The sequence below is a fragment of the Talpa occidentalis genome, unplaced genomic scaffold (assembly GCF_014898055.3).
Source record: "Talpa occidentalis isolate TD23 unplaced genomic scaffold, MPIMG_talOcc4v2.1 talOcc4.13, whole genome shotgun sequence".
Taxonomy (NCBI): Eukaryota; Metazoa; Chordata; class Mammalia; order Eulipotyphla; family Talpidae; genus Talpa; species Talpa occidentalis.
In genome coordinates, this window is record NW_023601322.1 from 28150140 (window position 1) to 28433373 (window position 283234).

A 283234-nucleotide genomic window follows, 5' to 3' on the forward strand; every position below is an offset into this window, starting at 1 on the left:
ATCCCCAGTGAGGAGGCTCAGTGGGCTTAGTATGTCTCCCCTCCTTGCACCCCCAATCCACAGCACCCAGCACAGTGTGTGGCGCATACAGTAACAATCTGCTGGAAACTGGCATGAACACACACAAGCGGCAGTCCCAAGAGAGGCACAGACCTTCGGCTGTTCAGCAAACCTGAGTGCCTTGCCCAAAGCTGCACACTCTGCTTTGCACCACTCGCTCCTCCCTCTCCCTCCTGCGCCTCCTGTTGACTGATTAATTGTAGATGATTGATCTGTGGTTCTGTATTAAAGACAGTGTAGAGAGTCAAGTTGCACACTGAGATGAAGGACCAAAAGGGATTGGTGGTAAGAGACTATGAGATGAAGTGCAGGAAAGCCAAAAAAGTGCTGGAAGTGGGACTCCTCTGGCAGGCCTTGGGGTCTCCACTCACCTGCAGGGAGGGCGGGGAGGCGGGGAGGGGGGGCAGTCTGCTCATAGCCTGAGCTGCAGGAGTCAGAAAATATGCATCCTAAATGCACTGGATTTCCCAGAACAGCTTGTGGATGGGCGCCTGCAGACCAACTCCCCAGCCATGTGGTTCCCCAGCAAACCAACCTCAGTCATCAGACATCCTCCCTTGGTCAAGACTGCACATGTGTGGCTCAGGATCCCAGAGCTGCTGGCATCCCAGGGTTGGCACAAGTGATAGCATGCTTAATCCAGGACACTGTCCATCCCTGTAGGGGAGGTAGGAGGTACGAATGAACTTCCTAATATCTGCAACAGAATATCTGTGACCCCTCTGAGCCCTGTTCTTAATCCCAGAAGAGACCTGCAGAGCATGAGAATGGATCCAGTTCAACACTCAGCTTTTGAGAGATATCCTACAACTGAACCTCTTATCACTTCTGCCGATTCATGTGTCCTGAGTCTGTCCCCAATCTGATCCAGAATACTGGAGGGCCCACGCCCAGCACATTTGTACATGTGCCCATTGACAGTGTGAAAAAGGAAGCAACAGTCCTCACCTCACCGTCTCAGTCTAATGGTGGAGAACAAACCAGTTCATTATCAAACAATTACAGAACTACACAAGGAGGTGTGACAAAGAAAACCCTCTGCCCTGTGGTTCCTCGCTCTGGGAATTCTGCAGAGTTCAGTGACGGAGCTTTTGAGTGGCAGGACTAGGTGACATGGTTTCTTGAAGAACAAGAGTGAGGAAGGTGAACAGGAAAGGGGTAGATGCAATGCCAGAGCCTTGAGATATTTCACACCAAGGGGGAGACTGGATGTCACCCACAGGGTGTGGCCTCAGAGAAACTGGAAGGGGGCCAGTGACAGAGATTACTCCCCAGGCCTCCGGTGGGCCTGCTGCCCTGTCAACAGGCGTAAAGTGAGGATGGGACATGCAATGGGCTCATTCCCAGCAGACAACCCTGCACCAGGTGGAAACTCCTCTGCACCCTTCGCTCACCTCCCTGGTGACGTGAGGAGGACTGAGCACTTTACAGAGTCCATTCATTCACACACACACACACACACACACACACACCCCTCCTCCCTACACCTACCTGTTTGGGACTTAGCAGAGTCTCAGCAGAGAGAGGACTACATTTCCCACCTACATCCGACTCTTTAGTCCCAATCTCAGTCCAGCCCCCATCTGAATTCCCCCTGGGTCCTGGGCCAGGACTGAGGGTACAGGGAGATGCCTACTTCCTCACATCTGTCACAGGCCAGAAGCAGAGAAGAATCTGAGCTGGTCACTGTGCTAAGTAGTAGATTCTGATGGCGAGAGTGGAGCTACAGGGGTAGGGGGCCTTTCAGGGGTCAGAGGAAGTAGGACTCACTTAGAAAACCTACGAGCTGCCCTTTGCTCAGTCAATTCTGTGTATAAGGGCACCCAGCTTCCAATGTCCCGTCCAGTCCTCACATTTCTACCAGGAGGGAGTCACCCTTTCTCTTTTCTACTTACAGATGCAGAAATGGGGGCTAAGGGAGGTTAAGAACACAAGTTGGTGGCAAAGATGGGAGTTGACCCCAGGGTCACTAATTCAGGAGTCCCAACTCTTAAACTCAGTGGGTGCTGCTGTAGCCAAGTGGTGTGGAGAGACGAGAGTTTCCTTTGTGACTTAAGAAAAATAAAGAGGAAAACTGAATTTTCCTGTACTGCAGAGGGTATATGATACAGCGTCCCCTGTTCTCTGTGACTGTCACTCCCAGACCCTCCCGCCTGCTTGGCAGGATGAAGGACAGGCGTTCACAGGCAGACGGGAGAGGTCAGGGTCACCGCCAGCAAAGGCGCGCCCAGCGCTGCTCCTGCCGCCCAGACGGGCGCTCTGATCCTCCGCTGAAAATGTCACGAGGGAGACAGGCACGCTCTGATCTTCAGAGAGCTGCGGTGCATCTGTGATGACATGTGGGCATCAAGATTTGCATATTTATTATAGATAAGCTGTCAAAATGTATGTTGTCAATTTCACCTTATACTCCAGATTTAATGGTGCGCGTAAAGGACAGAAAATCTTTAATATTAATATTAATATGATTTTAGATTATAAGACCGCATTGTAGATATCAATCAGCCAACCCTTAAGGACATGTCACTCAAGTTGATATAGTTTATAGAAAATTAATGTAATCCATCCTGTATGATCTATTACAGGGGGCATGAAGAGAGCAAAGAGCGTGTGTGTGCTTGGGGCGGGGGCTGGGGGCCCATTATTCCTTGCCACGGTTCTTCATACGTGCTAATTTGTGTTCGTGCTTGAAACATCAGAGAGGGAATCTGCGTATTTTAGACTTGGCAGGGATCTCAGAGAACAGTTGTGCCAACTCCTTCGCTTTCTGTGAGGACAGGAAGGCCCAATTAGGAGAGTGACAGGGCCATCGTCACTAGTTTAGTCGGTGTCAGAGGTGGGCCTAGAGCCCAGGCTTCGTGGAGGCCAGCCATACCTCTCTCCTTCCTCTACCCCAGGCTCCAGACGCTGGCAAGAGTCTTTAGAGGAGGCCCCCGGGCCCCTGGATGCCCTGCACCAATCCCCTTCTCCCCCAGATGCAAGAAGCTGCTAGACACATGGCTTCTTCATCTGCTTCAAAGGATCCCAGGGATTTCCTGGCCCTTGGAGGACTCTACTGCATGACAAGGGGCCTGGGAGACCTTGGCAATGTGCAGAAGAACTTTCTTGGTGATTCCAGTGGGGTCAGGAAGTCCCCAAACCCCTATTGCTCACCCACCTACGCTGACTGTGCTCACTTAATCCATGAACTCCCAGGGATCGATGGACATGTCCCCACATCCATGGACATGGCAGTATGATTGGGGCCAAGTGACCACTAGGAAATACACGATATCGTAAGACTGTTCCCCTGGGTAGGGAGGGATAATATCAGAAAGGTCTGAGGACCCAAGCTGAACCTCTGCCTTTACCCGAGTTGGTGCTGGCAGCACTAGGCAGGCCCAGGGTTTTTGAAATCGGTTTTTTCATTCCAGGGAGCCAGTCAAACGAGTTGAGGCTGAACAGAGAGCACCAGTGTTCTCCAGACTCCAGCTTTCTTTTGGGGTCCTGTCTCCCCCTCCCTCCCACCCATGAACAACTTGATTCAGCCATGCAGGGTGGCCATACAGCCACCTGAAATGTGTTGTTGTCGTTCTCTACCAACCAGAACAACAGGGAACCCAGAGGCCTTCTAAACCAGAGACCAGCTCCAGTGCCCTCTCTCTTAATCTCTTAGTTATAACACACTGGCTGATCAAATAGTCCTCTGGGCCTTCATTTCTACACCCATTAAATGGGAATGAAAAGCCATGCTACGTAAGCACACTGTGCTGGTTTCTGTGGCTCTGGGTCTAAACCTGCCCTGCTGCCCTTGTCCGTGGGCCAGGGATGTGGGCAGAAAGGAGGCGCTACCCCTGCAAACTAAGGCTGGTAGAAGGAGCAGTCTGTTCTTCTGAGGTCAAACTCAGCTAATTTCAGTGCCCAGGGCCTGGGGTGAGAGAAGACAGACCCAGGAATATGCGGGGTAGTCTCCCTAATTTGTAGTCCTTGAACTTTCTGGAAGCACTAATCTTATACAAGGGGTTGGAGGCAACAGAACCTTAATGGGTGAATATCTACAGTGACCTCCCTAGAGGTTGTCCAGGCCTCAGCAAGTAAACACCTGGTCTCCCACCTGTCCCCTAGTTCAGAATCTGTCCCACTCATTCCCATTCTCAATTCCCACTCAGCCCCCCTCCCACACACGCAACCCACCCCCAGCTCACTGAGGACAGGATTCAGGAAAAACCTAGCTAGGTAGTTCCTGACCGCTGGAGCTTACCCACACTCCTTATCTGAAGTATAAGGCCTGACAGGGGCTGCATAAATCACAGAGGCACAGCAGGTGGGGCGAAGCTCCGGCCACTGGGGGGATACTTGCCAGTGGGACCCCTCAGCCATCCTTAGTGGACCCAGCCAGCCGGACACGCTTTCAGCTGCCCACACCTCTCGGCACCATACTGCTGCAGGCTGGTGAACACCTGAAGCATTTTTCATCCTGCTCAAATTACAAAAGGCTCCTTAGTACCTCTGTGTTAGCGCTCCCATACAATGGCAAAATGCTGGTAGGAGGAATTTTTTTTTCTTTTTTAATCTTCACCGAAGCCGCCAAGGAAGATGACCCACAGAGCAAGGAGGAAGGCGCAAAGCCAGACGGGATGAGGAGGGCATGCCATCCTTGAGCTCGCTCTGTCTCCTGAGAAAGGCAGCAAGTCAGCTGAGGTTTCCAAGCCCGGAGAGTGTAGCCTTCCCTGACCCTGCCCACTCAGAAACCGGCCAGCTCACCACACACCTCTCTGGAGGCAGTCTCTCCCCGCTGCTGTTCCGGGTCCTGGCTGTTCAAAGTTTACAACTAGGGGGGTAGAAACAAACCCAGGTGTCCAGAAAGGAAAAGCAGGTGGGGCCAGAGGAGCGCCTCTGTGGCCAGGACTTGATAGGCTTCCCAATTCTCTGCAGGCAATTAGGACCTCCAGGTGGAAGAACCAGGAGACAGGGCTTGATTCCCATCCCAAATCAATGCATTTTAACCTGATGCTTTCAGTCCCCTGGGGGAGTTTTCAGAAATCCGGTGGCTGCCTAAAATCACATGCAAATTATGTGTGTGTGTGTGTTTGTGTGTGTGCGCACACACAAACATGTGGTGTATTCATGTAGTGAATATACATTTTTCTAGGAAGAGTGGCTTTAGTATCCATCAGATTATTTTTTGTGTTTTACATTTTAAAAAGACAGATTTATTAGGAAAAGGAGAAAGAAAAAGAGAGGCATCAACGTAGTCACAGGTGGACAGGAAACCTTCCATCAGATTCTGAAAGGTCAAGAAATCCTTTAAAACATTAAGAAACTTTTGGATGTCCCTCATGCTACTCAACTATGGTGTCAGCTGCCCCAGAAGGCAGTGAGGGGCCGAGCTGTACACAGACTAAGACTTTGCACTTACTGAATAAAACTTCATCCTGAACAAGATAGTTTGGTGGCAGGGTGGGTGTGGCAGGGGTGGGGGGGGGGGTGTTTCCTAGCCAGGCCCCAGCAGCCATCAGGGTTCTGGAGGGTGCCCCACCCTGGAAGGAGGCTTCCCACCCTCCCAGCCCCCCACCCCCTCCCCCGCCCGGGCTGGCTGAAGCTGGTAGCATGCATGTTCTTGTATCCCTGGTCCCATTCCCATTGCCTGCCCAGAGGTTGTTTTCTCTCCCGACCCTGACGGCTGATCTTGGCGTCACTACTATCTGTCTTTATGTTTTCTCGGGTCCTCTTTCCCCTGGTTTCCTCCATTAATACTTCTCGTTCAGGGGAGGATAAACAGGGTCATAATCACGCCATAAAGTGAGCCGCGGGCAGCGTGTCGCTTATTGCCCAGGGGTCTGCTAATTGGAATTTATAAAGTTCAATAAAAACTATAATCCAATAAGGGCTGAAACTCTTCTTCATTTATCTTAGGGGTAATATTCCGCCTGCCCGCCCACTCGCCTGCCAGCCAGCCGGCAGTGGGAAGCCAGGCAGCAGCCACCAGACAGGCCTTCCCTGGGGTCACAGAGTTCCCGAGTGTGGCTGGCACTGAATGGAGTGCCAGTGGGGGTAGGTGGAGAGCGTGGTGGGGCCAGTCCCCACCCAGCCGGCCACGGTGGCTGTACCTTTGAGATCTGGGTTCCCCCACTCCACAGTTCTAACATCTCTTACACCTCTACAGATACCCCCAGTTTAGAGCCCACTGCCCTGAGCAATTGCCCCAACCCCCTCCCTCACCTCTAGGAAAATCAGGTGATCTGCTGCAGGGAATACTATGTAAGTGTGATGACCCCTAGTCTACAACTGAGGGGGCCTCTGCCAGCCCCAGGAGCTCTCAGAGAGCAAGGACTAACCACATGGTGTACATCCAATGGGAGGTCTTAGTCACCCAGCTGTTCTTAATCAGGCACCGCCCCCACCTCCAGCTCTTTCCCAGATTTCACAGTGGGGGAGACAAGGAAACAGAGAGAGTGGTGTCCACAGTTAGCTGAGGAGCCTCACCCTGCAGACAGAGCAGGGTGGGGGTAACCAACTCTCCCTGTTTGCCCAGAATTGGGAGGTTTCTGGGAGGTTTCCTGATACCTAATTTTGGGTGTCAGAAGTGTATGACTGAGGGAAACATCCATGCGGGGTGGGGCTGCATAGGGAAGGCTCCTGGAGCTCACTTCCTCCAGGCAGCTCCTGGAGGACCCCGCCCCACCCCAGCCTGAAAGCCATAGTCACTGTCACTTGCAGAGCAAGCACTTCCTGAACCGTGATCCTATCCCATTCTCTTCCCGGAAACCGTCATTTGCAAAATAAAATAAATGGCCTCCAGCAGGAACACACCCATACCCCACTTCCAAATGCAAACAGGTGGCCCCTTGCTGGAAGAGCCAGAGTTCTGGGGGCTCTCCCAGAGCAGAGAGTAGGTAGGGTCCCCCCTATAACGCTAAACTTCGAAGCAGAATTGGGAGAGGGAGCAGCTGATCCCCATGGCTCACTCAGGGCAAGGGAGAAGGCAGAAGCCCATAGAACCAGCGCCCCCCTGCATGTGTGATACCCCAAAACTGAGGCAGGGTGCTCTCGTGTCTTCATCCTCGCTCACAGGGGTAACACAGCCTGAGGTGCTGTCTAACTGCGGCTGCTGGGGAAGGGGAGGTTGGTCAAGAGTCGGTGGGCGGGAGGGGCGTCCCAGTGATGTGCCCAGATGCTGAGCTCTCAGGAAGGAGCACTGCAGCCATCCCACGCCACGCCTTGCCCTGCCACACCAGCAGTGGGGTGAGCCGCCCTCCCAGAGCCCAAGGCCCTCCTGGCCGCTGATGTAATGGAAATAACTATGGCTTTGGAGCCAGACCTGCTTGGGTCCTAAATCGGCTTTCTGCCAGGTCCACAGTGTTTAGCCTTGAGTAAGTCATTCATCGTTTCCAAGTCTCAGCTTGAGGACTAATGCCATAACTTATATAAAATGCTGACCACAGTGCCTGGTCCACGTGTAGTTAATTCTAGCTAGAGTAATTTATATTTTGTGTGAAATGCCAAGATGGAAGTAAGGGTCAGTCAGTGGCCAGGGTTAGGGCTCTGTCTTCCCCAAGCTCCCTTTGCTGGCACAGGGCCAGATAAGAGGCAGTGTGAGGCCAGAGACTTCGTGGGGACAGGCGCCAGCAGGGAACCCAACTTGGATGTTGGGGTCAGGAAGGAATTCCAGGAGGAAGCAGAGCCTAAAAGGTGTGGACACGTGGCCCACATGGAACTGGGCGGAGCCCCTGGCTCAGGGAGCAGCGTGTGCACGGCCCTCGGGGCCCAGAAGGATCTGGGGGGAGGACTGGTCCTCCTGGCAAGGAAGGGCTGGGGACCTCTGTGCTTAGGATGATGGAAAGTCAAGAAATCTTTTTCTTTTTCTTTTTTTTTTTTTTTCCAGAAAAGGTAATTTGCCTTCTGGGGCTGAAAAGGTCTAAACCCCTAAACCCTCCTAATCCATCTCCACCCTTTTCCCTTCATACCCTCATCACTCATTCATTCATTCATTCATTTCCTTCCTTCACCATAGTGCAAGTACCCCCAGGTAGGTACCAGGCCAATCCAGGTGGTGGGGACATGCGGGCTGACGTTCCCTCCTCCTTTCTGGGTCCTGCTTCTGCTCATGCTTTCTCCAGTTCTAGAAGGCCTTTCCTTCTCTCCTCCCAGTCCAGTCTTCCAGGGTCTAGTTGAGGTCAGTGTGTCTTTTCCCCAGGCCAGAGAATGGCGCAACCATAATGACCTCAGTCTACTGCTGAGACGTTGCATTCAGCACCAGCCTTCCCTACCCTTCCTCAGCGTGTGTTTGGGGGGTAGGGGCGAGGTTAGGGGGAGCTGAAAGGGCTTGCCTTCCTACAGAGCTCTGGTCACCATGCTCCCCCACTAGTTGAGCTGAAAAGACAGCCTGAGCAATGCCTCAGGTCCTACTGGAGGGGGGTCAAGAAAGGCCAAATCCCACCACTTCCAAGCAGGAAGGCTTGATCAGCAAGAGAAGGAGAGAAAGACCTCAATAGGCCGGGACCCTCGGGAAAGGAGGTCAGGCTCGGGGGAAGGCGTGGGGGCCAGACAGAGGCATGCGGCTGGGGGAGGAAAACCTGTTGCATCAGGGAATGATGAAAAGCAAAAGCAAAAAAAAAAATGGAATAAGGCAAGTCGTTGGGGGAGGCGAGATGGAGTGTAATCTGAACCGCAAATCCACCTCCTCCAGGCTCTGCGAGGCTTTTACTGTACTATAAAAACTGCTGCCGAGCAGCAAGCCTGCTTGATGACAAAGAGAGATAATTGGCTCTCATGCAGATTTAAGCCCAAAGTTATCAAATAATAATAGCACGCAGAAAGAGACACAGGCAAATGGGCCTGGAGAGCCTGCTTCTTCCAAAGGATGAGGATTTGTTAAAAGTCTCTAAATTATGCTCCTGCAATGGAACATGGAAATGGGGCATTTTTTTAAAAAAAGATTTTCTTTTAATGCTTGGATACATTTTTAAAAGTTCCTTTATAATTAGGGCTGTAATTTATATAATTTATTTTTAAAATATCTTTTTTTTAATTTCCACCCGGTCCAGTTAAAGTTGAACTGAAAAGCCCACAGTAAATGATTTTTTTAATAAAACCATTTAAAGGAGCCCCAACCTGAAGCAGAATAGATATGTGGGTTTTCAGAGGCAAGGAGGGGGGGAAAATCATATATTGAAAAAATAAATTTCCTAACCCATTTTATACTCTAGATTTTATTACCACCGGAAGGTTCTTAAAATTCTAATTCCCTTTGCTTTTCTTTAGCTGTTTGTTTGCCACACGGGGTTCTTTGGTCTTGGGACCAAGAATTCCATGGGTGGGTTTCAGACGAGTGACCAAGGCAGCTTCACCTCCACCGACTCCTTGTGTGATTTGCCTGCCCTTGTGTCTGCGGCTCTCCACGCGAGGTCAGCTCCCTGAGGTCAATGTCATGCAGAGGAAAAAAAATCTCTCTTTCCCCTCTCTCTTGCCTCCAGCAAGGAGCAGTGTGTACAGTTGGTGCTCAATAAATGTTTGCCAATGAGGTATCATCTTGTGGAGATTCTAGGCCAGAAAACATTGCTACCTCAGCAGGCAGCTTGGTCCTACTAGAATGTCGTCTTCCCAGGTGGGAGTTGGGATGGGGAGGTGGTCATGTGAGTGTCATATTTTCAACTCTTAGTTAAGGACCCCTCAGAGGAGGGGAAGAGGAGCAAAAGAAGACATCTTGAAGACAAGGACCAGAGAGCATGAGGGCTCTGGTTGCTCGACATGGGTCAGGGTGTGGAAAATGCAGTCTGAGGTACCAGAGGGCGCTGTCGACTCGAGAGATTGGCATCACTGTCTTTCCAGGGATTTACCCTGAACATCTCTTATGGGGGCTGGGTTCAGCAGAGCCATCATCTCAGAGACAGGTGCCCATTCCACCCCTGTCAGAAGGTGCACACGCACGTGCATACACACACCACCTACGTGGGAGGGAGGGGCACAGACTTATCATGAACTTCCAGAGAACACACAGTGCCGGGTAGTTAGGACTAGAACTGCTGCGACAGCTGTGGATGGAAAGGTCCGTGTACGCTGAAGGGAAGCTCCATAGAGGAGGGGCGGCTGAACTTGAAAGCACAGGTTGGAAAAGAGAAGCGTAAGGGGCCTCCCCTGGTGGTGCAGCGGTTGAGCGCTGGGCTGCGAAGATGCCCGCAGCCTCTGCAGCATGGGTTTGATCCCGGCCAGCAGGCGAGGGTCCCACATGGCACAGGCAGACCTCTCCAGTTGCGCCCGCTTCTCCCCTCAGCAGTGCATTTCATCAGTCTGCCTGTTCTATTCCCTGCTCTGTCTCTGGTGAATCCTCTCACCCTCCCGTGCATCTGGCCTGTACCCCAGTTCTTGTATAAATAAATAAATAAATCTTCCAAAAAAGAAAGAGAGAAGCATAAAGACTGGGAGAGTATTTCGGGGGCTAGGATCAGTATGGGTGGGGTGTGGTGGCGGGAAGGAGCAGATGTGTCTCAGGAATGGTGAAAATTACCTCTTAGCAGAAGGAGTGCCTGGGGTGCGTGTGCCAGGGGAAACCAGACCTGCTCAGTGAGGACATGCTGTGCCCTGCCCTGTGGCTCTTAAATTCTTGCTCTTTGGGGAGCAGACCCCGCTGCCTGCCATCGATACCTGTTTGCTGAACACCGCCAGGACCACAGAGGAGCCTAGAAGGACACACTCAATCTCAGGCTGCTCCCACCCTGCCTGCCTCCCCTGCCCCCACTTTCCAGATGACACAGGGCACTGAATGAGAAGGGCTGGCAGGTGGTAGGAAAGAGCCCTCAGGGTTAGCAGAATCAAGGAGGGCTTCTTGTAGGAGGGGAGACCAGAGGTTGTCATGGGAGGATGAAGAGATCCATATTAAGACAGGAAGAGAGGGGTGTTGTTCCCTCCCCAGACTCCACACAGGACCACAGGCGGACAGCCCAGTGCTTGGTGAATAGCGGAGAAGGTGGAAGTTTGCTCCTTTCCTGGAGAACCTCTGAGGAAGGCACCTTTTACGGTTGGTTGAGTCCCTGTGCCAGGGAGATGCTACCACACTCTCAGACACCAAGACCCCCACACTCTTCAGAACTCCTGTTCCCTCAGGCCCCTGCTCCCAGCAGTACACACCAAGGGCCCAACAACACCCGCAGAGCTCCTTGGCCTAAAGGCAATTAGGCCAAGAGAAGACAAAAGCAAAGAGGAGAGGGAGGAAGAGGAAAGAGACCATGGTCTCCTTAAAGCTTCAAAGGTGGAGCCTTCCCAAGGCTGCCATGTTTCCCCCAGAAGTCATCTTGGAGCGTGGGCCTCTTGACAGCCCCCCACCCGTGGATGCCTGGCTCTTCCCACCAAGGACATTGGCCTGGAAATTATGAACTGCAGCTGAGAGACCAATGGGAAACAAGGTTTTGAGGAGAGACTAGAAAACAGCTCCTTCTTCCGAACACCACAGGAGGATAGAAATACTCCCGCCTTCCCAGCCCGGGGAAGGATGGCGGAGCCCAGGGCCCCAGACTGCTGCTTCGTTGCCAAGGAGACGGCAATTACTCTGTGAGTTGTGTAGGGCTTTTCTGCCTTTCTTTCTTTCTCTCTTTTTTTAAACTCTGGGCCTGATGAAGTGCGATGGGCCTGGTGGCCCCCTCCGCCCCCACGCCGCCCCCAGCCGCTGACTCTGCATTAAAGGTCCGAAGGGTTGTAAACAGTTGCCTTCCAAAATGACAGATGCCCCTGCTTGGGGTACGCATGGCAGGAGAGAAACCATTTGTCAAAGTATTTATAAAGTGGGTGGAGATGCTGAAGTTGTGTTCCCTCCAGGTTAAAAAAAGAAAGAAAATAAGAAAAAAGGCAGAGAGCCAAGAGGAAAAGAGTAATCCAGCAACTTCCCTCGCAGGCCAACTGAAGATATTTATTGAGTGGCCAGTGCTGTGATGGGTGTAAAGATGAATAGTCCTGGGCTCCTACCTTATCGGGGTTCACAGTTTGGAGAAACTCACCCCCCGACTGGTCATAGCAGTGAGAGGGGCATGAGATGTGTCAGATGGGGGCACTGGATCTTGTGTCCCCGGCTGAGCTGGGGGAGAACGATATGTGGGTGCAGGGGTCTGGGACTCATGAGGAGTCCAGACTGAGGGGGTCCTGAGAAAAGGAGAGCATAGGGGGTACAAAATCCTTAGGGTCAGAGCCTTGTACAGGACCCCCAGAGATGGGCCCTCGCCCCAGAAGCCCAGGGAGTTGGGTCTTACATCCTGCCACCCTGGCAGCACACAGTGGGACCTGGAATAATGCCCGGCTTGCAGAGGGCATGCCTGTGAGAAAAGTGGGGGAGTGACAGAGGAGTTTCTGGGTCCAGGGCTAAACTTTTACATGAGGATTTCAAGGAAGGGAAAGGTTGGTAAATATTTCCCAAAAGAGGCCATCCACCCTTTTGTTTATTCCTCACTTGCTTATTCGACTAACTAGCATCTCTGGAGGACAGGGGACACAGGAGGGAACCCTCCATGATCGGGAGGCAGGTGGGATGATGAATGCTAAGCAGCAATCCTGGAGCTCCAAGGGAGAGGAGCGAACAGGAGCTGAGGTTGTCTGGGAAGGCAGGGCTGTGTGCTGGAGTACTGTCCCCACCCCTACCACGCTCTCAGGCGCAGCCCTTGGGGCTGCTCTGACTGCTGCCGCGCCTCCCTGTAGTTTGAGGCTTCAGGTCTGAGCGATGTGATGAAAGGGTCACTTATGCACAGATCAGGTGGGGGCGCTTGTAGAAGGACAGGGACGCCTCTCCAAAGGAAGATCCTAAGAGTCCAAAGAGCAAACGGGAGCCCGGCAAGGAGGAGAGACTGCTGTGTGACCCTCCACGTAGCAGTATGAAGTCTACCACCTCAGACCTCAGGGTCAAGGGCAAGTCAAGTCTCTTTCTGTAAAGATGGAGCCACAGCCAGCATCAAGCTCATCTTGGGGCTTCAGATAATCCTCACAAGGCAGAGAGCGGGATAGCGGCTGCAGGTAGGATGGCTCACACTGGGCTACCCCTAAAGAAATAGGAGGGACTTCCCTGGGCAGAACTGGCTCTGTAACTCAGGGAGTCCTGCTGGGTCACCAAGGAGGCCTGGGGGAGTAGGAAAGCCCAGAGCTGAGGCACCCCAAGAGCCAGAAGCTATTCCTACTCTGCAGATGCAAGCCAGCCTCTGGGGAAGAGGTCAGGTTTCCTGCAGTGGCTTGGCCGCCTGGGCCTAAGAAATGTTCTCAAGTTGGGGGAGAACATCCTGGAGTGGACTGAGTAACTGTTCCCTGAAAAACCCAGACAGGAATATTCTGCTTCTGGGTGAGAGGAAGGAGGGAGAAGAGGATAATACTTGTGCAATGTTTTGTGTTAATTTCTCCATGTTTTCTTATCTTTTTTTATTTATTAGCCATTACCCATTTTTAAATGTACAATCCAGTGACACTTAGTACGATCATTGTGTTGTACAACCATCACTTCTAGCAAGTTCTGAGACATTTTCATCAACCCGAATGGAAACCCTTTGTGCATTATAGTTACCCCCCATTCCCACTTCCTCCCATATTCTGGATGTTTCATCTAACTGGACTCATACAATATGTGACCTTTTCTATCTGGCTTCTTTCACTGAGCATAATGCTATTGAGGTTAATCCACATTGCAGCATGGATCAAAATTCCCTTTCTTTTTATGGCGGCAAAAAACATTTATCACATTATGTGGTTTTATCACATTTCATTCTATCTATTCATCAGTTGATGGAAATATGGATTCTGGAATCTGGAATCTGCTGCGAATCGTATAGTTATGAACATGTGTGCATATTTGAGTGTCCAGCTTCAACCCTTTGGGGTTGGTAGCTGAGTGGAATTGCTGGGCCAGAATGTCTTCTTCTTATTTATAAATTTCCACACTGACTTGTCTCCAGCTTGATTCAGATTAATGCAGCGCCCATCAAGTGCCTGCTCTGTTAATACCTTGCTGATCCTTGTAGTTACTCTCTGATCATTTCTGTCCCCATTTTAGAGATGACAAAGCTGAGGTTCAGACAGGACAGTTCTTGGGTAAACTGAGAGATGCCCTTCTTGATTATGTCACTACCCCACCCATGGTTCTCCCTGGTGCCAGGATACCCAGGGGATGGCTGGATGTCCCATCTTCGTGGCGCTCTTTATAGAACTAAAAATATTTGATTCCATGTAAAATCAGTTTCCTCCGCATTCTACTATAGACAAGAAGATGCTAATATTTCCAATTGGACAGAAAGATATAAAATTGATAACAGTCTTCTAGTTAATTCATTTTTATGTAAGTACGTTGGGGAAAGTCAAGCTGAAGTCCATTTTGATGGCTAAACCTTTAAGCTCCACCAGTGGAAGGGAAATCGGTATCATCCCAGAAAAGTTAAAATAGGGCTTTGGGCTGGGGAGAAACTATATCAGAGCAGGAGCCGTGTAAATAGAAGTCTCAAGAGGCGGAAGAACAGGTTAGGGTAGCAGGAGACATGACCCTAGGGACAGGGAAGCTGCAGGCATAGGGGATATCCTCTTCCAGGCATAGGACTCTAGAGCTTGGGGCTTATGTCTGCAAAACACACAGCTGAGATCGTTTGATCCAAGGGACAGGACCCTCCCCACTTCCTACCCTGCTTCCCCAGCCTGGAAGAATATTTATCTAAGGGCACCAATGGCAGCAAGGGGACTTCAAACCCCCAAACCCACCAGACCCACCAGATCCTTTGAGCTCACAGCATGACCTTGAAGAGCAAACAGGCAGATGTGAGGGGAGCAGCTGGCTCATGTCCCCTGCAGCTGCACCTGTGGCATTTGTCATCCAGATAACAGGCATGCCCTACCCATTCATACCTAGTGCCATCCATCAGCCCAGCAGGAGGGGGGACTCCACACTTATCCCCCTAACATTCTACCTGACCCCCACCCCGCAAAAGACCTCAGTGCTGAATGTGTGATGAGACCACGGCCCATGTCCTGGACACCTGCCCTGTCATTCTGTCAGGCAATTAGTGCAGCAAATGGGCCCAAAAGGGCCTGCCTCTCGGGAGTCACCCTCATGCCTACAAATGTTTCCCCCTGGCTCATCCCACCTGCAGGCTGCAGACGCTGTTGCCACATTCCACTCCCTCTCCCCTGCAGACCAGCCAGGCTTCCCATCGGCTGACATGCCCCTAACATCTTCGGCTGGCCTTTGAGGTGCTCTGATCAAAACTCACCCTGCCTCATCTGCCATGGCAATCTGCCCCAGATTTCAGCCAAATCAGAGAAAAGAACTGGGAGAAAGAAGAGGCTTGGATGAGGCCTGTTGAAGAAGAGGTGGCAGCTCGAGGGAGCTGTAAGAGAGACGTACTCGGCAAGTGATGACCAAGTCTGGACGGGACAGGGGTGGATGGAGAAGAGGCATCCCCTTTGGAGCTGCCGAGGGGTCAATGAGGATGCAGGAGGAGGATGTGGAATCCCTCCATTTCTAGCTCAGGAATGGCGATCACCAGTGTGCGCAAACTCCGAAAAAAGGGAGGTGTGGACAAAATAATGGGTGAATGGAAGGTGCTGTGAGCGCCCCCAGGTGGGATGATTAGCAAGTAGTGGTGTGTCCGAGGCCACTGTGGCTTACGGCCTATATGGGAGCCACTGTGAATGCAAGTGAAAATGGTGAGGGGCAGGGAAAGCCAGGCAGCAACCCAGTCTGTCCTCGATGACTTAACTTCCTTGACTCACCAAGGAGGCAAGACTTAAAAGTTATTCCTCAAATCATCATAGAGGGGATGATGGAGACCGTTCACACGTAAGGCAAAGCGAAAAGGTATTTACCGCTTTTAGAAGAAATAGGAAATCACAGAAGGCTTCCAAACAAGGTAGTGACAGATCAGAAGCGGACTTAGGACAACCACCTTTCCTGAGACGGAAGCACAGGAAGCCTGGGGACAAATTAGGAGGTTATGGTAATGGTTCAGACAGGAGAGGATCCGGGAGAAGATAGCAGACAGGAGCGTGCAGAGAGCGGGGAGATTCAGTCCTTATGAATAACCTTGTAAGTGGATTCCAGACAAATGCGAACAGGGATGCAGGGAAGAGATGTGGCTCAGAGGCCTCCTACCCACCCTAAGCTCAGCTCCTACTGAGATTCTAGAGTTAGGTGTCACAGGGCCCTTGGGTGGAGTCCTAGGGGAGCCAAGGAGGCCACTCAAAGATGAACTTGATGCCTTGAGAGTTGCCAGCCAATTGCCCCCACCCTGCCGTGAAGGGTCAGAAGCTCGAACCCTGAGCTGCATCCCCAGTGACTATGACCTTGGCAGGTTAGTTTACCTCCCTGTTCCCTTGTTCTTACCTGGAAACCATCCATCCACTCTGGAATGTGGTAGTTTCCTCATTCCTTTTCAGCTTTCAAATGGAAGCAAGGGGTCCCAGAAAGTGGGGAGTAAATGTGGTGGCCGAGGAGAGGGAACTTAGGAGGCAGAACAGGGCCCCAGGAGGAAGCAAACATGTCCAGGTTAGAAGGGCCTTAAGACAGCAGGCACGGGTGTGTGTCCCCATTCCCAGGTAGGCGCCTCGTTCATGCGCCACTGTGCTGGGGTGCAGTGGGTGTCTGTTGGGGCTGGAAAGTCTGCGTGGGGAAGAGGAAGCGGCTTCCTGGCTCCAGCTTCAATTCAATGAGGTCACCAGGCCCCTATGCCTTTGTGGGATGGCACGAGAAGAAGAGGGTGTAGATGTGTTGGGAAGTCCCCCCCCTCCATCTCCACCCCAGACTCGTGAGAGTCTGGTCCTGGCTGCAGGCCCTGTGGAAAGGCAGGACTGGAGGACGCGGGGCCTGGGAGAGCGCCTTGAGAAGGACCTTCCAGGTGCTCCATCCGCGAGCCTGACCTCAGGGAGCTGGTCAGTCTGTCCGCAGCTCCCCAAGCAGTGGGTTTTTTTGGTTGGCTGTGTTTTCCCAAACAAGCTTATACAATTAGTTTCTTCTTGTTTCCTAAATTATTTTTGCCACTGCTAATTATTTCACACTCCATATACAAGAGTTATTGGGGTGGGTAATGGGAAGCAAGGGATCGCTTCGCGGGAGCTTCGTGGGCTCCAAGACATGCAGGCAACTTTGATTTGTTTTTCTGCTCAGCTGCCCGCCTGAGAGAAGGAACCGAGAACAGGAAAGAACAGGGGGGCGGTGTTGGGGTGGGGAGGGGAGGAGGAGACACAAACTGAGGCTTGAATGGTGCAGCCTGCCCACAGCCCAGGAGGGGGCCCCAAGGGTACCAGCCTTCTGTGCCCTAGAAAGGACCTGTCGCAGGTACTACAGGGAGGACACCTTGTTCAGTGGCCTCATGAAAGGAGCATCTGTGGGGCCTGGCACTGCACTGGGAGCTTCCTGCGTGTCACAACCGTCCTGTGTCCATCACATCGTGCAATCTGGAAAATGGAGCACAGAGAGCTTAAGACACTTGCCTGAGTTCACACAGCCAAGAAGTGGTAGACCCCAAGCAGGAACCCAGTTCCTCGGGACACCAAAGCTCTCTGCTTCCCTGCTCACCACTGGGGCGTTCTTTGTCCCTAGGGATGCTCTCTGGGGTATTCCCCTGGGAGGAAAGTGCTTACCTCAACTGCCCCCCAAGTCTCCCCAACTGGCCCTGAGCCCACCATAGTCTTGGTCCCCAAAACCCACTGCGCTTCAACTCCAGGCAGGACAGATGTGCCCACTGCCACACCCCCCTTGGGCAGCCCCCTTGACAGGTCCTCCCTTTCAGCTTAACTCTCCTGAAGGGAGGTTAGAATTTTTCTTTAAAAAATAAGGAGAAATCCAAGTGGAGAAGCAAAACTAGGCACTGTAAGAGCTGTTGAAAGAGTGTGTGGAGCCCAGACAGCTTCCCTGACGGAAGGCCGAACTGCCTGCGGGGTCTCAGCCGGGTGAAGGGACGCAGAATAAGCAAGTGAGGGGAACACGGCACAGGCTATGTGAGGGTCCCACTTCCTGCCATGGTATTTGGCTCCCTCCTTTCCCTGACCACAGACCCCCAAGACCCTCCTTCTCCTCACCAAGATCAGCCTGGATGTTGCTTGGCTACCTGAAGACCAGGTGCTCATTGGGCCCTGAGGTGGGGGTGACCACTTCGCTCACCCTCAAGTTGTCTGCAGCTCGGGACTGCCTTGGTGAGGAAGCCGCCCACGCCAGTTAAATGCTAGGAGGCAGGACTCACGCAGCAGACTCTCAGCGGTATCTGCAGTTCCCGGCAACACTCTGGTCTTGCCTCTCAGGCCTCCACATCTTCACACGCATGCACACACACACACACACATGCCACTGGTCCAGATGAGAAAATGTGGGCACAGTGCTTAAGGACATCCTGTGGGAAGTTCACCATCTTGCCAGGGAGGGCTAGTGCAGTGGGCCCTGCGGACTGGGGGATGCCAATGCCACATAGTCAAACACCTGCCTGTAAAATTGAACTCCCCCAAAACTTAACTACAATCACCCCTTGGCATCTGAGGGGGATTGGTTTCAGTCCCCATCCCCATACCCTTATAGTAGGCCCTCCTTATCTGCGCGTTCCATATCCATGGATTCAATGAGCCAGTATCCTCGCTTGGTTGAATCTGAGAATGTGGCTCCCTCAAATAAAAATAATGCCAGTATAATTGGACCCGGACAGTTCAGACCTGTTCTGTTCAGAGTCCACTGAGCTATCCATTTACTAGGAGCTGGCACTGAACCAGGGTGCCTTACTATAGCTGGGCACTGTTCTAGCACCTGGCGTGAATGTCCTCATTTAATCAGCAGCCCAATGAGGTAAGTGGCACTGGTCTCCCATTTCACAGGAGAGGGAAGAGAAGGAGAAAATGGCTAAGAAGCCTGCTCTGAATCACATGGCTAAAAGATGAGAGGCTCTAGTAGTGTTGCACCCCACTCTTATCCACCCCCACACCACGTGAATGGCCGGGGCTGCACAGACCAGCTCACCCATGTCCGTTCTTTTTCTTACAAATAAGGTCACGGACACCCAAAGAAGGAAGGTGGCTTGTCCGTGGGCACACACCCTTTTCTTGATTTCTCTTGTCAGAGAGAGCACCTCCTCTCTTCTCCCTCTGGGGCGCCTCTCCTCCCCATGTCCCTGGCAGCTACTCTCCTGGCTCTGATGGGAATTCTCTCTGAGTCTGGTGGCCTCTCAATGCAGAGAAGAGCTGAGCTCGAGCTTACTCATCAATCCTGGATGGGGGCGGGCAGTGACGGCGAGTCCATGGGACTCTGAGGGGACAAGTGACATTTAAGTAGCGCTCAGTCCTCCCTACTGCTGGCTACTTTGGAGCCCGCACCGCCCACTAAGGGAGTTAGGGCAGGAATGATGGCTCCATTTGATAGAAGGAGAAACTGAGACTCAAGAGGTGAAGGGACTTGCCAAGGCTTTGTGCAGATCTGTGCAGTAATTAGCGACAGCAGAAGTGGTCTTAGACACCTTGGAGCCACTCTGGGGGGGGTGCCCCACCCGGGAGCATGAGCCTGGAAAACAGATGACTTGTGCTCTGGGGCCCTGGTATGGAGCATCCTGGGCTCACGGCTGGTACAGGATACTGGGGCCTCTGCCAAGGGAGGGAGCTGCTCTTTTGCCCCGGGCAAGATTGGAACAGCACGTTATGACCCCAGCAGGCTCCGAGGGCCACTCTGGCCTCCTTGGCTGAAGTACTGGCTCTGGCAAACAGTGGGGGACACAGGAGCCCTCTGGGCCTGCCCTGGACCTTAAGAAACCCTGTGGGGTTTCTCCCATTTGGGGAGCAAGGGCTCTAGAATGCCTAGTCCTGGGCCGACCTTTGAAGCAGAAGGTGAATGTGAAGCTGGCACTGTCTCCAATACCATCCCTGGGGAGGCTAGCAGGGAGAAGGCAAGCGTCTGGCCTTGTACTTAAATCCCAGCCCTGCCTCTTCAGAGTCAACGGCCACAAACATCCTGCCCGGCCTCTCTGAGCTCAGGCTTGTCTTCAGCAAAATGGAGGGGAGCACATCTACCACGCAGGGGTGCAAGGACCCACCCCCTGGCACCTGAACCTACCAGGCTCCCCTTCAGTTCTGCCCTTTCTTGAACCGCTGGTGTGTACACTCCAAGAGACGGGGGCCGTGCAGCCCCCCATGCTGGGTACCTAGCACAGACCGCTGGGTCCAGAATTGATGCCACCTAAAAGGGGCAGGGAGGCGTGGCCTGGCTGAGATGGGGCATTTCCCAGGCTCTTGCTGATAAAGGGGAACTTCACAGACAGAAAGGCAGGCCCTTTCTCAGGAAGGAATGACCCAGAGATCAAGGCTGGGCCAATCTGCAGGCGCCTGCGGGGGTGAGCTGGGTTGGTGCGGGAGGGAGAGGTGAGGAGGGAGCGGTGAGGGGCTGCCTTAGCCACCCCGCAGCACCCAGCCATGCAATAGGGGCTGCCAGACTTCAAAGAGCCACGAGCAGGTACTGGCCTTACAGATGGCATGAGCCCTTCTCCCGGGCTGCGGCAGTGTCTTCTGAGACACCCTGTGCCACCTTCCCCGAGAGCGTTGATTACACCCTTTCTGCAAATCAAGAACAGAAGGAAGAAAAGAAGCCAAGCCCTTTCCTCCTCCCCCTCCCTCCCTCCCACTCTCCCCACGTCCCCCACCTCCTCCCACCTCCGCCAGCTCCTGCTCTCTGTTGCTAAGTAGATGGTAGGTTTATTTGCGGCTGTCGGTTCCCAGTAGAAAAATTTCATCTTGGAGAGCGGCCTGGATGGAAATGGCTTCAGCACCGATTTCATGGAGAAGGTCTGTGCAGTAATTAGCGTTCATGAGGGAGGAATTGGACTGGCAGGCGCCCAAGAAAACTACTCCCCAAAAGTTAGCTTGAGTCCAGAGGGCTACATCAAATCCAATTCCAGAGTGTGCGTCGCCATCGCTATATATAGACCCGCAGACGAAAACAGGCAGCACAGTGGCTAGAGGTTCGTGGGGGGACTGGTGGTGGGAGGGGAGGCAGCCTGACACCAGGGCTGAGGCAGAACCTCCCCGGCTACTGCTGCCCACGAGCCCCAAGTGTCTCCTTCTCTTCGTGCCCTGGCTTGCCCTAGAACAGACACTTGGTGGGGAGGGAAGGAGGGAGAAGAAGGAAAGGAAGGCTGGGCTAGGTGCTGCTGGCCAGCTCGGAAGTGCATTTCTAAGGAGTGTGGCACCAAGGAATAGGAGTGCAAAGCCCCCATCCTGCCCCTGTGGGAGGACCCCCACCAAGAACACGCTCACTCCAACCAGCAATGACCAGCCCGCTTCTTCCTCCATCCCTCTGTCAAAGGCCAGGGTGCTCCCTGACTCCAGAAGGGCCTCCTGCTCACCCATCCTGCCCTGGCTTTCCTAGGTCTCCAAGTCAGAAGGCTGGTCACGGGGCCACATGCCATCTGGCGAGGTTTCCTCCTTGTCCCTCTGTCCCCAGCCCCTGCCCATACATGCACATCCATACACACGCCACCCCCCCCCACAAATATACACACACAAGGCGTGGTCAGGCAGCTGCCTTCCCCTCTCATCCGGGTACCCCTAGACACTAAGTGAAAGAAGTGAGGACAGCGAGACTCAAGGGCTGGCCAGAGGCAGGGGGATTGACCTTATCCCGCCTTGGCCTTCAGCACAAGTAGAGGCAGGATTAAAATGCATAATTCTGAATCTTTCTTCCCATTTTTATTCTCCAGAACGTTTCCAGCACCAATTTGCTGCTCAGGTAAAGATTTTACACACTAGGAAGCAGGGGTCCCCAGAAGACCAGAGTCTTGCCAAAAGCCATCCAAGTTGCTGCTTCCAGCCCAGAATCTTTTCACAATTTCAAAGAGGGGCGGGATCTCCCTGGTTCACACCCCTGCCACTCCACCTTCCGTTTAATTCAGTCTGGGAAGTGTCCCTCTCAGCTCACCTGCGCTCTCATTCATAGCCCACATTTCTGGAAGCCCTGGCGATGTAGGAGGTCAGCCCCGCTTCACAAGATATATAAAGCCAGAGGTGGGCTCTTTTTGTCAGCAGCAGCTGTGGGCCCAGCTGCCTGTCAGTAGGATGCCAGGGAGAAGGGCCTGCACTTAGACCTTCTATACACCCCCTCTTTCCCTTCTGACCACAGGGCATGGTCAGCTCAGCCAAGACAAAGCAAAAGTCTAGAGGAAATTTCTAGAAAGCCAAAAAAAGGGTAAAACCCAAAGATACAAAGACCAAGACATGCCAGCTACAGAGTCAGACCCATCGTGGAGTGATGAGGTCAGGTCTTGGGTTGGCTCTATCTGCCCAACTCCCTGAGGCTTGACCTGGGTCCCTCACAAAATCCCCTCCTAGTCTACTCCTTCTTACCCTCAGACCATCTTGAGGGCTGTGAGGACAGAGGACAGAGCCACACATGCCTCCAGGACACATGAACACCTCAGCCCTGCGCCTCCCTCTCCCAGCCCTCCCAGGCAGGACACTGGATAGACTTGGCCCCTGCCTGTTCCTCTTCCCTTCCACTTGGGCCAAAGCCCTGGAGACACACCATGTGTTGACTCAGTCTGCATCCTACAAATCTCCGTGGGCCTTCATGCTCACCACCCCAATGACGGCTGCCTCTCTCCTCTCGCTGCTCTAGGCTCACCAGTCTTTCACAGACTGGCTCTCCTCACTCAGCCCAGGAGCCTGGGCAGCACAACAGAGCTCCAGTTCACTTACCAGCTGACCAGCTGCTTGCTGGGACGATCACTTCCCCTTCACCCACAGATGCACCTCTACCCTTCACTGTAAAAGGCCTGATACACTTCCTGAACCCTCACTGTCCCCACGCATTCTTTCATGGATGAATATAGGCTAGCACCTTATACCAGGACTGCATGGACTCTGGTGATACAGACTCATGGCAGGGACAGCAAACCCATTTCACAGAGAAGGAAATTGCGGTCCAGAAATTGGTGACTTGCTGGAGACTGTGGTTTACCCAGAAAGGGCTGGCCAGGAGGGCTCCAGCTAGCATTCCAATGTCAAACTGGTATCTCTCACTCACCCTGTGCTTCCTGTCACCACATCCTGGTATGCCAGGAGCAGGGCACACCAGGGTCCAGGGCAGGGGGCCAGCCTGCCATCTTGGAGCTCACTAGGTCCTACCCAGAAGCCCACAGGGCTGGATGAGAGTGCTCAGTCCACATGCCTCCTCACGCCACAGAAGAAACTGTGTCTCGCTGTACCCACCCATCACTCCAGTTGCCCTTCACAGCACTGTTGGGCCCTGCACACTCTTGCATGAGACACCCCCAACTTCCCTCTCCCCAGTCCACATTCTCAGGTTAGACACTCTCACAAAGGAAGCGGTTGACACTGAGGCACCGCTTTGGGGGAGCATGAAGGGTGCCAGCTCATTACTGAAACACCAGGTAAACAAAACAGGCTGGCATCTTAGATGCTCAATGCAAACCACCAGTTGCTGACATTACCCTCTCCCCCGTGTGCTGGCCCTCACGAGGGCAAGAAATAGAAAGGGTCCCTCTCTGTGTGTGTATGCACTGGGCGTGGGTTATAATCAAGTCAAATGCGCAGGTCCCAGGCAAGGGAAGCAGACAACACTAGGCAGTAGAAATGCCAAAGCCATTTTTCACACTGTAGGGGATCTTTTGCATCGCAGTGGCTGCTACTGATGATGGCAGCAAGAGTTTTACCCTCCCCACCCCCATTAATTATATGCCAGACATTCTGCTGGTCCCTGGCAACTCAAACGCCAGCTGTGCCTCAGACATGGCCACGGCCACAAGACCTTGGAAAGTGTTTCCTCTTCAAGGGCCTCAGTTTCCTCACCTGTGAAATGGAAACCATAACAGTACTGTTTTATTGAGTTATTATATTCAATAAGTTCAATATATGTAAAGCACTTGAAATAATGTCCAGCATATGACCAAGTATCAGTACATGTTTGCTGTTATAATGCGTGCCCCCCATGAGCCCTGCACAGCCCTCAGTTTGCTAGATGTGTTTGCCACACACACATCACCTGGCCTTGCAAGTATATTTACCTAGGGACTTCTTTAAAGCAGGGGGTATCTTTTTCATCTTCTTGTAAATTGTGGACTATCAACAAATGGTCATGAAATGAATGAAAGAAGCATCTGGCATTCCCCCCACAAGTGAAAGTGTCCCCACACCATTGGTGAGTATTATGTATCAATCAATGGATTAATTAGTTCATTCTTCTTCCTTAGTGGACTCTGAGGGCATGTGAGTGAGTCTTGGGCAGAGAACAAATCAAGCTGAATGTCCGCCTCTGCCCACCCCCCATAGGTCACCCTCCCCATTTGCCAACTGCCTCTTGCCCAGCTTGGGTGCTCCCTGTCCCCTGGAGGTCAGTAATGAATGACTCTGGCCCTCCCCAGAATCAGGGCCAGTTGACTCAAAAGCAAAATTCAGAGCCCCCACCCTTTCAACATGTGAATGAGACCTCTGTGGTGCCTGCAGGTTGAGGGATTAACTCACTATGGCCAGCTTCCCAGCTACATTTGCTGACTACTTCTTGCCACAGCCCTCAGGTTAAATATTGCTAAATGCCTGTGATTGAACCTATCTTATTGATGTTGGGTGAAGCCCAGAGACCAGCCAGAAGAGTGGCTTAAGTGGCCGAGAGCATGAAGGAAGGACACCCTCCACCGAGAGCTGGGCCGTGGCCTGCCAGGACTGTGTGAGATTGTTTTTCTGCTTTTAAAAAGAAAATCACATTTTCCAAACATTGATCGTGTAATATGGGACTCCTGGCTATTGGTCTTTTCAAAATAGCCTGTCTTGGATGCTGAGGTTGGAATTTCTTGGTTGGTGTGCTTCTATTTTTTTGTGTGCTTTAAGTGAATTAGAGCCTGTTAGGAAGGAGCCAGAGAAGAGAGGCAAGATTAATTCACCTCACCAGGCAGGTCCTGTGTGCTCGTGTGCAATCAAAGGGAGACACTGGAACTTGCAAAGGTCCATTGGAAAGAAAATCTGTGAGGGCTTGGAGGCTGCGAATGGGCTTGACAGGTGGATCTGGCAGAGGACCCAGGAGTAAGGAAGGACTGGGAGCAGGGTGAAGGGTAGACATGAGCAGAGGTGGCCACTGCCTGTGGGAAAAGGTCTCTGAGATGGAGGGACAAAGGGACCGATCACGCCCTGCCTTTGGGCGGGATCTCCTCACCTTTCATGGGAGAAAGGGGTCAGAGTGCCCTTGCTCCACAGGACATCGTAAGGGTAGAAACAAGATAGGGTATTTTCAAGATCGTAAGGGTAGTTTCAAGACGAGGCTTGGGGCCTGGGGCTTCAGGAGCTTGCCAAGGTGGGATTCCCCCACGCTTCCCTCTCCATGGGAAGGAAGGGCTTCCTTTCAGGGAAGATGGCGCACCCTCACTTTAGACATTCCGATCAGGATGGAGCGCTCCAGCAAGGGGAATGCTATGCAACTCAACAAGTGTTTACTGAGCTCCCTCTGTGGCATAAGACCGCATGTGACCCAGGAAATGAGGGGGCCCAGTGGGGGCCCAGATCCTGCACCGTGTCATTTCCATACACTGAGCAACTCAGCATGTCAGGCCGGGGGTCAGCAGCGTGGCCGGACTCAGCCAGTTCCGAGCAGATAGACGAAGAGGGAGTGACAGTGGCAGGCAGGCGTGGAATGGGCAAGGCGGAGGTCAGAAGCTGTCCCTGACAAGATGAAAGAGGTGGTTTTCCTCCCAGGCCAGTTGAGAGGAGCAGAGCCTGCCTGTTTCCCTTCTCCTGCATTAGCTCTGTGCTCAGCCTTGCCAAGCAGGTTGCTGAGAACCCTCCACCCTGGCGCTCAGGGAGCCAGGGGTCCCTTCCCACTGAGCCAGACCTGACTTCCTGCAGGTTCACCCTGTCCTGAGAAATTCAGAACAGGGATCTCTAAACCCTGTCCCCCACAGGTTAGTTAGAAGGGAACACAGTTTCTCTAGCACATGTCCTGGTGTTTGTATGAGTTGCAAATGCTCCACAAATTTAAAATCCAACCTGGAGTCACATAGAGCCCCATGTAGAGGAGCCCACAGCTTGACATCGATATTGAAGAAGGTACCACAGGGGTAGTGGAGAGCCAGGCGCATGAGACCCAGTGAGGCCCTGGAGACCTCAGCTGACTCTGTTGAGGCCCTTGGAGGAAGAGAACAAGGTCGTCCCTGCACCCTGAACCAGATGTAGGCCAGATGCAACATCCCCCAGCGCCCCAGGCTATCCCTCTGGAGGGTTGTCACTTTCACTGCCTCGAGACACCATCTCGGGCCACTGGAGGCAGGACAGGAGCTGAGTGGGACACCTGGGTCTCTGCTCCACCATGGAGGCAGATCACGCAGGCTTTCCCCATGTCAGATGCTGATCCATCCCCCGCCTACTCGGAGGTGTAAGAATGATAAGCGCATGGGCGTGACCACACTTTGGCAAGCAAAAGCCCTTTGCAGCAATGACAGGAGAGCTTTGTGCTGTCACGGCACCAGCGGGAGCTGCCAGCTCAGAGAAGGGGCACGGGGCAGCCCCTCAGCTGTGGGAACAAAAGCCAGCAAATGTGTCAGCGCGGCAGGTTTTACTTCTCCCGTGGGCCGGGCCTTCGAAGGCTGACACTGTCCTTGGGCCCGGCCCAAGCGCCTGAGCCTCGTGGGCCCATCTGCCCCAGCCACAGAGCGACTGAGACTGCTTTGCTGAGAAAAGGGAGAGGCCATCAATATGTCATGTCCACTTTTTGTCCTTTTTCACAGTGCTGTAAAGATGTTGCAGCCGACACCAGATATGTAATTCTCCAGCGTCGAGGGTGTAAACAAGGGCAACTGGCAGGGAGAGACACTTGGCAAAGGCTTACCTTCTGGCTCATTCAGTCCCACAGCTAAACTTCCTGGGCCCTGCCCCTTGCCCAGCAGGAAAAGAAAGAAAAGCTTGGTCTACTCCCTGTGGGGGGGAGGCCCCAGTCTGGGTCTGGGGGCGATCAGACCCCACAGCTCCATGCCATCTCTGTCTTGTGGCCTCAGAAGGCAGCAGGGCTGTGAGGAGGACCAGACACACTCAGCATCATGGGGAGTCAGGTCCACTTCTCATGATGCAACTGAGTGTGACTCTGTCCAAACCTTGCAAGAGACTTGCTCTGGTCTGGAGTTTCTGGTTTAAAGAGAGTTGACAAAGCCAGCCAGAGCGTGGGGCTTCAGTACTGGGGGGCCCTGAAGGAGGAGCAAGCCAGCACCATCCACCTCCTCCTCCTGCTGGCAGCTGCCCCCCACCAAACACACACACACACACATACACACACTTGCATGACCACACTACCCCTTCCCACCACCAGGCCTCCTCCTGCCACCACCAGGGGCCCAGTCGGTGGGGGGACTTCCCCAGCCCCCTGCACACCCCCTGCAGTTATTCCCTCTCTCTGGCCTTCCAGCGCGCTGCACCCAGAGCAGAGAGTAGGCAGCAACCATTGCATTCCAGGTCATCTGTCACAGGAGAGAGGGAGGTCCTGCTGTTAGCAACCCCTGTAGGAAAATATTTCCACATGGGCCAACATACATAAATTCAAGTAGACAAAGATGTGTGTTCCAAATGTCAAATGAGAAGGGCCATCGCTGTGGGCTTCTGTAGGCGCCTGTAGACAGGGAAGGCTTCCCCGAGCAGGGGAGACTCAGTCACTCCGAGAAGGACACGTGGGTTCGAAAGGAGAGGGACATGGGGCAGGTGGCCTGGAGGGGGTGCCGTGCTGAGGCTTGGGTTTGCTCCATGGAGGTAGGGACAGGAGAAAGTTGGGGGGCGAGCACTGCCTCTCGGAGAGCACAGAGGGAGTGTCAGAGGACCCGCAGAAAGCACTCCGCGGGAGAAGGGGAGACGGGGAAAGTCCGGGTGGAAAGGACTAGGGAGACTAGCAGGGGAAAGAGGCGCCGGGAAGATGGGGCGAGGATCACCCAGAGGCTGGGCTCCAGGAAAGGGGAGCAGAGACAGAGCAGAGCCCCGAGGGATTCCTTCTCCTGCCTGTTGCCAGACCCTGCTGAGTCCCAAGGACCCCGTCTCAAGCAGCTCAGGCATTAGGTGGGGAGAAGAGGCTCACGCTTGCGGCAGGCCACATGCAGTGGTCAAGCACACACCGCGTTGGATTCCACGGAACATTCGGCGTCACAGCTGAGGGAGGTACTTAGGGCTTCGCTGCAGAGCAGGACTCGAGATGTGGGTCTCAAAGGAAGGGCAGACCCCGGGCAGGCACAGGAGTAGGAGGACATTCCCAGAGGAAGAGTGTGCAAGTGGAGACGCTGTCTCTCCCACACATGGGAAGGGGCCTTCTGCTCCGGAAGGGACAAGGAGGCCCCTCTAGTCCACCCCTGGGGGGCAAAGGCTGGATTGGAGGACACATGTGTTCTCAAAATACCAGTAACCTTCTTTCCAGGGAGGCTGGCGGACATCCCCTGTCCACCCCCAGAGCCTGCCTGAATTTCTCTGCAGTGGAGCCCACATAAGCTCTAAACCCTCAAGGTGATTCTCAGGTGCAGCCTGGGGTAAAAAACCCTAAGGAATGAGCCTCTTAGAATGGAATCTCAGGTACCATGACAGGATGGAGATTTGGGGCAAAGAGGAGACCAAAAAGTGGGGACCCCCAAAGATCACCTGTGCACTAGGTCTGGCTTGCAGGTGGGTTTCCTGCTTCCTTCCCTTCCCCCACCCTACTCCCACACCCCAACACCCTCCCACTTCCTCTGGGCCAGCCAAGGGCAGGGCCTAAAGGATCTAATGTTTTATTAAAGTCCAGATCTTCCTATTCTGGGGCCACCTTCCTCTGGCTAATTCTGTAATTCAATTAGTAGGAAACCAAGGCCTGGCTGGGTTGGGAGGGGGGAGCGCATCAGGAGCCTTCCCTTCCGTGATGATTACACCCCAGGCTTCAGCCCTGTTCGGAGTTGGGCAGGAAATTGTACTTCCTTCACTTCACAATGACAAGGGCCTTTTATCCCCGCACACGGGGGCTTTGTAAATTACTGCCATCTCCGTGCAATTAATTCTGCTGCGCTGTGCTTCTCCCCCACGTGGGAGAGGGCACCCGCCCACCTTCTCTGGAATCAGCAGTGCCCCTCGCACCTACCTCGGCAGGCTGCCCTGCTGGAGAAGTGTCTGCCACCCGCCTACTCCCAAGCCTGGCAACACCCACAGGGCCTGCCGCTCCCTGGGGGGTGCAACCTCTCCTGGCCACACCCTTGCCCTCCCCTCCCCTCCCTCCACAGTCCCCAGAGCTTACTGCTCTCTCTTCAGTGCCCCATCCTGAGTCTCCTTCCCACATCCTCCTCGGTACTCTCAGTCCCCAGCCTTCAGACACCTGAGCTCAGCCCTCCATTTGGAAGGCTCTGTCTCTGCTCTCAGTCTATTCAGAGACACAAGACCTGAAACGGATAAATAAGGAAATGTGCTTCCCCCGACCATGCCCATGCTCAGTGTGCCAGCAGGATGGCGGGCACAGAAGGGTGGGCGTGGGGCGCCTAGCGAGCAGCCGCTGATGGCCACCCTGTGGGGTGACTTCTCTCCAAAGCTGACTTCTGTCTGCCACCATTGCCAAAGTCCATTTCTGCTTCTCCCGGCTGCAGTTCTCGTCTGTTCAATGACATGATTTAGGAGCTGGTGGCCTGGAAAGCGGTGACCCCCAGGATGGGGGGCTCAGGGAGTGAGCTGTGCTGGGGAGAACGGGCGGAGGTGAGATGCAGAGGTGGGGGCTCGGGAGGAAGTCATACCCTTCCCAGAGATTCCCCCATCCTTCTGCAGTTCTCACCTCAGACCCTGGCACCAGTGCCACTGGCTGGTAGAGGCCAGGCGAATGAGGGGGCGGGGACAGGGAGCCTGTGAGTCCATCCTCCAGAGTAGGACCAACATTGCCGGGTGGAGACAAACTGCTTCAGCCACTGAGATCAGAGGAAGCCCCTCGGCACAGGCACAGCAGGACCCACCCTGGTATTTTCCCTCGGGATGAATTTGCCAGGAAGCTGACGCCCAGTGATCTCAGCCTAGCTCCTCAAGGCAGCCGTGGGTCCCGCATCCTGTCTGGCTCACCCATGTTCACCCACCTCCTTTTCATTCTATCCTTCTCTTCCAGGGAAGATATCTATTTTTCTTTAAAATTAATTATGCAAGTGACACGTGAACACATTCTGTGTCGAAAGACATCAAAAGGTTCGAGTTATTGGGACTATCCCACCCCCATGCTTCAGGTGTTCCATCTGCACAAATGAAAAGGTGTGACCCCCTTCTGTCTGTCCTGTGGTGTCAATGCAGCTGTGCGCGCCCGCGAGTCCACCTCCAGTATCATCTCCATAAGGTGTGTTAGTCCCCATTTGCGTTTCCCATCTGACAGTGTACACCTGGGACGCTTTCTTCTTTTTAACAGCTATAGATTATTCCACAGTTTAAAAATAAAGCCATCCCTGCACGGACGAACCTTTAGGTAGTTTTCAATATTTTGCTGTTGCACAGCCACCGTGGACCCCTGCTCGCTCCTCTGTGAGCATAACTCCAAGTGTCCTTGGGTAGTCCAACCTCGGCCAGAAGGCAGGGAGAGATTTCCATGACACCAGCCGTGTCCACAGCAAGGGAGCTGCTCCCTTCTCAGGTTTTCTTGGGTCCTTAGGTCCAGAGTGCAGGGCTGGCTTTCTTTCGCGCAGGCCTGTGTCACGGCAGCTGCTCCCCGAGAGAGCCCCATTCCCAACTGGATTATGAGTTAGCAAGGGGCCTCACCGTGTGTGCCTCTGGGGACACCTCAGCATGTTCTCGTCCTGGGAGAGTGGATTTGGCAGAACAGTGACTGCTGAGCTGAGGTCCCCTGCCTTACCCTTGCACCTTGACACCCCCTTCCCAACTCCTAGAGGGATAGGAAGTCAAAGCTACTTTTTCTGGGTGGGGTTCTGTGTGCACCATCCCTTTCCCTCAACATTAGAAGCCAGCAAGGGTCCAATGGGTGAGGCTTGGCTGTCCTTTCACACCTGGCCCCCCCTGAGCCCTAGCTCACCCCCCACGGCAGGCCACCATGCCCACCCTGGGACAGCAGCTCTGCTCCTGAAGCCATTCTCTCCCCACCAAGCTACTTTCTCCCGGGGCTCTGCCCCCAGCAAGGAAGCAGGCATGGTCCCTTCAGAGATACAGGAGTGAGCGGTTAATAACTGCTTATCTGCATCTGCCGTTTTACAGTTGCCTTAGTGAGAGAAGTCATCTCTCAGGCAGACTGGCTAAGTGATAGCTCGAGAAGTCCTGGGGGCAGGAGGGGTGAATTTGCCCAGTGGGCCCTGGGTAATGCTGCTCTTTCCTGGCAGAGGTGCAGAGGGACATAGGGGTGAACTCTGACCCCTGGCCTCCGGGCTCTGCTCCACAAGAGCAAATTTGTGTTTATGCCACACCCTGCCACTAGAGGGCGCAGCAAGGGGTGCTCATCCTCATTCACGAGTAGGTCTCCCACAAGCCTCTGAGGGGAATTGCTGTCTCAGTTTATAGATGAGGAAACTGGGGATCAGAGAAAGGAATGAAAAAATGGCTGCTAGCTGGAAAATGTGTCAACTGAGCACAGCTTCCTGCATGGAACTCCAGGGAAAGCACACCAGGAGGTGAGAGCAGAACACTGTTGGCACCTGGAGGGCAGGCTCCAGGGAGGCTTTGGAACAAGACCCCTCCTGCTGGGCACACCTGTCAGCTCTCCTGGGCAACCTTTGTCTCCCCACCTCTACTAAAGCCTAGTGTGCCCCATTGTCCTCGGGACCTTGATGGGCTCCCAGCACTGCTAAGCACCCCACCCCCAAAGTGGCCAAAGTGTTGGGGATAAAATGCTCTTGACAAAAACATATTGACCTCCTGCTCTTGATCTGGGCACTGAGAACCAAGCAGAGCCAGAACAAAACAAGGCCCTGACCTTGCTGAGAAGGGGATACAGCTATCCCCTGCTTTCCAAAAGTTCTCTGCTTTTAGGAGTGATTTACATGAGTCTCTGCTTTTGAAAATGGAAAGAAATTTGAAAAGGATTTCCTCTTTTACGACAAAAGGAGAAAATAAAAATCACTTTCAGCATCTGTTTTGCAGCAGCCACCATGGAAGCAGAGTGCACCCCAGCAGAGAGAGGCCCCCCAAGCTCCAGGAACACTTTATACCAACTCTATATTTATTATATCATTCCTGCTTTTACTACATGCTAGTGTTATTTGAGAGTTTATGTGTTGTTTGGTATAATTTGGTGGGTTATTTTTGGGGGTTATGGGAACACTCAAAGTTTCCGTATAAATTAATGGTAATTGCTTATTTTCTTTACACCATTTTAGCTTGAGAAGTTTCATAGAACACTACTTTTGGATATGGGGGCAACCTGTATATACTATTAGTGTCAGGGGTAAGGGGTGTCAAAGACAAGGGTAAACAGAGTATGTGTGTCGTGGGGAGGGATTCTGTGTTGAATGAGGGCAAGAGAGGCCTCTGAAGCAGTTGCAACCGAGCAGAGGCCTACAGGGAGTGAAGGAGCAAGGGGGTGGTTCTGGACAGAGGGGCAACCAGTGCACAGATGCTAAGCAGGTGTGCCCAGGCAGGGCTGAAAGATAAGAAGGAAACCAGAGACTGAGCAAGCGGAAGAATGGAGAGAGCTGAAGTCAAGGAGCAGAGATGCTAGGGAGGTGACAACAGGGTTTGGGGAGGCCTCAAAGATTCTGGTTCACAATGGAGCTATGAAAACAAAAACTGTGGCTGAATTCCAAAAGCTGGACAAAAGCAACAGCTTCTTTTTCTTTTTCTTTTTTTTTTTCTTCTGGAATCCTTTCCTTGTTATCCTTATCCATGGAAACAACGTGGTCATTACCCCCCCTGCGCCTCCTCCTTCTCCAAAGCTGCCCCTGACCTTGTCCTGAACTGGCTTGCCTGTGTGTAGCAGACAGTGGCTGCCTCCCAAGGCCAGCGAGGGGACGGGAGGAAGGAGGCCCTGGGAGACGCAGGCAGCAGCACGAGGGACGACGTCACAGGGCCTCTGACCGCTATTCATTTCAGTCCCCAGGTGTCTCCATCAATAACCGTCTGCCATGACCAGAAGAGAAGAGGGGGAGGGCGGGGAGAAGGGGGATTGGGGTCTGGACCAGAGGGATGAGATGGAATGGGAGAGGAGAGAGGCTCTTTGGCTTCTCCTAGCCTGAAGTAGGTGAAAGGCGGGCAAGGCAGAGGCGTCAGGGGAGCTGAGAGTCTCTGTCTCCCCAGTTTCTCGCCCTGCTTCCTTTTCCCCAAGTCTGTATTCCCCCTCACACATGTATTCCTTTCCATCTCTCTGAAGCTAGGAAGAAAAGAGAGGCAGGACCAATTTCTACAATGGAAGAGTAGAAAATGAGTTTGAATTGGATGGTGGGGGAGGCCAGCAGAGGATGCCGGGAGCACGATGTTCCCTGGGGAAACAAAAGCCCAGAGCAAGCCTGATGACAGGGTTGATGTAGGGACTAGATTGGCACCACCACCCTGCAGGCATCATGAGAAGAGAAATTATGCCCCTTGACTGGGCGTAGAGCCTGGCACACAGGGAGCACTCAGTTATTGACAAGTAGCCATGAGAATGACCAAGTGGTCAACTATAGTCTGTCAATAAGGGAAATTGGCTTGAGATGGACTAGACCAGTCAAGGAGGGCTGCCTGGAGTAGGTGGAATTTGATCAGATTCTTGATGGATGGGACTGGCAGCTGTGAAAATAGGAAGAGAACACATACCAGGAGAGCACATTGTAAGAGGGAAGGAGAGGGTGAGAATGCATGTGGTTGGGAGGGGCTCAGAGAAGATAGTGGGGTGTGGAACAAAGTACCAGCCTATAGGGGGCCTTCTCTGGCCCCACAGATGGCTTTGGAAAGTCTCAGGTCTGGTTCCCAGGGACTCAAATCTGCAGCTGACTCTCCCCATGTCCCAGGGTCTTGCAAACCTCCCAAGCCATACCCAGCCATACTTGCAGGATTGGGAAAAGGCCCCTGACATGGGGGACATTAAAGGAACTCCCAGAAAGACACCCCAGTAAACAAGCATTCTCTTTGCCTTGTCACCACACCTGAAGGGTCAGTGCTGAAAAGTCACACCTTGAGTCCGGCACATTGCTCTGTCAAATCCAGTCTTCCTGGTCAAGTCCTGTCAAAATCCCTCCAGGGGAGACCTGACTGGACGTAGGAGACCTTCGACTCAACCCCCTCAGTTCACACACAAGGAGAGTGAGGCAGGACAGGAAAGGGGATTTGCTGGGGTCACCCAGGGAATTAAGAGGCAAAGAGTAGCCAGTGCGGTCTGGAGCCGCACACTGGTGGGTGGCTCTGCCCAGGAGCCCTCTGAGTGGGAGGAGTGTGAAGGTATCACTGCAACAGTGATAACAAGAGCTGGGGCCGGGGACACATGGACAGCCCCATTGGTTTTGTTATGACAGCCAGGCTCGGGGTCTTGCTCGCAGATGGAGCCTTTATGAGGCAGGCTTAGGGGACCCCTGCTTCATCCCTTGGGGGAACAGCAGCTGTACTCCCAAGGGGCCAGAACAAGAACTCGCAGTCAAATGTGACTAGAGGCCCTGGGGTGAGGGGCAGAAGCTGGCCCTCCTGGGGGTTACTGGGCTGGAGCAGAAACACACTGAACAGCACCTAAGAGAAGGGGAGACTGAAACGCAGGAGGAGAGGGCGTGGGCAGGGTGCGCGCTGCATGAGGGCAGACGCCAGAAAGAGACCCGCCAGGAGAGGGGGCCTGAGGGGTGCCGGCTGGGGAGACTTCACCGAGGGAGCAAAACAGAAAAGCAACGGGAGGGACGCTCAGCGGACAGACAGAAAAACCCGCGAGGCAGGAAAGCTTGAGTGGAGATCACAGGAGACACAGAGAGGTGGGGAGAGGGACCAGCAGGGAGGGGCTGGAGACGGCAGGGCGGGCGGATGGGCGCGCTGGCAGGCCGGGGGCGCCCCACTGACCCCTCTCCGCCCTTGCTTCTCTCCCCAGGCTGCGCTTTCCTCACCTACTGCGAGCGTGAGTCAGCGCTGAAGGCCCAGAGCGCGCTGCACGAGCAGAAGACTCTGCCCGGGGTAAGTGGCGCCCGCCGGGGCGCGAACCACGGACGTGCCGACAGGGGGCGACTGCGGGAGGACGGGCTGCGCCGCGGCGGGAGCTGGGGGTCGCCGGCCGGGGCGCGCGGTTCGCCTTCTCTCGGGAGCTCGCGCGCCGCCCTTTGCGCCCCGGATGCCGCGGGGCGCCGAGCCGGGGAGGGGGCTCGTGCTTGGGCTCCCCGCGCAAAGCTCGCCCGGCTGGCAGCGCGCCCCGCCGTCCAGGCCCGACGGGATCCCGGGCGGGGTCCAACTTGGCTATGGCCACGAAGCTCGGGCGCGGCTCCTCCCCTGACCCTCCCCGGCGCCGCGGCGGCTCCGGTCCCTCCTCCGCGCTCTGCCCGCGCGGAGAAGCGGGGTGCTCTGGCACCCAGGAGCCCGGAGTCGCCGCCGTCCACCCTGCGGGGCAACCCGAACACCCGCCGGTCTGGATGTCTGACAAAGGCTGCTTCTGGGGCGGGCTGGGGGGGAGGGGGCGTCTGCGCGCCCCGACTCGGCGCCACGAGTGAGATCACCCTGGTTTATTTAAGGAGCCAGCCCTAGTCTTTGATAAACTATCGCGCCTCAGCCCTGGTTTATAGCTTCTGTGCGGGGGAGAGGAGAATTATTTATGACCCCCCTAACTGGGTGTGATATCAGCCATGGCTATTATCGAGACTAGTTCATCACCATAAAATAAGAAGTGTTCCTCGGGTCAAGGGTCTGTGCGGTCTCTCCTGTGGGTTCAGAGAGATGGGGGGGGGGCGGGGGGGGCGAGATATACGGCTCTCGGAGTATCTAAAGATAAATGGAAGATGTGAGTGTTCGTGCGCATAATTTAAAGAATGTATACATACCTCGTGTTTACGCGTACACAATGGGCACTGCAGGGAAGCACCGTGTTCTCTATGTATGCTCACCCATGTGTACACACGCATGTTTACATTCTTACCAGGCAAACCATATGTAAACACACGTTTCCATTCCTGCCCCGCAGTTGGAAAGGTTAACCAGGTAGAGGGAGAAAACGCGAGCCGGGCTGGAGCAGCCTTCCTTTGCATCAGAGAGCCTTCCTCACCCATTTAGGGGCGGGATGGGCCTTCCTTCCATTAAGACAACCTTTGAATTGTATTTGGGTATTTGTGTTTGCAAAGCACGGGGCTGAGCCATCTTAATAACATACCCTCAAATGCAAATGTATGGAAATCGGCACGGCACAGGTTTTGTGTGGAGCCCAGTTCTGGCACAGTGGCCATTCCCCAGTTGGTTTTTTAGTGGCGCGGCTACATGCACATATATTATAGTAATTACTTTCTGGGTGCCCTCTGTAAGACAGCAGAAATATGCTCCACATCGCCCCATGTTATGTGTGAAGCAGAAAGCCATATTGTACGATAATCAAAGGTTTCTGAGAAAGGTTTGTGTTGATTAATAAAGTGTTTATGGTACTTTGTTTTGGGGGCGATTGTGATAGATATTTTAGAGTCACCCAAATGGAATAGCAAATACCACGTTTGTGATGGGAGGCCCTTCATCAGCTTGAGAGAGATTGCTGGGGAGTTTCATGATGGCTAAAAGCCTGGGAATTAGGTGGAGGAAACGGAAAGAAAAGGGGCAGAGGGAAGCTTAGGATTTTTGAAGGGGAAGAAGCCAGGGACTGAGAGAATTTCAGTATTTGAGTGTGAATTGTTCAGGATCTAACATTAACTTGTGGTTGTTTATTTTACATATAATAGAATAGCTAAATGATGGAGTGTATTAGTTCTTTAATAATTTATAGAAATACTTTGATGTTGCAGTAATTACATTAAAGGTCACATATCAAAGGTAATTTGGTTGAGCAGCTGTGATGGTTTCTCAGAAGCAATCAATACCACTGTCCGTAGTGCTGATTTCACCAAGGGGCCTGCCAGATTAAAGAAGGCTTATTACCAGGCAGAAAGGCCCTGGGGAAATCAGGAGCACATTGGAGCGACGCGCCAGCCCCCCCTTCCACCGATAATTAACACTGCTCCCCATAATCTGTGCTAATCCTTCATACTGGGAGATCCAGTGGCATTTTTCTGAAATCACAAAGACAAGTTGGGCAAGTTTGGGAAAAGGACAAAAAGAAATGTGAATGTATGTTGGGAATAGGCGGGGCAAAGAGAGAGGCCAACAGTGGAGCTAAAATATAGCCTAGAGTTCCCTTGCAGTGCCTGGAACGCCATCCTTTCTTCAAAAGCCTCCTGGCGAGACTCATGGCCTCAAAGACCGCATCACACAATCCTTAGGGCAAGCATAGCCCACGACGGGGAGGGACAGGAAAAAGACAGGATTGTAGCTCAAACTTCCCAGGGTACATTGTCCCTGCCCAAACACACATGGAGACAGATGAAAAAAAAAATGGTCAGATAAAATTATGCTTTAAAGTGGAGTCATTTGGATTCCAGAAAACAGAACCGGTGTTATTACTGCTGGTTGCTTCTCTCCTTTGAGATCAGTGAAAGTGTGCCGCTAGCAAATGCAGGGACAGCACAAAGCAAAATGCTCTTACCCAACCAAATAATAGGAGCTCCCACCAGCTGAGACTGTGCTGGTCGGTGCCTGTTTGGTTGGGGGCCAGAGAGAGACCTCTACTTGTCTGGGGTGACCACACTAGGTGCCCCAGTGAGCACACTCTGTGTCTGACTAAAGAGAATGAAATTGAAAACAGAACCTAGAAAACTGGTAACCTCAGCAATTTAGGCACTTTTCCAGACTTCAAAATCCATTAAAATCAATCCATTAAAATCAGCCCAGCACTTTCTCACCGCGGAGAGAAAGAGGGGAGAAGATAGTGCAGCCAACCCATTCTGTTTCCCAGCAAGTTACAGAACTGACATCCTGTTGCCAGCAAGGAAAACAATCCCATTGTTGTCACCCATGCACACCCACACAACACCAACAGCAACAAAGACAGGACTAGTGGCGCTTCTCTTTCATGTACTTATTTGGGGACTGAGAAGGGAGGTGACATTTTTCCTGAGAGAATTATAAGGTCAGAAACCAGAGCACAGTGTCTGTTTTTACAAATCAGAGGTCAGTGTCCCGGGAAACCAGCCTAACCAAAGGCCCTTGGATGGCTGATGAAGTCATCCCGGACCAATGTCACAAATGGATTATTATTTTTGAGTTTGGCATGATTTTAATAGAATGGGATTACTAAACCATGAAGCCTCATCAGGGTTCTTTTGAGCAGTGTCTTCTGCCAGCATCTAGGCAGAGTAATTTCATTTTTCTAAATTCTCCATCTCTGTCTCTCCCTTGCACTCTTGATCTCACTCTCAGCCCCCTGCCTCTTTCCAACCCACCCCCCTATTCCAAAAGGTTGTCACACTATTAATAAGGCATAGTCAACACACAGCAGTTTTTCAGTCCATCAACAAGTATTTCTTGACGATGTCTGTGCACAGTGCTAAGAGTCCTGGCAGACAGAGATAAGAAAAGTGCTTCTCCCTCTTGGAGTTGTCCAGCCACGTGGAGGACAGAAGTTCACACACACACACACACACACACACACATCATCCTCATCATCCTCATCATCATCATCAATGATGCAATGTAGTATGTTATTATAAAATGGGTAGCATGGGTAATTGCTCAATAATAACAGTGAATACTTATTAAGTGCTTACTATCTGACAGGCATGTTACCTCCATTATCTCATTTTATCTTCACAAAAACCCGATGGGGAGGAGAGTTGATCATCCTACCCACAGGAGGAGAACCACATTCAGAGAGATTAAACAATTCACCCAAGGTCACACACTTTATAAATGACCAGGTAATGACAGCACTGGACCTGCTACCAGCACCCAGGGCATGCACCTCTCTTCTCTAGCACCACCAGTTGCTTTAGGAGTTTGGAAAGGGGACCCAGATGACTCTGGGGTACAGGAGTTAATCAAAGGTTTTGCTCAGGATATGGGCAGGGTGGGATAGGGTTGGGGATAAGACAGTCCTGTCAAATGGGAGCACTAGGCTGGGAACCAGCTTAAAGAGAAGGTACATGAGGGGTGAGGGCTGTGATCTGGGCAGGAGAAGCCCACTCTGGCACCCACATATGCATAGGAGGCCTCTTAGAAGATTTCTTCTCCTTCAAATAGGTCCCTGATACTCAGTCTCAGCTCCTTCACCTTTGGGGCTTTGCAGGGAATTGTCTTCCAGTAAAAGTCCATCTGCTTGCAAGGTTAGGGATGTAGAATCTCAGGGGAGAGTCTTCAATGAGAGAAAACAGGTGGCATGACCGGCACTGGCCAGCACTCTGCTTCCTGGCAGCACAAAGGGCTCCTCAGCAGGACTGGTGAAGGTAGAGAGCTGGGTCCAGTTAGCAGAAGACCTGGAAGCTGTGAGAAGAGGGAATGGCCTGGGCGAGGGGCAGAGAGGGAGCTGGCAGGGGGGAGGGGAGGAGTAGGAGCTGTATCTGCTTGGTAAACATTAAAGTTCCAATTCACTAGTTAAAGATTGGCTTTTGTGCCCTCACTCCACCAACTGAGAATACAAAGCAAACCAACACGCTCCTCTCTGGCTGCCTCCCCCAGCCGCTCCGTTCAGCCTGGTAGACGTGCAACATCGCGGCCATCATGCCGCCCGGCTCAGGCCCCCGGAACTCAGGACGGGTCATTTCCATGGAAATTCAATGTGACTTTCCTTGAGTTTACCAGGAAAGACATTACAGTAGAGAAAGAACTCACTGCATTTGTAGCAGGACGCTCTCAGGATGTCTCTTCCGTCTCTTCTCCCCTGCCCGCTCGCTTTTCCCCTAGCCTCATTTTCTCTCCATTTCTTTCTCTTTTTCTTTCTTTTCCCTTCATGCTTGTTTCCTCCCTTCTGGCCATTTTCCTCTCCCTCTTGTCCCTTCTCACTTTCACACCGTTTTCTTTCATCCTTCTCTCGCGCTGTCCTTTCTCTCGCCTCTCCCCCGTCTCCCCTAATGCCCTCACTCCTGTCCTTCTGCCCGCCCAGCTCTACCCTGGCACCCACGGGAGCGCTGGTGGGACCTCCACCAACTTCTCTAGGCATCCCTGACAGGCCCATCTCCCTCCTGCCCCGCCCTGCCATGGAGGACCCATCTAATTTTATGTACAACTGTGAAGATGAATGATAAGTAGAAAGGATGCAGGCCAGAACAAGATGAATAAATTATAAAGGGCAAATGATGACAAGGCAGGGGTCCCCAGAGACGGCGATATAATAACAGAAACTAAAGACGAATTTATGATGGATGTAGTTAGCATGTACAGAGGCTGGTAATTCTTCGGGGTAGTTTTACAACTTCTAGTGATTGGCGCAATCAAAGCGTTTCATTTTAGAGACGTGACATCTCTCCACTTGTCTGTCCTGTACACACACGGTTGGTTTTTGTCTCTGGACAGCGAGTCCAGGTCCCATTAGCCCCTGCATCTTCTCTCTCAGCTTCCCACCCGGGCCACCTTCTGTGTCTCTACTTCAGATCATGGGGTCACACGCCAGATTCCCACCCACCTTGTTCTGTGCTGTCCTTTTTGCTGAGTGTACTAGTTTGTGGCTGCTTCAGCCAAGTGTCACCGACTTAAACAACAGGGATGTATTGTCTCACAGTTCGGGGGCTAGACATCCAATGTCAAGCTGCCCATAGGGTGGGTTCCCTCTGAGGGCTGTGAGGAGGAATCTGTTCTAGGCTTCTCTGTTCACTTCTGGAGGTCTCAGGTGTTCTTTGGCCTTAGCTTTCATTGTGTGTCTTCATGTCAGGTACAGCTGCCATACTTGTTTGTCTTCACGTTGTCTTCCCTGTGCTGTCTGCCTATGTGTCCAAATTCCCCTTTTGATGAAGACACCAGTCACATGGAATTAGGGCTCACCCTAGTGACCTCATCTCAACTTAACCATCTGCAAAGACCTTATTTCAAATAAGGCCGAATTCCCAAATACCGCAGACTGCCACTGCCATGTCTTTTGGGGTTACACTGTTCCACCCATAGCACTGACAAATGGGCAATCTATGGCTGTTGCATGGAAGGGGGGAATTCTGGGGGCCATAGAGGATCACCTCTGAGAACCATGTGTCCAGTCTAGCTGCACCTGATCCTTGATGCAGACCATGTTCCGAGACAGGGATTGTGGCTGCCTCAGGAAGCCAGGGCCCCTGCTGGGCCCACTGTAAGGAATGAAACACCACGTTTCCAAGAAGAAAGTCAGAAACACTTCCAGCCAGAGATGGAGTAGCCAGCGGCCACCACGCTTCTGTGGTACTGTCTGTCACCTCTTCCTCTTCTCTGCCCACCCTCCTCAGGCCCGCCTCCCACTGCTATCATCAAGTCCTTCACGCCCCTTCCCGCAGAAACTAGTCAAAGTTCTCCTCCTGCCTGGGGCTTTGCCCACACTCCCCATCTCTCCTAGACTGCCTTCCCCTTCCCCTCTCCTCTTTCATAGGTAGATTTACAGAAAAAGTTTTTTCCTTGCACTTAAAAATCATTTTACATGCACTTCACAAAGAGGAGGATTTAACCCAAATAGTTTTGAATGCCTCTATGTAGTAGTAGTTCTAAGTAACGTTTTTAGATTTCGTTATCCCCTTACAGTGAATTCTCAGAATACAACATTTTTTCCAGCTACCCTTCCCCAACAGGGTCCCCTCTTGGGGGATCACAACTTCTCCATGGCCCGCATGAAAGACCTCAGGTCTGGCTGGGACCTGTTCTCAGTAAAACTCCCTAACTGATATCCCTGAGAAACCCAGCGAGCCTCTGTGTCCACAACCATCCCATCTAACTTGAAGGAAATAAACAAGACCATATGGAAAACCAGAAGGAGAGCTTGGACTGAGAGACAGGGGTGCTGGGTCCCAGTTCCAGCCTGCCCCCTGTGACCTTGGGCCAAGTGCTCAGCTGGGAGCACCCCTGGGCCTCAACCTTCTATTAGGCAAAAGGAGGCAATGGGATGATTGCCTCTGGGGTCCCTTCCAGCCCTGACATGCTTGAAAATTCCAAGCATGATAGAGTTGGCATTACTACGTTACTAAAGATGACAGGGAGAGGGGGCACGGTGGGGAGTGTCTCCTGCTCTCCAGGGCCTGACCCCATGTGTGGTAAGTGCAACAAAGCACAGGTTAGAGCTGTCTCTCCTGGTGCAGACCGGGCAGACTACCTCTCCATGACCTCATCCCCTCAACTGAGGGCAGGCCACCCGGCAGGGCTGCATGAAGGACTGGCTCCCCATGTCCACCTCTTGCCCTTCTGCCTCAAGCCTTTCCCCTGTCCTCTGCTCAGATCTCTTAGGGAACCAAGCTGACATTTCACAGCCTTTCCAGCACATGCCCTGTGTTTGGATCACGGTTACTATCACCCCAATAAGTGGCAGCAGTGTTTACAGATAACCTGTCCTGTGTGGAACTGGCTGTGGGAGGTAGGGCATCTGGCGTCAGACAAAAAATGAGTGAGACACAGCCCATTGCTGAAATAGCTTAGTCTGGTTTGGGAGGCAAGTGTGAACACAGGTCAACCTCCAGAAAATACCTGTAGGTGCTAAGAAATGGTAGTGACAGGAAATACCCAGGAGTTCAGATGAGCAAGAGCTTATGATAAGTCCCCGGGAAAACCCCCACCACCACAACAGCCTCCTCCTCCTCCAGTGTCTCACCCCTAACATTCTTCATGGTTTTGCCATTGTGCCAAGATCACAGTGCCATGGAGTACTGACCACCTGGACGCCTTTCAGGTTTCCCCACCCATGAGATCCAGCTGGGGGGCCCACCTGTCTCCTGACTCAAACCCTCCAGTCCCCTGGAGCACCTGCCTTAGCTTATCCCCTTCCCTCAGGTTCTGCTTTTCTCCTTGTCTTTCCTCTGCCTATTCACCCTCAGAGGCCCAAATCCAACCTTACTTTCTCTGTAACATCTCTGTTCCTCCCTTCAAAAGCTTCCATCCCCCCATGGTAGCCAGGTCCTTGGTCCCCAACCCTAATGCTGTCCCTGCCCCAGAGCCTGGAACTGATTGTGCTTGCATGTGCTTGCATGAGTCACGGTGAGACTGTTACAGCGTTAGTTGACCTTTCTCCAGATGCAAGCCGGGGTGTCTCTGTGCCCCTGCTCTGGGTGGATGTGGTTTAGGATTGAGGGGTTACCTCTAAAGAGCACAGCAGGTGTCTGTGTGGCAACATTCCAGAAGGGTGAGTGGTGTGTTCCATCAAAGATGAGCAACTCTGGATGATAATGGCAGAAAGTGACATGGTTATTTATTCTTCAATTATTTATGAAAAATATTTTTGTAAAGAGAAAAAGGCTGGTTCGGGGGCACGAGCTACCCCAGGGTCCCAGTTTATTGTGACTCAAGGGCATGTTTAGTTCAAGGCATTTGAATCTGTTCTTGATGAGACCACCAGGGGGCGCCAGGCAGGTGGCCGCCTCTCCCGGTGGCTGAATGGCCTCCAACCTGGGCTGGGCCTGCTGTGCCCAACTCTGTGCCCAGCACCCAAGAGGCAAAGTGATGCCAAATGCACAACTCCACCCACTTACAACTTACCGGCTATGGGGAGGACACCAGCCAGCTGGATGACTTGGGAGGAGGCACCTGACCTTCCTGGGCCTCTTTCTTAATTATAATGAAAATCTCACGGTGCAAGCCTTCCATATGGAGTGCCGTAAATAATCCAAGTATTATTATGAATGACAAATAGTGATATCTGTGTAGATGACCTCCGGGTCCTTTGCCACAGTAAGATCCGGCGACTCCTAATTCACATGTGAAACAACACGGGACTACAAATCATAAGTTATCACATAGTCAAATGAGTGATGCCAGCTATCCATCCTGTCGTATTTCAGAAGAGGGGATGACGGTGAGCTGGAATGACCAGAAAGGACTGCAGAAGGGGGACAGAATGCAGGAGTGTGTAAGGGAGGGAAGCTGGAGAGGTGGTAAGCAGGGAAGGCTTTAGGGCATCAGGAAGTTCTGTCTTTTCTTCCCGGCATTAGAGATGAGAATGGGGTGAATGTGGTTGGAGGGTGGATAAGGCTCTTGAGAACCTCCAGCCCCTTACAGCCTGCAGGCTCTAATCCTCTCCAGGTGGATGAGTCACCCCTCATCCTGTTCACACTGGGCCACAAGCCCCCACCCCCTCCCTCTCCAGAGAGGTCTCTCTCCCTTTGCCCAAACTTTCGCAGTCTTCCCAGGCATTCAGGGATTAAGCCCAAGCCCCCATCCTCCTCTAGGAAGCTCTCTCAAGCTGCTCTAACCCCCTGGTCTGAGCACACCCATCAGTGCTGACGTCTAAACCCTGGCTGCCGTGCAGATCTGGACCAGCACATTGGCATCACCAGGGTGCTTGTTGGAAATGCAGAATCGTGGGCCCCCCTGCTGACCTTGTAAGTCAAGCTCCTCCGACTGTACCCCTGTATTCTAACGAGATTCCTAGGAGATTCGTGTGTACAAAGTGTTTAATGGCCTAGCTGAGCCTCTAAAAGATATTGCCTTCATTTGAATGCTCAAATGCTCTAGACAAGCATTTGAGTGCAAGTGATTTCTTTAGGTGGTGACCCCAGGAAACGTGAGATGGGGGGACATGCAACAAGGAAAAAAGGGAATCAACAGAGATGTGTTACTGGGCAGACCAGCTCCCACTGAGTGGTGCTTACCCACACAGAGTGGATCACTCCCCAGAGTCACCCAAGGAAGGGGGGTATTTTTTTCACAGATTCCCACCAGCCTCTGCCCAGGGGTCTTGAGTCCCCCCAGCTCTTCTGATTTGCTGCATGAGTGGACCCAGAAAAAAGCCACAAGTAGCAAGTGCTGGTGCTGGACTTTGGATGTCAGGCTGCTCCCCTCAGTGGGAAGAGTGAGGGGCTGTGGGCAGGGCACTGCCTGCACCTGCTGCAGAGCCGCTCTGGCTCCTGGCTGCAAATTCCCAGATAGGAGGGCAGATAATGGAATCCCGTCTCTAAGCACAATGACAACCAGCACATACCAAGTATCCTCACTGCAGGCCCGGCACATCGCAGAGATGATATCACTGCACAGGGGCTCCCCAGTAAGCCTTAGCAGCACTATCTTATGGAAGAGGATGCAGGTGATGGGGCTTGCTCAAGGCCATGTGGCTAGGCAGAGGTCTGGCTGCAGATTCCCTCTCCCTGCACTACATTCTGTGGCACAAGCCCTGCAGAAAACAAGAGCTACAATAGGACTGATGTTATCTTCCTCAGTCCCTGTCACCCCCAAGACAAGCTGCTCCCACAAGGGACTCTGGCATGACTACTAGACCCCAGAGGGACATATGAGGCAGAGTGGTAGCCCTTCAGGTGTCACTGTACTCCAGACCTGCCTGGAATTGAAGAAGTCTTGTTTGGTATGGAAAGCAGAGTCAACTGCCAGTGCCAACTTTGCCCATAGCCTTCCCGTGTATCCTTGGAAGCCGCTTAACCTCTCTGATGTCAGTGTTAAGATTTATTTATTTATGCATACAAGAGCTGGGGCACAGGCCAGAGATGCAGGGAGTGAGAGGATCCACCAGAGACAGAGCGGGGAACAGAACAGGCAGACTGACTGAAACACACTGCGAAGGGGAGCAGTGGGCGAGACAGAGAGGTCTGCTGCACCATGTGGATTTCTCCTTGGCCAGCCAGGGATTGAACTCGTGCTACAGAGGCTGTGGATTGCTTCATAGTGCGGTGCTTAACCCTTTGCGCCACCTGGGAGGCCCTGATGTCAGTTTTAGTGACTGCCTTTTCAGTTAGAAATGTTTGCTGGAGGCCTCCCCGGTGGCGCAGCGGTTGAGCACTGGGTTGCGAAGCAGCCTCTGCAGCGCCGGTTCTATCCTCGGCTGCTGGGTGAGGGTCCCACATGGTGCGCAGACCTTTCCTGCCACCCGCTGCTCCCCTCAGCAGTGTACTTCGGTCCTTCTGCCTGCTTTGCTCCCCGCTCTGGCTCTGGTGAATTCTCTCACCCTCCCGCGCTTCTGACTGTACCCAGTGCTTGTACAAATAAATAAAAATAAATCTTAAAGAACTGTTTGCTGGTAATGGCTTTAACAAATGGAACTTTTGTTTTTTGTACAGCAGAGTCTGGGGTCAGTTGGTGGTTTCACAGCATAACAATGTCAGTGTTAGTGTCAGAGTCTCTTACCTCATGGTGATAAAATGGCTGCCTACCTTCAAGCATCACATCTACCATCAAGCAGAGTAAGTTCAGCTGTATCTGTGCCTTCATCAGGAGTGCAGAACATTCCCCACAGGCCCCTCCCCTGTAGATTTCTGTTTATATTTCCATTGGTGAGAACTGAGTCACATGACCATCCCAGCTGCAAGGGTGGCTGGGAGAGGGACTGTTTCCCAGGAATGAATCACATCACTTCCATAAGCAAAACTGCACTTTGATTAGTGAAGGAGAAGTGGGGATGAATCAGGGGCAGTAGAATCTGCCACACCAGCAGAGATGGGGGAGGTTGCAGAAGAGCAAGCTGGGTGCAATAGCAGCCTCAGCCCCCAAACATGCCTTCAGCAGCAGATCATGACCCGATGCTTCTATGAGGAGGCTGAGCCTGAAAGAATAGTTTTCCAGTGTTCCAGAGACGCCTCAACATAGCCCTGCTAACTCAGCATGTTATTCAACTACTGGCATGGTTTCTAATTCCATGGGATTCAGCGGAGGATGAAGATTCAGCCCTTAGGTACCATTTTTATCATCTCTATCTTCCTTGAACTTGCATCCATCTGTGGCTTAAACGTTGAAGAGTTGAGACCACCAGGCTGGCAGCAGCTGTCCCCAGATCACAGGCTTTCCACGGTGATTCCCCAACTCCCTGTTTTCGCCAACTGTTGCACTGGGGTGCCTGCTTTCTGAAAGCGGTCCTGCCAGTTTTCAGGGCCCGTAACAGTGGTGACAACTTCACCTTTCAGAAGTTTAAGCACAGCCTCTTCTGCCTGTTTTAAGAGTGTGGGGCTAAGCAGGTGGGCTCTGTGCAAAGCCTACCTGGGATTTACCCTCATGGTTAGCTTCAGCTTGACCGGACTGAGAGTAAGGAAGGAGGGGGTCAGAGATCCCCCGGACTTCCTCCTCTGTGACCTAAAGCAGCATGAGGAAGCCCTCCCCCTCCCCAAGGGCATGGGCTGTCCTAAGAGGCAGTGAGTCTCCACTTCAAGCAGAGCCTGAATGGCCTGGGAGGGGGAGAGGGAGGGAATGTAGGTAATTTCTACATTGGAGCGAATCACTTCTAGCAGGTGAGCCAAGAGGCCATGATTTTATCAGCAACACTCCTAGTCTTCAACCTCACCTAAACCCATCTGTCCCAAATCCCGGGTTCCCCTACCTGTATCCAGAGGGAAGCCCTCGTGAGCACTCGGGTGTTCCAACCCCTCCCTTCTCTGAAGACCCTCAGGACTTAGAGACCAGACCCACTGGGTAGGTTCAGGCTCAAAATTCAACAGACCCAGCTCCACCACCACTCTGAGCTGTGTGACTGTGGGCAAGTCACTTTACTTCTCTGTGCTGTTTCCTCATGTGGACGCTGAGATGCCAATGGTGCCTCCTCCAGGGACTGTCCACTCAGAGCTTGATGTCAGGGACTGTCCACGCAGAGCATGATGCCTGCAACGAGCTGAGCACCTGCGTCCACAGCTGCTAATGTTGCCAGGCCTCTCTACCCTCCCAGAGGCACGAGTGACCCTGTCTGGCCCCTTCTGACCCATCCTATCTCTATCTCTGTCTGGAGGACAACTGGGCCAGGGTGCACAGTGGCGAGTCCTCCCAGCTGCAGACCCTAGCAATACTGGCCAGGTGGGGAGTCTGACAAGGCTCAGTGAATGGAAGCCAAGTGTGGTTGTGGTGGGGACATTGCAGGGGCCATGGTCCTGTCCCTGCCAAGGCCTGGCTGTGCTGGAAGAGCGTGGTTCAAGGTCACCACTTCATGACCCCGTGAGGTCTTAGCTAAGTTTCCGTAATGTTTTGCACAATCCTCACATGAGACATACAACCCTGCTTCTCATACCCTCCTTTCAGCCCTCCTAAAAAGGGCAGCACCCCGGAAGCTGGGCAATTAGAGCCCAGAAGATTTAAAACGCTGACCAGTGAGAGCAGAAGCAGAATCATGTCCTGGCACCCACGTGGCTTGAAATGGTCCAGGAGGCACTTCAAGGCAGGGCGACCCAGGGATTCAAAATGAATATGCATTCGGCCTCTCCCAGCAGCCCTGACAGCTGGCATCCAACAGCTGGGACCGCTCAGAGCCCGAGAGAAGGTTTTTAATTCAATTCATAAGTGTTTCCTGAGCACCCACCAGGAGCATGGCCCTGTGCTAGGTGCTACTTGCCAGGTGGAGGCGAGGAGAGGCCAGGCACCCTGCTGCCCCCTGGGGCACTCCCTCCTGCAGAGGAGAAAAGATGTACATGCCAAGCAATTAGAGGACAATGGATTGAGACTTGGGGCTGAAATTTAGAGCCCTGCGCGGTGGTGTACACTGATCACTGGCACGGACCACGCTGGCTGTGTGTGCAGGCGCTGCCCCTGGAGAGTGGGCAGGATTTGGCCGGATGGAGGAAGGCTGGAGACAATGTTCCAAGGAAGTGAGGGTGTCCGCACAAAGGGGGAGCTTGCAAGGCCGTGAAGAAGAGAACCGTGCTCTTGCTGGGGTCCAGGGCACTCAAAAGAGCTTGGGGGTCTGGAGTTGGAGGAGGTTTGGGACTTAAGTGAGGGTGCCCTTGAGCATCCCATGAGCAACTTGGGCCCTCTTTTTTGGTACTTGGGAGCCACTGAAACTTTCTGCATAGGAGAGTTACAGACACCCCCAGGCAATAGGGAGGGCCCGGGCTGGTCCCTGTGGGAGTTCTGGGGCAGACAAGGGGCATCAGGAACAGGAGAGTGGAGACTGGAGAGCCTTCCTGAGCCTCCCACTCAGGCAGCCTCAGTGGGCAGACCTGGCACGCCTGGGGCATGGGCTGGCAGAGGTTACTCACTTGGTTTTGGGAGGTCCTGCTGGAGATGGATTTAGGGGAAACTGGATTCCTCCTGGGACCCTAAGCTGGTGAGGGAAACTTGGCCCTCCTTCGATGCCACCACTGGGAGGAATTCTCCACCTGGAGGAGAGTGCTGAGAGGTCTTCACCTGATGGTGCACTGCGCATGGGCCCTTCTGAGACATTCAGATTTGTAACAAATGTAAAGAAAAGTAGAAGATAGACACTCTTGCAAATGCTCCCCAGGTGATTTCACTCCTCCTCCAGCTCTGGGAACCCCGGATACCCCCAGCCTCTGTCCAGCATCGTTGTCAGGAAACCTTCTTTCCCCTCTCAGGCTGCAGGGCTCCTTGAATGGAGCTCTTCTCTGCCATTATGTCTCCCTCCTGAGGCCAGAGCAGCTTCTAAATTAGAATGGGACGGGACCTGAGTGTCATCTTCCCCCACTCCCACCCCATTTAGCAGGGGAGACTCAGAAGGGGTGCACAGCCCGTGAGGGTCCACAGACACTGCCCACACTCTGCCCAGATGCCACCTTTGGGCCCTTTCTCGCTGGCACACAGCCTTTCTTTAGAAGACTCTGTGACTGAGAACTCTGGTAAATCCACCCTAATTCAGGCGGACACCCGTTTCCATTAGCATCCATATTATGGGGTGTGCTCGGAGCAGTTTTATTACTTTTGAGTAGACAATCCAACAGTGCTTCCAAGTTAATGTCCTGCCAAGCCTGCTTTAATGAACAGATACAAAGCATGTGTAATTAGCACAGGGATGGTGACAGTGAGCTCGGGTAAGCCTCTTGCAAGCACCGCTCTCTTAGGAAGACGACATATTCCTGCAGACAGTCACATTGTCTACACTATTTATCTGCTGATCAAAAGTTTTTGCACCACAGAGTTTGCAAAGACCAACTTCTAAAGTCCAAATTACTTTCTATTTTGACTTGGTGGATTTAGAATTTAGAGACTTCAAATTAACTCTTTAGGTATAGAGTATCGCACTGATGGAAGGAACTTGCAGTGGGGAGAGTCCCTCCAGAAGCCTCTCCTAATGGGGTGAACCCCCAATCTCCAACATACCCCCAGAGCTTCCTTGGGAAGTGTCCTGCATGATGAGACGGCAGAATAAACTAGACCCCACTGACACCTCTCCATCCAGTTAGACCCCCTGGAGCTTTGAATTGTCTTGTGTGCTTTGGACTGCACCCTCTCTGGGGCTAAGGGGCATGTCCTCAAACACTCCTAACCCCCACGAAGTTATGGTGCTAGAGCCCTTTCAGTCAAAGGGGGAAAACCCACTTCTGGCCGCTGCCCACTTCTCGGAAGACAATATTGCTATCTTCTTCTCTTCTTATTAAGCGACTTATCTGGGGGAACTTTATATTTTCTTTTAGGATAAACTAAGCTAATGCGATGTGCTTGTTTTAATTTGCGAGGTTAACTGATCTAATTATCTGCAGCGCTGAGTTAAATCCTTGTGCCTGGGCCGGCTGCAGGTGTGGGCTTTGAATCCTGCCAACAGGAAATCTCTTAAAACGAGCTGATCTAACACAGCGGGTCTGCTGGTATGAGGGATTTTCTAATAATGCATGAATTTATTAACAGCCAAAGATAAATAGAGGATGTATTTACATTAAACAAATTCACAAGGAAGTGTCTGCTGCTTCCCCACCCCACTTCCAACAGACGAATCCCCCAACTGCCATCACTCGGTCTGCACCATCCAGGTCACGTCCAACACAGTCATGAGGGGCTCCATGAGCCTGCAGTAGACATGCCCACCATGATGGCACTCTGAGGACTAAAGCTCTGGCACTTCATTGACCCCAGTGCAGCCAGTGGTGTTGTCTGGTCTTGCTTGGCGAGCAGGTGCCTTCCTCTGAGGAAGGAAAGTGATGGTCCCAGAAATCAGTGTTTGGGGTGAGAGTCACACCTCCCATGGTAGGGAGTTGAGGGGGAGGGGTGTTCAGGCCTAGTGACAAACGTAAGAGAAGGAACTCCTTCCAGCTGAAGCTTGTTGAATGCCTGGCAACTCCCAATCCAGCAATGTGGCCAGATCGGGTGGCAGGAGAATCTTGGGAACAGGCAGTGAGGACAAGGGCAGCCACCACAGCCAGGGTGTGTCATGAGGGAGGGGCTTCCAGCTTCCTGATGCCACCCTCTGCCCCATCCTTCCTTGAAGCCTCCAGAAACATCTCAGAGGCAGGACTCGGATGCCGGCACTGTCCAAAGAGAGTGGAACACTAACTCCAGAAATGCCACGCTGCTCAAAAGTGCTCCTTGCCTGTAGCATTTGGAAACGTAGCTTTGGGATCAAGCCAAGCGGCCACAGCCAATTTGAAATGCATTTCCCATTACCTGAGGCCCAGACGCCCTGACAGCCCGAGTCACTCAGTGCTGACCTGTTTTCAACCAGCATCAAGTCCTCCCTCTCCCATGTGAATGATCCTGGAGGGAGCTGCATCGGCAAAGGCACGTGTGGAATCAGCACACACACACGCAATGTGCATGTGCACACAGAGATCCAGCTGCAGGCATGCACTTAACATGCAAATACGCACCCCCGCCAGGGTTCAGGTTCATGGCATAGATGTGTGTGCAGCGGTGGCATGTCCATTTACCAGATGCCTGGGTACACACCAACACACACAGGCATCCATCCCACACCCACTGCAGACACGAAAACACATGTGCACTCCCTCTCTTCCTCGGGCTCCTTTGGAATCGAAAGAGAGTGTAGCTCTACAGGGACAGCTGAAGATAAACTCTTGATTTCTGATTTCCAGAGCAGTTTGGACAAGGTCCTCTGAAATGCATTAAAATGCTAATCACAGCATCTGTCTGAACCCTGGCAGCTGTGTGACTTGGGGGGAAATCGAAACAGAATGGATTCAGAAGCCTGGAACTCCTCCTTGACTCTCCTTGCTTCGCTCTGTTCTTTCCTTTGTCTCCCCACTCCCCTCCCCTGCCTGCCTCCCATGACCTCCACCCAACACCAACCCGCCTCTGCCACTTCGTCTCCGACCTGGGCTGGAGTGCCCTCTGATTCTGTCAGGGTGCCATCGCTCCCCAGTGCTGCCAAACAATGCAATGGCCCTTCTGGCCCTTCCCAAAACTCCCTCCAGGTGCTCTGCCCCAGCCCAGGCCACAGTGGGCAGGACCAAGTCCCCCCACTTCAGAGAAATGGCTTCCCCCTACCTGGATGCCACTGCTCCCCACCCAAACAAGGTCTACAGGCTCCAGACTGCTCCCCCTGTGGGAAGGCAGAGAAAGCGCAGGTTGTGTCATGGACGGATGCTGAAAGTGTGCTCTGTTTAACCCAAGCAAGGTGCTCTGAGCGTGTGATTTCAGGCACTGTAGTAGCAAGTTGGGGAGGAAGCTTTCTAATGCTTTGATGACATCATATACAGACAAGGAAGTGGGATCAGGGGAGATCCCTGCACTCACACCCTTGGAGAACACCTCTGACTCTCCATACCCTTCCCACTGCCACCTTGCTCCAGGGACAGAATCCTCTGGACAGGTCCTCCCACCCATCCCTCACCAATAACCTGCCACCCATCTGACACCCGGATCAGGAACACTCAGTGCTTCTAAGTCCCCCTCCATGAAGCTGCACACCCCAGACTTGGCGCTGCTGCTCCCCTCTGCCTATCTTCTCCTACATCCCCAGCTCTCAGGCCAAGCCAACATTCCATCTCAGCCTAGATGTCCCCTTCTCCAGGAAGCCTTCCCCAGTCTGGATGAGTCTGGATAAGGTGCTCCTCTCGCATTTCCAGAAGTCCCTGTGCGTGCCTAGGTGCTAGGATTTAACACAGTCTCTCTGCCCATTCCTCACCCTGGACCATGTATTCTTGAAGGGCAGGGGCTGGGTCTACCCATGCCCACGGACACAGTGTTGGCACAAGGGTTGACTTGCCAAGTTTTCCATGGACACGAGCACACTGGAATGTGTGGGTAGGTGTGTACCTGAATCCTTAGCACCAGAGCTGCTCAGTGGGGGCCCTCAGCAGACCTCCTGGAAATATTTTACCTTCTCTGCTGGGTCCGAGAACTAGCTCTGGTCAGGCCTCACGCCAGACTCCATGTGCCCACGCCCCTCACCACCACCTCACGAAGATCGAAGCTCCCAGCATACCACGATTCCATTTTTCCTCTTAAGCATCAAACTGTCATTTCACTAAACACCATCTGGAGACTCCTGGCTTCATCTCCTCACTTCTCCCAAACTCTTATTAATGTGCCGGGTGTTTATTCCTTCTTCCTCCTCTTCCACTTCCTCCAGAACATCTCAGCTCTGTGCCCTGCAGACATTCATCTTGTCTTCGGGGAGCTGAGCTCTGCTGGGGAGGGCAGCATCTCAGGCTTGGCTTCCAGCAGCTGACAGTGATAAAGAGCAGACAGAGAACAAGAGTAAGCTGTGCCGGCCCCTCCTGAAACCTCCACCCAGATGCCCTGGAGAGAGGGATGGCAGAAGGCGTGTTGGAGAAGGGACCTGGGTCAACTTGGTCTGTAGTGGCTCTGATTCTGCCACAGGGTCTTCCCAAAACTCTAGGACACTCTGTGACTCCCTGCTTCCTGGCCCAGCCCTGGACAGTCCACATTCCTCAGTGTCTGGCCCACCCCTGAGCATCTCTCTGCTGCTCACCCTTCCTCCCACACGTGTGCCCATGTTGTGCCTCTCATTGCCATTTCTTGTTTGTCCTCAAAGGAGGCACTTGTAACTTCCTCCTCCATGTAGCCTTCCCTGACCACCCCACCCACACTAACAACCTTATGAGGATCCTGCTATACAGACATTATATCACTCAGTGTGGTAACATATGTTGTACTCGTGAACTGTATCTCCCATATGGGGCCAACAGCACCCAGCTCAGGGCTGGGCATACAGGACTATGCAGTCACTTCCTGCCATCTTGAAGCAAAGTCAATCAACAGCAGTGACTCCACTGAGACTGGCCCTCCCTTCTTGGGCGTGCCTGGTTGGCCTTGGGGTGCTCATAGAGCCCTCCCCAGCCCCTATGTGGAGGCTGGCCCATTCTGGCCTCCATGGTGGCCCAGGCTGGCTCTCAGAGGCCCGCTTCCCCTGGTAGAGCATTAAGCTAATGCGTGTTGTGTCTCATTAGTGGCATTCTGTTTGTGCCAGGGCCAGGCAATTTGATGGGTAGTTGATTGGATATTCTGCTTATTTATGGCAGGAAAAGCATTCCTTATTGAGGACTGGGCAGCACATTTCTGTCCCTATGGCACTAAGATCCACTGGCAATCATGCAATTATAAATTAAGACAAAATAAATAATAAATAATAGGCAATAAAGACTGCACACCACCATGTAGAGAGCTCTCTTCAGAATGGCCACAGCGTCTCCCCATGGCTGGGCCTGGACACCCTGCAGAACCCCAATTTGAGAGACCTCAGGCATTCCCAGCTCTCACCCAGGTCACTACCAAGGTGAGCTTTAGTATCCATGCACCTCAGTCCGTGCACCCCTATGAGTGGCAAGGACACCTGCAATGATAGAAAACCTCCAACTCCCTGCTGCCATCGACCCTCCCCAAACATTAAGTGAAGGAGGCAGGTGTGTTGACTCCATCTGAGGTGAGGCACCTGGGTGAGGCTGGTGGAGACCGAGGCTGTGGGTTTGGACCCACAGGAAGAGGCAACCATTTGTAGACCCCCTGTTCCTCCCTTGACCCTTCCTAGGCTGGGCAGGACAGGGACAGGAGGTGGAACATCTTTCAAAGGCACAAGGCTGGTGTTGCCATCCTTCCCAGGGTCAACTCAGAGCCCGTCCTCCCCACTTGTGACCATGCCCGAGTCCCCACAACCTACCTCCCATCTTGAGAATGCGGTGGAGTCTGTGAGAGATGGCCACACTCACACATCACCAGCTGCTTGTTGACCCTAGGGAGTGGCAGTGGGGGAGGTGAAGGGAGAAGGTTCTGAAAGGAGCCATGACTGAGGACAGGGAATTGTCAGCAGTGTGGGGTCAGAGTGAGGAGCGTGCATAGTGGGCCCTGGACTAAGTAGCTGGAGAGGCCCTGAGGGCCAGGGCTTGCCTGTAACCTGGACTTTCAAGGCTCCTAGGATGGTCCTTAGGGGCCTGCCCAACCCCGGGAACTCAGGCCAAGTAGGCAGTTATGCCTGGAGCGTGTCTGGAGATACTGGGCCTGGGTCCTCCTCTGGGGAGGTCACCAGCATGGAGTGGGCTGAGCTAGATGAGTTTGAAGGCTGAGATGACTGTCGCCTTAACCAGGAACGGGGAGTCAGGAAGGGTGCCTCCATGCTCCACTGAGAGGCCTCCCCTAGCTGGCTGCTGGGATCTGGGAGTGCCAGGAGCCCTGAGATTCACAATGAACCGTGATTTTTAGCCAGCAAGTCTGCAAATCACACCACCGCCCCTAGAACACTGGCCAGCACCGCACAGTGACCCGCCATCCTGGGCGGAGTCCTGCGTCCTGGAACAGGCAGACAAAGCTCAGACATTTCCCCTGAGAGCCCCAGTATGGACAGACTCTCCCCTATAGCCCCAGCCAGGGATAGAAAGACACCCCTGAGCAAATCTTCTGGCCAGAACACACCAGGAGGAGCAAGACTGGGTGTGGACAGGGCTTCTATAAGAATCTCAAGTTGGAGGCCTTGGAGGCATCACACAGGCCCCACAGGCAGGACTGGGGTGAGGTTCTGCTGTACAATTGCAAGCTGCATCTCACCCAACCAACACCCCTCTCCAGCCACCCTCTCCCAGCTTTCCCCCCACTCCTTCTCTGCTCTTCCTCTTCATCCTCAGAAAAAAAACTAATTGTCTCTCTCACCAGCCTGCAAGCCCCGGTGCTTTCGAGAGGTTTATGCATGAAACTAATTATGCACCGCTAATTTGGAAGCTAGCAGCTTTCCCGTTAACGTTCATTTGATTTGGGTTGTTCTGCTGAGTGGCATTTCTGTAAATATGCCACGGGGGCTGGGGGCCTATAAGGGAGGATAACCTGAGTTCGGGGTCATGAGGAGGGGCTTGGGGTCTGGGGGTGAGCAGAGTGAGGGAGGAAGTGGTTTATGTGGGGGAGGGGCATTATTACTATAGACCAAAGAGGCCTCATTAGCAAGCCTGGATGTCCCTGGGGCAAGAGGTAGGAAGCTGACCGTAAAATGTCACACACAGTTGGGGTAGGGCCAATTAGAAAACTGTCCACAAAGGGAGTGCTGGGTTGGCAGTGTTCAGTGGTCATGGGTGTTGTTTAGGGTGGGATCTGGACCCGCCCTGATGTCACCTGTAAATGCAGGCCAGTCTGGAGAGGGTCCTAGGAAAAGAAAGAAACCCACTCCAAGGAAAGATCTCAAGCCCCCGTGGGTGATTCCATTTTGTTGCCCAGGGTGGGCAGGGCTTGGGGGCGGGGGTGGGGAGGAAGGTTCCCTTTCAACCTCCTGTAGCCAGGCTGGGTTCATGGGCTTTTACCTGCTCAGTCACACAGGTTACCATATTCAGAAGGGCCTCTGGCACTTGGTTTAATGCGCTGCTGTCAGCATCTTGAAATTCATCATAATTTCTGAACAGAGAGCTCTACCTTTTCAATTTGTGTCCACGAATCATGTGACTGGTCCTGCCAAGACTACAGAGGTCCACATGGGCCCTGCATACATGGAGCGTGTTCCCTGGGGACTTCCGTGCCATCATTATGCCCTTTTGGAAAAGGTACTCCCTGAGGACAAGCTGCGTCTCCTCCCATTTTCCCCCAGGATACAGGCTGGGCTCCATGAAGCGCGCCACGGAGAACCAGGCATTTAACATGGTTCTTACACACTGTTCCATGCAGCCCAGGATTGCTGTCCTCAGGCCATCTCTTCATGCACGCAGCCTTGTCCCCTTCCCTTAAAAAGCCTGGTGAGCATTTCCTAGCAGTCCACTCCCTCTCCCAGCAAATGTGGGGACCCCAGCTCCCACTTTAACACGGAAAGGTGGATATCAGCTCCTGCCATTGCGTTGGCTCATGAATACTGACCATCTCCGGTGGCCTGGAGGCTGCCTGGCTGCGGCATGGAGATCTGGGGGCACATGCATGGGGAGGGATTAGCAGAGCCATCAGAGGAGGCCTGCAGCATCCTCGGCAGGCAGCCAGACAGGAAGATGTCCGGGGAAGAGAGAGGAATAGTGGCCCAAGAGCAGCAATGGGAACCCCAGCTTGCTGCCCAATGGGAACTGGGGCAAGCTACCCCAGGAAGGGGCATTGTATACCCCAGGACATCAGCAACCTGCAGTTTTCCTTTCTCCTGCCTAAAACTCCAGGCAGTCCCCAAGAAGTGCTGCTAGAACAGGAGTGGCCAAATGGATACAAGGACACTGCCAGGTCACCTCCCACCTCTGGAATCAAGCAGTCATCCTGGAGTCACCACAGCTGGTGACCTGGCCGGCTCTTGCTTGATGTCGACTCAAGTTTCCTGCATGGAACACCATCCTTGCCCCTCCCAGGAATACATTTGAACCTCCCTGAAGGCCTTTCAGCAGTACCACTCTGCTCACCCTCTCAGTTACCCCCAATCCTGCATTGGCTGGGTTCGCCTTCCTGTCCAGCTGCACCAACCAGGTGGCATTATAGCTAATCTTTTAACTGCTCTGGGCCTCAGGCTTCTTTCCTGCAAAATTGCACAGCAGGAAGCCTTCTTCTGGGGGATCCAAGAGGAGGCAGGAACTACAGCCACTCCTGAGGTATCAGCTGTGGCTCCTTGGCCATGCTGACGTGCAGCCTTGTAACTTGGTGGAACATTTTGGCTATCCGAGAGGCTGCCCTTCCTATTACCCTTGATATAGTCTGCCCCATCCTTGACAACAAAGCTCAAGCCTTGCCTCCGACGAGGTTCCATGAATGCCTATGGGACTCAACAGTGAAACAACCTCCATGCCTGCAGGTCAACCGGCAGCTTCTGTGGGTTGGCCCTTGTCTGACAAGCCAGTTCTCAGTCTCCCTCCAAGTCCTGGAGCTCACAGACAGTCAGGGGGATGGTGGGGAGGGATCACACACATAAGCCTTGTACATTACCATCCTGGTCCTGCACACACAGAATGTGTTGTGTATACATGGCATTTGTTGCTGGCGTTTCCTTCCCCTGATGGGATCTGAGTGTCATTTTCCAGCAGGCCTGTTCCATTCCCACCGCCAACCTTGGGAGACCCACCTCCCACATTGAAGCGGCTCAGGCTGTTACTTGATGTTGACTCAAGTTTCTGTTACTTTCCAAGGCTGCCTGAGAAGCAGGCCTCATGCCGAGCCATATTGACCAGCCGGCTGTGGTAACCAATGCTGAGTAATGGTTCAAATGGTAACCAGCATTAGCAAATAGTTCCTGTGATAATTGCAGTCTAATTTGTGTGTGCACATGAATTAGCATGCATCTGTATGCCATTAGCACTCTGAATTATCTCCTGAGCAGCAGCGCTGCTCGCCTCAGGCCCTGTGGACAAAGCCAACAGTGAGACGTATCTAGAGCTCAATTTCTTCTAAGAACAAAGGACAGAAAATGGGCTTCAAGGAAGGCAGAAAGTTTGCTAAACCTGGCTTGTGGAACCGCTCCATAAACTGAGCGTCTAGCCACCCTGGGCTCGAAGGCAGATAAAGCCGGAAGGTTCATACTTAATCGCTGTGAGTCTTTGGTCTAAACCAAGTCCTCACTTGTGACCTCCCTGGGGATCCTGGAGGGAGGGACAGGAGGGCCATTCAGGCATCCTTTACTTATCGTAAGGACTAGATTCCTAGGTAGTCTATGGAGAGGAGCCGGCTCTGTGTTAAATATATCCAGAAAGCTATTTGATAGGCTCCTCCTGCAAAAAGAGTAACCCCTCCTCAGTTGAGTCCTCATATCACAGATTTCCTGTGAGCAGCACAGGGTTCTTAAATTGGTGTGGTGTCAGGGACAGAATGTGTCCAAAGGTGACCAGGATTAATTGGGTTGTGCCAGATATGACTAAAGACAGCCTTGCACAAGTGCCAGAATGCCTCCCTCGGTGCTGGTGAGGTGCAAGAGCCCATGAGGCAGGGTTGATGAAGATTAGTCAGTCGTGACTCTTCCCAGGTCTAAGGTCAAGGTCACCTGGCCCCCTTGGGTACAAAGTAGGATTCAGGTGTGACATAAACACCCTACTCATATTCATGTGTGACATGAACACCCTATTCATGTGTGACATAAATGCCCCCTGCCAGAACATCAAGTCCATGAATTCTATGATGTCTATGGACATGGAAATATTAGGTCTCCAAGCTAAAGAGAGTAAATAGACTGAAGAACATAAGATCTTACTGAGCTAGCAGTGGAGAGAATCCAGGTACTCGACCAGAAGTTCAAGAACTCTGAGCAAAGAAGATGGCAGAGTCAGTCATACAGACCATGCACAATGGGAAGGAGAGAATTCAGAGCACCTTGACTTCAGAGAGGAAACTAAATCCAAACATTGAGCCAACATCACAAGGCTGTTCCAAGGCCAGAGAGAATGGTGTGGAAGCTGAACTCGACAGCCTTCTTGGAGAGAATCCCAAATCTGTAAGAGCAAGAAAACACTTCAAAGCCCAAGAGTATGGGCACACATCCTTGAAAATTCACCACAAGGCAGTCAATTCAGGCATAGGAGGCAGAATCAGAAAGTGGCCCAGTGCTCCCTCCACCTCCATCGTAAGTGGTGAACCCGGCAAGCAATCTCAGACCAGCAAACAGCCCCAGTTTTTCTGGCCAAGAGCTTTACAAACAGTGAAGGTTCTGCAAGGAGAGCCAAGTCCTGCAGACAGCAATAAGCTTTTGGATACTGACAGCTCAGCCTACAAAACCAGTGTCTGCTAAAGAGAATAGATTTGACAAATAATACCTGGTTCTGAAGTGAAGACTGCAAGCATGGATCAACTCTGCAAACTCCAGACTCCACAGATTGCTATGGGCTCTGCAAAGGTGGGTGGTGGATGAGCTTTGCAAGTGACAGCAAGTTCTGCAACCCTCATGAAATGTTACACATAGCAGCAAACTTTGTGTATAGTCATGGGCTCTGCATGCAATGCCTAGATCTGCTAACAACAGACTCTCCAACAGCAACAGGCTTTAAAGCCAGTCACAAGCCCTTGGAAAAACAGCTGACTCTTCAAGCTGCAGTAGGTTCTGCACATGCCAATTGACAGGGATGAGCTCAGCAAGTAATAACAGAGGTGCTGCAAGCTGTGTCAAGGCCTCCTGTGTCTTGGCCTCCAGAGAGAGCAGGCTCTGTCCATTCCAGGAGCACTCGAGCCACACCTAGTCAAGCAGCGCTGCTTCCACACAGGCCCTCTGGTGGTGATCAGGCTTCTGTTCAACAATACTTTGATGGGTTGCCAGTCTCCTCCAGGAAGATATCTCCTGTAATGGTGCATCCTGTTGAGGGTGAAGAACACCCCCAGAGGCAGGACTTGAATGATACACTCTGAAAACTCAGAGGTATGCCCTGTATGGGCATGAAGTAGACAAAGTCTAGATTTCCATGCCCCTGGGGAAGAAGTTGGGTCCTCATGGGAGGAAGAGCTGCCTAGGACAGGGAAGCCTCAGCCACTGGTAATGGGCAGCAGCCCCATTGGTCTAAGTGGTCACTGGAAAGACCAATAATCCTGCTGTCTGACCTGTCTCTGATACCTGCAATCCCATGTACCATCAGAGTCAAAACATGACCCTTATTAAAATTAAATCACCACCCACCCACCCACTCTCCCTCAGCCTGCCACCTTGGTGTGAATCAGCTCATCCTGTCTTCTCCCTGGTAATAGACATCCAAGAGTAGCGTCGGAAGGTGTGTGGGAGCTGGCGAGCCTGGATGCTTGGCACATTGGATATTATGGCAGTGAGGGCTGGTGTGGAAGTGGGCAGAGATGAGGACAGCAAGCCCACTTGTGGGTCAGGCTGGAGAGCAAAAGCATCTGCCAGGCCAGAGCCTCCCAGAAAAGAGGGTCTGAGAATGGGAAGTCCTGCTTGGTGACTCCCAGGACGGTGGGTGCCAGTGGAAGAATGGAGGGGGAGGGGACTGCGAGCTGGACTTCTGGCTGCAGGATATAAGATCTGCTCCCAGGCCGAGCTCCAGACCTTGTCAATAGCAGGAAGCCTTGCTCGGTTAATTAATGAGTTATTCGGGCTGACCCTTGATCTCTGGAGCAAATCAAGGGCTTTATGTGGCTCCTATTAACTCCCTGATTTGTTCAGCAGCTGCCTGGGAGGTAGGTTGGTGGCAGCCTCCTCCCCCACCCCTCTCTAAGCTCTACACACTCCCAGAGGCCTAATGGGACTCTCAGCCTGGGGTGTCAGGGTCTCAGAGCCCCAGAGAAAGCTGACCAAATGTCCTGCAGGGGACTTTCAGGAGAGCACTCAGTATCTTCAGGGAGACCCCTCGGAGGATGAAGTCCTGGTACATGCAGCAACGGCCCAGGAGGCAATTGGGAGCACCTTTGGCTGCCTGCTGGAGGCAGCACAGGCAGGGTACGTGACGACAAATGTCATGGGGAGTCAGCTGTTCACCCTACAAGGAGAACCAAAGGCACTCAGAGATCTTCCATTCCCTGGGAGGTAGCCTGGCTTCTACAAACACCCAGCAGTAGAGCCTCTCCCTCTCGAACCCCATTGTGAGGATGGGACAGATCTCAGAAGCTCCTAAGGGAGAGAGAGGCCAGAGAAGGGATACTTCTAGGAAGGCCCAAGGACAGAAGGTCTGGACTGGGAGAGGGAGGCTTGTGCTGCAAACCTCTGAGGGTGGGACACTGTTAACATTCGTGAGGAATGGATCCCCAAACTTGCATCCCTCGGACTGTAGGAGAGTCTTGTGGCCAGACTCAGGCCAGGCCCCATGTCTGTAAAAATGACCAACTGGAGGCCCAGAGAGAGGGATGTGCATCTCTGCCTCCCTCCTGGGTGTGGCTGTGCCTCCTCAGGAGTGAGCACCCACGGGACGGACAGTCCTGGCTCTGCTGTTCGTGGCAGTGTCACCTAATCGCCCAGGCCTCAGCTTCCCCAGCTTTAAATGAAGTTTAAAAAGACCCATCCTGCCTTTGATCCAAGAGTCCCATCAGAAGATGGCAGTCAAAGCCCTCCGGGCACCACGCAGATGTGCAGGTAAGGGAGTCAAGCGCATCAAGGAGCTGGCGGCCCTGAGCCCTTTGATGAGGAGGTTCCCAAGGACCAGGTACTGTCAGAGTGCAGGGATGGGCAGGGAACAAGCCGGGCTGCTAACCCAGGTTCCACGTATGGAAATACAGAGCCTGACTCACCTGTTCAGTCCTTCCAGGGCAGGCAGAGCCCTGGACTGGAGGGAGCAGGCCTTGCCTTCAACAAACCAGCACTACAGGCCCACCCCAGCGGAGGTCTCTTTTTGAAGTCCCTTTCTGAGCCCTTGCCAAACTCCACAATGGAAGGTCCATTTCAAGACATAGAGATTGAGATGCGGCTTCAGAAGGAAAGGGAAAGGCCTGGGTGGTTGCCCTGGAGGAGAAGGCCCACGGACAATGTGATCTGGGAGAAGCCGAGGGGCAGCTGGGCAGCCAAAGAGGCGGGTTCTGGCATAGGAGCAGGAAGAGGCTCTGGGATGCCACAGGTGCCAGAGCTGGTAGAGATACTCTAGAGGCCTTCAGGATGAGCGCAGAAGCCTTAGGCCCAGGATCAACCACTAGGACTCCCTAGTCAAGATCCATGGCATTGGAGCGACAAGAATGAACATGTCCATCCTCCCAGTCGCTGGGGAGGGGGAAGGGGCACCCCAAATAAGGAGCCTCCAGAGCTTAAGTGGGAAATCCTCCCACCCAGGTGGGGTCAGGTAGGGTCTCTCTACAGAGACTGGGGAAGTTGATGACAAGTCATTCCCCTCTGCCAACACCCCATCTGTGACCTGAGATCACCACCCTAGATTCTATTCTGCGCGTGCTGCAAGGCTCCCCTGTCCTCCGCCATCCCCATTACCTAGTTGCTAATCCTGAGGTTCTGTCCTTAGTTCTGATTCTGTAGGATGAGATAGAAGGTCTTGGGTTCAGACCTGTCAGCTCTGGTTCCTCCATTACCAGTCTTGAAAGGGAGGGGTTCCCAGCCACAGGCAGCCCCAGGCCTGGGTCACCGGGGACAGCCTCGATGTGGTCCAGGCTCCAGAGAAGTTGTCGTAGGAGAATGAGGAAAGACGAGTGTGACAAGTGAATATGTGTTGGAACTGACGAGGAGGAAGGGAAAGAGGAGAGGATCGGAGAAAAAGTCTGGGAATTTTAAGAGACGGATCTCACTCATAAGCACCCTTGGAACAAATTAAATCCTAAGCCTTCAGACAAAGGAAAAGATTAGTTTTTACCCAGATACTGGATGCTCCCCACCAGGTCTGCTTCATCCTTTGGAAGAAGGTGTGAACAGGTAGGCCTGAGAAATCCTCCACCTCCCATCCGTTCCTCCTTCTTCTAAATGTGTTAAATCTATAAAACCAAATGAAAGCAGCTGCTATTTAAAGAAATAAAGGACTCTCGTATTAAAAAGCCCAGAGATTTTGAGTGGAGAGGGAGAGAAATAGATACGAATGTAGATTCTCCCCCACCCCCACCCCGAGCACCACTTAGTAATGCAAACCCTGGGCAGCCCTGGAGAACACCCTCACCAGCAGGGGTGGATGGGATGTTGGTTGTGCAGAAACCAACGCTAGGGATGCGTGCCTGTGTCTACCCAATGTGGCCACATCAAGGGCAGGGTCAATGGTTGTGAGCTCACTGCTGGTCGCTGTCCTCATTAGGAGCTTTAGCACATCTAGAGGCTGTTTTCTGAGCCTGGTAAGGTGGAAGCAATGTGTTCAGTTGACTCTTTTATTCCCAAGGTTAATCATGTACTTAAAAAAAAATCTTCTGTGTGTTAACAGCCCCCAGTGGTAACAGGTCAACAAAACATGCAGACCCTTTGCAGACTATTTCTTTTCTCAATGTCTGGAAGACACTGCCATTTTGACGGGTGTCCACAATCTAGGCATGATTTATTTCAAGGCGGTTCCACTGAAGGCCTTGCTTAGGGTCCAAGCAAAACTGTGGCAGCCATGTCCCTGCCTTCAAGGAACTGGCGGTGATATAAGATCAGAAGACCTACCAATGAAAATTAGAGGGAGCACGTGGGGGTTCACTGTGTGAAGCAGGTGCTGGGCAGGAGGGAAGGTCTGCTGGGACCGGTGCAACCAGGAGTGCGTCACCTGCGCAGCCTGGTGGTCTACGACCATGGAAAGGGGGAGCATCTGGACCACCGGGTTCCTGTGTAGATGGGAACGACCTGCCTCCTGGACCCAATCCAGGGAAGCCTTCTCTGGCACCTCCCCGCACCTTTTAGGGCAGTGAAAAGGTGCTTCCTACCTGATGGACTGCAAAGGGGTGGGGTTTGCTTTTCTGCACTCATGGACAGATTTTTGCAAAGTTGTTTCTAGATTGGGTTTGTTTTTGTTTTGCTCTGTTTCAGTGACAACTTCCCCTTTCCTAATGTGATAGGTTTGTCTGGAAGCAAGGAGATAAGTTTAGGGCTGGAAATATGGGTGAGTGGAAAGCCTGGGGGTCAGGGGACATGAGATGAGAGGACGCCTTCCAAGGGCTCCTCAATCCGACTCTAGGCAAGGCCCAGGGTCAGCCTGAGTGACAGGACTTGGGTCAGGCTGGATAGCGGGTGAAAGAGGATAGGATAGGGGAGAAAATCAGCCCTTGTTTTTGGAGAATTTATGATTCATCCTATGGACAAGAGCTTCTCTTTTTTGCCTTATTTATCACTAGGAGAGAAGGTGGGGCAGAACCTGCTGTGGGTATTTTCTTTTCATAATGACCAGGTTCCCAGCCTGTCACCCACCTGCCTGCATTGGAGGCCCTCCCTGGTCCCCTGCATCCTACCATCAGTCTGATCTCCACTCCAGGCCGGGTGGAGCAAGCTCCCCCTCACTGGCCCTTCTCTACTGTGTCCTCACCTCTAGGCCATGGCCTCCCAGGGCCCCTCGACCTAAAAATGACCTCTCTCCATTCAAATCTCTCAAGTTGCAGCCCTTTTACTAACCCCCTTGTCTAAAATCTTGTAGTCCTCGGAGTCTCGATGGCACTCTCCAGTCCAAGTAAAGGGTCTAGCAGGGACCAGCTCTCCAGGGAATAGTTCTCAGGAGGGGTGGGGGTGGGGGTGCTATCTCCATGTGGAATCCCTCCTTGTGGCCCTGAGAGCTGATAGGAGGGGATTAGAGAAGGTTCGTGAGTGTTAGCAATATTGGTACTAGGCTGTGGGTTTGGGGGTGTGCCCCAGTTCATTCAGCAAATAGCCATAGCACCCAACATAATATGGCCCATTTAATAAAGAGTGAAGTAGGAGGTGATGGCAAATAAATAGACCAAAAGGGAGTAAGATTTCTGAGGCAGAGAAGAAAAAGATGGGCAGGCCAGATAGCAGGAACACCAGGGCAAGGGCCAGGTATAAAAAGTGCATCCAAGAGACTGGAGGGGGTTCAGAGGAGAGGCTAGGGTCAGCCCTCTGGAGGGGTTGGAGTGGCCTGAGGTCACTAAGATTCTGGAGGCTTCAGGAGAAATCCTCTTCAGGCACAGAGAGGTGATGTCACCCTTTCCAGGTCCCCTGGGATTATAGGGAAGGGCTAGAGGCAGCAGGGACCTAGCTTGGGATTATTTTGGGGTCCCAGCTCTACAGAGGGAAGAGATAGATTCAGTAGCCACTCGCGGTTAAGAAAAGGGAAAACTCAGAGTGGGGTCAAGGTAAAAACTACTCCTCTACTAATTTAGCAAATATTTTTGGGAGACCTACTAATGTGGAATCTGGGAAGAGAGAGTGATTCCTTGGGTGGTGTCCAAGGAACCTGGGGTAGATGGTCATGCAGGCACTTCAACAGCAGGGCACATGGATGCAGAACCCTCCTCCAGAATCAGTTGTTTTGCTTCCAATGCGTTGCAGGTAACCATTTAGCTCCTTAGACTTTCCAACTTACAGGCAGGAGGGGCTGGGCCTGAAAACCCACCTATAACTCAGCAGGGCTTGGGTGGGGCAGACACAGGTCTCTGGGTCCACCTCAGGATCCCAAGAGTGTGTCCATCCAGAGTGGCATGGCTTCCACTGGGCAGGTGACCCCTATTTCTTGTCCTTGCTGAGTTCTCAGTCCTGAGCTCAAGGGTTGCGAGAGGACTAAGCAGAGCACAGTAGAGTTCTATCTGCAGTGCCTGGCATGCAGTGGCCTCTTAATATTGAGTAGCTGTTATTACTCCCACTGCTGTTATTATTATTATATTACCAAGTGTGGTCAGGGTCGTGTGCTCTCGATGCCACCATCGCTAGAAGGCAGCAGGGCCATCAAAGAGGCTCTGTTCTGGGGTTTTCCAGGCACCCTGTGGTCCTACCTGCTGAACATTGGGCAAGCACATGTGCCAGCCCAGCCCAGCCCAGCCCAGCGAGGACCAGTGAAGCAGAGTCCTGGCTCAGGTACATGAGAGAGGGCAGAGCCTTGCCTAGGGGCCTGCCTGGCAAGAAGAGGTGGGATAGACAGAAACTGCTGGGATACCCCCTTCTAGGTTTGCTTGGAGGAGGGGTCTTCAGAGGCCCTCATACCTAAGATATGAAAACCCTGTTCCATCCCAGGCCTTACTACATGGAGGGGTCTGTGTGGGGTACCCAGCGGGCGGAGCCGGTGCTGGCGAGGGAACAGATCCCCAGCAGCACGTCTGTAGGCTGCTAGGAGCTGTCCTGTGTCCTGTCTCATGGCTCCTCAGGGTGTGCTGACGGGGGCGCTAAGTACAGTGCCCTCCCCGAGACCCCTGTCAGGAGCCACTGAGCTGTGAACACAGCTGTAATGTGGCCCAGCACAGATTCCAGGGGAGGGTCCTGTAGAGGGGGAATGTAAAGGAGGGATGTGTGGCAGACCACACACACACATACACTCACAACATCAGAATGCACACACGCAAGCACACACCACCTCCCTGTATCATACCAACATCCCTGGACCATAGAGGGTCCTCCTGGCCCTGGGGCTTCTCTGACCCTCTCCTCCTGAGGTGCTGGGCATGGTCTCCACCTTCCTCCCTGCCACTGTCTTCTGCAGTGGGGCTGGGGGGTCAGCCGGATTCTTCTTATGACCCTCTTCAGAGTCCTGGCACCCTAGGGCAGTGCCCACTAACTCCCTGTTCCCAGGGCTCAGTTCAGCTGGAAACAGCAACAGATAGGCTGCTTGGCACTGATCAGACACCCACAGGCAGCCCCTGTGGTAGGTGTGGCTGTGGCAGGTCCACAGGTGAGTGGAGGGGCCAGAATACTATGCTGACCTGGACCCCTCCTGTCCACACCCAGCACTCAGGTCTTGCTGCAACAGGAATGCTTTGTCTCTGCCTAAGAGTTTCTGCATTATTGCACTGGACCCCCAATGTTCCAAAGAGTGACTCAGTCTCCGAGGCAGGGTGGGGGAGGGGAAGGGCCCGGGGTCCTGAGGTGGGGCAGCCGCCTGCTCCTGCCAACCCTGCCAGAGGGCTGAGTGGGGTCAACTCCAGGGCCAGTGGGACTGTGCAGCATGGAGGCCCCAGCGGGGAGATCAGGAGGGCAACATTCCAGCCACAGAGATCATCAGGGATCGCCATGGCAACGGGGGTGCAATTAAGGCCCGTTTCAGCTGGGAGCAGCTGTGCGCACTTTATCTGCCTTGAATAAGGAGCGAGAGAAAAAACCTGGGGAGGGAAGGGGGTGGGGAGGCGGGAGGGAGGGAAATCGCAGGCCTTTGCAGGCCTCTTCCTGTTCTGAAAGAGGAGAGGGGTGGGCAGGGAGGAGAGAGAGGGAGAGACAGGGAGAGAAAAACCAAGGGGGCCAGAGACAGCCTACAGAGAGACACAGAGGAGAAACTGAGACCCAGAGACAGAGGAAGAGGAGAGAACCCTAGCGAGGGACAGAGAGGGAGAGACATGCCCCCGGACAGCACAGGCGGGAGAAGGCACAGACTCTCGTCTAACCGAGAAGGGAACAAGCACATGGTCAGAACCTCACCACCCCCTCCCTCTTTCTAGGGTTGCATTTTCCCCTAACCACATGGGGCCTTAGCCTGCCCTTCCTCCAGACACACACTCTCACATATAATCACAAACACACTCTTCCAAGCACACACACACCCACGCCAGCCTCTGAACCTTCACTTTTCTTGATCTGCCCTGGACACTACAAAGGTCTGCGCTCCTGGGGCTCCTCATGTCCCCCATGCCCCCCAAGCAGAGCTAGGGGCACCAGTGCCCTCCCTCTTCTCTCGCCCCTCCCCCACAGTGATAGGTGGCATAGAGTCCCTGCTGAGTGCCTAGTGAAGGAAGGATGGTGGGCAGGGAACAGAAGGCAGAGAAAAGAGCCTCACACTAAATCAGGAATGTACCTTGAGGTTAAATTTCAGGTTTTTTTCTGTTTTCTTTCTGGCTGGGTCACAGATTCCAAATTCCATCTTTGATTTCATCTTTTTAGCAAAGGGGTCTGAGCTTTTCCAGCTGGCTGAGGGGAAGAGTCTGGCTCTGTCCAAGGCACAGAAACAGGGCCAAGCTTCCCAAATGGACTCCGAGCAGGCTCATAGGCAAGCTGAGACACTCCTGCGGCATTTATTCCTCAGGTTGTAGATGGTTCTTCCCCCAGCCTACCCAGCACATGTCTGCCTCAGGGCTTTTGCACTGGCAGTCCCTCTGCCTGGAGCCACACTATCCTTCTACAGGCGCCCTTGGTTCCTTCAGTTTCCGTCAGGTTACTTCTCAAAAGTCATGTTCTGGGCCTCCCCTGGTGGCGCAGCGGTTGAGCGCTGGGCTGCTAGGCTGTCCGCAGCCTCTGCAGCGCCGGTTCGTTCCCCGGCCCCCGGCGAGGGTCCCACAAAAAAAAAAAGTCATGTTCTCAGAGAGGCCTTCTCTGGACAGTCCATATAAAGTAGCTGTCCCTGGCCTGTGAACTGGCTTCCTCTCCCCCTTATTCTGCTTCACCGTTACCATCACCACCCCACCTTTGAAGTCTTGACTAGCATGCTTCATGAGGGCACAGTCCATTGCTATATTCCTGGCCCCTAAACAGGAGCTGTCACTTGGTGACAAGGGGCCACTCAGTCGAGCCTGCAAGTCTGAAAGAATGGTTGGCAGAATTTCCCATCCTCCTGCCTCAGTGCAGAGTTGAGCCTGAGCTCTTAGTGCCGTAATTTCTTTTCTTGGATCCTACGCAGTCACAGCCCACCCCTCTCCCTTTTCCTGTCCCGTTTGAGCCCGCTGGCTAGGCCACAAGATCCTCGCACGGTCACTCAGTGGTAACTCATCCTTTCTCCACGTCTTGAGATGATGTCCTTCCTCTTCTCTCAGGACTTGAATGCCACCTGCCCAAAAGGGCTCAGGTGCCTCTTCTCAAGTGCCACCTCATCTCCCAACCCTGATGTTATCTCTCTCCTGTGGACACGAGGGCTCCTGGCTGGGGCACAGAGCTGTGGGTTGGTGGCCTAAGCAACCCTGACATTGTTTCTTGGCTACAAAGTATAGGGGTTCTCTGTCACCAAGGGTTCCTGTTTGGACAACACATTGGAGGGCTTATCAGGTCCATGAGGAGCTGTCATGGAGCAGTCATCTGGCTCCATCGCCAGTTGACTGACCAGTGTCCACGGCTTGTTGACCGAGAGGCAGGTGAAGTAGCGTCTGCCAGGCTGGGTCACTGTGGGAAAGTGGCTGCACACATCCTGAAGAGTGAGTTAGGGTGCCAAGCTCGGTTGTCACCCCTGAGGAGCAAGGGGTCTGGGCTGAACACTCCTTGGGAAGTGAGCAGAGTCTGGAGAAAGGGCACTCTGAAGCTGCCAGACCCACGTGGGCAGTGGGGTGGCCGCGTCTATTCCTGGAAGTGCCCTTGAAGGCGGTCAGAGCGGCTCATGGCAGTTCCCGCCAGCCTCCCAGATGCCAGGGCCCTGTTGGGGGCCAGTACCAGCTCCCAGAGCCTGGGCAAGAGGGAAAGGCTATGGAATGACTGCCGATCCCTCTCCCAGCCAGTAACCAACTGGACATCCCCCTGTGTGAGCACAGAATTGGGGAAAGGGATTTACTCAGCTTCTGAAGAGAAAATGTGGAGGGCACCAGGAAAGGCAGGCCTCGCAGGTGTCCGGTGTGGGTGGGGCTACAGTGGGCAGTGAAGGGGAGGCAGGTGGAGTCCTTCCAGAGGAGGAATAAGCATCCCTGGAGCCCTCCCAGGCCTCACTCTCTGCTTGTCACTGTGGGGAACTCGCTCCCTCTGTGTTGAGGCAGGAAGCAGACATGTGGTGATGCCACAGGGACTCCAAAGTCTGCTGTGCCGGGAGGCCGGCGAGGGAACCGGTTCCCAGAGCAGGGGGGGCAGGGGCATCAGGGTGCTGGTCAGCTCATGTAGAGGGAATGAATAGGGATGGCATGAGGGGCTGAATAAATGAGTGAGTGTCCCTCCTACAATCAATAAAAAGTCAAGAACACTGACCATCCTGCACATAGGGCAGATGTGAATTCCCAAGTGAGGATCAAAGCCCAGAGGTGGAGAGTGTGGATACCACCTCCTCACCTGGGGCCTGCGTGGTCCCCAACCCTGACTTGTAAAGAGGTCTCTGTGCCTTCCAGTCAACAAGGATGTGCTGGGTGGGTCAGGGCTGTTTGGGAGCCCCTGAAACTTGAGGACCAGCAGCACAAAGAGAAAAAACAAAGCCATTGCCCCAGCCCAGCAGTGAGCAAATACTGCCCAGGTCAGACAGTGAGGCCTAAAGGGATTCCCCGGGCAGGCGAGGGCCAGAGCTGTGACCCAGTCCTGACAGGGCTGAGGGACCACGGGCAAGGAGATGTCCTTCCCTGCGCAATGTCTGTAGTGACACCTGGAGACACTCAGCACCAGCCTGGCCACCTCCCAGGGCTGTTGAGACACTGCAGTGAGAAATGCTCACAGGGCCCGTCATAGACCTCAGCCACAAGGGGAGGCACTAAACTGGGCGAAACCACTTCATGGCATCTCGGTGCTGCATGATTCAGGGTCCGTGTGTCTGGTCATTGGCTCCTGGACTTCAGAGCCCCTTGGCAGTGGCTGCAGGCAGCCTCCACTCCCGGGTCGTTTCAGCATCACTCTAAGGAGACCCTGCCTTGCTGAGACTGCGTCCTATTTTAACTCCACTTCTGGCAGGATTTTGCCCTGTTTTCCTGACTTCTGCAACTGACCCCACACTGCTGGATAATCAGTGCAGGACTGTTTTAATGGTGAGTGAGTGAGTGACTCCCTTGTATAGTTGCTGTGGTTCTCCTATTTGGTGGAAAGCTCCTTGCAAGGAAAAGAAAGGTGGCTGTGTCTTGTGCTGGTCACAGGGTTTTGCACTGAGGAAACACCCGGGACTGTTGAGCTGACTTCATTCTGTTCCCCCAGCAACACCACGGCCTTCCCATGTGTGACCCCCAGTCTCTGAAAACAGACTTGAGATTTGGAGAGAGGGGATGGGACTGAGGAGCAGGGGAGAGGTGGGGAGAGAAAAAGGGTGAGAAGCCAATGGAGAAAAAATAATTATGTTAATGATTGAAGAAATGTCAGTGAATATTTATGGAGTGCTTGCTGGATGCCAGGAATTGTGCTGGGTGCTTTATATGGATTCTCATTTGATATATACCCTGGAAGTCCAGGCCACTTTATAGGTGGTGAAGCTGCCACAAAGAAGTTAGGAACTTTGACCAGTGGCACCCAGCTGCTGAGTGGCAGAGCCAGGCTCAGCAACCCAAGGCTGTCCTGCCCTCCCTCATGCAGGGGATGAGCACAGCCTGCACTTGGGAACACGAAGGGGTCTTCTGTTCCCAGTTCTAATGCCCCCAGGTAAGGGCCCTGGAGGGCTTGGTCACCCAGGCCTAGTCTGTTCCCCCAGGAAGGGGGTATCAAGAAGGAGGAGCAGAAGCTGCCTAGCCCACCTGACCTCTCACAGACCTGGGGATCCCCTTCCGCCACTACACTGTCCCCAAAAGTCACAGGTGGTGGTTGTAATTTGTATGGTCCCCAGCCCCATCTACCACTTCTCATCACATACACGCACGCACACATGCACGCATGCGCACACACACACACATGCACACACCCCAACCCAGGCCCAATTGAACAGAGTCTCACAACCCAGGTTGGTCAATTCCTGCTGAAACAAACCTTTCCATCCATGTTGGGAATCTTTTCTGGAGCAGCAACAGCCAGCAGGAGGCGGGGAGATGGTGCCAAAAAGTCCTAGGTCAGAATCCTGGCTTTGCCATTCTGAGCCATCCTTTCCCTCTCTGTAAAGTGGAGATATTAATACCTGCCTCAGAGGGTTGTTGTGAGGATAAAGGCAGGTGTGCCTGTGGTGCTGGCATCCCATAGACACACAAGGGAAGACAATAATAAAGAGGAGGAGGGTGGCTGGTGACAGACAGACAGAGAGTGGAGGTACACAGACCACGTAAAGCTTCCGGGTGTCCCCGCTGGCCCTGCCGCTGCCTGCTTGCCTGGCTCTTCCCTTTCAGCAAACATTCTCTTTCACTCCTCAGGGGAAGCTCTGTGGGAGATATGAAATGAATCAGACTCATCCCTCCCTTTTCTCCCCCCCCCTCCCTCTTCCCAAATCCGTTCCATGTGCCTGCTACCTTTCCCTCTCTGTCCCTCCACCCTAGTCTCCCCGTGTCTGTCACCCCACCGGCAGGTCTGCGTGCGTGACTCTGCCTGTCCCACCCCTCCATGCTCTCTCCTTTGCTTAATCATCTTAATCATTGTGTCCTTGTAACTCAGCCCTGGACTGTCTGGTGGTAGCACCACCCCAGGAGGTGATAGCCCTGAGTTACACACACACACACACACACACACACACACACACACACTGGGAGGCCAGCATTGTCATTGCCAGACCCTAAACCCCTTCTCATCAGTCCCTAAGCTCCCCTGAGGCTCAGCCTCCCCCAAAGCTGACAAGCCCCTTTTGGTTCTATTTCAGTTCCCAGCAGGAGGCTGGAGAAAGCAGGACCACCACGGGGGAGCTGGGACTCAGACCTGCTCCTCTGGCCCTGGCCACTGGCAGCAGTGGGCGTGGGGGTAGAGGAGGCTGCGTCATCCTAGCATCTCACCCAGCCTTTCTCAGACTGTCTCTCAGGGCCTAACTCAGCCAGCCAGGGAGGGGCTGGTTGGAAAGCAGGTTCTGAGACCCAACCCTCAGACTTACTGCATCTTTAACAAGTGCCCCACAGTTAGAATTACACAGCCCCTCCCCCTTCCCGCTGGGACAGCCCTTCTGCCCCCCACCCCAGGTCTCCACTCCTGAAGCCAGGCTGACTCAGAGCACCCCATTGCAGGCCTGCACACCCAGGAGCCTGCATCCCACTTCCAGGATGTTCCAACAGTGCCCTCTCCTGGAAGCTTCTCTGTGTTTTGGAGTGCCAAACTTCCCTGGTGGCTCGTGGCCGTACCCAGAGAGCCTGGGTGGGGAGGAAAGAGGGATAGCCTCACCTGGAGGGCCCCTCCTCTGTCCTTAGGTCAGGAACTGTGTGCTGAGTCTGTACAAATAGACAGTGAAGGGAAGCACCCCCACCCTCCCAAGGAGCCAGGGGTGTGGAAACTGCCTCTATCAGCCACCACCCACATCCTCCTTCCTCCTATGATATTGCAGTGTGTGTGTGTGTGTGTGTGTGTGTGTGTGTGTGTGTGTGTGTGTGTGTGTGTGTGAAAGAGAGAGAGATAGAGAGAGAGAGAGAGAGAGAGAGATGCCTGCACCTTTCTCCTGGAGAAGGGCAGCTTTGTTTATTACAGCTGTAACCTTGGTTTTGGGTAGAGCAGGGCGGTGGGACTCTTTGGAGCCTGGAGCAAAGAATTTAATATTCATAAATGACCTCGCCATAGTGGACTCCTGTGCCCCCCAAGGACTTGCAGGTGATGTGCTCTCCCTCCTCCCAGGGTCGCCTCTCTCAGGGCGTTCATCAAAGCCTCCAGCAGCAGCTCCTGACCAAGTACCCACAGTGCCTCTAGCCCTGTCCTGCACTCTGGCCTCCTCCATGCCTGAGGGTGCTGCCTCTGACCACCTAGGGGGTCTATATGGGCACCAAGTGCAAAGGAAGCACATGGGGTCAGGGTGTGTGGGGTCAGAGGATGCGGGCTCAACTACTAACCCAGGCCCTCACATAGCGGGAACTCAGGCAATCACAGCATAATCGGTTCTGTTCTAAGCATTTCACATATGTTAACTTGGTTAAACAGCACAGAGACCCATTTTACAGACGAGAACACTAAGGCAGAGAAAATGTAAGTCACTGGTCCCAGGTCACGCTACCTGTAAGTAAGTAGCAGTGCTGAGATTCAAGACCAGGCATTACAAACCATGGGGAGAATCTTACAGATATACTTGTGGATTGTTGAGCCGATATTCAGTTACATAAACCTCTAAATTCTAGCATCTATTTTAGGGCTCCACATGCAGAATATGCACACTGAATACATATCGAATGGACATCTTGCTGGGCATTTCGTGGTGGGCAGTAAACATCTGGTAGATGGAGATTGGGTGAGTTGAACCCAAAAGAAACTTAGCTTGTGCATCTAGTAAGAGGCTGGGGACCCCATGTCAGTGACCCCATGGCGAGGGTAGGGGCCTGAGGAATGGGAGTTCTGTCCCCCACTTGCACTTGGTGGCCCCTTTTCCTGAGGACCTCCAAGGACCCGGCTTCCTCCAAGGACCAAGCTTAGCAGCCTTTCTGCAGCCATCCAGGGACTGACACCACGCCCTTCACTCTCCACCCAGTAGTGATGGCCCAGTCCTGAGAAATGAGGGTGGAGCCCCCCCACAGCTCCTCATGCACACTTGGTGGGGCCGCCCTCAAATTCTGCAGCAGGCCATAAGATCCCCTTTCCTACCAGCCCAGAGCCTTTGGCAGAGGGGTAAGGGACCACTTCTAATTCCAGTGAGTAGTTCTTGTCTTCCCACCCGTGAGCACAGGTTTGACCACATTAGGGGGTGAAGACCCTGCGTGCGGTGGGTATCAGAGAGGGCCCGTCATGGGGCAGAATTTTGAAGCACAGCAGGAAAAGGAAGACTGGTGTAAACTAACCCAGCGCCTCGGGGGCCAGAGAAGGCTGTGTGGTTGGTGGCAGGCACTGCGCAGGAAACGGGGGAGAGCTTAGCAGAGGAGAGAGGGGGAGATTATGGAGCCCTGCCGCACTCCTTGGAGGTTCCAGGTTGCCTCCATTCCCATGCACACAGCTCCCACCGCCCTCCAGCAGTCTGTGCTACTGGCTGCCCAACCACTTCCGACCAAATGTCCAGAGGAGAAGCACGGCACGATCTGTTTCCTGGGATTTGGAAGTGCGCCCTGTCGACTGAAAGCAGCCTGTGTCTGGTTTCCTCCTCCCTGGAGTCACCCCAGGATCTTCTCGGGGCTCACCATACTACTGGGTCAAGCCCCACCCAGCAGCTTCCTTGCAATGTGAGGACCACCACTTGGCCTCCTGTCCTTCTGGAGATGGCCACGCAGACAACCCTCTCCTTCCTAAAGGGGTTCTTGGCCCACCCAGCCTGTAATTTGCAAATGGATCATTTTCTGCTTCAAAGGGTAGTTGTTGTTTTCTTGTTTTTGTTTTTGTTTTTCTGAGATCTACGGTTTTTAAGTATTCTCAAATGACTATCCAGAATCGATCTGAGATCTAAGAGTTTGGTGCATGCCGAGTGTAGATTCTCAACTTCCATCTTTGTTTCTTTGTGGCGACACCCATCGAGCCAGTGGGCCCTGCAGCTCGGGGCTCAAGGAGGCCCTGTGGCTCTTAAGTTTTTCTGTTTCATCTGAACTGCTGCTTACTGACTTTGCCCCTTATTCCGCCCTCTTCTCCTGCTCTCCCAAAACTTCTGTGTATTCATTCTCTGCTCAGAAGTCTAACTGAGCCTAGCGGCATGTCCCGTCCTGTGCTGGCCACTGGTGGGGAGCCCAGCTAAGAAGCAGCTCCAGGTAGGGCATGTGTGGTCAAGGGTTTTGCAGTTCACACTTGGTGATCCAGGGCATTCAGAGGAGGGAGAATCTGAGTGAGTAGCAGCAGTCAGGGGGCTCCTAAGAAGGGAACTTTAAAGAATAGTCGAGGGCTTTGACTCCTGGGGTCAAGTCTAGTGATGGATAGAGGGGGACGGGGTGATTTGGCTGCCACTCCCGAAACCCTGGGTGATTTGGGGCACCATTTTGTTTCATCTATACTTTCCCCAAAAGACAATGAATGACCTTTTAAAATGGAGGGTGACCCCAAGGCAGACAGCCTGGCTCAAGATGATGGCCCCCTGGTTGCCCCATCATCCATATGACCCCCTGCAAACCAACCTGGGCTCACTCTACCCCCTCTGTCCTAATGCCCCATTACTGCAAATAATATCTTCCCATCCGAACAGTTAGCCTCCTTGTTTCAAAGCTTCCCATTTGTTTTTTCTGGTCCTGAGGCCCTAACTCCGAAAACACAAACACATCCGGCATCTGTCTGTGGTTTCCCTGCCACCAGCCCGGCCACTAATGCACTTTCAGCCCCCGCAAGCCCACTCCCCAGCCCCCTCCCTGGTGTGTTCCCCTCGTGCTGCAGAGTTCTGGGAACCGAGAGAAGCCAGCTCCTGTCCCACGTCTGAAACCTCAGGAACACAGGGTTGACGCAGCAGCTGGAGCCTCTTCTAGGTCTCCCCCCGCCCTCCAGGGCTGGAAGATCTTTAAAAGCAAATTCCATGCCTTCCTTCAGTGAATGTGCACAGTCACTCGGCAGAGGGAGGGGAGAGCGGGAAACATCTCCAAGTCGGGACGGACTCAGATATTGGTGTGGTGGCTGCGATGGTGACACGGGACACCCACCATCTTGGTATTTGTATTCCTTCCCAAACCACCTCCAGGTCCAGCAGATCCTTAAATAAGCTCGTTTGCAGCAGGGACATAGAGACCCAGAGAGTTTGCGTACTTTGCCCTAGGCCCGTGGAGGGCTAGCTGCGTGGGCTGGTGGGGAGTTAGGTGGCCAGGTCTTTGGGTGGAATGAGGTGGGTGGATAGGTAGGGGGATAGGTGACTAGGTGCTGGGTAGTTAGGGAGGTTGACAAAAAAGTAGATAACTTCAGTCCCCAACATCCATCTGTGCCCTCCTGGCACTCAGCAGTAATCACCTGCCCCATAGGATGCAGTTAGTTGTATGTTAAATGAAGCCAGGGCCAGCCACTGATTATTCCCTGTGGGCCTCACCTCCTCCATGGAAGGGGGAATGGCTTCTCCTCTGTCTCTCCCATCACGTCCAGACCTGTATTTTTGGAACCAAAACTCAGGACATCTGTTCCAACAAGAAGGAAGGCTGCTCAGGCGGTAGAAGTGAAATCAGAGCTGCCCCGGGACGGCGAGGTGAGCGTGGTTGCTGCCCGCTGGGCCCAGGATGAGCTGGGCACGCAGCCATGGCCAGCAAGGCCTGCTGGGGCTGAACGGGCGGCAAGGACACGCCTGCCCTTCCTCCTCAGCTCTCTAGGATGTCCTCGGAGCTCCAGGGGGAGAACGCAGCCCAGCATCCCCTCCTCTCCTCCTGGTTGTTAGTTCTAGCACGTTCCCCCTCACCAAGGCCCCCCAGCCAAGGCTGCCTGAAAAACTCCACCGGGAGCGTGTACAGGACACCTTGGGTCTAATGTAACATTTAATGGCCAAATCTCCTCAGGTCCCTGCATTAATACAAAACTATTTTACTGGTTCTAGCCAGACAGAGTCACACTGCTAATGGCTCCAGGGCTGAGCCTAGGCAGGAAGGAGAAGATAAAGCAGGAGGTAGCCATCCATACCTTGCCGTGGCCTTGAGTGGAGAGGTGAGTCTTTCCCAGGGTCAAGGGCCCTGTAGCGCTTTATATGCAGGCGCCCAAGGCAGAGTGGTGTGCACCAAGGTTCTAAATGCACACCAGCCGAGTGGATGGAGGCGTAATGGGTCACTGTGTTGAAGACCGGGGGTCTTGGGAGCAAGTATTTCCTTGATGACGTGCAGAGAGACTTTCCACCCTGCCCCAAGAGGATGATTCTCACCTGCCAAACTAAGCCCCTCCCAGCTCAATAGGCTTCAATTGTGCCCCGCTTGGGAGCTCTATAGGTTGGGTTGTGGGGGCTTGGGAGTCTTCTTGGGGAAGCCTGTGAAGACAGGTCAGGTCAGGCATGTAGGTGCACAGCAGGCCAGCATGGCCCCACTCCCAAGGCTCTAGGAATGACTAGGAAGGAAAGACTTCTGGAAAGAAGATGGCACAGGACACCGGAGAAAGCAAGGCCAGTGGCGTGCCTTAACAGGGCTGTGATGTTCAAAGGGGAGTGGTCCAGAGCTCCCGGGGTCCCAGTTAGTGTATGCACATGCTCACGTCGGTGCAAGCACATGCACACACATGCACACATGTATGCACACACACAGATGTACACACAAAAGTCAGCTCCATCCGAAAAAAACAAAACACAGAAATTGCCCAAGCTTGATCCTGCTTTCAGCTTATAGAAACCCCGCTTCCATGGGCACCATGGGGCAGGAGGACTGTACCCCAACGAGCCAGCTTCCTGCAGGTGATACCCATTCATCCTTCAGCCCTCCCAGAGTACCAGGGAATGACCCTCCCTCCAGAGCCCCCTGCAGCCAGACCAGATTCGCTCCACCTTTGCTTCTCCTCAGTTTTCTCATCTGAAGGGCGGGTCTGGAGAGTCCCTGAGGCCCCTCTGCAGCGCCTGCCTCTGACTGCAGGGGCTGCTGGGCTCTCAGGTGGAGGCAATTTCCCAGATCACTGAGCCCCACCTGGCCACCATTGTGTGAGGGCCTCCCCTGGGCATCAGCCGTCTGGAAACACCGCCATCCATCTTTGTGAATATCTGGTTAAAACACTCACCTAATCCTAACCTAATCCTTTCAATTTGGGGAGAGAATTGAAGAAAAAAACGCAAGCGGCCTGAAGCCTGAATGCTAACAGATGGGTAAAAAGTATGTATAAATTACACCCGCTGCTGTCAATTCAAGCTCTCCAGATAAAGTGATATGAAAGGTGTTTCATTTATAGGGGAAATTAATTGCCAGCTGTATGACTGGATGGTGTGAAGAAACCACAGCCACACGACGTGTCCCATATATTTTTCCTGGCTGGATCCAGCACCTTCTGTGCCAGGGACTCCTGCTCGACTTCAGTCCAAGGGGCACCTGGGTAACTCTGACCCTAAACGGGTCAGTCCCAAGTTATGATGCAGCCCAGGAACTCACACCTGGGGGGCACGTTGCACGGGAGTTAGGGTATGCCCTCCATTCCAGCAGCCCTGATCTCGTGGGCCTGGCTTTCCTCATCTATCAGGGCAGCCCCTTGGGCTCCATCTATCTGTGAAGAGATGCTTCCTATCAGTGATCTGGGCCATGGCCATCCTTCCTGTTCCCCCACCTGCTTTGCCAAGCACCCCATAATACACACTCGGTCCTTATGTCAGTGGGTATCGCTGACATCTGGAACACTAGTCACAGCGTTTATTCTGTGACCAGCTACTCTGCACCCAGCATCAGTCACTCGACCTCCTGAGCCTCAGAGCACATCTGCAAAATGCAGCTCTCAGCACGGGCTCCAGCATCAAAATCCTCCGACCGGGGCGTGGTTGTCAACAACAGACATTTATTTCTCATGATTCTGGAAACTGGAAAGTCCGGGATCAAGGTGCTGGCAGGTGTGGGTCCTTCTTACTGGCTTACAGATGATGGCCTTCCTGCTGTGTCCTTGCAGGTGAGGGAGAGAGAGCTCCCGCCTCTCTCTCATAAGGCTCCAGTTCCATCATGCGGGCCTCCCCTCGTGGCCTCATCAGAACCTCATCCATGCCTAACTCCAGATACCATCACATTGGGGTTAGAGCTTCGACGTAAGAACTGGGTGACACAAACATCCAGTGTGTAACAGAGCAGCTCAGCTGGAGGTCCGCAGCTCCCTTCCCTGTGCCAGTGTGCACCCCTCTGTGGGAGAAGGAACCAATAGGAAGGCCCCTGCAGCCTGCCCGGATGGCCAGAGATTGTGGGGGTAAAGGTGGGCTCTGCAGAAAGAGGTTGCCCTCCTAGGCCTTACTTGGACCCCCGAGACACAGGAGAGGGTTGGAGGAGGCAGAGTGTTGGAAAGGCCAAGGCAGTTTGCACACCATGCCCCTAGTTTCCGTGGCACCTGGCCTACAACCAACTCCACCAAAGCACTCTGGGTCATTTGGGAAGATTTCCTTATCCCAGAACCATTTCTGAGACGGGCAGACTGAGGCACCAAGAGGATCCCAGTTCAGACCATGCAGTCGAAACAGCTCAGAAACTGGTACCAGCGTGCTCACCCATGCCTGCCAACAGCGAGGAGCACACCCACCCAACACACACATACACACGAGCACACGCACACACACGTGTGTGGTCCAGCTCGAGAAAGTGCTCTCTGATTCCTGCTTTCCATGCCTTCCTTCTTCTTTCTTTGGCAGAGGTGGGGCCTACATTGAGCAAACTGATTTGATTTGGGACCATTCAGGGGCTGGCATGTGCTTGCAGCCGCCCGTGCACCCCCTGGGCATTTCCAACCCAACTCCAGGTCCACAGCATGTGCCCCCCCCACCAGCTGCTCACCAGGCCTGCGGGGTCTTTCCATTCCGGTGGGGGGTGGGAGGGGTGCAAGTAGGAAGACTTCCATCCTGCACCTCCCTCAGCATTTATCAGAACTATTAAGACAATGAGCTAATATTTTATTCAGATTTAAATAATAAATTAATCTGCATTATACTGAGGAGGCCTGAGAGAGACTTAATTATCTGGTGTACTTTAGGGTAGAAATGAAGGTTGGGGATCGTGCTGGGAATAGACAAAGTTACCGGTGATCATGCTGATGGAGGGACATAGAAGCCAGGACCCTGGGCAAAGGCAGGGAAGGGGCCACTTCTGGCTAGCCCCGGAAACTCCCTCCAGATAGGAGGAGGGCACCTCTATTTCTCACCACCTGTCCATAGGGCCCCGAGAGGCAGTGTTCACTTGACCTCCTGAGCCTGCGGCAGGCAGCAGCCAAGTAGATGAGGATCTGAGCAGACACACTTTTCAGCCCGAAGAGTTCACTGGGGGCGTGTTGAAGCCCTGGATCCCCACCTATCAGATAGGGATAGGAGAACATTCCCTGAAGGGCCGAGGTGAGCCAGTCCTGGCACAGGGGGGAACCCCACCTGTGGGACCTCAATGTTGTGTGACCTTAGGCAGCCTAGTTAACTTCTCTGGGTCTCGGTTTCCACATCTGTAAAATGAGGGCGCCACTGCCTGTGTCCAGGGTGACTGGACCATTAGACAGGTGCTACAAGCTAGGGTGCTTTTAGCACAGTGCCCCCTGGGCAGGAAGTCCTCAGGCAATGGGCAGTGCAGATGTGGGTCTGAAGGTGGGAGCAATTGAGGAGCGCATGCTCAGGTGCCTTAGACAAATGTAGCGATAAGTGGAGCTAACGCTGTGTTCCTCAGCTGAGCAAGCCAGCACCAGGTTTGTGGTTGATTTTCCTCCCTGGCTGGTTCCTGTCTCTCCCTGGGAGCAGAGCTTTTCACACCCTGAGCCAGCCTGCCCCAGAGAAGACTATTTTCAGCCCAGCAGCTACAGCAACAAAGATGTGAAGTCACTCCTGCTGCCTCCAGTCCTCCCCCAACCCCAGCAGACCCAGCCCCTGGGAGAGATGAACAGAGAGGCAAGTGGGCTGCAGCCTGGCAGTTCTGCAGCACCCATGGACTCACTGGCCCCGCATACTGTGGCCAGACCCCACCCCTGCCCCTCCTTGCTGCATTCCCTCATGGCTGCTAGTTCTGCTCCTGCAGGCTCTCTCATGGCGTGGGGTGGGGTCTGTCTGGGAGACTGAGCATCCTCTGGGGCTCTGGATCGTCTCGGGAAGACACACTGGCAGAGGCGAGGACCCCGTGTCATTTGAGGTTGAACCAAAGGGCTCGGCCTCCCCTGCTGGGAGCCTCCTGGGACAGGGACTTGGTAGGTGTGTGATGAGGTGGGGGCAGCGGGAGGCACCTGAGGGATGAATCATGGCACAGAACCCAGGCAAGTGGGTGTTGCTGAGATCCTGAGCTGAGAAGAGCTTGATCATTTGTTAAGTTCAAAACCTGTCAGCTGTTTCAGTCAGCTCTGCAAAGAAGACTGAGGATTGGAGACCTTCCTGAGAGGAGAAACTTAGTGACCAGAGGAGCTTTGTGGGCTGTGGAAGGACAGGCAGTGTAGTCTCCCCCAGACCAGGATATAACCACAGACAGCAGGGCAGCGGTGAACAGACACACCCCACAAGCCAGAAGCACCCCCCAATATACACATACCATCAAGGCCTGAGATGGGGCTGCCAGCTGTCATGGTCCCGGGAGAGATCAGTGCTCGTGGATTCCAGATGCTCGTGTTCTTCTCTTGGGGAAAGTTCAGCTAGAAAAACTCCCCCTTATTCCAGTTTAACTAAAAAGGGGTTTGTTTACAGTCAGCCAAGATGGTGAGGGTCCAAGTTCTAAAAAATGAGCTAGTGAGGGGTAGCAACCCCCCAGGCTGGGGGAGATGGGGTGCTCATTAGAGAGGTGGGAGCTGCTGTGACCCCTCCCCACATCCCTCTCAGGTTTTCCCTTCTTTGGATTTGACATTCCTCTCCCCACCACCCCAAGGAGGAGGTGGTCCAAAGATCTGGATCCCCATCACCACCACCACCACACCCTCCCAGGGAAGATGAGAGGCAGCTAAGGAATAAGGTGCCCATTTTCTCTACTCAGGATTCAGCTGGGAAGAGAAGTAGAAGCTGGCAGGGGGAGTTTTCAAGGGTGGACTCAAGACTGCATCCCAAACCAGGTTTTGGGGTAACTTGAGGGATTGGATATATGGATCCAAGTCTCCTCCACTCTCCTGCTGCTGCGACAGGCCGGTGACTGTAGTTGTTTATTGACTGCAGCTGTGGTCTCCTGCCATCAACAGGGAAGCGGCTGCACACCCAAGCTTGACACAAGCTCTGGAGTTCACACCCCCCCGGGAAGGAGAGGCGCCAGCGCATCCCAGGCCCCCTTCCACTCCGTCACACCTTGCTCTTGTAATGAGGCTGCCTACCTCGCTCCCAGAAATGGGAAGATCTGGGGAGCAAAGACAAGGCCCCCTATTTTGCCAGTTTCTGCCCTTGGAGACAGGAGGCACAGAAGGCTCCCCCATGAAGATGAGGGGTAACAGTGCCTCCTCCCCCAGATGACCAGCAGTCATGACTGGCATCTACTGGTGAGCTCTGTAGGATGGTCCTTGAAAGTTAAATCCCAGTGGCCACCACTGCAGTTAATAGACGAAAATGCCCAACACCAGCCTCCAGGGCTTTCCATGAGCCCTGAAGTCTCATGTGGGTGCTCCCTCCTCCTCAGAGTAACCCAAGGCCTTGTTGTCTACACCCCTCATTGGGCAGCTAATTGTGTAAGGCCCTGAAATATCACTTCTCTTTTTATTCTGAACTATTAGTTAACTCGTATTATTAATTTACTTTTTTATGGCTTATGTTTCAGAGTGGATGTGCAGCTTCCTTCTCCCCAGCAAAACCATAAGCCCCGTGAAGTTAGACAGCAGGTCTTATTTTCCCGTCTTTCCCTCACATGCATGGAAGTAATGCCTTCCATGTACTGAATGTTCAACCAAAGTCGCTTATTTAAAACCTCCTCAATGCTGCCTCTTGCAGGCACTTTAATTCCTGAAGGAGCTGGGCAACCTCAAAGACTGAGTTCCACAAAGCCAGTGGTCTTCCAGACCTGCTGACAGATGCCACCAGTCTATTTCTCCATCTCTCCTTTCATCCTCAGAGTGCCAGATTCAGAAAACCTTAGAGCCTCTGGTAGTGCAGGGGTTAAAGACAGCGCTATCAAGCTATCCTCAGCCACTGCAGCAGCACAAGTTTGATCCCTGGGGCCGGTCAGGGAGCAACCTACATGGCGCAGCACACCTCTCCTGTCTCGCCCACTTCTCCCCTCAGTAGTGTGTTTCAGTAGATCTGCCTGTTCTGCTCCCCACTCTCTCTGGTGAATCCTCTCATTCCCACCCCACACCTATGGCTTATACCCCAGTTTTTGTATGCATAAATAAATAAATCTTAAAAAAAAAAAACCTTAGAGGCAGTGGAACCCAGAAGTCAGTAGTCCATCTTCATGGGTCCTCTGGATGTCTGCCATTTGCTTGCACACACCTTGTAACACCAAGTCCCCACTCTCACAGGGCAGCCCACTCGATCCTTGGCCCAGGCTTAGGGGATGGTCCAAGACAAAGACAGCCATGACTGTGACATGGCCTTTTGAGGTAATTTTCAAAAACAAAGGTTCTAACATTCATAGCTCTCCCAGTTGCCTACTTGTGGTCTGTGCTGTGCTGGACACTCCCGGGGTAGAGACAGAGAGGATCTATGTGTAACCGTTGCCTTAGACAGTATTCACTCTCGGGGACCAGATGGTAGAAAATGATGGCTCCCACAGAAGAGCAAATACCAGGTGCTATGTCTCATTGGCATGGCCAGCACCGGGGTCTGCAGGTCCCAGTGCCTGGGTATTGTCCCCAGGCCACCTCTACCCACGAGGTGTCTGGAGCAGCTCCTTCCCCAGGCAGCCCCAGTCTCCACCTGCTGGAGGAAGGGGTGGGTTCAGGTGATCTCAAGCCCCTTCTAGTTCTGATGCTTCTAGAGGCTTCAAGGCTCTGTAGGGGAGGGGAGCTCAGAAGTGGAGGAAGTGTGCAGAAGGGGTGGGGGGGCAGCCCCTCACATGGACACATCCCAAACAAACTCTACATGGTCCCTCCCTTCCTACAGGCATTTCGTCCAGTTCTTCCAACCCATTCCTTGGTTTTATAGTGTTGGAAATACGTGTGCGTGGCAGCAGGACTCCTGTGTTGCCCCTACCGGGGATCAGGACAGGAGATGGATGAGTATCTTGGCCATGAGTGCAAATTCACTACTACTAACCAGACACAAAAACAAAGAGCATAAAATATAGACAATGAGAAAATCATTCAAAACAAAGAGTCAATCCAAGGAGGCTTCCTGCTAAGGAGGGCATTGAGGACAGTGTGACGCAGTAAGTGGGAGATACTGGTCATGTGTCTGGGACAGCAGAGCCGGGATCTCCTCAAGGACTTCCGCAAGTGGCAGCCGGACACAGGCATGGCTCCTGGGGGCCACGCCCTAGGGACATTCCAGGTCCTGCCTTGAGTAACACCACAACCGCCACTCAGCTCCCCATTCTGTGCCCAGGTAGGATGCACCAGGGGTAGGGGCTTGTGACCTCACTCTCTGAGGTGCCCTTAGCACCCCCCCCACCATCTGAGATAAGATGAACAGGTGAGAAAGTACAATCCACTGGAGGGCAAAGTCCTGCAGTGCCCACTGCTCCTAGGCCACTGAGGCCTGGAGGTTGGGGACCCAGCAAGAGTCCACCCAAAGAGACAAGTAGCTAGAACTCAAGGCTACTGGCCTCGCAGCCAAGATGAGAGAGGGCAACAGACAGGCATCCTTCATGCCCCTCATTCCTTGCATCAGTGGAAAATTAAATGTTCAAGGTGGGGAGACCAATTTCATGCTTTTACAACTTTTGCACAGGGTGGAAACCTAAGTCTCAAGAGGCCTAATCATGTGAGCCTGGACCAGCCATCTCCTGAGACCTCAGTTTCCTCATCTGTAGATTGGGCATGATGTTACCTGCCCAGACAGCCTCGTGGATATGTTAGAAAGATGAGATGAGAAAATAACAAGATGGCACTTATATGAAAAGTATAAAATGCTGTGTTCACCTGCCAGGGAAATTTAATATTTAAGTCTTATTCTGGTGACTGGTTTACTGAGGTTTCTCACAATTTAAGGGAGAGAGAAAGAGTAACTGTATTATGCAAGAGAACTCAAAAAAAAAAAAAAAAGGAGAAGATGCAGGAAAATAAGTGCTTGTCCTCAGCATGATAACTTTTTTAATCAATCAATTGGCCAGTTTTAATTGGGCACCTATTGTATGACAGGAAGTGTCCTAGAGGGTGTGCAGGCGATGAATCAGGTGCAGTCGCTGGGGTTGAGCTGGACATTGGAGAGTGGACAGGGATCCATAGCATTCCCGGCACCCAGCTCCTCCTGGACACCCAATCACAGCGGGAGCTGGAGTCCTTTCTTCCTTTCACCCTTCCCAGGCCCTAGGCTGGACCAAGAACAGTTCCCCAGAACCAGGGGTGCAGGAGGAAGCTGGCAATGGAAGGAGAGTGGGGGAGGCGGCCTTACCCAGAGACACCTGCACCTATAAAAAGCTCCTGCCCCCACCTTCAGACCAAGTGAGACTTGCTAATGTGAGCACCCTGCCAAGAGCCCCAGGGGGTGAAGAGAAGCAGCCAACACTTGTGGGGGCAGAGTGGTGAGAGGCATTCTAGAGAAGAGTACATTTTGGCTCCGTCCCGGGAGGGGGTCACTGGAGGGGGCCTGACACATCAGTCCTTTATCTAGCAGGAGGGCACTAAGGCCAGCAGGTGATATCTCACAGCAAATGTGGGGTACTGTGAAGACAGGAAAACAGACCCCCCTGACTCCCTGCTCAGTGCTCTTCCATCACTCCACCTACCACCTCCCGATTCTCCCCCACTCACCCATCAAACTCTAGATGCACAAACTATTTCTGCAGCCTTTTGTTCTCAAACTAGGCTCTAAGCTATAATTTTCTGGGGTCAATTTCTTTCCACTCTGGGGTGGGTTTCTGCCTGGCTTTAGGTTTTGTTTAAAGCATTAGCAGGCTCGGTACGGCTGTCTTCCATACACCATCCTCTCTGGCTTCGGCCCTCCCCGCCCCAGGTGTGTGTGGGGTGGGGGTGGGGACCCACTGCAATGCTATTACAGTATTTGCATTTATATGAGGCACAGACCCCAAGTCTCCGGTGTCTGGGTGCTTTTACAACCCTGTGTATACATAATTTATTTTTGTTGCTATTTAATCAGTCTCCATGTTGAGATGAAAAGTTTCCAAGGGGCCCCCGGGTTATTATGCAACTTTCAATTCCAGCAGCATTGACTGAGCGGATGGGGCCCCCAGCTGCAGAGTTGAGGGGGACAGAGGGCAGGGCAGGATGTGAGAGGGGGCAGGACATGGGGTCTGAGGGGGGCAGGGGACTGCATGGGTGGGGAGGAGACTGGGCAGAGGCCACGAAGCAAGCTCACAGGCTTGACTCCTGGTGGCTGGGGACAGGTGTGGCGCCCAAGTCCCCCGTGAGGGGCAGTCAGGAGAGTCAGAGTCGCTGGGAGAGGCGCTGACTGACGTGCAGGGCTGAGACACAGGCAAGGTCTTTGAGAGTCTGGAGACAGAAAGGGCGGGGCAGGGAGACTGGAAGTCAACTGGGGAGCAGGCACTGCAGGTGGGTGCCTGACTCAGGAGGCGGAGGGAGGGAAGCATGAGGCAAACGTGGTGTCTTCAACGGGATCAGTCGAAAGAGGAGATGAGGTTGTTCTGGGTTCCTAAAGTGAGCCTTAGGGGAGAGCCTAGCACACAACGACCAGAGGGCAGCCCCAGGCTAACCAAGATCTCTGCCTCCAGTCATTTGTGGAAAGTGGAGAGTTGTAAATAAATAAGCAAACAAAGAAGCAGTGGTGTGAACGCAAGTTCTTCTGTCTGTCTGCGGGACCTGTGGCCCTGGGAAGGAAAAGCAGCCCCACCTGGGGTAACACTGCCCACTTGGAAACTCCAGAAGCCCTGACATGTACACGCAGCAGATGCGTGCACACACACACACACACACACACACACATGCAGCAACACAGATACACAAAGACCCAGGCACACGTACACACCACAGATCTTCACATACAAACACACGTACCGACACGTAGAACACGTGCACACATACACAGGCCTTCCCAGTCAGGCTTCCCCTCTGTGACTGGTCCCTCCGTGGGGGGCAGGGAGACCTTCTTCCAGGAGAAGGTTGGTTGGAGCATGAAGTGGGAAATAGAAACAAGCATGTTTCCCTGAAAATCATGTTTTCGGGAGTCTCATGTCCGTTGACGTCAGGGTAGAGGAAGATTTCAAGCAAGTGCTCCAAAGAGCACCATCCATGGAGCCAGGCGGCCGCGAGTGTCACCATGCTCTTCCCATGACAGGAGGGAAGGCACTTTCTCCATGATGTGGACAGCATCAGATCTGGTTTCTGACAGATGGGGTCACACACACACAGACATGTGGGTGCCCACCCTCCCGAGGACACGTTTGCTGGGACCTCCACCCTGAGCCCTGGTATCCAGGTAAATAAGGCAGTCCGTGCCCTCCAAGGCCTGCTGAGCTCAGCCAGCTGCTGCAGCTCCTCCTGTGTCCAGAATAATGGGGGGGGGGGGCGTTGACAGAAATAAGTGAGCCCCAGGCTCCTGGGCTGGGCTAAGGGAGCAGCCACACCTCCTCCTTTGTGCTGTCACTCCTAGAAATGCATGGAACCTCCTCTGGGCATGCCCTGCAGATCCCCTTGTCCCATGTAACCTAGACACACACACACACACACACACACACACACACAGAGCAGATCTTCTACCTGTAAGTGCAGATTTAAAGTTTGTTCAAAGCTGAGATTTTAGGGAATTAGGAGCTCCCCTTTGAGAAAACTAAAGAGGCGAGTCCTCCAAAGCTGTCATGGCCCATCAGTGAGCTGTTGCTGTTGAAACTCCTTTGGACATGTGCGAGTTGTCCCGACTGCTGGGAGGTGACATGGCTTAGCCATCCTTGGAAAGGTGACCACACCCCAGTGGACACACTCACGGAGATAAACCTCTCTGCCCAGCTGCTCCCCCCAGCGCCTCCTTCCTGATAGCGTCTACTTGAGAAGACCCTGATGACCCCCTGTCATTTACACATGAGGGGACCGAGACCCTCAGGGCAGGTGTGTGATGATGTCGCCTCCTTCTCCTGTCCCCTGCCCACCGTTGGCTCACCACCCAGATGACAACCGCCCAGGTCCCAGCTCCGGATCCAAACCGTGCAGCTCCTCCCCTTACTCTCTGTTCTTGAGGACTCAGCCACTGGCCAGAGCTTTTATTTTCCTCTCATCACCCTGATTATTCCCTGTTTAATTAAAATTTGTTTCAGCTAATAGGCCTTAAATTAGTATTTTCAAATATTGACATCTACAGGACCCTCATTCATTATTTTCGAAAGCTCTGGGGCTAATTGCTTTATCACCCACCAATTAATTACTCATTCACTGGACAGGTAGCCACTGCCCCCAGAACACGGATGGACATACTCATAGGTAGCAGAGCACACACAACAGATGCACACAGACATGCATGAGCACGTGCACGTGCACACACACGTGCACACACATCCTGGACACTTTCCCCAATAGAATTCAGGCCTGGTGGAGTCTGTGAGTTGGGAGGCCAGGAGGAAAGCAAAGCATCACACTTCAGACCTTAGCCAGCTTCTGTAGTCACAGGGAAGCCAGAGAGGAGATGCCCAGGACTGAGGAAGGGCCCAAGAATGGCAGCTGGCATTGAAAACCCAGGGCATGGAGACGGGAGGGAGGCCCTCAAAGGCCCAGCTAAAAAGGTGACATCTGCACAGGGTGAGAGCCACAGGGAGTGAGACACCAGCAGGAAGAGACAAGGCCCACATCCGAGGAGGGTCCAGGTCCAAAGAGTCCCTGGAGGCCGAGGTTGGCATCCCTGCAACAGGGGAGGTGACTGTGTGAGGCACTCAGATCCCTGAAGGGACTCAGTCAAGGACATAGCAGATCCATCCATCAGGTCTCAGGCCATCCATGCAAACCCCCATACTGTCCTGGAGGAGCTGGATGTGGAGACGAGGAGCTGCCTGTGGAGGTCGCTCAGGAGGGGGACCCCAGTCATGGCCCCCTGTGCTGTTTCCCTCCTGGACTCCCAAGACCTTTAGGCAATGTGTGCAGAATGCCACCCCGGTACCCTCACTTCCACCACTGCCACAGGCCAGTGATCCTACCAGGCTACACTGGGTTGGAGGTGAGGCCAGCTTCAAATGGTCACTAGAACAGAGGTCTTCCCCCAGACTGCTGCCGGGATGTGCTCTCGGCTTCAGGAACTGGGGTTCACCCAGGGCCCAGCTTCCTCCTCTGTGTCCCTGCTGCCACCAGCCACCTGCTGAGGCTGAACCTCTGCCCTGCAGAGCAGGCAGGAGTGGAAGATGGCCCTGGGCCCGTGCGGGCAGGTTTTTTTTTCCTTCTTGTAAACAGTCTAGAGTGATTGGGATTAAAGTCTCTGCAAGTTGCTGGTATCGCTTTTCGGGAGAGCCGAGTAATCCACAGGGATTAAAGAAGCAGCCGTGCTCATCTCCCACAAATGAAGATCTGTCAGAGGCATTGACCTGTTAAAATAATGAATTTAATGTGCAGCAAACCACACACCGCGGCGACGCAACGTGGCCTGGCAAATTGTTTTCTGTGTGTCCTAATGAGACTTTTAAGGAAACAGGCCCGTCAGGCTGCCCTGAACCAGTCCTCCACACCCTAGAAGCTTCTTCCTCAGAAGCCCCCTCAGAGGTCCCGTGCCTTCTCTGATGGAGGAAGGAGGCCAGTGCCCTAGAAACTAGCAAGCCTACCCTTGCTCAGTCCTTCCAATTCTCTGCAGGCTTGTGATCAGCGATGTGGGTCTCATGTCACTTACTCCAGTGACTCTCCCACAGCTCAGCCCCATGTGGTCACCAGAAAGGCTCTATGCGACCCTGCACCCACTTTAGGGCTCTGCCACAAGAGAGAGTGCCCCCCACCACCACCGCCAGCCTCTGGGTGTGCCCAGATAGCAAACAGTCAACAAATTCTAGGACCAGAGCTGGGGCTGGAAAGGCAGGCCCCCAGGCCAGTGCTTTCCTTTTACATAAGGAGAAGCTGAGGCCCCGAGAGGGGACCTGACTTCCTCTTGGTCACCTCAAGTGTCTGTGGCAAAGTTATCTGGGTATTCCACGTCCCGCCCTGTTCTCTGTCTACTCCCCACTTCTGGGGACACTGAACATGGCCACCCGGGCTGCCCGATGATAGCTTGCACCACATCCCAGCTTCCACCATGGTCACGTTATGGCGCCCGACTCAGGAGTGAGTGGAAGAGGTAGCCTGGCCGCAGGGAGAAGAAGGGAGAATCCTCCTCCACCTCCCCATGGCCAGGGCCCATGCTAGGGCCAGGTCCGACTGGGAGCCGAGGTGGCCAGTCCTCTGCTATTAGGGGGACAACCTCTAGCGAGAGTTGGGGCCGCAGTCACTTGCAGGCTGGGACTGTGTCTTGCTCTGACTCTAGCAGCCACTGCCTGTCACTGCCACTGTGCCTTCTGCCCCTCCAGCCCCTGACCCTGGGACATGGCAGAGCTACCACTCCTCGCTCCCAGTGCTTGCTCAGTGAACGGGGCCCTTCCCCAACACCTGCCAAGAACCATCTAAGTCCCCTCTGCAGGTAGCCTTCAGTTGAGACATCCAATCTTTCAAGGTGTCCCCAAGAAATGTGGTCCTAGGGCTTTTGCCAAGCAACATGCGCTTTTGCAGATACAAAGTGTCCACCTATGCCTGCGGCCTGACTCCTGCTCCTGGAACTCTCCCAGGGAACCCACTCTTTTCTTAACTCTCCATGAGCCGCCTCCAGCCCCTGCATCTAGTGCAAAGTATCTGCTCTTAATAGGTCATTATGAACAACTCTGTGGAAGGGCAAAGCACTTTCTTTTCTGTTCCTTTCCTTTATTTTTAAAGAAATCATGCAATTGTGACTTGTTGGGCTTCAGGTATTCTAATCTAGGATGTATCCATAAAGTCAGGTGGCAATAAAGTAAAGTTAAGTGGCAAGCTCAGAGGCAGGCAGGCTTCTCAAAGTAGCTGTGTCTCAGAGAGTCCCCCCTCTTAGTCATCCAGTTTGATGGTGATGGACATTGCCAGGCTGGATTCTGTCCAAGGAGACTCCTTACTTGGGGCAGGAGGTAGCATGATGATGCCCCAGTAAAAGATACGTGAGCATGTCAGCACGAAGCCTCCTGAAGCTATTGGCCTTCAGGTTTTTAGTCAGACCAGAAAGGGAGGACAGGCAACGTTCCTCCCGCTTTCCAGAGGGACTTGAGAACAAGGTGGCCTCAGCATCTCAAGACACGACTGTTGCCAAGATGTCAGGGCCTCCACTGATAGAGCTGCAATAGCTATACACTACAATAGCTCATTACAATAGCTTCACCCCACCTCTGGGTTGCCCCTGGGGATTGGAGGGGAGAACAAGGTCTGTGACCCAGGGACATCTTCGGGCAGCATGGGATTGTGGGAGGGGCTGGCAGGCAGCCCCACTCTTTGGCCATTGTTGAATCCAAGGGCACCACACTCAGGCCACACCTTCTGCACCACACAAGACTGAGAACTGAGTTTAGTTCCTTGGTGTGGTTGGTTTCACTGGGAATATCCTGACACCCCAGGCAGAATATCCTTACAGCCTAGGACAGAGTCCACCAATGCCTGCTCCTTTGCCCCCTCCAGCCCACCTTCTGGAACACTCTATCGGGGTGCAGCACAGACTTTTCTCTGGCTGATGATTCGACATGGCGAGGGAGGGTTCGTTCATAACTGGAGGGCGGGCCTGCCTACTTTTTAGTGAGCACCCGTGGCACCTGTACCCTCGGAGCGCCACCCAGCAGCAGAGAAAGTGACTTTGGAAAGTCAAGGAGAGAGAGAGGGGCACTGGTGTCTCTGAAGAGCCCTGGAGAGGGTTGGGGGTGAGCTGTGCTCACTGCAGAAGCTAAGAGGGGCAGGGGAATTTGTGGGTCCAAGAGATGCAGGGATGACTCAGGAGGCTTTTCCATTGAAGTCGGGCCTGGAGGTGGTGTCTGGCCAGTTTCCTGGGCAGAGCGTGGCAGGGAACACATCCCCCTGGCTGTGAACGGAACCAGCGCAACCTTTGAAGGCAGCATCCTCTAAACGCAGGCTCTCCCTCGTTCCCACTCACGTGTTCACACACACACTCCAGAGCACACACACTGTGCGCACGCACACTCAGCCCTCACCCTTGCCTGCTCCCACACACGGCGCACCTTCACGCTCCTGTTCTTCAGGTACAGCGCTCCCTCCTCCAGGTTTCGGGCTCCACCCCTAACCTTCATCTCTATTCTCCCACTTTTCCCTGACACTTGCAGGGCTGACTTTGCCTTTTGAGTGGTGCGTTTAACAAAGGCAGGGGTTTGGAGACAAGGCTACAAGGAGGCTGGGGCAAGCAGTGCTAGGAGCCAACTGTGTGTTTTACTGACCACCCGCTCAGAGCAGGCAAAAGGCCGCGATTCTTCCTGAGAAGCCACAGGGTTGCCATTTCTGGCCAGTGGCCTGGGGTCAGGGGGTCACTGTCTGCTCCTTGCCCTGCTCCCCTGAAGATGAAGTCAGGGGAGGTGGGCTGGGCCTGCTCAGACCCTGACCCTCTCTGTGATCTTGGGGAAATCACCTGCCCCCCTAGACTGTTTCCCCACCTGGTACCCCACAGAGATAATCATTTGTTGCCGACAGCATGTCACTTGAGTGGCGGCTCTTACAGCAAGAAGGATTTGAGTCAGCCACAAAGGAGAGCTCTTAAGGGCAAGGATCCAGGAATATCTTTTCTCCATGTTTGCTCACATTCTGCCGCTCTTTAAAAAGACACTGGCGTGGGTGACCAGAGGGAGGCGTGAGGATTGCCTTCTGCGGAGAGAATCAGGCCGTGCTGATCCAGTGACTGAGGCGCGCTTGAATTCACATCAGATGCTTCTCAGCTCGCCTTCCCTGGGCTGCACGTGACTGCCTGGTGCCCTGGACCGCTCTGTGCTCCGCGAGCCCATTGTCCACAGAGAGAGACAAAGGTCCACCTCCATCACCCTCCAATCCATTTATCACTCACTGAGACCCCGCCGTGCGCTCAGGCCACGGGGACGCTGGAGGAGGGAGCATGTGGCCGTGGCAGCGGGCGGCCAGGTCACTGTCTGGCTGGGGAGACATGACTCACACACATGACACCATCGCAGGCAGGGGCGGCCGTGAATCAGAGGAGGGCTGGGCTAGGACTCCAAGGACTGCCTCCTCCATCACAGGCAGAGAGGCAGGTGGTTTAAGGAGAGAGATTTCTGTTTTGGGGGTAGCGCTGAGGCCCCTGCGCTTAAGAAAGGGGCAGAGCATCCGTGGCTCGGAGACTGGGTCAGCAAAGCCATGAGGGCAGGCTGAGCAGGAGGAGCTTCGACCTGGAACCAGGACACCCGAGCTCTGGTCACACTTCCTGTTCAATCCTCTGAAACTTAGTTTCCACCTTTACAAACTGAGGTTGCAGGGAGATCCCTACCACCACTTGAGAGACTCAAGCTGAGGGACTCAAGCAGAATGGGGTGGGGGGCACCTGAGCCTGAGAGGGCTGGAGGGAGGCAAACAGGATCAAAGGCAGGAGGGTCAGAACTGAAGAGCCAGCAGATCCTGCACCTGGATCAAATGTGGTAAAGGCAGAAGAAAGTGCATTGGAAGAGGAGGAACCCCAGCTAAGGAGACCTGGGATGTCCCAGATTCAAGCCCAGCCATTCCTCAAGGACCAGAATAGAAAACAAGATGTGTCATCAGTCCCTTATGGGGAGAGGTGAGGCCATTTGGTCCCTCACAGGCTTCCAGATGGTTGAGGCTCCAGGTAGCTGGGGAGGCAGGCCCTGGAACCAGGATTCTCTAATCTCCTCAGGGAGCACTGGAGACGCATTTGTCCTGGTCATTGGTGGAAACCCCTGGCTTTGTACTCAGGAAGTTCTCTTCATGGGATTCACCAACCCGCTGCTCTGTGTGAAGCATGACTGCCACCAGGCAGGCCCTGGCCCAATGCTCAGAGAACAGGCACACGCCCCTGCTCTCTGCCAGGACCTGGGTGTCCTGAGGACACTGCGCCTCCCCTCTCCCCTAGGCCTGCCTGGCAGAGCATCCTCACAGGCAGGAAGGAGACACAGGGCCTGCACAGAGTTCCCAGCCCATGTCCCACCTCCACACTTTGCTCTCACTGCACCCCACGCTTCCCTCTCTCGCCATCCAGTTCGAGTCCCACCTCCCACACAAAGCCTTCCCTGAGGATTCCCGTTCAGTCAGCCTCACTATTCTCAGCACACCACACTCACTATTCCATTCACTCCTCATAACCGCCCTAGGAGCAAGTGCTGCCCTCCCTTTCACCAGATAAGGAAACTGAGTCACCAAGAAGTGGGAAACTGCCCAGAGTCACAAGGTTAGTGAGAGGCGTCCCCGCACCCCAGACTGGCTCCCTGGTCTACACCCCAACCCTGAGGCCACACTGACCATGAATTAAAGTGTACAGCCCCTCTGTTTTGAGAGCCACAGTGTCCTCTAGCCGGCAGGCCTTTCAGGAAGGGCAGGGTTTAGAAGATTTGGGCCCATCTCCCTGCCCTCAAGCCTCCAGCAAGGTGTCCACAATATGTGGATTAATATGCTGCTGGATAAGAGACCAAGAGATACAGCTGTTAGGGCCCAGTATGGCTGGTAGGTGAATCCTTCACCCCTCCCGCTGACCCTGTGTCCCCCAAAGGCTAACTCCTCCAGGACCCTTGCTGTCAGTTGGTCCTGCTTGAGGCAGAAGCTCATGAGGAGAAGCAGATGGGCCAGGAACCCTTCAGGGTTGTGCTCTCGTTGTCCTTAACAAATCCTGTAGGGACTCTTACCGTGTAGTGGACCCCTCCATCTCCTGCATCCTCTACTCACCTGCCAAGGACAGGGCAGTGGAGCTGATTTCCTGACAATTATTCATGGAACCTAAATGCTTCAGGCCATGGACACTCCTCTCCTTCCCCTACCCAGATCACACCCTGAGATAGCTCCTGGGCCTCAAACCCAGTGGGGCCTCAAACCCTCTCTCTCCCTGACCCCTTCCCCCACCCATCTTCCAGGAAGGGGGTGAATCCTTCTCAGAACTGGCTTCTCTCCCAGCTTCCAGCAGCCTTGAGTTAGGAGGTGTGAGGTTCTTCTGGTCCTTTCTCTGCAGCCTCCTTTCCTATCTGATTCATAGAATGCTCTGTGTGAAGCAAGACCACCATTCATAGAATGCCTGTATTTCCCTGAGCAGAACATTCTAGAGGGACTAATCTCCTCCCCAGGACATCTTTCTTGGTTACAACCACAAAGATGCTTCTGGAATCATTTTAAAGAAATGCAGTTTCATCACTTAAAAGTGCAATTCATTTGTAAACCCATGTAATCAAACATAGAAAAGCAAAACCAATATTGATTAGCAATTAGCCTGTATGTTCCATCACATTGATTGAGTCCCTCCTGGGTACTTGGCTTTGCACTAGGTGCTGAGGAAAAAATGAGGTTAGGTCAGTTGCTGCCTTTGGAAAGCAGGGCCTTGTACCCCAGGAGCTCACTGCCAGCCCCCTGAGCTGCAGCTATGTCAAAGGAATCTCATAGTTTCCTTCCATCCCACCGTCCCTCTGTGCACCAGTTTTATGCTAGACACCAGGCCAGCATGAAAAGTCAGCTCAGTTTTCCAAAAGCAAGTGTCCAGTGCACCTATCCTTTGCTCGGATGGAAAGCCACCTCGCAGGGAACCCACAGGCTCACTGAGACCAGGCATCTGGTCCATGTTTTGAGAAGCTGTGTGACTGGCAAGTCACTGAACCTCTGTGGTCATTCATTTCTCCTCTTAAAAGACTGCTCAATGGGTTTCCTGCTTCAGGAGCACTTTGCAATATTTTTTGATTATCTTCACAGCAACCCTATGAGACAGGCTTAGTGCGTGTTATTTTCCCAAATTTTGAAGATGAGGAAAATGTAGAAGAGAAAGAACTGGAGGGAGTGGAGTAGAACCCACACCGCTCGTTCCTTCTTCAGTGCCTTTTGCAGGGTTGGGTTAGATGTTCACCGGGTGACCTGCAGCTGTCCCTTTCACTTGGAAGATTCTATGACTCAAGGGAATTGGGCCAGGAGGTGCATGTGGAACCAAGGCCGGAGGCTCAGAGAGAGCAGAGCCCCAGGTGTGAGCAGTGAGGACAGGATGGATGTCCAGGGTTCATGCTCTCGAGCAAATCAGACTTGCTCGTACTTGACTGGGGTTGAAGGTCCTCACCACGTAATAGATTTTCAAAGATGTTACCTCCTCTGGCTTATTTATCCAATGCTGATTATTGCCAGTAGAGCTGGACACCAGCTGCTCACCTTCCCCAACCACATGGCTACCTTTCTTCATACCTACCCAGTGGGGAGAGCACATAGGCGAGGCCGGGAGGGGACACAATCAGGGCATTTGGTGAAACCACTTTTGCCTTAAAGGAGAGGTGAATTTCCATGATACCTCATCTGGAGGCACCTCAGGACCCCCAAGGATGTGGCCAGGTGCCAGTCTTTGAACTGAGGTTAAGAGTCAGTGTTATAGAGCCTCCCTGGTGGCACAAGGGGTTAAGCACCGTACTATAAAGCAATCCACAACCTCTGCAACATGAATTCGATCCCCAGCCAGCCAAGGAGCTACCCACATGGCGAGGCAGACCTCTCCTGACTCATCTACTGCTCCCCTCAGCCAGTCTGCCTGTTCTGTTCCCTGCTCTGTCTCTGGTGAATCCTCTTACCCCCCACATCTCTGGCCTGTACCTCAGCTCTTGTATGCATAAATAAATCTTTAAAAAAAGAGTAAGGGTTAAGGACCTTGGGGGCTCAGTTGGCCCCAAAATATCCATCAGCCCAACCTCCAGATAAACTATGAATCCCAGCTTGTTACAAGCAACTGATAGCTCCTACCCGCCTCTGGGGGGTCTTGGGTCTGAGCAGTGTTGCAAGAACAGCGGCTGCCTACAGGGTTTGGCCGCAGCTGCAGAGCATGTGGGTGGAGTCTGCAGGGCCAGCAGGTGGCCATGTTAGCAAGAGATGGGACTCTATGGCCTCTGTGAGCATATAACTGTGACCCCATCCTACTGGCTTGTTCTCTCTCCTGTCTGTCCTGTTGGATTCCAGAACAGGACCTTTTCCTGAGATGGGGTCAGACCCCCAAGAAGCACTGCCAGTCACCTTGCCTCAGGCTGCCAAAGGCAGGAACTCCACAATGGCGGCTTTTCACCGGGCCTGCCCTGGCAAGATTCGGGGAGGGGCCTGGAAATTTCTGCTTGGAAAAAAAAAAAAACAGGAAAAGCAGACTTGCCCCACAGGTCAAGTCAAAATAGGCAGGCAGCAAGAGGGGACAATCTAGTGTTCTGTCTCTGCACCCCTGGGCTGGGCAGGAGCTGTGACCACACAGAAGGGAGTAGTTGGACATAGCAGCCTGCCGCCTCCTCCCTACTCAACAAACACCATCACTGAGGATGGGCCTGTTCACCCCAGACTCACCTCCCAACCTGGCTACCTCCTCCCCTGCAAGGCCGGTCAGCAGGGCCTCTGTCCACACGCTACAGAGAGAAAGCGGCCACCGTGCCCGCGCTGGGTCAACAAGGCCCACAGGCAGCCCCACAGGCCTGGGCATTATTTGCTCTTTCTTCTCCCTTTGATATTTTCTGCCCACACTTTCTTCCTCCTTACTTTCTCCTTTTCTCTCTCTCATTCTTCCCTTTACATTCCTTCCATCCTCCTTCCTGTGCTCTCCTATGTCTCCTCGTCTCCTACCTTACTCCTCCCCTGTCTGTTCCCCAAGGAGTCACCCTAGCATTTCCACCTGCCTCGCTTCTGAACCTACCTGATTTCAGAACTGCGCCTTTCTGTGTCCTCAGCACAGAACAGATGCAACAGGGGATGTTCAGAGTGAGGAGGAGGAAGAAGGCCAAGCCTGATAAGCACCCACACACACTCAGTCCAAGCCTGTTGGCTTCCTGAAGCCCTGGGCTCGATGCAAAAGAGGTAGAAGGGTCCCCCAGGGCAGCGCAGCTGTGTGTCTGACTTCCCTGGTTCCTCTGAAAAGACAGACACTCACATGAAAACTGCTCAGCCAAGTATGGATGCATCTCAAACTAAAGACTGGGAAATTCCAGGACAGGAGCTGGATGGCTGGATAAGTGGGGAGAGGGGTGGCTGGAAGCAGAGCACTGGAGCTGGGCTCTGACAGTTGGGAGGATTTGCCTCGGTTGTCAGAGTGGTAGGATTACAGGCAAGAGCAAATTATTTGAGTCAGATACTTCAAATGGTAGGCAATAAATTGGATGGATGGATGGATGGATGGATGGATGGATGGATGGATGGATGGATGGATGGATGGAGGCATGCATACATGCATGAATGGATGGATGGATGGATGGCCTCAATTGGCCTGACAGACCGCAGGGCTCTGCATTGCTCTGGTCTATTGGGTGTCTATGATTTCAGGTCAGGGCTCTGAGGGGCCTGACACACTCCCGGTTACCACAACTCTTACTTGCCCACTTGCCACCACCCTTAAATGTCCTTCCTCGTTCTAGAAGAGACCAAATGAAGGAGTGAAGGTTAAAGCTGGCTGCTTCCCCTCCCTGCCCCACCCTGTGCCCAACGTTCAGAGAAGAGTTAAGTGACAGAGCCTCGTTCTCCTGTATGAATTAATAATTGATTCGGTAACAAATCACTAATATTGCAGTAGTCGTGGTGAATAAGATAATGAATGTGTTCTGTCCAGGGAGTGTCGTGTTGTGAGGATTCAGCTGAAATTATTCATAAATGTGCTACTTTTCCTCATCTCCAACTGCTGCTAGTTTAGCTCCTCTTTTTAATCTTCCCAACCTGTCACATTCGATGGTGGAAATCGTCAGGCTCCATATACAGCAGAATATTAAGGGGGAACTGCCAAGGCATTATGTCAAATTTCAATAGGTAATAGAAACAAAGTGCTTGCAGACCCTTTCTCACTTCTCTTGAAGTTAAAAAAAAAAATAAGACTTTTAAAAAAATTTTCTGAACAAGCATTTTATCCCATCATAGAGAGGAAGGCCCTAGTTCAAAGCATCCAAGACTTGGGTTGTCATCCTGTTTTTGCCACACACTTGCTGTGTGGCATTGGGTAAGATACTCAACTATCCTGGACCAAGTTTCCCATCTCTGAAAGAAGGTGATCATCCTCCCTGCTACCCATTCCCTGGGGTAATGAGAATTTCAAGTCGATGGGAAGGAAAGTACTTTTTGCCACTGACAGGTGAGCTGGGCTGAGTTTTCTCTATGACCGTCCCCATCTTGCTCACTGCATGCCAGACGAGTCATGTGGTTCCCTATTCTCAAAACATGCCATCCATGTGCCCATCCCTGGAAAACTCCCTTTTTGCCTCATTCCTGCTCCATCTGACACATCGGCTACCACCTGCCTCATGAGACCCTTCCTGATCCTGCCCGTCAGACACGTCCTTTCTGCCGTCAAGCCCTATGCAGAGCATCACTGCCCCTTTCTTAACCGCTCCTCACTGCACACCATTTACCTTAATAGGTCACAGGCTTCTCAACAAATGGTAACTGTCTTCATTGTCTTTGAGTGCAATAAGAAAGAAAGAGATGTTTAGAGAATGAATCCATTGATCAGTGGGTAGGTGGGTGGATGGCTGAATGGATGCATGGCTGAATGGATGCATGGATGGGTAGAAAGAATAAGAAACTGAAAATGGCCATCATACTGTTTTCAGTCAGTGAGCAAGTGTTTGCTAAGTTCTTGCCACGTACCTAGTCTTGGTGTTTGTGTCTCCTGCATCCAGTTGGAAATCAGAAGAGGAAGTGTCAATGACCCAACACTGAGTGTACTTCGAACAGGATTACTGTGATCAGACTGGGTTGGAGCATGCTACTCATAACAGAACAGCTCATAGACTTGTAGGATGGACTTCTGGAGGCCTTAGTGTGGCCCCCCTTTCTACAAATGTAACCTGGGGTACACAGGGTATAGACACTTAGCTTGAATATATACTTAGATGTGCAGCCAAGTCATGGGCCTCCTGACTACCAGACTACTATATTTTCTTCATACCAGAGGGCAATACACAGGAGGAAGAACGACAATGATGAGCCTCTTAGAAAAGAGGAATGGAACTCTGGGAGGCCGTGAGACTTGAGGGAGATGGGAGCACTTGTCCCAAGGGGTTGATTGAGATTCTGCAAGAGATAGATGGAGTGCAGGGATCTCTGAAGACCAGGTCATTCCCAGCTGGCTAGAATTGTTCCCACAACTGGCCAAAGACATCTGAATTGGAGATCCAGACCAAGGAGTGACTGCAGAACAGGTTATCCCCCCCAGAGCAGATGTCACAGGAGTGGAGGGGCACAGAGGAGTAGGAGAAAGGGTTATCTTATTTTCCCTTTTGTGTCCACCTGTCTCTGGGACTCTATAGGAACACATCCTGATCAAATGAACCTTTCTAACACACTGCACAACACACTCTCACACAGCCTTAACCACACCGTGAAACACATGGATTCCAGAGTGAATGCCCACAATCCAGTCCCACCCCCGCGCCCACACACTCACACTCACCGACATGGGTAAAAATACCTATAGACACTCATACAAACAGATGCAGAAATGAACACACATGTCCACACACACGTGACATTCAGACGTGAAGAAACACATGCTGATCCAAGCCTTCATTCTGAGTAAGTTATTAAAAATGTAGACATTGCAGGCTCCCAGGGTCAATATGTTGTTTTTAAATTTAAACATGAATTTCCATTTCATTGAGCCTCCAGGGCTAACAAGATGTGCTGTGACAGGAGCAGCTAGCTGGAAAAGGCATGATTGAGGAGCGATCCAATAATGTGTGTGCACAGCCTGGGCTGGGAGGGGCACCTCCTTTGCTCCCACGGCCTGGTACAGGGATGCAACTGAGCATCCCTGCCACCACTCAGCACAGAGTTCTGACCTGTGGACCAGTCCATACTTCCAAAGCTAAGAAATCAGAGAGTGATGATAAAAAATGACATCATACATGCATGTGTGTATTCATCTATTTTTCCATAGTCTACAGAAGCCCAGATGGACCTGGACTAAGGACTGAAGAGGTGATAACAAATAGAAAAGTATTGTCCTTCACCCTGGAAGTTTCTGCTCCTCTTGGGTTAGGATATATGTCTCGTGCACTCCAGCCTGGAGACCTTCCGTGTGCTCCAACCCTGCCTGTGTGTCTCCAAACAGCACCAGGTACTCTGTTAATAACCACATGGTTAGAATCCCTCCACCAGGCTGTATGTGCTATAAAAGAAGGTCTCATATATATCTTGTCCAGCACTGGACCGCAGCACCTCACCCTCATTTAGTGGTCAGTGACTGTTTGGTGAACTTGTATGGGATTAAAAGAAGCAGCAGGCAGACTCCAGGGTTCTCCATGGGTTTGTCCTTCCTCACTTCCCTGCACCATGCTGGCAGTTAAGCATGTGGCTGATCTGTAGTATAGGAATGAGTTTTAAGAAATCTTATACCCAGCAAAGAAAGGGGTGATGAGTGGGCAAGATGCTTCACCACAATTGGTGAACAGGGAGGAAGCGCTTTCATCATGCCTGACCCCCGGAAGGTGGAAAACAGTGACTGAGAGGGGAAGGCACAAGAGCCCCCTGGCTGGGGTGAGACACAAACAGCTGAGCTAGCTCCTAAAAGCTGGGAACTGGGCCTGCTCCCCATGCAGCCCCAGGCCCACTCTGGTCACCCCTCTTGACGAACCACCGCTCTGGACTCACCTCTGGCCCTGGGGAGAGCGCTAGCTCTTCTCTTGGGTTTCAGAGACGTTTGGCAGACCTGGTGAGCTGGCGGATGCTGGAGGCTTTCGAGTGTCTTCCATGTTCTAAGTGCCAATCAGTTGCTAAAGTTTTTCACACACCACAGGGGTTAGTGTGAGGAGGAACAGCAGAGGCCCACATGAACTGCAGCCTTGTCTCCTGGCAATGGTCTGGTGGAAACTGGACCTCCATTCTCCGTCTCAACACATATGTGTACGTGCACACACACCCACATGGCATGGAAGCATTGGCCAGTATGGATCAGGGTTCTACCACATTTTCACAGATGCAGCTACGCACACCCAAACATGCACATATCAGCCGCATTTGGGGATAGCCTTCCCCTCTTTAGATTTTGACCTCAGAATAAGTGTCAAGCGCTTCCCTTAACATTTGGGCATTTGGCTTCTGCCTCTGGCTCTCACAGGCAAAGCTCCAGGAAGGCAGGAGCAGCACCTCTGCACTTCAGCTCCTGTTGGGCCACAAAACAACCACTGCCCACACCCCTGACCAGGGGCTTTCCAGGCACACGCCCACGTCTGCTCGTGTCAGGAAGCATGCACACCCCAACTCACAAAGTCAGTCCTACGCACACGCACACAAAAGGCAGTTGCTGGGCACACTCAAAGCCTCCCCAGCCCACATGTGGCCCTCCCGGTGTGTGCACACACAGCAGAACTGTGTATGGGCCAATTGTAAAAACAGCTCCCACCAGTACACAAACACACACACACACACACACACACACACGCTGCACAAATGTGCGCAGGTCCCCTGTGTATGCACCAGCCCATGGGTAGTATCAGGCCCCTCCTTGGGTTTTCAGCCTTAGGCCCTAGCAGCCCAGGAAGGGATGGGCAGATGACAGGGCAAACCTGCCTGTAGGCCCAGACTTTCCTGTGCCTGGAAACCAAGGCCTGGGCCTCTGGCCCTTTAAACATCCATTTAAAGCCTGGCCTCTCAAATAATTCAGTGGAGGCATCAGCCAAAAGGGCACACTCTCCTTCCCTTGTCTTCAAGAGCAGGAGAAGGAAGGAGACAGGGGAGAGAGTAGATTAATTGGACCTGGAACAAGAGCCAGGGATTGTGTAAGACGTCTGCCAGGGGGCGGAGGGAGGGCGTGGAGGGGCCCACCACACGCTGCCCTTATCTCCTCCTTCTGCCCTTCACTCGTCACGCCATCCAAGGACCTCACACATCCTCTCAGCAAGAGTCAACTTTGTCCAGTCAACACCTAAAAATGTGTGGAGACTAAGTGTCCCCAGCACATTCCTGGCCTTCTCAACCTAATACTCACAAAGAAGCACAGGGAGTGACTCTGGCCTGCCCGAGCAGCCCACTCTGCCCAGGTGCACCTGCCCTGAAGCTCTGTGTGAAGGGTCGGGTCGCTTGTAAAGCAGACTGGAGAGCCAGGGTTGGAAAGTGGTGAAGCCCGAGCACAGTGGGGCAAGAAATCCATCTGTAAGGGAGTCACTTCCCCACAGCAGGCTTCTAGCGCAGAGCACTCCTACCTTCAGCTTTCCCCTCCCTTCCTGTGTCACACTCTAGACATCCGTCCTTCCCAGATTTAGCCCCCACTCTAGGCTTTCTCACCCTCAATGCGAGACGGGGCTGGGGTCATTCCAGCCCCTTCTCAGGGTGTCCTACCATGGACCAGGGCATAGGAGGGATGAGCAGCAGACGTAGTTCAGCAAGAATCTGCTCACAGCGAGGGGGTGTTCAGAAACTCAGGTGGTGCTCTGTGGAGGCCCCTGAGACGCCAACAATGTCCTCAGGGTGCCTCCCAACTCTGTTACTTTGAGTCACCTCCAGGACCTAGTTTGGCCCTCAGTAGGAATCAGTGCATCACCTAGGAGGGGGCATCCCACTGCCTGGCCCCACTGGCTCCCTGTTCTCAGGTCCATCAGCTAGTGGGCGAGAGGCACTGACCCCCCTCCAGCTTTGATCCAGTCCTCTCTGAAAGCCCACGGGAAAGTGTCTGTTCATGTGGGAAATCATCCCTGGGGAAAGCTTCACCCCTGTACATGAGATATATAGGTCAGGCTGGGGTTTTTCTGTGTGACCACCCCGGGATGGCTGAGGAGAGTCCAAGCAGGGTCCCCGTAGCCTTCAACTTCTGTAGTCAGACACCCAGGTGTGCCGAGCATGGGGCACAGCGTTCCACAGTGCACAGAGGCCTCTTCCACCTGCTATCTAGAGAGGCCCACGCAGAACTCAGCTATGGCCCCTGTGGCTTCCATACACTTCTCATCCCGCCCTCTGCTGCACCACCAGTTCCCCCAGCCCCCTCAAAAAAATCAGTCCACTGCAGTCAAGAGACCCAGTTTTCCTCTGAGCCCAACTGATCCCAGACTTGGGGATGCGGGGGTTGAACAGAGGAGGGCACAGGAAGAAATGGCACCCTCCTCTAGGAAGAGCTGGACTGGAATATCAGCAGGTCACACCCCCATGGGGGAAGAATGTGTGTGCTTGGCTTGACCCAGGCCTGAATCCAGACCCTCTCGCTTGTAGCTGTGGCCTGTGGACAAGAGACCCAGGTGTGCCAGCTCCAGTGTCTCCTGGTCCCTTCAGTGTGACTAATGGTGACACCTACCTGAAGCATTGCTGAGAGGGGTGCACTGTACCCTGATCTCTCTGCCTCTTACATAGTCAGAACTCACTGAAGGGGTGCCCTGGAAATGCTAAGTGACAAGGTGGAAAGGAACCTGGACCTTGGGTCTTCTGAGCTCTACCTCCACACCCAGAAAATGGGAAGAATGATCAAATGGAGTGTGAGAAAATTTCAGATTTGCTAAATCACCATGGAATCTCCACATCTCCTCCCCTCATATCCAGCCCCATGGGAAAAGACACCTTGATTTTTCCCTCAAAAACATGCTTAGTCAGCCAGTGTGGAGAGGACAGTTGAGGAGCCAGGGGCCTGTGCTCCTGTATCCCTGGGAAGTTGGGGCCTGAAGGTAGGGGGTGGGCTCAGGGTCTTCCTAAAGGAAATATCGGGGCCTCAGCTCAGTCAAGGAAGCTCCTGGAAGGATGGGTCTGACAGAGAATTCTTACCATGCATGAGATGACATTTTAGTGCACGGTTCTGCTTACTCATAAAAACAAAGAAGTCACATGTCTCCCTGAACCCTTCTGCCTCCCCCAATCCTTACTCTGTGCGGCCCAAGTTTCGGTATACACAGGGATGTCAGTGTAACCAGGCCTGTAAAAAATCTTTTTCTTTGAAATCCATGTAAAAATATTCTGCGGTACAGAGCCGATTTGATTAAAAAGGGAAAAGGTTGCCTGAAATATGCCAAAAAAAAAAATTGAGCTAATGGGAATCTCATTCATTATTTAATCTCCTGCTTATCAGAACAGGACCAAAATGGAATTCAATATGGCATATGCATGGTGTTGTCCTGGAGAGCAGACAGAAGGTAGGGAGCAGGAGGAGGGAAAGACGGATAAAGACTTGCCATTTCACTTAATATATTAAACCGGGCTGCAGGCTTTGAATCAGATTAATAACAGTAGTGGGCCTGAAAATCCCAACAAACGTGTGCGTGTGCGTCTATAGAAACATACACTCACCTGCATATACATTTATCTGTTACCCATTCTTGTGCGGTACACTGTGATTCATAAACTGCCGTACTACTGGACATTATTAAATACAAATAAAGCACATCTCCCCTGCGGCGGCCCACTAGCCGCGAGGACCACAGGGTGCCGGCGGCGTCATGTCTTGCTCATTTATGCTGCAACGGAAAAATCCACCTTGTGGTAAAGAGGGCTTGGGGGGACCTGGAGCAGAAGCCCTGCACCATCCTCCCTGGAGTGACTTTGGGAGGCAGACGGACATCTGCTGAGAGGCCCCTGTGTGCCCAGTTTTGTAGCTATTGGTGCCTCTCATCCCAGGAGCAACTCTGAAGACAATATCACCACCCCTGCCTTGCAGGTGAGGAAACTGAGTCACAAAGTTGTAAGGTCACTGGCCCAGGTCCAAAGAATAGTTAAGTGGCTGATCTAGCTGACCCTAAGAATCCTGTTATTTTGCTGAACTCTGTTATTTCTTCCTTAAGATATGTCACCGTGAGGCCTGGCACGCCACTTTGCATGAATGGATAAACAGACATGCAGCAGCTCTCCCAAATTTTAATTCTCTTCAGGCTGCTCTCTCTCGCCATCCCCTGCTCTGCCCATCTGCACTCCCTGGTTTGCCCCATTCCCTACCTCCTCACCCCCATGATACTTGTCCTGGCCTCTCCTCCAGAGGCACAACTTACCCCTCCCCTACCCAGGCTGCATTCCCTGAGGCCCACCTGCTGAACACCTGCTGAATACAAGACTGGAGGGCCCTACACCCAATGGGCCCTATTCCACAGGTAACATGAGCCCCACCCCAATGGAGCATCTGAGGGAATATTTTCTCCTCGGTAACAAATGGGTCAGGTGTGTTGGGGGACAATTTCCCAGCCAATAGCCACCACCGTGTTGTCCAGGTGTAGATTATTCGTCATGCAGATCCGTGATGTTCCATCTGCCAGGCGCCCAGTGTGCATCACCCACCCCCTCCCCCTTCCATCCCAACAGACCCACATGGTGGTCAGTCTAGGCTGGGAGAATAGGGTACAAGTGGACTCTCTCTAGTAGGAATGGATGATTTTAGGGAACCATCATACGAGCTCACCTTCCTTCCCTCCCCACAGTCCCAGGAACAACACCGACCCAACCTAGGGTGTGCAGGAGACTTCGCGGGGTCCCCAGGGTGGAGATGGGATGGGTATTGTCACACCTGCTAACTTCTTTCCCTTCTTTAAGGCCAGCCAGGGACAGCTCTCCTTTACTCCTCATCTTCTTTGAAATTCAGTTTGAGCTGTAGGGGAGTTAAAAAAAAAAAGCGCAGGCCACCAAACCACCTACAAAACAACTCAGCAAGGCAGTTTCTCCAGCAAACCTGAGTCTTATATCTTCTGTGACAAAAAGATTTATAGCAATTTTTTATTAAAAAAGAGAGAGAGAGAGAGCGCTGCAGATAATCAGATCTGAGACGCAGAAATGGGAGCGTGGGGGTGTTGTGCGTGTAAGTTATTTTAAAATATATGTTAGGTGCGTGATGGATTTTTCCACTCCCTGCTGGAGGGGGGCCAGGCCAGCCCCCCCACACCTGAAGCCTAGCCGAAAGTGATGGAAATGATGTGTGAAGGAGAAGGACAGGGACGGATGGGGGATCTAGGGAGGCAGGAGCCGGCCTAAGATTTCACAGGAGCGCTCCCTCCTCACTCTCTCGCCTCACGCACCACACCACGCTCTCAGACTCCCGCCCCAGCCTCTACCCACGTCCCTTTTCCCTCAACAAGTAGAGAAAGACTCTTGCTTCCTTTGGAGAGTAGAACACAGCTACAGGCTCTTAAAACCCAAAGCAATCTTAGCGTTAAGCTTCCCGCCCCATTTAAAGTAAACGATGGTTGTAAAGAGAAAGGCTCACCCTGCATTTTGGAGGAGAGATGGGCCTCATTGGCCTTGGTGATGAGATGCAATCACCTCTCTCCTCGCTCTTGGAGCCTTCTGGGCTTCCTCGCCCCCAAAAGGGTACACAGGCCGGAACTGGTTTGCGTGTCTCCTGGGAAGGATGGAGGGGGGTTGTGCCCTGGCCCTGAGGCTGGGCAGGCCTGTGTGCAGAGGTCTAAAGGAGCGGCGGGGTGAGGGCAGGGAAAGAGGGGGCATGCCCCATGCGAAGAGAGTCCCTTCACGAGGGAGGCTCCATCCTGTGCGACCTGCAGAGAACACAGTAAAATGACCAGACGCGGAGTTGTTAGTGGAAAGAGAGTGGGGATGTGAAGGAAGCGTGGGCAAAACAGGTGCCATGAGGAATAGGCACAGGAACACGGGATCTAAAGGAAAGGAGGAGGTGGATGTGAGGCCCAACTACAGGTCCGGGCCCTCCAGTTCAGAGCAGGGAGGCAGCTCCAAGTCAAAGTGTGGGTGCAGAAGCTGGGGGCCTGGAGAGGCCTTACAAAGAGAGTGTGTTAAGTGGGACAAAGAGCAAAGACATTTTAGAGGGTGGGGCAGAATGAAAAGAGAAATGTTACAGCAAGAAAAAAATGTGGTGCAAGGGATGGACAAGGCTTAAGCCCCCCAAATAAGTGCTAAGGGGGTATGTCAGCTACTGGAGCTGGCTCACAGGAAAGACACCAGAAAAGCAAGGGCTTTGGGGTGCTTAGGGCTGAACTGTATGTATAAAGACTCTGTGTCTCAGGGCTCTGGCTATAAGGCACACACCCTCCCCCCAGCTACTGAGCCTTCTCAGGCACCTCTGGGTCTTCTGGGAGCCCAGCTCTCCAAGAACCAGAGCTTGAGTGGCCAGAGGGTTGGGGCAGTTGCAGCAGGTGCAAACCAGGTGTGGACTGCCCAAGATTTCGGGGGGCCCTGGGCATCCTGGTGCACATGTCCTGCTGACCAAGGACTCGATCCCTGCTGTCCAAGTTTTCTCCCCCTCCTCCTTTCCCCAACCCACCCAACCTCATCAGCAGGTCAACCAATGGAAAACAAAAAGTTAACTCTAGGTTCCCCGACAAAAGGAACCCTAGGGAGGGTTCTTTGAAAGCCAGAGTTCTTCTCCCCTGTGGGGTGTGTGGTCTGGGAAGCAGAGACGCCCGCCCACTGAGCAGCTGGACCCCTTTGCTTCCCCTTGGGTGGTGACCCAGCTGGGCTGGGCAGGAGAGTGTGAGGTGGGTCTTTGGGATTCCCCTGGGCCCTGCCTCGACCTCTCTGAGTTGATTACACCTGCTCTTGGGGGTGAGGCACTTGGAGGGGGAGGAGGAGTAGACAGACAGTAGTCAAGATCCCACTCTGGTGGAAGCCGTTAGCTCTGCACCACCCTGGCTGCCTGGGGAGGGTTCTACCTCCTGCACAGATGGTCTCGCAGCAGGGAGAGGCCAGGGCAGGGCCAGCCATTGGCACCTGGAGTCGAGCTGGGGAAGGGTGCTCTTAGAACAAGAAATGAGAATGGGGGCCACATCCGGGAGTCAGTGTACCTGAGCCCATCTCTAACCCCAAAATGTCCATGTGCTTCTGTTCCTGCTATAGTGTCTGTCTGTCTGTCTTTCTCTTTTACACATACAAACACACACGCCCCACCACACATCATTTGAAGGTCCATAGGGAGACACCGACGCGTGATCAGTGCTGCCCTCTGCCAGGCAGGATCACCCAGGTTAGCCCCTGTCACCCCTCCTCTGAGGTCACCCTGTCACAAGCTCCTTCTCACAGCCCTCTGCCTAGGAGGCTGCACACAAGGTCAGGCACAGGTAGCACCGGGCCTCACCCCTCCTCCGCAGGCCACACCCAGCGTGGGCTGCCCGGCTGCATACCACCCCAGGTCCCCAAGTCCCCAAGTGTCACATGCAAATTCCCCGCCCCTCCCCCCCAGCTGTTTGTCCCCAGTCCTTCCTGTGGGCCTTGCCAAATAGGGGGAGGAGCGTGGAGAGTAGCAGGAGAGGGGGTGGCCTTGCCTTCCTGGAGGGTGACTCCTTGTGTTATTTTTAAACATTCCCCTCATTTGCTAAATGAGGCTTTCGCTCAGGCTCCCTTTGAAGCGGCTGCTCCTCTCACGGCAGGGGGCGGGGAGGCAGTGGCCTGACAGATGCTTAAGAAATTATGGGTGAAACTTGCTGACTCAGGCCCGAATTATTTGCTGTCCCGGGACTGTATTTAGTCCAATAAGCACTGCTGGCTGGCTGCCTCCTCCCTCCTCCTTTACCTTCTTTCTGGTCTCTCTGTCCCCCACCCCCATCTCTGCCTTGCTCCCCTCCTTTTCTTGTCGCTCACCCCTCATCTGGCTGCCTCAGTCCCATGCTTCTCTCCGGCCTTCTCTCCTTCTTGGGTGCCCCTCCCACCCTCCTCCTCCTCTGTAACTGGCAGGTCTGCCTGGAGGGGAAAAGTCTGCAGAGCCCTGGGAGTGGGTGGGGACCTGTGTGTGCAGAGGGTGGGGGTCAGGATAAGGTGGAGCCTGGGCTTGGAGCCTGGGAAGCTGCAGGGAGGAGCAGCAGCTTGAGCCAGCTGCGGAAGTTACCTTAAATTTGGTGGGTGATGGAAGGGTATGGGCTGCCCAGACGAGTACTGTCCAGGCCAGGCGTCCTCAAGGTGCAGTAAACTGGGTGTGGGGAAGACGGTGAGTGAGGAGCTCTGTAAAGGAGGAAGATCTTGTGAGTATTTTGAATTTCAAAGTTTCCTTTGATTTGGACCTTGATTTATTCTTTTGCTTATTTATTGTCTTTCCTCCTCACCTTTCCCTACCCAGATTCTGCTGGAATAAAGACTAACAAAGAGCTTCTACCCCACACCTACACCTTATCTGCCACCTCTAAGCTGGAAGGATTGGGAAGGGCGTCTCTGGCTCAGAACACAAGTAGAGGATGGGGAAACCTGTAGAGCCTGGGATTCGAGGGATCAGGGAAGGAGCAGCATCATGAAACCTGCAGTGGGTGGGCTTCCTGAATGGGGGTTCGGGCCTACAGCCCAGGCAGACACTGGAAGGAACATTCAGAGCAGGAGCAAGCACCCTGGGGGCCCGAATGCCTCTTCTCCCACGTGGGCAACCTTAAAGATGAATGGTAATTAAACTTGAATGCAAATTAGAATGGTTCAAACCAAACACTTAAAAATTCATCTCAGCAGCCGCCTTGCTCATTCTCAGGGAATCGTGGGCACCACAGCCTCCATAGAGAAGGGACTGGACCCATCAAGGTAGCCCAAGACATAAAAAAGGAAGGAAGCCCAAAAATGAGGAAGTGCCAATGCCTGGGGACCGATGGGGGAGCCCAAGACCCAGAGAGGCACAGTGACTTGGCGCAGCCACCAGCAAACTGGTGGCCTGACATAGTTAGGTGTTAGGGACAAATATCCCCATGGAAACAACAGGGCATGGCTGGAGACTGACACACCTAGGCAGGCAGGAAGACCTGAATAACTGCAGCCCCCTGGCAGAGTCAACTAGGATCTTAAAGAGCAATGTTCTCATCAATTTGGGTAACAACCTGCAGCCCCAAGGGGGTGAGAAGTGTCCTATGTGTGAGTGTGGTTGGGTGGGAAAGATGTGGGATTGTTTCCTGCTCTGTCTCCCAACTCGAAAACATGATAATTGCAAATTCCCTTCTCCCAGAAGAACGTTATTTACTTTGAAATTGAAGAGCAAGGCCAATTGGTGAGCCCTTTCGTGGTTGGCTGCGTCCTGGCTGCGTCCGGCAGCTCAGCAATTACCCACCAGCCAGGCTTCGTCCTGGGTTCTGTTGGGCATGGCAGCATCATGGAAGAGAGAGTGAGTCTGGCCTGTGGTGAACGCTAGCGAACCCCTGGATTTATGTTGCACTGGGGTCAGGAGTACCGCAGGAGCAGGCCTGTGGCTCACTGGCTGGGGTGTCAGACAAGCTCCTGCCTGTCCCTCGGCTCCATCCCACAGAGCTGGATGGCACATGACAGAGCACTCAGCAGACGTGAGATGGCCCAGGCACTATGAGAGGAGCCCTCCCGAGTCCTCCCCCACAAACACAGACTCACTCTCTCTTCCATGATGCTGCCATGCCCAACAGAACCCAGGACAAGGCCTGGCTGGTGGGCACTTGCTGAGCTGCTGCACGCAGCAACCACATGAAAGGGCTCACCAATTGGCCTTGCTCTTCAATTTTAAAGTAAATAATGTTCTTCTAGGAGAAAGGAATTTGCAATTATCATGTTTTCTATTTTCATCACTTATTTTTTCCTTTTATTTATCACTTCCCTTTTGGAGGGGAGAAGACCTACGCAGATTTAGGGGTTCAGCAGGGACCCTGGCTAAGCCCAAGCATCCCAACAGCGAACCGAAGCCCTAGTCAAGGCCCACAACTCGTGACCTCTGGGAACCAGTGGAGCCCCAGAGGCAGTCAAGAAAGGGTACCCACTGCCTACCCCAGGCCCTGAACCAGTCCAGGGGCCCCCGTCAGGCCCTGCACTGTGTCAAGACGGCCCAGGACCTGCTGAGATCAAGCTGTTCCAACAACGAGACACAAATCAGCCGCCCTCGGCCCTGCCATTTGCCAGAACCAAATTCATGAGCCTCTGATAAATAATTCAGGCTTCTCCATCTGTGGAAAAGTTGGAATTGGCCTAATTTCTCTCATAAACAAAGAACATCATCTGCTCAGAACAGTAAAATAGACATCAGTCAAAATTTTAAAAAAATATAGCCAGCGAAGCTCATCCATTTGGGGTCTGGGCTCACAGAATCCAGGTTGCCTCTGCGCATCTGGTGGACATGGCGGACTGAAAACCAAGTGTGACTCGAGAAATGGGCCGGGCGGGTGGCTCAGTGGAGACAAGGAGGCGTGTATGTGAGACCCAAGGATGTACATAGCTACAAACAAGTCTCCGTTACTGAAGCAGCCGCCTGACTTGTTTCTAAGCAGTAGTTGCTGAAAGAACATGAGTGCCGCACACACATTTCCAGGTGTGTCAACCAGGCCTCTCCAGAGAAACAACCAGTAGCAGAGAACATACTGCGTATAATATATTAAGAATATATAAAAAAATATGTGCATAAACATGATATATACTAGAAGTGTACACACACAATATAATATAGTATATCAAGGTATAATATATACACGTACAGCTATGATATATTAATGTATGCATTAAGAATTTCTTTCGTGGACCTGGCTTACGTGATTGTGTGGGGCTGGTGAGTCTGAAATCCATGGGACAGGCCAGCAGACTAGAAACTCAGTCAGGGTGGTGTTGCAGTCTTGAGGCAGGATGTCCTTTTTCTCAGGGAAACCTGAGTTCGCTTTTCAGAACTTTCAACTGATTGGATGAGGCCCACCCACCAAAACCCAGATGAATCTCCTTTACTGAGAAGCGTTACTTTACCCACACCTGCTTAACTCCATCCCAGCCGCATCTAGACTCACATTTCACTGACGGTACCGGCGCCAAGCCAGGTTGACACAGAAAACAACCTTTTCATGGGTTTCCCTCTGGCGTTGCATTTCCCTTGGCGTTTCCCCTCCAGCTGACCTACTCAGCGAACTCACCTGTGTGGCAGGAAACAAAGCAGGAAACAGTGGAGGCCAGGGGCTGGGGAGGAAGTGAGAGGGAAGAAGTAGCCAAGAATGGGAGTTGGTTTGCCAAAGGTCACAGAAGCCAGGGGTCAGCCCCACAGTCTTCTCTCTGGCCATGTGGGCATCTCCACCTGCCCACCCCAGTGTCCCAGGCAGACTCAGCGGCCTGGAAAGTCACAGAAGCAGCAAGGACAAGGGCATGTGCTCTGTTACCCACCAACCCTGGAGGAGTGGGTGGTGCCTGGTGGGGCGGGGGCACCTGGGTCTTCTAGACTGACCGTTATCCAGCTATTAGTAAATTGCCCACGGAAGACCTGACATCAAGTGTCTCTGACAAACGACTGTAAATGACTGTCCTGTGCACGACTCACAGGACACATCGCCTGGCACAGCTGCAGGGTCCTGGGCGAAGGCTCCTAGAGTGGGCAGGCCTTCCCAGAAGGCAGTCATGGCCACCACAAAGCTCACAAGTGTTCAGAATGGGCAGTGCCGGCTCCAGCACCCCTGGGTCCCCAATAGTCGTCTCAGCCCCAGGGGACGTAGTCGAAGAACAAAGGAGTTGGCAGGAGAAAAGTGCTGGGCTCGTGGTGGCAGTGAGGTGACCACAGCACAGTGCTCTGCCCACTCAGTCCACCTGTCACGTGAATCCACACATCGTGGGGTCGAAGGCCAGGGATGCTATGTAATATCAGGGCTGAGGTCCAGTCTCACCCCTCTCCACCTACCATGCCCTTGGGCAGACTGCTGAGGGCCAGGACAGGAGAAGAAATGGAGAGCTTAGGGGAGCCTGCTTCCCCGCTCCTGGGCTAGAGCCAGAGGCCTCCTCCCGCAGGCCAGGTTATTCCTCACAGTGGACAGCAGATCTGCTCCCCAAAGCCCCTCCAGGTCCGGAGCCAGGTCATGGAGCAGCCGGGTGTTGGAGGCCACTAGCCATATGGGCAGAATTCCTCTGAGCAAAGGTCATCGTTCAGAATAAATCAGTACTGCTGCTCCTCCGCGCACCACCCCAGCTGCCCCGACGGGATTTTCACTGTCATCCTGGTCCTCTTTGGCTCACCTTTCCCAGCCCCCACTCCCTTCTGACCTCCAAACTCCAGCACTTTAAAAGAGGAAGTCATTTGGCCGGACTGTTATTAAAGGGGAGGGGAGGCGGGTCTCAGAGGCCATAAAAGTTCTCCCTGCCTCCCAGCAGCGGGCTGGCAGCTCCCGTGCCTCGCCCAGCACACTTGTCCTCCTGAAGCTCCTGCCCTTCACACTCTGGATGGGCCCAGGGTCCCTTTACAGTCCTGCTGCCTGATCCAGACCTGGGGGAAGGAACAGGGAGAAGGGGACGGCCCACAATCAGGACACAGGGCAGAGAGGCGCCCCTGCTTCCAAGGGCAGAACCCACCTTATGTCAGAACAAAGCCCACCCAGGAGCTGCCACCCAGGGGTTGGGGAAAGGGGAACTTTAGGAGGGGTGGGGCTCAGAGACAGAACTGGGTTCCAGTGGCAGCTCCGCTCCACCCCCGCTGAGACCAGACTTCACCCCTGATAAAAAGCCAGGGACCCCTGCCCATGGGCTCTTTGTACACTCATTCTCTACAGTCAGAATTGCCATCAACCGGGTCGCGTTCCTCTGCCGGGTAGTTATTACCCACCCTGGCCCGATCTCTGGGCAGTGTGACCTGTGTAGCTCTAGAGGAAGCGGCCAAAGGGGTTCAGCACACAGACCCCCCCTCCACAGTCTCTCCAGGGTGCCTCAATCTAACGATGAAAAAACCTCCGGTGCAGGCCCTCCCAGAGCTCCCCAGGCCATCCTGCCCAGCCCAGGGCCACGCCTTTTCCCCTCCCTGTCACCCAGTGTCCACTGGAAATTCCTGGAGGCCAGAGAATGCTCTTTGTCCAGCCTGACACCAGGTCTATCAAGGGGCCTGGAAATTTTCCCTGAATGAATGAAGGGCCCTCCAAGATGGGGTGCAAGAATGCATCCTATAAAGCTAAATGGAGAGGTAAGAGACTGGGTGTGCAAGCATTGCAGGGAGCTCAGAAAGTCATGGCCAAGGCCAACAGCAAGCACTGAACAGCTGCTCCTGTCCTCAGAGAGGAGCGGGAGGGCTTCTGAAGGGGTGGGAGGGGTGAGGGTTTGTGAGAGGCTGGGGGTGACAAGGCAGTGGGGAGGCAGGCAGGGCTGAGCTGCAGTTGATCAGGGATCCCACATTCACCTCCCCCAGCCTGGGTGGGTCCCGTGAGACTTGGCGTCCAGCTGCCAGGGCAGGCAGGCACATCAGTGGTACAGCCGAAATGAAGACATCCAGACACGGGGCTGCACCTTCTGCGACGGAATCCTGGCTCTTGCCACTTTAATTAAGAAAAACAAAAGCCATGAGCAGGGCGAGCTTGCCTGGGAGATGCCTGGGGAGGTGAAAAGGATGGCTTCTTGGCTTCCTTCAGGAGGGCTGTCTGCGAGGAGCACATGGTGGTTTGGCAGTACTGTCAGGGAGACAGGTCACAGGTCACACCCCACAAGTCTCAGGGAAAAGAATCCAAATCCCCTGTTCCAACCTGACCCCAACTGCAGACTCCAAGTTACCCTAGCTCTGCCCAGCAGCCTGCCTTATTCATCTGTCTCACAAGGGCAATGGCAAGAAGGAGCCACTGCATTCATTCAACCAGTTTGCTGAGCACCTACTTAGCTCCAGCCCAGTGCAGGGACACTCAGTGCCAACCCATTGCAGGGCACACTCAGGGAAACTTAGTGCCAGCTCACTGCAGAAACATTCAATGCCAACTCAGTGGAGGGGACATTCAATGTCAGCTCAGTGTGGGGACAATACTTGCCAGCCCAGTACAGGGCAAACTCAAGGACTCTCAGTGCCTGCCCAGTGCAGGGACACTCAGTGCTAGCCCAGTGCAGGGGACAATCAGTGCCTGCCCAGTGCAGGGGACAATCAGTGCCTGCCCAGTGCAGTGGACACTCACTCAGTGCCTGCCCAGTGCAGGGGACACTCGGCGCCTGCCCAGTGCAGTGGACACTCACTCAGTGCCTGCCCAGGGCAGGGGACACTCGGTGCCTGCCCAGTGCAGGGATACTCAGTGCCAGCCCAGTGCAGGGGACACTCAGAAACATTCATTGCCAGCTCAGTGCAGTGACACTTAGTGCCAGCTCAGTGCAGGAGCACAGCAGTGAACTCTGCAAGCTCCTTGCCCTCACAGCTGCTGGCTCCACCTGCCCTTTAGACATGACTCACCCTGCTCTTTCATTTGTTTATGTTTGTCTATTTCTAATCCTTTTCAGAGTCTGTTCGCATCCACCATCTTGAGGCATGTTCTCAATAGCCAAAATTTACAGATGGGAAAAGGGCAGCATAGCTAGGACAAGAATTTGGATTCCATCTTGTAACCACGCATTCTTGGAGTCTCGTAACATGTGCTGTATGGGCATGGGTGGCACTGCGGGGCTGCAGTAGGCCATCTGAGGCCAGATGTCAGGGTGGTGTCTGGGGACGGGGGAGAGGACGGGAGCAGAGGCCCTCCCAAGCTGCCAGGAGGCAGCCCGCAAGTTCACCCAGATGAATCTCTGCTGGGTCCTGGGGAAATGTTAGGAGTCAGAGGCCCTGAAATCCTGGGTTGGATGGCAAGCACTCACCCACACTAAGACCGGCTCCGTGTGCAGTTTGAAACCATGCATTAGATTTACCCAGACAGACAGGAACCTGGAGAGGTGTTGGAAGGCAGAACTAGGGTGAGCAAAGATTCCAAGGAAGAGTGAAAAGAAATTACTGGCTTCTGTGAAGGGAGCAAGTCAACAGGAGAGCAGGATGTAGGATGGAGAAGTTTGAAGGTAGAGTAGGCCCATGCCAGCCTCTGTCCAGGGGCATCAGACTGGGCCTGGCACTTGGGTACCCTTTGGAGAACTCAGGCCCCAGCAGGCAGAGCTGCTGCAGCCATCCCAGAGGTCATTAGAATTGGCCTCCAGTGCCCCCACCAGTTTAAGGTTTCTCTCTCCAGAGCTGGAAACCTCCAGAAGACACAGACAGAGTTGGAGATAGGAACCCCAGTTCTCCCTCCTCACTGACCCAGGCCTTTAAGGGACATGACCCAGATGGGATCTCATCCCCAAATGATAGTGATGGAAACAAGATACCATCAGTCATTCCCTGGACAAATCTTCAGTGAACAACTCTTGTGCTCAAAGTGGGGGAGCAGATATGGGAAGGATGGAGAAGTCAAGGAGGGACCCATCTTGCAAGAGCCTAAAGAGGGAGATAGAACTGCCTGGTTCTGAGCGCACAGCCCAGGCTGCCTCTGGGCAGGAGCGCGTCCTGCACTGAATGGAGGAGACTGGAGACAAGGAACACACAAAACCACCCCACGGAGGGCGGTGGGCTGGCAAACGAAGAAGCACAGCAGGGCTGTGGGAGGCTGGACAGAGGAGGGAGAGAGCCTCCTCCCGTGTCACTCAGCTCTGCAGGGAGAGCAGACATGCCCTAGAGGCTCCAGACAGGCTGCGGTAGCAGGACCAGTGCAAGGAGCCTGGGGACCGGAGGCAAGAAGGAGGCCCCAGTGGCCGGAGCATGGGCAGATGGGTTGCTGCTGCACACATTTTAGGGTCTGGACATAGAAAATTCTGCTGGGGTGGCACCTCTCCCAGTGCTCTTCATATGCCCCACCCCTGATCCCTCTTGCACCCCCCCCCACCTCTCCCCACCTCTGTCTTCGGCAGAGTGGAGTAGTGGCTGCTGGGGCTGCCATGGGTGGACCCTGGCATAGCATTATTAAGACATCTGTGTTTCTAATGAAAAGTTACCCATTGCCGGGCAGGGGAGAGACACAAATCATTATGAATCAATTTAGCTCTGGCCAGCCATCTGCCTGGCCCTCACATGGGGGGACCCGGATAGATCAGGGAGGGGCACTGAGCTCTCCTCTCCCAGGCCAGCCCTTCCAGCTGGACCTGCCCCCCAAGAGGAGAGGCCCGGCTGTCCACCAGACAGGAGCACCAACTAAGGGCAGCCTGGCATCCAGGACCCCAACCCTTGGCCTGCCTAGATCAGATGGACCCCGGTGTGCCTATGGAGTGCCCAAGGGCTCAGGCCAGGTCTAGGGGTGAGGTGGTGGGTGGCATTGAGTCTGAGGAAAAGATGACACATTTCCACCTTTATCCCTCCACAGACTCCAATCTTGGCCCCCACCTTATGCCCTCCCCCAACACCTGCTCCTGAGTAGGTGGCAACATGTGTTGATGGAGTTCCCGCCATGGTTACAGCTCGGTTGGCATTGAGGTCGGCCAGGCCCACCCCCCCCACCAACCCCTGGCCCCACTAGCCGGTCCCCAGCATCTGCCACAGGCCCCTCCTGCAGGCCCAGGAGCTGATCTCCGCCCAGAGGAGCACGCCAGTTGTCGCCTGCGCCCCACGGCCCCGACAAGCTGGCAATTTGTTGTTGTTTGTCGAGTGCTTTTGTCATGCAAATCCCAGAGCCGGCCGCTGGCGCTGGCTCGGAGGAGGTGGGGTGTTTTTGCCTCTCTCTCTTTTTTTCCCTCCCTTGGCCTTTGCAGTTGCAATTGTTAATGTTGCTTAAAATTAGAAGAAGAAAAAAAGGCACTTAAAGGAATATCACATTTAATTTCATTGGCTCTTGGGTTTGTGGTTCCCCAATGCACCCCTCATTTTTGGAGGCTGCCAAGCTTGGTGGTGGGGGTGTTGGTTAGGAGGTGAAGTTTGCCTGGAGGGGCAGCACCATCACCTTTACAGACTCAGACACTAGGCTAAGGCACCCAGACCCAATTCCAAAAACCAACCCCTACAATGGAACACCCAACCCCATTCCCATATACATTTGGAGGTCTAGCCCCAGTGTCAGGGAGTACAGGACCACAGCCTGCAGCAAAGCCCCTCCCACAGAACCTAGGCCCCCAGCCTGCCCACTCTGACTCAGACAGCCCACGTCCCTCCACCTGTCTTGGCGAGCCTCTCCTGAAAGTGAAACTTGCAAGTTGAAAAGGTGATTTTATGTCAGATTCCCATGAAAGGCAGGGAGAAAGCTAATTCTCAAAAGAATTTTGGTGAATTCTTGGTAGACCTAGTAATCCCTGGAAAGCAAAGAATGGCCCCTTCAGGTAGCACTTACACTAACTCAGATTTCCATGGTTCCGAGAGGCTTTGACTGTGTCCCAGGGACATCCTTCAGGGATGTCTGCGGTCTGGGAGGGCTTTCTTAGTCGTGTGCCAGGCCAGGCTGGTCTCCACTCTTTGACCAGGAGGTAGTGGGAGGGCACTGAAAGGACCAGAGTCACTCCCCTAGTTCAGCTCTGTCCCCCAATCCAGCTCCAGCTGATGTGAAATACCACAGACTGGGGGTTAAACAATAGAAGTTTATTTCTCACCGTTGTGGAACCTGGAAAGTCCAAGTTCAGGGTATGACAGGTTTTGTGTCTGGGCAGCAGGCAGCTGCCTTTGCGTGGCCTCTCTTAGAGGAAAGCACCCTCTGGTGCCTCTTCCTACAACAGCACTAATCCCATCATGGGGCCCCACCCACGTGATCTCATGTAACCTAATGATTTTCCAAAGGTCCCATCCCCACCAAACACCGTCATAAAGAATGAAGCAGGGGATGGGCAGAGAAGGGAGGGTGGTCTCCTTGAGATGGAGTAATAGGGAAGCCCCCATTGGGGGGCCTTTGGATGGACCCCGGGAAACATACTCTGCAGCACAACAGACTGCCTCTCCTCTTCCTCCCTCCCCCTCAACTCTCCTACTCTTTTCTTCAAGGCTCGCCTTCCTTAGGAGGTTCTCGTGGATATATTAGCACAGAGCCCCGCCCAACTTTCCTCAGTTACAGAATAAAGTACTCTGTGTGTGTGTGTGTGTGCGCGCGCGCGCACATGCATGTAGGTGTGCACACAGACACGAATGTTCACACACAGATGTGCACAAGTCACTCTAACAGACAAAATTAGTCTTCAGTTTGTGAGCTGCAGAGTAGGTTTTGGGCATTGGGGGGCGCATGCTTTGGCTACCAGAAATTTCTGGGAATGGCCCTCCAGGGATTGCTGCCAGGTTAAACTCCTGTGAGCACAAAGGAATTTTCCAAGGACAGGGAACAGCCTGTTGTTCAAAGAAAGCCGAACCCCAGCCTTGCAGTGGCCACCCTTCTTGCCCCTTCTCAGCTTAGTAGGGTTCTGAGCTCATCGGAGTGATGAGGGTCAGAGGCAAAGAAGGGCGCAGGCATCACACCTGCATCTGCCCCAGGGCAGGGCAGGCAAACAGGAGCATTTTCAATGGTACACTCAGGAGGTTGCCCCATTCTCAAAATAGATGGCCTAGTGCAAGCCCAGAAGCTAAACCCAGGATGGCTGAGCCGGGCCTTCTAAACATTCTAAAGTTTTATGTGTGAACGGGGGTTGTCAGGGCTTGGTTCCATCCTGGGCACTCAGCGCCAGCCTGTTCTGCAGTGGGGACCTTTCTTTCTCCTGCTCCCCCACCACAGGATGAGCCAACAGGAGCATGTGAAGCTGAATCATCAACACAGAGGTGATCCCCGCTGAAGGGAGAAGAGAGGCTTCTCTCCCCGGCCCCCCCTTGAATTCTGTTCCTGTGACCCAGTTACGGACAGCTTTATTTACCCTCTGTGCTCTCACATCCACACACTAAAAGCCACCCCGGGACCCATCATGCCCTGGATCAGGGCTCTCAGGTGGGGTAGAGCAGGAAGAACCATGTGGCCGAAAATGCCCGCTTCCACTGCTTCTTGTCTGGCGCTCAGCACACACCTTCACCCCCAGGTGCTCAGCACCCCATGCCCCTGGTCTCTCCTCTCCCTGCTCCCAACTCACCTGCACCCTGTTCCCTTTGCGTTCAGCCCCTGCTCCTGGTGCCTTCTCATCTGAAACAAGTCCTTACTGTGTGCCAGTCCTGAACAGGGCCCCGGGGGGCTCCAGGGAGGAGACCTCCCTCAGGAAGCCACTGCGGTAGGAGTCAGGGCGTGGAGACTAAGAGTAGCCAAGATCTGGTAGGAATACAGGCAGCAGGCTCACAGCTGCAATAACAGAGACTTCAGGCCACCCAACCTAGAAGACAGGAGTGTTCAAACATGAGACCCTTCTGGCACCCAGAGTTTATCAAGTGCTTCTTGGAGCCAGAAGGGCCCCCCTGGGTTCAGAGCAAGCAGAACAGGCAGCTGCTGCTATAGGCTTCAGGCAGGAGGGAGCTGCCTGGCCAGGGATGCCAGGGAAGATCTGAGGAGCATGAGCATAGGCTGCACCTGGCAAAGAGGTGGGTGTGCCTGAGGATGTGTCCACATGTTTAGATGGACAGGGAAAGATTTGGGGTCCCTAGTCCTCTGCCCCTTTTGGAAATAAATGTGAATGCAGGTATAAAGATCTTTTGCTCAGAAGCTCCTCTCTTTGCCTATTCCTTATGATTTTGTCTTTGGTCACCTATAGGCTGATTTAGGGCCCTCTCCCCAGATTGTCTGTCCCCTGCCCTCTCCTCCCCATGTCTGATGGCAGCCAGACAAGACCAGACATGACTGAGGCAGGCAGCCTCTGCATTCCGGGTTGCTGTGACAGCTGACAAAGTTACAAGGACAGGGACGTCAGGCAGGACGGGTGGCCCGCTCCCTCTGGCGGCTGCCCCCCTGCTCCATTCCATTAGGATTGATCAGGCTGGGTCAGGGGTCTGCTGGGCCTGCACCGGGCACCTGGAGCTTTCAGGATGACTGATGGCAGTGCTGCCAGCGCCTCACCACCCCCTCCACGCGCCCTTACTTCCAGCCAGCATCAAGTCCCAGTCCATGTCCTGCTCCCAACGCTCACGGCCTTGCTTCTGACTCTTCCCTCCTTAGTGCCTGCCTTTCTTCTTCCTTCCCTTCTTTCTGTACTTCTGCCTTTCCCCCACCCTGGTTGAACCCCACTTTCCAGCTTCCTTGCCAGGCTCCATCTGCCCCAGCACGCTACATGGATAGAATTGCCCCAAGCCATGACCTAGCCAGGCTCTGTGTGCCCAGCACAGGAGAGGAGGCACCTAAGAGTTGCCTTAGGTGAGAAGAGAAATCAAAACCAAGCCAGGCCTGGAGTAGCTGAAAGACAGCGTGAGTGGCTGGGCTGGAGGACGGCCAGCAGTGCTCCCTGCTCCCTCCTCCCCAGGTCTCTGGGACTACAATGAGCATCAGGAAATAGAGAAGAAAATCAAGGGGAGAGACTATACCCAGCCACTCCGTCAGGCACAGATAGAAACCCACACTGTGTGCTCTCCCACATGACACCCTCCATGGACACATGACACCACAACACTCACAGGGGTTGTCCTGGGACTGGCCTGTTGGGAGGGGCTGGCTGGTAAGATCTGCTGTGTCCTCTGTGCTGGATGGGACCGAGCCAACTGGAGGTGCCAAGTCCTGTGCAGGAACTAGCCGCCTTCCAGGAACCTGCCGTAGGCCTCCAGAAGGTTCTGGGGAACAGATTGGGCCCGAACCATTTCCTGGCAGTGTGTGGTTCTGTGTACAGAGTGCCTGTGTGTTTGGGGCCACTGTGGATGTAGCGGCCTTGGGTGGCAGATTAGGTGTGCGTGGGATGGGGTGTTTGGCTGGTGCACTTGAATCTATGTCTGTAAATGTGTGAGTGTGTAAGTGAGTGTGTGAATATGTGTGCGTGATTGTGTGGATGTGTGGGTAAACGTGTGTGTGTGGGGGGGGTGCATGTGTGTGGCATTCCCCTGTGACCGTGTGGCAGTATCGTGCAAGATTTGGGGTTTTTAGCAGGTGACCGTGCTCAGGGGGGTGTGGGGGAGGGAGGGTGCAGGCATCTGCTGGGTTTTCTCCCCTAGCCTTCTTTCCTGGGCACCCAGAGTCCAGCCATAGTGAAAAAATCACAGCCCAACCCCCCCCTCCCACACACACTTTTAATCAATTTGGTGCTTTCTTGTCAAGAAGACAAGCTATTTGCTCGGTGAGGATCAGATGGTGATGGATGAAATATAGGGAATAATTAAATTAGCAGTGTAATGGTGGTGCAAACCTCAATTAAAAAAATATTTCCATTGTTGTAAAGTCTAGCCATAAATTTTAGGAGCTCTGCATTCTTGTGGCCGACAGGGCTCAGTGGCTGGACAGGCAGCCCGTGGGCGTGTGTGTCCATCAGGTGGGGCTGATGGAGAGAGATTTCATACCCCCTCCGCTCCTTGCCACACCCCTTCCCTGCCCCTGTCTCATATGAACAAGACACCATCATCAGCCCCACACTTCAGCCCCAATCCTCTGGAGCCCCGTCTTCCTCCATTCTTTTCCTTTCCTTAAACAGACCATCAGGAGTGGGGAAGTCAGTTCCTACCCTGCCTCACCAGCACAGGATCCCAGGCCTGGTGACAAGGTACTGACCTTGTCAGGAAACCGCTACCCACGGAGGGTGGACAGGGTGCTGGGAAGGTCTCCTGGACAAGGTCTTGCATAGAGAGTGCTCGGGTGCTCAGGCAGAAGTAGAGGGTGGGGGGGGCGTGTCCAGAGGGGAGGCTGAGTTTGAGAGGGGCCTGGGGTGTCCTGTGGAGGCCCTGGACAGAGCTTAGCTTCTGTGGGCGGCTGGCTGCTCCGCCCTCCCACCAGTGTGATGGCACTTACTGCTCATTGTAGGGCCCATTATGCTAATGAATTACCGCACAGACCTAAAAGGCTGTTTGTCTGCAAGCGACTGTCTTGAGCTCATTAGTAACCGAGGGGCCCCATGAACTGGAAAGTTGGAAAGGAACCCGTGCAGGGTCAAATCTGGGCCAGGGCATGGCTGGTACTGGGGGAGGGAGGGGAGGAGAGGGGGAGAGGACCCATGAGGGGGTAGGGGGAGGAGGGCAGAGAGGAAGACCCATCAAGCCTGACCAATGGGTACAGTTGGCCTTGACCCCTCATCCTCACCTTTCCTTCCCCCTTCAGAGAGCCTGCTCTCCCACCTCAGATGCACTTTCCACTTAATAAAGTCTGCCCCAAGGAAAAGACTAATCTAACTCACTCTGCTGCAGCTTTGGGACGGCAAAGGAGAGGAGTACATTAAAGCTGAGCTAGTCAGGACCAGCCAAGGGGAACCTGGCTTCCTCAAGCCCTCAGCTGAGCTGTGCAGTCACCCACAGGCCCCCGACTCTGCAAGGCTATGGGCCTAGGTGCTGCTCACTGCCCAGGGCTCCTGGCCATGGGGACTTGGGGCACATGGGTGGGCACAGATCTATTGGGGTTGGAGCAGAGAGGAATGAAAGTTTGGGATAGAAAGCAGAGCATGCTGCTAATCTGCAAAAATAAGATCCAGACCACCAGGGAGCAGCTACATAGAAGAGCGTTGGCAGCCTTTAGTGCCAGACAAGACCCCGGACCAATGTTCTTGGGTTTAGAATGAGTCTCTGGCTTTGTCCAAAGAGCTTCAGAGGTGACCAAATCCAGGCTCATGGGGCTGGAAACTGGCTGAGTTTGTGGTCTACCATGAGTGAGGTGCCAGGAGCCCAAACCTCCAGGATTCAACATGAGCCTCCAGGTGACAAGAAGGGACTTGGGGGGTGAAGGATTCAGCTGGCTGGCTGTGGTTCAGTGGACCCCAGTCCAGACCAGAGAAGCAAAGACCAGTGAGTGTCCAGTTATAGGTTCCGAGGTCCTTTGTTACCCTGCTGGTGGGGGGCAGGGGGAGCAGAGCCCTGCAGGCTCAGCCAGCCTAGACTCACCCTCTGGCTACCAGCAGGGTAGAAACCAGGAGGAGATCCAGAAAAGAGGGGTAGCCTCCAGGTTGCTGTTGAATAATCTTGCGTACAAATAACACCCAGTACAAAAACTTAAAGGAGCCTGGGGTCATCTCTTTTCTTGGGCTTCTAGAATCTGTGCCTTGGGCCTGGGTCATGCAATACTTATACTCCCCTCCCCTTTAGTAAGGCCCCAGGCTTGGGGAGCCCTGGATGCAGCCCTGTGAACCCCATCTCTTGATGCTACCAGTTAGGCTGAGCCAAGAAAGCTCCAGGACAGATGACAGGTGCAATTTTCAGTGTTTTCTGCTGGTGATTTCTTCTTCAGGTCACTGAGAGAGTGTGCAGACTTATCCAATAGGAGACAATAAAACCGTTTTAATGTGAAGAGAATTCACAGAACCCGACACTGTACACACCCTGAGGTGTGAGAACAAAGTGAAGAGGCGAGCATGTAGTCAAGGGTTTCTTTGAAACCCTAGAGGGGAAACTATTTAGGAAAAAAGAAACTATTTAGGGCCATAACAGTTAAAGATTATTGAGAAAGGGACTGAATTGTACCTAGGTGGTTTTTTCTTTATAGGCTTGTTTTATAAGACTTTCCAATCTCCTGTTTAATGGCGCCATGTTCGAGTTAATTTAATTCAATCAAAAGTTCTATTTTGACTTTTTCTAAGGATAATTAGTGGGAAAGCGCGTGTTCTCTCTCGGTTAATGGTGTCATCATCTACACTGTCTCCAGATCAGGACAGCTCAGCGTCATCCGTGACGATGCTGCCTCCTGCCCCATCTTCCAGCATCCTGCCCTCCCTTCCCAGCCCTGCACCACCCTCCCTTGCCCCTCCCTCCCCAGCCCCTGCAGTGCTCTAGCTCAGCTCCCAACCAAGAAAGTTCAACACCCTCATCTCACCCTCATTTCCGCCATACTCCCCAGACAGACTTCTCCAAACGTAACATGCTCCTGCTGTTCTCTCGATGCAATCCTCGCTTCCTGCAGGTGAAAGGAGCATGTTTAAGACTCATCTCCTCATGGGCCAGGAGCGGATGGGCCACCCTGTCTCTGGCTCCTCTTCTGGAAACTCTCCCAGCAGCCACATCACTTCTTATCCCTCCCACACCTCATCTCTGTCCCTTTGCATCTTCTGACTTCTCTCTCATTCCGTGGAGAGCCCCTGCCTCCCGTGGGCATACACACTCCCGACAAACTCTTTTCTCCTAACATCATCTTGCTCTGATGTTACCTCCTCTGTGAAGGGTTCTCCTTCTGTGAGCTAATTATTCCTTTCTCTAAGCTTCCAGAACACTTGGTTTATTTCAATACACATCACGTGATAGTGGCATCCTCTCTGTACATCTGTCAGTCCCACCAGAGCAGACACTCACGGGGGGGAAGGAGGGTTGCCTAGAACATACGTCAAGCTAAAATAGTAGAAAAGCAAGAACGATAAATACAGGCATATTTCATTTTATCGCATTTCACTTTATTGCACTTGGCAGATAGTCCGCCTTTGCAAATTGGAGGTTTGTGGTAACCCTGGATTGAGCAAGTCTGTCAGTGCCATCTTTCCAACAGCATGTGATGATGGTTGGCATTTTGTAGCAGTAAAGTATTTTTAATTAAGGTATGTATATTGTCTTTTTAGTCATAATGTTACTGCATACTTAATAGACTCAGTATAGTGTAAACATAACTTTTATATGCACTGCGAAACCAAAATAGCACATGACTTGCTTTACTGCAATATTCTCTTTATTGCATGGTCTGAAGGCAAACCCCCAATATCTCCAAGGAAGATCTGTACTGTCATTTATGATCTCAGGAAAGTACTCCTCCCACACCCAAGGAAAAAAAAAAAAGACATACCAAGGCATATATCACCACCTGGTGACCATCTTCAGAATTGCAAGTTTAGTTTAGTTGGTTTAACTATGTCAAGCCCTACATCTAAACTTAGGAAATGTCACGATTGAGCACTATTTGAGTACAGTATCTAGAAATAACTGCCTATTTCTCAGGTTAAAGCAAAGATAAAAGGTGTTAACTGATGAAAACACATTCGAAAATTGATAAAAATATGTTAAACGTGGGACACAATCTGGTCCCTGCCAGGTACCTTAGAAGGGCTCCACAAGTAGCTGGAGAAACAAGACTCACACGTGAAACAACGAGAGAAACATTCCAAGTTGCAGGTGGGTGGCACAGTGTCCACCACAGTGTCCAGAGGTTTTTCCTCTGGACAAGACGGAGGGGGTGACACACAGGACAGGGATGGAAGAATGAATCTAGTTCAATCACAACCAGTCAATGGGAGGCTGTGCAGGTTTGGGCCTTGGTGAGGAGGGTCTCACTGGTTCTGAGAGCTACTGGTCTGTCTGATTACCCAAAGTGTGGACCAGCTCAGGAAGGGGAGGCCACCACACACTCTGCCCTTCTCTCCACCTCGCATCATTACCACTATCACTGCTGATGAACCTGTAAAAGTGATCGTGTTTTCTTAACAGAAGTCTGGCACATGATAAATATAACTGTATTTACAGGGACAAAGAGAGAGAAGGTTTGGATCAGCGGTTGAACAACAAGTCTGAGACATATGGTTCTATACTCATTAGTGCTCAGAATGGGGAATGTGAGTCCATGCAGGGGGCTCTGGCACAGAGAGGAGGCCACCTCCCTGGATCCAGGAGGGAGCAAGTAGATCAAACCTACTCCTCAGCCATTCTTTTATCCCAAAGATTGCCCTTACCGTAGGGGAGGCAACAGCAGCCACTCGGTCCTGCCAGAGTAGCCCGTCAAATCCCCATTTATTGCTCCTGCCACATCACTCTGCTCTCTTTCTTGGCATCAGCCCCTTCTCTGGGCTCAGGCTTCTGCTTCATCCTTGTACTTCTCATGGCATCACCCCAGGGATCTCTGACCCCTGTAGGGACCAGCGCCTGCACCCATTTTGATCATAGACAAAACCAACTGAGCCTGGGTGCTTTCGAGCTCCTCCCCAGCTGGCTAGTTTTGGCCCCTGAATCCCTTTGTCAGGAGGGGCCACAGGCCCCCCGCATGGCCCCCTCCACCTGCCCCACCTGTGCCCTCCCTCCCTTCCTCCTCAGTTCCCATTCCCAGCCCCACTGCCTCCCTCTCCAGAGCTGGGGCCGGCCTGAAGACAGATATTAATGTGCAAATTAGCACAACCCGACTGGGTCCAGATTGCCACTTAGAATTTGCATATTAATAAATGTTTTTGTGACAGCATTTAGCAGCTCAGGAAGGACAGAGTCTCCCCTCCCCCAACCCCATAAGCAAGATAGCAAGACTTGGGAACTTGTCCCTCTCCCATAACCAACCTGAATGACTTTTCTCCTCTATCTATCTATCTATCTATCTATCTATCTATCTATCTATCTACCTACCTACTTACCTCTCTCTCAGTGTCCAATCCCTTCCCTGACCCCTCCTGCTTGGCATTGAGAATCTCTGCCCAGTCACACAATTAGCCATGGAAGAGGTAAGACAAGCTAGAGCCTCAGGAGGGTCGTGCGGGGCAGCGGGTGAGCAGTGTGGCTGGGCTGTCTAGAAGGTCCTATGGAGCAAGGAACCCTCTGGCCCCCCACACAGCACAGGCGTGGTGGGTGGAGGGAGAGTTCACTCTCTCTGGAGATCCTAAGGGTCCCAGAAAAGAGGCTCAGGAAACCAGCAGGAACCCCAAACCAAGACTGCAGAGCCTGGCTCAGGGTTGGGTCTCTGTCATAACTTACACAAGGCCTAGTGTGTCTTTGGGCCTCTGTTTGCTCTTCTGTGAAATATTAGGGTTAATACTTGGCTTTCTGAATCACAGAACTCTCCTGGGACTCAAAGGAGATAAGGAATGTGGACATGCTTTGAAAAGAAAGGTGAGGTTTGCAGATGCTGCCTGCCATTTGGCACGGGAGGGAAAATCCTGGGGCTGTATTTTACAGACTTCTGTATTATACATGAACCATCTGGAAATTAAGGATTATGTATAATAGAGTTTTCAGCTGGCAGAGGATTGCCGCCTTCAAGCACGAAAACTTTTAAACTTTCATTTTAACTACTTGGAGGGACAGTCTCCCCACAATGCATTCCAAGTGCCCGCTTGTTTTTTCATTTCACATGAACTTTCCCACCTTTGTCTTCTGCAGGGTGGTGCTATCAAGAGTGGTGGTGCAGGCAGTTCTGCAGGTTCTTTCTTCTCCCAGTTGGGATGGTTCTGCTCTGCCTGTTGCCCCTTCTGATTGAATCAGTGGCCCATCAACTCCGAGGACAGAAACCAGAATCCTTAAATTCAGGACCATGCGACCACAGGACTCCTTTCCAGAACCGGCTGGGGAGATAATAGTGACCCATCTCAGAGCTCACATTCTTGGGCAGGGGCTCGTCAATGTGGCTTGTAAACTAGCAGTTATTAGCCCTAGAACGGGCTTTCTATGAGCAAAGTGCATCAGAGTTTTAATACATGGACTGTAAATACTTCACATTTGTCAAATCAATGAAGGCATTAATAGAAGCCTTAGGAGCTTTTATGACCCATTTCCCAGTTTTCTTGTGTTCCAAAGAGTGAGAAAGTGTGCTTGCTAGGTACATTACAGATGGAAAGGCATCACACATGCGTATGCATGTACCTGTACGTCTGAACGTACATATGTGTGCACATTCACCTGCCTTGACGGGGCTGGAAGGAATAAATAGAACTTCTGGAAGCAGGTTCTGATGTCCCTTCTGCTCCCATGACCCAGGGCTCAAGGAGGAGTGGAGGAACCAGAGATCGTGGTTGCCATAGGGATATGGAGCCTGTTTCAGTTATGGACTTGTCTGGGGATTGGGGTTGACTATCAATGTCGGCTTGTGGGCCTGGGGTAAATGGTCTAACCTCTCTGTGTCTTTCCCACCCATACAATGGGATGTAACAATCCCCTCCTCATTTTCATGAGGATGATCTCTGTTAACAAACCCAGCACTTAGAACTTTCAGTGTGGACACATAGTAATCCCTGAGTGAAAATTGTCTATTTTCATTTTTTCTTTATTTGTTTTAACCTTGCTACCTTATCAGGTCATTTTCAGGTACATTTCTGGACATTTCACCATTTCAGGACAAAGATGCAATGGAGAGTTCAATAGTAGTCATTACCCTTGGGCCACCTCCCAGGCCCAAGTCATCTGCTCCTGGGGCTTGGAGCTGGTGGAGTGACCTCTCCTTGCCCCACTGGGCCAATCAATAAATATCCAGTCAGTGTTGATGAGTGACAAAGAGCTGAGTCTGGGGCAGGACTGGATCTTGCTATGAATTCTCTGTAGATGCAAAGAAGGGGACAAAGTCAGTGGGAAGACTGGGAGCCAGCAGAAACTGAGCCTCAAGCCAGATGGCAGTTGTGGGCAGAGGGTCTCCCCAGTCAGCAAATCAGCTCCAAAACTCCCCTAAACTCCAGTTTCTGAGTCTTGGTCTGAGCAGTGAGATGAGAGGAAGAGGAACAGAGGGTCCCACATCTGCCCCTGAGAAAACCCCTATTTCTACCAAGCCAGTCCTCACAATGTCCTTGCGCAACCCTACCCTTGCTGCGGGGCTTGGCTTGGTGGGCATGGTGGCGAGAGGGTGGCTGCACAACACTGAGGCTCAGGAGAGGGGGCCTTGGTGCCACATGGGCACTGGGGAGGACAGAGGTTGATTACAGTTGCCAAGTGATAGAGTGACCAGGGGGTTGGTGGCAGATGAAGTGGGAAGTGGGGGAGTGGGGTTGGCCAAGAATGTGGTCCAAGAGGGAAGTAGAAAAGGGGGCTTCTCTCTGCTTCTCCAAAATCAGGGCAGCTTGGAGGAAAGCCAGCCCAGTCTCCAGTGACTCAGTCTTGGGTTCAAATCAAATACAAGGCTTGGGAGGTGACAGCTTCAGTCTGAAAGGAGCCACAAATTCTGGCTATAGCTTAGAGGAAAAGTGGACATGAGACCTGATCCAGAATGTTCAGACCCCCAAGACTCATCCCTTCTTTGAGTGAGAGGGTACATGAAGGACTTCAGGGCATAAAGACAGCTTGACCTACCCTTGCTGAGGCTCCCTGAGATAGTCAGATATTCAACTGGGCCCCCAACACCATGCACCCAACATGGGGGGAGGGATGTCAGGGGTGGGCCAGAATCAGCCCTATCAGAACCCTTTCCTGCTCTGCTGAGCCCCAGCACAGGCAGGAAGTCCTTCTCTGAGTCTACCCCCACCCCCTTTGCACTGCTGTCAATGAAGCAGAGTGAATCTAATTTGAGGTCCTAGAAGACAGTTCTTAGATGTTTTCTAGGGTGAGCAGACATTGAAGGACTTTTCTGGCCCCAGATCTTGCAGCTCATTCAGTAACAAAGCACTGTCCAGGTTTTTTTTTCCTCCTGGCCTCTTATTTGCCATGCCAGAGCTGGCCATTATGGAGGTGATTAAATTTAAAGACACTGCAGTAAACTCCAGCTTACGAAAGGCAGCCGGCATCATTAACAAGTAATTGGAAGCTAAGCTTAATGAGGTAAGAGAGAGAAAAATAATATCCACAGTCCCTTTTAGGGTGGCCACTGCACTTCCACTTCCACACCCTTCCGCGGCAGCCCTGGAGTGCCTGATAGCGAGGCCAGGACACTGGGTGATGGACAGCGGGGCCGGGCGTGGTGGGTCACCGAGACACAAAAACACAGGAGGCTGAGCAGGGAGAGCAGGTTAGTGCCTGTGGGAAGGGAGTCATGGGGAACTGTCTGGAGAGGGAGGTATGTTATCCCAGAAGAGTGCAAAGACCCGTTGATGCCATGAAATGAGGATCTGAGGGCGGGCTGGTGCCCGGCCTCCATGTCACCTCCGGGCCAGTGCCTTCCCCGAGCACCTTCCCTGCACGCCCTACTGCGGTTGTCCATCAGCCTCACAGGTCTACTCTCCCAACATTTGTGGGTTTTCATAAGACCCTTGAAAATAAAAGCACGGCTTACCCCCAAGTGCTATTTCCCTTTAATTTGGGGTTTATAATATGTATGTGTTTATATCATGGCAATGAATGCTTCCAAGGGACTCGCTCGTTACAAGCTTTGTCTGATTTATTTCCTCTTGGTGCTCTGAGAAGGATGCGGTTGTTAATAACAATAATGCCACCCATCTTACAGCACTCTCTGCTTTTCGGGGCATTTTAAAATCCATTATCCTATTTAATAGAATTGTAGACTCACAGGGAAATTGTAAAGTCGGGGGAGTTTGTCCTTGGCCACCCCTGTGGCCGGGTTCCTGCCTCCTTCCCCGGGGCTCCCCACCCTTTCTGTCCCTACTGCCCTTCGGGTATCTCTGGTCCCTGGACCCCACCCATATCCTGGGGCCCCAGCAAGGAACGGTGGAGACTTCCGCCCCTCCCTTTCCTAAGGTGTGGGGTCACCATTCCCAGCCTTTACCCTAAGTGGGGGAGAGGGTAAGTGGGAGGCTCTGGAAGTGGAAGGAAGGCCAGTGCCAGCCTTGCCACGTAGGGGCCCAGCCTGGGCCTCTTTAGTTTCTGGAGGTCAGGGGCAGGGCGTGACCGCCCTCCCGTACCCAGCGTGAGGCTCCTGGAAGTCCAGTCTGCCTGTTACAGGCAGTTCCAGAAGGAGGGGCCCTTCCCAGGCAGGGCTAGGCTAGCCCTCCTTGCCCTCCTCCTTCCCTTTCCCATTGTCTCTCCCAAATTGCTGCCTCCCCCATCCCGGTGCCCCTCAGCGCTTTAAGCTCCCCAGCCTCCTGCAGCCCCTCTCGCTCTCTGTGCTGCGCACCCTGCCTTTCCTCTTCTCTGCCCTTTCTGTGTCCTGCAAACAAACCGCTTCCCTCCAGCCTCCTCAGCGCCCCGCCCCGCCTCGGTGATGAATCCTCCTTCCTAGCCGGGAGCCGAGTCGGAGACAAGCCGGCGCTGTCTCAGAGGGGCTGCCGCCTGAACGTGGACCCCAGAGGCGTGCAACTTGAGTAATTCAAACCATTTCCCACGAACACACCTGTCTTTCCCTGACAGCCCAGTTCCAAGAATCGAGTTATAAGCCATTTGTGTACATTCATTTTATTTTCTCTTCTGGTATTTTCTCAGGGCCTCCTCATAGCTAAGGCTTTCAGAAATGACCGCCCCGTTGGCACCCACCCAGCCTCATCCTGCATCTAGCTTTAGCCCGTTAGAATCACCTGAGGAGCTGAGAGAGTGTGCTCCGCCAGGGGCCCACACATAGGTAGGGGTAGAGTTTTCCTTTCTTTTCCTGCAGCTTCTTCACAGCTCTCTGTGCAAACCAGGCTGGAGTCCACTGAGGTAGTCCTTTGGATTGTGTAGCTCTCAGGGCTTTAAACAGGGTGAGCATCTCCCAGAGGGCCTGGAAGCTGTCTCAGTCAGTGAGGGGCCATGAGCAGGGCACTACCCCATGCCCACGCACTGGTAAGCAAATGTTGGCCCCTCGCCCTTCCAGCCTGGACGCCTCTCCTTCCAGTCTCTCAGGAAGCTTCTTATTCCCTTTCCCCTTCCTCTGATCCTCCTAACTGCACATCTGCTGAAAGTAAATATTCATTGTAAAATCCCAGGCCACCCAAGGGTAGGGAGGGACTTGTGCTTTAGCTCCCATAACTAAGGACACCCCCCAAATGGGTCCACCACCTTGAACTGAACTCCAAGTCCCTGACACTGCTCTTGCCAAGTCAAAGGAAAGACAAGTCTGACCTCACCTTGCGTCTGGGAAGGTAAGCAGGCCAGCCCTGCCGCCCACCCATTGCAAGGGACCCAGGTTCCTGGCCCACTTTCAATTAAAGCAAGGGCAGACCCCAAGACTCCTGTTCTCTAGCCCAAACTCCCAGTTCCTGGGAATGATGCATCATGGCAGAAGGGAAGTGGAGGGAGCTCTGCTGTAGCCAAGTTTTCTCTGAGACTTTCCTGGACTTCTCTAGCACCCACATTGTATATACATGGCCTAGCACTCTGACCTGGGCTTCTGGGATCATCGGGGAGCACACCACTGGGACCAGGAAAAGTTGCAAGAAACAGCAAGAGGTAGGACACATGCTGTGTTTGCAAAAGTGGCTGGGCTACAGGAGGGGACATGCTAAGGAGCACAGGACAGTTAGGCCAGGAAGGGACTTGGCACAGGTTAGTGGGAGGAGGGCTGAGCTGCTTCCATGGGGATTAGGAGTTCTTGAGAGGAGACATGGTCTTGACACATAGGGGGATGCCAGGTCAAAAGAGCTGGAGGGGGGTTGTCCTTGTCAGAAGGGGTGAGGGGGTCTGGGGAAAGAAGAGGCATGGAGGCAGCCATGGGTGAGCTGCAGCAGCCTGTGCTTCAGGTGCCTCCTCATTAAGAACCCCATCTCTGCTCCTGACTAACCTGCCCCCAAGTCTGGGCTCAGTAAAGGAAATTGATTACTTTCCATTGCAATTAACATCTGGTCCCGGGTCACATCGTTAGAATAATTTGTTACAGAAAAAGCAAAGGAACTAGCTACCAGGTAATAAAGTTCTTGTGGACCCAATTAAAGAGGCCTCCTCCAGTCCATCGGGAGAGGCTGAGTTGGGGAAGGCTCCCCTGGCTGGAGCCGTGACCTAGAGGACAGAAGGGTCATCAGAAGCAGATGTTTGGAGTGAAAAAGGAGGGGAGCTTTTCTTTACCCTGGGCCCCATCCCCACATTCAGGCCCCAACTTCCCTGACAGCCTATGGGTGGCAGTTTTAGGAGCCAGGCTCTGACCTCACACAGACTGGTTTTTGTCCTGGCTCCAAGGCCTGGGGAACCATCTCTTCCCTCTCTGTGCCTCAGTTCCTCCCTGCCTCACAAGAATGTGGAGGATTAAGGGATCTATTTGGGGTCAACCCCTTTGTTCAGGGTCCACGGTCAACGGGAGTCAGCTCTGATTTGAAATTTCATGTATCCGCTCCACAGCGCAGTCTGTCAGGGGCTCCCCGGGGCTTCGGGGTCTCACAGAGGGCACCAGCTCTGATGCCCTAAGGCATCAGGATGACCCCTAGAGCTGTCTAGCCAGCTTGTCACGTTAATGCACATTTCCTTCGGCTTTCTTCAACCCCATTGCCGATCATTTTCGTAAAATCCCCCAAAGTTACCTTTGCAATTCATTTGTTTGCCAGGCAGGCAGATTTATGGCAGGTATCTGTATAAATATTTACACTCTGCAGCAAGGAGGTTTTGGAGGTCACACTCGTGAGCTCGCACACCAAACACACACACTCACACACGCACCCTAGACACAGCAAACCCTGCCCCCTGCCCCAGTCAGCTGCAGCTAATGAATGAGTGATGGTCTCCCCATGTACACACTCAACCTGAAAATACATCCAAGGCAGGACAGACCCGTACCCCACACACCTGTCTGGGCAGCCCCTGCACACCTTCACCACCAGCCCCAGAGGAGGGGCACACCTGGCAGAGACAGGGCTGGACTCGGAGCCGCACAACCAGGAAGAAGCAGGGGGACGGTCTGTGCACAGAGGACAGCTCTCCACTCTGTGCCTCGCTCCCATGAGGGTCTCCCTCTTTGGGGGAAGAAACCAGACAAGAAGGTGTACAAAGGCTTCCCATCAGAGATAGCTTCAGGGCAGGCCCCTCGAAACTTTGGGAGCACCGAGTGGGTGATGCCCCCCACCAGTGTACACCCAGGGACAAGAACAGGGGACACCCCAATTCTATACACTACATACTCAGACCTGAGCAATTTCCACAATACGCAAGGGGTCCCCCAGTGTCAAGAGAAGGTGAGATCAGTGAGGACTGGAGGAGCAAGGAGAGCTCCTGTGGGGCAGGGAGCACAGGCTTGGCCAGCATGAGAGCCCCCACCTTTTGCAAGGGTGCAGGGGGGTGCAGACCCCAGCTGGGCTGGGCAGAGGGCAATGGCCTACCATTGAAAGTCAGTCTTGCTCACTGCACTTTACACTTAAAATCTCTAATAAGAAAGTATGTTTTATGTTATGTGTATTGTATCACACAAAAAGTTTTAATAAAAGAAAATCTTGCCATTGGGGAACTTAAAACAATTTTTTAAAATAGAAACAAGGCTGTGAGCCTGTGAGTGGCTGGGTGAAGGGCGTGGGGGTGGGAGGTGGGAGCCGATGGGGGACTGCTTGCCTGACCTGTGTCTGGAAGCTCAGTGACTTGGCTGTGGGAGCAGCTGTGTCTCTAGCACGTAAATTGCTGTAGATTTGGGTAAAACGCACACTCCCAGCCCATCGCTCACCTCCCATGCTCTGCTCTCGAATTTTTCATTTGGCGGGAGCTGATATATGATGGCTCATCACTCCCCAATATTATTGTTCGATTAAAGGACGCCTTTAACCCAGCGGCTGTAGATCATCAGGCTGTCTGGGATCCCACGGGCAGCACGCCTGAGACTGTGGTTGGAGGGAACCTCTTCACCTGCACGGCTGGGCTCCTCATGTCCACCAGCAGTCTGGCTAGAGCACTCAAGCCTGGGACACCTCCTTGCCCCCAGCTGGCACAGCGCCCTTCCCAGGTGGCCTGTGTGGGCTCTCTCTGATCCACCAGATCCTGCCCCATCTGACAGTCAGCCTCTCCCATGACTCCCGTCCCTTCGAGGCTGAACCACCATTTCACCCTGGGTGGGGAGGCCTTGGCGCACAGCTGGCTCAGGCTTGTGCCTGGGCACACTACTGTACCCCAGTTCCATCCTTTGTAAAATGGTGACTCTAAATGTCACCCCCCAGAACTGTGGTGAAAAACAAGTTAGTAAATACACAGATCTACTAATCACCATGGTTACTGTAATAATTTTCTTTGTTTTAAGTTCCTCAAGGGGAAGGAGGCTCTGTCTTGTGCATGTTTATTTCCCCCATGAGGCTCTTCGTTGGCTCCCATCGGGGTGGTTGCTGTCTGTGGTCAGTGGGGGGTGGGGTACAAGAGCTTGGCTGCCCCTTCCACCACCACCATTCACCAGCTGGGCTCCAAACCAGCTGCCATCTCCCTGGGCCTCCTTGGCATCCCCAACTGTATTGGGGACATCATCCTTCCCTTGGGTAGCTTCCTAGCCTCTGTGAGCTGTGGAAGAAGTAGCAGGTACAGGGAATGTGAAAGATGTTGTTGGATCTAGTCACCTAGGCCGAAACCTCATGACAGCCAGCACTCTCTCTTGTGTCCTGGCATGTGCCAGCCTCGGTCTTCCAGACCCACACTAACCACCTGCTCAGGCAGGGTCCTTCCCCCGAAGAGGACACTCTCCTATGAAGGCTCTATTATCTACATGATTATTTTTAGCAGCTCCAACAGCACATTGAAAAGAAACTCCTGCTTATGAGTATGTGGCCATGACTGTCCCCGGCTGTGACCTCTCTGGTCTCAGAGCCTGCTTCCCCTGACCTGAATCAGGCAGATGTCTCAGTCACCATCATTGCCACCCAAAGGCCAGGGCACTACTTGAGGACTGCCCAAACCCTCTCTGGCTTTGCTTTTATTCCATCATGTGGTCACACTCACTGGGGGTAGCAGATGGCCCTGACTGACCCTCCCATCTCCCAAAACCCCAGCTTCTGGTAGCAAGACCAGGCCTCTTTTCTCCTTCCTCTTAATCTAGTAACAAGCACAGAAACCCATTCCTAGGATCCTGGCATTGCTTAAAGAGCTGCTATATGCAGATGATGCGAGGCCTCTAGTCATTCAGTCTGAGGACCTATATAGAAGGATAGATCTTCCTATCAGGAAAGGCATGATCCAATAGCTGGAGGGGAGGGGGTACTAGATGAGATGTCTGCAAAGGGCTCACTCTTCCATAATAAGGGTCCATGCACCTCCTCAGAGGCGGGGGTCACAGAGTTTCTGGTCGGTAATCAGACCCCTAGGGCCCACAGAGCACTCCTAGGACCTTGGCAACCCGTGATTTACTCAGGGCTGGGATCCTGCAATTTCAGCTTTATACTGCCTGTTCTGAGGACGGCAAGAGCAGCAATTCTTGGTTAATGATCTTTGAAGAATCATGGCAAGTAGGAATGATACTGTGAGACCAAAAGTGGTAAATGGAGATCTGAGAGAAAGGTGGTTCCTTATGGGACAGAACAGTAAGTAAGTGGCAGCTCTGAGAAAAATTCTAGAATAGATGGCATGTGAGTGTTTATAGGAAGTGATGGTCCTATAGATCTACCAGGAGCTCCCCCAGAGGCCAGGCAGACAACATATTTCCTCCACTGACAGATCAATTTGAGCTAGATGACCCTCAGCAAGTTTTCTCATGAGGATCTTTGGACACTTGAAGAAGAATGGCCTGGATGACAGATAATCAGACAGATCCATAATTGGTTGAAACTCATTCCTAAGGCATAGTGGCAATTAGGTAGGTTTCAACCCAGGGTGATGGTTCCAGAAGCAAGAAGATGACTCTGTCCTTGCTTCTGCCCTCACCTGCATTGTTATCAGTGACTTGACTATAGATATGTCCATTGAGCTGACCGAATTTTCAGATGACCTAAAGCCAAGAGGAAAGGTGCATCCATTAGATGACAGAATAAAAATGCAAAAAGATGTCTGTGAATGGAAGTGATGGGAAGAATCCAACAAGATAAAATTCAATGGGGAGAAATTTGGGCCTTTCACTTGAGGCCAAGAACCTGACTACAGCCACTCAGGATGGTGAAAGCAGGGCTTCAAAGCAGCTGTTGACAGCTCAATAGGAGTCTCGAAGAGGCTGTGGCTGCTTGGAACCTCACTGCGTCTCAGACTGTATTAAGAAAGCTCAGGATCTCAAAGTGCAGGATCTCAAAGAAGTGTTGGCCTGGCTGTGCTCTGTGCTGTTGTACAATTCTAGGGCCCAGTGACAGGCTGGGTGAACCTGGGTGTGCTTAGAGCAGTGTGGTTGCATGAGGAAGACTGTGCATGCATGACGCATGACACATGACATGGTTTAAGGAACCAGCATGGTTAAGCCGAAGGAGGGCCAACTGGGAAAATGGCCATTCAAGGGTGGTTCCAAGGAAAAGGCTTATTTTCTATAGCTATAAAGGATGAAATGAGGGCCTGTTACAGAAGCTACCAGAAGTCAGACTTCAAGTAAACAAAAAGCGTGCTCGTTTGCATTGCTGTAAAGTGTGGGCACTGTGGGGGGGATTAGTTACTCTATGTAAATGAACTGGATGCCTCAGAGCAAGAGTCATTTAATGGGGATCTATGGTCAGCACAGGGAGATGCTGGATGACCTTGAAGTTTCCTTACCAGTGCATCTGGTTCTGCCATTGCTGTCAGGTGTGGAGGAATCCCAAGGCCACCTCCACCCTCTCATACACCTATTGGAACAATCAATTTGTAATAATTACAAGTTGATTGTTCCAGATATGTCCAAGACCAAGATGAATGGTCAGGTGGGAAAACAGAGCCCCTCTACCTGAGCAGCAGAACAAATCTACTAGTAACATAACCCTAAGATTATAGGGGTGGACCTAGAGAGGCTGCCATCCTCTCCTATTTATTGTTGGGTTCAGGAAATTAGGAGGCTGGTCCCCAGAAGGAAGAATGAGAAGGCTGTATCAGAGAAGGATGTGCCCTCCTTCCCCTAACCTCCTCTCTCCAACCTCTTCCCCTGGAGCCAGGCCCTAGTCTTTTATATTGGGGAAGGATCAAGACCCAGGTCCAGGTCTTCCCTGGTGGTGCAGGCGGTTGAGCGCAGTGCTGTGAAGTTGTCCACAGCCTCTGCAGCACAGGTTCAATCCTGGCCAGCCAAGGAGATACCCACATGACGTGGCAGACCTCTCCTGCCTCGCCCGCTGCTCCCCTCAGCAGTGTATTTCAGTCAATCTGCCTGTTCTGCTCCCCACTCTGTCTCTGGTGAATCCTCTCACCCTCCCACACATCTTGCCTGTACCCCAGTTCTTGTATGTATAAATAAAATAAATCTTTGGGGAAAAAAAAAGACCCAGGGCCAAACAGGCCACAAGAACTGGAAGAGAAGGTTCTGCCAACAGGAGCATGAGGTTGTAAGATCAAGAGTTGTGAGAATGGCTGGGAGGAGCAGGAAGGGGGTCACTCAGTTGGTCCCTCCGCGTGTCACACAGGGAACCCCAAAACCTCACAAAATTGGGTTGAGGGGTAAAGGGGGGTTGAATTGTTGCCTAACGGACTGATGAATAAATGAATGATACCGATATCTTGGGACATACCGAGTGTCGCCACACCCACATCGCAGACGGCGCCTCTGAGACCTGACCCCACAGGCTGTGTGTGCTAAGATGGGGGCTGGAAACTGGCTCTGAGAATCCCAGGCCAACACCCCACCCCAGACCCCTGGCCCCACGTCCCTGGACTCCAAGGACCCACCCTCCCTCTGACCCTGCTGGAAGCCTGAGGGTAGGTGGGGAGAGGAGGGAAGAAGAGGGTGTTAACACAGCCAAACAATTAACTGGAATTGCACAGAGGGGAGGGAGGGGGAAGCAGCTCCTGGCAATGCCACGGCTGGCGTAGGGAGAGATGGATGAACTTTCCCACTTCACCGGCGCCATGGAGCTGACAGTAAATATCAGAGGTAATGATATTGACTTTAAGGTATTATGGCTCCAAATGTCACTTGTGCTCTCATTCTCTTTCTCTCTCTTAAGGAGAAAAAAAAAAAAAAAAAAAACAGTCTCCTGATTTGATTTACATTTTCCTTCCTCCTTTTCCCTGTTCCTAGAGCAGGAAAAATTAAACAGTCCTGAGCACCCCCACACCCGGGGAAGTCGGTGTGGCTCTCCTGTCCCTTTGACCCCAAGTGTCTCCTGCAGAGCAAAGAAGACAATCCCACAGCATTCTTTCATTTCGCCTCTCCCTCTGCCCAACTCAGGAACCCTACCCCGCCTCTCCTACAAGGCTGGAAAAATCAAGCTGGGGGGCCAAAGTCTCTGGCTCCTGCTCTTCCAACTGCTTGTCTCCTCTCCCCATTTTAGCCTCCAGGCAGGCTCCCCTTCTCCATCATTCCCACCCTCCCCCTTTGACTATGCTGCTTCCTTCCTGTCTACCTGCCCCATCCTCTCCATCTCTCAAGACACACCTCCTCCAGAAAGTCCTCCACCACCACTCACTTCCTCTTATAACTAACCCAGCATGTACTCTCTGCAACATCCCCTATTGAGTGGACTCAAACCCCACAACGTCCACCCCATTTCCTCCCCTTGATCTGGTCTCTAAAGTCAAGTTAACAGCCTCTGAGAGACCAGAGTCCCAGCTCATCTCCTGGATCCTGGCTTAGCATTTTCACTGAGGTTTTTGGTAAATATCTCTAAAATGAGAAACCAGTAGGCCACCCAGAGGAGCTCCATGGGGAGTGGGGGACAGGTGGAAGCTGAAAGACACTGGAGAAAGGAGTTGGGTACCAGATCCCTCCCTGATAGGGAGGGTCCAGCTGTAGTGGGAGGAGTAGAAGCCCAGAAGGTGAGCAGGTCTCACCTCCAACCTGCTTACCCTCTCCAAACCCAGCCTCCTCATCCACAGGCAATGAGATTCCTCCCCACAGATCTGGCCCTCCCCTTGGATGAGTAAGTAAGTAGCTTGGCATTTTCTACTGACTCATCTCCAGGGAAATGAGCTTCACTTCCCACTGATCCCGGAAAGGGCCAGGCCAGGAGCTCTGACAGGAGCATGAGGAAGATGCCGTGTAGGGGCGTCTGCAGGGGGCAGGCTGCAGCCCCCTCCACCTCCACTCCCACATGAGCCACCTACCCTGAGCCTGTCTGCAATGCTGGACTCCTGTGGTTTTGAGCTAGCAGGGGGAAGTCGAGAGCCCAGGGCTTGGAAACCAACAGAGCGGGCATTTGGGCATGACTCGGGTGTGGCAGAGCCTATTAATAACTACGACAATAAGGCCTGGCCAGCCTGGTTCTCTGTGCTGTAAGCGGTTTCCTGGGTCAGCCTACGCCCCATTCTGTGAACACCTCATCATCTGGTTTGGAGAGAACATCCCCCTCTCAAGCCCCACAGGACCAAAGCAGTGACAGGTATCGCCTACCCGGGGCCTCCCCTTCTTCTAGGACATCCTCTGTCAGGGAACACATGGCCTTTTCAAGAAGTCTTTTCCCACAGTCAGACAGCTCCAAGGGCGAGAAAGTTCTTCCTCTGGCTGAGCTACAGCCTGACTTCCTCCAAATTTAGGCTGAACCCCCATGTCATATGGACACAAATCGCTGTCAAGTGAGACCTCCATTCTGATGGCCCAGCTCATTGCCTGGGCCCAGAGGTGGAATTTTACTGTTATCCACGCCAAGTGTGATTTTTCAGAAGTTAGGCTAACTGTTGGTTTAGTTTTCACTTTGCCCTCTGTCCCTTCAGGGACTGTGAGGGGATTCTCATGTTGTTGGGGGGATAGGATCTCCTGAACAAACTCCACTGAACACAGGGGCCAAAGAGAGCCAAGACCCCAAGGACTGCAAATCCCATCACGTCATCACCCCAGAAGGGAGGATTGCTGGGAACGGAGAGTGGAGTTAAGCAGCCAGACTTCACTTGAGGGGTCCTTGGTTTTTCGCCAGTTTTCAACGTGGTATTGGGGTTCCAGCTCAGCGTGAATTAGTAGGTGCATTCACCAATTTATTTCTCTCTCTCTCTCTCTCTCTCCCTGTGAGTCATTCCTTTCTTCATTTCCCCTTTTTTTGTAAATAAACCCTTTATTAACCTTTTCGTGTATGTGCCTGCAGCTGAGTCTCACTCTAGGTCCCTTTATGAGCGCAGGTGAGGACCCACAGTCAGGCCAACCCATTTCACATTGGGGTTGCCCTGTAACAGCATGCAGTCTGAGGGGTACCCCAGCACCCCCAAACATGCATTCTCTAAAGAGGCTCTGCCATCCACTGCATAAAGACAAAGCATTCTTAGTGTGACAGAACTTTAATAGGATTAGTGTGCATAGAAAGAGAAGGATACTAGTTTCCCAGTAAAACACTCAGAGTTGCCCACTGCCTTGTCGGTCAATGTCCAGCCAGAGTTGGATCAAAGCAGGGCTGCTGAGCCCGAAAGCTTGCCACAAGTCTAGGGCACCTTCTGGCAGGGACGAAGAGGGTCAGTCAAGCCTGGGACCAAGGGAGCAAAATCAAAGTACAAACCAAGGCAACGGCTGCTGTTGTCAGCCTCCCCACGGGTCTCTCTCCCACGTTGCTTCCAAGTGTCTCTACATGTCTCGACTCCATCTGTCTCCTCCAAGGCCCCCAAATCCCTGGTGGGAGTCCAGAGCTGAGAGACAAGCAGGCCCTTCTCACATGTCTCTCTGCTCCAAATGTCTCTCTTCCTGTATCTCCCCCAAGTCTTCTATAGCTTCACCTCACTGCTCAGCTCGCCCATCATTAGGTGAAACTCGCCTCTGTTACACTCTCTGTTGTTTCGTCAAGACTGCCCCCAGCTCTTCTATGCTAGAACCCAGGTGGGCAATACTACGGATATTCTGCCCAAAGTAAGAGTTAAAAGACTTTAAGAAGGCCTAAGAAGATCTGTGTCCTGCTAAATGATATATTTCTGTACCTGAAAATATTGCCTGGTGGGAAGTTCCCTTCCTTTGTCACGAGGCTGCTAATGACCTTTTTTAGGCATTAAAGGCTGCTCAGCATCTAACTTCCCCCAGCCCCCACCTCCACACACACACCTAAAACTTGTGTCCAGGACCCTCTGCAAAGGCTCAGAGGGCATCTCTGCTGGGGTGGTCTTCAGCCTGTGGCTGGAGAGGTGCATTCCATTCTGTGCAGGGGTGTGCTTAAGACGGGTGCAGAAATGAGTGTCAGAATCAGGAGAAAATAGAGGAGAAAGCCAGGGAGGCTAGAGAGAGCCTGTTACATGTGCCAAGCTCTGCCCGGGCATCCTCTCCTCTTTAGTGAATATTGTCACCATCGTGCAGAGACAGAAGCTGCCCCACCTGCCTGATGCTTAAGCCCTCGTACCCAGAGACACAGAGCTTTGGCACATTGAGTTGAGAAAGGCCCCAGGGGGCAGGCAAATGGAGGCAGCAGGGTATGGGAAGGAGATGGAGGGAGACTGTGGGACATGGAGCGCCATTGAGAGAGCTCTGGGAGGGCAGGGACTCAAAGGGCTTATCCTGACCTACCAGCCATTGCATAAGTGCAGGGCAAGTCCACTCAGGGTCACCCTGCATCTAAACAGAAGGACACCCAGACAGACAATCTGCTCCCAACCACACCCATTCTCAGGTCAGACTCCTTCCAGGGAGCCGGGAGGCTGGCCAGCACCAAGCCAGAGAGAATAGGACCTGCAGAATTGCTGATTCCTGATCAGGTGGGGCTGCTTTCAGGTGTGGGCTTGGCCTTGACCTTTGACAGCCACTAGGGAGTGGAGCCTTGGGAACCCTGACTTGATTAACATTTAAATGCCATTGGGTATGAGGAGGAGGGGCAGCTGCAGGGCTGGAACAAACAAACCTCCAGAGCTGGAGATTGCTCTGGTGTCTGAAGAAGAATCCTGTTTAGCAGACCCCAAATTAAAGATCATCCTGAATTCTGTCCTTGGGGGGCATCAGAGGGGTGTGGTAGACTTTCTTCCCTCCTCAGGGGCAACCTGGTCCAGCTCTGCCTGGAGGTATTTGCTCATTTCACCCAGTCTGAGGGGAAGGTGCCCATTAGTGTGTGTGCATGCGTGCAAATGCACACACACATTATACACACACACACACACACACACATGCATGCAGGGGTCTTTGGGATCTTTGTCAGACCACAGACCAGGTAGGGGTCTGATCTTCTGGTTTCCTGCCCCTATAGCACAATGGCTGGCCCGGTCTTTAGTGCCCCTGGACATTGGGGTGCATGCAGCCCACCCTCTAATGCTCCCCTTGACCTCTCCATGCCACTCCCTGCTCCAGCCCCCTCCCTCCTCTACCCAGCAGGGGCTGCCACTACAGCTGCTCTAATGGGCCAGGCTCCCCCCCTGGCCTGGCATCTCCCAGGGAAGTCTTTTCATTGAGATGTGAGCACAGGCTTTAAAAGCCACTTAAAATATCCTTGATGAGCAGGAGTGACCCCTCAGGAGGAAGCAAGGCCAGAATAGAGCCTGGCGCTGAAGGGTGCCATGGGTAAGCTAGCCTCCCCCTCCTTACCCCCCCTGCATTCCTGGGTACCTGAGGCCCAGGCACCACTGCAGACCACACCTCCAAGCCTAGGAGGGGTGCAATTCTCAGCACAAGCTCATTTTCTTAGTCCCCAAGGGCTGATTTGCATATCCAGGTGGAGTATGGTCCTGGTAAGTCATTATCAGGAGAGTCTAAATAACTTCCCTGACAGGTGGGAGGTACCCCCTGGGTGTGTCAGCCTGCAGAGCTGGGCCTGTCTCTGAATGAGCCCCTGCTTGTCAGCTAATGCCCCATAACTTGCCCACAGATCTGTGGACTCTCCAGAACCCAGACATCAAGCCCACAGGGCACCCTCCCGGCTCTGGAAGGACACTGTTGATTAAGGATGTGGCACAGGAGCAGGGTACCCTGCCTCCAGACAGGCTCCACCCCTCGCCAGCAGCATGTCTCTGGGCAACTGATTTCACCTGTCCAGATCTCAGTTTCCCCAACTGTCCAAAGAGTATAATATCGTTAGCATGCAACCTCAGGGCACCCTGGAACCCCCAAACTTGCCTACTCTAAGGGGGTCCAGCCATCCCTGCACACAAAGACAAAGACTCTTACTGTGAAAGAACTTTAATAGGATTAGTGTGCATAGAGATATGAGAAGGATAATGGTTTCCCAATAAAACACCCAAAGTTACCCATCCCCTTGTGGGTAAATGCCAAACACGGTCAACCTAAAGCAGAGCCACTCTGACTTGAAAGTTTGCCACAAGACTCAGGCAAGTCTGGGACCAAAGGAGCAAAATCAAAGTCCAAATCAAGATAACAGCTGCCATTGTGCGTGTGTACGTGTGTCTCCCCCAAGTCTCCTTCCATGTCTTCTTAGTCCCTGGAGCAAGTGCAAAGCCAAGAAGCCAACAGGCCCTTCTCCACTGCCCACCTGCCTTCCAAGTAAGGGAGCATCACTTGGCCGCTCAGCTCCACCCCTCACTAAGTGGGAGCAGGAACATGGTACCTCCCCTAACTATACCAGTAGACCCCCCTCTGCTGCTGTCTGCCGAGTAGTGCCCTGCCTGCACAGAGCTGGCCCTCGCTCACGGAGACCTGTGCTCGGGAGTCCATCCACCTGAGGGGCTGGACAGAAGGCCCTGGGAATAGACTCTGCTCGGCTTAGGCTGGGCAGCTGGTGTGTGCCAGGGGTGAGGTGAGGTCTCTGGCCCAGTAGAGATGACGTGATGCTGCTACCCTGGCGCGCCTGGGTCTCTGGAACCCAACACTCCATCCCCGGTCAGATGGTAAGCGCAAGGGTGACCGTGGCTGGAGATCAGGAGGCACTAGAGAGGCAGAGAAGAGCAGGCCGTTCCAGCCTCACAGTCAAAATGAAGGGCAGCGCTGATGTCTAGACAGCCCACGGCTGCCCACCTTCATGTCCAGGGATGGCCCTGACCAGCCCTTCCCAGGCACCCCTGGAATCTCCCTGCCCTGGGATTAGGACACAGGGCCTGATCTTTTCTTTCTCCTTAAGTGTCAACTTGCCTTCGTTCACTCAGCAGGCCTTTATGGAGCTCCTACTGTGTGTCAGGTCACAGGAAAATGAGTCGGGCACACGGTGAGCCATCTGGGAGCCTGTGATCCGCCAGGCCGCTGGAGCTGAGTCAGCACCCACCTGTGAGCGTATCTGTCAGCAACTTGAATGAGGGTCCACAGCCCACATGCCACCCTGTGCCCGCTTAGCACCACTGTGCCTATGTTCACAAGACCCACCGCCAGGTGTAAGGCACACCTGAGTTATCAGGAGAGCACAAACAAAACAGGGCAATTGGGGTCGGGGGTCATTTCCCTGCCCACCTTATCCCCATTCTGTTCCTGCCACGTTGCACACACATCCACCCTCCCCACCACTGCACTTGCTGCGCCCTCCACCTGGAATGCCCTTAGGCCTTCCTCTGCGTGCAGGCTTCGAGCTCCAACCTGAGCGCCTCTGGAAACATTTGCTGACACCGCTAACCCTGCTCTAAGCCTCCCACTGATCCCCACGTGCATTTCAGGGCAAAGAGACATCAGCCCATAAGAGCATGCAGTGTGATAGAGGGAGACAGCAGCTGGAGCCCAGGCAGGGAGGGAGCCATGTTGAAGCCCAAGTTTGGGCAGAGGGGGTGCAGCACAGAGGCAGGGCATGGGCACTGAAGCCAGAGCAAGACGCTGAGTGCCTGGCAGGAACTGGGGCCACCAGCAGCAAGATCTGGGGCGGGGTCAGCGAGACCCAGGTCAGATGGGGCTTAGCTGGGACAAAGCTGCTACATTCTGTTTCTCTTCTATAGCCATGCTTTTCAAGGTTAGTGAAAGGATTGGTGAGAAAAGGCATGGAGTGAGCGGCCATGACTAGCCCACAGGGGCCCTCCGTTGGTGTCGGTCCCTTGGACACTAGGACCCCATGTGCCAGGGGATGGGGGGCAAGCTTTGTCTCCACCAGTCTCTGTACCCATGTACTTCCTAGGTGGGCTTCTCTCTCTTTAGGCCTCGCACTGGGTCCCTGTTACACACACACACACACCAATTCTCTTTTCCTTTTCCGCCTCCATACCCTTTTGTCACTTTCCTTTCAATTACCATAACATAGAACAGACGAATATTTTATTATTTGGTGTCTTTATTAAATCAAGTTTTATGTTCCCTGTTTTTCATTTTTAAAGTGGATGAGTGCCACGCTTTATTTTCCTATTAAAAAGCAAAATCTAAACTGAGTGGTTTGGATGGCCCCAAGTGGTCAATGCTCCTTGCAGAAAATGAGAAGAAGGTGGGGCTACTCTCCTAGGCCATCAGGATAACCCCTGAATCAGAAATAAGGGGGTCTCAGCACACCCATAGCAGTATTTCCACAGAGACCCTGGGCTGGGTTGGTGCAGACAGAGGCTTCCAGCAGACTGAAAGCACAGGACTCACTGGGCCCCACACAGATCTCATGGCAGCTCCCGGGCAGCTGTCTGGGCTCTGCTGAGTCCTGGCATCTGCTTCTGACTGGTTTATCCCCAGAGAGGCCTACCTCTACCTCCTTCTTAGTCCCATCTTGAGGAGGAGATGAAGTGAGGGTGAGTTCAGGGTTCAGAAATCACCACCACCAAGCAGCCTACCTGGACTAATATTCCCCCTTAGTCTCTGTCCTTTCAGGCCTGTGTTTTCAGTTGAAAGTTTATAGCTCATCATGTTAAAGCACACAGGCACACATACCCCTCCCAACATGGTCACACAGTCACACACCTGCGCAAAAACAGACACTCAAGCACATCACACACATGCCTGGACACAACCAGGTCACATCATGGGGATTCATCTTCTGAAACACATCTACTTGTGCAAACCTACTCACAGGTAGACACCAAGAGCCAGGCACACACTCACAGATGCAACTGTATACCTCGTACACTCATACTCACTTCCCCAAGCTCCCATCATCACGCTCCCAGCACACCCCATCACAAACGGAGGATTCCAGACACATGTGAACATAAGCATGCACACACATACACACACGTGCAAATGCACACATATGCTCACACCTAGGCACATGCAGACACACATGCACCCCGTGACCAACTTTTCCATACACCCATAATCCCACACTAACAAACGGCACCAAAGTGCCCTGCGTCCCGGCCACCACATGCACAGATCTCCTTCCTTCATCGTCGATCTGCACATACAGCCTAGGAGCCCTGCCCTCCACACCTGCAGAGGAGAGCTCCTGAAAACCAGGCTTCCTGAGTGAGACCTCTGTCTGAAGAAGAGGCTCACGGGAGCCTGAATGCTATTGTCCTGCCTCGTCCAACTAACCAGACATACAACATACTGCAAAGAGCAGGGCGGACCCTGGGGCGTCCTCACAGCTTCCTCAGAGACCCAGGGAATACTGAGGGCTGGAGAGAAGCCGTGGTGGTCAGGCCTAGGCACCCTTGCCCTACTGGAGCCAGGCATTGGGCTGCAGCCACCTTGAAGCATCCAAATTTCTCTCAGTCCCAGGGTGAGGGCCAGGAGAAGAGAAGCTAAAATGGGACACCTGGCTCCTGAAGCTTTCAGTTTTAGAATGTGGCCCAAAATGGGCCAGGGGGTTGCTAGGAGAGTAGCTACATATTCACCTGCCTGGGGGAGGTGTCTCACAGATCTCCCAGGCACCCCAGACTAGGATGGAAATGTCTAGGTCCCTTGCCCTCACCAGGTCCCACCTGGCTTGTGTGTGGCCCTCGTTTGGCAGTGCCTATTTCCTCGGGGGGACCTCAGAGGCTGGGCAGCACTGGGGCCCATCTAGACTTGCTGTCCTTGCTCTGCTTGGCCTCAGTGGGTCACTCATTAGGCTTCACGCTGTGTAAAATGGGACAACAGTCCTTCCTCACACAGCCGCCCGGGGGGTGGGGGGGGGCGCCATGGGCTCTGGCGCATGCCCAGAACACTGCTGGTACACAATGGAGTTCAGTTCCTCCCCTCAGAGTCTACAGAAGCACCCCTTTGATGTTCCATGGTCTGAAGTCATAATGGGCTTCAAAGCAAGCACCGCACATTTCCTCCTCCCCAGAGCCTCGTGAAGGCTTTATTCCTGTCAACAGTAGCATCATCAAGCCTTTGAGTCCCCTTGGGGAGTCCCTGGTCTCCCCTGCATGTCAGCTGTCCTTCCCCCTTGTCCCATTGCTCCTAGCAGCGCTCCAAACCTTCCTGCCCTGCCAGGCCTTGGCGGGAACTGGCTCTCCTCACACTCCCCTACCCCCAGCTAAATTTAATGCTCTAGTCTGGCCCCTGGGATTGCTCAATCTGGCCCCCATAGTCCTATAAAGCCATGTGCCCAATCCAGTTTACCCGCGGCCCCTCAGCCCCTGAAGCAAGGGTCCTCTGAGCCATCCCAGCCCCTGGCACCCAGCAGGCACTAGTGACACTGGTTCTGCCCAGCTCCACCTCTACATCTCTCACCTCTCCCTTTCTCTACACCTCGAGGTGCCGCCCACACCTCCTCCCCAGAGCCTTTCCTCCCTGAGCCTCCCCAGTCAACAGGGCGAGTCCCTGGTGGGAGCCACCGCCCCACCTTCAGGGCCTGAGCTCTAACTTCCAGCTTCTGGCTTGAATTTGGCTGCTGAGGATGGTGACTAGGGAAGCACCAGCTCGGGCCAGACTGCTTGGGCTCTCGAACGACACGTTTCCCACTGAATAGAGAGGCGGTAACATGGATTCAGATGGGGGGCATGTGTGAGGAGGGTTAGGCCACCCAGAACTGGGAGTCGTCATGGTGTTCTTGCTCCACTCTCGCCAGGATGGAGCCTCGGCACGCGGTGGTCTGAGCCCCGCCCTGACAGCTACATGGACACTAGTACGCAACCCAGGGCCACCGCTCACAGCTTGACGTGTGAAACAGACACCGGTGCCACACCACATGCCTTCCCCCACCCTCACCCCCGTTATGCTGAGTCTGTGGATGGGCGTGCAATGCCTGTGGTGTGTCCAGATTCACTGTGCTGGCTTCCCCTGCTGGCCACGCCTGGGGCTTCTCCTGGGCAGTGGAAATTATTCTTGAAAGCATTTTTTTCTGAACATGACTTAATCTCAGAGTAAAACCAGCCCCTGCATATTAAAGACCACCCCACTTGGCAGCCAGTCAACTGGAGTGGAGGACAGGGACGGGACCCATTGAAAACCTGGGCAGGAGGTCTGGGGCAGGCGGAGCAGGGCTGGGATGGATGAGGCCGGGGGGCACAGGCGGGAGAGCAGAGAGGCACCCATTTCGGGGAGAAGAGGCCGCATGTACATAATGTGTATAAATGTATATAATAATCATTAGCAGCGATTCAGCTGTCTGCCGCTGGTTTGCAAGATAAATTGCATTAATCAACACGATGCCTTCAGAACTTTTGGCGAGCCGTTTCTTATGCTAATTGGGCCACTTAAAGGAGACTGTCATTGCACCAGGATCTCCGGCTGTCAAGACAATTACTGGCATATGCAAGCCCCTCCCTCCCAACCCCTTTCTCTCCTACCATCACCTTTTCTTTTTTAAATATAATATTAATGAGAAGAGCTATGCTAATTACCTGGCCAAAAATAAAACCTTGAAAGAAGAGGGGGGATATGGATAAGGATGTGACTGAAGGGGAGACTTGGGTCACCTTGACAGCTGTAGGAGAAGCTGGGTGGGGGTGCTCCCTGGAGGCTATGAGATCTTGCTGGGGTGGGGTCCTGATTCATCACCCCTCCTCTTGGTGACCCTCAGGATCAGGTCAGACACACCATCAACCCTGGAATTGGGGTCCCAGAATCCTGGAATCTTGGGTGAAAGAAGCTTACAACTGTAGAAACCTGTTACTTTGAACCTTCTAGAATCTGAAAGATAAAAGAACAGTGGAAAGGGAATCTGGTTTTCAGCATTGGCCCTGAGAAGGCCAGCAGAATAATCTACTGATCAAGCAAAGCCAAGTTCATCATCTATCTCAATAAGAGAGAACACCCACCGTCCTGGTGGTCTTAGGGATATCTTGGGGGGGGGTGAGAGGGAGGGTCGGCTTGTATTTATAAGGGTTGGAGGAGGAGCTGGTTGCAGGTGGGTGTTGCAACGTGGAGGGGACCTGACTGAGATTGGGCAGGGTTTCAAAAAAAAAAAAAAAAAGTGAGAGCTGAACAGTAGTTAGAGTGGTAAAAACAAATTTTGCTCAGAAACTATTATAGTAGGAGAAGGAGACCTTAGTATAGAACTGAGCTCAATTCAGAATTCATCATGGACAAGTGCAGAAGGGTGGGGGGCAGAGGCTGGAAATTCATAAGAGGGGACACCAAGAGTCAGGGGAGATTCTGGCTAAACTGACGTGACAGGATTCTTGCTGAAGGCAGGTGAGGGTGCTCAGGCAATGAGGCAATGGGCGAGAGAAGAATGGTGATCAGACAGCCAGGGCGGGAGTTCTCTGCAAAATGACTGGACAGGATTCTTGCTAAAACCATGCCGTAGAAACCCAACAAGGAGACAAACTCAACAAGAACAGACACCAAGGTCAAGGGCTTGGAGGAGTCAGTCCTTGCCAGGGCTCATGACAGGACACTTAGGACTGGTAGATTGGGCAAGGTGAGGGTTTGGAGCAGGTGAGGGTGATGAAACTGCCACTCACAGGTGAGCAGGTTTGCCCAGGTGCATGACCAATGGTCTCGAGAAGAAGAGCTTGGGGCATTTATTGGTCAGAAACATGGATTTTCTGGGAACATGTGGTAAAGTTACTTGCAATGTTGGCTTCCTAGGTTAGATTTCCTGAGGGTCAAGTCACAGTCATGTGGACTATCTTGGTCTCCAGCCAGCCAGCCATGTGGCTACAGGTGACTTGCTCCATGTCCGAGTTTGTTAGCATGGCCGGGTTCTGCCTGCCTCGGTCAACTGGCTCTGCTAATGCCCCTCGTCCACCTAACTGGACACTGAATTCTAGCAACTCCTCACTTGGTCTCTAGCATGTTGCCTCCTGCATTCCCTGTCACTGCCTGATGACTGGACCCCCTTTTGCCCCCTGACCTGCTCACTTCACCCCCTGAGGGAGCCCGCCAGAGAGACCCTATGAAAAAGCAAGTCCAATCACAGTGTCCACACGTCCTGGGAGCACCAAGTCCTCTCGCTGGGCAGCCTCAGCCTTGTCTCCACTGCTCCTACACCCACCACTACTTACCCCTCCCCTCTCTCAAGATGTGAATTCTGCAAACCACCCCCCCCCACACACACAGTTGTCTCTGAGCCTTTGCACCTTCTGTTCCTCAGCCCAATGCTCTTCCCAGCCTATGCTCCTGGCAAACCCCTGCTGTCCTTCAGCAAACCCTCAAGTGAGTCACTCATGCCTGTGTCCTGATGGCCTGCCTCACGCCGTGGTTGCGGCCTCAGCTCTCTGACTCCTTTGTGGCACCTGTGTGGTTGGCTTCTCATGCTTCCTTGGGGAGCATGCAGGCGCAGGACTGCCTGTGACTAGTCCAGTCCAGGCTGGTGCTCAGTGAGAGTGAGGGTGGGGAGGGGTCTTGGCGGGCGGGCTCTGCCCCAGCCGTAGGTGTGGGGGGTCTGCTCAGAGGTGGAAGGGGCAGGGAGACCCTCTCTGGAGCACTTTCCAGGATAAGCAGATACTCAGGCAGCGATGAGGGAGGTTTTCAAACCCCTTACTAATAAGTGAGTAATTGGCATCACGCGCCCCTGATTGATGAGCCGTGCTCCGGCATCTTCCACGCGAGGCTGTGGTTAAATATTCCCTGCATGGCCACTGTTCCCAGCCCAGTTGGCCTGGGAGGGTGGGATGACAGGGAGACTTTGGTGACTCCTCCTGCACTCCCTAACCTGGTGCATGGATCACCTGTGTCTCTTGACAGCAATGCTCTCAGAACCTGGAGGTTTCTCTGCAGACAGTCCCTGGAGGTCTCCTTCAAAGCTTTACCCTCTAACTTCACCTCCCAGGATCCTCCATCAAAAGATCCTGGAGGCTCCATCTCCAAGTTACCTCTCAGACCGCCCCATAGACTCTTGTCCCCCTCATTCCCCTTCACTGTGTTGTCCATGTTCGGATCAAATGCTCCACCGTCAAGCCCACCAACCATGCCCCGTGCTGCTGAAATAAGGGCTCACAGGACTCGTGTGTCCTTCTCACTTCCCCAGTCCAGTCTATCCTACCCTGCCCCGTGAAGCTCCTCACTCCTGCCATCTCCATCCTACCCCACTTTGTGCCCACCCCAGGGCCTTTGCACCAGCAGATCCCATCCTGACTCCCTGGGCTCACCCCCTGTGTCAGCTCCTCAGGAATGCCTTCTGCGATTGCCCTGTCTACATTATCCAGAGTACAGGTAGTCTAATGGGTAGCATAGCTGCCTTCCTACTGCCCTAGCCACACTGGGTACCCCCAAATCTACTTTTCTCCATCCCTCCCCCTGCAACCTTTTTCCAATCGATCATCAGTCGTACACAATGGCTGACACCCATCTCCTGGCCTGGAGTGGGTGGTCCATCAGGGCATCCCTACCTGGCATACAGTAGCTGCGGTCAGAGATGGCTGAAGCAAGCCCTTGCCAAGTGCCAGTTGTGAAATCAGCAACTCTGTCACCTCGACTTCCCACTCCACATTCATTTCCTGCCTCCTCCTTAGGGACCAGGACCCCTGTATTTCTGGACACCTCCCCCACCCACGGAGGTGCCTTCCTTTGGATCTATCATGTTTGATGGTATCGTTGGCTAAGGGGTGTGCATTTAGGAGGGGATCTGGAGAAGGAAACTTGTGACTCTTTCAACAGAGTGAAATTGTACTGCTGTGGCGTTTGACTTTGGGCAGCCTGTAGGGCTGGTGGGTACTCTTCTGGACCAGCGGGGACCCCCCCCATTCCCCACTACACGTAGGAGATGACTGTGGGATGTCCCTGCTCCACAGGCAGAGATGGCCTCCATGGTGGGCCAGGAGGGCGGCACAGCATGCCTCTCCCCGGGAAGGCACCATTTGGAGTAATCAGCTTTTTAATTACTAGTAATTAAATGTGTGTAACCTGCCCAGCTGCCACTCCAAGAACTGGGACAGAACTCCTGGGGTGCGAGCCTAGGGTCAGACACACCCAAGAGTGGCAGCCCCAACCGCAACCACCTGGGTGGGGAAGGGTGGGTGGCCCAGCACAGTGAACTGAGTCCCCAGGCTCAGGGTTGAATTTGCAAGGGTTGAAAGAGAGGCCCTGGGGGCCCATGCCTCAGAGTGGAGGGCCCTCTTTTCTGCCTCAAGATTTCCCAGCCTCCCTGAGGCCTCTTTTCATTTTGAGCCTCAGGATGCATGCCCAGGTCCTGGCCCAAAGGGGGTCTTCCAGGGGCTCCCACCAGGCAGTTTCCTTCCTCTCAGCTTTCCAGGCACCCACCACCCCCAAGGGAGTGCGCCACAGGATTGCCCATTCTCAGAAAAAGCCAACCCCAGCCCCACACCATAGCACACCTGGTTCATTTCAACATCAGTGGAACATCTACCTTGCACTGGCCCTGCAGGGACACTGGGGAGCCCACCACCCACCTCACACTTCCCTCCAGGTTCAGAGCAGGACTGGCAGTGGACCAGGGCTCCAGGCCACACCCTTTCACACCTGTGCTCCTGCAGCATCTTTCCTGTTCCCCCCCCACCTCACCCCCCCCCACCCTTTACCTCCCATTTTGGGTCTTTTGCAGAACAAGCATATTAAGAGAAAGGCAACCTCTTTGCTCTCTTGCAATTCCCATTTGGGATGGACCCTGCAGGATGCAGCCCTGGCCCAACCTATAGATGCTTTAATCCAACCAGTTCCTCTAGAAGCTTCACATGCTGCAGGTCCTGGGGATGCCATGCCCCAACCCCTAACAGAGATGGAGGCACCCCAGCAACTCATTCACACTTCACAGCCCTGCTCCTCCTCACTACATCATCTGAGCCTGCACACAGGGGCTTGTGTCGAGTCTGGACAAAGAATAAGCAGGATGAGGCAATGGGACCAGCCAGGGCCACGGGAACTGATGGGGTCAGGCGGGCACACTCCCCTCTGAGTTTCCAAAAGAGGCAAAGTGCTCCTGCGAGCCTCCCTAAAGATGAAAGCCAAGAGTCTGCAAGGCCACTAGCAAGCTGGGCACCATGGCAGTTCCCCCCTTCAGCCACATGTCCCTCATCTGTCAAACACAACAGTGACAGCTCCTGTCTTCAGGCTCACGAGCAGCCACGTGCATCTGAAAGCCTTTGGCCAACATGTAACACGGGGTTTGGCCGTGGCTAGCAGAACCAGAGAAAATACAGAATGCCCCGCCTGCAAGCATGCACTGCTGCTGCTTTGCACCAGAGACTCTCCTGGTCTCGGCAAGGACCAGGGTCTAACTCTTTTTCCTGCTGCAGCCAAGACTAGTGCCACCTATCCAGGCCTGCTTAGAAAGCACGTGACCTGACTTTGGGTCTTAAAATCAGCCCAGGAGAGACTGGTCCACCTCAGCACTCTCCTCTCAGTGCCCCTCAGTGCCCCTCAGTGCCCCAGGGCCCAGTCATAGCTGCTGTGTCTCCAGGAAGCCACTTGTCCTCTATCCTAGGAGCTGCTGGTAGGGTCTAGTCCACCAGCCTGTCCTTGCACAGGGTCGTCAGGACCCTGTAGGGCAGGCAAGGTGTGGGAAGGTACTCCCCAATGACCTGGGTTTACCTGGCACTTACCTGTGCAGGGAACCACTTTGCCCTTACAGGACTCAGCTTCTCTGGGGAGATACAGGAAGGAACTGGACTGAATAGGCGGTTGCTAAACAGTGTGGATCACCAGATAATCCTGGGCAAAAGGGGGTCAGAGCAAAATGGGGGGGTGGAAGGCATTGGGGAAATCAAGTGTGCTTCCTGGATAAATGGGTTCCTAGAAATGTTTGGAGAATGAGTAGGGTCGGCACGAAGGATACTATTTTCCACAAGGGGAGCTGTGTGGGTAAAGGAGGGAGGAAAAAGTCACCATTCAGGGCAGCTTGGCAGGAGTGAACGGTGAGGGTTTCAGGAGTGGGCAGGCTGGCTGGGGCTCCAACACCATACACCACCAGCTTGTCCACACTCATGTTCCAGGAGAGCTGGGGTATTCAGGGGCATGGGGTGTGGGCAGTACCCAATGGTCATAGCAGGGAGGAGAATGCTATATACAGACCAGCCACCGTGTGTACATGCATAGACGCCCAGCCTGCAATCAGAGGGTCCCTTCCTGCCTCCCACTCCCCATACATCAGGATCCTCACCCCCATGGGCTGGGTTGCACTTGGAGAGTAAACACAAATCCCGGCCTAGCCTAAAACCCCGCAACTCTGACCTTTAGGCTGCACCTGCGCGCCATCTGGTGGTAATATCCAGTACTGCAGCTTCCAAGGCTTCAGGTTTCTTGGAGCCTTTGGCTGTCACACCCAGAAGCAACCTCCCTGTCCACTCGCACACACAATCACCAGTGACCAGTCATACTGTGATGGCCCACACCCAAATGCACACAGGGCAGCAAAAGACAACTGCAGCAGATACACATGGACGCAGGTACAGTCACTCCCAATCACGATTTTCTTTTTAACATCTTTACGCCAAGTAAAATTTCAGAAGGGAAGAAAATGCTATTGGTAGCCCAGCCCAAGCACGACCGCAGGGAACAGCTTCTGTGTGTTCCCACTCGGCCTTGGTCTGTTCTCAGCACACCATTACTAGCTCGCACAGCCAGCTGGTGCCCACGTAGTTTCAGGACCTCCTCCCATGTGGGAGCTGAGGTGGTTTCTCAGCACCTCCTTCCCTGGTGTGCGTGCTCACACAGACACAGGCCCTGGGGACCACAGGAGGACAGGATACTGGGGGCCCAGCACTCCATCTCGTTATCACCCAAGGGGCTTCCTCACACTAATAGGAAGAGTAAAATTAAACACACTCTCTAGCATTGGTTTTGTCCCGTGAGGCTCACAACACATCTTTACACACACCAGCCAGCACTTCCCCCATTATCTCCCAGATGAAGGCGCTGAGCTTCAAAGAGCTTAACTTACCCAGGCACTCGCTGCAGGGATCCCTCTCCTCCCACCCCTGGTCTGGCTCCCTGGGCTGGGCAGGGCTGCTGGGGAGCAGAGAGGGCAGAGCACTGGCCAGGGATGCCCGCCCCTCAGCCGGCTCCACACTGCCTCCCAGCTGCCCCCCAGCCCTGTGGGCAGGGAGCATCGCTCCCCACCAGCCGCAGCTGTGGTCAGTTGTCTCGTGAGTAGGGAGGCTGCCCCTGGAGCCAGCCAGGGGGCTGCTCTGGCATTTTCCAAGCTGCAGCTGCTCAGAGGAGGTTGCTGTCTCTCAGGAACCCCAGGGGTATGGGCAGTACCCAGGTTATCATGGTCTGGAGAAGGGAACAAGAGGACTTAGGAGGGGCTGGAGCGGCTCCCAAGTGCCTCTGCCTGTGTCTGTGTTTGTATCTGTGTGTCTGTGTTTGTCTGTGTGTCTGTGCTGCTATTTTTCTGTAGGGTGGCTTACTAGTGCCTGCTATGAGGCAAGCATTCCCTAAAATGTGGGTTCAAATGATGTTCTTCTCTTATGTCTGAGTAGCCCACATAGTTCCACCTAGATGTGAGTTCCCTACGTGGGCCGGGGCCCAGATTTATCCTCCTGTCTGCAGCAGTCAGAATCCGATGTGACCTCCCCCTCTGCTCCTGTAGCATTTCCACGGCTGCTGACTGCCCAGGGAGAGCCCAACCTGCATGCCTCCCCAACAAGGACCCCGCAGGGCAACAGCCACACCAGGGAGCTTGTTCTTCACATGCTAGGATCCATTTCCTACCATTTGGCACAGAGACCACACCTTTTATTAGGGATCCAGCTCCCCAGGTGATTCTCACAGAATCCCTACTCTAACAATTGCCCTACAGAAGAGAAATTAAGCATCTCCAGTGTGAATACAAGGGATCCGAGAAGGTGGCAGCACAAGAGGCCCAGGCTTCAGCTGAATACCAGTGAGAGCGTATCTAAGAGACATGTGACTCCTGGTGGTGAGCTCCCCATCACGGAAGGCATTCAAGCCAGGGGCTGCATGAGCCCTGGAGCACACCATGAGATGGTGCCAGTACTTGTGGGTGGTGGGATTAGATCCCTGTCATCTCTGAGTCTGTGATTAACTGTCATTTTCTCAGCCTGAACACATTCTTTAAGAGAAAGGCGTGTTTCATGTGACCGCCTGAGAAAACCTGACAGGTCCCTACCCAAGGGCCCCAGGCCTGGTGCAAAAGGTGGAGAGGCATAGACCATGGGGATGTGAGATGGGAGAGAGCAGTGGGCTCTGGAATACTTCACAAGACCATGTCCCTACTCAATCTTCTTCCTGCTCCAAGGCCAATCCCCAACTCAGAGAAGTCATAGACTCCCCTGGTGCTCCCTACCCACCTAGGTTTTAGCCCACAGCCTCGTGACAAATGCTGCACCTGGTACCTGAGTATCTTGTTGCCCACATGAGAGACCCACTGGCAACCCCACTGGCAAAAGCATAAGCCCGAGAGCTCAGAGAGCCATGAACCACTATCACCCTCCAAACGCAGGTGGCATTTCTGAGGTCAGAATAAGTGATCCAGCCTGCGTGCTGCTGCATTTCCTCAGCCTGGGAGTTGCAGGAAAATGTGGCAGACAATGCAATGTGGGAGGGATTCTATGGGGCAACCATGGAGCATGCAGAATGCCAAGTCACTGGGAATGCCAAGGTTGGGTACAGAATGGCTGCCCCTTGGGAGGCTCAATGCAGACCTTGTACCCTCAACCTCTTGCTCCCTCCCGCACTGCCCATTCACTGGCAGGAGCACAACATTGTGTCCATACAGAATACACCCTGGGAGAGAGGCCTGAAGAGCTTTGCACACACATGTCCCATGCGTTTGCACATATGCATGGGCACCCAAATGTGCCTCACGTGTCAAAAGCAAAGGACCACACAGCCGCGCTCAGATAAGCACCCTGGCCCCAGCTGGGCAGAAGTTCCCACTTTGCAATAAAGGGATCCATTTGGGGAACAAATACTTCCCCTCCCCACTCTGAGGGAGTGGCTTGGCAGCAGGGTAAAATTTATCATCATTATCCTAATATCATCTCCAGGCTCGACAGTGGCAGCAGCTAAAGAAAATACCAAGGCTTAACTTAGGGCACGTGGGAGAGCGAGGCAGAAGATAGGAAATATGATTTATGATGGAAATCAAGGCAATCATAATACTCTGTGCTTATAAAATTGGGCTGTGCCTCCTGTGCCCACGGGCCCACTCAGCCTGCTTGTCAGAGGACACTGGAGCCCCTGGGGGCTCTAACCAGGGTTGGAGCAGAGACCCAAACAATGGGACACTGCCCATCTCTTTCCTAGCCTTCTTTGGCTAGGGGTGCAGGGCACGGACCAAAGGTGAGGCTGGAAGGCAGCAAATGAACCTACATCAAGCTGGGTCTTAGGTGCTTTGGCCACATGCTTTGCTTTACTCACCACATAACTATCCTATCTATTCAAGCCCACAAAACTGGGGCCCAGAGAAGTTAAGTGCTAAGCTGAGATCACACAGCAGGTCACAGCAGAGCCAGTTGTGTCCTTGCCATGACAACATGCAGCCTGGGATGGGTGTAGAAAGGCTATAGGGGGCTGCCCGCTCACCCGCCCAAAACATCTCCCCCACCCGTCCTGTATCCAGAACTCCACCATTAGTGATATGCCTTTGAGTTAACATACTAGTGATGTGACAGCTGTGAGAATGACAATGGTGGCAGTTGTGGTGACTGGTGATGGTGACAGAGGTGGTGATGGTGGCCGTGGTGACGGACGGTAACAGTAATGACGGTGGCTGTTTTTCAGACACGCTGGTCGCTATCATAAAGTCACGGTAAAAGACAGACATGCCGGGTGTTCTGGAGATAAACTTATTTCTCCTTTACAACTTTTCTAGAAGAACTGAACCGGCACTTCTGTCCAGTGGCCTGGAAGGCCCAGGGGGTGCAGTGATCTCCCTCGTGGTAGATTTGGACCTCAGCACCCTCCTGTCACTGGGTGGAAAATTCCTTCACTCTATGACAGGCCATTTGTGCTAAAGATTGGTTTCGTGGGGATGATGGAAAATTGACTTCCAAGGGCCCCGTCTGCAGTTTCCAGAGGCTTTGGGGGTAAAGAGAGCCTCCATACAGGGGCCTATTGACTGTAAGATCTTCTACAGCAAGGCAGGGTGTGCCTGAAGGAATGAGGGCAGGAATGAATGAATGAATGAATGAATGCATCCAGAACAGCTTCCTGTTGGCCTCGCTTATTGAATTCAGCAGCGGGGAATGAAATTAGATCCCCGGAAGAGCCTCTCTGGAAGAGCCAAGCCGAAGGCTTGCGGGGGCTTGAGAGGAAGAAGGCAGAGTTGGGGGCCGGGAGCAACCAGGCCAGCACCCTCAGGAAAGGACCTTCCAGGTAGTGCGGGGTAAGGAGAATTCCCAGGAGGGCGCCTGCACTCAGAATGCCCAGTGGTGGGTGGACCCAGCCTCTCCCCATGTTCCTCTTCCCTGGGATGGGGCACACGGGGGCCCAGCCCAGCTCTGCACCCAGGTAACCTTCCTGTGCCCCAGACCTGGAGCCGCTGAGGAGGAAACAGCGGCTTAGGCGATGCTCCTGCCTGAGAGGAAAAGTTTGCACGAAGGAGGAGGGCACTGGACGGGCGCTGGGCAGCGGCAGTGAGCTGGGGCAGAGCAGCGAGGCAGCCAGGGTGCGGGGGGACAATGAGATGAAGAGAAATGAAACGGGACTGGCCGGAGACCTGGGGTCGCGAAGTGGTCAGGTGGGTCAGTGGGGGGCGTCAGGGGTGACAGTGCTGGCATTTGGAAGGGCACCCCCGGGGCGAGCGCCTGCCTTGACCAGACCTCAGGAGCTCGATAGACTTTCTAAACCTAATTAGTGTTTAATGGTCTGGAGAGACGCCGCATCCCGTCGCCGGGCCGCACCACGCTGTCCTGCTTCAGATTCTTAATTAACCTTTGAGGAGATGATCTGCTGGTGGCCTCCTTGGGCGGCCAACCTCGCGCATGTGCGCACACGCCGGGGCTGTCTGCGCACACCATCCCGTGTGCAAGCTGGGGGTCCCTCCAGCCATCCCCCTTAAGGCAGGCTTTCGGCAATGCTCCGGTGACTCGCGAGCACAGCAGGTCAAGCAGAGGAACTGTATGAAGGAGAGAAGGGGGAGCACAGCCATTGCTGCGGCCCTTAGGGGGTGCAGCCTGGCGGGGAACCCTGCAGTGAGCAAGTTCTCCTGGGGCAGTGGAGAGAGCGGACTTTGGCCTAAGGACAGGCAGAGTCCCTGAAGGGCCCCCCAGGGACTCTAGATGGTCCAGCTTCCTGCAGTGACTTTGGAACAAGTTGGGACAAGGGAGAATGTGGACTGAGGATGGTGGTGCCTGAAGTGGGGTTGGCTTGGCCTGGGGGCCAAAGGTGTGGAAGGGTGTGAGCCTGGCTCCTGAGCCCTGCCAGACAACCCAGGGAGGGAGTCAGGTTTGGGGCTGGAGGTCGTGCATACCTGTCTGTGGGCCAGACCAGGGAGAAGGACTAACAGGCTGTGTCAGAGAAAGAGGGGCTGTCAGAATTGCCCGCATGGAGTGCAAGTTGGAAAGGAATGGGCAAGAGCTCTCGGGGGAGAGAGGAGAGTAAGTGTCCCCACACCCCTGCAATACCCCCACCCCTCCCCTCCCCCGGCACCTGTGAGATCCTGGTATTCCGGGGCTGATGGCAGAGGAATGGGCAGAGAAACAGAAGCGGGTGTGCTAGATGTGAGGAGGGGACATCAGCCTGCAGTGCAAACTCTTCACACCCCACGGGCCACACGTCACACACCCATGTACACACATACTTGCAAACACACCTATGACACAGGCACCGCCCAGTCACCCACATTCTCACACACCCGCTCATATGTACCCCCCTGACATGCAGCCCAGTCCCCATGCACACACGCACTCCCACCGAAGCCTGACACACTCCTAGGCGGCGCCCGTGACCTGGAGACCCTGGCGTGTTCCGGGAGGAGGGCCGTGATCGATGCTTATTAATGAAGCTGCCCCGGAGATGGCTAATTGATAGCGGTGTGCGGCTGTTGTCTGGAATTTAACCTGATTCATCATTTAGACTGTTGGAGGCTGGAGAGCTGTGTTAATTAATGCCAGGAAAACAGACTTGGATGAGCTGGCGGTACCACTTCACGTTAGAAAGCGGGTGGCGAGGGCCAGGGAGTGGCGGGGGGTGGGGGAGGGGGGGGCTGGGCGAGAAAGAGGGAGAATGATTAAATCTAAAGCCCAGAGACAAAACAAATTCCAAAAAGCAAATGTCGGTGCCATTTCTAGGATGACTCAGGTCTGCGCTTGGTCGGCATCACCGGGCTGTGGTGTGGGGATTAAGAGCAATTTCCTCCAGATTTGTCATTTACTTGGTGTGGGCTTTGTTCTTCCCTTCCGCTTACCTGGGGACCGTGTCTGCAGGTCTCCGACTGAACCCTGGAGGGAGGGAGGAGAGGGCCCGGGGCGGGGGAGGAGGAGCGGGCAGGGAGGGCCCCTCTCCTGGCCGTGGAGGGGTCTCAGGCTGGCAACAAGGTCCACATTCCCAGCGCCAATCTGGGGGGCCGCAGAGGGGAGCAGCAGGAGTGGGAGCATCAGACTTGAGGACAGGCTGAAGGAAAGAGAAAGAGGACCATGGAGAGCACAAAGGGGGGGTCCCTGGGCAACTTCACAAGGCAGTTGCCGACTCCCCTTCTCTGTCCCACCTGCTCAGCTTGTTAAGAAGCCCCGGGTGTCCATCAGGAGGGCAGCCGCTCCACGGCGGTGGGGAAAGGTCAGACCCAGCTAGAGAGACCCCCTCCCCAAATTTGGAGCCCCACTCCCAAGAGCTGTCCGTCAAGTGTGAGCTCCCAGGGTGGAGGGAGGGCTGTGCTCCTGTTCAGGTAGGAGAAGAGAAACTCAGGTCTGCAGAGCAGCGGGTAGCCTCTGGGAGACGGGCTTATTTGCCCTGTGGATGTGGGGAAATGAGGGGACGCGGCCTTGGGCTGGTAACATGGGTCCCTCTAGGCATTACAGCTGACCTGTGTGATTTAGAATATCCGGCAGGAGAGACCGCCCCCCCCAACACTGTCAGGTGCGACAGACACCAAAGAGCCACCTGCTGCTGCCGAGGAAGGGACGTCCATGGGAGTGGGTGCCTGGCCCTTGCCACATGCAGGGCTGTGGGCCTGAGCACTTGGACAGTTGCATGGCTGATGACCCAAAACGCAGTGTGCCGCTGGCACCCAGGCAGGGCGGGCTTGAGCACCCCTTCCGCAAGGCCCTTCTGGACAGGGAGTGAGCTCCTGGAGGGAGGGACTCCCACGTCCAGTTTGCTGTGCCATTCTTGTGCCAGAGACAAGGCCAGGCACATGGAGGTGTTCAGTGAGCACTGGATGGATGGGTGGATGGATGGGTGGATGGATGGACTGATGGATGGATGGATGGATGGATACATTTCATGGCTCATCAAGACAATAAGTTCCAATACTAGTAGGCCAATAGAGAAAGCAGAGCTGGGATGGGGTGGAAGAGAAGCTTTGAGGGGTGGCAGGGGTCAGAAGTCCATAGGCTCAAGTATGCCTGCCCCTAAGTAGAGCATGATGTCCCCACCCCCCACACCCCCTCCCAGCTCTTCCCCAGAGGTTGTTCAATGTTTTCAACTCATACCTCATGTTGAGGGGTTTGGGGGAGAGGCAATGCCTTAACTGCCCATCTCATATGAGCAAATATATGGCATAACTAGGCCTGAAGTCCAGGTCTCCCACCTAAGTTAGGGCTTCTTTCATCCAGAATATCTATCTCTCTACTACTGTTAAGGAAAAAAAAATCACAGCCCCTCACCCTGAAGAGGGTAGCGACCCAGCCTGGCCCTGCAGGCTAATGAGCTTGGTTTCCATGGCAACAGATCTTTATTAGGACACAAGGGTCCACCCACCCCTGCCAGGGCACCCCTGGTGTGTTGGTGGGAGTGAGTGAGACAGATATGGGCTGGGAGACAAAGAAACAGGCTGTCCTTGGCCACATGGACGTGAAGGGGCCCTGACGGGGAGCAGGGATGCCTTGGTGGTCTCCCCTGACCCCAATTTCATTGTGTCCCATCCCGTCCACCTCACCGACGGCAGCCCACACAGATGGCCCCCACACCCAACCCCATTACAGTGGGGCAGAGACAAGAGAAACCAAAAAGCTGATTGGGAGTCCCTCTCTCCTGACTAGCAGAGGTGACCTCTGACCAGCCCCAGAGGGACAGGAGACACTTTCTTTGTTTATACCAACCCACCTCCTGCCCTGTGGGTGAGGGAAAAGCCTTCTGTAAACTTAGATTCCAGAGAGTGAGGAGGGGGGGAAGCTCAGAGAGAGATGGAGAGGGAGAGGCAAGCGCAGAGAAGGGGGGCAGCCCCAGCAGTCCCACCAATAGGCTCCATCTGGGCTGCCGCTGTTCTCTGGACACGGCAGAGCAGAGCAGCCTGTTGCATAGCAACTGCCAGGGGCCTGTTTGTGCCTTCGGGAACTGATGCCTCTGTGCCCGCCCCACCTCCTTGTCGCTGCACAAAGCTCCCAGCCACCGTGCCTGGAGCGCCAGCCAGCGGCGGCTCAGTGTGTTAGCAAACCTCGAGAGGGCCAGCGCTGTCTGCTTAGCCCCTGCCGCTCAGAATGCTGGGATTTGACCCCCTTCATGCCCAGACCCCCTCCCGAGTGGAAGATGCATAAGACCAGGCTTGGGCTGGGGCTACAGGGTCCAGTGTGGAACCAAAAATTAAAGTCAAACTGGGAGGGGTATTAGTTCAACCCATCAAACGCAGCTGCAGAAGTGCTGGATTTTTCTCTTCCCGCTGATGGGAAGGAGGCCAGGTACCAAGGTACCTGGATAAGTAACACTGGTCATTCCTGATCTAAACCTCTCTCTGGGGTCTAGGTACATTCTGATCCCCTGTGCACATAACCACACTAGCCCACCTCGGTGACTTCTCGCTGGGTCCAGTCTAGCACACCTCACCTGCCACAGCCCCGAGAAACATCTGCCCATACCGATGGCCCTTTGATCTTTCTGAACATGGCAACGCTGCTCAGGGCACAAGCTCAAATCCTCTTCATGACACACCAGGTCACCCCTCTTCTGCTTGATCCTCTCGTGGATAAATTCCTTGTGTTTTGTTTTTCTTTTTTTTGGCCCTTCCTTCAGCTCACCTCAGTCCTCAGTCCTCTGTGGTTACTCCTGCCCCTGCGTGCCCAGCCCCCTCCACACCCTACCAGCCACGAGTTTCTCCCTTGACTCATTGGGCTTTGGGAAGGACCAAAGAACAAAAGCACAGGCCTGCAGCATGCGAAGGACTTGGTGCCATCATCTGCGCTGGTCACTCATGCTCCCGGCCCCCAGCTCAGGCAGGTCAGCACACTCCGTGTCATCACTCAGTCAGCAGGTGTAGCTGGGCTGAGTCTCAGTCATGTCACTGTGACATCTGGTGGCCTGTGCTGCTTTTCAGTGGGCTTCCCTTCACCCCCTTGAGGGTCACCTTTGACAGCAGCAGACCAAAGTGTTTCCAGAGGTCTTGGCTTGCAAAGTGACAGGTGTGATTGGGTGGCCCCAATCACTGAAGATTTGGTGGAGGAAGCCACAAAGCCTTAGGTCTCTGCTTTATAGGCAGGATAAGGTGAGGGTGGAAGAGAAGAACAGGAAAAGAGCACCTTGTATCCAGCACTGGGAGAGGGTGAGATGTCTCATTGGGTGACCCAGAGTGACCTCAAGCACTTTGCCCAAGGGACTGATCCCAGGCCTTGACTAGCAGCCAGCCCCACCCAGGGGAGCTCCCAGCTGGACATTCTAGATGAGGAAAGGGGTGAAGAGCTGACAGGGCCTACATGCCAGTATGTGTCCTGACCCAACGAGCAGCAGATGGCCTCCTGGAGTGGGAAGGGGGAGCAGAACCAGATTTATTAAAAAATCTTATCTGGAGGGTTTGCATTTCAATGGGCTGTGGATTTGCATATTTTAACAATAACCTCGGGTTCTTCTGTCTGGTTTGCGCTCACTGACTGTCTCTCTAAACGATGATTGCCGCTTCAATAAACCTTCCTAATCCAAAGGTACAACAAGGCCACTTTGCTGGAGGAGGGAGGATTAAGGGTCTTTCTCTTTGGGCCGGAAACAGGGCTGTCTGGTGAGCGAGCCCTTCTGTCCTCTGTCCCCGAGGCACTCCAGCCTCGGGGGTGACTAAGGCAAGAAGGGGACAGGACTGGTGATGGGGTGTAATAGAGCATTTAGTCATCCATTTGGTCAGTGAGAATTTATTAAACACCTACTATGTGCCAGGGGCCACGTTGGCTTCTGGGTGTGAAAATTGGTAGGTGGGGGTGAAATTGTCATGGCCTTCCTTCATGAAGAGGGGACAAACGCTGAACAATAAATCTACCAGTTTGGGACCAAATGGTCCATAATGGTGCTAGGTTGTGGCAAGGCATGAAAGAAAGAATGGGAGCTGGAATTTCAATTGCAGACCCTTAATTTCAATTGCAGGACCAAGAGGAGCAGCTGAGACCTGAGACCTGGAGGAGGTATGGTTGGTAGTCAGGCAGAGAGAGCAAGAGTTCTTCACCTACAGCCAGCCTTGGGTCTGCCCCACAGCCTGGGGGCACCGCCAGCCCTCATCCAGGACGGGCACCAGAGTCAGGGCTGTGGTCAGGGGCTCCATCAGGTGTCTACAAAGCCATGGGGGCTGTCCTAGAGTCAGAACTTCAAGATGACAACAGGCAGTGTTCCATGAATTTCCAGCTCCCTCTATGGAATGAATCATAAGCAATTTATTAAGGAGGTAATTAAAACATTAATATATTTACAACACGCTACAAATAACGTGTGCTGCTCTGCCATTTCTCTCAATCCCTTCTCACGGGGGCACTGCAGGAGCCCCCAGGCAGGGGTTCAGTCTTTCATTCCTGGGCTCCTGAGCGTCTACCATGAGCAGCCCTGGGTATGCAGCAGGATAGCATGACTCAGACCCTGAGCTCTTGGGCTTTAAACAAATAATTTCTCCATTAATTAAAATGTTAATTACGATTTGCTAAGTGCCATGAAGGCAAAGCCCTGGCGGAGGGCAGCGTTACTGGAGAGCCACCCAGCCGTGGTCCCCACAATCCCGCTCGTTCTAGGCAGAGTTCTCCTCTCTGCTAGGCAGCTGCTTCCTCACTCCCAGCCTTTTATACCAATGGCTGGAGATTCTGTTTACCCCAAATTGTCCGAAGTTCATCCTTAAGAAATAAATCTTGGAGCAATGATCTTTCATAAGCGGGACTTGGGCACAGACCTGGGCAATGCTAAAGAATCTGATGGCGAACGACATGCCTGATGCCTGGTGTCATAGGTGGCGCCTCAGGAAAACACAGGACCCAGAGAGGTGGCATCACAGGCAGCTTGAGGGGGATACAATCTGTGGGGTCACGCTCCTACAGGACCCCGCACCCAGTAGTGTCCCAAGCTTGGCATTTACTGGTCTGCAGTCTCCATCTTGAAACCCATTATTTATTTATTTATTTATTTATTACGATTTATTTATCTATGCACACAAGAGCTGGGGTATAGGCCAGAGGCATGGGGGGTGAGAGAAGTCACCAGAGACAGAGTGGGGACCAGAACAGGCAGATTGACTGTAATACACTGCTGAGGGGAGCAGCAGGCGAGTCAGGAGAGGTCTGCTGTGCCATGTGGGCATCTGCTCCCTGGCTAGTTGGGGAATCAAACTCGTGTTGAAGAGGCTGCAGACAGCGTCATAGGTTGGGTCTTAACCCCTTGCGCCACCAGGGAGGCCCGAAACCCATTTTTTAAATTAAGATCATTGACATAGAACATTATATCCGCTTCAGATGCACAACATAATGATTCTATCTATATATTGCAAAATGAACAGCCTCATAAATCTAGTTAACATGTATCACCACATAGTTATAAATTTTTGTTTTTTAAATTTTATCTTAGAATTTGTACATTGTAAGTGAAGTCCATGGGGTCATGGGACAAAGGAGCACGTGGCAGAGCATGGAGCTTAGAGTCTTTGTTCTGCTTCCCACCACCTGCCCTCCCACATCCCGCTCTCTCTGCCACTGCCCTGCCCACTACGCCAGCCAGTAGGGGACTTGGAGCAGGTGAGTGGAGGGTTCACTCACCCTGTGGTGCTCAGCTTGCAGCTCTGTGTCATGTCTGGCTGAACAGCAAAGGCCATGTTTCTACAGGGGTGAGCCTCTTGCCCAGTACCCAATACAGCACTGAAGTACCCTTGCTCCCTGCCTCGCCCGCCACCATCAGCTGGTGTGGGGTCAAGTCATGAGTGCACAGATGTGCCGTCTGGCCTGACTTCTCAGGAGCTGGTCTCAGCTTGGGTCCATGGTAACTGGAAAAAGGAACTGAGCAGCCCCCAAGCCCAACCTGCTCCAAATTTCACGGCAGGCTCTAGCTACCTGTGAGGGTCCCCATAAGTGAAGGAGCAGTCTCTTGGGGTCTACGACCTGCTTGGGGGAACTTCTCTTTCTCCTGCCAACCTCTTAAATCTGGCTTGCATTTGTCGCTTCTGGCCATTTCATGGTATTCTCCAGTCATGAGTCACAAAATCCGAATTGTGTAATTTGGGTGAGTCTGCTTGGAAGTTAAGTGTTCTGATATTTGCATTTAAAGCTGGCATTGCACAAAATAAAGGTGAATGGTAGAATACATTGCTAATAATTTAAAAATTATATTTTCTTTACTTAAAACATCAAAAAGCAAATAAAAAATACTATGACAAGTCAAAGAGCGAGGACTACGGAAGAAAGGAAACAGCTTTATATCTGAGTGATGAAGAAGGCTTCTTTTCTTGCTTTTTGAACAGGGGCCCTGAAAATGATGTCTCTCTTCCCAGAGCTTGGGGCCCAGATGTCCCAAGGGCCCTGGCATGCAGGGCCTGCTGCCTCACTGCATCCACCACCATCCTGTGCAGATAAACCTAGTTCTCAGGGAGAATAAGAACAGCCAGCCCTCTCCTCACAAGACTCCCAGGAGCTGGCGGGCAGGGACAGAGATAAGGGACAGAGCAGGCCTTCCCAGCCTGCTCAGGGAAACCTTAAAGGTTTCATGAGGAGACGTAAGCCCTTCTGTGAGGGGAGTTTGGTCTACACTCACACCTCCCAAATGGAGCCAGAAAGTATCCTCAGATTTGAGGAATCAATTGGGGGTCCCTCAGCCACCCCCCGAGGCCCCCATGAGGATCTCTGCTCATCCTCCCTGGCCCTGACACCCTGCAGGTTGTCAGGAAGGTCAGGAAGATCTACAGCTTCCCCAAGCATTTCTGCTTCACAGATTAGAAAATAACCTGGAGGCAGATCCTCCTGAGAGCCCGCCATAGAGCCACCCTGTACAGCCTCCTCCCTTGTCTCCTTAATCCCAATCCCCAGTTTAAATGAGGTTTTTTTTTTTAAGATTTTAAAATGTAAAAATAAAAAGGATTTTATGATGTCACACAAGTATTCTCTCTCTCCAGGGAACTCAGTCCTGAGTTAGGGTCTGGGGTGCATGAGTAGGAAATCAGACCCCTGCTCTTGAGAACCAAGTGTCTCTCTGTCTCAGTCTGTCTGTCTGCCTCACTCACGTGCACACACACAGGAGCAGTCATAGAGGGTCATGTGTAGCCAGGGGCACTGAGAGATAAGCAGAGGAGTCTTACTGCAAGAGCAGACTTTGGGTGACCAGTGAGAAGTGTCCCGTTATTTCTAGAGTTGTTCTGGGTCAGCCTTGCTGGCCCTGGTGTGAAGCAGAGGGCTCAGGTACCTGGAATGGCAGGTGGTGGAGGTGCAGAGTGATTGAGGGCTGTCTGGAATGCTGCTGGGGCTTTCTCCAGGTGTCAGCCTGCGAAGGCCCAAGAGGGCTCCCCTAGCACCTCGGTGCAGCTATCAGGAAGTTTGTCACCACAAAAGGGCAGCCATGTGACGACAGTCCCTTCTGAGTCTGGTGGCAGAACACATCTGGGCCTTAGGGACCAGTGGCCCCTCCACAGTCTGGCCCTGCCCTGGTGGGGCACTCATTCAGCCTCCGGGAGTCCCTTGCAGGCTGGGGGAGAGGAGCCATGCAGGAAAATGGCTCTCATGCCAGGACAAGCCCTGTGAGGATGCACCAGGAGGACAAGGAAGGAGTAACTGGAACAGTCAGGGTTAATCAGAGCCTTCTTCCTACTGGGGCTGGGACATCCCTGAACCGCAGTCATCCCTGCGCCCTGGCCCACAGGTGTGGTAGACTGATGCAGACACCTGCGGGAGGTAGAAGTCAGAAACAGTAGAAAAGGAGTCACGAGTGAGGAGAAGTAGGGGTGGAGAGAAAGTCAAGAGTGCTGGGGGCTGACTGATCTGTCAGTCTGTCTGGCTGCCCGCCAGCCACAGCCTCTCCATGGGGAGAGGGGAGCCGTGCTGGACAGACAGGTGAAGCCTCTGGACCAGCTCAATCATCATATTTATTCTAATTGTATCGTAATCGTCCCCAAGGAGGCTGGTTCAAATGAGCTTGACATTATTAAAATTTTAATGCCCAGTTTTCATAGCTGAATGAATATTTAAAGGGTATGTCCCAGCTTAAGTTATGATGATGAAGAAATTAATGGAATGTCTTGTTTAATGCATGGATATGTGTTGATGCAAAAAGTGGCAATGATGGGGAGGGGGTGGGGAAGCAGAGCTGAGCCAAGGGGAAGGGGCCTGGGAGGAGCTGCTGCCAGATGCCTCAGAGAGAATCAGCAGGAAAGGCCCCTGCACCTCAGCCCAGTCCCAGGCCCTCCTGAAGGGGTGGACAGTGGCTGAGAGGGACAATGGAACAGGGGGACAAGAGATGGGAGAAAGGGAAGGCACCAAGCAGTGGGCTCCATAGTCCTTGATGCTCTGTGCTCACTGGCAAAGGACACAGGGGCCTGCATAGCAGGAGGGTCCTAGGGCCTAGGCCTGGGGGTCAGGGGTGCAAAGTTAAAAGAAGGCCATTATCCCCTCTCCTTTTCCTCAGCTTCTTTCAGCAGGACAGGCTTACTCTTCCTCCCTCTTCAAGGACCAGGCCTTGGGGGACTAGACTAGGGGGAAACAGAGGAGGGAGCCACCGACCCAAGGAGGGAGCTCTCTCCCCAGGCCCAAGGCAGGCATCTGTACAGAGCCCACCCTAGCTGAGAAATCTTCCCAGCTGAGCCTGACACTTTATTTCTGCTGAGAATTAAGAAAACTCAGGGCCCTGTTTTATCTCTCCATCTAGCTGGGTCCTCTCTGACAGCCCCGCACAGGCTGTCTGGTCACTGACCATCCCTATATTATCATGGGATGTGAGAAATGATCCCGGGAGCCACAGGTCCATGGGATCCAATTCAATTTTGGTCCTGCTAGTCTGTTTGGAGCATCCCGTGGGTGCCCGGCCTGTGACAGAAGGCAGATGGGAGGCTGGATGAGGTCCTGATCCCTGTCACCAGGAAGGTAAAAAGTGGAGCCTGATACTGAGTCATGCAGGAGTTTGTGGGAGTGCTGTCCAGGGCTGGCTGGTCAGGGAGGGCTCCATGAGGGTAGGTAGGGGTGCGTGGGGATAGGGGTGGTAGGGAGAAGGGCCGAGTCAGGAAGCCTGGGGCAGAGCATTCACAAGCACCCTGGTACCAAGAGCTGTGGGACAATGGCTGCCTGCCTGAGGGTGGGACCCCCCATGGAGAGGTGGAAAGCCAGAAGCATAGGGAGAGTTCATGGACCTTGCTTAATTCACCGTGGAAAATGGGAGCTATCCTATCAGAAACAGCTCTGTGCCAGCCCTCGTCAGTCCCCAGAGCTCGCCCAGCTGCCTGTAGACCTAGGAAGAGAAGACTGGTCATCTTCAAAGGGCATAGTGCAATGTACCCTCTGAGGGACCCCAGACACAGAAATGAGGTGCCAGGGAGAAGTCCTCCAGGAGTCCCTGCCTTTCCTCTGATATCACCCCTAAACACTTAGCATCTATCTGAGTATACACAAACACAGGATGGAGCCTCCTCTGGGGTTCCCCCCCACAACTACATCTCGAGAACCCAGCTGGGTCTGGTTCACACACCTCTGCCTGCCCTTCTTCAGCAGTGCCCCCACCTCCCAGTGCTGAGGAAGCCTGAATCCCCCACCTCTGCTCACTTGCTCCGCTCCATTTCGATCTCCCATGGATCATGCCTAAGCCCGCAATGCCTGGTTCCTAGCATCTCCCCAACAAGTGTCAAGAGTCCTGGAAACTCATAGTATCACTATTCATCACCTCTGTGACCTCAAGCTAGTTTGTTAACCTCTCTGAAACTCTGTTTCCTTGGTTAAAGTTAGTCTATTTGCAGACACCATAGGGGAAGTTAATGCTAATCTAACAATAGTCAGGTGTTGCTAAACGATGTTTTGGTCAAGGATGGATGGCATATACCACAGTAGCCCCATAGGTTCCGCCATATTGCCTAGGTTTCGCCATATTGCCTAGGTGTGGCCACTATACCACCTAGGTTTGTTTAATTACACTCTGTGATATTTGTGCAACTATGCAAAAGCATCCAGCAAGGCATTTTGCAGAACCTACCCTTGCTATTAAGATGCGCATGACTATAATGTATGTAGCAGCTGCGAGGACACCTGCTGGTGTAGCAGTGTTGCATACCCTTTGAGGGGCCTAGGGCACCAGGGTACCCCCCCCCATGCAACTTATTCCCAGCCTTGACTATAGCTTCTATGTGGACCCTGCCCACTGGAGTGCCAGTAAGTCTCCATGGTCAAGGGGAGCCAGCTGGTGGTAAGAGAGGAAATTCCAAGTCGAGGGAGTAGACTGGGGAGGGGGAGATGTTGTGATGTGGGGAATGGAGCAATGCTACTAGTAGGGGACATGTTGGGGGGCCAGGCTAAAGAGGTTGCATTTGGTTGGCCCAAAGACATGGTCCCAATTCCCCTGTCAAATGGATATTTTTCTCATGGACTTTCTCCCTGGCTTCCTGCCCCCTTCCAGAGCAGCTGGGATCAAACAGCATCAAATATTATAAGGCCCATCCCCCTAACATGTATTGTTAGCACTATGACCACCCATTCTGGCTGACTCCCAAAACTGCCACTTCTCTGAGCTTTGGCTTCTCACTGCATGGTAGAGATAATATTCCCATCTTAGAGAATTACAATAATTGCATAAGCTAGAAATAGTCCCAAAGAAGATGATAGCCAGCACTGGGCCTGGTCTAATCTTGGGGCCTTTCGGGGGTGAATATTGCAGGTTTAGGGGAGACTAAGAGGAATGGGTGTTCCAGGAGGGAAAGACAGCCTGGGAAAGAGTTGAATGCCAAGTACTAAAAGGCACCCGTGGGAAACCAGGGGGGCCCTGCTCCTCCTCTCTCGCCCCCTCCTCCTCCCTGGGGACCTTCCTCTCAGACTTCTGGATCAATTGGTTAAGAACCGGACAAAAGGTGGTTTGTGAGGGAGCCAGGACCCCACAAGCTGGGAACTTCATTATGCCCCTCTTCCTTCTGCCCATGACTGGAGCTTTCTGTAGCATGACGGTTTCTGCAGGCAGCGCTTACGTGCGAAATATGTAACTCAATAAGTAACCCCTCAACTCCATAAGGGGTACCAAACAGGGACCTTATGGTCAACAATGATGCCTGACCCCGTCTCATCGGACTGGCCCCTGGGGTCCTCTCTTGCCGCTCTGACCACCTGTGCCTCCTTTCCTCTGTGCTCTGTCCCGGCCTCCTGCTGCTGTCCTTCCTGGAGGTGGCTCTGTCCTTCCCCTGGTCTCGCCTTCACCTTGCTGAGTCACGGGCACCCACACTCCCCCACCCAGTTCTTTTGACGCAGCTAAAACTCCCTCCGAATCCTAGACCAGGAAACCTAAGGAAGCTTGTGACTGGCTAGCCAGCCTCTGTGCAGGAGGGAATTGGCAACAAAAAGTCACCCGATGCAGGATAGGAACCCAGAAATAGCCCTGGCCGATCAGGGTTCCCAGGCTCATCCTGCCTCGGAAAAGCCCTGCCTCAGCTTCTACCTCTAAAAAATGGGGGTGTCGGTCCCTCCCCTGCCTGTCTTTGAGGGTTGGTGTTTGTGAGAGAAATGCAAAGGTGGTAAGGGAGAAGGGAGGCACGTGACAGGCCAAAGTACCGGCGAAGACATAAAGTATGATTCCATTGTGTGGTTCCTGCCATTTTGATTGCTTGAAATATCTTGGGACCTCAGGGTAGAGCGCCCACCCCAAGCTTCCCGCAGCTGGGAGGATACAGTCCTGAAGCTTGGAGCTCAGAGACCCCTAGTGGGGTGAACGGGCATTGCGATGGATCCTGGAGCGAGGAGGCTCCGGGCCCCAGTCACCCAGGAGACGGGTGGCTGTGCCCACTCCACACACAACCCAAGGGTACCTCCCTGGCTGCCGTCGGGAGTCCAGCCCTCAGCTATGCTCCAACCAGGGGCCGATGGCCTAGAGCTCCTGGCACCCCAGGACCCACGCAGTCCATGTTCATGGGATGGCGTAGGGTGGGATGAAACTGGGTGCCAAAGCGGAGGCCTGGGAAGGGTCAGTCCTATCCCAGAGGCCGGCTCATCTCAGCTATCGGAAATGAGAAATGCAAGCAGGCTGGCTCCTGGGAGCCAGGACGGGCCACAGGTGTGCTCAGACTCTCATAGCCCAAGCCAGCAAGAGTTGCTCTACATCGGGAGGGGGTCACCCCAGGGCCTGCTACCCAGAGAGATTCCCCTGAAACAAGGGGCTCTGGGGATTTCATAGTCAAGGGGTGCAGCAATGTGGGGCAAATGTGGGGTGGGTGGTCTATGTACCTATGGACCTGTGAGCACCTGAGTATTCGTGGCGTGGGTGTGTCTGTCCCCCACCCCTGACCTGCTCTAACACTAGCCCCTGTGCTCTGTTGCAGATGAACCGGCCGATCCAGGTGAAGCCAGCGGACAGCGAGAGCCGAGGAGGTAGTAGCTGCCTGCGCCAGCCCCCTTCACGTGAGGGCCCACTTGTCTCTGCCCCTCCTCTCCCAACCCTTTCTCCTTCTCTCTCCCTGATACAGGGATGCAGCGACTCCCTGCCCCCTCCTCCTGACCCCTGGGGAACTCGTGACGGGGAGCTGGGACAGGGCTGTGGTGTTCTGGTGACTGTATGAGACCTTAATGGGGGGAAGGGGAGACAGGTGTCTGCCGGATGGTGGGGTTCTTCCTTTCTATGAGGAAACATGTAGCACATCCTGGGAATCCTTCTCCCCTCCCAAAAGGGTGCGCCCACCTCTGTGTCTCAGAAAACCCTGTTGTGATGGGACTTGGCCAGTTGAGAGGGTATCAGGCTGTGGTGGAGGAAACAGATCGCAGCTCTGCCTTGGGGAGGTTCCAGCCGGGGCATGAGGAATCCAAGAGGGCCTTCCGTGGGACGTGGGGAGGACAAGATCCTGGGCATAGATAGGGTGGGAAGGGAGACATTGGGAAGGGACAGAGGCGGAGGACATGATTTCATCCCACTCAGGGGATGAACTCAGGCCTCATTCCCCACGGGGAGATGCTGTCCTCTCCACTAGAAAGGAGCCAACCCCATTACATGCAGAGGCTCCACCTGGCCAGATTCTTGGCTTCCTCTGCCAAGCACCCACCGTCCCGTGTTCTAGTCTATGGCCATGCCCACTTTCAGGCCCAGATCCAAGGCCCTCTCCTCCTTCACTCTCCCTCCCTGGGAGTCTATTAGCTTAGGGTAAAGATAGCTCAGGTGTCGAAGGCCCAAGCCTGCAAAGCCCACCTTGCCCACACTGCTGTGCCTGCCCCTTTCCTGGCAGACCGCTCACTTGTGTTTCTCTAACCACAGAGGTTCCTCAAAGGCCCAGTGCCCACATCCTCGCCCTGGTGGTGAGAGGGGTGCTGACTGCCAAGGCCTCACATTGAGCTCCAAACCAGCGCTCATAGCAGAGCCAGGGGCCTCTCTCCTGGGGACTGTCTTCAGGACGCAGGCCCACAGGGGAACCCCATCATGCAACCCCCAGGACGAGTCATGTAGCCACAAGTCCCTGTTACTGGTGGGGAGAAAACTCTGTACAGACCTGTAACCAGGACAGTAGTGGCTCCTCAGTCCCAAGAGGAGGTGCCCTAGGTGGGGGCAGCCAGAGACTTCAAAGGAGGTGGGACCCAACAGAGATAGTCTTGAAGGAGGGAAGGTTCCATACCTTAAGAAGTTGGGTTGGCATGAGCAAGGCCCCATGGGGAGGCCTCTGAGGGGGAGCAGTTTGGAGCAGACAGCTCAGCTGACTAGAGACAGCTCTAGCCAGATCCCAGAGAGGGTGTCAGGAGCTCCTCTGCCTAGCAAGGCTGTGATGAGCTCAAATGCAAACTCTTTCCTGCCTTTGCTTGCCTGGGAGGCAATAGCTCTCTGATTCCAAGTTGCTAACCTCATCTCCTTTCTCCCATATATCTCTTGTCTCTGACACTTGCCCCGAACCAGATTAATCAGCTCTTTTATTCTCCCTGCAGTAGAAAAGGGGGGAGGGGGGAGAGCCAAACCTAAACATCTATCTATTAATTGCATATTCAATATTAAACACGGAGATGGTCCTGACTCAGCATTATCACCAAGCTATTTCAAAAAAAAGAAAGTCGGTTTAAAATAATTTAATATCCATTAAATGCTTCTTCTTGGGGAGGCATGGAGAGAGGTGAACTTTGAAAAAGATGAAAGAAATAGGAGTAGGAGAGGGTAGGGAGAGTTGGGCTGGGTGTGGGAAGGAGGAAGAGGAAATAGACCCAGAAGAAAGTGGGGAGAGGGCAAGATGGGAGGGAGCTGGGAAGACTGGGGGACAGAGCTGGAAGGAGAAGAGTGGCAGCCAGAAACAGGAGCAACCCGAGGAAGAGACAGGGTCTGCTCCCACCCTGACCCCACTTTCCTCATCCGGACTCCAGGAACTTTGTTCCCAAGTGACGCAGCTTCACGAAGGCCCTGGGGACGCAGGCTGTGTGAGCCCAAAGGCCCTCCAGCTGCTCTGTGGGTGCACCTGGGTGCTCGGGAGCAGCACAAAGAGAGGTGTTTTCTGCTTAGAATTTGGGGTACGTGTAGGGGCCTTTAGTCAGGGGGCAGGAGGAAGGTTTCTCCCGGCCCTGTCCACCACAGGACATCGTGGGCACCTCAGCCACATTAGGGTCCCAGTTTCTTGCTCTAAATCCCATGCTTCTAGAAGTAAATTCTGGTCGCATCATTCACTCTCCGAGGAGATGGCGTCCAGGGCGGGGCGTGGATGGAGAAGTGTTGGCGGGGGGGGGGGGGGGGTGTGCACAAGTGTGGCTATTGAACTTTCGGGGTGCCAGTCTCTAATGTGGACCTTAGCTGATGCATGTGGACAGGTCACCCTCATGTCTGGATCAGTCCGGAGCACCAAGCTCCGTTCTTTCCTGTGGTGTGTGTTGGCTCTAGTCTCACTTCTGCAGGAGTTGGGTTACAGATACAAAGTGGGTTCTGGCCAAGGTGCTCCCTCGCTGAGCCCCCATCTTCTCATTAAGCAACCATCCGTGGACAGGACACCCACCAGGATTTTAAACAAATGTGTTTAATCCACACAAATTTGGAGATGAAAATTTTTGACCCTATTTAATCGTACACGCAAGGCCCCAGTGAGAAGATGAGAAGAGCTAGAATCTAAGCCCTTGCCTGTCAGTCATCAGAACCCAGAAATCTGCCTTTCTCGGACTTCCCGATTAAACTCACCATCTCGAGGGGTAGTGAGAAGTTACCACAGGTATTTTTCTGCCTCTAGGGCCATTCTCAAGATACCTGAAGGGGAGATACAGGGTCACAGGTGAGGGAGGCAGGTCCAGACTTGAAAAGGTGCTTTGAAAGCTACCCAGGAGATATGGCAGACCAGGGAGGGAGCAAGTCAGAGAAGAGAGTCCTCACTCTGGCCTAGAGCAAGCAAGGAGGGCTTCCTGATGGAGGTAGGAATTGGACCAAGAGGTGAAAACTTGGTAGGAGGCAGTGAGGGCGCAAAGTAAAAATGGAACCTTGAACATAAATGATTGAGCCAGTCTCCTTTGAAAACAAGAGTCACTGATCCTGATGGGGGGACCAGGCAGAGAGAGGATGTTACAGGGCAATGTCCCTGCACAGGAAAAGAGGAGATGGCCTAAGAGGCAGGGCTCCAGCTGGGCAGGGAAAGAAAACCAAAGAGAAAGAGCTTCCCTGGGAGCGATCTCCCAGCAAGGAGGATCCAGTTAACCCTACAGAGCTTACTGGACAAAGTTGTATTCAAACTCAGATTCACCCCCAAAATTAGCAAGCCAGTTCATGAAACCAAGGGAGTGAGAGAGACTGGAGATGGAGAGGAACCAGGCAGAGGGCACTCCATGCTTGTATCTGCCTGACCATCTCAGAGGCAAGGACGCTGCCCAGCGCACCCACTACGGTATCCTTTGCTTCCAGCTGGAGCTGGTTCGTGTTCAACATCTGATTGGGTCTCCACAGCTGCAGGGCCTTTCGGCCTCTTGGTTTCATCCCAGCATCTGGATGGAGCTACAGAGGGCTGTCCTGTAGTCCTGACCCCCTTCCCGTCCTCCCAGATTTCAGCCTTAAGTGAGCACTGAGGTTGCAAGACAGGATAAGCCTCCCAACACACACAAACTGCTCTGGGGGTTTTTTTCATGGAGTTAGGCTATGAAAGCTCTGGCCTCAGCAAATCTCCTCAGGGAACCCCTGGGCTGAACTGGAGGACACTGGGCCTGGGGTGTGTGCCCACCTCAAAAGAGCCCAAGTAGATAAGCAGCCAAACAGGGGTCCCTGAGGAGGACAGCGGTGTCTGAGACGTTGACCAGGTATAACAGACACTGGCCTGATCCCCACACCCCAGCCACCACCTCTCCATCACTGTCAGACACACCAGCAGATCTGTGCTCTCTCCCCTAACCGGTAGGGAGCACCCCTCCCACCCCCACCCCCCCACCTCCCACCATCAGAAACCACAGGCATCTCCTCCCAGTGACCGTCCACTGGGTAGAAGGAAGGACTCACTAGGGCCTCATCTGTGCTGTGTTTGGAGAAGCCCCAGTGCTGTCCCACATGTTGCAGCCACCAGCACGCCACACACCCACACCACCAAAGGCATCCACAGAACACACTCCCAATTTCACATGCACTCTAGTGAGGTGGAAGAGAAATATGCACGGGGACGCAGTGGGGCTGGGGGCACAGAATGGGCCGCCAGGCTTTATTTCACCAACAAGAAATGACAGATAAACAGAAAGATGGCTGGCTGGTGAGTTGGAGAAGTTAGAAAACCAGATGGCTTGGGGGAGATTCAAGGGAAAGAGTGGGTTCAGGATTGCCTCAGAAAAGGAACAGGTGCAGCACTGGGAAGTCCCTCCCCTTCAAAGGGAACAGGAGCAAGAAAGAAAGCAGTCCCCAGGGTTGCCACCGTGGCTCACCCCCCACCAGCTCAGGAGCCAGGCCCCACACAGGCACTCTAGGCCCCACTGCACAGAAGGCGCCAGCTGACTCGTCTTTGGGACACTGGAGGCCCGAGTTGGGGAGATCACGCCAGAGCTTCCACATTACCTCCCCAGCCCTTCCAGATGCATCTCGTTGAGGTGGAAGAGAGGCAAGGAGGACAGCTTTGACTGAGAGAAGAACCTGTAGGGAGGCTCCGTGATCTATGGAAGGATGCCAGGTGGATGTAGGCAGGAGACAGAGCTCCCTCGTTGGCCCCCCACTGGCGGCATGGTCTGGGGGTGGCTGGGGAGAGAGATGGAAGGGAGTAGCTCTGAGCTCCAGCCACAGAGAGGGCTCCAGAGGGGTAGTTGAAGTAAGCTACTACCTGTGGATGCCATGGAAGCTTCTAGAAGGCGAAGGAACTTCTTTTGTGCCCTTCCACCCAGCCTCCCCAAGTCCTGCAGAATTAATTGACTGGGGCTGAAGTTCCCCTGTAGAGGACAGGACAGGCCACAGTGCAGGTTTTCTGATCCCATGCAGACCAGGTAAAGGAGGAGTCAGAGTCCTCGGTAGTTTTGCAGGTTTTTTATTGGGGTTCACCAGGCATATGGCAGGCAAGGGTCCTGGCTGGGGGGCTGGGAGGCTGGCAGGCCTCCCAGCCCCCAGCAAGTCTTCACTCTATCTGGGCTCTCTAGCGTTCGTTCTGCTGCTTCTCGACTTCTCTTTCGGCTTCGGCTTCGGCTTCGGCTTCTTCTGCTGCTGCTGCCGTCCCCGTGACGCCGCCCTTAAAAAGCACAGTCTTAGCGCAGGTGAATCCCATCTACCTATGCCCACACCCTATGCCAGGTGCCCGCCATCAGGCATGCATTCAGGACAAGGATCCATCATCTATCCTGATGGCGGGAGGGCAGAAAAGCCTGACATTTTCTTTACCCTACATCCCCACAGCAGGTTCCACTCCTTTCTTTCCTCCATTTCCAGACCTAGGAGCCCACATTTGCCCCACCCCTGGCTTCATGCTCTCTCTCTCTTGTCTCAGCCTGTGTCTGACGGGACATGGGCAGGCAAGGAAGGCTGGGGGCAGGTGCCACAGCCAGAATCATTTTATTTCCACTGGGTCCCAAAGCAGGTGCTGGCCCAGTGGTTGAGCCAAGCGTTCCTGCAGCCGCTCCCAGAGTTCATTTAATGGCATCTTCCCGGCGTCCGCCCCCCTCTCCGTGGCCTGCACTGGTGTGGCAGCGGACTCCCGCTGGGCTGGCTAATGAGGTTGGACACAATGCATGTGAACGAGGCTCCCAGCCCTCCCAGAGGCCACGTTCCCCGCCATAAAACCGTGGCTGATTTTGTCCTCCCGGCCCCTCCACCATCTGTAGCCCCATCCGTTCCTGCAGCTTTTTAAATCCTATTAAGTTCCGCATTTCTCCTCCGAGCATTATTTTATTTCTAAACAGACACAGACAACGCGCTATCAGGGAGGCCTCCGGAGGGCTGTTGGAAAGCAAGCAGCTGAGGGGTGTGGGCCCAGGAGGGCCAGCTCCCCTCTGCGGCAGAGGTCCTAGACCCCAGGAGACCCGTGCCACCCCTGAGTTTCTCACTTTTGGGCCTTTCTAACTCTTTAGTTCTCTACTCTGGGTTGGCAAATTAGTGAGTGTTGAGATGAAATGGATGTACAGGCTGGTCCCACTTTACGAAGATTCAATATGCGGAAGTGGCCGCTTTCTACTCTCTGTAGGCAACAAGTGACTCATTTGACAAAAACTTGTGGGTGACCAGAAACCCCTAAGGGTTCTGCTGAGGAAGCCCTGGACCCAGGCAGGACATGGGGGTGGGGGTCACAGCAATGGAAGCTAGAGGATCAGGACCACAAGATATTAAAGATAAGCTGAAATTATACTGAGATCGTAGGAAGCAAGGTTTTAAAAATGCAAATGACACAAGACAGCCCCTGACCTGAGATGCAGTATGGGACAGGAGTCACGTGTGGCAGAAAGCTTAAAGGGCAGGTGTGAACAGGGGAGTTTCCTCTGTGGGTGGGCAGAGATGTGGGGCCAAAGAACAGCCTCATCTGTTCAGAGGTCAAGCCTCAAGTCTAGAAGTCCCCAGCATAAGCCCCTTCATCTCCTCTGAGTCTCTCCCTTTGGGGCATCAGAGAGCCTCTCCCTGGGTCCAGCACACCCTAACCTCTCTTTGGGGATCCTGGTTTGTACCCTGTCTAAGAGACCCCAATACCAGTCCAGACGGTGGTGAAACTGCACCCCAACCCACAAGGCAGGGTACCCCCCCAGGGTGAGTGGTCCAGTGGCTGAGGCCCCAAAGAAGTGGCCTAAAGGGTAAGGATTCTTCACCTCAGAGCAGAAAATTCCCCACATTCACCTGCCCCCGCCCCCAAGTCCCCACAGAATTCTCTGGAAGCTGGATAGTGTGTGCACTGCACTGCAGGCACATGTATATGTATGTTCAAATGTGCATATGTTGATGGGGCTGCTGCACTTGCTTATCCTGCTTCCCTCCAGACCCCAGTACACTCTGCTCATGGAGACTGTAATGCCGCCACTTTCCTTCCCCAATGCTGTGTCTGCTCTCGGGGCCTTGGGCAAGGAGATCACAGTGAATGAGGGGACCTTTGGTTAGGGGACAGTTAACTGCCCTGTTAACCAGAGCATGGCCCCCCAAGGCCTGGAGAAGCCCCACCAGCCCTTATGTCTATCCTTCCCCGTGAGACTCTCTCACCTTGCCTGCCCCTCCCGTTTTTAAAATCCATCAAGAAGAAAAGTAACCCACGCCTCCTTTCAGAGCTCGGAAACCCTGTTTTGTCAGCCTATCCTGTCCTATTCCCTCTGGAATTTCTCAAGCTGTAGATTGTAATGTTTTCCCTTGAACACCGGCCCCAAAGCCAATGTTCCAGCAGATCTTTTGTGTACTCGAATCCCTGATTTATTTTGGATTGACGTTTAACAAAAGACATTCGAGACATAAGATGGCAGGGCCAGACAGGCGTGGTGCTCAGGCGGCAGCTGGGGCAGGAGCCGGTGAGGCCTGCCTGGCCCTGTGTGGACCATCGGCCTTGGCAAGAGCTGTGTCATCCAGCCACCCAGAGCTTGGCTTCTCTGATGGACAGGAAGTTCCACCACAGGGCTGACCACATTCCATCCTGGTTTTGTTTGAGCATTTCCAACTGTTAGGCTCTCTAGATGCTGGTGCGGATAGCCCCCCCTGAGGTTTTATTCTCCACAATCCCTGTGCCTTCTGACTTAGAAGAATCACAGACTCCCTCCTTTCCCCAGCCCCTTTTAAAAAGAAATTTTTTTTAAATCCAAGAAGCTTCTGCTGGTTTACATAACTAAACCCAAACAGCAGCTGTGTGAAAACAGGTTTTTGTGGTTGGGGAAGGAGGTGGCAGTGGGGAAAGTGTCCCTAGGGAGGGCCCCATGGAGGCTGCAATGGGGCAGACACACATTATAAATACTCCGGTAATCCTGCCATAGGTGCGAAATTATAATTAACTGCAAACCTGCTGAGTTTAAATGGACTTCAGGTTTTCAGCGGGGGGAGGGGTGTTGATTGATCTGCATTTTGTTTTTGAGGTTTTTGTTTTTTTTTTTAAATCCATCCGGCTAGTTAAGTTGAGACTCGAGGCTCCTCGCCAAATTCCCTCTGGCCCCCGCTAATTTAGCAAAGGATTGTTTCAGGGGAAATGGGATATTAATCATTGCAAATGGGCTCCTAGATGATATTTAAAAGCTGCCTCATGTGTGCCCAGGCTGCAGGGGCTGGTGACAGGAACAGGAATGACAAAGAGGGGGACCAAGGCCCTCTTGTCTCCCTCCCCATCGCCCCTCCTGAGGCATCCTATCCCGAGCTGTGTGAGCGCCAAGGAGGAAGACACCCACTTTCTCAGGAGATGGGCAAGATGAGAGAACGTTCCAGCAGTCTTCCCCAGGCCAGGTGGCCCTCGACGTGATACGGAATGAGTCCTGGTGTGGGCAAGAGGTATCCAGTGTGCTCCTGGCCCCTGGCTGAGCCCATTTGGAACTGCCCGATGACAAAACAGGGGCAGTGAGATTGTGCAGGAGGGAGGGGAGCAAGGAGAGAAGGCATGGACCGACCAAGACATCAGAATGGGTAACACCTGCTTGGCCTTCAGAGGAGAAAGGATTTGAGCAAGGAAGAGCAGCACTTCCCAGGTGAGAAAACAATCTGAGTCAGGACAAGTTTGGGGGACCCCCGGAGTCCAGAGTGAGCAGTCTACTTGGGAGAGGAGCAAAGCCAAACAGAGGAGCACTGATTTCCAGAAGGTGCTTTAAATCGGTGCACTTGGGCAAAGTGGAGCAGAGTGACGTGATGAAAGTAGTACTTTGGAAATAGTACCTAGGGATGCTCAGCCAGATGAGGGGGGAGCCAGGGCAGGGGCGTCAGCAGGGACAGAGTTAGACAGACACCCATGTGCTCTAACGCCAAATCCCTGCCTTTCCCACAGGTCCTGCCTCACCTCCTCCTATTGCCAAGGGGTTGGGGACACCCCCCTGGAGCTGCTGTAGGGGGAGCACAGTTGGAAAGCTGCAGAATCTTTCTGATGACAGCAGCTGCAGTTGTCATTTTATTCTGAGAATCCAGCCCTTGGGAAAAGAGAGGAGGTGACAGGGGCGAGGATCTCAGAAAGGGTGGACAACAAAGTGCAAATAAAAAAGTACTGCCTGAGGCGTCCTGAGCTTGTGAATTCCAAGGCAGGACCTGGCAGACTTCCTGGAGGTGATTATTAAGAGAACAGGTTTACTAAGGGTAATAACTGGGTTGCATCTGCCCCGATAAAGACATGAAGACAGAGAAAAGCAAGGCCAAGATGAGACATTAATTTTTAAATAATGTAAAATTGGTGTGGCAGGAGAGGAGGGTCTGCTTTTATAAGAGGAAGATGCAGATGTGATGCACTGGGTATCTTGTTACTCCTGAAATTCCGGGGCATGCACGCTGAAGCTCATGCACACTCAGTGTCTGAATCTGGGGCGTAGGGTGGGGAATACTGTCTCTTCTTGCCCTTCAGCCCAAGTTTACCAGGCCCATCCCAGAGTCTCATTTCTCTCACGCTCCTACCTGGTCTTTCTGAAAAGTTACATCCTGGCTGGTGTTAGTGAGGCCTGCTCCTTCCCCTCCCAGCCCAGACAATGCACATGCGAACCACGTAAAGCCTGAGCAGCTGCTGCTAACACCAAGTTAGGGTCTCAGAAGGAAGAGGGACACGCTGAGAGTGGCTGGAGCCTCCCTCTGTCACCCAGAGCCTCCAAAAGAGCGCCTGGAGCCCTGTGCCAGTCCCACAAGGGTGACCGAGAAGCACACCCATTTTATGGAGGGGGATATACGGGGTGGGAAGGGAAGGTGACTTTCCCAAGATCACACAACCAGGAATCAGCCTTCACCCCTCAGCCCTCCAGGCCAGCCCCCCATGCTCCTTGCTGCTGTTTCATGGGTATGTGCTGGGGCCCTGGCCCAGGAGCACCCCCAATATTAAGCCCAAATGTAGAAAGGATGAGGTTGGACCACAGCCTTCAGGGTGGACTCTCCAGCTTCTCACTCTCTTCACCGATGCCCTTTGGGAATGGGGATATACGTAGGGAGACTCGGGGTTCTGAGGCTGGACTTGCCCAGGAAAATGAGGAAACATGTTGGTCTGAGCAGAAGATTCCGAGGAATGTCCACCTAAAGAGTGGAGGGTTTTCTGTAAGGGGAGTCTCGGAGACTATGGAAGAGGTTGGTGATGGATGGAAGCTGGCCCCGGGGAGACTGGCCATCTGCAGGGAAATCAGACAGGATGTCAAGGGGTCAGGGAGACCAAGGAGAGACGGATACAGTCTCCCACTGCGAGCAGGAGGGGCAGGGGGCATGGGAATTGAACCATAAGTTCAAAAAATCTGTTGTCACCATGACATATAAACCCCAAAGCTGTGCCTGCCTTGCCCAGGTCCTGCTGCCCCCAGATCTCCAGTTACCTGTCCATTCTTATGCCACCACCTTCCAATCCCCTCTGGCCCTTCCAGCCGCCCACCTCATTGCAACACCTTCTCCTGCTGTTCCCCACCCATATTCCAGGCTCAACACCCCTTTCTGCCCTTGTGCCATTGTCAGGCCCTGAGTGTTAGTTTCTCATCTCTCCAGAGAGACTGTGCCCTCTGGAGGGGCAGGGATGGCACCTTCCGTGCTGTGCCCCAAGGCTAGTCCCCTTCACCTCATGTCTCTAAGTGGAAATGTCCCCCACTATCCTGGTTCTCTGCCAACCTAAAAGCAGCCTCCTCTCTCATCTCCCCACCCCCCCAACCCTCCAAAGTCGGGCCCCCAGGCAGGGGGCAGAGGTGAGCAGCGGGGCAGGTGCCACTGACATTGGCATTCTCCTTGCAGCTCATCTTAATAATTTAATGGCTATTAGCAGGGCCGCTGTGGTGGTGGGGGAGGGGGACGGGGGAAGATTTATAGAGAGAATTCACTCCAGGTTGGGGTTTTGTCTTCCTCTGTTTTCCTGGCATTTATCATGCATGTTTTAATTTGGATCGGAGAGTTGCTACCATCTGGCCATTATCGCAAAGAAATATTCATTTTCACTGAGTGACACAAACTCCATTCATCACAGAGCGCGCTGATTGCCCTGTGAGTCTGGGGCTGTGTGTTCGCCTTCATTTGAAATGAACCTTGAGCTGTGAGCACGTCCGATCTGCACGGGGCAGGCAGCTGCCTCTGACCTCCCGACCAGGTAGGCAGGGAGCACTTTGGGGGAGAGGCAGGAAGGGGTGGGGGCACCAAGGCCTTTCACATCATCACGGCCTTTCCTCACCTCTCTTGGAGGGGTGGTCTTGGCAACCCCCCCCACCTGCCACAGTCTCACCCCAAGAGACTGTCGGTCTCCCCCACCACCCATCTAGCCTCAGTCCAGGGCAAGCTTAGATCAAACCGCAAACGTGGCAAGGGTGGCCCCTCTGCCTGTCCCGGGGGCTCGGCATCTGATAAACGCACACCGCTGTCCTGACAAGGGCGGGACGTGCTTCAGCAAATTCCTAACAGAATCTCACTCAAGTGGCGTCATTTCAGGTCACGGCTGGGGGGTGGGGAGGAGGGAGGAGGTGGGAGGAAGGGCCTCCTCGCTCTCCTCTCATCACTATAATGGTACCATCAGGGCTGGGCCAGTGGGGAGAGACGCGTGTGCCTCTCATCGGACATTCCAGAATGTCAGCCTTGTGAGCACCTGCCACTCACCGGGCATGCCCTCGGGGCTGCTGCAGGCCTCTTCTTCCCTGCTGTGAGCACCGAGCCCAAGTATCAGACACCCACGGCGGGCATTACGGAGCACCCCTTGATTGGGCTGAGCTCCACTTTCAGCCTCCTCAGCAGGCAGGCATCCAGATCTGCAAAACAGAAAAAGGAGGAAAAAAAAATCTCTTTTCTTCCTAAAAAATATCTTTTCTTCCTAAAAAATCTCTTTTCTTCCTTTTCAAATATTGAGTTAGGACACCCAGAATTGTTGGACCCCTTCTGTGTTTTCCACCCTGGCAGAGATGCAGACTCAACGGCGTGACGACATCAGTTGGGCACTGCCCACCATCCCCCCATCAGACGCTCTGAGAAGGAGCGTGAATTAGAGTCAGAAATGACTTTATGGGGTGGATATTTGCTTTGTTCATGTGCGCCGGTTCCTCTTCCCCGGGCCTTAGCCGGAACCCAGGGGCCAACAGACTTCCTTGGACTCTGTCCTGCAACTGTGACTAAGACCCTGACCGCCCCCCTCCAGACGCCCACTCTAGGACCCAGGTTGGGCCAGGACCCAGGGAACTGTGCTGAGGAATGGGAAGCCCGCAGAGAGGCTGTGCCAGCTTTGCTGCCCCTTCACCCGTCAGAGACATCACAGGCACACTACCCGGCAGACGTGACACAGACTGCAGGGACTGAGTGTCCACTGTGTAGGCCACACCCCATCCAGGGGCACACCAACATGGTTCTTGGTCACGGGGCATTTAGAGTCTGGCTGGGACTGGGTAGAACCAATGAAATAAGAGACAGGAAAAAAACCTCAAAGTGCTAAGTTAACCCCGCGGGAGGACCGTGAGGTGAGTACAGGATCACAACTGACCTTCACATCCACACCATGGGCCAGGTCCTTCCCTTTTGTCCTGGGGGTTCTTTTTCTCCCCATTCTGTGACCCCACAATTGCTCCATTGTGTAGATGAGACAACTGAGGCCCAGAGGTTAACTTGCTGGAGTCACCACTGGCGGGTGGTGGGTACATATGGAGAAGAACCAGGCCTCTCAGATTCCCAGGGTCCAGTGTGGGTGTGGAAAACCACAGAGCACTGAGGTGGTCTCTCACCTGGCCAGGTGGACATTGCAGGTAAAGGCATCTGCCTGTCTGTCCTCAAGCCCTGGTTTTCTATCCTGGCACTGTTTTATCTAAATTAGCTCTCCTCTCTTGCTCCCCTCTGCTTCCCTTCCTGCATCCTGGGGTGAGGTCTCCACCTCCTCCTAGAATTCAGGGCCTTGTGCTAAACTGCAAGAAGGGGAGAGCTCAGACCCTCCCCACCCCCCAAGAATGCAGCTCAGCACCCTCCTCCCCAGGAACTCATTCCGTGACACCAACAGCTCTGAAACATCTGCTCCTCCATCCCGGACCCGCAATTTGAATAAATTACCCCAACGTGGCGGCAGCCTGTTATTAATGGCTTGAGTTTTATAAGATGCTTTAGTTTAATAACACTGTAGCCGGGCGCTGCGCTTCTCCCAGATATTTTTATATTCTCCTCTTCTCCTCCTCCTGCCTCCTTCTATCCTAAAATGCCAACGGGGCACTGGTCCTGGACCACAACCCCACAGACACATTCCACCCGGGGACCCCTCCCAACCCCCTCCTGTTCCCTGCTGCCATTTAACCAGTGCCCAGCCAGACGGCTCTTTCCTAGGTGATACGGACACATATGTGCGCCCACCCACTACTGTGGGTCTGTCTCTGGGCCAGGCGTAAGAGGGGACCACTACCAGGTTGGGTGCTGCTTCTCCAGCCTCCCCCAAAGGAAGCCCACATGGACAAGGGGCTGAAGGCATGGTGCGGCAAAGAACACTGTCCCCACACTTAGCTCCTGTACCCCTCACCCCTCAACACCAGGGCTCTGCTACTTTTGGGACCCCCAGGAAAAGCATGGGAAACAAACCTGCCTTTCCCCAGTTGGGGTGACAGTACCCGAAACTTGAGAGAAGCAGAAGCCACAGCTTATTTCTGTATTTGCTGTTCTGGCTTTCTCATTCTATTGTTGATTTGTCCATTCACTCATGTTCCACACATCTCCTACAGGAAGCCCACCAGGTTAGCTCCCAGACCTTTAACAAGGCCCTTTTCTGCTCTTCTTATCCTCCCAGATACACGCTTACCCACTGTCCACAGCCTGCCAGGGGCTGACCAGCATCTAATCTACAGTCAGACATTCTAGAATATCCTGAGTTTTATTAGCAGTTGGTATTCATATGTGTGTGTTGCTTCAACAAGTTTTGTGCCTGTGTGGGCGAAGCTTCCTGCAAAGTATGGGTATACTTGCTGAGAGGGAGAAAAGTGGGCCAAGAGGTGGGTGGGTTTGTGAATTGGGGAGAGAGGATAGAAAACATTGAGGTTAAAATAAGTAGTAGCCAGTGTGATCATGTCCTGAATCTGTTTTTAAAAATGTAGAGCACAATCACTGTCAAGAAGTACAGAGCTACAGGCTCCTTGCCTGCTCATCCTGCAGCTCAGGAAGCAATGGGCACATGCCCAGTAGGGTGCTCACCTCAACATGGGGCTGCAGCCCCCCTCCACTGGAGATGGCCCAGGAGGGGTTGTGGCAGGAGAGCCTAGAGTGAGTTCTGGAAGCACAAGGAAAGATGTGCCTGTCCAGGTGGGTAGGAGGTGGAAGGTAACACATCCCTCCCTCCAGGCAGGACAAGAGGCCAGATCCTTTAGTTTCTGCCCACCATGGAGGTCCTGTGAACCCCAAAAACCCAGATGCAGTGCTCCAAAAGAGGTCTTGGAGAACCCTTGCATGCCAGGGTCAAATTTGACAGTATAGTGCCTGGGGACTCAGCAGTGGCCCTAACACTGGCTCTGAGAGTATGTTTTGCTCCTCTCTAGCCTCCCCATGCCCACCCACTCCAAGGGCTCCAGGAGACTGAGGTTCTCGCTGTTTCCCATGTGGTCTAATATTACTGAGGGACTCTGCCTTTTGCTAAGAGTCCCACCGTTATAACATCATTACTGCTAAAAATGACCTTTAAAATATATTTTAAATTCAAAATGTCTTTAAACCCTTCACTGAGCACCATTTTTCAATTTCAACGACTGTTTTCCTTTGGGGGGGCAGTGGCGAGGAACAGAGAGAGGAGGAAAGAGCCCTCTGCCAGGATTTCAATTGTTAATGTCTCCCTATTACAGAGAAAGGCTCTCTTGTTGGGACCCCAGGGCTGGTGGGAGGGGAAGACAGGCTGGGACCAGAGCAGGACCCCACCCTTCCCCTAGCCTTGAGGGCAGGGACCCTCAGGCTCTCCCCCCAGCCTCCAGCCTGAGCAGGCTCTCACCCTAGGGTGCTCAAATAAGCTAAAAGTGCTGAGAGCCTTCAGGCAGTAGCCCCAGCTGTGCTTTCTCCTTCCAGGTGGCCATTGTCATATACATTGTCATACACTCTTCAGTTCCTTCCTGGCCTGCTCAGCACCCTCCAGTTCCTGCAGGATGGAGCCCGCTCCCCACTCTGTCCTCCCACACCTCCAGTTCCTGCCCACTTGGCCCTGTCCTGGTTGCTGCACCCTGTCCCTCCAGCAGCCTGTGCTCCTTGTTGCTCTGATCACTCCGCAACAGGGATCATCTGGAAGGAGAATGACATGGAGCAAAGCTGGTGGAGCAGGCAGGGGAGTTTGCAGTCAGCCAGTGTCCCCACCCCTGTTCTCCTAAGACTCATGCAGCAGGTCTGGGGAAGGGTCTAAACTGCAGACACCACTCACCAGTCTGCCCTCTGCACACCTGCCCCTCACCCCCACACACACTGCTGTGCCTGCCACCTGGAATGTCCCCACACTTCTGTCCTCACTAGTCCTGTCCCTCCAAGGAGCCTGGGTGGGGAGTCCTGCGCTGTTCAGCACCTGCCGTGTGGTCACTGGCTTGTGCCCTCCCTCGAATTTAATCCCGGGGCTGTTTGCCCTCTTGTTACTGGGAATAGACCTGGGTTCTGCTGCCTATAAAGCTACCAAAGAGCCAATAAGCAGAGATAGGAAATTGAATATATAAGCATTTTTTATTTTTTAGCTCACTGGACATTGATCTGAGAGAACAGGGGGCATAGCACCCTGAAGAGACTGTTCTGCCATCTCATCTCGGTGAGATGAGATGAGTTACACAAAGACAGCAAACAGCCCATCAGAGCAGCCCGTCACCACTGATATTTCTGGCATTCGTCACATTCAGCCCCCAGAACTTGTTATCAGTCTCCCGGTTATCTTGACCCTCATATACATCTGATGGCGTCAATGTCCAGTGTTCCTTTGGGTATCACCGGGGCAGGGATCTCAGTTTAAAGAAAGAGTTTTAGTTTTAAGAAACCAGATCATTAGTAATCTGTTGAGTAACAGTGCATACGTGCAGCCCTGCCGTGTGCACATGCAGATTCCTATACTAGCTCTGGTCCCGTCCTTTCCTCTCAAGCCCCCTATCACTTCAAGTAGCTTCTCTCCCTAGCAAAGGGGGACACCCAGAGGCCACCACCTTGTCCTTGGCTGCTGATGTGAATGCCTGCCACAGTGACAAAGGATGGAGCTAGCGTGAGACCTTCAGCTTCCCTTACGCGGAGGGGGTAAATTGGGGACTCATCCCATGGGGACTTAGCCACTGCCAGCAGCTAGGGAGGGTAGAAGCAGGGGCTGCTGAGGGGGCTCTTATGTGATCAGGGTCCTAGGCTGGTCAGCCATCCATCTCCACCAGGAGGCGTGGTCTGCGGGCATCAGAGGATTCTTCCAGAGCATTCATGGAACTTTCTTTAAAGGACCAAAATTTCCATAGTATCCAACTTGTTCACTATGAAAGGCAACATATATCCCAAGGTCAAGCCAAAATGATGCAGGTACTGTCTAACTCTTTTAATGTCCTGGGTTTTCACTTTGTCGTTTTGACTGCAGCCTGCCTTCAGCCAGGCAAACTACAATCCCTCCACCTGAGAAGTCATTCAGGCTATCACCATTTTTTGACCGAAGCTTGGGGCCTCCCATGGAAAAGCTTAGGGCTTGAGGAAAGAGTAAAGAGAGTTCTTAGGGCTCAGAAGAGGGAACTGGCAGGGATGGATCATGGGGTAACATCTATGACCTGGCTTCAAGTCCAGTTCTTGGAATCTTTGCTGCTGCCTAAGATGGTCCTGAGGAGCATACAAAGCGGGAAAAAGAACAGTCTGAAGTGATGAGAGCTTGGGGTGCGGACACCATCGTAGGACAGCAACTATCCTAGCCGGGTTTGTCTGTCTGGAACCCCTCCCACAAGTACACCTATATATTTCCACCAGATTGGCATTTTTCAAACCAACCTGACACTATAAACCCAAGTTCAAGAACCTAGGATGTTTCCCTATTTCCTATTCCCACTGATTTTCAAAAGTCCCCCTCAATCTGGTCCCAGCTGTCCAGCTCCTCCATTCTGAGGACCAGGCAGCCAGCATGAAGAAATCTAATACCATTCACCTTGTGGTGTGGTCATCTTAACAGAAATATGGTGTTCAAAATAGGGGAGGTAATAGTTCAAATTGTACTGATCAGACATAAGTCCATTTTACAAACAAAGCACTTGAGGTTCAAAAGGACTAAATTACTGCCACACACTCACACAATACTTAAATGGCAACAATTGGATTGGAATTTATATATATATGACCCCTAGATTCTTGGCTCTCGGCTCCTTCTCTCTTAATTCCTTCTCCAACTCTCATCCAGCCACAAAGCCCAATTCAAAGCCTCCCTTCTCCCCTTTCACTGCTTGTATCAACTCTCCCTGCCTCTACCAGTTCTGTACAATCTCTGTGGGGTGTGTGTGTGTGTGTGTGTGTGTGTGTGTGTGTGAGTGAGTATTAGCTCCCTTAACAAGGTCATATGTTCCTAAGGGTCAGAGAGTAGCCTACCACCTTCCTGCAGGTCCTCCCAGGTCTCAGGGGAGGAACTAGGGCAGGTTGACCTTCCCACAGCAACAACCCTCCTACTCCTCTGCCTGCCCAGGCCCAGAGCAAGCAGGAGGTCAGGACAGTGGTGGCCAGGGCAGCTAGCAAAAAGAAGGCAGAAGGTAACATCACACTAGGGAGATACACATTCCATGATATGTAGCAACAAGAGAACGCATGGCATCTCACACAGTCATAAATATCATATTTATAACATCAATTAAGTGCCAGTGACTTAAAACATTTATAATAGAGATACAGTCACTCAATGAACCATTAGCAGAGTCAGTGCCTTCTCATTTCCAGCAGAGAGCAATGGCTCAGCTGGCACTTAGGGTGCAAGCTTCTCCCCAGATGGGCTCCAGGGGTTTGTGGAATGGGAAGAGGGTGTCAGGGAAGGAGAGCCCCCACTGCAGGGTGGTACACCTCAAGGATAAGCTGAGAGAAATCATCTGGTCCACTCCCTTCCTTGCCTGAGGCAGCTTTTAGCAGAGGGAGAAGTCTTGTCCTTGGGGCTCCCCTGGAGCCCTCACTTTTGAGCTTCCTTGCCGGGGTGAGTGCTGCTTCTGGGGACAGTTTTGGGCACCATGGGATACAGTGCAACAGGCAAGGCGTGGATGTCTAGAGCTGGGCCTCCTGCAGGTGCCCATGAGCCCATGCTCTGAATGGGAGAGCTGTGCCTTCTTGGTGGGGGGCAGGGGTAAGAGTGTGTGAGGGTACCAAAGTTTGGGGGGCTTTTGAAGTGGCCCCTTTTCCAGTCAGGGCCTTGTATCTTCATGTCCACCTGCTCTGAGCCTCCTCTCTCTCCAGAGGACTGCCCCCACTGTCCACTCTCTACAAGGTGGCTGGTGGCTGCATCAGAACTTGACTACCCAGCATTACTTCTGGCATCTTACTTAGCCCTGGCTCCCCTGGCTGATCCTCAAACAGCCAAGCTCATGTATTTGCCCACCTGTTCCCTCTGCTGGCACCTCTCTCCCACATGCCACTGCTACCCCTGCCTCATATTTTAGGATGGGTCACAGGGGGGTGTGTAAAGAAGGATAGAAGGAGTGGGGACCTCACAGACACCTGGAGTCTAGAGGGGGAGGGTCAAAAGCAAGAAGCACAGGCCTGGCCAGCTTCCAGAAAACTCTGTGCAATCAACCAGAGAAACACATTTGAGAAAACAGAATTGTGAGAGTAACTTTGAAGCCTCGGTTGCCATGGCAACATATCTGTAAATACTTAACTGCAAACATTAAGTGACACACAGGAGCCAGGCAGGGGGAGGGAGGCGGCAAGGCTCACAGCGGGAGCCGGCCAAGCCCCTGGGCCCTTCCTTCTTCCCTCAGAGCCCTCCTTGCTTCTCCCCTTCCTCTCTCCCACCTCTCCCCTTCCTTCTAGTTTCTCTGCCCTGGATCCTTTTCCTTTCACCCCTCCCTTTCTCCTCCTGTCCCCACGAGCTCATGCTCTGAGTGGGAGAGTCCCAAGTGGTCACCAAGAGACCCTTTCTGTCTCGGGTCTTCCATCTCACCCTTGGTCCCCACACTTGGCCCCCAGAGCCCTTGCTCCCGCAAGCTTCCCCCCCAGGACATGACCCTGGCCCCCAGCCATTCCTTTCCTCTCTCTTCATCCACCTCACCTCCAGGAACACGTAAATCATGTAAATGATGTAAATCAAGGAAATCTTTGCATCCAAGGCATTCAGAGGCCCATCTCTTTTGCCTTAAGGAAACCCTGGCTTAGCTTGCTGATTCGGGAGCTCAGGCTGCACCCCTTTTCTCTCCACGGCCTCCTCTGGCCTGCCCTCACTTAGGGCCCTCTCCCACTGGCTTCCCCACGCAGGGTTCCCAGCCAGGCTGGCTGCTCCTGTCACTGGTGACTGCACCGGCTTCTGGAGGGAGCTCATCCGGGGCCTTGCTCAGTTTCTGCCTAGAGCACTTTATCCTGAGGGAAACTGAGGGAAGCTTTCCATTCACCCATTCGATTGTGCCACGGAAGGTTACAGTACAGCCAAATGCTGTGCTGAGCTGGGCAAGGGGTGGGGCCCCTGCCTGGGACTTATCAGGCAGGGGAGGGAGCAGATAGTAAGCAAGAGTGAGGACTCCAGCCTGCTGGCCATGCTCAAGGACAGGAAGGGTCTGACACGACACGCCTGGCGTGGATGAGTGAAGGGACAAAAGGGACAGCTGAAGAGGATGGGGCAGATCTGAGCGCATCTTGCAGACCATTTGAAAGACTTTAGAGTTTACTCTAGGTACAAAAGAGGGGGGCAGGGGCGGGGAGTGGGGGCTTCGCACAGAGAAGGGACATGCTCTGGCTGCTGTGTGGAGACAGCCTGAGAACACTAGGTGGGAGAAGGGGGCAGTGAGGAAGTCACTGCAGGACCGAAGGAGAGATGGAGGAGGCTCAGACGGACAGTGGGTTTCACGATAAGAAGAACCACAGTCCTCTCCCTGGAGAGTGAGCGTGTACACATCACCGGGCCATTTTATACACACTCTGGAGATGCGCCTGGACCCCAAGGCTCAGCCATGGTGCCCCTAAGGTCCTTGGCCCAGAATTCAGAGTCCAGCCTCTTGGGCTTCGCAATCTAACTCAAGCAGGCACCCCTAATTCTCCCCCCATTTGTCGAGTTGAGTTTTGAACAGACCCCATCACCCCTGCAGGTCAGAGTCCCTTCTTCTCAGCTCCCACAGGAGCCAGCACCCTTAGTGGCAGCACCCTAGCCGACACCAGCAGATTGCCAAGTGCCTGGGAAGGCAGCTATTGACCCATGGGCCAGAGACCCTTGAGGGGCTCGACTCAGACCGCGTGGGTGAATCTCACAGGCATTTTGCTGAGTGAAAGGAGCCAGGCACAAACAAGTACATAATGTATGAATTTCTAGAACAGGCAGAACCGAACTGGTGAAAAGTCAGAACACTGGGTGCCTTTGAGGAGGTTGGGATGCTGCCCAGAAAGGGTCATGAGGGAAACTTCTAGGGAGAAGGAAATGTTCTGTATCTTGATAAGAGTGTGGGGCACAATGGTATTTATATTTGCCAAAAATTAGTCAATTATAAGCTTGCGATGTATATATTTCACTGTTGGTTAATTTTATCTTAAGAAAAAGTGGCATGTCCCAGAAGGAACTAAGGAGGGGTCAGCTGCTAAGAGGACACCCATTCTCCGTGGGGAACATGGTCTCCCACCCTTGTGAGGGCTGTGAGGCAGCTGCAGGCAGGAGGAACGTGATCTGATAAAGGAATTGCGGGGAAGTGTTAGAGGTTGACTACTGGGATGAAGTGATTTTGCATTTTAAAAGAGAATTCTGCAGACAGCATGCTTCCCCAAAGAGAGGCTGCTTGGTGGGACTTCAGACCCTTTGGCAGGCAGGCAGTGGGTAGGGTCTCCCAGTGCCCATATACACATGTCACCCCTTGAAGATGATCTGCTTTGTGAGGGTGATGGGCAAAAAAAAAAAAAATATATATATATATGAAAGAGAGAAAAGGTTTGGAATTATCTCTCCATTTCTACAGCCTCTGATTTTCCCTGCCCCACTCTGGTCTCCCCCTTCCTGTGGACATCTCCCTACTTGAGTTTTGGTCCAGGTCGGAGCTCTTGCGAAGTCTGGTTTCAGTCTGATTTCAGTCAGGTGCGTCCAAAGGAAAAGGCTGAACGAGAGATTCTGCTTCCTGATTCAGCCCTTCATTTGGGGGAGGGCCTCTCTCATTCATTTCTGGCTCACCAGCCCTAAAACCCCTACTCTGCCCAGAATGACAGGAGACTGATCCCTGAGGGAATGATGCAAGTTGGTGGGTGGGGCCAGCGGCAGGGGCAGCGCTCTGGGTAGCCAATGATACTTGTAGAAATTGAGGCACACCCCAAGGAATCCCCTCCCCCTTGCTCTCAAACTGCAGCCCCACAAATAAAAAGCAGACTGCCATTCACCCCCATGGCTCAGTGAGATGGACACAGACAGTGCTGGGGTGTTGGCCACCTCCCTGCCTGAGACCAGCCAATTACATCCACCCAGAAAGCAAACTGTAAACTGATACCCAGGAGAAAACCAACCTCTGCATGTCTTCTATCATCTTTAACTAAGAGACTGATCTTCGGGTTGGGAAAAATAGATAAGCATTGTAAATAGAGAATTAACATCCAAACATGGCCAGGAGGGCCGGTCCAGCCCTAGGAATTAGACAGACTGTCCAGACCAGTCACCAGAGTAAACTGTGACCATGGTCCTGGGCAGACATGGCTCTGTAAGGGAGTCAGAGAGGCCCTTTCTTGACGCCATGCAGCTTTGTCCTTTGTAGTGGCAGCCCCAGGACACTGGCATAGCACCTGAAGGAAGCTGGGGCAGACCAGGATGGCCAGTGGATCATAGCTGGGTCTTCCCCCCTTCCCTCACCCCACCCCTGGCAGAGGGTCCACCTGACCCTCTGCCACCTGGTGACCCCTAGGTTTTGCCAGTGAGAAGGTTACAGACCACTGAAGAGAAGTCAGAAATCCCAGCACATCCCTCTTAATAAGTTTTATTACAGTCTGCCAGTTGAGACTAATTTATTGCATAAAGTACCAGCAGTATATTTTTTTATTTGTTAATTAATTATCTCAAACAAAGGTGAAATTTATAAAAGTGTCCAGATATGGTGTAAAATCGCCTTGCAGCAGGAGATGAAATTATTACTAATATGGGATCAAATTATTACTGTATTGACTTAGTTACTTTATGACTTTGTAATGGATTTCTTCATTATTTTTTCGGGAATGTGGCATTCACGATTGCATTAAAGTCTGTTAATCTATGCAAATATCATTAGGCAACACTAATAACCAGGCAACTTTCCTCCATTTCAGGGAATGCACTAAGTACTTGGCCTGTGTGGGTCACTTTTGGATGCAGGGAGGGAGGAAGGGCAGCTGGCTTTTCCCTAGAAACAGTCTCCAGGTATAGCCCCTCCCTAGGCAAATGAGTGACACTTCTACAGCACAGCTTCAGGGTCTCAGAAAGGTTTTCTTGCCCCAAACCATTACACATCTTCCTTCCCGCTCCCCGATGTCACACTGAAGTGCCATTCCTTTGAACTGAGGCACTGGCAATCCTTGTTAAAATGTGCTGTCCTGGGAGGGAAAAAATCAGCTCACTATCTACCATGAATGTTCTAGAACAGGGGTTTGGGGAACACTCAGGACCTTGCTGCGTTGGCACAAAGGACTGGTCAGTTTTTATGAGAGCTAGAAAGGGGGTTGGACTTAATTATGACTGTTGTTTGAATAAGTTAGGATGTCCTCAGGGATACCTGTGGACCCTGGAAAGCTGATCAAGACAGCCCAGTGTGGTGTGGTAGATGTGGTGGCTGAGTAGAGGAAACTACCCTACGAGCTGCCCATTATTCAAAAGGATTCTAAATCCCAGGGCCTCACCTCACCCACCAGATCCTCAGGTCAGCCCTCTGCCTTTTTGTCCCCTTACAGCGGAGGCAGTTAAGATCAGGCTGAGTTCTCTGCCTTAATCATGAAGCTGACCGCAGCAGGTAGGAACCAAAATCAAGCCCCTTGCCACCAAGGCCAAGGTGAGCCCTCACTTTATCCTTGCTGGAGGTAGGCCCTGATCACACCAGGCTATGTGGTGGAAAGAGATGTGTCTGTGGGTCCAGGCTCCCTTCCCCACTTTGACCGTTCTCAGACGAAACCTACACATCAATATATGGGTTACAGCTATTTTTCATTCCAACAGCCTGTATTGAGCATGAGCTATGTGGGAGGTACATCACCAGGCATGCCCAATAGAGAAAAGACAGAAAGTGCCTTTCCTGGCATCAACAGAGATGCTAACTCATAGCTTTTAACAGAAAGCCATCGTGGTACTCAATCATTCTCAATCACCAAAAGATGAGCTTGAGAATCAGCTCAGACAAGGACAGATACCAGCCCAGGTTGCAGTTTTAAGGAAATCAGGGCTAGAGGACAGGTTCTTGTCCGCAGGTCTGGGGTGCTCCTGGCCACCCCCTACTATGACTCCCTCTGGGTGGGTGACACGAGTTCTTGCAGATGAGGTGGGGCCAGACCATGGAGTCTCTACAGCATCCCCCCTCCTGGGAACAGCATGCTCAGACTTTTCAAGGTTAAGGAGCCACTTTTAACATCAAAAATTCATCAGCAACCCCCTTCCCTTGACAGATGTTTTACTTTGAGTATCTATTGTTTGAGAGAATGCAAAATGGCAATAAGCTACCTTGAATTCAGCAGTGCTTTTAAATGAATTGGTATTTTTTAAATCCCAACAGCATCCATGTGCATTTGAAAAATAGTCACATCTACCTAGGAGTGAAGTAGTTCTGACGCAGTCAGCAGACAAAGCTTGAGGTGCCCAGGACCCCAAGGTCAGATGACACTGCTGTCCTAGGCCATAGCAGGGCGAGGGGGCTGGGGGACACTCCCTGTGGCCACTAAGGGAGAGTCCTAGGCTGAAAGTCATTGTCATTTCCTTTTTCTTCTATTCCTCTCTCTCCTCTTCCTGAGCCTAAGCCCAAGGGTGGGTGAGGGCTCCTTGCTGGGCTGGCTGTAACCCATACTTCCTGTTGCTCATACACATCTGTCCCTACCATGTATCCTGTTACTGGGGGGGCGGTGGATACTGTCAACTCTCCAGGCCAGCCCCCTCTCTCTGGCCTCCCCAGCTCAGCATCATCACAGCCCTGCTCCCAGGCACCCAACCCCTATCACCTTGCCCTCTCTTCTCAACCTCTAACTCTTTCCTAGACCTGTCCCTTCATACTACCCCCTTGGTGTCTGCTTTTCCATTCTAGAGCACCACAGGCTTCAATGTTTATCTGGTCCTTTGATCATAAAGGACACTGATTTCTGGCAAAATCAGTCAGGCATGGAGCCACTGCATTTCAAAGGGTTCCCTGTAGAGGGCAATGCTGAGTATAAAGGTGTAGAACCCAAAGATGGCATTCCAGGCACTAGGGCAAGCACCCCCTCTCCTCCCGCCCCATGAGTCACAGGATGGCACAGCTCTCAGAGGTACTGGTGCCCATCCACCCATATTTACGTGTTAGCCTGTCTGAACCTCAGTTAACTGATCTGTCAAATGGAGCAATGACTGTGTTCTATTGAAGCATGGTAGTGAGAAGTGAGCAGAATACATGCCAGTGTCCAGCTGGCACAGAGCTGACTGTCAGCTCACCACAAGGACCGCCCCCTACAGAAGAGTCTGACCATGGCATGAGAGAACTGGAAGGGTGAATAGTGAACTGGGCTATTTGCCCTCTGCCTTCCTGCCCAGGTCACAGCAGGGTTGGGGGGAGGGCACAGTGTTGTCAACTCCGCAGCCCCCTTAAGACATGTTGGTGTGAGCATTTAATCTGGACTTTCAAAACCAATTTCTCTACCAAAAGGGCACTGGAGTCAGGTACCATTCCCAGGTTTCTTTCTGCCTTCCCATGCCCCCTGCCTAGCTCTTCCCAGAGAAGGGAGTCAGGGCAGCCTGTCCTCAGTGAAGCCCAGCCAGGCAGGCTCTGCATGCTCCACCTTGTCATCTCCCATCCTGCTCTGCCCTTCCACCACTGGGCGATTCAGGCCCTAAATTGGAAGCATCTTGGCCCAAGGACCGGGATTACTCGGTACATCTCCCAACACAGTATCTTGCACATGGTTTGTTGACTGACTGCGTGCATGACTGGTGATTAGTAAAAAAGGCCCAGAGCTGGCGAACCGGTTTCTGAAACATGGAAGATCCCCTTTCTGCCACTTTGTTAACTAAACTTCATGATAACCAAATATTGCCAATCAAAAGGCCTCAGGGGGTCCCCTTGAATGACAAGGGCAGGCTCCCCTGTCGTTAGCAATGCCAGCCACACTCCCATAGGTTACATGCTGCTGCCCTTCAGTTTGCGCTCTGGAGGAAACTGACACTTGTCTCGCTATCACATTAGAAACAATACTGCCTTGTGAATTGTGCTAGATCCCAGAGCCACCTGTGCTCTGAGCTCACCAGAGCTTCACGACCATCTGATGAGCCGGACAAGGGGTGCCTTGGATGAGAGCCGGGGAGCCAGACCGCTTGGGTTCAAATCCTGGCCCTAATGTTTATTAGGGAGCCCCAGAAAATTGCCAAACCTCTCTGTGCCTCGTGTTACTCACCTGTAAAATGGGCTGTCAGTGGTACCCACTTCATAATTCGAAGCGCTCCAAGCAGTTCTTGGCTGGCAGCAAGCTTCAGGATGAATCAGCTGTCATTGTCCTCTGAGCACCTGGTCCCCGACTGAGGGAATGAATGGAGGCATCTGCATATGCCATATGGGTTGACACCTGCCAGTTCACTGCAGGGGCCAGCCCAGCCCACCCTCTCTAAGAACCAACTTGCACTGTCACATCGGAGGGCAAGGCCTTGGCTGTTGACGAGCTTGCACTGTGGGGGAGAGAGGCAGGTCTTCACCCCAGCAAGGGAGGTTCTCATAAGGTACACTGGGGGCTCAGGAGGTGGCCCCACCAGTCAACAAACTCAGGGAGATCGCACAGGAGAAGCCTCAGGTATCCATAAAACGAGCCCCACAGCAACCTACACTTCCCACAATCGCTCAAAAAGTATGGAGGCTCAGAGACCCATTAGTAAGAGAAATCAGGTCAAAGCAGTTCTCGCGAGAGCAGGCTGCCCTCAACAGGTGTGTATGGCCGTGACCAGATTTCTAACCTTTTGCATTTAGAACCCATTATCTGCAATTCTCCAAACTTCTTGGCCATCCATCCATTCCTTCACCCACATTTACCTATCACTATTTATGTGCCATCGATCATAAATTTATCTGCTCCCTGCAATCATTTTTCTCTCATCTGTGTATCTATCATCCAGCATTTAATCTGGATATCTAGCCTCTATTCATCACGTCTGCCATCCATCCATCTCCGTGTCTATCTGGAGTCCATTAGCAGTCATGAGTTAACACGGTGTGTACTTAAGCATGGACCGTCTGAGTTCTGTGCGGAGCGGGTGGGGGCAGCAGTGACTCCAGGAGGGCTGGAGTCACTGGAACAAAGATGGATGGGAAGGAAAGCTGATGGCTGATCAAAGAGAGGCTTGGGGTGCCCCTCTCAGAGCAGGGCCGGCCTGACGGACAGGAAGGAGAGGTACACAAGAGAGAAGAGGAAGCCTGTGAAGCCATTAGCAGGGCAAGCCTCATGCTGACCCCCATAATTCCCTGCACCCTACCTTCTTAAATTGGGATAATGAGTTTCCAAGCTGTCCCTGGGGGGATACCCAGGTTTGGAGCAGAAAAAGTGTGTGCTGCCTTATGCCTAGCACCAGCAGGCACGACTGCAGTCTGAAGGGTGACCTCTTACAGGCAGGCCAAGGGCCAGAGAGACAGTGCCTGAGGAAAAAAGGCCAGGAGATGCCCCGTGGGCCAGGAGTGGAGGCCAGGGTGACTTCAGGAAGTGTCACCCCTGCCTGGGCCAGGTGCTCTGAAGACTCCACCCCCCTGGTGGTGCAAGGGGTTAAGACACAGCACTATGAAGCTATCTGCAGCCACTGCAGCATGAGTTCCATCTCCAGCCAGGGATCTACCCACATGGCACGGAAGACCTCTCCTGACTCACCCACTGCTCCCCTCAGCAGTGTATTTCAGTAGATCTCCCTGTTCTGCTCCCCACTCCACCTCTGGTGAATCCTCTCACCCTCCACACCTCTCACACCTCTGGCCTGTACCCCAGTTCTTATATGCATAAATAAATAAATTTTTTAAAAAAGAAAAGCCTCCACCCCACCATGGTCACCAGAGGTCCTGAGAACGGCAACCTCTGGGGTTAAGTGGGACTCCTCCTGCGTTAGGCTAGTCGGGTTGACCTAAGGCTCTTGTACCTCCCCAGGGAGACAGGCAGCAGGCTGTCCACTCGGGGGGCTGCTCTCCGCCTGTCAGAGGGACAGGTGTGCTCCACACTTCGTTCAGCTTTGTATCTCGGCGATGACGGGAGCTGAGGAGTGGGCCCATAACCACCCACTTTCTCCATGAGGCTGTGGGTAGTTGAGTCACAGCTGGGAGGATCTGCGGACGCGTGATGGGCAGCTGTGCTAGGGTTAGAGGCAGACGTGTGGCCAGGTCACCCACAGCACGAGAGTATCCTGTGACCACACAACGTGCAGCTCTGCTGCCAGCTCACAAGTTCTTAAGGGCATACCTTGGTCTCTCCTCCCTTGCCCCAGCCCCCACCCCCGCCCTGTGGCCCGCCCTGCCCCTAGCCCTGTCCTCCACTTCCTCCCCTTGCTGGAGAAAAGCTCTGCTTTGTCTGTCTCCTTGAAAGCTGAGGACAAACTGGCCATAATTTATGCCCCCACATGATATAAAGGAAAAAAGGCCCCATTATGCTATAAATTATCCTGTGATGGGTGAAATGCTGGAGAGCGTGCCAGACGCCAGCGGAAACCCCATTAGACAACAGGGTTCGGCTGCCGAGAAGTCCCCACAGAACTCCGGGCCGTCTGTCGTGTGCCGTGCGCCTGGTAAGGATAATGTAGCAGATCAAATGTATAATCAGTTACCTGGAGAGACACGGCACACTGCTGCCGGCCTGCCGCCCCCGCGAAAGGTGACTTCTGCACGGAGCCACCGTGCTGCCCAGACTCCCGCGGGAGGCCTGGTGGGAGCTCTCAGACAGGAGGGTCTGGAAGCCAGAGGAGGCAGCCGGGGCTGCAGTGTGGCCTCAGGACCCTCACTACGTGGAACCTACCTCCAGGACTCAGCTTCTGCCCAGCTCAGGTACCCACACCTGCTTCCCCGGGCACAAGAGACTTGAAGGGGAATGAGGAGTCACTTCACCACCCCAAGTAGTAAACCCCAAATTCTAGTCCTATCTCCCAAGCATCCTTCATGGAGGGCATGGAGCCGAGGACATGAAATCACACCTGTGCCCTGGACAGGCACCAGGGGACTGGAGGGCGATGGGCCAGTTAGTGGGGTTTTGCAGCAAGTCAGCTTTCCTATGTGGAGAGCAGAGGGGACTGTGCAGTTTGGACCTCGGGAAGGAGAGGGCTGAGGACTCCTCAGGAAAGAGCTTTACTGCCTTTGTCCCCCAGGAGACTTTAAGACAGAGAGGCTTTGGGGAGGGGTTGTGAGCAAGGCTGGGGAAGGCCTGGGAGGCACACCTGAGGGAATGGGCAGGAGCTTTGGAGCCCAGGTCCCCGTGCCCCAGCCTTCACCCTTCCAGGCTCTGAACTGAAACCCTGGTCCTCAGGCTTTGTGGCAGGAGCGTGCAAAGGTGGAGGTTTGGAGAGAGAAGAGAGGTACCTCCAGGCAGCACCACCTCTCCCCAAGAAGGGCAATAACCAGAGCCCCGGGGGGAGTCAGTCTGATCAGCACTGCCAGGGGGAGCACAGGTTCTGTGTTGGAAGAGTTGGGCCCATTGGCTCTTGTCGCCAAGGACTGGAGTGACAGAGACTTGATGAGCCTGGGTGTCCAGAGGGCCCACAGAAGACCCCACAGGTGTTATAAATTAGGAGTTAGGCAGAGTCAAGGGAGGACATGGTGGGCAGTGAGAGTGGGCACAGGCCAGGAGCCAGGATCCAGGGTCTGAGTCCCAGAACAAGCTTCCAGTAGTCAGAGGGGAGGGACCAGTTTGGAGACTTGAGGAAGGTGTTTAAATCACAGTGAGAGGGAGAGGGAGGAAGGTGTGCTGCGTGAGCATATGTGCATGAGTGTGCACATGTGCATGGTCACACACGTGGTTGCTTATGAGTGTCATTGCTACTTCCTCATGCCACTTGCTCTTTCATGCCTCCTGCTTTTGGATGCTGCTCCCTGGCCTGGGATGTCCACCCCTTTGCCTCTTCCACCTGGTAAGCCCTGCCCATGAGCCCCTTAGGGCCCAGCTCCAAACCACATGTCCACAGACCTCACTGCTCCAGACTCAGTGCTAGAATCCTGGCTGGGGCCCATTCATCTCTAGGGCACACTCCAGGATTCTGAGGTCAGCCCCTTGTCCCCTGCACCCACCCTCCTGTCAGACCCATAGTAGTTCCACCCCCTATATTCACTGAGCAAGTGCTTATCGATGCCAACAAATATTTATTGAGTATCTACTGGATTCCAGGCACTGCAGACACTGGGCATTCAGTAATGAATGAAATGGACCCATAGCCCTGCCTCAATGGAAGGGAGTCTGGAAATCAATGTGTAATTGAGTAAAATAAGGTGATACATGTTATGGAAACAATATAAGAAAGAGGACAGGAAGGAAGCATGAAGGTTGTGATTTTTTTTAATTTTTTAGATTTATTTTTGCATAGAAGAACTGGGGTGCAGGCCAGAGCTGTGGGAGGAAGACAGAGAAGGAAGCAGAACAAGCAGATCTACTGAAGTACACTGCTGAGGGGAGCAGCGGGTGAGACAGGAGAGGTCTGCTGTGCCATGTGGGTTAGTTCCCTGGCTGGGGATCAAACTCAGGCTATATCTGTGATAGGGCTGCAACTTAGCCCCTAGGCTACCAGGGAGGCCCCTGAAGGTTGTGATTTTAAATAGGGTGTCCAGAAAAAGTTCATTGAGAGGGTAACATCTAAGAAAGGCTTATAGGAGGTGAGGGTTCACCAGATGTCTAGAGCAGGAGCCCTGAGACATGAGGAGGAGTCAGTTCAAATGCCCTGGAGCAGAGGGGTGCATGGGGTGTCCCTGGGACAGCATGGAGGCCCGAGTCTGGCACAGAGGGATGGAGGCACAGGAGAGAAATGGATGTGAGAGAGCCCGTGGTCTCTCTCAGGTCATTTGAAAACTTGGGTGTGTTCTCAGTGAGATGGGGGCACAATGAGGTGCCATCAGGGGAGAGACAGGACCTGTTCTGGATCTTTACTGACTCCTCGGGCTGCTATGTGGAAAGCCCGCAGCAGGGACCAGGGTGATGACCAAAGATAGTGAAGAGATGACTCTCAGTGCCTGCACCCATCGTGGAGTATTTGGAAGGCAGAGCTGGCTGAAGGGATGCAAGTGGGGTGCGGGGTAGGGGGGATGCGGGGAGCACTGGATGTCATTCTCTGCTCTCCTGTCTCCTCCCACCGCAACATCAAACAGTTCCCTTCTGGAGAGAGCTCTGCAGATCAAGGCCTGACACTGCCTTCCCCAGGGGCCAGAGCTGGCTGAGGGTCCACATTTGCATCCCTGGTGGAGAGGGAGCCCCATCTGTGGGGCGGGGCACAAGCCAACCCACCCCCAGCTGCCTTTGATCTAGTTTGATGTCTTCTTCAGCCTTCTCCCTAGGCAAGAAGGCTTTTATCCCTAGGAGGCAGCTCCGCCCCGGCTGCATCCCAGGATCTGGCTCTGACACAGTGCGGGTGTGTGTGTGTGTGTGTGTGTGTGTGTGTGTGTAGGGGGGGCGGGGGAGGGGGCTGTTCCTCTACTTATTGGTTCACTTCACACTGAGAACCCTTCTAGGCCTGGTCCATGAATCCCTGTCCCAGATGGAGGGACTGCCTCTCAGGAGCGGCACTGACCTTGTCACGCCAGGCAGCAGAGGAATCTAAATCCAGGCCCTTCCTTACCCTGGTGCAGACAATGATGCTGGATGCTGCTTGCATCCACCAGAGAGCGGCAACTGTGCAGTTCTCAGGCACAAAGGAGTTGGGTACAGAACTCACATCCCTGTCCACCACGCCCCTACTTGGAAGGCAAAACTGAGACGATGCGCTACCTACCTGGGGAAGTGCCCACCCAAAAGAGGCACGGCAAACCTCCCTGGTCGGAGCGGGGTCAGGGGAGGATTGGCAATCTAGGAAAAGACAGATTTAGATTCAGATGATGGGTTTGATCCTTGCTTGACCCTCGGGAGACATGTGTGCTGAACAGGCCTGGATGGGGAGAATTTGTGGCATCTTCGTGGTCTCCAAAACTCTGCAAAGGGAAGTCTGGCTTCTCAGTCTGTCCCAGGTTGGCATGACTATTCATTTCAGTGTCCCTGGGGGTTCCTTCCACACCCTTGGGTGTGAGGGCAGGCATCCCTATGGGTCACCAGTAGTGATGGCTCTAATGACACTATTGAGCAGGTACTCTGTGCCAGGCCCTGTGCTAAACAGCTCACATTCATCAGTTCATTTCTTCATCCCAACAGACCTAGGAGGTAGGCGTGTGTTTCCTCTGCCCCTATTACAGGCTGGAAACAGAGGCTCAAAGAGGGTTGATGATTTACATAAGGCCACACAGTCAAAAAGTGGTAGAACCAGAATTTGACAGCCTCAGTTACCATCTGGAGAATGCACCACTCCCCAGCCCTTCCTGTCTAGTTGGTGTCTTTCATCCCCTTCAACAGAGAGCCTCCCTATCCTGTCTACCTGAAATCAGGTAGAAGGAAGGGACCTTCCTCCTCAGAGTCACTGCCTATGGCCCTCAGGCACCGAGGTTGTCTCCAGGAAGAGCAGATAGTCCTGGGATCCAGGTGGCCCCCAGCAAATTAACAGCCTCAGAGACACCAGAGGATCTTGCACAAGGGGATTCTCAGAGCTTCAGTTTCTGCCTGCCACTGAGGGGCAGGTGCATGGAAACTAGGGGTTCATGCCCTTTCTGCCCACCCCCAGGGCCAAAGTTTCCAGAACAGAAGAAAAGCCCTCCACTGCATCATTGGAATGCATCTAGAATTCTCTTCCTATTCCCCCGACTGCTTGAGCCTCCAGGGTCCCAGAGCAAAGTGCCCCTTGCTAACCTTGCCCTGCATTTCCCACCCAACCAGGACCCCCAGGTCTCCTAGCCACCCCTTTGCCCAGCCCCTCACCCAGAGTTCACCCTGGCCCCTGCCTCCAGGTTCTCCCTGGCTCAGGTCCCCCCACAAATCCTCTCTCAGCAGCTGGAGGGAAAAGAACAGTAAAAGTCGATTGCAGCAATAAAAGGCATTAACCATCTGAACACTTGTCCACAGTGCCCCAGCAGCCGTCTATCCTTAAGCAGGAAATATTGTTTAATGCCGATGGTAATGAGCGAATCAAATTTTGAAAATTAAACCGGAATTTGAGCATTAGCGCCAGGGCTCTGGCATTTGGCAAGTCAATTGGCACTGCTGCCACCCGCCTCCTCCTCCCTTGGGGCCCACTCACCCTGCACACAAGCAAGATACTCCTGCAAGCTTGGGGGCCCCTAAGGCATTGCCCTGAACTATTCCGGATAGAGAAAAGGCTGTCCTAAGGCTGACATTGGTGTCATGTTTCTTTGTTTTCTGGACTCTCCCTTTAAAATGCAAATATTTTCAGCCAGAGCCCCGTTCTCCCCTGACACCCTGAGTGACACCCTGAGTCTTTCTCTCATGAAAGATCGGATGAAGCACGAAAGTCTGGTAACTAGACTTCACTGTCTTTTCATAAGCACCTATGTCCTTCTGGGAGGTGTCACCTAATAATTTTATAGGTTGGGAAACTGAAGCTCAGAGTTAGATTGGAGTTCTGGAAAAATAAAAAGACTGCAGAGGCCCCAGGAATAGGGGGTGGGCGAGTTAGTGGAGATGGGGGGAGGGAGCAGGTAAGAAGCAGCAAACAAGCAGTCAGATTCCTCCTGGATCCCTGTTTTGCAAACCCTGCCAGAGCCAACACCACTCGGGAACAGTGAAAGGCCTCCCTGCCACCTCTCAGCCTTTGCTCAAATTCTGATGTGGGCCTGGAATGCCTTCACCCATCCCCTGGACACCAGCGCACATTCTCCCAGAAACCCTCAGGGTACAGCCCTTCCCCAACTGGTCTCCTCTGCTAGTGCATGCCTGGTCCAGGCCTGTCAGTCCTCCTCTCTCCTGGGGGTAGAAAAAGGGGGGAGGGGAATGTGTGTGAATGGCTGACACTTGGGCCGAAGACTGGTTTCTTTGGGGATCTCGGCCATGCACCTCCTTCTCTGATCAAGGAAAGGCTCTAAGACTCATTTCAGACTCTGTTCAGTCAAGCTCAGAGTAGTAAGTGTTTGATAAATGTTTGCTGAAGGAGTAACCAGAGTGTAGACCCAGGATGTCATGTACTCTGGTCCAGTCCACCTGACACAGAACTGGGTACTTTCCAGACATTATTTTACTGACTTTCCACACCCACAGCTCCTTGGGGTGTAGGGGTGCAGTGAGTATAAGCCATGCCCCTTCCCCAGCAGCAGTGATAGGACATCAGGGTGCGGAGTGTCAGTTGTCTTCTCTGGGTTCTGGCAGGGCTGGGACTAGCACATTCTGTTGCCTGTGTGTGTCACAAGCCTGCTCCCCAGAACCCCAGGTTCTTACACACACAGCTACTGTCATTCACATTTAAAAAGGACAGGAAGGCAGAAGCAAGAGGTTATAGGATTAGGAAATCAAGAGACCCCAACAGATTGGTTATGTGTGTTGGGGCTCCCTCTCTGCACGGAATTCATCATCTGAAAAAGAGTAGGTCTTGCATTATCTGGGGTCTGCCCTGCTGTGCCACTCCGTGTGGGGAGAGCACACCACAGGGGCCATGGTGTGACACCCCTGCTGGCCTTTGTCTCCTTTGCGATCTTGTTTATTGTGGATGGATGACTGCTGTGGAAATGGCTCTTGGAACAGTGTCTGACACAGAGAAGGCTCTCAGCAAACAGTGTTGAATGACTATAGGAACTTCACTTCTTGACCAGGAGGACCCCATGTGAAAACTCAAGGGTGGGGGAGGTTGAAGTCTCTGCATGGCACTCAGCATCACTGGCAGGGCCCATGCATCTAACAGTCAGTGTTAACCTGTGTTGGGAGCCAGGTTCAGGCCCTGGAGTCAAATGATATAAAGCAGCCACCCCCTGCTGTAAGCTGGGCCATATTGTGAGGGAAACCCTGGGTTTTAGACACTAGCCTCCACTCACCCCTACTTCTCCCTGCTCCCACTCGGTCCCAGTGACCTCCCATCCAAAGGCATTTTAGCCCATTTCAGCCCTGGTTCTGAGGCCTCTCCTGGCCTCATTCCCCGTCAAGCTGGCCTGCATGGCCCAGTTCCAGCAGTACCTGTCTGAACTTCTCAGAGCAGCAGAGATACCCCCAGAGTCCAACTGTGGGAGGAAGTGGGTTCAGACGGAGGGTTTCCCAGGGAGTGTAAGGGCAGCATAAACTTGGCATCACACAGGCAGGGAGCCTGTGGTCTGGGGCTGCTCAGGGGTCTGTGTCTATGCTGGAGGCATGGGAACTGGCTGGGAAACTGAGTCATTCTCTAAGACTGTAGTTAGGTTGGTATCAGATATAAGACACCAGCCAATTGGTCCCACAGCTTAGGAACAGTGTCTCAGGAAAATGACCATAGGGGAGGTGGGCATGAGTCAGAGGTTATCCATCTCTACTGAGCAGCCTGAGTCTAGTCCAACCTGTTACTTCAAGTGCAGGCCTCACCCCCTCTCCCAAGATGTGACCTCTCCCCTCTCTGACCCACAGCAGGGGTAGACCCTCTGACCAAATCAGAGCTGGGCAAACCAAGGAGTGTAGGGGATGGAACTCCATTTCCTTTTCCTCCTACATAGAGAACCCCACACAATGGTCAGCACCATTGTCATCACTGCTGACCAGGCTTGGCCTCAAAGCATCTCTTGGAAGCCTAACACCCACCAGGAGGCCTGATTATTCTCATTTTACATACCTAAAAACTGATTTGGGGAGTAGTTACACTGCCAGAAGACAGGGGAACCAGGGTTTCGACCATGGGCCTGGGGCAGGAGGAGGCGTACACGCTGGGACTCAGTCCTGGTCTTCAAGACGAGCATTAGCATCACTGGGCCAGGACCAAAAGCCAACCAGAAATGAGAGGGCAAGATCAACATGTCTGAGATTCTAGAAACCAGAGATTGAGTTGTGACTCATTCAGGAACAGCTGGAGGCAATGAATCTGGAGCCAGGTCTCCTAGGTTTCTTACAGCCTTCCAGAAAGGCAAGGCCAGTTGTTTCCCAAAGGAGAATCCTTATGGGCAGAAAGAGCAGGAGCCTGGTCACCTCCTCATTTGGAAAGTCCTGAAGAAGAAAGGGCTCAGTTAGGCATAGAAAGGGGAACTGGTGCTAACGCAGGCATTCCAAGGAGGGGAGGGGAAAAAGGCAAAAGGAAAGTGGCTGGATAGAAAGGCACGTGTGGATGAATTTTAATGCAATCAGAAAGCTGTCATAATGCTAATAAAGGGATATATTCAGACGTCAGGAGAGAAGCCGAGGAGCTGCGGAGCCGGCATTTAAATCAGATGCAGGCGGAGGAGGTGACTTCTCTTCCCTTCCTTTTTCTTTCCCAGGAAGGAGAATTTTTAAGCTCAAGGGCCAAGGGAACTAGCAGGGGGTGGGTTTCGCTTCTTTGTCTTTCCGGAAATCCCATTTAATGGCGCCTTAAAAGGCACTGGGGGTGGAGGCAGCCCAGGTGGCCTGGAGAGCGCTTTCAGCCTTCCAGAATCTCCTGGTCCACTTCAGTGAAATGTGGTTGCTGCCTCCAGGAGTTAAACAAAAGCTCCTGCTCCCTTCTCTCCTCTGTCTCTGCCCGCTCGTTCTTCCCATCTCTTCTCTCTGCTCTTGGTCTGTTTCTAATTCTTTTCCCTCTTTTTGTCTCCACCATTTTCTCTCCCTCTGCAACTAACACCACTTCCCCCAACCCCATCTCTCCTAAACTTCACCCCCTAACTTTCTCCCTCCCTCTTGGTTTCCCAGACTGCTGCTCCCCTGACCCAGATGTTGGAGTGGGTGAGCTCTGCAAATGGGATGGGGGTGTGCCCAGCCCTTCCTTGGGCCAAGAAGGGGTTCCTGCAGGGCAGAGATCCTGAAGAGGAGTGCAGCGGCCTGAGGGTTTCCTTTCCTTTGCTCTAGACTCCAAGAGAGCCCTCGGGTGTATGTGAACTCTCCTGGCAGTGCAGGAGTGTGGCTATCTAGGGCAGGAGGTACCAACCAACCCTGAATACAAAGAGACATGGTTCCAGAGTGCCTTGCATTTAGAGGAAATCAGGCAAGGCTCTTTGCAATTTGAGGTGTATACTTCAGCAGCCTTGACTAGTGTGTGTCAGTCATTCAAGGGTCAACAAACAGCTAGTGATCGCTGAGCACTGCTGCCACAAGGGACCCTGTTCCAGCTACTAGGCTGCATAACAATCTAGCCCCAAATTGAATAGTGTGAAACAACCAGCTATTATGCTCATAGATTCAGCGGGTCAGGAGTTCAGAGCAGCAGAGCCAGGTAGGCCTGTCTCTGCTCCAGCATGTCTGGGGTTCAGTTAGAAGACTCGATGGTTGGAGGCTGGAACCCTCTGAGGACTCACTTACTGCCATGTGTGATTGTTGATGTTGGCTGTTAACTGGGAGCCTGCATGCCTTTCTGTGTGGACTCCTAGCGTGGGCTTGTTGGGGGTCCTTCATAATATGGTGGCTGACTTCTACAGAGCAAGCATCCCCAAAAGAAGAGAGTAAAGTGTAAGCTGATCCTTTTTATGACCTAGGTGCGGAAGTCAGCTGACATCATTTTTTTAAAATTCTTTATTGGTTAGAGCAAGCCCTGATCCCGTTAAAGGGGAGGGACCATAGACCCCACCTCTCTGTGGAAGGAATGAAAGTCACATTGAAATAAAGGCTTGGAGACAGGGAAAGGTTTTTTTTTTTTTTTTTTTTTTTTAAGATTTATTTATTTATACAAGAACCAGGGTACAGGCCAGATGCGAGGGAAGGGTGAGAGGATTCACCAGAGAAAGAGCAGGGAGCAGAACAGGCAGACTGACAAAATATACTACTACTGAGGGTAGCAGCGGGAGAGACAGGAGAGGTCTGCTTCGCCATGTGGGATTCTCGCCTGACAGCCGGGATCGAACCCGTGCTGCAGAGGCTGTGGATGGCTTCACAGTGCGTAGTTCAACTGCCTGCACCACCACAGAGGCCCGTCAGGGAAAGCTTTTTGCGGTCACTTATTGTTGCTGTCTATTCACAGCCTAGTGTCACCCTAAGCACACAGCCTGTCGCCCTAAGCACACAGCTGAGTGGTGTCAACAAACTCCTGGGTACTCCATATAAATGAGGGGGCTGCTGAGGGAACACAGTCCTCAGCAATAGCTCACTCAAAGTACGCAGGGCTAAATTTTGCATCATGAACAAACAGAAAGGAACAAGAGAGGGGCACTAGGTGGAGGTAGACACATGTGAGACAGAAAGGTGTGCCCCTGGAATGGCATAGGGCATACATTCATTCACTCCATACTCTCTCTACTGGGGCATACAGCTGCTTCCCTAGAGAGGCTTGGTCTCTTCCCCTAGGGAGCATACATGGGCAGGGAGGAACCTAGATAGAACAAATTACATGAGCAAAGCAGTAAAGACTTGCTCTTCGAATTCTGGGCATTGGGAGTGAGGGGCTGAGACGGGGAATAAAGAAGAGCTAGAAGGAAGGGTCTTGAAGACCAGAAAGCATTATTAAACTTAGATCTAGAAGACAAGGGCTCAGCTGTGAGGTGTGGAGGGGGTGCCAGTCAGGAAAACAGCATATGCAAAGGCCCTGTGGCAAAACTGCCTGCTGTGAGTTATTTTTGGTGTCTGTGGGTTCCAGTGGCTGAGGAAAACATGTGTGTAAGAGGAGGGAGGAAGGACGAATCAGCGTGCTCTAGGTGGGCCATGCGCCAACAGGTGGCACTGCTTCCTCAATGTGCAGTCTGTCCTCAAAAACAGGACAGGGCAGTCGCTGCAATCCAGCTCCAGCTTGACACACCTTTCCAACTGCCCCCTCTGGCTAAGCCCTCTCTCTCCCCTCAAACCCCTCACACCGTTGTCCCTCCCCCTCTAGCTATGTCGCCCGCCCTTGCTACTCCTACCTCTCCAGCTACGAGCCCCTGACCCATTCCTGCCCAGCTCCTCCCTGTCCCCCATAACCTTTACCCTCTGGCCGGCGTGCCCTCAAATCCCCGGGCCCGCCCCCGCGCTGCCCGGCCCCCTGGCCCGGGTAAGCATCTCCTAATTTTGTTCCAGAAGATAGAAAACTCTTCGTGGGCATGCTCAACAAGCAGCAGTCCGAGGACGACGTGCGCCGCCTTTTTGAGGCCTTTGGGAACATCGAGGAGTGCACCATCCTCCGTGGGCCCGACGGCAACAGCAAGGGTGCGTGGGTGTGGGAGTTGGGAGTGGGGCGTGGGAGTGGGCCAGTTGAGGCTGCGCTTGCCTGAGGGTGGAGCCCGAGGCCCCTGGAACTCAGGGCTTGGAAGGACTTGTGAGCCTGGGACGGCTGCTTGGAAAGGGAGGAGAGATTGCTCCTGGGGGGATAAAGGCTCCCAGCCACATCCAGAAGTGGGGGTGGGGGGTGGGGGTGGGAAAGGGGCGGCTAGACTTAAAAGGACTCTTAAGTTTCGGGCCTGTCCAGGTCTTTTCTGTTTTGTGTGGCTCTGTCTCTGTTTCTTGGTGTGTCTCTTTCTCTCTCAGTCTGTGTCCCACCCATTCTGCTTTCATCTGGGATGCGCCCTCTCCCCTTTGGCCCTTCGGTCTTTGCCTCTAAGCCCCCTGCTGGTCTGGCCCTCCTCTGGGCCTTCCGCTGGTGACTCAGGCGCTCCTGTCCCCCAGGATGCGCCTTTGTGAAGTACTCCTCTCACGCTGAGGCACAAGCCGCCATCAACGCTTTGCACGGCAGCCAGACCATGCCGGTGAGTGTGGCCACCCCTTGGGTCGCTGGACAGGGCAGAGACAGAGACCTCCCCACCACCCCACACAGCCCCTTAGGGACCTGATCACCCTCTCAAGAGTTCTCCTCAGTGCCAAAGGCGCCCTGCTTGCACAGTCTGCTTGAAACCGGAGTGCATTACTATTATTCCCACTTCCTAAACAAAGACACTGACTGAAGTCTGAAGATGTAGAAGGACTGGCCTGAAGTCACTCAGAAAATGCCCTCAGATCCTTAGGCAAATGGCAGGAGCAAGCCTTCCCAACCTCCAAGCCCCCATACTGCCCCAGGGAGAAGGGCGGGTGGACCCGGGCCAGGGGCACAGACAGTTGGGAGCCAAGGCAGCCTGGAAAGAGGGTCTCACGTGCCGTCTTTGTTTCAGGGAGCATCATCCAGTCTGGTGGTCAAGTTCGCCGACACAGACAAGGAGCGCACAATGCGGCGAATGCAGCAGATGGCTGGCCAGATGGGCATGTTCAATCCCATGGCCATCCCCTTCGGGGCCTATGGCGCCTATGCACAGGCAGTAAGTGGAGGCACAGTAGGGTGGGGAGACGGTGGAGGGCAGGGGTTCTCCAGCTCACTCCCCGCAGATCCCTAGAAAGGAAGGACACCCAACTGTGCTGACTGAGAGTCCTATACCTGGCTCAGAAAATACATCATCCCACCCTGGGCAGTGAAGAGAGGTCAGAAGCTAACCTAGGGGTAGGCACCAGAGGGCTTTAAGAGAAAGGTAGGATGGTTGCCAGGAGAGAGCAGGTTGCTGACCTGGATCTTAAGGGGATGAGCTGGAGAGAAAGCCTCCAGGCAGGGCAACAAGGTAGGCTACCCTGGGCATTCCCCTGCCAGTTGACTCCTAGAAGAACTGACTGGAAGGGAGGATAGAGGTTTAGATGTTTGGTTGCCATCTCCCCACCCGTGTCCCTTCTCATAGAAGTATGTCCTCAGGCCTCCTGGTTACTCTAGCAGGGGTGTTGTGAGGTGTCCCAAGGCACTCCACACTTCCCCTATAATCTCCCCATGCCCTGCCTCAGACCACAGGCCCACTTTTTTCATTTATGTTGGGGAGCCTTCTGCCAGCATCTACCCTGATTAGCCTACCACACCCCACACCACGGGTATAACTGAAGTAGGCCAGTGTTCAGCTTCTAAATTTGTAAGCTCACCTCCCTTATTTAGCAACTGTCCACACATGACCAGTTTAACCAACCTCTCCAGTTGGTCCCCACTAACTATTCTGAGAACTTTAGGGGTACCTTGAGTTCTTTTCACAACTCTCCTGTCACTTCTATCCCCAAAGACTCCAAGTTAGGACCATTTTTGACAGAAATTCAAGCTAAATGAATTCTGCAGAGGCTTATCCAATATGTCTGTAGAAATTTGGGAGGCAATTCCACGAATGATAGGCCTATCCCAAGGCTGATGAGCACGCATGGAGCCAGTCCCCTTCCCCCGCCATCTACCACAACTTGAGAGCCCTGAAGACCCTACCATTATTTTTGAATATAGTTCTCTCTCGGGGTGGTCTCTAATAGCCACTGAGAACAAGGGCAGGAATTGAACAAGTATCAGGGCTCTCAGGGGAAATGTGTCTAAGCTCCCTAGTATTCAGGCCTGGGATGTTGGCCTCCATTGCTGAACCCCTTGGTGGGGAGGGCTGCCTCCCGGAAGTGCATGATATTTTTTCCACTCCCTCTGCCCCAGCTGATGCAGCAGCAAGCGGCACTAATGGCATCAGTCGCGCAGGGTGGCTACCTGAACCCCATGGCTGCCTTCGCCGCCGCCCAGATGCAGCAGATGGCAGCCCTCAACATGAATGGCCTGGCGGCCGCACCCATGACCCCAACCTCAGGTGAGCTGGGGGTTACCAGCCCAGGACCTGGCCAAGCAGGAGAACAACCCGACCCAGGCTGGGACCTTTGGCTACCAGTGGATCATCCTGTGGCCAGAGCACATGGTATCTAGGTGCAAACAGCCCTGATTCTCTGGCAGTTTGTCTCAAACATGTTCTGATCCCTGGGGACCCAAGGGAAAATGGCATGTGTGTCCCATGCAGTCCATAATATGATTTCAGGGTGATGATAATTTCACTCAAGTTGATTAGTCATGTCAGTAAGCACTTCACCATGATCTCCGTTGTAGCTATCTGGAAAGGAGTTAACATGGAAGCATCTCCTTTTGAGGTCTGAAGGGAGAAGAACATTGCCCATTCTGTGTCCTCGTTTGGTCCCTGGTCCCTGTATACCGAACTTAGGCTTACTGAATTTTTCCAAGACAGTTACAAAAGCAAGAACCCAAGAAATATCAAAGAATGGTGGGCTGGAAACAACCCTGCTCACAGAGCATGCTTTCAGTTGGATCTTGACTACTGTCCAGTTCAGTGATTCTCAACCAGGGGCAATTTTATCCTGTCCTCCCGACCTCAACCCTCTCCCTTGACATCTGGCAATGTCTGAAGACATTTCTAGTTGTCACAAAATGGGGGCGTGGAGTACTGCTATAATCTAGTCGGTACAAGCTACTGTAAGCATCCTACAATGCACAGGACAACTCACCATAACAAAGAAATGTCTGGTCCCAAATGTCAGTAGTGTCAACATCAGACCCTTGTCTATTCCCGAGATCTGACCTGACACTCCAGGTTCTCATTCACCAGGTTTCCTTGGCCCTCTGCACTCAGGCCATTATTGCAGCCTTCCTGATATCCAAAAGCTTGTTCCCCAGTGAAAGCCACAAAAGACTGCCATCTCTCGATCCAACTTGAGCACCACCCCACAGCTCTGATTCCCAACTTAGGGATACTCTTGACTAAAGGCCAGAGTTAGGTCCTGTCCACAAACAGAGCTTGCTTCCTACATGAAGAGGACAGGCCTTTTCAGTCTCAGGCCTCAATACAGTCACCACACCATCTACGCAAGGAGGGCACAGGCTATTGTCATCTGACCCCAACTGTACCCTCGTCACAATGATCATCACCACTGCCTCAACTGGAGGAGACCAAGGTGACTACTTCGTGTATGAATGTGGCTGGGGCTGGACTCTGCAAAGGCCTCTCTCTCTCTCTATCTCTCTCTCTCTCTGTGCAAGGGAACACCAAAATTAAGACCTCCACTACCCCAGTAGCAAAACTCCTTTGTGAGGAGGCAGATCAACCATTCAGTAATCTAGAGGAAGAAAGCTGAGCCAGCAAGTTAGAACTCCCTTCGTGGCTGAACAAGGACCAGCCCATGCTGACTTAGCTGGTGTGAGCAAGAACCACTGAAAAAGACTGAAGGAAGATAAAAAATATTATTAAAGTGAAGAACACTGAGAACAGTGTGTGTACTATAGGCCCAAGGTCTAGTGGTCAGTGGTCAGTGGTCAGGGATGTCTTCATGGGCTAGGTGGGATTTGGACTCTGTCTTAAAGGATGGAAACAATTGGAATGGGTGGAGTCACTCTTTACATGGAGATATTCCAAGGCATATTCACAGGTAGGACTTATTTGGTGTATGAATTCCAAGTCTATCCCCAGTTCCTTGGAGTTTTCTGGGTGGAACTTCATGGTTTGGCCTGCCTCACCTTTGTTCTGCTTGACTCCCTCTTTCTCCACCCCTCCCCACCTCTGGAATTAAGGTGGCAGCACCCCTCCGGGCATCACTGCACCAGCCGTGCCTAGCATCCCGTCCCCCATTGGGGTGAACGGCTTCACTGGCCTCCCCCCACAGGCCAATGGGCAGCCTGCTGCGGAAGCTGTGTTTGCCAATGGCATCCACCCCTACCCAGGTGAGCATATCTAGCAGCCCTTCCTTTCCCATGCAGCACACTCACCCACTCTGTCCCTGCCCTTACTGTTTTAACAGAGAATGTGTGGCTCTGACCTCTGCTCATTCCTTGGCAGAACCCTGAATGTGATCAGGGAGAGCCAGCCTGCTGTCCTCCCTCAAGGAGCTCCTTATGGGATAAGGGAAACAAAACGTTCATCCTTGGGGAGGTGTCAGTCTGATGTTTGAGAAAGAGCGCCCTCAGGAGAGAAAAGGGTAGATGCAGTTACAGAATCAGGTAGAAAAATGTAACTGCAAGTTAATTGAGTGTGAATTTGACCCATAAGAAGTGAGGGGGTAGAAGCTAAAAGATGAATCATATTTGCTGTTAAGTAGGAAAAGACTTTAGTGACAAGAGTGGTGGTTTGTGGATTGGCATTCTGGCAAGTACATACCAATTCAGTCTCGGAGCAGAAACAAAACAACAAACCCTGACAGCTCCTGAGCCTTCCTTTCATGGACACAGGAAGCTTCAGGAGGCCTGTTTCTGATTCACTTTGGTCCTCTCAAACACAGCACTTCTGTGGGGAGAGTGTCCAGTTGACTTGGAGTAGCCCCTCTCTCTGATCTCAGGATGCACCCACATCGGAGCAGGAGGCTGGGCCCCAACAGAGCCCCAGTGTAGACTGGCAAGAGGCAGAGGACGCTATCCTCCTCGTGGGAGGGCAGATGGTGAGGTTACTTATGAGATGCCCATGAGTATTAGTAAGTGCCCAGTCTGTGCCAAATTAAAGGAGATCCCAAGAAGGAAGGCAAGACCTAACCCTTAGAAGTCAAAATTCAGGGGGCCTCCCTGATGGCTCAAGGGGCTGAGCACTGCACTATGAAGCAATCTGCAGCCTCTGCAGCATGAGTTCGATCCCCAGCTGGCCAGGAAGCTACCCACATGGCACAGCAGACCTCTTCCGACTGGCCCGCTGCTCCCCTCAGCACTGTGTTTCAGTCAGTCTGCCTGTTCTGTTCCCCGCTCTATCTCTGGTGAGTCCTCTCACCCCCTGCATCTCTGGCCTGTACCCCAGCTGTTGTATGCATAAATAAATAAATCTTTAAAAAAAAGTCAAAATTCAGTCAGGAACAAAATATACAATGACAGAATGCTGAGACAATTAGGTAGAACAGCGTTTGATCAAGAGCAAATGCTAAAGGATTCAAGTGAAGGGACAATTCTGTTGGCTGAGGAAGCGCAGCAGAGCTCCCCTGAGAACAGCTGGAGAGGTGCCAAAGACTAAGGAGCACATGCCTGTGCAGGGGCTGTCCTGGAGACCCAGGGCAGGAGGACCTGCCCGTCAGGGGAAGGGGGTATAAAGAGGTTGGCCCAACTAGGAAAAGGAGGTCAGCCTGGGGTATGTCAGCAGGGGCAGGGTGGGTAAAAGAGCACTCCCCACTTAGGGTGCCCTTCTGAATCCAGTATGTGACCTTGTAAAACCACAGATGCCCGGAGATTTTGTGGACCATGTCTCGACATTCAGAATATAAACATCCCAGTGGCAGAGTACAAGGTTATGGTGCTGGAGAGCAATAAAGGACAGTTTTTTGACTTTGAACTTTGAGTTGTTCCTGATCCCTCCTAATGCCCCACAGCTCACCCGTCAGTGCACAGAGAAGAGACTCAGGAAGTCTAGAGAGGGAAGGGGCAGGGCCCAGGGCAGCAGAGTGTAGTTCAAGGTAGAAGACTCTGGGCTGTTGAGGGAGGGAGTGGAGGGCCTTGGCAAACTGGAGGGCGAGAGACCCCGCCAGTCTCAGACTCCAAGTCTTCTCCTGCCTTGGGCTCCTGGGCTGGGAGATACAGTCTCCGGCACATCTGGGTGGTTTATTTCCCCCTCCTCCTTGCCCACAAGCCCATCTGGATCTTTGGATTTTGACAAACCTGTTCCTTCCCCACCCCCACCAGCATCTGTGAGCTGTTTCCCTCATTGAATTTGGAAATGTTTCTCTCCCCCATTTGTAACAATCTGCCACATCCCATAAACAATTCCCTGCCAGAGCAGGAGGGAGGGATAGAGGGAAGGAAAGGAGAAAAGTAGTACATTAAAAAAATTAATTTACCATCTTTAAATGCGGAGTTTGGAGCCGCTGTAATGAGCGAGATCCTTCAAAATGTTCACTCTTTGGCAGTTACTAATGAGGTCATTAAGCAGAGAAGTAGAGAGGGGTCTCGGAGTGCTTTTCTCCACTTCCTAGCCCCAGGTAGCTTCTCCCTTCGCGCCCCTTGCTCACTGGGGTCGTGTTGGAAATGCACAGTGTGGCCTCTCTGCCACATGGCTCCCCGAGGGGGTGGGTCTCCCAGATGTTAGGGAGCCTTCATTCATCTTGCGGGTTGCAGCTCCCCGGAGCACTGCTGTGAGCCTGGCACTGTGCTCTGCAGCTGCCGTGGAAGCTGTGCAGGGGATGTTTGCACAGGGCACCAAATGGTGTGGCCAGGGGAAGGGACACCTTTCTCTAATTTGCATTAAAACATTATGTGGGTGAGGGCCTCCCTGGTGGCGCAGCGGTTGAGCGCTGGGTTGCGAAGCTGCCCGCAGCCTCTGCAGTGCCGGTTCGATCCCCGGCTGCTCCCCGGCCACCGGAGGAGGGTCCCACACGGCGCACAGACCTCTCCTGCCGCCCGCTGCTCCCCTCAGCAGTGTACTTCAGTCCTTCTGCCTGCTCTGCTCCCCGCTCTGGCTCTGGTGAATTCTCTCACCCTCCCGCGCTTCTGACTGTACCCGGTGCTGGTATAATAAATAAATAAAATAAATCTTTAAAAAAAAAAAAAAACATTATGTGGGTGAGCAACTGCGTAGACCAGGGGTGGGCTAGATGTGGCTCTCCCTCCAGAGTTGAGTGTGGTGGAGGAGTCAGGAGAAGGCATCAGGAGGGAGGGGAGACCACCCCACCAAGCACTACTGGGAGCGCCAGTCTCTAAGGAATTGTGCCCCAGGACTTTCCTGGGTTCTCCTGAAACCCAGGTGCTATTGTGGTAGAATGTTATCGAGAGTTTCAGGATGAGAGCTCAGAAGGGACACTTGGGGATTCTTACTGCCAGTTAGTTTGGCTGACCTGGGTCACCAACAGATAAGCCCAGATAGCTTTCTTCTTGGCACCCTGTGTTACCCAGTTTGCCCCCAGATATACTCACGCTTCCTCATCCACCTCCCTGGGCCTCCCAGACCAGCCCTCTCTGTTATTTATCACTGACCCTGATCATCAAGGCACCACTGGCCTGTGCTCCAGGGGGTTTGTCGCAGCTTCTGCCGACAAAGAAGCAGAAGTTAACCAGGCTTTTTCCCCAGGCAGCTGCCCCAGGTTTCTTGCCTCAGTATCAGCAGAAGGGTCCTCTCCTTGCACTGGACAGTAGATAATACCCTAGGCTGATAAGATCAGGTGGGAGGAAGGTCCTTCCTTAGTCTTCGGGTGCCTCAATTTCTGTGGGTTCCACTCCGCTCCCAGCCTGTGAGATAGATGAAATAGACCTCATTATTTGTGGCCAGTCCCTGCTGAGAGTATCTCAGGTATGGCCTAGGTGTGGAAGACCTCCATGCCTTGTGCCAGCTCCCTAAGAATGAGGGAGGGGGGTCCCTCAGTTTGAGCAGGCATTGGGTGCCCCAAGATGTCAGAATGGCAAGCTGAGGTCTCCTGTGCCCTTTCTTTCACCCAGCTTGGACCTGCCCCTGCCGTACTTCTGCTGAGATTAATGAGGATGAGAGAATCCTCCTGACGACCAGTAACCCCGCTTTCCCACAGCCCTTCCCTAGAGCCTGTCCCTCATGGTCAGGCACCCCTCTGGTATCTCCTTCCCAGCCCTTCTCAGCCTTCTGCATGAGCCACCCTTGCCCTCCCACCTTAGGCCAGCTGCAGCCTGCCTCCCCATTTGGGCGGGCAATCTTCTCCCTTCTTACTTTTTACCCTGGGATAGAGGTGGGGGGACCCCAATAGGGCCCAGGCACTCAGGGTTCCTGTGTCAGATGTCCCATACCTGTGTCAGATGTAGACACTACAGTGGTTGAGAAGAGCCCGGCAGCCACAGTGTCATCTCCATGGGCACGGTGGGAGCGGGGCCGGTTTGGGTGGGCACCACTGACCTCTGCCTCCTTGGCTCCCTGCAGCGCAGAGCCCCACCGCCGCGGACCCCCTGCAGCAGGCCTACGCTGGAGTGCAGCAGTATGCAGGTCGTTAGTATCCGTGCGCCCCCATGGTCTCCCCACCCCGGGCACCAGGGCCCCCTCCCCACTCCAGGCTTATGCGGGAGAGGGAGGCAGCATGGGGTGGAGGAGGGGGGTGGAGGGAGATGTGGTTGAAGGAGGGAGGACTATCTTGGCAGAGACCCCACCCACCCACCCAGGCCACCTCCTTCTCTGCCAGCGACCTGATGTTCAGGCAGAGTTCGCCCAACATGGCAGGGTGCCCTGGCCATCAGAGGGGGTTAGAAGGTCGGACGAGTTGGTGAGCCAGGCTGAAACTTTGACCTTGCTATGAAGTTACCCCTCCTTGAAGCCAGTTTCCCTTCCCTGTGGTGCCACCAGGGCCAGTTTGTCCAGGATCACACAGCAGAGAGGCTGAAGGGTGGGAGGGTGGTCAGGTCTGAGCGCTGTTCCCTGCAGTCCAGTCACTGACCAAGAGCCATAGATGCCTGGGTTTAAGGGATGGAGAGACCCTGATGGGGAGCACTTCCCACTCCTGCCCCCCACAGTCAGGACACAGGCAGGAGGAGTGGGGGTTGAGCAAGGATGATGGGAACAGTGAGGATAAGCAGCCAGAGGTCGTAAGAAAAAGAGGCAAGAAGAGTCTGGTGCTATCACGTGGCCCCGCGTCACTGAATGGGAAGGCGAGGAGCCACGGCAGGAGGCCCATGGCGGGCTGTCACCATTCTCCTCTCCCTCTTGCCTGGCACTGGGTCACACGCATGCACACACACATGCACACACATTCATAGCATGATCACCACCTCCCAACTAGTGTCCTGTCATCTAGCTGGTCAGGGTTCTTCCTCGTTGTGGTTAGAAGATCCAGCAATCGCTCTCTTGAGGGTGATGAGACTTTCTGGCCCCTGGGGACTCAGGTGACATTGGCTTCCGACCGACCCCCCCGGAGCCCAGGGAAGCTCTTTCAGCATCTGGGTCCCCCTCCCCCAAGCTCTCACCCAGCCAGGCTGAGGAGGGGTCACGACTCCTGTCCCACCTCTGGCCCCTTCCAATGGAATACAGAAACACAAGGTATGTCCAACTCAGTCCTCTGCCCCCGGAGACCATCCGCCTGTGTGATCGCGGGACCAAGTCCACAGCTGGGGCTATGCCCCCTCCCTCCCAGGAGCCATCCGAGTGGGAGTGAGGGTGCGTGAGCCCGAGTCAGCTGTGGCTCAGCGAACGGGGTTCCAGGTGGTGTGACTGACCCAAACAAGGACATTCTGATGGTTTTGGTTATCTGTTACTGTGGGTTACCCACCTGTGCGTGTTATCCATTGTTTCAGATTAAGCTCGTCTACACACACACACACGCACGCACGCACGCACGCACGCACGCACGCATGCACGCACACACGCACGCATGCCCACACACACACACACAGCTTCTGATCTTCACTGTGCTGCTTCTCCTGTACACTGCTGAGATCTGGCTTTACCTAAGTGGCTGAGCTGAAATGCACTATTTGGCTGGTCTGCTTTTACTGCTCGATACTGAAACTTCTCTCTTTCTTCCTGCCTCTTGCCCTGTCTCTCTCCACGTCACTGTCACCGCCTCTCGCTCTTGCCTCTACTCTTTGGCCCTCCAGCAGCTGCCTACCCTGCTGCCTATGGTCAGATAAGCCAGGCCTTTCCTCAGCCACCTCCAATGATCCCCCAGCAACAGAGAGAAGGTGAGTCTTCGAGCCGGGGCTCCCAGGCCCCTCCCCATTCCCAAGTCTCCCCCAAAAGGCTGGTCATCTGGGCCTTTGGCTGGGGCGTTTCATTGGGAAGGTGACCACGGCTGTGTGTTGTGTTGAGGGTGAGGGAGGAAAACAGGGCCGTGAAGTGGGGCACATTCCCACCTAAGCTCAGAGGTTCACTTCTCATGGGCAGCTCTGCAAAGCAGAGGGGCAGGAGGTCAGGAAGGTGGGGTCCTAGAAGAGGTGGGGTCCAACAACCCCCCCTCCCCTGATGGATAGGCTTCAGCTGGTGGAGAGGAAGGGGGAGGTAGGGAGGCCGCTACATTATGGACAGAACTGGTGCCCTCTGGTGACCAGGAGAAAGAGTGGTTCTCGGATGGCAGGCAGGACTCCCTGGCCTGTGAGGTCATGGGAGGCCCCAGGACAGGCCAGTGGAAGAAGGGCTGCCTGGAAAGCCGTGGCCAGAGGCCCTGGTGTTGAACAGGGCCAGGCAGAGCTGGTGGGGCTCAGAAGGCTGGCCTCAGAGGCCCTCATGTCCTCCACTCCAGAGCCTGAGACTGCAGCAGTATAAGCCCACTCCGGGAATTCTGTGAACCTGCTCATAGTGAGCTCAATTTGAGGGATAAGGGCAGGAACACTGACATAGCCCTGTGCTCCCCACCTCCATGAAAATGTCACCCTGCCAGTGAAGCCTCCGTATCTGCCCCCATAACCCACATGGCCAGGGGCTTCCAATAGCCTCTAAATCATCGGTTCCTAACCCCTGCAGCAGACTGTCCCGGAACTGTGGGATATAGGTTAATTCTGGAAAAGACCTTGGGGGTCGTTGGGCCAAACCCATTTGGTCAGACAGACCCTGGACAGGCGCGGAGCCCTGAGTGCCTGAGAGCCTGGGCTTTTCAGCAAATTTGTATGGGTCTGACTCCCCCCTCAGTCAGCAACACCTCTCTCAGCCTTGATGTCCTCATCTGTAAAATGAGGACAGTGGTGGCCATTCTCTAGAAGGCCATGAGGATGACACTAGCTCAAGTCTACCTTCTGGACACTTAAAGTTGCCCATGGATTTCTCATTGTGCACGTGGCCCTTCCTTTAACAATTGTCACCCCTCAAAAGTCATACATGAGGCATGTCACCCCATTTTATACACACTAGGAAGCTCCTGAGATCTGTTTCTCCCCATGGCCAGGAAAACCAAGCTACAGGAACCCAGAGGGTGCACAGTGGGACCCCTGCCCACACCCTGTAGTCACATCCTGCTGCTTCTCTCACTCCTAGGCCCACCATCTGTACATCAGCTCTACCTCCACCAGAGTGTCACCTTGCTGGGACACTCTGACCCTGGAGCCTGACCTGCCCCAGCTCTCTTACCCCCAAAGCACGCCTTCATTCAAAACAGAGCCCTTTAGAGGTGGGGTGTCTAAGAGTTTCATTGTTTCCTGTCCCAGGTCCATACCACAGAGGTGTGCCTAGAGCTGTGCCTAGGGGCCCTCCTAATTTTGTCACCCCACTAGCTTCAGGCTGACTCAGCCTCAACCTTAGTCAACATCCTCTATTACTCCAACCTGGGCTCACTGGTCTCCAGACTCTGCCCCCATTCTCCCCCACACATACACACACAATTACAAACACGGCTACAGGTCAACGCTGCCCTGACTGATACATGTGACAGCCCCACCTCTGGCCTTAAACTCAGGTCTTCCACCTGTCCCCCGCCCCTGCCCCCCCAAACTCTATCCCACCCCATGAGTCCCACTTGAACTCCTCATGCTTCTCTCCATCTCCCAAGCAGCTATAACTCACCCACCCCCGTGCCCTGCTTCTTAGGCCAGACCCTGTATGACCTGCCCCCCAGTTTCCTCTTGGGTGGAGGGGCCCCCTGCTCTTGTCCCCATTCTCCCTGACTGTGGTGCACAGAATGAGCTATCTTGGGGGAGTAGGTTATGGAGGGGATGATTCGTGACCCATTACCTACAGAGCCATACTGCCTGAGGATGAGCTCATGGTGCTGGGATTGGGGTTGTCAGGGAAGACTTTGGGGTTCCCGAAGGTTAAGATTTCTAGAACATGGAGATGGAAAGATGGGCATTCCAGGCAGAGGAACAGGTGCAAAGGCATGATGCTGCCTGGGAACAGGGGAGACAGCCTGAGGGTGGGCTGGGGCCAGACCAAAGCCTCATGATACATAAGGAAGGACAAGAAAGAAGACTGGGTTCCTCCAGCTATGCTGGTGGTTGGCCTTTCTGGTGTGATGCCATTGAACTACCAGGACATACTGCCTCATGGGGAGGACCCTCTTTCCAGCTCCTCATCTTTGAGCTGAACCTGAAAACCAGATGCCTGGATCCCACTTAGGGGTCAGGAGCAGGCAAAGTTACCTCAGGGATGGCCCAGCCTTGGTTCCGGCAGGGCCTGTAGTGTGGTCAAGGTAGTCACATTCTGTCTCTGGAGCTCTGTTTCACCATTTCTCAGGAGGCTGGAAACAGATTACCTGTAAAGTCCTGCCGGTCCTGCGTCCTGGATGCTCTGGGATCCGTGATGAGGGAATGCAGTGAAGCCTGGTTTGCAGGACTAGGCTGGGTAGGCTCACTGTTGGGGGGAGGGGCAGGGGACTAGGCTGGAGCTGAGAGAACCTGCTATCACATGCTGGGCTGGCACTGAGCCTGTAGACATTGCCCTCCAGAGCCCCTTATTGCTTTAAGAACAAGCTAAACACCCTCTTCAAGCAGCTTTCAGAACCTAAACTCAGAGGAGGGTCCCAAGTTGAAGGCAGGTGTCAGCATGGGGTGGAGGGTCAGGGAAGCCAGAAGAAAGGGGGAGGAGGAAGAAAGGCACACGCTGGTGGGGGGGGGGGTGGCAGGGGGAAGGGAGGCAAATGCCCTTGTCCCAGCCTGGTTGGAAAGAAAACCTTCCAGACAGGGAGAAAGCCCCAGAGCGGATTATGGACTATGGACTCAGGAAGCATGGAAGGGAGAGGAGCGGTGGTGGGGAGTCTCCGGCGAGGGGTCCTGCCAGCGGGTTCCTGCTCCAAGGAGACTCACATGGAGCAGGGGACAGTCGAGGGCACATTCACACATGGCCTAGGGAGAACACCAGTTGGGGGAGCTACTATGAGGGGAAGGTCACCGGAACTTGGGGGATCCAGAAGTGGGGACCCCTGGAAGAATGTGAGGGAGCATGCTTGCGCCGGTTCTGAACGCGCCGTCAGCTGGCACTGGGCCTGGGAGACAGTCCAGGGAGGGGAGGTGGGAGCGGGGACAGATGGCGCAGGGGTGAAGGATCCAGGAGGTCAGCAGCTCAGAGGGCAGCTTTGTGGTCAGAGGAGTCTTTGCTATCGACTATGAACCTCAAGGGGACGGAGGTCTATGGCAGGAGGAAAGAGGGCAATAGAAGGGGAGAGAAGAGGAGAGAAGGTCAGACTCCAAAGTGAGCTCTTTGCTCCCCAAGTGTGTTATTTGATGGAGAATAGAGGCTGGTTCTGGCTGTGCAAGCCCACGTGGGTGCCCGATAGCCTTCACGGTGATGCTCATGCTGGTTTCCACCTGTCTCTGATGAGAACCTCAGTTCTTACTCACCTCTAACAAACGCAGCAGTTCCCCCTGCATGTCTTTACAGGTTGGAAACCATGCTTGATACAACCACACTTTAAAAGGTTAAATTACATGTGGTGTACTCCATTTAAGATGGCAGGAAATAAAGCGACTTGGAAAGATTTCCATGTCAAAGAGTTAAAATGGGACGTTTTGGTCATTTGAAAAGGAAATTGTAAATCTTTAGCTATTGGGAATTTCGGAACTCCAAAGGTCACAACAATATTCAGGGGTTCTCTGGCACTGGGATTTATGACAGAGAGAGAGGAGAACAAAGACTATGGAGACAGGTGGCTTGGGTTCATATCCTGGCTCCACCCCTTACTCGCTGTGTGACTTTTGGCAGGTGACATAACCTCTCTGGGCCTCAGTTTCTTTATCTGTGAAGTGGGGATGACAATAGCACTTGCCTCACAAGACCGCTGCAAGGAGGTGAATGAACATGCCTACAAAGTGCTTAGAACCACCTGACCTGTAGTTCATGCTATAGGAATGGCAGGGCTGCATTATTGTATGAAATGGGGAGCCGTTCTTGTAACAGGGCTAGCTGGTCCCCTTGGTAATCGTGGAGCCTGGCTGTCTTCCTCCTCCTCCATACCTAGTGGCTGGAGGAGGCAGTATAAATTTTGGTTTCTGCCCTCATGACCAGGGCTGAGTTTGAATATTCAGGAGAGGAGAATGGAGACTTTGGGGGCCAGACAGGAAGCAGTGGCTGCTGACTGGGGAGGAGAGTGGGCAGTCCACCACCCCTTGGGGGGATTCCAGGCCTTGGAAAGCTGGCCAGGCCTGGGGGAGGTGATGTAAAGTTTCTCACCAGCACGAGTGGCTGCCCTGGGGCACCTCCCTCATCCTCCCCAAGCAGGAGCTGGCAGGCCTTCCCAGGTCTCCTTACCCCTGCTTCTCCTCAGCACCTCATTTCCATGGTTGGTCAGGCCTTGACTTCACCTCATTCACTCATCTACCCTCCCCTGGAGCCTCAGAGTCGCCAGGCACGCTGTGACAGGCCCATTTTGCAGGAAAGGCTACTGAGGCGCAGAGGGGTTCAGTGACTTGCTCAAAGGCAGAGCTGAGACCAGAGCTCAGACCCAGGGCTCAGCCACCCCCTCTTTTGTGGCCGCCTCTGGATCTTGGATGAGACCTCCCCTCCTAACCTCGCCCCCACCTCCCCCTGCTGCCGCTGCCTAACTCGCTCACCTCTCCTCTGTCTCTCTCTTCCCCCCCACCCCGCCACCCCTCCCCCCGCCCCCCACGCAGGGCCCGAGGGCTGTAACCTGTTCATCTACCATCTGCCCCAGGAGCTCGGGGACGCTGAGCTGATGCAGATGTTCCTCCCTTTCGGTAATGTCATCTCCTCGAAAGTGTTTGTGGATCGGGCGACTAACCAAAGTAAATGCTTTGGTGGGTACAGATAACAAACCAACTCGCTTCACCCAGGACAGGGGGTGCTCGCGGCGGCCACCTCCTCTAACACCGCCCCACCCCAGATGCCCCCTGCGCCCGCCTCCAGCCTCCTCCTCCCGTCCTCTTCTCTCTTCTGTCCCTTCAGCTCAGCTGCTTGGCTTCCCCTGCCCAGCCCACCCCTGCCCGGCTCCCTCCCAGCCCAAGAGACGATTCCTTTCCCAGCCCTGAGGCCCGACCCCCAAGCCTAAGGAGGAGGAGGGCCTGCTGGGGCAGGGGGGCAGGGCAGGGAGCCCGGGCGGCTTCTCCCAGCACCCCTCTCCTCTGCAGGTCAGAGAGGCCCTGGGCTGAGCGTGATCCTTGAGTGGGGGGTCCGCCTAGCCGAGGCCCCTACCCCGCCTGCCCCTTGGCCTCCTCTGCCCACCTCTCTCTCCTGTCCCCTACCTCCTTCTCTGTCTTCCCTGCTCTTTGCTCCCCTCCTGTCATCCAATGAGCCTCCTTCCCCCACCTGCCCCTCTCAGGCCACCAGAGCCACATTGTTGAGGAGTCAGGAAGAGGAAACATCCCTGTCCTCAGGAAGCCTCAGGTCTGAGCTTAGGTAAAAATCACAACTACCCCGCAGTGAACTCTTGAGGCACCAGTACTGAGAAGGGCAGGTGGTTGTAAAGAGACATGCAGGCAGGGGAGGGAGTGGCAGGCAGGGAGGATGTAGTGGACCAGGGTGTGGGGGTGGAATGAGAAGTGTCCAAAGTCAGTGAATGAGGAAGCAGGAGGCTCTGGGGAGAAAAGGGGCATGGGGGGAGACCAGTGGTGAGGGAGGGTCTGTGCTGGGAGGGTTTTGACCGTGCAGATGAGGATGCTTCACTGGTGTAGAAGACGGTGGGTGGGAGATGTTGGGAGGGCCTTGAGATGGCAGTAATAGAATGGAGATACAGTTTTCAAGAAGTTTGCCAGGTGGCAGAGTGTTAAGATGGGACAGGGAGCTTGGGAGGATCTAGGAGCATGATCAGATCAAATACAGGGTGTCCCGTTAACCTGGGATTCCAGATGAACATTGGGTACATTTTCAGTGTAAGTATGTCCCAAATATTACATACAGCTGGGATCTGCTTCTGCTAAAAAGTATTCTTTGTTTATTTGAAATTCCACTTAACTGGTCACCCTGTGTTTTGATTTGCTTGAGACCTCCCGCTTCATCTCTGATCCATTCCACCCCGCTACCTTCACCGCTCTCCCACCTCCTTCTCCCCCTCCATCAGTCCTTCCTCCTGAGGCCAGATCTGCTCATGAGTCCCCAGGGAGTTAGTCCCCAGTCCACAGAGAGTCACACATAGAACCAGAGCTGAGTCTGCTGGAAGCTGAGCATCTCCAGATTGGCCCTCAGATTTTGGGGCTGTGAGGACACAGTAGGAGTCTCTGTTGCCCAGGTTACAGCTTAGGGCTGTTGCCCAGGTTACAGCTTAGGGCTAGGGTAGGGGGAAGGTAGACAAGTGTAGAAGCATCAGGAAGCATATAATACAGAGGTACTATTGGAGACCCACCGGAACACCTACTTTCCAGAACCACAAAGAGCTTGAGGTTTTCGAGCCTGCTTCCCCAGCATTCAAGACTTCTGTACCCCAGGACCTATGCAGCTGCCACAGGAAATCTGTGGTACTTCAGTGGCATTGTTGCCCCAGCAGCTCATTTCTCTGTGGTAGAAGACAAACCCAAAGCCAAGGTTGCACCCTCCATTGTTTCTCATGACAAATTATATATGTAAAACAACAAATTGGAGAGCATGCACATTGGCTCTGTAAGTAAGTCACAGATGTTGCACAAATCAGAAGAAATCTGCTAAATGCCCAGAAAGACCTGGGCCCCTTGGGCATGCTCAGTCTCCAGCCACATCTCTCTGCATCTGTGCTGCCCCTGGCATGGGAGCAGCCGGTTTTTCAAAGCCATCCATTTGGAGTCAGCCTCAAACATATCCAAACATTGCCATTAGCCCATTTAAGTTCTCCAGGACCAAGGCCTTTTCCCTATTTGTTCTAGAAAGCATCCTCTGTTTACCTCTATTCTTTCCTCTCTTCCTGAACAAACTAGTGCCAAACACCTGCTGGCTTGAAGAAAAGGACAGGTTCCTGCTGTGCTGGCTCCTCCTTAAGCTTCTTGGGTGTGTTTCTCTCTCTCTCTCTCTCTCTCTTACTCTCTCTCTCTCTCTCTCCCTCTCCCTACCTTCAACATGACAACAGACCTGAGCACTCACTTCATTCATGAGCAAGTTGTTGAACTCTCTGAGCCTCAGTGTCCTCATCTGTGAAATGGAGACTCCAGCAGGTGTCCCTCAGGGGTACTGTGAGGGTTACACCAGATGCTGTATGTGAGGGGATTGGCCAGAGCAGACCCTCAGGAAGTGCTTTATTCCCTTTATTCCACAAAGGAAGGGCTGTTTTTGCCATGAAAATCGTCCCAGTTGATCCTTTCAAGGGCCCCACTCAAGTTTATAAGCATAAATGGACTCTCCCGAGGTCCTGTGAGCATATGTGCAGCACAAATGTTGCCACTTTGGCAGAAGGACCAAACGGATGCCATCCTACCTGCCTGATCCCTTGGGGTGGGAGGCAGGAACTTGCTGAAGGGTGGGTGGAATAGGGAAGGGGGCTCTGGGAGATGAAGACAGCCTTAGAAACTGGTGGGGTGTCAGTCAGTGGACTGTCCTGACCGCTCGCTGGTTAACAAAACTAGCTGAGGAAGACTTCCCCGGAGCCTCGACTTCCCAACGTGGGACTTCCAAAGAACCTAAAATTGACCACAAAGGCCGAGCTTCTTTCTTCCTCTAAGACTCCCTCTCCTCCACTCTCCCCACTCAGTGGCTGTCCCTCCCTTTATACCTCACTCTGGACAGCATCTTCAGCCTGTTTTTCTTTCTGCCATTTCCTTCCCGTATTGTTCACGTCGTGGAAGAGGGAGCAGTGTAACCTGTCACACACACTTAGGATATCTTGTCCCTTGTCCCTGCAGAAAGAGACTAGTTCAAACACCTTCCTTAATCTAGGGGAGAGCAATGTAACAGAAGCACAGTTCACACATTAGGAACCCCCTCTGCACTGCTAAGGACTTGACCATAGTCATCAGAGGTACAGATGGGAGGGGTTGGGAGAGGGGTGTGATGGGCCAGGAGGGAGTGAGAGGAGAAGGTGGAAGGATGGGTCATGTTCATCTCCAACTATGGATATCCCGGAATCTTCCCTGTCTGTGTTGGCATAGCCATTCAGCATCTGGACTGACATGGGTGTTGGTTGCTTGCTCTGGGCCCAGCTCTACCTGGTCCATCCATGCTCTGGGGCAGGCACTGTTGAGTACACTCACCTGCACCTCCCCGGCCCCCCCCCTGCTATGCCCCCCAATCTTTAATGACCTGTGGCTACACAGGAAGGAGATGGGAGGAAAAGGAAAAGAGGCCAGAAGCCAGATGGAAGCAGTGTCTAGGGCTGAGGTAAAAAAGGGAGAAAGAACCACATATGGGGAGAGCCCAGGAATCAGGAACAATTAACCAAGATAACAGCTTCTCCATCAACGGGGTGTGTACATCTATGCCCTGTAGATCTAATGGCTGTTTCAGGACAAGCACCCCAAGTCAGGCTTTTTTGCAGGACAGCCTGGGAACTTCACCAAGCTTAGTTTTACAGATTTTGCAGGCTTCAAGTGCATTTTACAGAAGCAAAGTCCTCTAAAGTCAAATAAATTCCAGGAAATGCCAGGTTAAACACAGCTATAACGGTTTATTTACTGGAGAAATGGGGAGGGGGCATGTTTTTATTTGTCAATGTGTCTTGAACTACCTCAGTGGGGCCTGGCTGTAAACCCCTGGACCTCAGATGCCCTTCTCCTAAGGAGCACCTCCCTACGAGGGTCACTTGGGGAAATGTTGATGTAAAGTGTAGCCTCTTGAAGGCGATGCATGGTTTCAGCAGGTGACAGGCAGCCAAGGTTCTCTGTCCGGCCCTGGGACGTTGGGAGGGGCGCGCGGTGTGAAAAGCACTTCAGGAGGCCATGGTGCATGGAGAAGGATCTCACCTAATTTTTACAAATAGTGTTTACTTGTACTGTTGTCGCTGCAACCATCCCAGCGGACACCTCGCTCGAGGTGTGCTTCCTGCGGGAAAGAGCGCCGGCTCCCCGGGCTTGGATTTTGCAGAAGTAAAGGGGAGGTGTCGACAGCCCCCGGGTGGGTTCCTGCGAGTCGGTGCAGCTGTACCCCAGTGTCCGCCAGGCGCCTGGCTGGAGCTCAGCCTCGGCAAGGACCGGGAGGGGGGCGGAGGGGCCGCGAGGACTCAGCCCCGGCCCCCCGGCGGCCGGCGGCGCTCGCGAGGGAGGGCGGCCGGAAAGGGCGCTGGAGAGGTTTTCTCCGAGGTGCCTCGCCTCCCTCCGCCTCGCATTCCTCTCTCTCCCCAGGCCGGCACCCCGTGCCCTCCCGCTGCCAGGCCCCCTCCTGTCAGGGAGGACAGTGTCCAATAAACTCCTCCACCCGCAGGTGTGTCCGCCCTCTCCCACCGAAGGAGAGGGCTGAGGTGCCGGGGCCGGCCGGGGAGGGGGGCGGTGCCTCTCGGAGCCCCGCTGCGCCGCGGGCACCCCGCCTGGGGGAGAGGGCGCCCGGGCGAGTGGCGCCGCCCGAAGCCGAGGTACGGCCGGGCCGCCGGGGAGGCCCGGCCCGGCCCGGCCGCGCAGGTGGTGAGGCCGGGAGCCCCGGCCGCGCCCACCCCGGGAGGGGCGCGCGGGCTGGAGGGGGGCGCGAGGCCGGGCCGGGGGCGGGGCCGCAGGGGGCGGCGCCTGAGGCCCGGCCCCGGCCCGGAGGCGCGGCGGGAGCGCAGGGAGGGGCCGCCGCCCGCCCCGCCCCGCCCCGCCCCGCCCCGCCCCGCCCCGCGCGCGGCCCGACCCTCCCCACCCCCCCCTCCTCCCCGCCGGGGCGGCCCCGTGGAAACCCAGGCCCTCGTCCCTCGTGTCTCGCCAGGCTTCGTGAGCTTCGACAACCCGGCCAGCGCGCAGACCGCCATCCAGGCCATGAACGGCTTCCAGATCGGCATGAAGAGGCTCAAGGTGCAGCTGAAGCGGCCCAAAGACGCCAATCGCCCGTACTGAGCGCCGGCGGGAGCGTCCCCCGGGGGAGACCAGGACTCGCACAGGTAACCGGGCACGGCCGGGGCGCGGGGGCGGGGCGTGGGGAGGGGGTTCCGGGCGGACCCGTCGCCTCCTGCGGCCTCCGTGGGCTTGGACCTCGCTGGTGCCTTGGACCCGCTGCGCCCGGCTCGGCTCGACCTGCTCCGTGCCCAGTGCCGGGGGCGGTCGCGGAGCTGCTGGCTCCCGGCAGAAAGGGACGAGGCCATCCCCTGCTGTAGAACCAAGAGGGGCAGGAGAGAGGGAACCATTCGGAGATGCAGGCACCAGCCCTGGGCCCGCGCCTCCAGATCTGCAGTGGCAATCCAGTTTGCCAGAAACTCTGGGGTGAGCAGATGGCAAGAGCTTGGGGGCGGAATAGGCTCTTAGGGGCTGTAACCACCTGCCTGGGCCTTCTCCCAGACTCCCTGGCCCTCCTCTCCCCAGCTCGTAGGGGGAGCTTTAGACACTTGACCCCCTCGGCCTTCCTATTCCCCATAGCTCGGTCTGGAGAGGAGGGACAGGGCTTTTCAAAGGCACTTTTACCTAAATTCAAAACAGGATGGACAGAAGCCAGGGAGGGTGATGGTATGGCACAGGAGCCACTTATCCCGCTCACTTTACTGTGGGTGGGGCACGCAGGGCTATGACGACTAGGTAGTTGTCACTTTTTCCTGTTTAGTCTGGGTCCTGCCTAGCAGCCACCTCAGCTGCATTTTTCTCCCGGGGAAGGGTGAGCGGGAGATGTGCCAGGCCATCAAAAGTCCACCTTCAGCCTGGCTTCCCCCATGGCTGTGTGCTCCTGCAGCTCCAGTTGATTCACAGACCAGGGACAGGCTGCCTGCCCTCTGTCCCTCCATCCCTTCAGTTGTAATTGTGCTCCTGGTCCTGTGGTAGGGGCTCAGCAGTGAGGAAGACTGATAAGAATCTTTGCCCTTAGCATATGACATAATCAAAGTGTAAATTACATAGTGTGCAGCATTGATTACATTTCAATCAGGTAGCCAGGTAGGCCTGGTTGATAAAGTGACATTTTATCAAAGACTTGAAAAAGGTGAGGTAGGTAGCCATGCCAGTGTTTGGAGGAGCAAGACCTCTGTCTGAGAGAACAGACAATGTAAAGGCTGCAGTGTGAGGAGGGTGTGTTTGAGAAACAGCAGGAGGCCAAGGTGGCTGATGCTGAGCAGGCCAGAAAAGTGGGTGCAGTAAGAGAGGGGATCTCAGTGGTGGGGAAGGTCATGTCCTGCAGGAACCCTATGCCCTGCAGGCCATTGTGTGGACTTTAGCCTCCCCTCTGAAATGGGGCTGAGAGTGGAGCCATGGAGAGCTCTGAGTCAGAGATCCATCTGGTTCATTGGCATTGTGATTCACAGCCAGCATCACTAGCTGCTGTGTTACCAGTGTGTAGGGCCCAAAGCAGAGGCCTATTGCATGGACCACTCAGTCCAGGGTGTGAGGGAGTTCTAGAAGCTGTAGCAGGAAGAGAGTGCTAAGATGGGGGTGGGGGGGCTTCTTAAGTTAGGCTGACTGCAGTGGGAAGTGGCCCCTGTCAGACTGTCACTGAGGGAGGGAACAGCACACAGAAGCATGATTTACAGACCAATAAAGGGTGTTTACAAATGATGAGTCCTGAACCAGGATCTTAGATGCTCAAAAGGTTAGGGCTGACCCGAGCAGAGGCTGAGAGACAAGCCATAGCTAGAAGCAAAGAGGTGATGGTGAGGGGGATCTCAGGGTTAGGATTGGTGGTGGAGGCAGAAGATGCAATAGTGTGTTGGTCCAAGACCAGTCAGAGCAGAGTGGCACTGTGGCAGGTCTGGGGAAAGGGAAGTTACAGGGACTCAGGCAAGGCAACCAGGGAGCAGGCGTGCATCCAGATTGGATTTGCGCTCATTAAATATATAAATGAGGTATAGTGGAGGGATCAGCAAGGGTCTGGGCATCCCCATGTCTCCCACAGTCATGTGGCTCTCCTTCCTGAGGGTTTCTTGACTTCCCTCTGCCCTGACCCCTCTGGTTGCTTGGGCTCATTTTGTGCTAAGAGGGGAGTTTCTCCAAGAAATCTTTACCAGGAAACTAAGAAGAAAAATAAGAAAGAGGAAGAGTAGGAAGAGTCAGCAAAAATGTAGGAAGAGTCAGCAAAAATGTGGACATGGCCAGGTCCACAGCCAGTGGGCTGATAACCCAAATTCCTGTTCTGTCAGGATAGCTCCTGCTGCTGGGCCCCAGACCCCGAGCACAGCAGCTCTGCAGGTAGGGAGCACGCGAGTGCCTGTCTGACTCCAGTGGAGTCCTGGGCCCTGGGTTGTGGCTCTGAGTGGGCTTTTGCAGTGTCTGGTCTGAGCCTTACCGATGGTGCTGCTTCGGGTCTGACCTGTTTGGGCCTGGGTATTCTCTGGCTACAGCCCAGCTGTTTTTAGGATCTGGCTTCTAAATTGGCTCTGCTTGGCCATAAATTCCTCTCCTTAAGTATCTCTCTATCGGTCTGTGAGTTGGAGCCTCCCAGACCTGATTCAGGCTCCCCCACATGGGTCAAGGACCCTGCTGCTGCTGCTACTTCCAGGGATGTGCTCATGGGACTCTGCCAGAGGTGGCCAGAAAGGGGTGACCCCTGTAGGTAGAGACACAGCTGCTCCCCAATGAAGAGAAGCACATGCAGAACCCTAGGGGAAGCTCCTTAGGGAGTGAATGAGTGTGAGAGTGTATTTGTGGGTTGGGGGCCAAGTGCATGTGAGAGAAGAGAACATGAGAACATTCCCTAGGCGGAGCTTTGAGGAGAAGGATTTGGGATGTTCAGACTTGAGGACTCAGTACCCAGGACAGTGCCAGGGCACTGAAGGGCAGCTAGAAAAAAGCAGGGAGGAGGCCAAGGGGTAGAGCAGAATGAGGAGTGGGTGCCCCTGACATGCTCAGGCCTGGAACCCTAGGGGGTCCCTTAGTTGCAGTTGCCATGACACCTGATTCCCAGACCTACCCTCCTCATTCTTAGACCTCTTCTTCCACCCAAAGCTGCCTGGATATCCTGGGTGGGTCTAAGAGCTTTCCAGAGGGGTTGGAAATGCAGGGGAGGGGGGCATGCCAGCCTTGGACTGTGAGTGAGGGAGAGCTGCTGTTGGGAGAACCAAGAACACTGCTTGGGTGGGCAAAGCAAGGCAGGGTCTGTGAAGGAGGAGGGGCCAGGAGATTCGAGAAGGGAGAGCTGGAGGCCAGTTTGATCTTAGAGCAGAGCGCCTCTCAGCTACATTGCAGCTTATCCACGGTGACATTTGATGGTTCTAGGCATCCCTTCCACATTGCTTGATGGAAAACACAAAGCTGAGCATGGAAGTCCGTTGTCTGTAAGCCTGGTGGACTAGAAACTTCAGAAAAACCTGATGCTTAGCCTCTGGCATGGGTCTGAGTGCCATTGGGGAGCAGGGGCCTGAGAGCAAACTGAAGGGTCACCATAAGGGGAGGGCAGGACAAGGGAGCCCGACTCCCAGGGTGGGGCCAAGGGCTGTGAAAAGACTAGAATAGGAGAGACAGGAGTAACCTGACAGTGCTTGACCGAGAGGGAGACCTAGTCTCCCCCGCTTCGGGCTCTGGTGGTAAAGAAGGGAGGTCAGGGCTGTGAAATGGGGTCAGTCTGGAAGGTTGTGTGTGTGTCGGGGGGTGTAGGGGGTAAAGAAAGGCAGGAGGAAGTGGAGCCAGGGAGGTGGGCAGAGCAAAAGTGACAGCGGCAGAGACTGGAGACCTGGGCCATAGCACTCCCCCCTCCGGTGGGGGTGGGCCTTGCCTTTTGCGTGCATGACCCACCCCGCAGGGAGCCCCACAGCCCTCCCTTTGATGGGGCAGAGCTGTGGAGCCTTCAAAAAGCTTCAGGTGCCAGAAGCAACTTCGGTTTGGCCACAGGGGCTTCCGTGGGAGCAAGCGGTATGAGGTGCTGGTGAGAAGGAATCAGCCCAGCAGCAAGGCATGCTCCAGGGCTCCAGGAAAGTTGACGGGACTTACTCTAAACCTCAAAACTAAACGTCTTCACTTTCTGAAGGTTCTGAGGAAAGAGGGGGGAGGGGGAGGGGTGAGCGGATGCTGTTGCTGGACGGCAGCCCAGGTGGGACCTGCCAGGGCGGGAGGGCTGAGCTGCTGTCACTGTGGCCCCTCCGATGGCAGCAAAGCGTCTCATGGATGGGACCCCACGGTCCCCAGGCAGTCGATCAGGGTCACCGTGACAGGCTCCCCATGCTGGTCCACAGGCTGAAGCCACAGCAGGCTGGGGCGGTGAGGGGGAGAGAGAAAGAGTCAAGGGTGATGAAAGCAGCCAGCCTGCTCCCTGGTCTGCTTGCCGGCCAAGGTGGTTTGAGGGGCTGCTTTATTTTTTTCTGGCCCCTTTGCCAACCTGCCCATGCCCTTCCTCTTCCCAACGCATGATGGGTGTCCTTAGTGGCCCTGTATGAGTTTCTGCTACTGTTCACAGTGTATCATGTGTCTGCATAAACAACCGTGTGTGTATGTGTGTGTGTGTGCGCGTGTGTGTGTGTTGCCGTGCCCACGTTGTCTGTCTGCCGGCTTCCTCCACCCTTTGAGTTCTTTTCAGTTCTCTTATGATTTGACTGCTGTTCTCTCATCAGAGCTTTCAGATTGATGCTGTGGTCTGGTGCTGTATAAATATTTTTCTTTTTAATTTTGTTTTAACTTCTTCCTTGCCCTTCTTCATACCCCCCCACCCCAACTCTCCCTGCCTTCCCACACTCCCCGCCCCCACCCGCCCCGCCCCCGCCTCTCCCCCTTACCCACACTCTCTTGTCCTCTCTCTCTCTTTCTCTCTCTCTCTCTCTCTACATATATAAATATATATATATAAATCTTTTCTTCTTTTGTCATTCAATCAAATTCCAACAACCCAACCAGGGCCAGTCAAATCCACCACAGTCTCGCGCTGAGCTAGGAATAAAGTTCACGTAATCACATGAGAGTGGAGAAAACAGTCCCCCATCCGTAAGTTCAAATCAACTCAAAGTTCACAGTGTGACATGATGGCGTCATGTAACAAGGCTAAGAATCGGTTGCATGACAGTTGCCGTCAAGTTTCGTGGAGGTGCTGTGATTGGAGCGTTTTCCTTGGATGTTGTATCAGTTGATGATTGGCCAGTCATGATCACACGTGCATTTTCTTGACTTTTGTGCTGCCACAATCTTTTTTGCTGTGCTCATTTTTGTTTCGTTCTTGGTGCTTGCAGTGGTTTTACTTTCTGTTGTTTGGTTTTTCTTGTTCAGCGTTTTTTTATGCTTCTCTAGATGTCACATAGAGAAAAAAAAAAACAAAACAAAAAGAACAAAAAATCAGTAAAAATAAAGATGAATTCCTGAATTTTCCAACATGGGATCACTTAACTGTGCAAACCATTATTTTTTTTTCTTAAAAATAAGGAAAACATCTAAAAAATATCTATGCGTGGTTGATTTACTTGCACTTGAAAATATTGTGATTTTATTTTTTTCTAGAAATTTGGGGGCCTTTTTCAATTGACACTTTCCTAGGTCTGGTCTTTTTCAGTTAGGCTATTTTAAATCTCACTTCAAAAGGAAAAAAAAACAAAACCAAAAATGAAAAACAAAATCTCTACAGTAATAGAATGATAAAAAAAAAAAATTCTAAATCAAAAACCTAGAGTACAAAGCCAGAGGCCTCTGAGAGAGAGCCCGGTAACAATTGTAAGGTTTGTATTGTAGCACTTCTGCTAAATTAAATGTTGGGAGGGGAGGTGGGGGGCTGGGGGTTGGGGAGGGCTTTTTGGTTGGTTTGGAAAAAAACAGTTCTGACAAAAGCAAAATGCACCTTTTTGTTTACAACTGAAAAAGGGTCCTTGACAAGTGTTTTTTAATTTTTTTATTATTTTATTTGGTGTTGTAATTGTTTAGACTGCTGTGTACGGTTTGCTGTTTGTTGAATCAACAGTGTGAAAAACCTGCCAGCATGGATTGATATACGCATGACCTTGTCCCCTCCACTGGGGGCTTTGCAGTTCTAACTTTCTTGATGTAACCAGTCACCCCCATGTATAAGTGGAAGCTGCTTGCTAGAATGGAGATGAGTCTCATTTGTTAATTCACAATGATTAAGCATTCTCCTTCTGATTCTAGTCAGATCATGATTTTTTTTTTCCTTAAAAGCAAAACGCCAAAAAGCCACCATTCAAAACAAATTGAGAACTGAGTTCATTTAAGTTTGATGATTAAATCTGTTCTAACTTCTTTTAGGTTCTCCCATCCACTCCCTTGAAGTTCTGAATTTCCTCTAAATTCCCTGGCATGTATGAGAAAATTATGTGTGTGTATGTATGTGTGTCTCTATGCATATACATACACACATATCCATGTATATCCACATATGTGCAGGTGAATCTGTTCTACACATATATCCAGATATACATATATATACATAGCCTCGCAAATAGTTGCTTGACCCCGGGAAAGAAGCAGTTGGCTGGGAACTGGGCAAGGATTCTGCAAAATTCATGTCACAGATCTGTCGTCCTTCGAATTCCTCAAGTGGGGAGCAGTGGGCTGGGCGATTAGATTTTTGCTGCTTTGTTTGCTAGGCTTCTGTATACATATTGTATCTGGGCTAGATCCCTCAGAGATCAGTCTAATTATGAATTCCTATCCCACAGTCCCAAATTCTCCCCGTAGACCTAGCCACCCCCCAATCCTGAACTCTGAAGGACCCAAATCGAGACCCTCTCCCAACAAGCAAACCTCAGCTCTGCCCATCACCACGAGCCCTCCCAGTGGTTTCTTGCTCTGAATAGAAGAGTTGATTTCTTCCTTATGCATCATGATCATGACTAATTCTCATGCTGGTCTCTTCCCTCCCTCCCGCCATCCCCCAGAGCTCCCACCCCGACACCCCCGACACCCCGAGGCAGGCTCCTTTTGGTGTTTGGATGCCTTTTGTGTTTCCTCTCATGGCTTAATCAGCCCTGATTTTCTTCATTTTAGGGCAGGATGCTGAACGGGCTACATTAAAAAACAAACCTCTCTCTATATATATTTATAAATGAGAACTGTTGGATGACACCTTTGACATATCAGCCAATATCAATCAAGCTGAAGACTCCAGACACTCTCTGTGACTGTAACATTTCTTCAAGGGAAGTATAGCGTCTATGGAGTTCAGAGGGCACGTGTTTGGGGGAAAATATATATGACATAAAGAAGAAGATGATGAAGAAAAATGAGAAAAAATAACACAAAAAAGGCAACTTTAAAACAAAATAACTTGAGACCAGATGGGGAGGCTGAAGGGCTGGGAACTGGGAAGAGACACTGCTTACCGATCCCTGGGGCTTTTCCAGCCCGTGGGCGCCTGAGGCAGGCTGGGGCAAGCGGTGTGGTGGGGCCTGGTCCCCAGGGGGCGGCTGGGAGGCCGCCACGGAGCATCTCTATCTGTCATTCCTTTAGCTATTTAGGGACCAAAGGACCAAACTTTTTATTGCAGATGTGTAGCTCTATGTCAAATAGAGGGGGAACGGAGGAGAACCTCCTTCCTGCCTCATGGCTGTTCTTGGAACAGCTTAGAGCGATTCTATGAAAAAAATGTAATAAAAAATTAAAAAAAAAAAACAAAAAGAAAAAAAAGAAAAAATAATGCTTCGATGCTTTTAAAACAGCAAGATAATAGTTCTTTGATACTTCAAGAGGCGCTTTGATTACCCTCATTCGAGTCTATGACACTTTCCTATGGTTTTCTGTATTATATGTCTGGATGGAGCTGTTGAGATGAACCAATTGGTGGATATTTGGGGAAAGCAACAAAAATATTACAACTCATTAACCGTGAGGTGTGAGAAAATAAAGAGGGGACAAAAGGGACTCACAAGGCAAGATAATTGTTGTGAAAAGTCTGTAAATGCTTCTAACTCTTCCCCCTCTTAAAATCATAATAGTTGTACAGAATTTTAAAAAGGAAAAGTTTAAAATACCTATATCATAGAAGAAAAATTAGAGGAAAGCAAAAAATAAAAAAAAATAAAAAAGGAAAAAAAAAACCTATAGAAGTTAGCGTTACTGCTAAAATCCCAGATGTTGTAGGACTGTCCTTTTGTAGAGTTTAGACTGAGCATCAATCCCTTCTCCCCGCGAGTGCTGCCGGACACCGTTGTCCTCGAGGGCCAGGCCGACTCGCCGGACCGGCGGGCTCCTGGCTGCCCAGGCCGGTGGTGGAGGCCGCGCCACCGGCCCCAAGGCCCACGCCGCACCCTCGCCTCGCTTCGCTCCGGGAGCTGCGCGCGCTCGCCCACTCTCTGCAAGCCCTGGACACCTTCCGCTTCACTCGCCTTCCATGCTTGCTCCAGAGACTTTCCGGGCAAGGGAGACCTGGGAACTTTCATCTTAAGACAACTAAGCAACACACACACACACAAAAACCTTAAACAAGAGAGAGAAAACTAAACAATCTTTGAAGAATTTCTGAAACTGTTTACAAGGAATTTTGAAAAACAGGGATGTTTAAATGATGCCGGCTCTGTTTTTCTGTAAATAAATTTGCATATTTTGTAGGACTTTTAATTGTAATGATAGAGAAAAAAAACAAGGAAAACTATTTAATGAAAGCACGATATTTATCTTTGGTAAATGACTTTAGAGCAGTTAAAAAAGACATTGCTTAAAAATCTCAGAATCAGAAAAAACACTGAATTATTTAAGAACACATATATTTTAAAGTATAACATATTTATTATAATTTATTTGCACCGTTGGGAAGACTTGCTTTGGCATTTTGCCTCGATACCCTCCTCATTGACGCCCAGTTCATCTGGAGGCCAGGGAGCTCTCGGACCTACCATTTTTTCCATTTTTTTGCTTTATAAGAACAACTATCTGGTTCCTCTCAGGCCTCCTGCCTTTCTTTCTGTCTATTTTGTTGGTTAATTATTATTTTTAAATTTTTCTTTTTCTTTCTCTTGGCTCCTCCTTTTAGGATGTCCAGATGTTGTAAAAAAAAAAAAAAAAAACAGCTGCAGTTCAGTACGACTGCTCTTTTCACACTCAACTCCCTAAAACTCCTTGTAACCTTCTGTAACTATTGGATGACGCTTTCTCCAGCTTAGCCCTAAATAAAGCACAGTTTAAAAAAAAAAAAAAGACTGTTCTTCAGTGGTCTGTGCTTGGAGTTTGGCCAGCTCGGCGGGAGCCTTTCACTCGAGGCTGGAAGTAGCTGTGTCCTCTCCAGGGAATCTGCCTGCTACCGGGGCCCTCCTCCTGAGCCCACGCTTTCTGGGCGGTGACAGAACAATAAAAGGAAGTTCTGTACCACACTAAGAAAAATCTCTCGGCTGGTGTGTGTCTCTGAAAGTCTCCATTGCAAATCTTTCCTTTTGGCTCCTGGGCAGAAATGGACACTGTTCCCAAACACCACAGGTCTCCGGTTCCTCCTGGCAGTTCACCTGAGTTGGGGCAGGGGCAGAGTGCTATGAGGAGAGGGAGGGCTATGTGTGGGAAGGAGTTAGTGGAGGAGGGACAGAACCCTAAACTTGCCACTGACCATTTTGCTCCTGGTCCTGTACCTTCTGCCTTGTTGAGTTTGCCTGCATGGAAGAAGCTGGAATCTGGAAGGTGCCCTTGGTGTCAGGGTTCTGGTAGGAGGAACTTACTGGAGCACACCTGACTCTATTATGACATAGATGCCCAACCCTGGAAAGGAAGTTTGAGAAAGCAGGTATTGTGGGGTGGAGGGCTCTGAAGAAGGACAGACACAAACCAGGACTTGGGGCGGGGAGGTGGGAGGAGGGGCAGTGCCTCCTGTGGTGAGGGCCCAGCCTTACTCCAGCCACAAACCTGCATGGGGCCTGTCCTGGGACAGATCTGCTTAGTCCTGCCCCCCACCCCTACCCCCTGCCCCTCCTGATACCCTTCAGCCTACAGCCAACTCCCCCCAGGGTCTGCATCTTCCCTCCAAGGCTGAGAACAGAGGGGCTGCCAGGTGAGGTGCTGACGGAGAAGCTGTGTGGTTTCAGACCCCCATTGGGGTCTTTGTCTGTCTGTGCTCTCCTGTGGGAGGGGGAGTGGTGGCCAGCATAGGTCAGTCCCAGCCACAGAGCAATTCCTGCACCCTGTGGTGCAGGCACTCCCCCATTTCTCCCCTGGCCTGGCCCCCATTCCATGTTCTCACTGTACCTGTGGAATGTCAGCCTGGAGGGAAAATGTCTTCATGTGTCAGGAAGCGAGGGCAGGCCATCAAGCCTTGACTTAAATATGGAAATGGTCCCAGGATGAGACCCTTGTCGTCATGGTTGTAACCCACACTGAAGTAACCCACACTTCTCCTGCCCACTCATTGCAGTGGCAACCTGCTCCGCCCCTTCTGGGGAGCCTAAGGGGAGCTGAACTTCTTGAGAAGAATTCGCTTCAAGGGACTGGATGTCACACAGGGTGCTATGGTGCTTTGCCACCAAAAGCCCGCCACTGTGGCAGAGGACACCAGCAGTAACACCCCTGCCTGTCACTCTCCACACCAGGGAGCCTCTGACCGATTTCCACACTGTTCCCAAACCTCTCCTACCTCTCTGCCCCCCACCCACTGCATACACACACACACTGTGCTCCCCAAGCTGTTGCTGTTTGCCCTTCCTGGGGCACAACCCTCCTCCCCCACTTCCATGATGAGGTGTGGCCCAGGGGCAGTGGACCCAGGCAGCTGGGCTGTGAGGTGGATCAGTTTCTCTCGCGTTCCGGGCATGGTTTATCTCCGTGACACAGGACCCAGAGGTTCTGTAACATAAATGCTCCATCTAAATGCCACATACCAAATAACTAATGTATGTAATGGATGGATAGCACATTTGGGAGGACACAATTTATTGACCTCTGGGGTGAGGGGAGTTATTGATTTCTTGAAATCTTGCTGGAAACTATCAGGTCACTTTACACACGGCTACAGGGACTTCAGGATCCTGCAACCCATCCATCATGCTCTGGTTAAGAATCCCTGGCTTGCAATTTATTCAAGAAACCCTAAGACACAACTCCTACTGACTTCTGCTTGTATTCTTCCGCTAGTATTCTACCTGCCATGTGTGATTTCTTCATAGTTTTCCTCTTTTTAAAAGATGTTCTGTTGTTATAAACTTTTGATTTGCTACACAATGGAAAAGTAGAGATACTCCTTGCATAAAGAACCTCCATGTCCCCACCACCTGCCTTCAACATGTGTCTAACTCCTGCATTGCTTTGACAAAAACTTCAGATGCCAAGTCATTTCATTGGCAGCTCCCTCAGATTCCCTGTACTGGTACATGAGGCATTGCTGTCTAAAGGGCTAACTGGTTTGTTGGGCAACTTGCCGTACCCATCCAGAAGCTCCTGGTGTGAGCAGGGACAGGGGTCTGGAGGTGTGGGGGGTAGGGGGGTGGTCTCTCCTGCCCCAGTTGCCAGCAGCACTTTCAGTGGGCTTGCCACCCTCCACCCCTCACTTTGCACTACTATCTTTTCTCTCACTTTTTTATTCCCTCCTATTCCCCTCCTTTTTGTGTGATGCTAATAGGGAAAGAATATGTTTACTGACACCTTTCATTTAATAGCCTCAGTCTCCTGGGTTTTCTGACATTTCCTATTCTGAGCTAATCCCAGCCCCTCCTACACACAGAGCATCAGCACAGCGAGACACAGACACAGCCCAGCTGACCCACCCACACGGGAGCCTCCAAGTCCTCTGCCTGTCAAGTTCTAGGCAGAAGGACTGACTGCAGCTCCTCCCTGCAGGGGGTCTGCAGGGACAGTGTTTCAGTCACATCAGGTGGAATCCGCATGAGCACTCCCCACCTGGGTAAGCTGGATAAGGGGCATCTGGGCAGTGAGCTCAGGGTCCCAGCCCTCCCAGGATGACAGCATCAGGCTCAACTGTGAATGCCGGTTGTCTAGCTCCCAAAACGGGGTCCACCCCCAGATAAAGATGGTTCGCTACCACCGATGTCCCACCTTCAATAGACTATTCCTTCCTGGCACTTTGATATTCAGTCAGTGCTGACTCACTGCCTGCATGAATGAAAGAGTTTAGGAAGGAATAAACAGCCTGCAGACACTGAGGGCAGGCTCCCAAGAGGCAGGTGCTCTGGAAGTGCCTTTAAATAACAATAGCACATTGGGAATAAGGGTCCGGCCAACAGTCCTTTTCCCCAGATGAGTATTTGCAAGTATATGTTTTTTGCTCCATAGCTTTCTCTCTCTTCTGCCCCTTTCTGTCCTCCCTTCTCCCTGCAAATCCTCCTTTGGTTACCTGCCTTCCCCTTCCCTCCATCAGGCTGGTCTCAGCACGCCAGGTGCTGGTGGCCTGGCTAGTGATGGAGGTAGAAAGCTGGATAGCCAGAACCAGCACCCCAGACCCCTCCTTGTCACCCCAACCTCTTATGCTAATCTAACTGCTCAGCTCTTCGAGGAACTTTGAGTACCCCCATCTCTGCTTTCACCCTTTGTGCAAGAAGGTGGAGACTAGTACATCAGTGTGAAAAAGCATAGATTTTCACCTCAGAATGGGATGTAGGGCCTCCCTGGTGGCGCAGCGGTTGAGCGCTGGGTTGCGAAGCTGCCCACAGCTTCTGCGGCACTGGTTCGATCCCCGGCCGCCGAGCGAGCGTCCCACATGGCGCGCAGACCTCTCCTGCCGCCCGCTGCTCCCCTCAGCAGTGTATTTCCTCGGTCTGCCTGTTCTGTTCCCCTCTCTGTCTCTGGTGAATTCTCTCACCCTCCTGCGCTTCTGACTGTACCCACAGTGCTTGTATAAATAAATAAATAAATCTTAAAAAAAAAAAAGCAACCCTAAACAAAAAAAGAATGGGATGTAAATCTCAGTTCTCTCAAATACCTTCTGTATCGCTTTGGAGATGATATTTAACCTCTCTCAGCTGCAACTTCCTTATCTCTAAAATGGGGAGAAGACATCTTCCTGAGAGTGGTGAGGAGTAAATGAGACACAGACACAGCTACACCCCACCCCAAGGATTCTCTGCGATTCTTTTAGAGTGCAGACACTCCAAATGAATTGTCCAGGCTTCCTCTGCTCTCCTTCCCTTAGTTCCATTCCACACAATTCAGGTGCCGCCAAAGCAAACTTGAACTTGACACCAGACCACTTGTATCTCTTAAGTCTGGTCAGCCTATGATTCTCCCCGATTATTCTTGCCATGGTGAGTTGCACACACCTCTGTCTCACAGTGCGCATGCCCTTTTCCAGGGACCCCAATTAGGGGAAACCCCAGTGCCCCCTCTTCTCTCTTTGCTCTTTCTTTTTCCCAAGAGCATTCCCAGCACTGATGTTGCTATTGTCTGCAGCCCTCCTCCTCCTCCTAGTTAATGTAGCCTCAGGTTGCATATTAATTTAGTTTTTGCATTAAAAAAATTGTATCCATTATTTGGAATAGATAATATATTCATGGATTTCAAAATTCAAAAAGCATAAAATAGTTTATCGTGACAAGTCTTCTTCCCACCCTGAATCCAGCCAGCCACACATCTCCCCAGAGGAGGCCAGAATAAACAAGCCTTCCAGTTCTTGTTTACCCTGGTGAGTAGATGTGGGTGCACTAGTGCAAGAAACTCAGTTATCCCAGCAAAATAAGCCAGAAAGAAAAAGAAAAATACAGGATGGTCTCATAGCAGGAATCTAGAAAACCTAAATAAGGGACCAGGAAAAAAAATAACTGTAAGAAAGAAAATATCAAAATCAACAAACAACTATGAACCAGAGACACTCTATGGGGGGGGGTAGGGAAAGGGAAACCCCCTCCTTTCAAATAAGGGGGTTGCAATAAGGGGTCAAAATAAGGGGGTTGCAATTGTATGGGGAATATAAAAATAAAATTAGAAAAGGAAACTCAGTTATCATCCTTGTTTTCAATGGGGAGACCTAAAGGCAGGATCCCATAGCTGCTGTGGGATTCCCAAGAGAGGACCCCAGGCCTGGGGATCTCAGGACCCCACTGGCTGGGTAGAGCAAGCTCAGGGCCCTTCCGGTAGCTCACTTATCTGTTGGGTTTTTCCTCTTCTTCCTCCCATCACCCACCATCCCCCTTCCTACCCCCTTCCTCTTAACCATAGAACCCTCACTTCTTTTATAAATGCCTGCTCATTTTTGTAAGTATTTCTAAGATGGAATCTGACCAGTTTTAACCTGCATCTCTCATGGGAAGTGATGGCAAACATCTTTTTACGTAACTGCTGGCCTTCTGGTTATCTGCTTTAGTGAATTTTCCTATCTGCTGCCCATTCATTGTTTTTTTTTTGTTTGTTTGTTTTTCTATTGTTGAATTTACAAGGGTTTTCAAAAAATTTCTTGTATATGAGCCCTTGGTTGCTTATATAGTGTGTGAATATTTTCTCCCATTCAGTAGGATATCTGTTTAATTCACTTTTTTTTTCCACTATGTAAAGCTTTTTATTTATTTATTTTTTTTGTGGGACCCTCGTCGGTGGCCGGGGATCGAACGGGCGCTGCCGAGGCTGCGGGCAGCCTCGCAACCCAGTGCTCAACCGCTGCGCCACCAGGCCCATGTAAAGCTTTTTAAATTGAGGTAAATTCCACTTACTTAATTTTACTTTTATTTCCCTTGCCATCGGGGTCAATGGTTATTCTCTTTAAAGTATGATGTAGTTATCATGTACGGAGTGCTTGCTCTGAGTAGACATTATATTAAGAGCTGTTTAATTGTGATCTCACCTAATTCTTCAGTAATTCTCCAATGTAGGTGTTATGGTCTCTATTTTACAGTTGAGGAAATAGGCTCAGGGAGGTGAAGTCCTTGCTGAATGCGCCAGAGTCAGGGTTCAAGTCCAAGTCTGTTTGCAAGGCTGTATTCTTAATTGTATCTCTATATTGCATCTCCCTTGTTCTAAATTCTCATGCCTTCCATTTCCCTTCCCTCCTTCTCGCATTTTCCCTCGATAGTTCCAATTATACCTTTAATAAATGACATCATCTGTGTGATTAGGTACCAGGCCTTTTCTGGCCTTCTCTCCTTGATTGCGGGGCGGGCCCTGGAGTTCGTAAAGGTGAGTGGGTGACCAATCACTACACATGTCGCTAATGAGTATATTATTCTCTGCCACCGCTTCCTGCTGGTAAGAACAGAAGGGAGAGTATGGAGGGTGGGAGCAAAAACGCACAGACCCAGATAACTTTCATTTTTCACAAGAAGAGGAAATTAAATTAAAATAAATGCGTTCTCTATTAACATTTTATGCAGCTAACTGAAGTTCAAAAACCTTTTGAGCTGTGTCAGTTCTGCTTTCGCCAGTATGCTGAACCCTGGAGAAAACTATAAGCAAATCCTTAAGATCAATACAACCTGGTTTCCCATCATTCAAAATAAAGGGGAAATTTTAACCATTCCCGAAGGTCTGGTACTCCACTGATTGAGGGATGAAGAATCCCTCATCTCTAGAGTCTCCACAAAAATCATCTTTGTCACTGCCCCCCTCTCCCTACCTCCTTTAGGGCTCAGCTCTGGTGCCAGTGGGATGGCAGGAAATCCCATGGACCTGCATGCTGTCAACTCTATCTCCCTTCTACTCTTTCCTTGCGACCCAATGAGGGGCTTCCGATACACGGTGTTGCACATGCAAGCACAGGGCAGGTTCACTATCCATTCGGGCAAATGAATAAAGGTGTCTCGGAGACCTCAGCGGATTTTTCAGCTTTAATGCACTCTCAGGGAACCAGGTCCACAGGCGCGCCAGGCAGGGAGGCTGCCATGAAAGGAGGCAGACACCAGCCAGGCAGGAGGGGGTGCTGGGAGGCAGGCAGGCAACTGATCCTCCCAACTTCCCCACGAATCTTTACACTCTTTCCCTGGTGTTCCTCCCATAGCCGTCTCTATAGCCCTGAGCCTCTAGGCTCAGGTGTGCACAATTACACACGTGTGCAAACCCATGCTCCAGGTGTCCACAATCAGGCATGCATGCCCCGCACCCATGCTCCCAAGTGCCTTCTGCATCAACTCCATCAGGACTGCAGAAGGTGACAGCCACAGAGACTAGTGGTGCAAAAAGCCTGATTAATTCCATTTACCCCACAAAAGTGACCATGCTTCACTTTCACCCTACACAGACTCGGGTGCGCCCCATGGATGGTCGATGGGAACTGGCATGGAGCCATTGGGCAGATTCAACCCTGCTGCTGCAAGCTTCTGCTTGCCACACGCCAGCCCTGCTCAGGGCCTAAATCCCACTGTTAGGTCTTTTTCTTTGGTCGGACTTGGGTCTCGATTAATTTTTTTTGAGTGAAAATTATCATTGAATGGGGAGTGTATTTTTTCCCCAGCCTGCTTACCTACCATGTATAGTAACATATCAAGTGCCACCACTGTGTGAAGGATTAGGGGTGATGTGATGGTGATGAAGACAGCCACCTTCCAGGCATAATGCCAGGTGTGCTATGGGTATTAGCTCTAATCCTGGAAGTAATTCTGCAAGGTGAGGTGCTATCATCCTACTTTACAGGTGAACAATCAGTGGCTTGGGGAAGGTAAGTAACTTGTCCAAAATCACACTGCAACAAAGTAAATAGAGACCAGGTTAAAAATCAGCTGCATTTGTCTCCCCACTTGCGGGCCCCTGACAAACAAAGGGCAACTGCAGAAACTATTGTTCCCTAAGGGGAAAAGGCAAGGAGCCCATGTTGGGAGGAGACTCTGCAGAGAGAAGGCAGGCAAGCAGGGGTTAAAGAGACCCTAAGGGAGGGGGCATGGAGGAACAGAGGGCTTTAGGCCTTCCAAAAAACTGCTAGACATCTTAGGTAGGGGAAGTTACTGGGGGAAGACATAGGCCTTGTTTAAGACAATCCACTTACCACTCAGACATGTCCTGGCTCCTTCAAAGACACCATCCTAGTTAACCTGCCCAGTAACACTGGACCCATTTTACAGAAGAGTTTAACCTAGTCAAGGCATAAGCCTAACACCTCTTCGCTGAAGCCTCCTTGCTAACTATATTTCCAAGCCTCCAACAAAGACACATAGCCTCACCACAGGACACGAGAGTGGCGTCAGGACTGTCCTGGAGAGGCTCAGACCTTGCAGATTTCCTTTCCTGCACAGCAAGCAGCAGAGTAGAATCTCAAGATTCCGCTCAGCTCCTGTGTGCCTGGAGCGCTCTGCTAAGTGCTGGGTGGGGCAGTGGGAAGAGCAGTGCAGAGGGAGGGGCCGTGAGTGACATCGGCCTGGCTCCGAGGACCAGAGTGAGAACACTCCCTGAATGAGAAAGCTCAGCAATATTTACCCACCTCCTTGTTCTGCTCTTGACTCTGGGCAGAAGACACTTGCTGCCTTGCCCTGAGTGCTGTGTTACCTTAAGAGGACTTTGGGCTCAACGCTTACCCTTTGATCAACAGAAATGATAACGTGAGAGCGTTCTGTGTCTTCAGCACTGAACTCAATACCTGGCACCTAGTAGGTACGCAAGTAGCTGAACGAACGAGAGGAGGCATGGAGTGGGAAGCATGGCCCCTCTGACGGCCCCTATGCCTGGTGCCCTCTTAGCAAGCACCTCTGCCCCACTTTGCGCCAACTCTGAGCAGCAGGGATCAGAAGCAAGCTGGTGACTCTTGTCTCTTCTCAGTACCTCGGGAACTCCTGGGATGACCAGCATTTGGGTCAGGGTCCCTGCGGGACCTTCAAGGGTGACTTAGGGACACACATTTTCATGTTACTCTACATTTCTGATCATTCATATTCTCCCTGCCCTTAGTTCAGGCAGGGTCCGGACCATTCATTCCATGAGGCTCTAGTTTAAACTGAGATTTTCTAAAGTCCCGCCATCAGAGTGGGGGACATGTCACTGGGCTCTGCCCATACCCTTTCATGTTGCTGGGCAGATGTGGCTCCTTTGCTAGCTGAAGACTCTGAGGACAAAAAGTGAATTGTCTCCTTTTCCAACCTCTCCTAAGCACTGGACAAAGAAGGCGGTCATAATGCAGCAGAAGACTAAGGATTTAACTAAAACATGACAAATCATCAACGGGTGCTGAAGCTAGTGGATAAAATGTAGATGAGAAACAATATTCACATAGTCCCAAAGTATCCCACCCAATGGGCAATATTTACTAAATTATGAAGTTTGTAATTTGACAACAGAGGAAGCCAGCAGACAGCACCTCAACCAGGTGATCAACGCTAACATCACCTGGAAATGGCTCTCCTGGCTGCTGGTACGATGCACTCACAAGAACACAGCATCACTTATTCTTGCTGAAAATGCATAACCTCAAATGAAACAGAAGAAAATATCAGAAAAAGCTCAAATTGGGGAACACTTTACCAAAGAAGTGGTTTGAACTCACATAAAGAGATATAAGTAAATGCAACTTGTGATCATAGATTGGATCCTGGGCCGAATGATTTTCCTTTTGTTAGACAGGATAGCTGAGGAAAGGAAACTTAAAAATGGAATGCTAATAAGGAAATTTGGCAAAATTTCAACAGGGTCTGCACAGTTTAGATAATGGCACTGGATTAAATGTTAATTTCCTGATTTTGATCATTGTACTAAGATTATGTAAGAGAATGTCCTTGATTTTAGGAAATACATACTGAACTATTTAGGGAAAGAAGAGTAATATCTCTGCAATTACTCTCAAATATTGCAAAAAAAAAAGTAATGTGTGTCTATATGTGTGAGAAAGAATGACTGATAAGCAAATGAGTTAAAATGCTAACTTTTGGGAAATAGGTTGGAGGGGTATGTAGGAATTCTATGTATTATTTCTAAAACTTCTCTGTTGGTCTGATTTCAAAATAAAATAAATGAGGCCAGTTTGAACATTAGCTGGGTCTGCCTGGGGAGCTGTCAACCACTTGGACTGGACAAGGCAGGGACCAATTACCCCGTCCTCCCCACCTTCATCCCCAGCCAAGCACAGGGTAACATGAAAGGAGACCCCCAAGCCCGGACACAAGAAGTGGGCGTCGTGAGTTCCACCTGCAGCCCATTAAGGAAATGCTATCTGCTCAGGCCCCAAAGTGACTGGGGGTGCCTGTTCCCACTCTCATCCCTGGGAGTGGTCAGACTAGTGAGACAAGAAACAGTATCACCTTCAGTTCTGAGGAGAGAAGAGACAGATGTGCAATATTCAAGGTGGGTGTGGAGGCTGAGATGAGGACGAGCAGCAGGAACAGCAGCCGCCACCCACAGGAACCTCTGAGGGAAGTGGTTGGCTGTGTGGACCACAGCTCAGGGTTCCCCATCCTGGAACAGCTCTTGACTCTGTCTGCTCCTCATGGTCCCCAAGGCTGGGGTCCGGAGAATCTGGACCATTGGGGCAGAGGTGGCTCAAGGTGAGGTGATGGCTCTGCCACAGTCACAACTCTCAGGAAGGCAGCTAAAGGACATCCTGAAACTGGGGTGAGTGTGACAGTGGGTGCCCCACTGGAGCCATGTTGGAGATGGAGCAAGGCCTGAGGTGTTGGTATGCAGCAGCAAGTAGCAATGGTGGAGGCCGGCAGGCCGAGTTGTGCCTGGCTGTCATGGAATCCCCAGTTCTCATGCTTCTGAGGGGCCCGCTGGCCCTCGCCAGCCTTCCAACCAATAACAGCACCTGATTGTACAACATGCTTTGCAGCTGTTTCCCAGCGGGTACATCCTTTCAGGTGCTCCCGTGCCCCCTAGACCGCGAGCAGGGCGGGGCAGGTGTGCTTGTGTGCCAATAGAAGCACTGAGATTGACTGGTGACAGGACTCACCCGATGCCACACAGCTATAGTGGCAGAGCAAGGACTTGAACCTAAGCCTCTGATGGAGCAATGGGTAAACTGCACTGTTGCTGGTTATTGCTGTCTATGCAGGTCTCTTTCCCAGGGATCTTGCTGAGCCTCCAAGTTCAAACACCTGCCGGAGCACTCAAGGCTGTGCCTGAGCTCACTCACCTTGGGCGTCCCTGGCTCCAGGCCTTGGACACATTGCTCCTCTGCCTGGAGCACCCGCCTTGCCTGTCTTTCTGCAACTTTCCCATCTTCTGGGAAAACTGAGATTGAAGTTTCCCTCCTGGGGGCTGCTGGCCGGCCCCTGTGACTGCACCGACCTCTGGGAAGTCTAAGGGCAGCTCACACATTTCGTTTGCTGCCGGGGCCCAGGCATGGTGTTGCGGCACTTGGCTTAGCACATCACAAACAGTCCAAAGTGCTTTGGGAATACCAGTGATTCCTGAAGTTTTTGGGTTATAGAGTCCTTTCAGAATCTAATGAAAGCTATGGTTCCTCTGATCCAGGTGAATATCCAGGTGAGGAGCTAAGAGACAGGAGAGAGGGCTGGGGGCGGGGCAGCTCTCTGTGCAGACTGAATTTTGGGAGGGATTTCACACCATGCAATTTTCCTTTCTGATAGAGCCCTGGTCTTACTCTCCCCACCCCCCCAGAGAGGACAGGGCAGAGGGCCGTTGGGGCCCCTGCTCAAAGGCTCTTCCTGGCCCAGCTGAGGTGCAGGAACTGCCCAGTGGCCAGGCCCTCCCCTGCTGAGGTGCACAGGCGACCCCTCCCACGGAGCGAAAAGCAAGCCAAGAGTTGGGGAGACATTCTGCGGGGGGCGCTGCTCCAAGCCCCTTCTTAGACTCACTGCTGCTCCACTTTTTGTTCCTTCAATGCAGTAAATCTCCTTCTATTATTCTCCAAGTTGATATAGTAAGCTGTGTCACTCTGAGAAGAAATACATAATGGTATATTAGAGGAATCATGGATCTCCTCATTCATGCTTAGAAAAAATTTATTACAATGTAAGAAAGTCTGAATAGCATGAATTTATTATAATGATTTAACACTTCTGCACTTGAGTTAAAAATGCCCCTCCATAAATAACTGTCCCTGCAAAACATAGCAAATTTACACAGTTTACCGTTTCCCAATGTTATATAAATCCAACAAGCTTAAATCAACTCCAGCTGGAAGAGGAATGCTGCGAACGGACTGTGAAGTTCATCTTGTCTCGATTGGCAGCCATAAGAAGCTGGAGTCAGCCTTCCCTGTCCGTGGCCCCTTCACATCAGCCCTGGTCAGAACCACCTCAGAACTTAACAGGGAAAAGGACAAAGACAGGAACCACTTCGTACCTGCAAGTGGCTGAAGGACAGTGGGCCTGGGCACTGGGGCTGTGGTGAGGACCTGGGCCATGACCTGTGTGGCGGTGCCTATGAGGTACGAGCCAAGGCTGTCCCGAGGGGGCCGTGGAGGGGCGGGGCAGAGAGGTCAGTGCCTGTGCCCTGATGGGATCTCAAAGGAGGCCTGGCTTTCTTTCAAATACCTCTTTTCCTTTCTCTCAAGTGCCAACACTGCTCTACTCCAGCTCTACCGAACACTCTACGTAGCCCTACTTGCGTGAACACTTTGTCCTTGTCTTTCCTCTGGGCCATGTACCAGGGCTTGATCAGTGTTCCAGGCACTGAACATATAGGGTAGCAATTATCACCTCCACTTTTACAATCTTACGTTACCATATCTGAACGTTAGAGGTTATATGTCACTTACCTAAATGTACATACAGCACACAAGAGGTGAGGATGGGTTGGTTCTAAGGTCAATCTATATCTGGCCACTTGACATTCTGACAGGAAAGACAAAACAGTATACAAAACAATGCAGCATAGTCTGAGCGACTTATGATGGAAGGCCTATGAAGCATTGTTGGAGCCAAGAGAACAGAGTCTGTAAGAATCCCTGGGGGGCTGGGGGTGGGGCAGGGGGTGTTGTCAGGAAGATGGGGAAGCAGTGACAACTGAGCTGGATCTGGAATTCATCCAAAAGAAAAGGGCCTGGAAAAGTCACAGAGGTCTAATACGATGGCACACAGGCCCAGCTGAGGGTCTGGTGCACAGTAAGTACTCACTGTTTGACGTTTTCCTGGCGCCCACTGGAGGCCACTCCACATGCCCACATTCCACATTCCTCTCCCCGCACAGGCTCCGGGTCTCCATCCTTTCATGGCTAGCTCCGTCACTCCACCAGGTCACAGCCACACAATGATTTGATTTTGCGCTGCATCTCACTTTCTTCTGGTTCATGCCTTTTCTCTCTCCTTTGTTCAGTCACAGCATTTCCCAATGTTTACTCCTCCAAGAGCTCCTCTGTTGATACCCATGTGCACCCCCATTGGGAAACAACTTGTTTACCCAAGTGCATTTATCCACCCTTTTTTTCTGTTTTTATTTTTTTTTAATTTTTTGTTTTTATTTTATTAATTTTATTTTTATATTCCCCATACAATTGCAACCACCTGATTTTGACCCCAATCACTCCTTTCCCTGCCCCACCCCCAAAGTGTGTCTCTGGTTCATAGTTGTTTGTTGATTTTGATTTTTTTCTTTCTTATAGTTATTCTTTTTCCTGGTCCCTTATTTAGGTTTTCTAGATTCCTGTTATGAGTGAGACCATCCGGTATTTTTCTTTTTCTTTCTGGCTTATTTCGCTGAGCATGATCCCTTCCAGCTCCATCCATGTTGCTGCAAATTGCATGAGTTTATCTTTTTTTGACTGCTGAGTAATATTCCATGGTGTATATGTACCACATCTTCTTGATCCAGTCATCTATTTTTGGGTATTTGGATTGTTTCCAAAGCTTAGCTATTGTAAATAGTGCTGCTATAAACATAGGGGTGCAGGTGCTCCTTGGAATTAATGTTTCTGTGTCCTTTGGGTAAATACCTAGGAGTGGAATTGCTGGATCATATGGAAGCTCTATCTTTAGTAGGTTGAGGAATCTCCACACAGCTTTCCACAGTGGTTGGACCAGTTTGCACTCCCACCAACAGTGCAGGAGAGTTCCTGTCTCTCCACATCCTCGCCAACATTTGTTGTTGCTAGTTTTTTTTAATATGTGCCATTCTCACTGGTGTAAGATGGTATCTCATGGTAGTTTTGATTTGCATTTCCCTGATTGCAAGTGACGTTGAACATTTTTTCACATGCCTGGTGGCCATTTGTATTTCCTCTTTGGAGAAGTTTCTTTTTAGCTCTTCTGCCCATTTTTTGACTGGATTATTTTCTTTGTTTTTGTTGAGTCTCATCAGCTCTTTATAGAATTTTGTGATCAGTTCTTTATCATTAGTGTTGAGTGCAAAAATTTTCTCCCAGTCGGTATCCACCCATTTTTATTAAGCACAGATGTATGTGTTGTGCATATAAATATGGGAATTCTGCCACCTTTTAAAAGGGTTGCTCTGTGGATTAAAAGAAATAAGGTATCTGGATCTTGCCTAATGCTTAGTAGGCACTCAATAGACGAGTTTCCTTCCCTTCCTTATCCCATTCCCTCAAATAGTCTGACACTACTGCTAGGTAGACAGTTCTAAACAAGTCATTCCAAAATAGTCTATGGTTTTTCATTTCTTGAACAGTAGAACCCCATTGCCTGACATTCACTATTCATCACAAATTGGACCCAACACACTTCTCTCAGCTTATTTCCACATCTTCTCTTCTAGAGCCTCACCTACTAGTCACGACCCCATCCTTTCAAAACACATCTGTGCTCTCTTATCAATAAACTCAGGCTCTGCCACTCCGTCTTAGATGCTCTTTCAAACCCTCTTCCTTTCTCTCCTCCCATGAAGCCTAAGTAAACTTAGCCTAGCAATTTGCTTTTCTGAAACCATTACATTTATGGCGTCTCACCAGTCACTGGAAAATTTACTGTGATGATTCTTATTTCAATTATTATTAAAAATTTTTAAGTATGCAGCTTCGTCTTTTGTTTAGTATGTAAGCTTACTGAGGAATAAATGGTGCTACAGAGAGTCCTTAGCAGTGGGGCACCCTGCACGTGTCAGATAATACACCTAGATCCTTCACATACAGTATCTCATTGAATTTCACCCGCATGACCATCCTATGAGAAATGCATTCCCATTTTATAGATTAAGAAACTTCAGTGTGGTCAGTGTGGTTTTGCTTAAGATCATGCAGCTAGCAAGCAGTATAACTGAGATCTAACAAAGGTCTATTTGCTTCCATAGCTCAAGTTGTTAACTGCTTCCCTAGGTCAATGACACTTTTATGCACTGCTGGACACCCAAGGGATGCACTCAGCTGGCCAAGAGCTGGACAAGAGCATGCCCTTAGGCTTTGACAAACCTTGGGCTTTGACAGGTCACAGAAAAGGGATTTGGCTGTCCCTTTGGCAACATATGATTTAATTCATTCCTACTAAACTCCAGGTACCAGTGCCTTCTGGTTTTACTAGTGTATCTACCATTTCCTTCCTCCTTAGCGCCAATAAGCATCACCCTCATTTTGGCCACTGTCTTTTCAGAAGAGCTCTTAACTAGGGCTATAACAGTCTTCATTATGAAGTTAGTTATGAAGCCTGAGAGGTTAGATAATCCCTTTTCTGCATGAAATGGAGCCTAGTGCCTCAGGCACAACATGCTGGAACAGCGACTCTGAGAAACTGGTTGCTTATTTATGAAACTGGTTCTCTAGTCAGGTCATTCTTCCTCTGTGAACTCTCACCCCACTCATTGCTAGCTATGTTCTTTGACTCAAAGATAACCTTATGGCAACTGGGACAAACTTTACGTACCTCATTTTTAGCTTGGGATCAACTAGATGATTCTGCCCTTGCCACCTCTGCCTCTGAGAGGCATCTGCAGATTTTGCTTAGGTCCTGACTGACTTGGGACCAGGGGACCATAGGGTCTCTGGCTGTCTTGGTTGCATCCACAGGTGTGATGGGCATTTCAGGCACTCAAGCCCTCACCTACATTCTCCCAACACTAAAGTCAACCAGGCATACCATTTTTTCATCTTTCAAAGTGCTGTGGTATTTCTTCCTGGTTGAGCAGTTTTGAGGACGGACACATGGAAGGAACTCAGAAGGTTAAACCTTTCACTTCAGCCTTCACACAACCTAGAGGAGGGTTGGTGTCCAGGTGAGCGGGAGTTAGCCAGGAAAAACTATTAGGATGTGACAAACCATATCCTTTCTTTCAGTTGACCACAAGCTCCGCTGATTTAACAGGTACTGAGGAAAATAGTAGTTTGATAACCCTCAGCTTTTGGTTATTATTTCAAGTTATTCCCAATTGATCAGATGACAGATGCTCAAAGGACAATTCAATATCAAAACCACGTGGGGAAGATAGCCATAGACATAATTTATTAACTTAAAATCTCGCACATATATAAACAGTTGCCCACATTAAAAGTAGCGCAAACAGGTGAGGATAAAGTGTCAGCTGGGAGGAGTCTGTTGTAGCCTCCATCTCCCTAGTGACTGCAGACTGTATCTGGCTCTGCTCCTTTAAGCCTGGCCCTTTCCAGATTCTCTTATCAGTAAATCTTTCCAATGAACCATGGTCTTGGCGGGGCTCAGAGAAAACAATGGCTCTGAAGAAGGACAGAGTCCCTTGGGGTGCTCCAGGAAAGTTCCCACCATGGAGGTCAGGTTGAGATAAACACAAATGTGCCTCCTGGAAGGGCAACTGTCAGCAAAAGCTTTTCCTTGATTAACCTTGGTTTTCTAAATCAAGCACTTTGGACCTACTTAGGAGCTTCAGTGGACATACTTTATCATTTTCCATTTTGCGAACACTGATTTTTCTCTCTCACAGAATGGTGTGTAGCAGGATAGGTGATGTTATGGCCTCATCCCCATTTTGTGTCCAGTCTAGCTTTAGGAAAGCAGCCACTATTGAGCAAACTTCACAGAGGGAAAGGCAAATTCTTTTGTGCCTCTCTTTTTATTAGTGGCTTAGTTTGCAATTAGGTTAAGCCTCCAGGCTCTACAATAGCCTCAACGCTCTACAAGAACCTTTTCATTCATATATATATATATATATATATCCCAAGTATGACACAGATTAAAATTTCAATATATACTGTTCAATTCATAATGAAGGTGTTAGAATGAACATAGATTCATAGCCAACTGTCCTGACACCCACAGGATAGAGAAAAGAAACTAGTGAGGCAATGTGGTAAGTAAAAAATATGTTGATTGGCGTTCTGTTGAAAATTCATCTTTGTTCTTTCAAATTGCTTATTTAGGGGGAGTTAAAGAAGCAATTAAACTCTCTGCTATGGCATGTGATTCCACAAGAGCCTTTAGTTTAGATACTGCTTATGATTCCTCAAAAGGCAAACAAGCTTCTTGAAGAAATCATAATCTGTTTCTTGGTCCTTCCAGCATCCTCTTACTCTGGAGAGCAGTTAGGACACTGGCATTCAGTTATGTTATGGACAGTTATGGATGATTGAAGGAAGTTGCATGGACTTAAAGTGGTTATGACACAGGAGGCAAGGGAAAGATAGCTCTGAAACCTAACTTTGAGAAATTGTTGAGGGCTTTTAGTTTGCTTGCACCTATTTTTGTTACACCAAAGAAAGTCTTATTTTCCAAAGGCTTTCTGAAATGAGGTGAAAATAATTTAGTTACTCTCACAGGGGTGAACTTGAAAAGGCTATTATAATCTGCAACAGTGTTCAACTTTTTAAGTGAATAACCACAACTGGTTAGTCGTATCCTTACAATTATTTCAGATGAATACGGTATTGGTAGGGCCCATTCTTCTCTCTTAAAAGAACGAAAAGACCCAAGAGAAATACTGGGAGAAGACAGGGCCCCGGACTGACAGAGACAATGAGACTTAGATCTGTCCAGACAAGGAAGTTGCTCAGTAAGGTGCTTGTAAGCTGAAATAATCTAGTTTTGATACAGAATTCAGGGCAGCCATGCAGGTTTACTAGGTACAGGCTGCTCTGGGTGGTCTGACCGTGCCTCCCAATACTGAATGACAAAAAGTCCCAGTCCCAGTTCAAGTCTGAGGTTGGTAAAAGAGAAAAAAGCAACACCTGCCATATCAAAGTCATCAAGATGTATCTGGAGACACATCTTCCCCTCACTTTCAATAGCTGGAAAGTTTGAAACTCACTAGTTCAAGTAGGCTCATCGTACTCTCCATCAGCTTGAGGGGTCACTAGAGTCCACTGTAAACTGAAGAACCCATTTCCAGAGCTCAGCTGACTAGGAGAACAGAGAAAGAATAGGGTCTCAATTGTATTTCTTCCACGGCTTTCTTGGGGTCACAGTGAAGCCCAGTGGGAAAGAAGGGAAACTGGTGGGAGGTGGAGCAAAAGCAAGTAGAGATAGTTCTTTGGAGCACTGGGATGGTGGCCCTGAGCAGAGCACATTCAAGGCCTGGCCAAGCCAGCACAGCCTCATGGAGTGAGAGGGAGGGGCCAGGAAAAACTGTCAGGTTGCAGCAGCTGGATACTACTCTCTCTCTAGTGGCATCTGCCCTGGATACGGGCATGGGAAGTTCGAAGGGTGAATAAAACACCCATGGGGGTCGATAAAAAACATCAAGAGATGCCCCCTATTTATCTTGGGAAGTGGAAGAATGGTAGGAAAAGTATTGCAAGCTGTGCCTCCATTGGATTTCCTGAGGGCAGACATTCAGTAGTGTTACGTAATGCCAGTTCTGAGGGCTGGCTGGGTCCCTCTGCCAGCTCACAGAGCCCTTTAGGTCGGATGATGGACAGCTGATGACTACTGACTCTGACTCAAGATTGGCCCTCAGTGTTTTTGTGATGGTAGGGGCACTAACTCTAATTTCAGAATTAAGTGACTACACTTAGAGAGAGGTAGGTGGTGTGAGAACAGGGTGGAGATGTAAAAGGGCCTGTCTTCCTGAAATTACTTTTGTTATAAAAGGGCTATGTTTAAATGAGAGAAATCTTTTAGTAGAAAGCTTTTCCTTATGCACAAAAGAGAACCGACCTTTTCCAGCAAAATACTGAGAAGGAAACACTTTTGAAATGAGGGAGAATGTAAATGGGCCTCTGCCTTGCAGAAAAAGTCCTATATTAGTTTTCTACTCTCTACTGGGCATAGAAAAAGATTGTGCCCTCAGCTCCCCCCACCCCCCTTAATGTGCTATCTACTGATTGGTCTGATCAAAAACACCCTGGGTTGTTAGAATGATTTACATATTCAATATCTAATAGGATGCTAGTGAGACAGGTCCTGTGAAAGGAGAGACACTATTACTTTGCAATCAAATAATTTAAAATCCTGGATCAGTATATAAAAAAATCCATGCATTTCTGATGGAAGTTTTGCAGCATATACTTCAGTGTCAAATGAAAAAGATATCCTCCAGAATTTGATTCTCCTCCAGGTCTTCAGGGGTCTTGCTTATCCCCATCTTGTTCCAGGTTGATTTTAGAGATCTGGATTGGCAAATACCATGATTCCAGGCCCCGGCCTGTCTGGAGGGATGGGTCTGAGATTTGAGAGCAGATTTTGGGCTCAGAGATTGAACGAAATCCAACAGAGATGTCTCATACCTGTAACACACACAACCCAGACAGAAAATGATCAGACTAGTGGGACATTAAAATCCAAGAGGTCCATCCAGGGCAGACAGGTTGTTGCAGGCAAGTGTCAGATCAGAGAACACATCATGTATCAAGAGGGATTTCTAGGGGAACTGTGGGAGGTAAACACCAGAGGCCCCTGCTGTCTATATGTTCATCTTTCTGTAAGTAACATTCTCCTCTAACCTGGAAGAGAGACTATGGAGTGGGCAAAAAATCATGATAATAATATTAGTATCAAACATTTATTACAGGCTTACTGTCAGGCACTGATCCTATGCTTCATATATATTTAGGTACTGTGCTAGTCTCATCCCCATTATATACACGAGGATACAGATTCAGCTAACATTAACTCATGACATGGTAAAGTCAGGCTTTGCACCCAAGTATCTTGTTGCCAGTATTTTTATTCAGAATGCTAAAGCTACTTTCCAAAGTATACAACCAGAGAGACTTGGTTTTAGAGCCTACCATTTGCAAGCTATGTGATATTGGGAAAGTTCTTTAATGTCTCAGTTCAGTATCTCATGCACAAGGGGCTAACAGAATTTCTGTTACATGAAATGAATCTACGCGTATAAATTAACATATAATAAGTATTCAATAAAAATGCTACTTTCTTCCTGTTATCTTATTCTCACTTACTCAAGAATTTGGAGAAAGAAACCCTCATCTGAATCTATAAAGAGATCTCTCCAAAAGACTCTTGGTATTGAGCATTTTTCTCAAAATCGATAAGCTTGGAGAGGCTTACAGGCAAAGAAACTAATTATAGTCGCCAACACCCTTACCCATGGCCCATGATACATTTTTCTAGAATGGCAACTCAAAGATGTAAATGTTTCTACTTCCATATCCATTTACACCAAGGATTAGTAATTTCTAAAAGCTCAAGCAGGGTGTGTGTAACCTGTGTAGTATAGGCCCCAGAACTTGGTTTATTGCTCTATGGTTGCCATCTTGAAATTCTTACTGATCTTATATTTGACCTTGAATTTTATAAATATATCCTCATGGAACAAGGGAGCATGTATGTAAGCAGAAGATAAATGCTGGCATGCATTTGTAGGATCAGGCCAGGCCTGCAGGCACAGTGGCAAAGGGCAGTGTGTATACCAAAAAGTTGTCTTGCTTGCCTGGTGTGCACATTCATGCCAGAAGCAGTTTTGAGTGCCGCTGGGCCCCAGGGGCATAACTGGGGCTAGGACCTAACCCTAGGTTAGCAACAGTGCTGGTGGTGGCAATAGTGATAGGCTGGCTTGCCTGTCTTCCTAGAGTCCATACCCTAAGCAAAATTATTAGTTCTCTGGCCTAAGCACTGGGGTAAGAACTGCTAATGTTTAGACAATAAATATCAGTAAATAACAGCATATACAAGGAAATTGCAATAAAGTGTAGCAAAGAAATATTAGGATTCTTTAAAGAATCTTGAATATCTGGTTTTAAAAACTGGTAACCCATTGCAAAGTAAATATCCACAGGCTTACAAAGAGAAATTAAATGTAAAGATTGTTGACTTTGATAGAAGGAACAATGTTTTCATATGCACCATTAAGTGAACCAATTAATGAGGAATACAATATTAAAATTACTTTTTCTTTATCATTGAAGATAGAGTAGTAGAAAGCATATATAGGCATTCTGAATTATATAGAAATTGTTAAGTGAGTAATTTCTTGTTTGATCTCTACAAGTTAAAGGATATGCTTGAGAAAACATTAAAATGACATTGCATAAATCCATGTTTAAAATTAAATTCAACATACATGAAACTAATATGTATATAGAGATAAATCTTTTAAGAAAAGTTTCATAATAATCTTCAACTACAGATACACTAAAATTTATGTTTTGAAGTAATTTATCAGAAATCTATTCTGCGGACAACTAAATTTAACAAAGGAACCAAAAATATACAAAAGAGAAAGAAAAGTCTCTTTAATAAATGGTGTTGGAAAAACTAGACAGCCACATGCAAGGGAATAAAACTAGACTACAGTCTTATAACATACACAAATTTAACTCATGGTGGATTAAAGACTTGACTGTAAGAACTGAAACCATGAAATGAATAGAGGAAAACCTAGGCAGTAAGCTTCTCAATATCGACCTTATTGATTTCTTTGTGGGTTGAACTCCAAAGGCGAGGAAATCAAAAGCAAAAGTAAGCAAATGGAACTACATCAAACTAACAAGTTTCTGTACGGTGGAAGAAACCATCATCATAGTGAAAAGGGAACTGACTGAATGGCAGAAGATATTTCCAAATCACACATCTGATAAGAGGTTAGTGTCCCAAATACATAGAAAACTCATAAAACTCAAAATAGGCAGAAGAATCAAAAAGACGTTTCATCCAAGAAGACATAATACAGATGGCCAAAAGGCATAAGAAAAGATGTTCATTATTTATGATTATGAAAATTCAAATCAAAACAACGAGATACTACCTCACACCTACAGAATGGTTATTATCAAAAAAAACCAAGAGACAATAAAGTGTTGGCGAGGATGTAGAGAAAAACGAACCCCACTACAGTGTTGGTAAGAATGTAAATTAGTGAGTGCAGTCACTATGGAAAACAGACAGTAGGTTCCTCAAAAAAACAGAAATACCACATGATCTATCTAGCCCACTTTTGGGTGTTTATCTCAAGTACATAAAAACACTAAGATATGCACTCCTATGTTCCTCACACTATTACTTAAAATGGCCAAGATATGACAACGACCTAACTGGATAGAGATAATATGGCACATGAAGACAATAGAACACTACTCAGCTATTAAAAAAAAAAGGTGAGCTTTTGATGTCTGTGTCAACATGGATGGACCTTGAGGGTATAACATGCCAAGTAGATGGACAAAGACAAATATGTGATTTTACTCATGTGGAATAGAAAGGAACAAAGCAGAGGAAAGGGGTTGGAGGGGGGATGAAATGGGTAACAAGGGTCAATTGTACAGTGATGGATGGAAACTAGACTTGGTGGTGATCATGATGTAGTGTGTACCGATGTCGAATTACAATGTTGTATACCTGAAACTTATAAGCCAATGTTACTTAAATAAAAATTTATTAAGAAAAAAAATCACAATGTTGTCATTGCTTATAAAATAGTCATAAGGGCTCTAATGTTAGTTGCATCAGCAGATTCTTCTCAGAATGAAAAATTGACAAAATTTAAGTGTGATCTTTCCTTTGCCAAGAGTGATTGATTTGTTAATTATATCACTTTAAGTTGCTAAAAGTATAAATTTTGATGATCTAATAAATGCTTTTAAAGAAAAGTGAGTCAGAAAAATCTTTGATCAAGTTATCACATTAATAAAGTATTCTTATTTATTACACTATATAAAATTAAGACATCAAAACGTAGTTTTTTGTCTACCTGTGGGTTTATATTATTACTCATGTATCATTGTTATCAGATAGGTTTTATAAATTTGTTCTAAAGAAAAGTACTTTTTTTATTTTAGTATTTTTAACTGCACTTTTCCATCCTACCTTTTGAACAAAGGGGCTATACAGGTCTTGTAAGTTATATAGTTGGCTCTGCCCACAAGTCCCAGGCAAGAGCAGGCTACCGACTCAGGCACAAAAATATAAGATTTTCTATGGCATGAGAACCTGCACATTGGAATCCCTTTCAGCAGAAATATTTTCTGCAGCTTTTATCATCATAGCATCAAGGCATTGTTTCAATACAGTTATTTCTATTATTCAAAACAATGGTTTCCGTGTTCAACCAAAACATCTTTAAGGTGTAAGCCAATGAGTTGGATATTGTTACCAACACTGTTTGTTGATAAGCAAGACAGATGTACTTTATGTAGGCTTTCTGGAACCTACCTTGGAAATCTGAGGCAATCTTGTGGTAATAATCATCTTTTCATATAGGTCATTCAATTTTTTTTTAAATTAGAAACAACTCTTGGCCTATATTTTCCTATGTAATTTCATGCTTAAAAGATCTAGTGAGAAATGCTCTGATTGAGGAAATCTTTATGAAAAAATGAAGTTAGAATAATTAGTGATAAGACCATATATCAAAAATAGATCTTTCAGAAATGCAAACTGAAATTCAGAGTAATGACATGGATTTGTGTTTAAAAGACTGATTTAAGAAGTTCCAACTTATGTAATCATCTGGAAAAAAAAGTTACGGGATTCAAATTCCTTCCCAGTATTCTTATTTAGATCCATATATAATATAATAAAAAAATCCTTATAGTATGAACAAGAATGACCCACAAAACCATAGAAAGCTTGGTTTTATGTATTAGGATAAGTTAGGTTATTTAGAAATAACAAATTAACCTAAACATTCAAATGGCTTCACACCACTGAAATATATTTCATCCTTATGCTAAATGCTTAAAGTAGGTCTAGCCAGACAGTTGATCTGCTATTTTATGGTGTCATCACCTGAAACATGTGAGTGTCTACTAATGCTCTCAGGTAAGAGAAACTAAAGAACTAATTGTTTTTATGTTTTCCACCATCTGGAAGTGACAAGACACGTCTTACATCTGATTGATGAGAACAAGCCACGTAGCTCCAGAAGAGGAGGAGAACTGAAAATTGGCAAACACTAGCAATACCTATCCATCGAGGACCTGGTCTCAGAAATAATTTAAAATAATTATCTTATTTTACCAATGAGAAAATTAAGGTCCAGAGAAGTAAAAGTGAACTGGTTGGGATCAATATCAAGTGAGTGGCAGAGTAAAGGAGTTTTTTACCCAGGCCTCTTGACTAGCCTAGAGTATCTCCAATTTTTCCACCAAGATAAATAAGATGTGTAACTAAAGGAAAAATAGATGAAGAAAATGGTTGCTGTGTCCCACCACATTTTATTTTAAAAGTATAGTATGACTTATTTGTAACTCAGTGTAATCACATCTACACTCCTAATCAAGTGGGCCATCGTTTCAACCAACAATTCAATGCACCCTAAAGTGCAAATGCTTATCTTCATTATTTGGCTGATATAAAAATTCCATCTTTCTAGAAGTCACATTCAATTATGTATTACACTGTGTCAGAAGAATGAGAACTGTTTGTGGTAGGAAGGGCCTCGTGTGGTACCTAATAGTGAATTTTGTTCAAAGAGTGTATTAATATCAGCAAAGACCAAAACATTTGGCAGGTCAAAAACAACAAAATAGGAAAGATTATTTTCAAAACCAAAGCTTGAGAAATCACTCAATTTTACACCAGAATTATATATGCACTAAAACAATAAAAAATGAATTCCAATGGTATTTTGTACTAAATATCAGCAAAGGGCAGTGTGCTTATAAATTGTGTTCTGAGAGCAGTGTGTCTAAGTTTGCTGAGGTGACATGTGACTGGTGGCTTCAAAGTTGATTAGCTTGATCTGACTCTAGTGGGCACAGTTGGCATTCAAACAATTTAAAGGGAAATATAACTTATACAAATGTATATGCTATCATCCCCCAAAAGAGACTATATTTTAGCCACAGGGGTTGCCTCTGTTGGCCCTTCTTGCCTCTCTACCTCATAGAGTCAGTACTCATGACTTACCTAGGTACACAGCCTTACTTTAACAGCTTCATTATGAAGGGGTAATAAGCAAAAGGGCTATTTGGTTTATTCTGCCATCCAGAAAACAATCTGAACTTGTACTGTCCTCCTTGAGTTCTCTTTCTAGCTTTGTTGCTTCCGAGCTAGAAAGACACCAAGACATAACCCAAGCAAGGATGTAGGTTCTCCTAATTTGACTTGATTCCATGCCACCATGGAATCACTCAAGAAAGGAATAATCTGACACTGAACAGTGTTTGTGAATATTAGCATAGGCCAGGAAATAAATTAATTTCATGACTCATTCCACACACTGTATTGGATGAGAACCTAATTGTGATGCTAGAGCTTTCCCTTTCCATTGTCTTTGTCATCTTCTGTGATTTCAGTAGACTTCTCTTGATTTTCCATCTATAAAACCAACAACCTCCTATTTTCTTGCCCTTTTAAAATTAAGTTATTATTTTATTTTCTTACATAATTGTTCAGTTTTGTACAATATTTGATTTCTCCCTTCAGATGGAGTCCCTATAATTTTCCCACTCCCATGGTACCTGTGAACCATCACCATAGTCCCTTGTACTCTTCCCTCCTGTTTTGTCCCTTTTCCCTCCTCTTTCCCTGCAGTGTGCTTCAGATCTCTGGTTTGTCTGAAACCTTTGTCTTTTTCCTGAACCTTTCTTCGGTTTCCCTATACTCTCCCTATAAGTGAGAGCATCCAATATTTTTCTTTTTGCTTCTGACTTATTTCACTTAGCACAATCCCTTCCAGCTCTGTTCATGTCTGCCTTTTAAGTGATGGAATATAATAGGGATCAATTATTAACTCTAATATCTTAGGTGATTCCATCCATTCTTATAACTCAACCAAAATCATTGAAATTCATATGTAACCAAAAAAGGCATTAAATTGCAAAAGCAACCTTAAGAACAAAGGAAAGAAATGGAGCTATCAGGTTACCTAACTTCGAAGTTTACTATAAAGCAAGAGAATTAAAAACAATATGGTTTTTGGCACAAATACAGATTCATTGACCAATGGAACAGAATTGAGAGCCCAGAAATAAATCCACATGTATACCATCATTCCATTTATGATAAAGCATCCATTCCCCACAAAAAGGGGAAAAGACATTCTCCTTAACAAATGGTGCTGGGAAGTTATGGAAACAACCTAACTGCTCTTTGGCGTGGCAGTGGATTAAGATGATGTGGCATATATACACAATTTAATACTACTCACCTATAAAGAAAGAAACCTTTTTTAGTGAATTATAGCTGGCCATCTAGTGTAAATAAAACAAAAACAAAGAAATAAGCAAACAAAGAGCAGGTCCAATATAAATTGATAGTCACTAAACTTAAGTGGGTACTAAACATTTTCTGACAAACTACTGTATTTCTCTAATCAGTTGTTTTGTTCTTATTTCCTCTTTTCTCATTATTAATCCTATACAGATGGCCTTGCTTCCCACTTCAGAGAAAACAGAGGTCATTAGAGAGAAATTATCTTTACTCTATCAAGTTAACAAGTCTTTTAACACTCATCAGTTCCTCCTTTTACACTGAAAGAAGTGATTCTTCTCTTAGACAAGGCCAACAACTTTCTTTGTGCTCCTTGGGAAGCTGTTAGTATTGATTATCCACTCTAGCACCTTCAATCTTTTCCTGCCTACTGGTAACCAAGTGCACTTAAGTAGTTCTCTCCTTTCCATAACCAAATCATTTATCAATTTATTCTAGCTTTGATTCCATCTTCTACTATTCTACTAAAATTGAAATTATTATACTTATTGATGACCTTCATGATGCTAGATCCAACAGACTTTTTGTAGTCATTATTTTACACATCACCTCTGCACAATTCATTGTGACTGACTGCTTCTTTATAAATCTGAAGCTGTTTTTTTGACATAAAACATACAGAAAAGTGCACCCTATTTAAAGCACACAGATCAGTGGTTTTTTTTTTTATTTTTTATTTTTTATTTTATTTTTTTTTTAATTAATAAATTTTATTTTTATATTCCCCATACAATTGCAATCCCCCCATTCTGACCCCAATCCCTCCCCTCCCGCCCCCCCACCCCCAAAAAGTGTCTCTGGTTCATAGTTTTTGTTGATTTTGATTTTCACTTTCTTATAGTTATTCATTTTCCTGGTCCCTTATTTAAGTTTTCTAGATCCCTGCTATGAGTGAGACCATCCGGTATTTTTCTTTTTCTTTTTGGCTTATTTCACTGAGCATGATCCCTTCCAGCGCCATCCATGTTGCTGCAAATTGCATGTGTTTATCTTTTTTGAATGCTGAGTAATATTCCATGGTATATATGTACCACATCTTCTTGATCCAGTCATCTATTTTTGGGCATTTGGGCTGTTTCCAAAGCTTAGCTATTGTAAACAGTGCTGCTATAAACATAGGGGTGCAGGTGTTCTTTGGAATTGATGTTTCTGTGTTCTTTGGGTAAATACCTAGGAGTGGAATTGCTGGATCCTGTGGAAGCTCTATGTTTAGTAGGTCCAGAAATCTCCACACAGCTCTCCATAGTGGTTGGACCAGTTTGCACTCCCACCAACAGTGCAGAAGAGTTCCTTTTTCTCCACAACCTCGCCAACATTTGTTGTTGCTAGTTTTTTTAATATGTGCCATTTTCACTGGTGTAAGATGGTATCTCATGGTAGTTTTGATTTGCATTTCCCTGATTGCAAGTGATGTTGAACATTTTTTCATATGCCTGTTGGCCATTCGCATTTCCTCTTCAGAGAAGTTTCTTTTTAGCTCCTCTGTCCATTTTTTGACTGGATTATTTTCTTTGTTGTTGTTGAGTCTCATCAGCTCTTTGCAGATTTTTGTGATCAGTCCTTTATCATTAGTGTTGGGTGCAAAAATGTTCTCCCAGTTGGTGGGGTTTCTCTTTGTTTTTGTTATTGTCTCTTTTGCTGTGCAGAAGCTCTTTAATTTGATGTAGTCCCAGCTGTTGATCTTTGCCTTCACTATCACTGCTTTGGGTGATGTGTCTGTAAAGATGTCTTTGATATGCAAATCACGTAGTGTTTCACCTATATTTCCTTCTATGTATTTTATGGTTTCAGGTCTTATGTCTAGTTCTTTAATCCATTTTGAGTTGATTTTTGTATATGGTGTGAGGTAGTGGTCAAGCTTCATTCCTTTGCATGTAGCGACCCAGTTTTCCCAGCACCATTTATTGAACAAACTTTCTTTGCTCCAATGCATAGTCTTTGCTCCTTTGTCAAAGATTAGTTGACCATAAATCTGTGGGTTTATTTCTGGATTTTCTATTCGATTCCATTGGTCTGTATGTCTGTTCTTGTTCCAATACCATGCAGTTTTGATGATTATGGCTTTGTAGTAGAGTTTGAAGTCTGGGAGTGTGATGCCTCCATTCCCTTCTTTTTTTTTCAGGAGAGCTTTGGCTATTCGGGTTTTTTGTGATTCCATATGAATTTCATCAATAATTGTTCTATTTCTTTGAAGAATGACATTGAAATTTTGATTGGAATAGCATTGAATCTGTATATTGCTTTTGGTAGGATGGCCATTTTAATAATGTTTATTCTCCCAATCCATGAGCAGGGGATATCTCTCCATTTCTTTGTGTCTTCTTCTATTTCTTTTAACAGTGTTTTATAGTTTTCTTTGTATAGGTCCTTTACCTCTTTTGTTAGATTTATTCCCAAATATTGATTTTTTTTGTTTCAATAATAAAAGGGATGGTTTTTTTGATTTCTTCTTCTTCAGATTTATTGTTTGTATATAGGAAGGCTACTGACTTTTGCGTGTTGATTTTGTATCCTGCCACTTTACTGAACTGATTGATGAGTTGAATTAGTTTTTCTGTGGAGTTTTTGGGGTTCTCTATGTATATTATCATATCATCTGCAAATAGTGATAGTTTGACTTCTTCTTTTCCTATTTGGATTCCTTGGATGTCTTTCTCTTGTCTTATTGCTCTGGCTAGGACTTCCAGTATTATATTGAAAAGCAGTGGTGAAAGTGGACATCCTTGTCTTGTTCCAGATCTTAATGGAATTGCTTTCAGCTTTTCACCATTGAGAATGATACTGGCTGTTGGCTTGTCATATACGGCCTTTATGATGTTGAGGTACGTTCCTTGTATCCCAAGAATTTCAAGGGCTTTTATCATGAATGGGTGTTGCACTTTGTCGAAAGCTTTCTCAGCATCTATTGATATTATCATATGGTTTTTATATTTCTTTTTGTTGATGTGTTGGATAACGCTGATTGATTTTCGGATGTTAAACCATCCTTGTGTCCCTGGAATGAATCCTACTTGGTCGTGGTGAATTATCTTATGGATACATTGTTGGATTCTGATAGCTAAAATTTTATTGAGGATTTTTGCATCAGTGTTCATTAGGGAGATTGGCCTATAGTTTTCTTTTTTGTGTTGTCCTTGTTCGGTTTTGGTATTAGTGTAATGTTGGCTTCATAGAACGTGTTAGGTATTATACCTTCCTTCTCAATTTTTTGGAAGAGTTTGTGAAGGATAGGTACCAATTCGTCTCTGAATGTTTGGTAGAATTCATTTGTAAATCCATCAGGTCCTGGGCTTTTGTTTTTGGGGAGGTTTTTGATTACCATTTCAATTTCGCTAATTGTAATTGGTCTGTTTAGGTGTTCTATTTCTTCTTTATCTAGCTTTGGGTGATTGTAGAGTTGTAGGAATTTGTCCATCTCCTCTAGATTGTTAAACTTGTTTCCATATAACTGTTCATAGTAGTTATTAATAATTCTTTTGATTTCTGCTGTGTCCGTTGTGATTTCTCCTCTTTCATTTATTATCCTATTTATTTGTGCTTTCTCCCTTTTTGCCCTTGTGAGCCTGGCAAGGGGTTATCTATTTTATTTATTTTTTCGAAGAACCAGCTCTTGGTTTCATTGATCTTTTGGATTGTTTTTTTAGTTTTGATTTCATTTATTTCTGCTTTGGTTTTTATTATTTCTTTTCTTCTACTGGTTTTGGGGCTTTTTTGTTGTTCTTTTTCTAGATCTTTGAGTTTCGAGATTAGGTTGTTTCTTTGAGTTCTTTCTTGTTTCTTGATGTGAGCATCTATTGCTATATATTTTCCTCTTATTACTGCTTTTGCTGCATCCCATACATTTAGGAAATTGGTGTCCTCCTTGTCATTCAATTCAAAGAATTTTTTAATTTCTTCTTTTATCTCCTCGTTAGTCCAGTGGACTTCCAGTAGTGTGGGTTTCAATCTCCACGAGGTAGGAGAATACCTTGCCTTCTCTTTATGGTTTATTCTAGTTTGATGCCTTCATGGTCAGAAAAGATGGTTGGTATGATTTCAATCTTGGTGTATCTGTTGATGTTTGTCTTGTGCCCCAGTATATGATCGATCCTAGAGAATGATCCGTGTGCGCTTGAGAAAAATGTATACTCAGATTTTTTTGGGTTTAGTGTTCTATATATGTCTGTTAAGCCTAAGCACTCTAGATCCTTATTTAGAGCTTTAGTGTCTTTACTTATTTTTTGTCTTGTTGATCTATCCATTGTTGATAGTGGTGTGTTGAAGTCTCCCACTACGTATGTGTTTTCTCTGATGTCTGTTTTCAGAGATGCCAATAGTTGTCTGATATATTTTGGTGCTCCTTCGTTTGGTGAATATATGTTAATGAGTGTTATTTCTTCTTGAAGTATTATCCCCTTGATCATAATGTAATGACCACTGGGGTCTCTTTTTATCTTTTTAAGTTTGAAATCTGTTTTATCTGATATGAGTATAGCTGTTCCTGCCTTCTTTTTTGGTCCATTTGCTTGTAGAATTGTTTTCCATCCTTTAACTTTGAGTCTATTTTTATCTTTTGCAGCTAAATGTGTTTCCTGGAGACAGCAAAAGGTTGGGTTTTGTTTCTTAATCCAGCCTGCAACTCTGTGTCTTTTTATTGGAGAGTTTAGTCCATTTACATTTAGAGTTAGTATTGATATGTTAGCATCTGTATTTGCCATTGTGTTTGTCTTTCCTTTGATTTTATTTATTATTCTTTTAATAACTTTCTTTGGCCTTCTTTTGTTGTTATTCGTACCTCTGAGGTTCTGGCTTTAGGACTCCTTGTAGTATTTTTTGAAGTGGGGGTTTAGTCGCAATGAAATTCCGGAGTTTCTGTTTGTCTGGGAAGGTCCATATTCTTTCTTCAAAGAGGAAGGAGAGCTTTGCGGGATAGAGTATTCTTGGTTGGCATCTGTTTTCTTGGAGTCTGTTGACTATGTCCCTCCACTCTCTCCTTGCCCGTAGTGTTTCTTCAGAGAAGTCTGATGTCAGTCTGATTGGGTTCCCTTTGAATGTTATCTGTTTCTTCCCTCTTGTTAGTTTCATTATTTTTTCTTTGTCTTGGATTTTTGGGAGCTTTACTATTATGTGTCTTGCTGTATTTTTCCTTTCGTCATGGAAGTTTGGTGTTCTTCTTGCTTCTTGTATATCAATTTTCAGATCCTTCTTAGCGTTTGGGAAGTTCTCTTCAATTATATCCATGAATATTTTCTCTGTTCCTACATCTCTCTCCTCTCCTTCTGGGATTCCTATAACTCTTATATTTCCTTTCCTCATGGAGTCAGATAGTTCCCGAAGTCTTTCTTCGGTCTTTTTCCTTCGTACTTCTCCTTCCTTTTCTGTTTTAGTTCTTTTTATTTCTGTGTCTTCAAGAGTACTTATTCGTTCTTCCATTTCATCTATTCTGCTTTCACTGCTTTTCCCAGAGTTCTTTAGCGTCTCCATTAATTCTTTGATCTCCTGCATTTCTTTTACTTCCCTCTTTAGGGACTCAATTTCATTCTTCTGGTCATTAATTATTTTCCCCTTATCATTGTTTTCCTTTATGACTTCTGTCAGTTTTTAATCACAGCAATTTTAAATTCTCTATCTGGAAGGCTCAGAAGTTCTTCCAAGTTACTGTCGTTGCAATCTGGTAGATGGTTTTCTTTTTGTGGTGTGCTATTTTGCTGAGGAGTTGCTGGGTTGCATGTTGTTTTTCTACTCCCTACTGCCTGTTTTCTAATTTGCCGTATTCCTTGTGACACTGTGTTGCTGGTACCGGCTGGCATCTTGGGCGACCTTCCCAGCTCACCACTGGCTCCTCTGGGGAACTTCTGCTGGGTTCACAAGTCTCCAGCAAAGACAGGTCCCTGCTCTGTCTCCTCGGTGAGCCTTCTGCTGGGTTCACACAGTCTCCAGCAAGAAGGGTCCCTGCTGCAAAATTCCAGAGCCTGGGACGCGCTCCCCTGCACGCCCGGTCTGCCCCAGCGGTGGGTGCTGCTCCCCTCTGGGCTGGAACTGCAGGCTAGAAGGTGCCTGGTGTGGGCAAGCCTCCCAGCTTAACCTCTGTCTCCTCGGTGAGCCTTCTGCTGGGTTCACACAGTCTCCAGCAAGAAGGGTCCCTGCTGCAAAATGCCGGTGCCGGCGACGCGCTCCCCTGAACGCCCGGTCTGCCCCAGCGGTGGGTGCTGCTCCCCTCTGGGCTGGAACTGCAGGCTAGAAGGCGCCCAGCATGGGCAAGCCTCCCAGCTTACCTCTGTCTCCTTGGTGAGCCTTCTGCTGGTTCACACAGTCTCCAGCAAGAAGGGTCCCTGCTGCAAAATGGCGATGCGGGAACGAGCTCCCTGCACGCCCAGTCTGCCCCAGCGGTGGTGCTGCTCCCCTCTGGGCTGGAACTGCAGGCTAGAAGGTGCCCGGTGTGGGCAAGCCTCCCAGCTTAACCTCTGTCTCCTTGGTGAGCCTTCTGCTGGGTTCACACAGTCTCCAGCAAGAAAGGTCCCTGCTGCAAAATGGCGATGTGGGAACGAGCTCCCCTGAACGCCCAGTCTGCCCCAGCGGTGGGTGCTGCTCCCCTCTGGGCTGGAACTGCAGGCTAGAAGGTGCCCGGTGTGGGCAAGCCTCCCAGCTTAACCTCTGTCCTCGGTGAGCCTTCTGCTGGGTTCACACAGTCTCCAGCAAGAAGGGTCCCTGCTGCAAAATGTCGGTGCCGGTGACGCGCTCCCCTGCACGCCCGGTCTGCCCCAGCGGTGGGTGCTGCTCCCCTCTGGGCTGGAACTGCAGGCTAGAAGGCGCCCAGCATGGGCAAGCCTCCCAGCTTACCTCTGTCTCCTTGGTGAGCCTTCTGCTGGTTCACACAGTCTCCAGCAAGAAAGGTCCCTGCTGCAAAATGGTGATGCGGGAACGAGCTCCCCAGATCAGTGGTTTTTAGCTTATTAATAAAGTGCAAATATTAGCAAGTTGAATCCAACAATGTATAACAGAATTTATATACCACATTCAAGTCAGATTTACCCTGGATATGCAAGATTGATTCAACATTTGGAAAAATCAATTAATGCAATCTATCACATCAACAGGAAAAAAAGAAAAACACAATAATATCAATTAATAAAAAAGTATTTGACAACACCCAACACTCATTTATGTATTCTTAATGTCAGTTATTCAATAAGTAATTAATTAAACTACCTTGTTAAAATTATTTTCTTTAAAAATTTAATTGTCCAAATATGAAAGAAAAATGAAAAGAAAAATGAAAGTTCCCTAAACACTCCCTAAACACCACCCAATTATCCAATAATGCCAATCCCATTATCCTCCCCAGAAATCAACATTAACAGGAAAGAATATATGCCTAAATCTTTGTTTTAGTGATTACATGCATATATGTATTATATATATACAAATACCATACCAAATATGGTATGGTACAAATACCATACCAAATACCATACCAAATACATATAAATATAGAGACATGTATTTATTTATTTATTTATTTATTATTATTTATTTAATTTATTTATTTATTAAAGATTTATTTATTTATACAAGCACTGGGTACAGTCAGAAGTGCAGGAGGGTGAGAGAATTCACCAGAGCCAGAGCGGGGAGCAGTGGACGGCAGGAGAGGTCTGCGCGCCATGTGGGACCCTCCTCCGGTGGCCGGGGAGCAGCCAGGAATTGAACCAGTGCTGCATAGGCTGTGGGCAGCTTTGTAACCCAGCCCTCAACCGCTGCGCCACCGGGAGGCCCGACACATGTATTTAAACACTTAAATGGAATCATGCTTATGTACTGACATCATCTACATTTTCATTTAGCGTTTTGGCAATTGTTGCACAACAGTGTATACAGATCTACCTAATTCTTGTAAAACGCGCAAGTGTTCTTTTATGGATGAATCTACATAGTCTTTATTATCTTATTCTAGCTAAACTTTGTACTTAGCATTTCTGTTATCTTAAGGAAATATCAGTATTTGGTCATTAGTGTTGATTTAAGGACAATTTGTTTGAAAACATTTTCTTTAAACTATGCTGTTCTTGAACTTTCTTCTACTACATTCACACAAGATAATGTCAACATAACTTGTTTCAATGAGCAGAAATAAAATGCAAGACACAGTGAAGAGTTCAGGAAATCTCAGATAAAATAGCTCAAATGAGGTTTGCTTTTTACCGTGCCATAAACTAGCCAAATTTAGAAAGTTTTAGTATCTAGATGTGAAAAGCACTTTTTACTCACATTCTTGCCAACCAGTCCCCAAAGTCTCTAAGCAAGGAATGAAGAGCTCAGGCATCATTCTAGCCCAAGAAGTATCTTTCCTAATATTTTAATGCTATTAGTTCTATAGTGCCAGTTAAATTGAAATTCTGTTGGTTTAAAAGTTCAACTCCTATTTCTATGCCAATTTTGTGGTTCCAACCTCCAGATCCATAAAGTTTATGTTACCTATTGTGCTGTGACTTAAAAAAGTTGTTCAGTTGGTGAAACTTCACTCTGACAGGTTTTTCATTTAAACCAAGCTGTAGCTAGACACTTCGAGCAAAGTAGAACAATTCAATGGGCTACATTTACACACACACACACACTCACTTTTCCAATAGATGGCCATCCTATTTCATCTATTTTAAATGACATGGTTTCTCAGGCACCAGTATCTCACTGTGGTTTTGATTTGCATTTCCTGGATGATGAACATTTTTTTAATGTGCCTGTTGGCCATCTGTATGTCTTCTTTGGAGAAGTGCCTATTTAGCTCTTCTCCCCAGTTTTTGACTGAGTTATTTGTTTTCTTTTCGATGAGTTGTATGAGTTCTTTGTTGATCTCGATAATAGCCCCTTGCTAGATGTATGGCATTACAAATATTTTCTCCCATTCAGTAGGGAGTTTCTATGTTTTAGTTACAGTCTCTTTCCTCATGCTTATACCTCCAACTATTGGAAACTTAAGATATCTTCATTATTTTCCAGAATTTTAATCATTTGTGAAATCATGATGCAAGATAATGGGTATTTAATATAAAATGCTCTATTTTCTGTGGAGTTATAAGTTACTATTAATTATGAATTAAAGCCTAATTTAGTATGGTTGGAAGCGATCATGAGAAGTGAAATTTTGCACCCAATCTTGGCTATCTTGAGAGAAAAGCACTGCTAGGCAGCTTGGAGTCAAAAAATGTTACCTGATAGGTTCATGGAAGAAAGGAGTAAGGGGACTGCTGGTGAAAGAATAACCAAACCAAGAGAAGTGCTTGTCAGGCAATTCTGCCAGGCCAAAGTGAGGCGATGTTACCCTGTTTATTAGCATGCACTTTAGAAAGTTCAGGGCACGTATGGATAGCGTTCATTCTATTTAACATTACACATTACTGAAAACACATCGATAACATAAATAATTCATCAGAGCATTGTTTGAAATTTAAGATTACAAAGCATTCTGTTTTATGACTCTTTGTACTTTCAAGAGAAAGACAATATAGATAGATAGACTTCATAACCTTATATGAACCTATTAGGGAGAACAATTCAACAGAAAAGAAATTGCCCCCTGCACCCCTATCAACAATTTCTCTGTGATCGTGCCACAGGCTGTTATATTTAGACTTCAGTAAAACCAGATGTTCAGGGGACAGAATGAGTTAGAGATTAAGGTGTTCAGTTTGTTCTGGGCGCCATGATTGAAGGTAGAAGACTAGAACTGATTGTCTGCAAAGAACATTTTGGGGAAGGAAGAAACCTGAAATTTTTTGTTATTTAAGGTAGCAAATTATAATCCTCCATCTTCTGGTCACAAAGGTGATAAAGGTTGGCAGAGGGCAAATCATAAGACAACAGAAAGCAATGGATATACAGTTAAAGAGCCACCCACTTTGTTGTAGGTGTAAATAGCTCCCAAAAGAATCATTCATTAAATGGTGTCATTGTTATGAGTTAGAGACTTTTTACCTAATTCTGGATATGGCTGCATGGAAAAGCATGTTTGGGATAAATTATGCATCTTAATTGGCCATAGTATATGATGTCTTGATGAAAATGAGAGATAGGGAACATCCAGATAAGGATAATAGTAAACAGTATGATTCTTGAAAAGATAACTGCCCATCTCCTTTATTAAATGTAAAATGGAACACTCTCAATAAAGCAGCCCATATGCTGTGGCTGAGAGCTATGTTGGATTGGAATTATGGTGACCACTTTCTCCCAATGAACATGCCTCTCATCTCTAATGTTTATCTCATGTTACTTTGGCTCACCCCCACAGCCTGGGTTCGATCCCCGCCAGGGAGCTAGCCTACATGGTGCAGCAGATCTCTCCTGCCTGGCCTGCTGTTCCCCTCAGTGGTGTATTTCAGTAGATCTGCCTGTTCTGCTCGCCACTTTGTCTCTGGTGAATCTCCTCATCCCTACACCCTAGTTCTTGTATGCATTAATAAAAAAAATAAATCTTAAAAAAACACCCACATGTTATTTTGTGATGGGGGAGGTAAGAATAATGCAGAAAACTACATCTGATTTTACGGTTCCCACTTACTTTAATAGGTTTTAGTGAAAATTAGAACAATTCAATAGAAAGGAAGGAAATTTCAGAAGGGGAATAAACAAAAGAAAACAAGGGTAGCCAAATAGGGTGGAAATGTTTCAGTTGTTGTGAGCACATGGATTGAAGGCAGAAATTGATGGGGAAGGGCATCAGAGTTCTAATAGGGTATTATCAAGACTGGGGAACCCATTAGGTTTTCTCAGTGTTTTGCCAGTAAAAAGACCCAGACAAATCAACCCAGTTTGGAAGAATTTAGAAAACTGGATGACAAGGAAAAGCCCAATGAATTTGTTATTGAAATACAAGTGATGTCAATAAGAAAGATTGAATCTGATGAAGATTGATGGAAGGTCAGGATCTCCTGGCTCATTATAGTTGGCAGTAAGCCCGCATGGTAATTAAGCCTGACGTTCCTTGTTTGGGTGAATATAAATGATAAATGGAAGGAAGGAGATAAAGAATAAACAAACAGGATTATGCTAAAGTAAAAATCCAACATTACTTTGGCATTTCAAGAGAGGTCCAGGGTAAGAGAATAATAGTCTTAGTCTAAATTCAGATACATGGAAAGTAAAGCAATATGGTTTGCCAAAGCCACCTTTGCTTCTGAAAATTAACAATGTAATGTCAATCAACAAACATGAATGGCATCATCCTGGAAATGTCTTTGTCCTGAATTACTCTTTTTTTTTTTTTTTTTTTTTTTTTTTAGAGCATGTTTTATTTATTTTTGTTTGTTCGTTCGTTTTTTTTTGTTTATACATGCACTGGGTACAGTCAGAAGCGCGGGAGGGTGAGAGAATTCACCAGAGCCAGAGCAGGGAGCAGAGCAGGCAGAAGGACCAAAGTACACTGCTGAGGGGAGCAGCGGGCGGCAGGAGAGGTCTGGGCGCCATGTGGGACCCTCCTCTGGTGGCCGGGGAGCAGCCGGGGATCGAACCGGCGCCGCAGAGGTCGCCGGCAGGTTTGCAACCCAGTGCTCAACCGCTGCGCCACCGGGGAGGCCCTGTCCTGAATTACTCTTAACCTGAAAGATTCATTTAATCATTTTTTTCTTTTACAAAAAGTTCATTCTAATTGTGTGATTTAACTTTAATAATATTTTTCTCAAAAAGATACACAAGTCATTTTTAGAACATACCACATATTTTATAGCAGTGATTTATACTTAAGATTAAATTTATGTATAGGTCAAATAAAGAAGAAAAAAGGAGCTAAGTTTTATTGGAACAAAATCACACTGCAGCATTTCTAAGGTAACTTATAAGAGAGAAACATGTACATTTGCATTCTAATAATCAACTTTGTAACAGGTCAATCTAGACAATTCTATTTAGTACTGCTGATTCCCACTTCTTTTTATTTATTCATAGAATAATTTTTGTTTTCTTAACATTCAGGTATTTCACAATTTAGAAAAATGTAATCCAAAGAAAGTACATATGAAGTCAAAGAAAGAAAGAATTTGAAAGGAATATACTAATTACTAAAAATATTGACAGTGGGCTATACTATGTATATATAGTATATACAGTGGGTGGGAGGGTTTGGGTAATTTAAATGTTACTTTAAAAAATCTATATTACCATTGCTATATTACCATTGCAAAATATGCACAAGTGCTACCAAATTACTGGTATTAGTTTCTTTAAAAACTCATTAGTAAACAGGTTCTTGAATGGGTCTTCCCTAACCTCTATACACAACTTTATAAAAAGGATTACAGTTGACATTATGAGGGAGTGAATGATGGCTACCTATATTACTGCCAATTAATCTGATTTGGCACTTTAAACCTGACTTGGGATCATAGAGTTTAGGTGTGGCAAGAAAAAAATTTGAAATAGTTCACTATAGGTGATCATATTAATTTTTTGTAAATGCTAATAATGAGTATGTTCCTTAGAAGGCAATGTTAGTTTATAGTATTAAGTATATACTCTAAAATTCTGTGATATCTTTGATCTTAAACTCTGTTGAAACACAGTGTAATTTTTATTTCATTTAAAGAAAATAGCCCATTTAAATAAGTTCTCATCTGTTTACACATTTGCCATTCATCTGTTTTTAACTTTTCCTTAAACTGACAACTTTCTCTACTACCCTTCCTTCTGTCTTTCAAATAAACAATGCTACAAAGAAGAGATTTTAATTTCTTTTGACAGCAATGACTAGTTAAAGAGATCTTTGCCCCAGTCTGATTGTTTCAATCAGAAACTCATGATAACCTGCACTGATGATATAATGTCTGTAGCTGATGCCAACAGCATCCCCCCCCCCCCCCCCTGCCATTTTGAGCCACACTTATGCACATGGAAAACTCTATCAGTTGAAAAGAATTCTTCATTTTCTTAAATAACAGCTTTTGCCAATAGATTTTTCTCTCTTCTTTGTTCGGAGATCTCAAGGGGATCAACTTTACTTTTTTTTTTGTCTAAAATGAACGTGACAGAAGGGTTACCCTTTATGCAACAACAGGAGCAGAGAGAGCACAACAGACTGAAGTGCAGGGAATGAAATTAAAATTCGCATACTGACACACAAAAACTTATCTAAGTAAGGATACAATGCTAGCATGAAGCCTCTAACATGAATAAGAGTCAATGCCAAGTGACCACAGTTTGTACATTAGTAGAAACATTTTGCTGTTCACAAAATACTTACATTCAAAGGGATAAGAAAAAAGAATTGAGACAATATGTGGTGAAGCAAACTTACTGAAGGAACAGTTCTGGAAAAGTTACTAACTGCAACAGCACCTGAATGAGATGCAAAAGGAAACTG

At 51.6% G+C, this 283234-nt stretch overlaps 3 protein-coding genes across 5 annotated transcripts in view; 1 reads left to right on the forward strand and 2 right to left on the reverse strand.

Moving 5' to 3' along the window:
* Nucleotides 1-34693: 34693 nt before the first annotated feature.
* Nucleotides 34694-242866, forward strand: CELF4 (CUGBP Elav-like family member 4). Its single transcript, XM_054694081.1, has 13 exons — nt 34694-34841; nt 34955-35037; nt 175697-175775; nt 214276-214401; nt 214858-214937; nt 215337-215480; nt 216659-216806; nt 218570-218719; nt 222843-222908; nt 224507-224590; nt 229442-229525; nt 234579-234750; nt 241700-242866. Exons 3-12 carry the CDS (start codon nt 175697-175699, stop codon nt 234704-234706), a joined length of 1089 nt encoding a protein of 362 aa, XP_054550056.1. The 5' UTR covers nt 34694-34841; nt 34955-35037; the 3' UTR covers nt 234707-234750; nt 241700-242866.
* LOC129145595 (uncharacterized) lies at nt 161682-166213 on the reverse strand. Of its 2 annotated transcripts, none has more exons than XM_054694084.1 (3): nt 165814-166213; nt 163241-163446; nt 161682-161950 (listed from the first exon to the last, which is right to left on the reverse strand). In XM_054694084.1, exons 1-3 carry the CDS (start codon nt 165841-165843, stop codon nt 161938-161940), a joined length of 249 nt encoding a protein of 82 aa, XP_054550059.1. In that variant the 5' UTR covers nt 165844-166213; the 3' UTR covers nt 161682-161937. The 2 variants fall into 2 exon arrangements, with proteins under 2 accessions (XP_054550059.1, XP_054550058.1); XM_054694083.1 differs by lacking the exon at nt 165814-166213 and adding an exon at nt 164484-164603.
* A 14211-nt stretch (nt 242867-257077) lies between the features above and the next one.
* Nucleotides 257078-283234, reverse strand: part of KIAA1328 (KIAA1328 ortholog) — a 264073-nt gene continuing 237916 nt past the window's right edge. Inside the window, exon 8 of one of the 2 annotated variants that reach the window (XM_054694085.1) lies at nt 257078-263015. In XM_054694085.1, the coding sequence (XP_054550060.1) occupies nt 262805-263015 (211 nt within the window). In that variant the 3' untranslated portion in view covers nt 257078-262804. The remainder of the gene's footprint in view (nt 263016-283234) is intronic. The other variant, XM_037508638.2, reaches the window with a different exon arrangement.

Coding starts and splice junctions, on each gene's coding strand:
- LOC129145595 (XM_054694083.1), bottom strand. Junction 161,951..163,240: donor CCTGCAGACACGGTCCCCAG/GTAAGCGGAAGG, acceptor TCCTTCATACAG/TTCCTCTGCTTGACCTGCTG.
- CELF4 (XM_054694081.1), top strand. CDS start 175,697: ATGAACCGGCCGATCCAGGTGAAGCCAGCGGACAGCGAGAGCCGAGGA. Junction 215,481..216,658: donor ATGGCGCCTATGCACAGGCA/GTAAGTGGAGGC, acceptor CCTCTGCCCCAG/CTGATGCAGCAGCAAGCGGC. Junction 222,909..224,506: donor AGTGCAGCAGTATGCAGGTC/GTTAGTATCCGT, acceptor TTGGCCCTCCAG/CAGCTGCCTACCCTGCTGCC.